Source organism: Hyperoodon ampullatus (assembly GCF_949752795.1).
Source record: "Hyperoodon ampullatus genome assembly, chromosome: 2".
Taxonomy (NCBI): domain Eukaryota; kingdom Metazoa; phylum Chordata; class Mammalia; order Artiodactyla; family Ziphiidae; genus Hyperoodon; species Hyperoodon ampullatus.
The window spans coordinates 48,933,959-49,187,152 of record NC_136915.1 but is presented as its reverse complement, the minus strand read 5'-3'; the positions used below and the strand labels follow the sequence as shown (position 1 = coordinate 49,187,152).

The 253,194-nt window shown below is 41.8% G+C and overlaps 2 protein-coding genes across 3 annotated transcripts; one reads left to right on the top strand and one right to left on the bottom strand.

Moving 5' to 3' along the window:
• Positions 1-10,820: 10,820 nt before the first annotated feature.
• Positions 10,821-78,376, bottom strand: C8A (complement C8 alpha chain; the record flags this gene model as incomplete). Of its 2 annotated transcripts, none has more annotated exons than XM_079725590.1 (11): positions 10,821-10,972; positions 15,718-15,940; positions 20,476-20,622; positions 21,768-21,910; positions 42,240-42,480; positions 44,517-44,717; positions 47,127-47,316; positions 52,587-52,734; positions 53,719-53,863; positions 59,052-59,154; positions 78,300-78,376. In XM_079725590.1, 11 exons carry the CDS (start codon positions 78,374-78,376, stop codon positions 10,821-10,823), a joined length of 1,770 nt encoding a protein of 589 aa, XP_079581716.1. The 2 variants fall into 2 exon arrangements, with proteins under 2 accessions (XP_079581716.1, XP_079581717.1); XM_079725591.1 differs by having other exon boundaries at positions 20,476-20,633; positions 21,791-21,910.
• Positions 78,377-82,814: 4,438 nt separating this feature from the next.
• FYB2 (FYN binding protein 2) lies at positions 82,815-251,371 on the top strand (the record flags this gene model as incomplete). Its single annotated transcript, XM_079720915.1, is given in 21 exon segments — positions 82,815-82,956; positions 113,475-113,834; positions 113,837-113,877; positions 167,187-167,928; positions 172,207-172,368; positions 174,384-174,417; positions 194,167-194,267; positions 202,392-202,426; positions 204,685-204,716; positions 208,724-208,826; positions 211,865-212,024; positions 221,710-221,821; positions 221,918-221,958; positions 230,611-230,671; positions 231,746-231,844; positions 236,284-236,312; positions 238,088-238,148; positions 246,164-246,250; positions 247,962-248,043; positions 251,069-251,225; positions 251,334-251,371. Coding segments are annotated over 21 exon segments (2,679 nt in total).
• Between the last annotated feature and the right edge of the window lie 1,823 nt (positions 251,372-253,194).

Sequence of the window (253,194 nt, the reverse complement as noted above, 5' to 3'; positions counted from 1 at the left end):
CGGTGGCTTCTCTTGTTGCAGAGCACAGGCTCTAGGCGTGTGGTATCAGTAGTTGTGGCTTGCAGGCTCTAGAGCGCAGGTTCAGTACTTGTGGCGCATTGGACTAGTTGCTCCGCAGCATGTGGGATCTTCCCGGACCAGGGATCAAACCCTGTGTCCCCTGCATTGACAGGCAGATTCTTAACCACTGCACCACCAGGGAAGTCCCCAGGGTTTTAAACTCTTAACTGTGATGCTCCTTTCCTCTCAAAATTGGACCTTGGATCAACAAAGAACTTTTTATGAAATAAAATGTAGAAGGTGGTGTGTGTGTGTGTGTGTGTGTGTGTGTGTGTGTGTGTGTGTGTGTGAGTGTGTGAGAGAGAGAGAGAGAGAGTGAGATTGACAAATCCCCACCCACTGCATCACAAAGAGAGTGGATCTGGGTTCCTCAGCTTCTTTTGATGCTGAGCACAGGAAGCAAGTGGTTGTTCTTGTACAGAGCTGAATTGTTGTGACATGAGTGGGTGCCCGGAGGAGATGCTGAACTGGAGACTAGAGCCACGGAAATTGATCACTGAATGAGAGCCAGTTTAAAAAGAAAGAAAGAAAAAGAGGAGGGGTTGTGGTGGCTGGAAGAGGAAATACATCAGGAGATGATCAAGCTGATGGCTGTGGGTCAGTGGGCAATGTAAACCTTCCCTACCTCTGTACGTTGTGCTCCGCTCACTCATGCTTTTGTGCAAATCCCATTTGGGGAGGGAGGTACTGAAGGATGAGAACAAGAGGGCAGTTGATCTTTACGTTACTAAAATCCAAAATATTTTTATTTTTTAGATTGAGTCAAGTGATCTTTTAAGCTTTGTTGCTCACATTCATTCCTTCTCATTAAAACATCCCTGAATATTTTCTTTGCTCTTGGGCACTTCCTGTCGGATCGCATAACTTCATGTGAATTTGTTGAAATCAGATTGGTGGGGAAAAAAACCAGTTGGTTGAAGGTGAATTGATTCATCCTATGCATTTTTAACCGATTTGTTTTCGGCCACATCATCTGCTGTAAGTTTGCCGCTGGGCTGGGTGCTGAGACCCAAGACCATAACACATCCATGACACCAAAGCACAGGTCACCAACACCCACCAGTCTGGCCGCCCATCTCTCTGGAATTGAGTCAATAGAACAACCATGGAAGGAGCTGATTCTTTACTGCTTAGGGGTTGCTGCAGCCAGGATGGCGATTCTGTCTGCCTTCCTGCATCCCCTTGTCCCCTGCCATTGAGCAGACGGGTCCAGGCCCTTGTTTAGATTAATATTATTGCTTTGCCGTCGCTGTTATTTCAATAGGCTAATCCAATAATGTTTTATCTCTTTCATTATACCGAGGCCATATAATTTTCTTACGTTATAATCTATCTTCTTTTAAGATTCCCCAGAGATGGGGAAGAGAGGTTCTATCTTGGGTTGATGGGAGGCTCCCGTGAAGCCGACACGAGCACGTCGAAGCCAGCACCGCCAAATTAAATTCTGAATCTCAATCACGGCCACCGCTTCTAATGGGAAATTTGAGTTGATTATGGAGATGACAATGCAGGTTCACGTTTATTGCATTTAGCAGAAATTGTTTATCCTATTAAATATGGTCTTGAAGGAGAGACAATTGAATTGCCAAGCACCGGTGAATACCAGGGTGACGTCCAGGCATGGCTAAACTGTGTAATAATTATATTCTTATTTGTGGGCTGAACTTCCCCTCGTGGCTCTTTTTGAAAACAAATGCATTTAGGAGGAGGCTGAAACACAATGTAAGAATTAAACAAAATAAATGCAAACTGTGCTTTTGGAAAACCTTGGCAATTGTAGCTTGCACCGGTGTCCCCGTGAAGGACCTGCGGCATCCATGGGGCGCGGGCCAGGCAGTGTCATGTGGCAGTGGTCCTGGAAGCTTGAACACAGCGCAGGATACCTGGGTGTGGGAGGGTTTTGTGTCTGAGAGCATGAATCTCTGAAATGCTGGGAGCTCTGCGGTTTGCTTGATGTCTGGGCCGGGAGTTCTGTGTCTACCACTCCCTTCCTGTGTGACCTTGGGATAATAATATAACTTCTGTGGGAATAATAAGTATTATAATTATTTTCACAATAGTAATAGTCATAGCTGCCAATTATAGAGTGCTTCTCAGTTTATGAAATCTTTTAACCTGCATTATCTCATTTAATCTTTATTTGAATTTGATGGGGTAGATATTAATACAGTCAGCAGGTGACAAGTAAGGAAAGCTTCAAAGGGAAACTTCGTCCTTGCCATGGATGGGCTGACTCTGGAAATCAAGGTGGGACACTGAGGCTGGGAGAAGGGCATCTGCTGGCAGAGAATCCAGAGGAAAATGCCATCTTTGTTTTAAAGGAGAGAACTCTGGCCTGCTCCCAGGTACTTATATAAAAAGCCCTCTAGAGAGAGTGGGGCTGGAGCGGAAAGCCCTCAGGACTCTGGCCAGGCCTCCCTGGGACCTTCGTGATTAGCATTTTTTTTTTTTTTTTTTTATGGTACACGGGCCTCTCACTGTTGTGGCCTCTCCTGTTGCGGAGCACAGGCTCCGGACGTGCAGGCTCAGCGGCCATGGCTCACGGGCCCAGCTGCTCCGCAACATGTGGGATCTTCCCGGACCGGGACACGAACCCGTGTCCCCTGCATCGGCAGGTGGACTCTCAACCACTGTGCCACCAGGGAAGCCCGTGATTAGCATCTTGATGGACATATTTTTGTTTTACAGATTGAAGATGTCCTTTATGACAGTATGACTGTTTGCCAATGTTTCCAGGCTCTGTGGACACTGTATTATAATTTATTTGTTTACTGTCTCCTATTCCTTCTCAAATATCGCGTTCCTGAAGGCAGAGATAGTGTCTGTCTACTGCCCTCATGTATCCCAAGTACCCAGTACAGGGCCTGGCTCAAGCAGGCAACAATAAATCATTGTTGCATGAATTAATGAACTAATGAAAAGGGATGGAGCCGAGGGCAGAACCATCCCAGGCCAGGGAGAAACTTTAGTGAATCGATGGTACCTGATGGTGGCATCATGAAATTTGGGGTACAGCGACCTTGAGATAAGGGCAACCACACAGCACTGGCTGGGGGAGGCGTGTTCAGCCTGCTTGGTGGGCAGCAGTGCAAAAAAAGAGTAAAACAAAAGAGGCAGAAAAATAGCTGATGTCAGGGCTTCCCTGGTGGCGCAGTGGTTGAGAGTCCGCCTGCCAATGCAGGGGATACGGGTTCGTGCCCCGGTCTGGGAAGATCCCACATGCCGCAGAGCGGCTAGGCCCGTGAGCCATGGCTGCTGAGCCTGCGCGTCCGGAGCCTGTGCTCCGCAACGGGAGAGGCCACAACAGTGAGAGGCCCGCATACCAAAAGAAAAAAAAAAAATAGCTGATGTCAGGTAGGGGCTGAAAGTACAGTACTTGTTAGGGGACTTGGTGACACCCACTGGGGACCACCAGAAATCTCCAGGGAAACTTTACAGAGGAAGGGAGCAGAAAACCCTGTCATCTTTGGTGGGGTAAACCTGAGAAGCATATTTATAGGTTGAGGAAGAAATCAAGACTCAAGAGGGTTAAAAAGCCTGCCCAGTGTGCAGTAGAGGTAGGCTATGAATAAAGAAGAACTTAGGGAAAAAAATGCCTTCCAACGTTCCACCTTCACCTCATTTTCTCATTTGTGGATTCATTTTAAACCTACTATGACCACCTAAGCCCTAACGGTAGCACACTGGAATAGTACACTTTACATCTTTGAGAATCCCTTCTTATTGAATGCCTGCCATGAAATCAGATTTTTCTGTATGGTGTCTTCCTCTTTGAGTTGTCTTTCTGGAATGTTAATTCCAATATTGAGGGATGAGGGATTCAGAACCTCAGGGGTGAGGGAAGCATCACGACCTCTCAGGCAGAACTGGAAACAGATGAAGCGAGGCTGAGTGGTACGTGTGCCCTGGTGCCACGCTTCTGCCTTTGTGGCCTTGCCTGGCTCTGTGACTTACTAGCTTTGTGACCTTAACACAAGTTCCGTACCCCTCTGTGCCTCATTTTCTCATCTGTAGGATGGGGATGGTGACAGCAGCGTCCTCCTGGGGTTCGGGAGGATGTGAATTAACCATGCTCAGGAGAGTACCTGGGACAGTCAGCATTCCATAGTATCGCTGACATCACTGCTTCTGGGGATTCCTCAAAACATCGACAAGAACTGTGGTTTGTGGGTTTGGTTTTCTAAAGTCGTTTAAGACCGCTTTAGACGGGTTTAGTACATTTTGGTACTAAACCCACTATAACACATGAGAACAAGAAAGACATAAAATAGCTTAGCCCCTAGGACATGTCTTAATAAAGGACATGGAAGGCTTTTATATCCCAAGCTCTGGGTTATTAAGGGAAAATGTAACAGCATAATAACTAATATTTGCAGAGGGCATTACCCGTTATAAAGAACTTGCACATACCTAATCCAGCTTAATCCTCTCAATGCCTGAAAGAGGAAGGATTTATTATCTGCCTTTGACAGGTGATGAGACAGAGCCTCGGAGAGACTGAGCAATTTGCCCAAGACCACCCAGCTCGAAAGTGGCAGAACTGCCTCAGTCCGAGGGTGGCTGCCACAGGGCTCCCCAACTTCCTGCTGCCACAGGAGCGGGTCCAGTTTCATTGTAGGGTGGGTGCATGCCCACCTGCCCGCTTGCGCAGAAGAGATAGAAAGGCCTCTAGTCTGGCGTGTCCCTGCAGCGGAGAAGCAGAGCCGTTTAGAAGGCTTTGCGGCAGAAGAACAGAGGGATCGGACCCCACGCCACCACTTCCTAGCTGAGAAGCCTTGATGATGTCCCTTATCCTCTCCATGCCTCAGTGTCCTCATCAGAATATAGGGCCAATAGTCGATGGCACGAGCATGAGGCTTGAATGACATGGCATACGCAGAGGGACTGCTCTCACCCCAGAGTGCCTGGCACGTGGAGATGCTCAACTGCCTTCCCATGCTTGGATGCTGAACCAACCCTGCCTGACATCTGGCCCTTGGTACCCTGCCTAGCAGCTCTCCCTTGTAGAGCATGGAGATTGTATTTTATGGAAAGGAAGACGAGAGGGAATAGGACTTGCCTTTGCAGCAGTGAATCTTGGAGGATTGTCAAAGGAAGTCAAGAGGCTAGTCTGACATTCACCTCTGTGCAGGAGGCTGCTCCGGAGCCCAGGCACTCCCATTATCAGAGGCTGCGGCCACCAGTTACCTTGCGTCTACACCTTGCAACCGCAGGTGCTCCTTCATCCATCACTGGCCACTGTTTGGTATCCAGCCCTCCTTCCCCCACCACCTCCCGCCGAAGGGGCCTCCTTGTTAATAAGCCAGTTTGTTCAGATCCTGAAAACTATCTGATTCTGGCCCCTTTTATCCCAAACACCATCCATCCATCAACTGCCTGCTCCACATGCTTGGTTAGGAAAATGGGAATGGGAGAGAGAGACAAATAATAGATGAAACTTCTTAGCTGCTATCTCTAAAGAAATAGAATGGATAAATAGATCCATCAGACATGTATCATGCCACTGGACAGCCAAGTCCATTTGTGAAAAAGAGGTTAGGATGGGAGGATTTATCTCGCATTTAAAGCTGCTAATATAGAAGGGAAACATATTTTTCTTTCTCTCTCCCAGAGGAGTGCAGAAAACTCCTGGGCTATGAATGCAGAATTTTTAACTCAATTTGATGGGCTTTCCTTCACTAAGGTGGAAACAGTGGGCTCTCTCTTAAACGTATACAGTCTCTAAGAGTAGCATGGGCTGCCCTCTGATGTACCAGGAAGGTTGTAGGACCCGGGAGTCCTGTAAAAACGTCTTCCATGGAGTTGTCTCTCACGAGTTCCTACGTACTCTGTGCAAAGACTGTTTCAGAGCCTTTGCCTCTAGCACGGAGGGGCCAGAGAGAGAACAGCATCCTTTTACTGGGAAACTCCTAGGTGTTTAAAGTGCTATGCTAGGTACTGAGGCTCTGAAAGTAAATCTGAGTCCCCATCTGCCCTGCAAGGTGTCACTGGGTGGGGGAGACTATAGTGACAGAATAAGTTGCCTACAGTGGTAGGGTGTGGAAAATGCTCCGTATCAGGGAGTAGCATCTGATGAAGTATGGGGGAGCGGAAGGGGTCAGGGTTGGCTCTCTGGGTGAATGGACACCTAATCCATACCCTGCAGAGTGCTGGCGAAGAGCTGGGAGAAGATGGGGGCTGGCAGGTGTGGGTGCTTCTCGGGTAGTGTGTACAAAGGCCTGGAGGGGACAAAAGACCTATTTGAGGGATTGAATTGGAAATAGTTCATTCATACAACAAATATTTATTGAACCCCCTCCTAAGGCCAAATACTGTTCTAGATACTGGGGATCAAGCCATGAAAAAGCTTGCATATTAATGGAGGGGAGGCATACCAAGAAAAAAAATCTATAATCTCAGGTAGTGATAAGTGCCATACCAGAAAAAATAAATGAGGGTAATGTCTTTGGAGGGGTATTATTTGAGCAGAGATATGTGAATGAAACAAGGGAGTGATTCTTGGATGAACTCCTTTAGAGGATGAACATTTCAGGTGGAGGAGATAGCAGGTGCAAAGGTCCTGAGGCATGAGAGTTTGGCATGTGTGAGGAATAGCAAAAAGGCTTCCATGGCTGGAGGAGCATGACTGTAGGAAGAGTAAATGGAAGGAAATGACGTCAGAGAGAGGTGAGAGCTAAGCATTCAGGGCTTTGTTGTCCTGTTAGGGAGGACAGGTTTTTAGTATATTGGCTCATAAAGTCTGCAGAGGGAAATAAAGATGGAGTGGTACATTGGCATCAGACCAGAGCAAACCTTGTGAATCCAGGTTAAGATTCTTGTGCTTTAAAATAATGGCTGTGGAGTGGTGAAGCACCAGGAGCTTCCAAGGAGAGCAGGGACGTGGGTGGAAAGTAACCATCTGTGGAAATCTCCCCAGGACCACATACTGCTGCCTTCAGGAAAGGCCCAGTGACCAAACCAATGCTCCAAACCCAGCTCTCCCCAGCCTGAGGGGGACCAGCGACCACCCCCAGGAGCTGAGCAGTAATTACTTTCCACCCACCTCGTGGTTTCCCACCTCTCGACTCTGCACATACTATTTCCTCTGCGATGTCCAGCCCCTTCTTCACCTTTGTCTGCTTTTTAAACTCCCACTCATTTCCTAGACTCTGCTGGCCTCATCTCCTCTCCTATCCAGGCTGTCTTCCTTCTCCCCAGACTGGTTTCCTGCTGGTATGGGACCTGGGGCATGGTTCACAGTCCTCCTCCATTAGGCCAGGCAATCTCCCAGCGTTGGGACTGTGTCTGATTCATTCCCGGCCTCCCAGCACCCAGCCCGGGGCCCAGCACAGGACTTCCCAGAGTATTAACCCATTTCCCAAGCCAGGGGGTAGAAGCCCCAGTTTTCTTCATGGAGAAGCGTGCTTCTGCTAATCCATGTCACATACCTTTCCTCAAACAGTACCCGGTGGCTTCCCTCTGCCGTCTCTCATTTCTGCACTGTGGTTTTGAAGGCTACCCTTTCTCTCTGTCCATTTTCTTCACCCTAAAGGCATCTAGTTCAGAAGAGATTCATTGAGTGCTGAACTCTTTAGATCTTCCTCTATCTCAAAGCAGAAAAAAAGAAAAAAGCCTCTTCTTATTGCTTTTCATTCTGTCATTAATTTACTTTTCAAAAGACACCTTGTCAAGCTGAAGATTATATCTTTAAACTGTGTTTTTACATCCACTACCTATAAAACTGTAGATTATAGACCTCCTGAAAAGTCCTGAGGGAGAATACATTTGATGGTTTTTTTTTTTTTTTTTTTTTTTCCGGTACGCGGGCCTCTCACTGTTGTGGCCTCTCCCGTTGTGGAGCACAGGCTCTGGACGCGCAGGCTCAGCGGCCATGGCCCACGGGCCCAGCCGCTCCGCGGCATGTGGGATCCTTCCGGACCGGGGCACGAACCTATGTCCCCTGAATCAGCAGGTGGACTCTCAACCACTGCGCCACCAGGGAAGCCCCCATTTGATGGGTTTTATGCCTTTTGCGTGGTGAGAGCCAGGCATCCTTGAAGAGGGAGAGGCGCTGATCTGGTGGAAGGGTGGCTGCTGCCGAAACTGCTACTGCCGCTGTATTGTCATTTCTAAAGCTGCTGGGGATGCAGCATCCTCAGAGGAGCGGGGCAGACACTGGCCTTGGTTCTGTGGCTCAGACAGTGGGAAGATGGCATTGCTTGGCTGGTTGTTTTGGCTCGCAGGTGATCCAGGCAATTGTTTAATCCCAACGTTCTCATCTCACATCTAAAGGACTGACTACACTTACTTCCTGATGAGCTTCCTGGCCTCCGGTTTCTTCCCTCTCCTCTGTGCCCCCCACACAAAATCCCTTCACTGCTGACATCCCAGAGCAGAGGTGGAGGTGCACGTGCTTGATGGACTGCATTCACACCCTGGCCAGCCTGCCAGCTCTGTGACCCACCAGGCTCAGCCTCGCAGAGACTCTGTTTCCTCATCTGTAAAATGGGACTCAGAAAACAAATCTTAGAGGTCCTTGTTAAGATTAGATAAAGTATGCAGATAAACCTTACTGTGGTGCCCTTTTGTCACACACCGGTGAACGTGTAATGACTCCTCCGCTCTCAGCCTTGGCTGCATTGGAATCGCCTGGGAAGCTTTTATTTATTTATTGAAGTATAGTTGATTTACAATGTTGTGTTAGTTTCAAGTATGCAGCAAAGTGATTCAGTTTTATATACGCACACACGCACATACACATAAATTCTTTTTCAGATTCTTTTCCATTACAGGTTATTACAAGGTACTGAAGATAGTGAACTACTGATCTCTGGCTCTCATCTCCAGAAATTCGGATTGAATTGGTATGGGGTTCAGCCTCTGGACATCAGGGTTTTTAAAACTGCCCAGGTGATTCTCATGCTCAACCTAGGCTGAGAACTACCGCTTTTAGATCAAGCTTGAATGTCCTCTTGTAAACTGTCCACTTGGCCTGGCCAATCCGCCTCTCATCACTTCCTAGGATGTAACTACTGCTCCACAGTAAATAATGAATGGAAATTAATTACTCATGGAAATTAAAAGGTAAATTAACGACAGGATGAGAAGGAATATGGGAGTCTTTTTTCCTTCTTTCAGATAGATCTAAAGAGTTCAGAAACAAACTTCTAAACTATAAGCTTTAATTAATAATAGTAACAATAAGAGTGATGCTAATAATTTTGCATGTGACAGGTATTGTGCCAAGTATTTTATATAACTTATTTTATTCCCACTCCCTCTTCCAACACATATACACTTACATACACCCCTAATATTCTTTCTGAGGTTCAAACTGTGTGACATGCTGTTTTTCTATCTAAAGTTCTCTTCCCTCTCTGCCTACTTCAAAAATCCCTCAAGGTCTAGGTCAACCCCCATTCTGTATATTTAATACAGACAAAGAATGGTAAATCTCTTTTCCACCTGGCCTCCTTTGGCACTTATTTTGTGTGCCACGTATTTTGGCATTAACACAGCAATTCACTTCCTGTGTCCCTAAAACTGCTTATAATTGTTTCATGTGTGTGTGTGTGTGTGTGTGTGTGTGTGTTTATGTCTCATTATCACCCAAAAAAGATTGAGGATTCTGGAAGGATAGGGAGTGTTGACTGATACACATATATCAGTCAACATATGTTTCTTATACCAACTGGGACTGCAGATTCCACCTTCAAAGAGCTCACAGTCTATAGGGGAAAGCTATGGGTCAACAGAAAAGTCAGTGCAACACACACGTTCTCTCTTTGAGGCCTGACTGGAGTGCTGTGGGGACACTGAGGTAGGCTGATGTGCCTAGCTCTCCCACAGGTGGGCCCGGGCACATGAACTGGTCGGACCCCCAGATCTACATTCTACTCTGGGAGGCTGACTAAAAGGGACCACATTTTTGAACTGACTCGAATTCATTCCCTCACTTCTTGCACAGATGCTTGTTAAATTCCCTCCAATTCAAGGCATAGCCCTCACCTCTGGGGATGCAGTGCTGAACCAGACAAAGCTGATCCCTGCCCTCAAGATTGCCGTCCATGGTGAGACAGGTCATAAATAGTCACAGGAGGTGTGGGACCCAATATGTAATTACTAATTATGAAGAAGGCAATGAAGGAAAAGAATAGTGTGCTGTGAGCCAATTATTAGTGTGCCAATTATTTAATTGGGAGAAAGGTGATATTTGTGATAAGAACTCAAGCAAACAAGAGAGATTAATTGAAGGAATACGAGAATATGCTGAGTCCCAGTGAAGGAAAATTGAAGGAACTCAAGTCAATCTTTAATTTTTCTCCTTGTTTCAGTATGTCTGCTTATCTTACAAACTAATAATCGTTTTCTACAAATGAGCAAATATTGTTATCAGATAACTGAGATCATTCTCATGGTACTTTGTTTTGTTGGCTACTGATAGTTTCAAGAGCGTCTGCCTGCCTTATGCCTCCACCATCCTATAAGTTCCTCTAAGACATGAATCGAGATTTCTTCTTTTTTTTCTTTCTTTCTTTTATTTATTTATTTTTTAGATGATTAAAGTACTATGAGCCATTAACACTCAACACCCAATTGTGACGGACTGAGTTTTGTGGGCAATAGAGCAGTTGGTTGTTGATGGCACGGCCTGGTCCAGGACGAAGAAAAAGTCCATGTTGATTGGCATCTTCTGTCAGCTGAGTGAAGTCGGTCGGTATCCAGTGGTCAGCTCAGGCAGTGACTTCCGCTTCCTCAGCTGCAGCCTGTGCCCAGAGCCCTCAGCATGCCTGGGTTTGCACTCTGTGGCCCGGACACGAGGTACCTCCGTTCTGGGGTGCAGGATTGTTACACTCTCTCCTCCTTTCCCGGGTGCCCGATTTGCAAGCAGACCATGAGCTCCAGCAGCCCCAGTGACCATCCGCCTTAGCTCCTGCATGGATAATTTCCCAGGGCACAAGGAGGTTAGCATACAAGCGGCAGCTTGGATGGTTGAGTGAGGCCCATCCCACTGCCCTAGAGAGGTCTGCAATCTCTCCTTGGGGAAATGCCTCTGTGTAGCCAACCCAGACCTCTGTGTTCACTGCCTTGCACTTAATTTGAAACTCTGGATGGAGTGAGAAGAGGCCACTGGGAGCCCATCTCACGAAATTGGAACCTGCGGTTCCACGGAAGATGGATAGCGGAGAGAGGCAGGGAGGCGTGCGTCTCTGGAAGAATAACGCTGAGCCAGTGGTGAGTGTGCAGACAGGGAACTCGCCCCAGCTGGAGCTTCACAAAGGCCAGCCAGACACCCCTAAGCAATTGACAAAGGATTAATCTCCAAAATTTACAAGCAGCTCATGCAGCTCAATAACAAAAAAACAAACAACCCAATCCAAAAATGGGCAGAAGACCTAAATAGACATTTCTCCAAAGAAGGTATACAGACTACCAACAAACACATGAAAGAATGCTCAACATCATTAATCATTAGAGAAATGCAAATCAAAACTACAATGAGGTATCACCTCACACCAGTCAGAATGGCCATCATCAAAAAATCTAGAAACAATAAATGCTGGAAAGGGTGTGGAGAAAAGGGAACCCTCTTGCACTGCTGGTGGGAATGTGAATTGGTACAGCCACTATGGAGAACAGTATGGAGGTTCCTTAAAAATCTACAAATAGAACTACCATATGACCCAGCAATCCCACTACTGGGCATATACCCTGAGAAAACCATAATGCAAAAAGAGTCATGTACCGAAATGTTCATTGCAGCTCTATTTACAATAGCCAGGACATGGAAACAACCTAAGTGTCCATCATCGGATGAATGGATAAAGAAAATGTGGCACATATATACAATGGAATATTACTCAGCCATAAAAAGAAACAAAATTGAGCTATTTGTAATGAGGTGGAGGGACCTAGAGTCTGTCATACAGAGTGAAGTAAGTCAGAAAGAGAAAGACAAATATCATATGCTAACACATATATATGGAATTTAAGAAAAAAATGTCATGAAGAACCTAGGGGTAAGACAGGAATAAAGATACAGGCCTACTAGAGAATGGACTTGAGGATATGGGGAGGGGGAAGGGTAAGCTGTGACAAAGTGAGAGGGTGGCATGGACATATATACACTACCAAACGTAAAATAGGTAGCTAGTGGGTAGCAGCTGCATAGCTCAGGGAGATCAGCTCGGTGCTTTGTGACCACCTAGAGGGGTGGGATAGGGAGGGTGGGAGGGAGGGAGACGCAAGAGGGAAGAGATATGGGATCATATGTATATGTATAACTGATTCACTTTGTTATAAAGCAGAAACTAACACACTGTTGTAAAGCAATTATACTGCAATAAAGATGTTTAAGAAAAAATGATAGCTGGGCTTTTAAATGAAGGTTTGCAAATCAACCCCACTCAGACTCCAACAATGGGGCCACAGTGGGTGACAGATTCTCTGCACAGAGTATCAGAACACATGCACTGACCATGGGCTGTCTCTAGAAATCCAGTTTATACAATCCCTCTAGCCTGGGGATGCTGCCTCCTACTGACTCTGTGCCTTTGGACCATCCCATCTCCTCTCTCAGCTGGAGCTTTCACCTCTGTAAAGGAAAAGGGTGGACTGATCCAGTAGGGTTTTCCATCATTATTTTTTTCATTACTGTTTTTTTTTTCTTAAATGAAATCTTCTTATATGGGCCCCAGCATGGAAGTCAGATGAAAGTGAAGCTGTTCTGTTTGAAGCTGGGTGTCTTATCAGGTTTGCCCTGCTCCTCTGGGGCAGCCCCTAGGAGATCCCAAGCTTCCTCAGATCTCAGTGTGAATATCATTGGGTTAGATTATCTTCAAGTCCCTTCCAGCTCTGTCATTACACTCCCTGGTGGGGCAGCCACAGAAGGGTTCTCTATTTCTCTCACCTCTGTGGCTTGGTCCCTACAGGCAAAGATTTGCAGGGAAAATCCCTCGGGACCTACGACAGTGGGTCTCCATGGTGGCTGGCTGACTCCCCCACCTTAGATTTCCTTGCCAGATCGATCTCTGTCTGGCTGAAAGTTTAGTCTGATAGTCCCAAGGTCACCTGAGGTCCATACCCCTCGGGCATGGAACAAGGTTAATGGAACACCTGGGAGCTGGCTGACTATAATCATGCAGGAGAAATGGGACTGTGAGGACAACCCAGCCCTCTGCGCCCTGCCACCCCCCTTGATCATTGACATTGTGTCCCCCTTCTCCAATGCCCATCATGTGTGCATATGACTCAGCATGGCCACCACCAAGCCCAGCACTGGATCATTGGAGAGACATGTCTGGGTAGTCCACAATCCCTGTTCAATTTGCTCTATGCTGTGTGGACAGGGATCCAAGTAAGTCACTGGCTCTGAGGGCCCTTGACATGCTCTAATTCTAATTACCCAGGCAGAGCTCATGTCTGTCCCTTTAAGCCAGGTCAGCCCAATAACCAGGACCTGGGCCATACCCTCCCTCTCCACTCCCCAAAATGATAATCAGTGCAATCATCTCAGACTCTCTACCCCCATTCCCCAAATTTCCAGACTCTTAGGATGTCGATTAGTAGAAAGCAACAGTTAAGAGCTTGGGTCCTAACATCAGACCACCTGGGTCCAAATCCTGGCTTTGACACTCCCCAGCTAGATGACTCAGAGAGTTATCTCGCCTTCCTCCTGCCCCCGTGTCCTCATCTGTGAATTGGGGAGATAATAGTATTGATATTTATCTCATCACGTTCTTGGGGGAATAAAGGAGTTCGTGCACATGAAGTGTTGCAATAGTGCCTGGTACAGAATTTGTTGTTCTTTCTGTTCATTGACCTTTGGTCCCTCTGGAAAGTCGCCTGGCCAATGAGGCAAATGGGGGCTGAAACCCAGTCCAAACTCGGCTTGAAAAGTCAAGAAATCCCTGGGTCTGGAGCTGGGCAGTATCAACCCCGAGTGGTTTTCTTTGTTCCTCCCAATTTACCCACCTAACAGGCAGTTCCTTTTTTCAATTCACATGAGGAAACTGTACCAGGCTTGGCCCTGGTCATTGTTCTGCTTGGTTTTTGTTCTCTGCATACTCCTTCGTAAGGACTCTGGAATTCACTCACCATCCTGGCTCACCCCTTTCAGAATTCCTCCTACAGGATACCAGGCAGCTTTCTGGGACCCAATTTGTACTCCCTTCAGCTCACAAAGGAGGGATTTAGATGGGGCACCAACCCAGGACAGATATTCTACCAATAGGGCTCTATCTTCTTCTTACTGATCAGAATTGAGCTTGCCACACAAGTTAGCTAGTTTAACCCTGAACACAACCTGTGATGTAGGTACTGATATCATCCCCATATTACAGGGGATGCCCACCCAACATGCAAATTGGCAGCACTGGGATGTGAAGGCCTATTTGACACCAGAGCTATGCTATCCTGCTTCCCATTTAGAACGACTCTCCCAATGAGAAAATTGTAACCCACCGTCATCTCATTTTAAAACCAGGCTCCTATCCCATTTACACTGTGCTTCAGCAGTTTGTTTTCCAGACTTCTTTTTTTCCTTTACATTTTCTTCATTGCAGTTGCCAAATGAGATTGATTTATACATTGATTTAGCCCATATTTTTGTCGTCATTCTATGTACCAAGTATGCATGGAAAATTGGAAGCTTAGGCATTAGAACATGCGTAGAGATTCTTGGAGCTCAAAGGGAAACATAGATGAGAACGGCCCCAGAAAGAAGAAACAATTAACCAGTATCTCAGTAAGTTAGTGAAATAGCTGAGATTCACACCCAGGTCTCTAGACTTCTTCATCTTTAAGGGACATGGATTTCTAACCCTCGTTTGAGAACCTTCTTTTCTGATACCAGTTGGTTTGTGCTGCAGCTTAATATGTTTAAATGTTGAAACATTAAGCTTTATGTTACTTGCCCCAACCTTGTTTATAGTCATGACTCCTTGTGCTATAATGACAACTTACTTATCCCTTGTAGTGGGTTGAATTGTGTCCCCCAAAAGATAGGTTGAAGTTCAAACTCCATTACCTGTGAATGTTACCTTATTTGGATATAGGATCTTTGCAGATAAACTCAAGTTAAGATGATGTCATGCTGGATTAGGATAGGTCCTAATCCAAAGACTAGTATTTTTATAAGAGAGAAAACAGAGATGTAGAGTGGATAACACCATGTGAAGACAGAGGCAGAGACTGGAATGGTGCAGCTACAAGCCAAGGAATGCCGGGCATTGCTGACTCATGCCAGAGGCTAGGAGAGAGAACAGATTCTCCCACAGAGCCTCCAGAAGAAAGCAACCTAGCCAGTACACCTGGATTTGGGATTTCTAATCTCCAGAAGTGTGAGACAATAAATTTCCATTGCTTTAAACCACCCAGCTTTAGGAAATTTGTTATGGCAGCCCTAGGAAATGAATACATCCCTCCGGAAATGAATCCTGTTGTCCATATACACCTTGGTAAAAAAACAGTCATCATCTGAGAGGGTCCTAATGACAAGGAGAAAGCATAAAAACCAGTAAATGTAGGGGGTCAGCCATAAAGCTCAGAATGTGGGTTCCTAGAGCAATGGGCAAGAGGGCATAGACCATAGAGGCTGGGAACCCCAAAGGTCCTTTCTGTGCTGGCCCCTCTAAGCCGAGATAGGCTAGAACCTGAGTGAGGATGCACGGGTCTTACCCTCTGACTCCATTTGCTCACAGGCAAGGCCATGGCGACCCAGGGGGCACTGACATGTGCAGCTGGTACCATCGAGGATGGGCTTCCCATTGTTGAAGCAGGGCCCACAACGGCAGGCATTGAATTCCATCAGGTACTGGTCCAAGGCTCGCTGCAGGTTCTGGCGCTTGGTCTCCAGAGGCCCCAGGTTCGTGTGCCTCAGTATCTCATAGATGGGCTGCAACTGTGGGCACAGAAAGAACAGAGGGCCCCTCCCTGGGCTCTGTCCAGCTTCCCAGAGCCCAAGAACTGGCCTTCAAGCTTCGGGAAGGCCTGCTGCGTGCCAGGCACAGAGCCAGACACTCAACTTTATCCAGTTGTATTGGATCCTGAATCCCCCAACCCATGGGTGAAGAAGCAGAGGCTCAGAGTGTTTGAGTGACCAGCTCAGGACCACACAGTGGACCATGCTGAACACCAACCTACTTAACTTTGAAATCTGTGGTCCCAGAGGAAGACAAGAGCCCAGAAGCTATCTGTGCCAACTCTTCTACCTCCCTCCAGCACTTTTAGGAATCAGGAAGAGTATAAAGTATTTATATGTTTGTGTGTGTGTGTGTGTGTATCTTTTATTGTCAACCTTCATTGCAGGAATTAATAAAGTCATTAATGCAGTTGTGTTGCCACTGCTGAGCACCGCCCCTAATGGTGTGAATGTGGTGTTTGCCTGTGTGTATTTGAGGGTGTTGGGGGGATGATGGTGGCGGAGTCATTCACATATGCCCATTCTAGGCAGGACTGTAGTCTAGGGTTTCTTAACCTTGGCACTATTGCATTTCCTGCTGGACAATTCTTTGTTGACAGGGGCAGGCTGGCCTGTGCATTGTAGGGTGTTTAGCAGCATCGCTGGCCTCTGCGCACTAGATGCCAGTAGTACCTTCTAGTCATGAAAACCAAAACTGTCTCCTGACATTGCCAGATGTCCCCTGGGGTGGGGGATGTGGGGGAGTCAACCCCTGGTTGGGAAGTAGTAGATGTAGCAAAGAGCATTGACTCTGGAGCTAGAAAATCTGGCTTCAGATCCCATCTCTGTAACTTCTAGCTGTGTCATCTCTGTCCCGTTACAATGAAGCCTTCCTTCCTCATCTGTAAAGTGAGAACAATAGTCCTACACTCCAGGTTTACTGTGAGGATTAGAGTTGAGAGATGGGGAAGACCTGTCACATAGTCAAAGCTAAATAAACGCTGCTTGCTTCCCAGCTGTGTGGCCCAGAACTCGTAACTGCCCCCCACCCCCAAGCCTGAGCCCTGTTATCTATAAAATGGGAATAATAAACTATTTCTTAGAATTCACATGAGGATCTAAAGACGTAATGAGTGTGAGATACCACTGCAAAGAGGAAGAACAGTATAAAGTAAAGCACCATTTTTCTTCGTTAGATGTGATGATAGTAAAAAAAAAAAGCCTATATTTTTCAAATTGCATGTATATATGGTTATCTTCAGCATGCTTATAAAGCTATATATTTTAACACATAACCATAAAATGAAATCTCTTTTCCAGATCTCTCATTTTACAGGAGAGTAACCTGAGGCTCTGAGAGGGGAGGGATTTGCCAAGGTCACAGAGCCATTCAGAGATGGGACCGAGCCCCACTGGAGCACACTCACTTCTCAAGAATCAGAGGTCAGTAGGGCACTCGCCATGCTTTGAATGGGTTCCTGGAGATGTGTACAGAAAGACCCGTGGCAAACAAACCTTGACCTGTGGCCAGGGGCTGTGCCTGAGGTCACCAGGCTGGTCGTGTCAGGACTGGCTGGGCCCCCAGCCAAGGGGAGAAGACCATTACTGGAAGTTCAGGGAATTTGGCCCCATTGTTAGGAAATCAGTACAGAAAGGGCTGCCCCGGTTAAAGATGACTCTTAGTTCCAGAGAAGGCCAGGACCATCGGGCAACTTCCCTTTGACCTTCCAGTGGAGGTCAGCACTCAGACCCCCATCTCTCCTTTCTCTTCCCCAAATCCTCATGAAGAGGATTGGGAAGGGCTGTGGAACTTAAAGAGGGAAGAGGGATGGAGAAATGATTCTTAAAATGTTAGAGCTTGAAAAGATATTGGCAACGGTCTTGTTCCCATTTTACAAATGAGAGGAAAGATTCAGAGAAGGCAAGTAGCGTGATATCAACACACTATAACATCACATATAACATATAGTAATATATACCATAACAGCATCATCACATAGCATGGTTCCTATGTTCACTCAATCTAAGCACCTGCCATAAATAGTCACTGCTAAGCTCTGGAATAGGCAAATGAATAAGACTCCACTCTGAGCACCAGGTTCCAAATAACTCCCTAACTGGCTTCCTCTCCGTGGCCATAGTCTGTCTGTCTGTCTGTCTCTCCTTCATCCTTCATACCTCTGTGAGCATTTTCCTTTCGAAGCACAGCTCTATCTGTGTCACTCCCCTGCTCTATGACCTGCCAACAGCCTCATGTTTTGAATCCAACCTTCCAGGGGGCATCATGGGTTGCGAAGAGATTATGAACGTTAGCATCAGTCAGTCTTGGTTCCAGTTGGGCTGTGCCATTTCCCAGCTCTGAGATTTGGCCAGCTAACTCAACCTCCACAAACCTGCTTCCTCACCTGACATTTACTAAATACTCACTTCTCTCTCCCTAACCTTGGGATGCAACATTTTATTATGCCCATATTACAGAGCAGAAAACGGGAGCTCAGAAAATGAAGTAACTCATCCAAGGTCACACGTCAAAAAGGTGGCTGACCCATGAGCGAAACTATATCTTTTTCACCCCATACCCAGGCTCTCCCAAAAGACAGAATTGGGTCTTCTTCAAATCACGAATGTCCGTCTTCCCCTTGGAAGTTTTGTTCAAGGCAAACAAAGAGCTCACCTCTTGACCATGAAAGTTTATATGTTACTCCTGATAGCAATTTTACAGTTTTGCCCAAATCACTAATAGCTTGATGATAGCAAATTTTAGACCCTATGTGAATTACAGGTGCGTGAAAATGGTCCCTTATTTATTGGAGAAGAAATGCAATCAGGGTTAATCCATCTGACCTCTTTCTTCATAGAGAAGAGGGTGTTATAATAGATTTTTAGGTTTAACTGTTGGTATATATTTTAAGAGAAGGAATGTATCCACACCTGGAATTTTTAACTTTCTATAGAAAATGAGCAACGTCAGGGAAAATGGTCAAGAAAACAATATTTTAAAGCCCAAAATATAACCCTTTTTTCTAATGAACTACCCTTGCATATGAATTGAATAGTGTGACAATACTGGTAGAACAATCCACTTCCTTTACAGTTTGAATACAATTTTACTTCCTTTGTGGGGTTAGAGATTTAAGGCAAGCTTTCTCAACTTGGACACTATTGACACTAGGAACCAGATATTTCTTTGCTGTGGGTGGCTGTCCTGTGGATTAGGGGATGTTTAGCAGCATCCCTGGCCTCTACCCACTAGATGCCAGTAGCATCTTCTCAGTTGTGACCATCAAAAATGTCTTCAGAGGGCTTCCCTGGTGGCACAGTGGTTGAGAGTCCGCCTGCCGATGCAGGGGACACGGGTTCGTGACCCGGTCCGGGAGGATCCCACATGCCGTGGAGCGGCTGGGCCCGTGAGCCATGGCCGCTGAGCTTGCGCATCCGGAGCCTGTGCTCTGCAATGGGAGAGGCCACAACAGTGAGAGGCCCGCGTACAGCAAAAAAAAAAAAAAAAAAAAGTGTCTTCAGACATTGACAAATATCTCCTAGGGGGGCAAAATTGACCCTGGTGGCTGGGAACCATGGCTTTAAGGCAGGTGCTAGGATAGAGGGAAGAGAGAACTGGACATTAAGTCCAAAGGTCTGGGATCCAGGTACTGCCACATATGAGCTCTGTGACCTGAAACGATTCACTTGATGACTTGGAGCCTTAGTTTCCTAATTTTTCAATGGGGAGAATCCCATCTGTGCCAGAGGTCATTGTGATGAGATCACATAGAGCAGGGTCAGCAAACTATAGCTTGAAATCATACTCAGCTCACGGCTTGTTTTTTTTTGTTTGTTTGTTTGTTTGTTTGTTTTTTGCGTTACGCGGGCCTCTCACTGCTGCGGCCTCCCCCGCTGCGGAGCACAGGCTCCAGACGCGCAGGCCCAGCGGCCATGGCCCACGGGCACAGCCGCTCCGCGGCATGTGGGATCCTCCCGGACCGGGACACGAACCCGCGCCCCCTGCATCGGCAGGCGGACCCTCCACGACTGCGCCACCAGGGAAGCCCACGGCTTGTTTTTGTATGGCCTTTGAGCTAAGAATGACGTTTACATTTTTAAAATATTGCAAAAAAAAAAACAAACCAGAAAGTAGAAGAACTTGTATGAAAGAGACTCTATGTGGCCCACAAAGCCTATCTGGTCCTTTACAGAAAAAGTTTGCCAACCTCCAACTTAACAGATGTGATTTTTAAAGTCTTTTATGTATGTGAGTTGTTATTTTTATAAGGTGGCTTAATCCTGAAGAAATTCTGGGACTATGAGTGTAAAACTAGGCCCTGACCAGATAGTAAGCTTGTGACCCCAGCTCTCCTGTGGCCTGAGTCTAGAGTCACGTATCCCTGTATTCAGACGGGGAAGGCCACCAGTTCAGCGTGCCGTTACATTTAATCTTGTTCTCTGATGGGCTTATAATAAGAAATATGAAATGATCTGGTCTGCTTCACTTTCATTCCTCGTGAACATAGAGTTTCTTCAACTGCGAAAAGACTTACCTCAAAATCAATAACAACAGGATTATACTTTAATGACCTCCCCCAGGAACGGTATGTAATGATGCTCCTGTCTTGTGTCAAGCCACCTCCCCAGCCAGAGCTGCCACCTTGCACCAGAGAAATGATGTCTTCCACACCCACTGTCTTCTCGTCACCGACTGCCATCGAGAGAATAACCACATTAGCTCATTTCCTAAAATGCCAAGCCCTGCTAATGAGATTTGGAACAAAGTTTAAGTGTTCTCCTTAGAGCTGTCTCCCATTCTTCTACCTTGCTCGGCTAACTAGCAGGACAAGGCAGAAAAGAAGCACCAAGACTTGGAAATAGATCCATCCTTTGGATTAGAGCAGACACTGGGAAGACAGCCCAACCCAACATGGAGAAGGGAGAAGATGGGAAAATGGATGATGATTCATTCATTCATTTATTCAAATATTTATGTCAGATGTTTACTTGGTGTCTGCTATATAGCAAATAAGTGCAATCAAATATCGTAAATGCTATAACAGATTTCTCTCTCAGTAGGGGTGCAGAGAAAGATGTGGTCAGATCTATAGTAGCAGTGGGGAGGTGGTCAGGAAAAAAGGTGAGTTATCTAGAAGAATGGATAACTCTTGGCAGGTAAATGGAAGGAGGAGAGAAGGGTATCAGAGAGAAGAAGGATTTGACTTCAGGCCCTGAGACATGAGTAGCCCAGTGCAATGGGAGTAACTTGAACTGCATCTACTCATCCAATGTACTATAAACTATTTCATCATCCCTGCATCCTCTGTGTCTCCCACCTGGAAAAAATTACTCAATACAGGTTGAATGAGTGAATGAATACATGAACACTCGTAGTGACCTGTGTGGGAGATGTTACAGAATATTCTTATACAATCTTTCTCTAATAATTATTCTTTGAGCTTGGACTTGGTAACCACATTTTTCTCTCTCAGCAAACTTGTTTTCTCCCTCTGGACTGTACCTGATGGGACTTTATCCAACAGTCGAATTTCCAGGTTCCATCTGCACATTCCTTTCATCCCAGCTCTTACTTAGATCTTTGTCTAGTGCTTGAAATCTAGGAGGGTGTACCATGTGAAGTCAGGTATTTCTAAGGTGATCTCAGCCCATGCAGAATTCAAAATAAGGCCACTACAGATCATTGGTTTGGGGTATTCAGCAGATATGCAGTATGACCATTGACTGAAATGGAATCAGTTGGTGGTGGGAGGGAGGGAAATAGTGTACATGCCCCGATTTTGTGTCTAAGGGAAAATCTGGCTTCTCTTTTTGGGAAGCCCATTACTAAATACTTGCCCATTTTGCCACTTCCAAATTTTTTACAAGCTTCTCCCGATAGGCGTCCTCCAATTTGTGTTGTATCTGTATACTCATAGTCGATGCCAAAAGAGCCTCCAAAGCATGTCTGGATATCATTGCTGGTAACACCTGCAACAGGGAGCAGAGAAACATAGAATGCTGAGATGCTGAAAGACCGTAAATATGGTACAACCAGCTCATAGTAGCAGCTCACAGCTCACTAGCTCACAGTAGTAAAAGCCAGCTTCTATTTTGCAGTCTAAGAGGTCTGGGTTGAAATCCCGTTCTTTAACCCAGTTTCAGTGTTCTCTTCTCTCTGGTTCCACTGCAAATATTCTTGAAAGGAGAAGGAATATGTATTGCACACACTAGTTGGTCAAAAGTGCTTGTTCTCTTTCCTTTGCACATTCTCCACGGAGCCTCCTTGAGACAGTGATTCTATCTCATCCACCTCCATATACCCCTGTGCCTAGCACAGTGCCTGGCCCAAGATTGGCACCAATTTTGCATTTGTTGCCCCTTCCTCTCTCTTTTTTCACCATCTTTCTAAAGTCTACTCAAGCTCCAATTAAAATATCATTTCTTCCATGAAGCATTTTTGGATCAGAATATATCCCTCTTTCTTCAGAGCTACCCATGTGCTTTGTTTAGGTCTGAATGATCATATGTGTCCCAATTCTTTTTGCCCAGGTCCTCTTTGCACCCCAGAGAGACCAGAGTGCTGTCAGAAGATGGATAGATCTCCCTGGGGAGGCTGCTTGACTTCTGGCCCCATGAGAACTGTGAGGCCCACATTAGTTGTCTCTGTCTCTATCTGAGGAGTTGCTGAGGAATCTGCATTTTGCAGATGAGGAATGTAATTCTCAAAGGAATAACATCATTTTTCCCCAATCCCACAGCCTGTGGGTGAACAGAACTAGGTTTCCAACCCTTGGTCAGCTGGCAAGATAAGGCTAGAAAAGCAGACTGGAGCAAGATATTGACCATTGCTGCAGAGTTCAGCTCCCTCTGTAGCTAAAGCCTTCTGAAGGTTGTGAACTGGAGTTTGCATTGGCACCATGTCATTACTTTTCACTGCAACTATACAGTAATTATGACCAGTCAGTGTCTTATTCTGGCAACCACAAAGGAAAAATAATTTAGGTTGTAATTCAGTTAAGCTAAGGATTAGATTCAATATTTTTAAGAGAGTATCGGGCAGCAAGTTTACCTGCCAGCCTTCGCACGAAACTGCAGACTCTATGGGGTCAAGGACTGGCATCTTATTCACCACTCTCTTGTCAGCCTAGCAGCACAATGTCTGCCATGGGGGAGGAGCTCAGTGAGTATTCTCAGAACAAATGATTGATGAATGAAAAAAAATGAGTGAATAAATGAATGCCAAGAGTCCTTTGGTAAGGGCTTCTAATGGAAGGAATCTTACAAGTCAGGAATCCTGAATATAAATCCCAGTCACTCAGATGAATGGATAAAGAAATTATTATAGATATAATTATATAAAAATATATAATTTTATATATAATTTTAATATATAATTATTGTATATAATATATAAATAAAATATATAATAATTATATATAATAACAAATATATAATTATTATATATACAATTGTGTGTATATATGTATATACTCTATTATCCCACATATATACCCTATATATATATATCACATATATATATCCCATTTATATATAAAATAATTATTCAGCCTTAAAACATAAAGAGATCCTGCCATTTGTGACAACATGGGTGAAACTTGAAGACATTATGCTAAGTGAAATAAGCCATACACAAAAAGAAAAAAAACTGCCTGATCTTACTTATACATGAACTCTACAAAAGTCAAATATATAGAAGCAGAGAGGAGAACGGTGGTTGCCTAGGGTGAGGAGGTGGGGGAAAAGGGGAGACGCTGCACCAACTTGTAGTTATGTAGGAGGAATAAGCCTAGAGATCTAATGGACAGCTTGATGTCTACAGTTAATATCAATAATATTGTATTGAATACTGGAAATTTGCTAAGGGAGTAGATTGCAGGTACTCTCGTCATACACACGTAACTATGTGAGGAGAAGAATTAGCTTGACTGTAATAATCATTTCACTTTATATGTATCAAATCATCGTGCTATATACCTTAAATATATACACATTTTATTTTTCTTAAAAAGTAAAACGCGTCCCAGTCCCTGACACCCTGTATGAGCTTAGAAAAGGTCCATGATCTCACTGGGCCTCAGTTTCCCATTTATGGAGAGAAAGGGTTGGACTTGCTCATCCTGAGACCCCTTTCAGCTGCAGCCCTCTGTGCCTCTGTGCACAGCAGTTTCTGAATAACTCCGAGCTGAGAGTGCCTAGGAGAATTGATGCTTTAAGCACCAGCACTCAGCGCCAAGCACAGGGTTTCTTCTGCCATTTCCGTTCAAGTACTTTTAATTTTTAATTCACTACTAATTGAGGAAGATTTAGCATATTTAATTGTTTTGATTAAAAAATGCTTCAACCGTGATAAACAAAAGTGGATGAAAGGAATTCACGGGCAGAAGCCAGAGTGATTACTTAGGTGAGTGATGTAGTGCTGCCCAATTAAAGTGACGGGCTGGGCCGATTAGTGGGGGCTGGAGGATGCCTGTGGAGTGATTATGCTCATGAAGGGTCTTCAGACAGCCTGCCACACGCTACTTGGAGAAGAGAATTCCAGCTTGATTTCAGCAGCACGGCTTGACTGCGAAGAATCGCCTCCTGAGGACCCTGAAGGAGGGTACCAGCCAGCAAGGGGAGCTCGTGACTTAAGAATCATACAACGTGAGGGCTAAATTATCCTTAGTCACCTACCCCATACTTCTTATGTTTAGTTGTGATGCCCTTGGTTCATAAAGATTAATTATCTTGCCCAAAACCACATAGCTAAAAAGAACAGTGGAGCTGAGGTTCAGACTCGTCTTTCTTGCTTAGAAGAATTAGCTAATTCTATTTATTGCATCAGACTAAATTCTGCTGAAAAATTTAGTAAGCATCTACTATGTACCATCCCAGGCATACTGTGTGTTGGACAAGGTAGGCACTGTGAGAATAAAACTAGTATGAATATGATGCAAATCTAAATTACAAGGTTCTGGCCTTGAGAAGCTAGCAGGTGTGGGGCAGTATAGTAAATGGAGATGGATTTGGATCCCGAGAGTTGCTTATTTCGTGGAAGACAATTTTTCCACGGATGGGGTGGGGGGATGGTTTTGGGATGACTCAAGCACATTACATTTATTGTGCACTTTATTTCTATCATTATTACATGTAATATATAATGAAATAATTACACAACTCACCATAATGCTGACAGGAGGCGGAGCTCAGGCAGTAATGCTAGTGATGGGGAGTGGCTATAAATACAGATGAAGCTTCAGTCCCTTGCCCACCGCTCACCTCCTGCTGTGCGGCCTGGCTCCTAACAGGCCACGGACTGCTACCAGTCCATGGCCTGGGAGTTGGGGATCCCTGGACTATAGGACCAGGTGGTGCTCTGCCAGGGCTCCACCCCATCCCATCAGCTCCTTAGATGTCAGCTTTGGACCAGATCAAACCGCCGTTTGTTTTAGACTTTCGTGCTCAGCAAACAGGAGTTGATGTTTGCCGAACCTGGCTACATATTGAGATCATCTGGAGGGCTTATTAAAAACACAGGTTCCTGAGCCCCACCTCTGTCAATTCTGATTCTGTATTTCTGAGTAATCAGCAATCTGTATTTTAAATAAGTATCCCAGATGAAGCCTATGCAGTGCATCTGGGATGAGATACTGAGTACCACGGTCCTACAGAGAACCTCTGGTGGCCTGTCACAAAGCCGGCCTCCGTGCTAACCTAGTCACTGCCTTTGTCAATGCCTTGGATATGGACTTAGCAGCCATGCTCACTGTATCTACCCAGAGGAAGAAAAAGAATCAGGGTCCAAAAAGCCCTCAGAGGGCTGATGGACAGACAGACCAAGCATAGCAAAATGAGACTCAGTTGGAAAAGTTGTAACATCTTGTCCTGGGGATAAAATACCAAGTGCATGAGCACAGTAAGGAAGAGAGCCAGCTTAGCAGGAGAACAAGAGAAAAGAAAGGCCCAAGGGTTTTAGATCACTTTCAGCTCAGTAGGGCAATGAAGCCAGGTGAAAATTATAATCAATAAAGTAAAGGCGGGGATAATCTCATTCCCTCTGCGCAGGTCAGAGAAACCCGGAACCCGGTGCCAAGTTCTGGGAGCCACACTTTTAAAAGGAAATAAGGGGCTTCCTTGGTGGCGCAGTGGTTGGGAGTCCGCCCGCCGATGCAGGGGACACGGGTTAGTGCCCCGGTCCGGGAGGACCCCACATGCTGCGGAGTGGCTGGGCCCGTGAGCCACGGCCGCTGAGCCTGTGCGTCCGGAGCCTGTGCTCCGCAGCAGGCGAGGCCACGGCAGTGAGAGGCCCGCGTACTGCAAAAAAAAAAAAAAAAAAAAAAAAAAAGGAAATAAGAAAACAGAACATTCATTGGACATCATCCAGCCTTTGGAAAGAAGGAAATCCTGCCATGTGCAACAATGTGGATGAACCTGGCGGACATTATGCTAAGTGAAAGAAGCCAGTCACAGAAGGACAAATGCTGCATGATTCTACTTAATATGAGGTATGTAAAGTAGCCAAACTCATGGAAGCAGAGCATAGAATTGTGGTTGCCGGGGGTTGGGGGAGGAAGAGCAATTGCTAATCAATGGGCATAAAATCTCAACTCTGCAAGATGAGTAAGTTCTGGAGATCTGCCAGAATATTGTGCCTATAGTGAAAGATTCGGTATTGTACCCTTAAACCTTTGTTACAAGATGAGATCTCATGTTAAGTGTTTTTACCACAATAAGATTTAAAAAAAGAAGAAAATGGGAAATGATTGAATGAGAATGAGCATGAGGGTGAAGAAATTTAAAGCCAAATCCTTTGGGGAGTGTTTGAGGGGATGCAGGATGTTTCCCTGAACAAGAAAGGAGAGGTTTCTCTTTAAGAGAGGTCAGTAGAATTAAATGCAGCCCTCCAGAGGGTTGTCTCGAGGAAGAGGAATTAGGCTTGTTTGTGTGGTCACAAGGGCAAGAACTAGGACCCAAAGGGCAGATACTCCAGGGAGATAGATTTAGGCTCAACTTAAGGTAAATGACCACAACACTCAGAGGCCAAGGAGATAGGAGTTGTTTCACGAGGCAGTGAGCTCCCCATATCTGGAGGGTCCCAAGCAGAAGTTAGCTGTCTGCCTGTGAATAGAAGCGTTCGCAGAATTGACGAGATGTCTTTCAAGAGCTCCTCTAAAGCCAAGATTCTGAAACTCTAAGAAACACACCAGAACACCTGAGGAGCATTTGAGATAACTTGGGTACGTCCTTAATGATTCCTTATTGTGTTCCAGGTATCTGGGAAGTGAAGAGGGCTAAAGGGAGTGTTTGCTGTCAGTGAGCTTACAGCCAAGTGTGGAGACACGGACAGGTAAGCTGATAGTTCTTGTACTGTGTGATGAGGATTTTGAAAGAAGGCAGCAAGCTCGGGGCAGTCTTCCTTAGGGGGTCAGAGGAAGAATACCAGAGGCAAGTGTGAAAGGATGAGTAAGGATTAGCCAGACAAAGTGGAGAACATTGAGAGCAAAGGGAGGCCACGGGAAGGCCTTGTGTCCCCAGCAGCAAGAGTCTGCTCAGAAAGGCCAACATGGTCTGAACTCCAGAGTGGAAAGGAAGGAGATGCAAATCAGCCAAGGAAGTACTGGGAGACCCTTGGGGTCCTTCCCACTCTAGTCTCGTCCCAAGAGGAGCTGTTGTGCCCTCCTGGCAGGCCAGGAGCCGGGGGGACACGTCTCTGGCCACCATGTCTACTGCTTGTTTCACACCTGGTCTGGGCCAGGGTGCAGGTGTGAGAGCTGTCTTCACACCTCCGTGGAGATACTGCAACCATGTGGCTCTAAGGCAGAGCCAGGCAGCCTTATTTCTGAGGTGCCAGAATCAGCAAGTCTCTGTCATTCCTCAGATGACAAGCAGCAGGTGGAAAACAGCAGGTGTCATGCATTATTTATCTCTGTGCAACAAACAGATGCCATTCAGGTTGCTGTGATCTGTGTGCTATGTTGCTTTGCTATGTTGGTTGCCCTCAAGGGAAAGGAAGAATCATATAGCCTATTTCATGCCATAACATTGGAAAAGATGATTGTTTAATCTGTGACTGGATGAGCTGGGAAGTGTTGGCTAACTTCCCTGCCCCCTAGGTGCTTCTGTGTATCCATTAAAACGCATGCTTCTCCACCTAGAGGGGTGGGATAGGGAGGGTGGGAGGGAGATTCAAGAGGGAGGGGATATGGGGATATATGTATACATATAGCTGATTCACTTTGTTATACAGCAGAAACTAACTCAACATTGTAAAGCAATTATACTCCAATTAAAATGTTAAAAAAATGCATGTTTTTTTCCCAACCACCTGAGAATAATAGTACAAGTACCTCTGTGCCTTTGCATGTGTTGTTTCCTCTGACTAGAAACTTCCCTTACCTCCTTCACTGAGTTTCTCCCACTCAGCTCTAGAAAACATTCCCTCACTCACAAGGGCCCTATATCTGTGTCCCCGCCGTATCCCTGTGTGTCCTTCATGGTATCAGCGTACTTCCCTATAGCATAGTATTTAGCACACTACAGTAATTGTCCATTTCTTGGTCTGTTCTTCCAATTATCCTGCAAACTTATAAAGTCATCTCTTGGGTTTGCAAGGCTCGGCATGTAACAAGCCCCCAGAAGTGCTCAGGGATGGGCTGATTCCAACCCATCTAGACAATACCTCTAAAATGTTTTTTTTTTTTTTTTTTTTTGCGGTATGTGGGCTTCTCACTGTTGTGGCCTCTCCCGTTGCGGAGCACAGGCTCCGGACACACAGGCCCAGCGGCCATGGCTCACGGGCCCAGCCGCTCCGCGGCATGTGGGATCTTCCCAGACCGGGGCACGAACCCATCTCCCCTGCATCGGCAGGCGGACTCTCAACCACTGCGCCACCAGGGAAGCCCCTCTAAAATGTTTTGAGAGTCACAGGTCTTCTTTTGGTTGATGATATAAATCATATATTTGTAATATCTCATGCTTGATTAAGAGTTGATATTTTATAAAGCTCTTTCATCTGCATTGTCTCATTGGAGGCTCACAATGGGGCTTGGAGGATTTACTCCTTTTGCCGGCACTCTGGGATTGGAGAAGTCAGGAACTGTGGTGGTTAAGTGTGTGAACTCTGGAGCCAGAGTTCTACCCTTCACTGGGAGTGTGGCTTTGGATGAGTGACTGAACCCCTTTGTGTCTCATGTTCCCCATTTGAAAATGGAGATAAAAATGGTTTCTATACATGAATCTCTAAAACTGGTGTCTGGTACAATTAAGTGTTCAACAAATCTTATTAGCTGTTGCTATGATTGTTAGGTAACTTGCCCAAAGTTCCATGACTAACAAGCCAAGAATCGCGGTTTGATGCAAGGTGTGCCGTATCCAAACTCGGGGCCCGCTCCATCTCATCAAGCCGGTCTTACTCTGCAGGAAACCATTCATCATGGGCCGTGAGTAGCAGTGGCCTCCCCCAAACCCCTCATTCCACAAAGCAGCTCAGAAAAAGGAATCCACGCTCCCCATGGGCAATGCTGGGGCTGCGATCTCAGGTCTCCCTCCACCTGATAAAGGGCTACCTTCAGGGACTCTGACCCGCTAGATGATTTTGGTCATGATGAGAGGCAGTAGTATAGCTGAGGGCCAGGCTCTGAAATGGAAACTGCCTGAGGTGGAAGTTTCCATGCTCACTTACTGTCTGAACCTTCCTGTATCACAGTTATCTCATCTATACCATGGGGATTTTAACACTGTCTTCCTCACAGGGTTGCTCTGAGGGTTAAATGAGTTAATCCATGCCATGTACAGTGCTTAGGATAGTCCCTGGCTTGAAACTAGCAATAATGGTCAAGTATTGCTATTATTACTGCTGCCAGAAATGCCACAGCATACCTAGACTGGGCTGTTGTTTCCTGATTCTGAACTGGAAAAATTGGAGAATATGGGAGGCTGAGGAGTTTGTGAACACCAATTTTCTTAATCAACTTCTCTGCAGGATAAACTGTTCTATTAACTGAGAGGGAGTGAATGAAGAAGATGGAGGGAACAACATCCACATTATGTGCTGGGCAAAGATTTTCCAGGCGTTATTTAATATTCATATCATTCCACAGCAAGTACAATTATTCCCATTTTAGAGATGAGCAAATCAAGGCTTAGATCGTTTCAGTCACTTGCCCAAAACGATACAATAAGTAAATAGTAGAATGGGATTGAACCAAGGTCTGTGTCCAAAGCCCATTTTCTCCTTGCCACATTATATCACTTGGAGAGAGGGAGCTAAGGGTGGTCCTGGGAGTAATTTTGACATTATCACACCTTTTTCTCCTTTCAGGCTGAGGCTGTTTTCAGTGATAGAGGTGGAAAGTCAAAATCAGGACAAATTCAGGAGGATGGTACTGAGAGTCTCAGTTCCATGTGTATGCAAGTGACTTAAGGGGGTGGGGACAGAGCCAAGACACCAGGAGTCTGTCAGTCAGTCAGTCAATACCATCCCTCACCATGAAGCCTGGTTGTCATGGTAACTGGGGATAAAGCCTGGAGCTTGTTAGAATCTAGTGCCTGTCTGTTCAGGATGATTGGTTGGTTAGCAGACACAGCAAAAGACCTTTTGGGCCAGCCCAGACTACTTAGCCATAAATATAAGACCCTTCACAATCAGGTTCCTGCCCACCTCACCATCCTCACTGTTCAGTCCAGCTGAGACTCTTTAGAAATCCACACTTGATTCTTCAGAGTGTAAGAGAAGCTCCAGAGGATGCCCAGCACCTATGGGTTTAGATTCTGAACCAGCCCTGCTAGAAAGACACTGAGCCTCTACTGTGAGTCAGCCTCAGCCTGTGGACAAAACTTCAGAAACACATCATTCACAAGATGCACTATGGAAACAGGCAGTTGTAATAGTGTGATATACATAGAGCTATGTCCTGGGTACACGGAAGTATTGGGTCAGCCAAAAAGTACGTTCGAGTTTTTCCATAAGATGTTATGGAAAAACCCTAACGAACTTTTTGGCCGACCCAATACCTAAGACAGGTTCCCAACCTGGAACTGGGGAGACAGAAAGACTGGAAAACCCTATCTAAGCAGAGACCAAAGATGAATAAGCATTAGCCAGGTGAAGAAGAGAGGGGGAAGAGAGGGGAGCAGTGTTCTAGGTAGAAGGAACAGCAGCAAGAAGAAAGTGAGTATGATTAAGTGAAGGGACCAGCATTTAGCTCAGTACAGCCTAGCCCCGCTGTGAGCAGTGGGCTGGAGGGTAGAGCAGGACCAGTGCATGCTCCCTTGAAGGCTGCGCATCTGGTCCAGTGGCAGGGACCCTCCTGTCTCAATGTTCACCTTTGCATGGCTCCAGCAGCTTGCCGCTCTGCAGCTTGTCATCCTCTCTGTGGCTCCCTGGAGGCCAACACTGACTCCATTTCCAGGTTACTGATAGCAGCACTCGTCCTGCCATAACCCAGCCACTGGATTGTCCTCATGTATGCACCGGCCTCAGGGGCAAGCCTTCTACAAAGAGTCTGGCCTTTGGGTGAATCACTCATCTCCTACTACTGACCCTCACCACTTGCTGTTTCAGCCACTCCCATGCAACTCTTTCCTCTTAGAAAGCCCCAGCTGCGTTCTCCACCAGGCAAGCTCCTATTCCTACTAACATCAGAAGATCAGGTGTGAATGTCTCTGGAGTCTAGAAAATGGGAGGGGAAGAAAGGGTGGGTTGCTCCCTCCTTTGTGCTTCTACTGTATTTATTTCTAGTCAAGCATTTATCGCATTCTTAGCCCCCAACTGACTGCACATTTCTCCAGGGTGGGAATCTGTGTGTTTCACTCCTGTGTCCCTGGAAATCATGGGTTCTCTCTGAGTATTTACTAGATGAATGGATGGATGGATGGATGGGTGGAGATTAGATTATGAGAAGGGTTTTCCTCGGAGATTGTTTCCTGCCTGCTACTTTGGGTAAGAAGGGAAAATGCTCTGCTTAGAACCTTCCTGAAAGGGAATTATAAGCAAACAACATCAATAATATATAAATGTGATGGAATGTATGAAAAATTTGAGGGACTTAATTTTTACACCCATCTCATCCCAATTACTCTCCATACACAGCTTAATCATCTGGGCCGCCTTTGTCTCATTCTACTAAAGGAATAGAAAACACATAGCTCAGGGGCCCTTAATCCCTGCTCAGACCCTTTAGGAATCCACCCCTGACTCTCCAGAGTGTAAGGAAAGCTCCAGAGGATGCCCAGGGCTGATGGGCTTGGACTCTGAATTACCCCAGCCAGAAAGATACTGAGGCTCTACCATGGGTCAGCCTCTGCCTCGGATAGACATCACTAATTGATCACAGTACTTTCTGCCTGAGCCCATATCTGGTGTCACAATCCTCAACTCAGTGGTCCCGGTAGCATTTGCTATTAAAACCACCTGCCATTGGTGGCTTAAATACATTTTCTGGCCTATAGGTCTTTAAGTTTCGCTTTATTGAGTGCCATGGGTGCCAGCACACCATGCTTGTTCTTGGCTCTGTGAATGTACCTAAGCTTCAGAACAGACCATCACAAGCTGGTCAGTTTAACCTTTAACAGTTCTCTGTGACAATTCCCAGTCAAGGGTCAAGCTGACCCAATATTGCCCTTAGGAGTGAATATTGAGTATAATACCCTGTTAGGTATTTTTAAAACCTGATTTAACCACTTTCAAAGCTATCACAAGCAGTTTAATAGTTTTTTCTTTTTTTTTTTTTTTTTGGTGGTACACGGGCCTCTCACTGTTGTGGCCTCTCCCGTTGCGGAGCACAGGCTCCAGACGCGCAGGCTCAGCGGCCATGGCTCACGGGCCCAGCCGCTCTGCGGCATGTGGGATCCTCCCGGACCGGGGCATGAACCCACGTCCCCTGCATCGGCAGGCGGACTCTCAACCACTGCGCCACCAGGGAAGCCCAGTTTAATAGTTTTTTTCAAAAGAAAATAAGTGAAATAAATATCCAGAGGCACCACAAGAAGCACTGAACTGGGAATTAGAAATCCTCATTTCAAACCTTACTCTGCTTCTAACCAGTGGTGTCACCTTGGATGTGTCATTTATCTTTCAGTGCCTGGTTTTCATCATTTGTAAAATGGGTACAGCCATAAAACACAGCTCAAAGCATTGCCAGGAAGCTTAAATGGAATGAGATGCATGTAAGAACTCAGTATGCTGCCTGCCGCAGAGTTAGAACTCAGTGAATGCTTGTTTTTTTCATCTTCATTTAGATAAGCTGTTTCATTACATGAGACTTCACACACCTCTCTTGGCAGTTATTACTCACATCTGCCTCTACCTTTCCCCCTTGACCACCTTCCTGTGATGGTTAATTTTATGTGTCAATTTGACTGGGCCAGGGTGTCCAGATACTTGGTCAGCATTATTCTGGGTGTTTCTGTGAGGGTGTTTTTGGATGAGATTAACATTTAAATCGGTAACCTGAGCAAAGCAGATTGCCCTCCCTAAAGTGGGTGGACCTCATTCAAGCACTAGAAGTTCTGAATAGACAAAAATCTTACCCTCCCCTGAGTAAGAGAGGATTCTTCCTGCCTGACTGCCTTGAGCTGGAAAATTGGCTTTTTTCTTGCCTTCGGACTCAAACTAAAACATCAGCTCTTTCTGGGTCTCAAGCCTGCCAGCCTTCAGACTGGGACTACTCCCTCAGCCCGCCTGATTCTCAGGCCTTTGAAATCAGACTGGAACTAAACCATTAACTCCCCTGGGTCCACAGCTTGCCAAATGCAGATCTTGGGACTTGTCAGGCTCCATAGTTATGTGAGCTAATTTTTTATAAGAAATCTCTTTACATATATATGTAAAGTATATGCAGAACCCCAACTAATATACTTCCTAATGCCTTCATTATGGCTATTGATGATTTTCCCTTTATTAAAAGTGATTAGATACATGTCCACAGTCAGTGGAGCACACTGGGTTAAGATAGTGTGTCTAATGCTTTTCTGACAACCCCCCAAAGTAAGCAATACATTTTAGATCATGACCCAGCCCACTTACATCCAGCTAAAATAAGTTGCAATACTTAACCATACTTTGTGTGATACTCTCTGATGATTTCCCTCTTATTGTATTCTATTTCATTTTGTTAAATGCTGGTCATGACCCGCTAAATTTCTCTTACAATCTGCTAATGGGCTGTGGCCTGCAGTTTGAAAAATCCTAGGTAAAACATCTCTGAGGCATGACAGCATGTTGGTTTACATCACAGGTTCTCACATTGACTTCTGGCTCCACCCATAATAACAAGATGACCTTGACCTTGCACAAGTTATTTAACATTGCTGAGTTTCAGTTCTTCATTTGTAAATTGGGGATTATAGTATCCTCTTCCCCAGTCTTTCCTGAGGATTAAATGAGATAGTGCATTTAAAGTGCCTAACTCAGTGTCTGTGCCTAACTCAGTGTCTGCCACATAATGAAATGTTCATTAACTGTTGGCCATCTTACCAGTGCTGCTAGAGTCTAAGCCCCTGGAATATAGTATCAGAATGAATGACAGAAGTGTGGGGAAATGGTGTGGGACAATACACAAGCTCTACATCAGAAGACCTTAGTTAAAAACTAACTGAATCATGTTGAGCCGTTTACTTTGGGTCTTTGGACCTCAGCTTTCTCTCTATAAAATTGGGAAAAGTAATAATATAATCCCTTATAAGCTAGTATGAAGATCATCTTCAATACCAGATGTGGATGATTATATTTTACCAACCTTAGGAGTTTTTATATGTAAATATATTTTATTAGAACCAGTTAATTCTAAGTACAGTGAATAAAAAGATAATTTGTTAATTCGTTTTAGGTAGTAATCAATTTGGTTGTCCTTGAGTAAGTCATCCCTGACTATAATCAGATGATTATAACAGAGAAACCCCATTACCTTCTATATGAGATAAGAGGACCCATGCTGGTATCTAGACAGTGCTTTCCATGTTATGTGTGCTTAATAAATGTTGAATGAAAAACTGAAGGAATGAATAAATAGAGAAAAGGAAGATGGAGGAAGAGAATGTAGAAGTATAATTGACATCAGCTTTAGTGAGATTTTAGTCATGTCCCCGTGACTTTTTCTACCCAGTGTGTTAGGTGGTAGACCAGTTGGCCAAGGACCCCAGCTAGAGGGCAGTGATCAATAACTGGCTGAATATGCTGTACTCTCACTAGAAGCATCTTTTCCAGGGTCACTGTTATCTGGCAGCCATCAAGGGGAGGCATAATGGAATGCAGGCACTGATTTAGGCAGAGTTGTTACCACCTTGAAAGATAGTGATGAGAATTCAAATTGACCTTGATCAGTGGGAGGAGCAGTCCCTGCAAAACTGGATGAAGCTCTAGAGAAAGAAATGAATGACCTTGATTTAAAAAATAGGCAGTTGGGGGAGGAGGCATGATTGATGAGTCTCCAAGCCTACAGAAGAAATATTGCCCACTGCAGGCTGGACATAACGATAATGATTTCCCTTCCATTTGAACAGTGTTTCAGAGCTGACCAAATGCAGAGCCCTATGAGATATGTTGTCTTATTGTCCCTACTTTACAGATGAGAGGACAGTTAACATTATAGAGTTAATAACTGGAAAGCAGGGAATAATAAATATGGTAATAGTAACATCAACATAGTGCAGCAATAATAGGTACCATTTTTAAACTCTTACTATATACCAGGCACTGGGCCACCTGATCACACAGATTGTTTCATTTCATATTCATAACAATCCTATGAAGTATTACTGTCATTGACTCATTTAGGGAAACAGGAAACTGAGGCATGAAGAGGTTAATTTGCCTGAGGGTCACATGGTTGATACGTGATGGAGATGGGATTTGAGCCCAAGGAATCTAAATTAGAACTTTTTTCAGCAATTGATGCTTATCGAGTGCTCATTAGAGCCTGAGCATTACACTAAATATTTTCTGTAGATAATTTCACTTATTCCTCACAATTACTCTATAAGTTAAATGCCATTAATACCTCCAGCTTAACAGGTGAGAAAATTGAGACTTAAAATGATTAAATAATCTGCTGGCAATCACACAGCTAATAAGTGACAGAACCCATATTTGCAAACACTTAGCTATCCTAATATCCTGCGTTAAAGGGAAAACTATCTACTTAAACACTTATCATGCAAGATGTACTTGGAATTATTCTCAAACAAACCCTTGTTATCATTCCTATTTGGGTCTTGAAAAAACTAAGGTTCAGAGAAATTAAGTACCCTGATCAAGGTCATGCAACAGTTAAATGGTAGAACCAAGATCCCCACCCAGATGTGTCTGACTCCAAAATCTGGATTCCTTGCTACCATCTGCCAGCATATTTTTTCATTCCACAGTCCTTGATCAAATGATATTTGCTACTTACAACCCCACCTAAAACTGTAAACCATAATAGTAACTACCGTTTAGACCGTGTTTTATTTATCACGTGCTTTTTAGAGTTAATTCTCATAAGAGCCTTTTGCAGTAGTTTATTATCCATACATTAGTTATGGGAAAACTGAGACTCAGAGATGCAAAGTTTTAGCTTTTAAATGGCAGGACCTATATGAAAAGCAAAGACATCTTTGTAAAAAGAACTCTTTTTACTACCATATTGCCTAATGGCTTTTATGTGGGGCCATGAAATGCTACTGGCTTTTCACCAGCAGAGCATCAATAGAAGTCATGTTTTGTAAGGTCTTTGCAGAGCCTTTTCAATATGGCCCCAAACTATAGAATCATGAACTTTTAGAGCCTTGAGGGCTATTAGTTTACTTTCTATTCCATGCATGGTTTCTATTACAGCATCCCTGATGGAGGTATCTTATCAGATTTACTTAGATTCCTTAACTGATAAGAAACTCTATTTCATGTTGTCTTTTGAGAGACAAAGGCACAGAAGCTGAGCCAAATTTGTCAGGACCTATCTACATGAGCCAGAAAAGGGGGTCTAGTTCATTGTCTAGTAGAAGAGACAGATACAGACAATTACCATTAGTATAGTGTATGAATTAATATTATATATATATATATACATATATACATATATACATATATACATATATATATATATATATATATATATATATTCTGGCTTCTTCTCTTGGCTCCAGAATCCCTGCCATATTTCCAAATGCCTGGAGGCATCTCTCCCAGGAAGCTGGCCCTTCCAGGCAAACTCATCATGTTCTTCTTGCCCTAATGTGTGTGTGTGTGTGTGTGTGTGTGTGTGTGTGTGTGTGTGTTAGAAGTATAATGTAGAAGGAAAATAATGTAATGTAATATAATGTAATGTAAATATAATGTAATGTAATGTAGAAGGAGTACACCTCACAATTCATACCCAGGCCATCTGCAAATTATCTAAACTCTGCTTTCAAAATATGTCCCTAATCAATCATATTCTTTCATCTCCATTCTTTATTCCCTACCTGGATGTCAACAAAAGTCTTCTAACTGTGCTCCCTGAGCCCACTCTCACCCCATCTAATCTGTGCTCTGTATAGTAGTGGAACGACCTGCTGACACAGAGGTTAGACCATGGCAGTGCCCTGCTGATAACCCTGCAGTGGTTTCTCATTTCACTGCAGACATGGTCTATACTTCTTACCATGACCAGCAAGACGCACTGCAGCTTCTTCCAACCTCAGCTCCCTCCATCCTCACCTCACCCGCAGGCTTTAGCCACACGTTGATTATTTCGGTTCTCAAACATGGCAGGCTGTCCACTCTGCCCAGGACATCCTCCCTTTTTCTTGTCTTTGGAGTCTCCTTCTGAATATCTTTTGGACCTTATCCCAGTTAATCCCAGACACTTTCCCAGATAATCCTAAACTAAGTGATTGTCTTCTCCTTCTCCTCCCACAGTTATTCTCTATTTCTATGACCTGTTCATTTTCTAGCCAGCTCTTATCACAATTTGCAATTTTATATGTATCTATTCATTAGCTGACTCAACAGAAATTATTAAGGCCAGGCACTGTTCTAGGAGATGAATATATAACAGTGAACAAAACATATGAGACCCCTGCTTTCATGGAACATGCATACTAGAAGGAGGAGGTTGACAATAAACAAATAAGCATGTGAACATGGTAATTACAGAATATATAGTGATGTTCTGAGAATTAAAATAGGGTGCTGTAACAAAGAGGGACTTGCCACCTGGTCAGAAAAGGCCTTTCTGAAGAGGGGGCATTTAAGTTGAGATCTGAATGATTAGAATACAGCTATGCAAACATCAGAGAGAAGGATAGCCCAGACAGAGAGAATAGCTAGTACCAAGGCTGTAGGCTAAAATAAGCTTGCTGTGTTAGAGTGTGAGCAGGACAACAACGATGACAACAACAAGAAAAGAACACAGAGAAAGAAAGAAAGGAAAGAGAAAAAAGAGAAAGAAAAGCGAAAAAAGCCATCATATTCTAGCAGTGGCCAGATGAGAGATCATAGTTGTTTGGACCAGTTAGATGGCAATAGAGACGTGGACAGATGCCACATATGCTTTAGAAGTAAAGGTGACAGGTCTCACTGATGAGGGGCAAGAAGTAAAGGAGGAGCCAAGGATGACATCTGGAGTTTTGGCTGTTTATTTAGTTTCCGCCACTAGATTGTGAGCTTTGCAAGAACAGGAACCATATCGATTTTGTTCACCTGGCACATGATAGCAACTCAGTTAATATGGTTGATGAATGCATGTCTGAACGAACAAAACAATGGAAGAATGTGCAGAGGAATATCAGGGCAGGTTTCATGGAGGTGGGGCTGCCCATGCAAGTTCAAAAGAATGAGTTGAAATCTGTCAGGTTGGCAAGACAGGAAAGTGCTTTGAAGGCTGACAGCACAGCATGTGCAAAAGAAGGCAGGAAACGTACATGAATAGAACAATGTCACTGAAGTACTTGCCCTGTCCTAGGTAAATTATCAGCTCTGTAATAGGGCCAGACTCCAGAGCAGCCAGATGGTGAATGCACTATTCTCTTTGTCAGATCTTTATACAAAGACAAATAATAGGAGCTCCAAAGAAGGGATGAAGGAGAAAAAAAATCTAAATCCAGAAATTCAAGCCCCCATCCATACTGATTCCTGTAGAAGGTAGAAAGCTGTCAGCAGCAGCCCTTGAGGAAAGTCTAGGGTCCCACTGAAGTCTAACATCACCTCCCCAACATCCAAGACATCCCCTGATGTTTGATGGATGGTTTCATGCTGTCTTTGGGGAAGAAGCATTTTATCTAAAGAACACATTAGAAGAAAACAGCCTTGTGCATCCTCTGGGATGAACCCATAGAGAATCTGAGGCAAACCCAAGGACAAAAGATTCCCCCAGAGCAAACCAGCCCATGTGTTCACTTAAATCATTCCATTCCAAGCTCAGCTCTTTGAGGACGTGAATGTATACCACACGGGGTATTTCTTAGAAACAAGCACTTGCTAGAATATAAATATTGTTAAAGTCATTAGATCAAAGATACACAGAGAGAAAAAAGACATTGAAAAAGAGCGGGTGGGGGAAGGGAGTGAGAGAGAGGATGAAAAAGCGACAAAGAGAAAATTAGACAAACATCAAACATAGAGAGAGGGTATGCATGATTCTATTTGTCAAAGGGAAAGAAGGTAGATGTTTTTGTTCTTTGTAGGTTAATATGTAAATGACATTCTGATTTATTAGCAGTCTCCAGCAGATGAGGTGATGATTAGCACATTTCCATATTTATAGAAAAGCAACACTAACCTTCCGGATTTATAGAAAATCAGCTCTTCCCAAATAGCAAATTGTGCTATTATCGACATATGGTTTTCTATAAACAGAGCTGAGGTAATTATCCCTGGGACAATTCGTTAGTGGGCTCCTTTTGAATATTAACCACATTGGAAGCCCATTTCTGCCTCACAGATTTTAGAGAGGAGGGGCTGGAGATACCCCAGGCAATTAATTAGTAATCCACCACCAAAGACAGAGCCCAAATGAAAGGGTCTACCACAGCCATGTGGTGGAAAGACCCCAGGTCCAGGGCTCTGACGCCAGCTTCCTGCAGCCCTGGGCCAAGTAATTAACTTCCCTAAGGAGGCTCAGCATTTCTGGGGCTAAAACTAGAATTACACTAACCTCCAAATGTTGCCAAGAAAATTAAATGAGAATGTACGCAACAGTCCTGGAACTTGGTAAGTACTCAGCAAATGGTAGCTCTTTTTCCTTCCTCATGTTTTTGAGTGACTCTAAAAAGATCCACTTGAATTAACTTTTTCAAGCTCTTTTTACACTGGTCTCTCCTGAACTATTTATTTTGTATCGTGACTCTGTCCATGTGTACATGTCTTTAACTGGCAAAATTTTCTTGAAGCAATAATTTATCTTCACTACCTACAACCCACTATGATATTTTTTATTCTGTTCTGTGTTGTTCAAAATGTTTGTGTTCCATACATTGATATCAAGACCTACTATTGGAGAGACACCGATGTAGAGAACAAATGTATGGACACCAAGGGGGGGAAGCAGAGGGGGTGGATGTGGTGCTGGGGTGAATTGGGAGATTGGGACTGACATATATACACAATATGTATAAAATAGATAACTAATGAGAACCTGCTATATAAAAATAAACAAAATAAAATTCAAGAAAAAAAAAAGACCGGTAAAGTTCTCCCACTCAAAAAAAAAAAAAAAAAAGACCTACTGTTGGGTTTCAATCTGCAGTTTGTATTGTGCTACAAGATGTTAAGGACCATATTTAGATTTGCTCACCTTTGTATCCCTAGCACAAACACATAATAGATACTCAATAGATATCTGAATTATAAAAGAATGGATACATGAATTGATGGATGAGTTAATGAATGACCCTAGCCAGGAATCTAAGTTAATGCCTGCTTTCAAACTCCATGTCTTGTTTTGCCCACTCACCCTGCGTTGAGTGCTAAAGAGGTGGAAAATTGTCAGACATGATGCTTGCTTTCAAGGATCTTGCTATCTAGATGAGGAGAGAAATATTAACATTTGGAAAATTGTTTTTAAAGACTAAGCAGTGTGGAATTGATATGAATGTGTTGAAGGAAGGAAGTGGCCAGCCTGGGCTGGTGGAGTCAGGGAAACTTCTTGAAACTTGGAAGTTGAACTTGGCTTTGAAATATGGATACACCTCTCACCCTTCTGCTCAGTCGTTGACTGGATCTGTGGTTCTCAAACTGTATTAAGCATCAGAATCACCTGGAGGGCTTGTCGAAACACACTGGTGGGCCCACTCCCAGAGTTTCTGATTTAGCAGATTTGGGATGGGAGCCTGAGAATTTGCATTTCTAACACATTCCCAGGTGACACTAATACTGTTTGTTGGAGTCCACGTGTTGAGAACCACTGTTCTAGCAGTTTGGAGTGAGACCATGAAGATTGTTGATGTTAGTGTTAAGGAGTTTAGACTTTTTAGCCAGTCAGGATATTAAGCAAGGAGGTGATGTCATAAGATCTGTGAAGCAGAAGATCCTTCTGGTGGCAGTTGTTGAGAATGGATTGGAAGGGGTGAGTCTTCCCCTAGAGACCATTTAGGAGATGATGCAGTAGTAAGTGAAAGATGGGAACCCAGCCTACCATTGTAGGACGGGATGCAGAAGAAGAGATGTTGACAAGAGCTGCTCAGGAGAGAGAACTGAAGGGTCTTAGAGATCTACAGGGGTGAAGGGGAAGAAGGGATCTGGGATGACTCTAGGTTTCTGTCATCACTGACTGATTGGACGGCAGTTCCATTAACCAAGAATCTATATTTAAAATGTTTTCACATTTTAAATAGCAAAACCCCAGAGATCCTTTATTATTGCTTTTTTTTTTTTTTTTTTTTTTTTGCGGTGCGCGGGCCTCTCACTGTTGTGGCCTCTCCCGCTGCGGAGCACAGGCTCTGGACGCGCAGGCTCAGCGGCCATGGCTCACGGGCCCAGCCGCTCCACGGCATGTGGGATCTTCCCAGACCGGGGCACGAACCCATGTCCCCTGCATCGGCAGGCGGACTCTCAACCACTGCGCCACCAGGGAAGCCCTCCTTTATTATTGAAGAGGTAACTATGGTGCAATAGAAAACACATGGTTCTGGAGAACCAGACAAGTCTGAGTTCAAATTCTGTTTGTAGTGCTTACTAGCAAGTCATTTCACCCTTTTGAACCTCAAGCCCCTGTAAATAATAAAACTAATGCTACCTTATAGAGTTGTCATGGAGGCTAAATGAGATCATGCATGGCTGACACTCAGTGCCTAGAAAACAGCAAACCATGTCTGGCGTATACAGCATCGAACACTGCGTGCATCAAGCATCCATTCTACTTACCAGCTGTTTCCATTCTTTCTTTGTTAAGCACCAGGATATATTCATAGATGCCACCCATCGTTCCAGACGTTATGTAATGGGTGCCATAGTCATCGATGAACTTGGCGTATATGCCGTAATTGTACTGCTCTGGAAGTTCCATTAATGACTGCAGCATAACTTCATCCAACATGATATTCTCCCTCCTCATCTTAAAATGAGCAGTCTGCACCTTTGTGAAAATTCTCATGAAGCCATATTTCTGCCAGTAACAGCACCCGCCATTGAATGAAGGAAGAGAACAAAGAGAGTATACATTTTACTACATGAGATCATGCAGAAGGGCAGTATTTAGTACCTGTGGGAAATATAAATATATTCACATGTAACTGTATGAACATAAATACATATAACAGAGTATTATTACGTTTTTCAAACATATATTAGACACCAGCCTGGCTTCTTCTCCCACGTCTGCATCTCTGTTCCCACTGCCCCTGTCCAGGTCAAGTTCTCATCACCTTTCACTGGGTTGGTTACTACAATGTGTTTCATTGTGCTCCTCCCCTGTGTCCGGCCCCCAGTCCATTCTCACCTCCACATTTCTCCCTGCTCTAATTAAAGCACTGCATTATGCAACTTGCTACACAAGTATTAGGTATCCATTAAAAATTAGGCTTAGGAATATTTCGATGACATGAGGAAATGCCAATATCACTTAATTTATTAAACAAATACCTTTCAGTGCCTACAGTCACATGCATTATGGTAGGTGCAGAAGACACGATCTTGAAGGAGATAGGCCCCTGCCCTCATGGAGATTACAGTCTAGTGGTAATCCTATACTGTTCAGTAATCAAGAAAAGCAGGATCCACAGGACCAGGGTGAGGTTGGATTGGTTTAAGAGGAAGGGGGTCATGTACGAGCCTTACTTGCAGGGAATGTAAACCTTGATCCAAAGTGATAGTGAAAGTTGGAAGAAGCCACCTGCTTTTAGAAAAGTCCACATGAATCTGTGACAGTCAGATCTCAGAACAGTACTTTCCCTTCAGATCAGTAGCTTATTCGTGGCAAAGCTCCAGAATGTAATTTATATATATATATATGTATATATTTATTTATTTATTTATTTTTAATTTTTATTTTTGGTTGCATTGGGTCTTTGTTGCTGTGCATGGGCTTTCTCTAGTTGCAGTGAGCGGGGATTACTCTTCCTTGAGGTGTGGGGCTTCTCATTGCGGTGGGTTCTCTTGTTGTGGAGCACGGGCTCTAGGCATGCGGGCTTCAGTAGTTGTGGCACACAGGCTCAGTAGATGTGGCTCATGCGCTCTAGAGCGCAGGCTCAATAGTTGTGGCGCCCGGGCTTAGTTGCCCTGCGGCATGTGGGATCTTCCCAGACCAGGGCTCGAACCCGTGACCCCTGCATTGGCAGGTGGGCTCCCAACCACTGCACCACCAGGGAAGCCCTGTAATTTATATTTGTTGAGGAAGTTAATTTTTATAACTGTATTTTCATCATCCAAAATAATGTTTTGAGCCCTAACTAAATCCCCAGTTCTGGTATCAATGTCTTGAGGCTTTTGGTAAATTTCTGATCAATTCAGTGAGCATTTCTCCAGCTCCTGATTACCTCTCCATCCTCATCACTCCCTCCTTTCCCTTCCCACCTGTGCTTCAGCCAGCGGAAGTCCTTTCAATCCCACATTTATGTGAGGCAGTCTCTCATCTCCAGGCCTTTGCACATGCTGTTTCCCAGACCTAGAACAGCCTTCTGTTAACTTCTGCCCCCTTTCATCTGGACAACTGGTACTAGTCTTTAGATCTCAGTTTAGACAGACTTCCTAACTTCCTCAAGGATGCATTGTCTGACCTCTCAGGATAATAGGCAGTTAATGGTAAATGTTTGATGAAGAAATGAAAGATTCATTAAGCAGGCCAGCCCTCCAATCTGTTTGGAAAAGCCGGGCTTGCTTTAGAATTCTTCCAAGTCTGGTTTAGAGGGCTTGGCTGTTTCTCTTTAAGGCATTACCATTCTAAGTATTTCCCTCTGTGCTCCAGGTAACCATGAAAAACGATGGGGAAAGTGATAAGAGTACTAGTCTTATCGTGCAATTTTATTCCCTTTGTGATGATTCTGTGTGGTAAAGTGTAAGAAGAAAAACAAACATGATTACTACATGTAATTACACAAGCAAATGAAGGTTCAATTACTACTGTACTTTTCAATGCAGTTAAGGTAATACGTGTTCAGCATAGATTATGGAATACTGTGTGACACGGACATTATGTTTTAATACCTTCTGATTATACTTGCTTAACTTATTCAAGAACGAACTGTCTCGTGACCCAGATACACCTGCGGTCGCAGTAAATGGGCCGCCTGCAGGGCCCACACCAATGATCACTCCAGCCGACATAGACTTGTCATTTTTTACTTTAGTAAAAAGGTCATTTGCATCATCGTAGGACTCTGAGGAGATTGTAGTATCTGCCAGGGCCTGAAAAGCATCACATAGATGTTAGCCTTGTGCACTAGCATTATATTCCAATTCATACTTAATATTTAAATCTTTGCTTTGTAAAATATCCAAAGTTTCAGATTATTATAAATAATTCCTTTAAAAGGCTATTCCAAATTGATACTAAAATACAGAAAATTCAGCAGTGCTTAGTATTTAGTGGTACTGCTAAAATATTTATTTAAACACACACACACACACACGATTCTGATAAAATGCTATATTGTTCTGAGTGTGTATTTCTTTCCAGCGGGCTTATCCTTCTTGAACAGATGGTTGCTTGGCTCTGCAGTGGAGAGATACAGAAAGCCAAGCCTAGGCGTGGACCTGGGAGGAAAGGGGCAAAGGCATGCAGGTGGTGATAGTTCTAAGCAGAGGTATGCTTAGGGACCACCCACAAGTGTTTGGTCATTTCATTCCAGGATTGCGTTCCTCTGCTAGCTTGACCTGAGGCGTGGTCTAGTGAGCCAAGGAAATGAGGGTTAGGAGCCCATGAGAGGTTTGCTCTGTAATCACGAGAGCATGTGTTGAGATGGAGGCTCCATCAGTTTGGGTCCTGAGTGTCTGTGATGATGAGAGTTTCTTTTCCACCTCAGGAAGGATGAGTAGAATAAGTAGGGCATCGCTGCTTTAAAGCTCTGAGATTTCAGAATCCTTTTTGCCACAGCATAACCTAGTCTGTCTTGCCTGACACGTAGGCCCTAGACTGTCCTCCAGTTTAGAAAAATGGTATTGTCTATGTCTTCCAGCTCGTAGACAGAGCCTCATGGCAGAGGTGGAAGTGGAGTGGGGAGAGCCAATTTCTTTTGTTTAAACTGTAGTTGACTTACAATATTGTGTTAGTTTCAGGTATACAGCTTCAGATTCTTTTCTATTATAGGTTATTACTAAGTATTGAATATAGTTCCCTGTGCTATACAGTAAATTCTTGTTTATTTATTTTATATATAGTAGTGTGTATCTGTTAATCCCATACTCCTGATTTATCCCTCCCCGCGCTCTTTCCCCTTTGGTAGCCCTAAGTTTGTTTTCTATGTCTGTGAGTCTGTTTCTGTTTTGTAAATAAGTTGATTGGTATTATTTTTTTAGGTTCCACATGTAAGTGATATCATATAGTATTTGTCTTTCTCTGTCTGGCTGACTTCACTTAGTACAATAATCTCCAGGTCCATCCATGTTGCTACAAATGACAACATTTCATTCTTTTTTATGGCTGAACAACATTCCTTTGTATATATACAACACATCTTCTTTATGATGGGCATCTAGGTTGCTTCCATGTCTTGGCTATTGTGAATAGTGAAAGCCAATTTCTTAAAAACAGACTCAATAAGCCTGGCCTTATCCTCTGTCAGTATTTTTCTCTTGAGAAACTTGGGGGAGGGAGGATGTGACTAGATAATTGTTCAGAGTACTGGCATCCTATCATCTCTCTCTATAGATAGAATGTGGATGATACCTAGATAGAATGTGCATAATCTAGCCTCCCTTCTAAAAGATGTATAGCCAGGCTTAGTTCAGATAGATCTGGATTTAAATCTTGTCTGTGCTTACCTACTGGGCTTGGCGCTTTATCCCTCTAAGTCTCTGGGGTTTTTAATATCTAAAATGGGCCAATAATAATATCTGACGCGTCGTCTTATGATGAGGATTCAGTGGGAGAATTTGTGTGAAAATAGAAGAGCTGACACATGGTAAGCCTCCAGTGAGGTTTGCTGTGTCGACGGCTTACCCAGAGGGTGAGGGGTGAAGAAAGGAATGTCCAGGAGCAGGCTCTGGAGCTCGTTGTGAGCTACAGGGTGACCAGGAGACTGCAGAATTTTAAAGATGGGGAGAATCTTAGGGGTCATCAGCAGTTGGCAAGCACTTTTCAATAGCGGAACCCTTTCTTCCAACAAAATCATGGACAGAAAGTCAAGAGATGAAGGTCACCAGTGAGGACCTGCTCCTGGTGAAGCAGGAGCACAGGTCTCAGACCCCCCAGCCTCCTCCTGTCCTGCCCCCACTTTACATCTTAGTAACCTGGGCCCACAGAGGGGCAGTGAGCTGCTCAAGGTCTGATATACGTCTATTCTAATAGAGTCAAAACCTGGAAATAGGTCTTCTGACAAGCAGCCTAGAAAATCAGGCCCCGAATCTATTTTATTGACTTAGGACTGGAGCCAAGATCTATAGCAGTGGCTGGTCCCATTTACAGTATGCGGCTCACTGGCCCTGCCATTGCCTCTTCAGCACTAAGCATGCGTGAGGGCAGGTGCAGTGGAACCTTCAGCCACCAGCAAACCCTACAGCAAATAAGATCTTCCAAAGCAAGGCAGCTATCTCCACCAACAGCTTCCCCTCCCTGCACCCACCCAGTGGCCTGTGAGCACCCCTGTTCAGACTTACCTCAAAGTGGTACTTCAGGAAGTTATAGGGTTTCCGGAAATACTTCTCATCATCTCCATAGTAGAGACGCTCACAGGTGGAGTCGTACCGAAGTTCTCTCCATTCCCCGTTGTATACGGTCTCACACTGGCCCCCATAATACCTGACATCGTATACGCTCTGAGCTTCTTTCTGGGTCAGGAAATTATACCTAAATTGAAAAGGCAAGCAGCTTCTGGGAGAGAGCATTGGAAGAGCAGAGATAGCACAAAATATCCTCTGGACCGTGATGTAGCAGGTGGGCTGAGCAGCATTTCTCAAACTGTGTTCTGTGGAACCCCAGATTTCCTTGAAGTACCTTAAGGGCCACTTTGGGCAACAATGGGAGTCTGAGTGGACTGGGCCTGGGCCCCCAGGTTCCCTTAGAGCAGATCAGCCAGACAACTCCATTCAGCATCTATAACAGTGCTCCCACATGGGAGGCACCTCTAAATATTTGTTGAGTAAATTGAAGAAGAATATGCATGATTATCAAGAGTCCAAGCACAGGAACCAGACAGTCTGGACCCGTTTCCTATCTCTGCCACATCTAGCTGTGTGACCTTGGGCAGATCACTTAACCTCTCTGTGCCTCAGTTTAATCATTGGTAAAAAGCAGCTAATACTACTGCCCTCACAGAGTTAAACAATGAGTTAAAACAAGTAACAGTACTTAGCATATATGAAGTGTTAAATAAATATTGCTGTTATTTTTGTTAGTATGATTTCAGAAAAGGTTTTGCTGCTAAAAAATAGGTTTGAAATATTGGGTGTAGTTCATAGTGCTAAGCTGAGGATCTAATCCTCAGAAAGGCCATAGCGTGGAGGAGGCACAGTGTGGAGGTCAGGGAGACGCCTGCTTAATTTCCAGCTCTGTCATTTACTAGCTGTGTGACTTTGGACACATTCTAGAAACTTCCTGAAGCTCATTTTCCTCATTTGAAAAACAGACATGGTAAAACTACCTCTCCTGGTTTTTGTGAAGTCTAAATGAGAGTATCAGAGTAAAACAGAAGTACAGTTGATAGTAATACTTCTTTTCCCCTAGCCCAATACCTTTCCAGAAATATTTCCCATACTTCCCTCTCTGGGGTATTTCAAATCTATCTGCCCAAGTTCTCTGTTTTAGGTCATGGATGGTTTAACCATATTTAGGTAAAAATCATGTGAAACAGGTGAAAATCTGCTTTAATCTCATACAAAGAGAAAGTTAACCAAACAAAATCATTGAAAGTTGGCTAAGAGTTATAAGACCTAACAATCTAAGCCTCATATGTTGTGGAGAATAAAATGATTGCTTGTCTTTGCCTCTCAAACTCCTACTCAGCCTTTAAGACCCAACTCAAATGTTGCGTCCTCTGTATTGCCTTCTTTGATTATCCTGGACAGACAATTGTCCTTCCTCTGTGTTCCCATGGCATTCAGTGATTGCCTCTGGCATAGTATTTGTCATGTTCATTTATGTCCTCTGTGAAAGGGCACAAAGGCAGATGAACAGGGGAAAAACTGTGAATAAAACCTACTTCAAAGGAATAAATGGATAATTGCAGAGTACCTGGCATATAGTAGAAATTCAATGTAAGTTCACTTCCTTCTTCTCTTCCTTTCTCCATCTCTTTCTTCACATTAGTGGAAGTGATGTAATAATAGCTATGATGAATTGAATACACACTATACCAGACATTTAGCATACATTAACTTTCAATCTCATGACAATTTTGCAAATGCAAAAATTGAAGCTCAGAAAAATTAAGTACCTTGCCTATAGTCATAGCTGGATTTTTTTCCTAGATTTTTTTTGACACTACAATCTGGGTTCTTAGTCTTTACCCTGCAGTTTCTATCTTTCCCCCTGTGGAACATGTTTCTGCCTGTAGCTGATAAATACAGGCCCTCTAATGGGCCAAAGAAAAACTCTAAAGAACAATAAGCCCTAAGATTGTAATGTAACCTCTAACCATAAGTAAAGCCTATATGTATTTTAAAAATGTGATTGCAGAAGCCCCAGTGAAAATAAAGAGAGACATTCTGCTTTTCGGAATTTAGAAATATTCACACATGGGTACAAAATTATGTATGTAAGAATGTTCATTGCAGCACTGTCTATAAGAGAAAAGTGGAAAACAATCTAATTATCTTTCAATAGGAGGTAGTTAAATAAATTATATAGTTATACTATAGGAGAATTGGGAAATTTTATTTTAGTTTTTACAAAGGGCCAGATAGTAAATACTTTAGGCCTCGTAGGCTACGTAGGTTTCTGTTGCAACTACTGAACTCTTCCACTGTAGGGCAGAAGCTGTGTTTCAATAAAACTTTATTTAAAAATAGACAGCAGGCTGAATTTGGTGTTCAGGCCATAGTCTGCTGACACCTGTTAAGGAACACTATGCTGCCTAGAAAAAGACAATAGAAGATATGGGAGGAAAATCTTCAAAATATATTATTAAGTGAAAAAAGCAAGTTATGGACAATATGTACAGTCTGATCACATTTATGTAAAATACACTTATGTCTATAATGCACAATATACCTGATAGGCATACCTTCCATACAGTGTATGTTGTCAATGCATTTTTACATGATTGCAAAATCATGTAACAGGGGTCAGCTCTAGGGAGGGAAGAGAGAGAGGGTGAGTGGGTGGGACCAGGTGAGGGATAGTGAAAGAAGAATTTCAGTTTTTACCTCAAATAGGCATTACTTCTGTAACAATAAATAAAAATTAAAAACTGGGAAATGCCTAAATTAGAAAAAATAAGATATCAGGAAAGTCCTCTGAGATCTTGAGATGAATGAAGAAACCACCATAATGTCAGCTGCTGGGAGTGGAGGTGGGCCCATTCTACTGGTTTCAGTGTTAGGTGTGGCAAAGCACACGAATCAGCAAGTACATTTGAAATCTCCTGATTGAATCATGTGAGAGCAGGGTCATGGTCTGTGATATTTTTGTCAATTACGAGGGAATTGTTTTTCAAGTCAAAACCTCAATATTTCATGCTTGTAGTCTGTTTATCCCACAGTCACTTTCAAAATCAACAAGAATCCCCTTTTATTGGTGTTAGAGGCTGAAATATGTTCTCCCAATATTTGTATGTTGAAGTCCTGACTCCCCAAACCTCAGAATTTGACTGTGTTTTGGTGATACGATGCTTAAAGAGGTAATTAAGTTAAAATGAAGTTATTAGGGAGGGCCCTAATCCAGTAGGACTGGTATCCTTCTAAGAAGAGGAAGTTAGGACACAGCCATGTACAGCAGGAAGACCACGTGACGACAAAGGGAGAAGACGTCCATTCACAAGCCAAGGAGAGAGGCCTCGGAAAAAGCAATCTTGCTGAGACCTGCATCTGAGACTTCTAGCCTCCTGAGAAAATAAATTTCTATTGCTTAAGCTACTTAGTTTGTGGCACTTTGTTATGGCAGTCCAAGAAAACTAATATTATTGGTCTAAAAGAAACAGGAATTTGATCATCTTTTCATACGTGTGTGTCTACATGCATTTAGAGGATTCTGTCCTATCTTGTAGGTGGGCTGTGATCTGAAGGCAATTAAACCACAATGAATGAGAGCTGCATTTCACAGCACCCACACCTGCCCCAGAGTGGGCTGCCATGTGGCTGGGTCACTGTGTGATGAGTACTGTCTCTCTCTGTTTCCTCATCTGTAAAGGACCAGTTGGTCATATTGATTTGTTTCACTGCAATCAATACTCAGAGGCTGTTCTGGGGAAAGCTCTGTCATAAGGGCTGAGGAGATGATAAAGATGAATCAGAGCAGCCTCAGCCCTCAAAGAGTTTATATTCAAGTCAGGGGACAAGGCCCAAAGCAAAGTGTCAGGGAACTAACAATACCATGTGTCACTATGAGTGTGGCCCTGTGCTGGATGCTGGAGAAGCAGAAGATGACGAGGATCCCTTAGCCTGGGGAACAGATGTCTCTGCCCTGTTGGATAAGTCCTGGGAGAGTAGCACACACAGGGACGCTGGGAACAGTAGGAGGGGACTAAGCCAGCCTAGACAGTGTTGAGAGGAGGGGAGTGGGTATCAAAAAGACCAGCTAGAGGAGGTGATGCCTAGGTGTCTTAGCTGGGCTGTCATAGCAAAGTACCATACCCAATAAAATAACCAAGTCTGGATGACTCAAAGAATAGACATTTATGTTCTCTCAGTCCTGGAGGCTAGAAGTCTAAGAGAAAGGTGCCCACAGGGTTGGTTTCTGGTGAGGCCTCTCTTCCGGGTTGCAGGTGGCCACCTTCTCGTCATAGCCTCACATGGCCCCTTCTCTGTGAACATGGTGAGAGGTGAGAGAGAGCTCTCTGGTGTCTCTTCCTCTTCTTACAAGGACACCAGTCCTATTGGATTAGGGCCCCACCCGTATGAGCTCATTTGACCTTAATTACCTCTGTAAAGGCCCTATCTCTAAATACGATCATATTGGGGGTTAGGGCTTCAACATACAAGTTTTAGGGGGATACAATTCAGGGCACAACACTAGGTAAAAAGTTAACCAGTTAGGAATACAGGGAAGGACATTCCAGAAAGAAGGAACTAACTTTATGAAGTCAGAAGAAAAGAGTATGATGTGTGCAAGGGACTAAACATGAACATAAGGTGCGCAGTGAAGTAAAGTTAGAATTGAGGCTGATTGGATCTCAACAGATAAAGAAACTGGCCTGAGAGGTATAAGCCAGCAATGGCAAAGTGGAGGTTCAAGCCCCACCCCATCTCACCCTAAAGCCTTGGTTATATCAGCAACCACAGTGCAAAGCAGAGTAAGAACAGGGCTACTGGAAAGTGCACTTGGGCCAGAGAAGTGCTGTCTTTTGGCGATATTGGAAGCCTTCATGGAAGGTGTAGCCTCTTAAAAGGGCCTTGGAAATGGAATTGGGGCAAGAGGAATGAGTAGTAGAGTGGGAAAGGGTGAAAGGAGGACCCTTGGGCAGAGACATAAAGGGGAAAACATGAGCTATGTCCTGTAAAATTCATATGTTGAAACTCTAGCCCCTCATGTGGTGGTATTTGGAGAGAGACCTTTGGGAGGCGCTTAGGTCATGAGAGTGGAGCCCTCATGAATGGCATCAGTGCTCTTATCAAGGAGACCCCATAGAGCTCCCTAGCCCCTTCCACCATGTGAGGGCACAACGAGAAGTCTGCGGCCTGAAAGAACACCCTCACCTGACCAGGCGAACACCCTGATCTCAGACTACCAGCCTCAGAACTGTGAGAAATACATTTCTGTTGTTGATAAGCCACCCAGTGTGTGGTACTTTGTTAGAGCAGCCCAGATGGACTAAGACACTTAGAGGGATGGTGAGGACGGCCTCGCAGGATACACTCCAGAGAGATTCACCCCCCAAAGACCCTCTTCTCTCCCTGAAACTAATACTCATGATTGGAGAGAAATCATGCCCTGCCCCCCACAGCCAGCCGGCAGCGACTCACCCCCAGGTCACCCTCTCTGATCCTGGAATCGGGTCATACTGGCTGCAGTCATCTTCCAAGACCCTGACGTCTTCACAGTTGTCCTCATCAGAGCCATCCAGGCAGTCCTGGTCTCCATTACACACCAGGTGGCGTTTCAGGCAGCGACCTGAGGAGAGCCCGTGGATGCTTCTAGAGTGTCCGGGACTCCTCCCCCTCCCTCATGACCCGCATCCATAGTCACCAAGTCCGTTCCACCTCTGAAATAGCCATTCGATCCTCCCAGTCCTGTTCCATCCTCCTTCCTTCCTCACTGCCTCTGCCCTCCCTCCAGCCTCCATGTCTCTCACCTGTAGCCCCCCAGCTCAGACCCTGCCCCAGGCTTGCTCTTTCTAATTCAGTCTCCACATTGCAGCCCCAGGGATCTTTCTAAAATTCCAGTCTGGCAGTGTCATCCCTTGCTCTGCATCCTTCAGGACCTCCCCATTCCTCTGCTTCCAAATGTCACTGTCTGGCCCCTGGTAACCTACCTGGCCCATCCCCTGCCTCTCTTCCCAAAGCACTTATTCTGGGCTGATTGTGAGTCCCTAAATCTCTGCGTTTTTGCACGTTCTGTCTCCTAGAAAACTCGTTTTCATTTTCTAAGTCTCAGCTCAAGTACCATTTTGAATCCTGCCCTGACTGCCCAAAGCAGATTTAGGCACCCCCTGCCAGAGTCTGTACATTGGACCTTGTACATACGCCCATTACACTGGCTACCACAGGACACTCTCATTGATTCCTTATAGGTCTGTCTCCCAAAGAGACTAGGAGTACTCTGAGATCAGGCACAAGGACTTTTCACCTCTGCATCACCAGCAGGTAGCACATTGTCTGGCCATCATATGCACCCAATCAGCATTTACTCAATGAATGGATGGATGAGTGAATTGTACCTTTTCCAAATCAACGGGTGTTCCAGCAAAGTTGCCTCAAATTTCCTTGGGCTGCTGACTTGGCTTAAAATTCAGCTTCCTGGGTCCCATCCCAAACCCCAGAACAACAACTTCTAGGGGAAGTGCTCAGGAGCCTGCATTCTAACAAGCTCCCGGAGAACTGTTTTGCATATTAAGTTTGACAGGCACAGCTGTTATCCTTCTGAGATGCTACTCACCTGTCTCCTTACACTGGAAATCCTGTCCACACTGTGCTTGCTTCACACAAGCTGTGGGACTGTGACAGCTGGCTTGGTCCCAGACAGTCCCACTGCAGATGGTTCCCCCGAACTTGTTTGGCTGCAGGAGGCTCCGGTATCTGTACTAAATCAGATTTGGAACCAGACACATTCATTGTCTATCAATCAACTGAGATGGGTGCAGGCAGGTCTCAGCTTAACATAAGGAATGACTGTCTAATGATTGAGAGCTTCCTGCAAAGCTGTCCTTTGCGGGGATGAGTGATCATTAATGGCGGTGTTCAAATAGAGGTGGCACTGTCACCAGCTGGAATATTGAGTAGGGCCTCCAAACATCAAATGAGAGGTTTGGGCTAGTTATTTCTAGGGTCTTCCTACTTGCTAGGAAGGACCTCTGTCTCCACCTTCTGAAGCCAGTTAGTACCTATTCATCTTTCAAGAGTCATGGTTTACCTCCTTGGGAACAAACTTCCCTAACTAAGTAATATATTCTCAGTTCCCTATGTACCCTCTCTCCTAGCACTTGTCATATAAGGTTGTGATTGATTGTCCACTTCTTTGTCTACCTTTCTCACTAGTTTAGGAACAATTTGCACATAGGGTTAGGGTCAGCAAAGGGAGGGCCACGTCTTATTTGGCTTCATATACTTGGCACTTGATCTGTGGTCAGTTACATGGTAGTCACCTTTAAAAAGATGTTTATCACTTTTCCTTTGAAGAATTTCTTCTGGTCATGGCATTTCCTCTTTCCTTGTGGCATGTCTCGTATGGTTCAGGTGGGGGTGAAGTCACCCCCTCAGTCACAGGACGTGTGGATGTGAACGAGGCAGGGCAACCACAGTGCCAATCATCTGCCAAGTTGCAATGATTGGTTCATGACTCAACCTTATGGCAATCATAGTCCTCTCTGGGAAGTTTCTTTCAGAACTATTGGAAAAGATAGTTTCTTTTTAGCTGAAGTTGCTGGGAATTGTGGTTATCAAGTGGTCATCTTGCGTACTATAGAAAGAGCCCATCCAACAATTAGAGAGACAAAAAGAGCTCTGAAGACATCGTCTGAGACCCTGTGTCCAGCTCTGACTGCAGATGAATAAATACTTATTGAAGGAAGGAGAGAAAGAATAAAAATGCATACCAGTCTTGGGCTCAATGTTTTTATGACACTGTCTTCTCTAGGGTGTACAGTGTTAGATACTAGCGTATCAGGAAGAAGCTGAACAGTAGGATATTCCAAGAAATTGAAGTTCCATCCCTGTCTTTAAGAAACTTAGAGATGGTTGAGGAGATAAAAAATATAACAATACAAAACATGCTGTATGAAAAGCTTCACATGGAGTGTCAGCACCATATTTTCTGCCGTCTCTTAGCCCACAGGCCTTAGCTTCAAAACTGTTAATAAGTAAATAGGAAGGCAATGATTTGAGAAGTAAGTGAATTGAGTTCCTGACCTGAATCTGTTTATTACTTGCTGTGTAAAGTTATCAGTGCCTGGCACTTTCTGCCTCAGTTTCCAAATCTATAAAATGAGGTGGCTTAGTTGACCTCACTAATCACAATTACTTATGATTCCTTCACCTGTGTCCTATAGTTGAAAGAGCACAGGCATGAGATTAGACCAACTTAGGTCCAAATCCTGGATTCACTTACCAACTGCCCATGAGCAAGTCACTTATCTTTTCTGAGCGACCACTGTCTAGTACGTAAAATAGGTGTGATGACACCTCCCCTCGAAAGGGTTTTATGAGAACTAAGCAAGCGAAGGTCTGAGGACACACCTAGCCCTGTGCCTGGCATATCATTGGTGCTCAATAAATGGAAGTGGTTTCCACATCATTATCAGTGAAGCCTTTTCCAGATGCTTCCAAGGGTGAGTGTGAAGCTTCCCCTCCCTTTCCTCTTGCCCACTTCTGCCTACTTAACTGCCTCTTAGCAAAGAGGCAGAGGTAGCAAAAAGAAGTGAGGATCCAACCTGCCCATTTACCTTCCCTGACTTTCAGTTAATAACAACAATAAAAGATTTGTAAACTAGGCGAGAAGAGATTATAATTAGCGATCAGTGTGGGAATAGGAGGATATTTTCATTTTCTACCCACTCTCTTGCCCCACAATGCAGTAACTAAAAGAGAGCTCATCATACAAATGTATAGCCAATTCTGTTTCTCAACCTTGAAAACATTCATCAGTTATAAGACCTGAAGTTACCATCACGGTGATGATGGTGATGGTAGCTACCAGTTATTGAGCGCTTACTATTGCCCAAACCCTTTACATTCTTTATGTCAGTTAATCCTCACAAGTCTAGGGGGTTGAGTACTATTAATGATCCCATTTTAAGCTGGGTTAGAATTTCAGTTCTGCCACTTACGGTGTCACTGGGTAAATTACTTAACGTCTCTGACCCTCGGTTTTCCCATCTGTTAGATGAGAGAGATGAGAGTGTTCTGAGGTTAGTGATAACACAGGTAAAGACATCAGCATTCTGCGTGGTTCTGGTATGTGCTTAGTAATAATAGGTATCAGCATCATCATCATCCTCGTAGCCAGCTGTTGGGCTACTCTGGAAGGATTATGACTGAGTGGGAATTGGATTAGGTGACCTCTAATATCACTTACTACTCTCCATATAGCTCCAGGAGAGGCAGGAGAGGCATATAGCTCAGGTTCATGGGCATTTTGGAATCAGACTGACCAAGTTTTAAATTGAGGCTCTGCCACGTTCTTACTGGGCAAACTAAGCAAAGGGATTGAGTGGTGTCTGTCACCTACTGTTGGCTGTGAAAGTCAAATAAGAAGATGATTTATTTAAAGCATTAGCACGGTCCTTGGTATACAGAAATTATTTAATAATGGCGACTATATTTTGTCATTATCATCCTTCCTGTGGTTTCTGTACTTGGAATGATGGTGCAGACATGAGGTTCATTCCCACCCGCTCCTTATTTTCTAGGTTGTTATCAAATAATGAAGACATTGTATTGCAGAAAGGTTGGTAAGGATACTTCCCTAGGGACCTCTCCGTGCCATTACCCGTGGTTGGTATCATTAAGACATAATTTTCTTTTCTAGCTAGTAGAAAATGTTTCCTTCCAGAAATGCACATCATTGATTGGGTGATTTTGAGAGGAAGAAAAATATTAATAGAAAGAAACTCAGATGGTCTTTCAGTTTAAAACTTAACAGAATTTAATTATTTTAAGGATTACTTTAAAGACACATGTCTTTTTGAGTCCCTAAGAAAGTAATAAACGTTGATTTAAACTGTAAGTCATTCACCTGTGCTATCTGCTATCTAAAGTGCAGCACAAGAGAAAAATGTAGCTTTAGGATGCTGTTTAAATGTATAATAGGTTGACTAAAGGCCATGCAAGGAAATTAAGTCCTAATCCTTGAAAGTTGTAAATGTTATCTTATTTGGAAAAAGGATCTTTGCAGACATCATTAATTTGGAGAAATTACTCTGTATTATCCAGGAGGACCCTAAATGCCATCACAGTTTCCTTATAAGAGGAAAGCAGAGGGAGATTTCACATAGACACATAAAGGAGACACACAGAAGGGAAGGGGTGATGCAGACAGGAGCAGAGATTGGAGCAAGGCAGCCACCAAAAGCTGGAAGGAGCAAAGAACGGTTTCTCCCCTAGAGCTTCCAGAGAGAGCCTGGCCATGCTGACACCTTGATCGCAGACTTCTGGTCTCCAGAACTCTGAGAGAATACATTTCTGTTGTTCTGAGCCAACCAGTTTTTGGCATTTGTTACAGCAGGCTCAGAAAACTAATCCAGGATGTCAAAGCAGAATGAGAATTGGGGGCCAGATATTTTTAAACTGGGACATCGAGGATTCTTTGGCATATCCTAGAGATGGGAGAGGCAAAATCATAAATTTTAGCTTTCAAAGTTGAATAAACTAGCTCCAAATGGTGTTTCTGCCAGTGTCATCAAAACTTCACAGGGCACTTTTTTTTTTTTTTTTTTTTCGGTATGCGGGCCTCTCACTGTTGTGGCCTCTCCCGTTGCGGAGCACAGGCTCCGGACATGCAGGCTCAGTGGCCATGGCTCACGGGCCCAGCCGCCCCGTGGCATGTGGGATCTTCCCGGACCGGGGCACTAACCCGCGTCCCCTGCATTGGCAGGCGGACTCTCGACCACTGTGCCACCAGGGAAGCCTCACCGGGCACTTTTGTATCTAACTGAGGAGGGAATCTGGAGACAGGAGGACTATCAGTAGGCTCTGCAAGAGTATCACTCAGGTGAGAGAAGAGCAGGGCTTGATTCAAGGCAATGGGAGTGGGGTTGGGGAGGAGGGCACAGATAGGAAGTATAGAAACAGCTCACATTTATTAAACACTTACTTTGTGCCAGATGCCATGAAAAGCACTTTGCATGCATTCCTCATTTAACGCTCTCAATAACTCTATGGTGTAAGTATTGTTTCTACTCCCATTTATAGATTAGGAATCAGAGGCACAGAGAAGGTAAAAATTATGTCCAAAGTAACACAGAAAATAAGGTGCAAGCCAGAATCTAAGCTGCAGAATCGAAGCTAAAAAACAGGCTTGACAGCAATAGGCTAATAGACAAGTTTCGGCGGTGGTGTACCACATCTGGGCTGCACCCACCATGGGTGCATCCAGTGAAGGCATGTGTCATCTGCAGAGATTTAAAAATACGAAGAAAACAGCATAGAAGTTAGTCTTCTTTCTGTTGTCACCATGAGCCAGTGATTCTGAACAAAGACAGAATTGTAATACTCCTCCCTGACAGAGCCCAGTGCTCTCAACATCCCCCTTATGCCACTGAGTTTAGCGATCATCTTGGACCCATTAAAACCACTTAGATGGGCAAGACAGATACACATCTGTTCATTGGGCATGTCAGCCTTTTCAGTGCATGAAAATGAAATCCTCAGGAACACCCTGTGTGACATGCTTTGGTTTATCTCAGTTCCTCATAGGTCATGGACAGCTTGGCATTTTGTTCCTAAGCCATTGGTCCCTCCAGATGACCCTCATTAGAAGGTAATACATAGGCCAGGACCCAGAGAGGCCAGTGGGGATCAGTGTGCCCATGTCCGGAGTGCCACTTTTCTGCATCTAAGCCATAACATACACATCTTTTGCAGCCTCATCCAAATGCCTTACAAACAAAATCAGAAGAGGCAGAAATAAGTTCCACCAGCCACGTGCGTATGGCTTCTGAATACCCTTTTCTCCCCAGACCTCTAGATTTATAGACATGACTGCTTATCTCCATTTGAATGCCTAGTACACAATTTAAATGTTAAATGCTCCAAAATTGGTCATATATGTCTCACCTTTTTCTCCTGGCATGGAAAGCAATCTGTCCACTCTCCCCAGTTGCCCAGCTGGCAGGAAACAGCTGTGGGAGTAGAATTCTGAGCAGCCCGACTGACTCTCCTAAAGAGAGAAGAGACCCCTTGCTTCAATATTTAAATTTTTTATCATGATCATTTTAATTTTTGTAATTATAAATTCAAAAAGGTCTTTTAACATGACAGTAGCTTAATAATATGAAAACAGGTGCTGAATTTTTCTCCAGCTTTATTGAGGCATAATTGACAACAATCGTATGGTGTATTTAGGATGACCAACGTGATGGTTTGACATACATATACGTTGTGACATGATTATCACGACCAAGGGAAACACATCCATCACCTCCCATAGTTGCCTTTTATTTTTCTTTCTTTCTTTCTTTCTTTTTTTTTTTTTGGTGTGTGGTAAAAACACTTCAGATCTACTCTCCTAGCAAATTCCAAGTGTACAATACACTATTACTAACTATAGTCACTATGCTGTGCATTAGAACCCCAGAACTTTTTCAGCTTATGACAGAAAGTTTATATCCTATGACCAGCCTCTGCCCATGTTCCCGACCCCACAAGCCCCTTGTAACCGCTATTCTACTATCTGGCTTTATGAGTTAGACTTTTTTTAAATTCCACATATAAGTGAGATCATGCAGTATTGTCTTTTTCTGTCTGGCTTATTTCACTTAGCATAATGTCCTCCAGGTTCGTTAATGTTGTCACAGATGGAAGGATTTTCTTCTTTTTTTATGGCTGAAAAGATGCTTAATTTTTTATTTTATAAAGGTTACCCCTTGATTTGGGCATCTGGGTACCTATAGCTGTGGAACATGAAGCAATATCACAATATATATTCCCTTAGCCTTAAAGTTATCTGGAAGTGGGAGTGGGGATGGAGCAGGGAAAGGAGAGGAACGTCCATAAATGCAGTTATTCTTACTTGGAACACTGGGCTGTAAGGGTACTTCTAATACTAGAATGATTCTATCTTCCTTCTTAAGAATTGCATGTGCTGTTTTTAAAACAAAAGTTATATGGCCTAAATGCCCTTTTCTTCCCCCAATATTTTATTGTGGTAAAATACATGTAACGTAAAATTTACATTTTACCATAACCATTTGAAGCTTACAGTTCAGGGGCATTAAGTACATTCATATTGTTGCGCAAGCATCACCAGTTTCCATCTCCAGAACTCTTTTCCTTTCCCTGCATCAATTTTGAGATGGAAAATTTAAGCAACAACAACAAAAGAGTTGTGCACGTTTTCCCTCCAATCATTTCCAGTTTTAAGAAATGAAGAATAAAAATTTATTGTGCCTCTACTGTATGCAGGGATGATGCTGTAGTACTTCAGAATTCATGCTAATTATGCTGTGAACTGCTTCATGCGATGAATGATGCCCCCTATGCTGAAACCCCAAACAGGAAGCTCTAGGATCATCAGGAAAGTGATGTTCACCTTTATCACTGGTTCTCAGACTTTGGTCCCAGGAACATTTTATACTCTAACATACTATTGAGGACTCTGAAGAGTTTTTGTTTAATGGGACTGGGTCGATCGACAGTCACAGAATCCAAACATCAAAACTGAGAAATTTCGAAATATTTATTTATCCATTTAAAATTACAACAAAACCGTTACATGTTACCATATATGTTTATTTAACAACCCATTTCCGGGCTTCCCTGGTGGCGCAGTGGTTGAGAGTCTGCCTGCCGATGCGGGGGATGTGGGTTCATGCCCCGGTCCGGGAGAATCCCCCATGCCGCGGAGCGGCTGGGCCCGTGGGCCATGGCCGCTGAGCCTGCACGTCCGGAGCCTGTGCTCCGCAACGGGAGAGGCCATGACAGTGAGAGGCCCGCGTACCGCAAAAAAAAAAAAAATAAATGAAATAAATAAATAAATAAATAAATAAAAATCCATTTCCAAGAAACATAATTATTGAAAAGAGTGTTACTGTTTTATGTTTTTGCAAATCTCTTTTGATGTCTGGTTTAGTAGAAAGCAGCTAGATTCTCATTTCTGCTTCTTCATTCAATATGTTGCTTTATGTTGCTTTGGTTGAAATCTATGAAGAAACTCCAGCCTCATACAGTTATGTAGTTGAAAAAAATTATGCAGTTGAGGAGTGTTTTAATAGTCTTCTCAGGTAATTGTGGATGTTCTTTGATGCTACACCAAATCTTGAAAAGCAGTCATTTCTTAAATGTTAATTGCACTTGGAACCTGAAAGCCTATCAATGAATTTTTTGTACTCTGTTACATTAAAACCCATTGATCTATGTATCCTTTAAATGTATCTGGTACCCATACATGATTTTTATAACATCAGACATTGGAAATTTAAAAAACAGTGGTTCCCTGAGTGTACATATCTTTAAAATAGTCACACATTTCACTATAACATATTAATAAGTCAAATTTATAAATATTAACAGTGATCTCAAGTTCATGGTAGTGAATACATTTTCCAAAATTTTAATTTTCGTTTGAAAGCCCAAATTTTGTCATTGGTAACAAATAATGCCATTTGTTTTCCTGGAAGTAATAGGCCCTCTGCTCATTTTTGAGACAATGTCTGCCAAGTATCTTAGCCTGAATAACCATAGTTTGTTTGGCAGTTATTCTGTCAAGTAAAAACAGTGTTCCAGGAAAAAGGCATCAACACTAACTTACAACTCAAACAATTGTTTTTTCTCAAGAAAAAACATGTACTGTACCCTCATACTTAGGTACAGTAGAAGTTCTTTATGCATTTTTTCCATTTTGCCACAAATATTTAAGTAACATGTATTCAAAGATTGGGTTTTAATAAAATTAACAATTTAAACTATTTTCAGGGCTTTTCTAAGTGAAACAATTTCTTTCCTGTGAGTTTGGTGTCAATGCCTTGATTTGTATCAAGGCCACAGTAGTTTTAGCCACCATTACTTTTTTTTTCTTTTTAATTCTTGAATTTTATTTTATTTATTTTTTTATACAGCAGGTTCTTATTAGTCATCCATTTTACACACATCAGTGTATACATGTCAATCCCAATCTCCCAATTCATCACACCTCCACCCCCACTGCTTTCCCCCCTTGGTGTCCATACGTTTGTTCTCTACATCTGTGTCTCTATTTCTGCTCTGAAAACCGGTTCATCTGCACCATTTTCTAGGTTCCACATATATGCATTAATATATGATATTTGTTTTTCTCTTTCTGACTTACTTCACTCTGTATGACAGTCTCTAGATCCATCCACGTCTCAACAAATGACTCAATTTCATTCCTTTTTATGGCTGAGTAATATTCCATTGTATATATGTACCACAACTTCTTTATCCATTCGTCTGTTGATAGGCATTTAGGTTGCTTCCATGACGCGGCTATTGTAAATAGTGCTGCAGTGAACGTTGGGGTGCATGTTTCTTTTTGAATTATGGTTTTCTCTGAGTATATGCCCAGTGGTGGGATTGCTGGGTCATATGGTAATTCTACTTTTAATTTTTAAAGGAACCTCCATACTGTTCTCCATAGTGGCTGTATCAATTTACATTCCCACCAACAGTGCAAGAGGGTTTCCTTTTCTCCACACCCTCTCCAGCATTTGTTGTTTGTAGATTTTCTGATGATGCCCATTTTAACTGGTGTGAGGTGATACCTCATTGTAGTTTTGATTTGCATTTCTCTACCAATTAGTGATGTTGAGAAGCTTTTCATGTGCCTCTTGGCCATCTGTATGTCTTCTTTGGAGAAATATCTATTTAGGTCTTCTGCCCATTTTTGAATTAGGTTGTTTGTTTTTTTAATATTGAGCTGCATGAGCTGTTTATATATTTTGGAGATTAATCCTTTGTCCGTTGATTCATTTGCAAATATTTTCTCCCATTCTGAGGGTTGTCTTTTTGTCTTGTTTATGGTTTCCTTTGTTGTGCAAAAGCTTTGAAGTTTCATTAGGTCCCATTTGTTTATTTTTGTTTTTATTTCCATTAGGAGGTGGATCAAAAAACATCTTGCTGTGATTTATGTCAAAGAGTCTTCTTCCTATGTTTTCCTCTAAGAGTTTTATAGTGTCTGGTCTTACATTTAGGTCTCTAATCCATTTTGAGTTTATTTTTTTGTATGGTGTTAGGGAGTGTTCTAATTTCATTCTTTTACATGTAGCTGTCCAGTTTTCCCAGAACCACTTATTGAAGAGACTGTCTTTTCTCCATTGTATATCCTTGCCTCCTTTGTCATAGATTAGTTGACCATAGGTGCATGGGTTTATCTCTGGGCTTTCTATCTTGTTCCATTGATCTATGTTTCTGTTTTTGTGCCAGTACCATATTGTCTTGATTACTGTAGCTTTGTAGTATAGTCTGAAGTCAGGGAGTCTGATTCCTCCAGCTCCGTTTTTTTCCCTCAAGACTGCTTTAGCTATTCGGGGTCTTTTGTGTCTCCATACAAATTTTAAGATTTTTTGTTCTAGTTCCGTAAAAAATGCCATTGGTGATTTCATAGGGATTGCACTGAATCTGGAGATTGCTTTGGGTAGTATAGTCATTTTCACAATATTGATTCTTCCAATCCAAGAACATGGTATCTCTCTCCATCTGTTGGTGTCATCTTTAATTTCTTTCGTCAGTGTCTTATAGTTTTCTGCATACGGGTCTTTTGTCTCCCTAGGTACGTTTATTCCTAGGTATTTTATTCTTTTTGTTGCAATAGTAAATGGGAGTGTTTCCTTAATTTCTCTTTCAGATTTTTCATCATTAGTGTATAGGAATGCAAGAGATTTCTGTGCCTTAATTTTGTTTCTTGCAACTTTACCAGATTCATTGATTAGCTCTAGTAGTTTTCTGGTGGCGTCTTTAGGATTCTCTATGTATAGTATCATATCATCTGCAAACAGTGACAGTTTTACTTCTTCTTTTCCAATTTGTATTCCTTTTATTTCTTTTTCTTCTTTGCCAAGGCTAGGACTTCCAAAACTATGTTTAATAGTAGTGGTGAGAGTGGACATCCTTGTCTTGTTCCTGATCTTAGAGGAAATGCTTTCAGTTTTTCACCATTGAGAATGATGTTTGCTCTGGGTTTGTCATATTTGGCCTTTATTATGTTGAGGTAGGTTCCCTCTATGCCCACTTTCTGGAGAGTTTTTATCGTAAATAGGTGTTGAATTTTGTCAAAAGCTTTTTCTGCATCTATTGAGATGATCATATGGTTTTTATTCTTCAATTTGTTAATATGGTGTATCACATTGATTGATTTGCATATATTGAAGAATCCTTGCATCCCTGGGATAAATCCCACTTGGTCATGGTGTATGGCCCTTTTAATGTGTTGTTGGATTCCGTTTGCTAGTATTTGGTTGAGGATTTTTACATCTATATTCATCAGTGATATTGGTCTGTAATTTTGTTTTTTTGTAGTACCTTTGTCTGCTTTTGGTATCAGGGTGATGGTGGCCTCATAGAATGAGTTTGGGAGTATTCCTTCCTCTGCAGTTTTTTGGAAGAGTTTGAGAAGGATGGGTGTTAGCTCTTCTCTAAATGTTTGATAGAATTCACCTGTGAAGCCGTCTGGTCCTGGACTTTTGTTTGTTGGAAGATTTTCAATCACAGTTTCAATTTCATTACTTGTGATTGGTCTGTTCATATTTTCTATTTCTTCCTGGTTCAGTATTGGAAGGTTATACCTTTCTAAGAATTTGTCCATTTCTTCCAGGTTGTCCATTTTATTGGCATAGAGTTGCTTGTAGTAGTGTCTTAGGATGCTTTGTATTTCTGCAGTGTCTGTTGTAACTTCTCCTTTTTCATTTCTAATTTTATTGATTTGACTCCTCTCCCTCTTTTTCTTGATGAGTCTGGCTAATGGTTTATCAATTTTGTTTATTTTCTCAAAGAACCAACTTTTAGTTTTATTGATCTTTGCTATTGTTTTCTTTGTTTCTATTTCATTTATTTCTGCTCTGATCTTTATGATTTCTTTCCTTCTGCTAACTTTGGGTTTTGTTTGTTCTTCTTTTTCTAGTTCCTTTAGGTGTAAAGTTAGATTGTTTATTTGATATTTTTCTTGTTTTTTGAGGTAGGCTTGTATAGCTATAAACTTCCCTCTTAGAACTGCTTTTGCTGCATCCCATGGGTTTTGGAGCTTCGTGTTCTCATTGTCATTTGTCTCTAGGTATTTTTTGATTTCCTCCTTGATTTCTTCAGTGATCTCTTGGTTATTTAGTAATGTATTGTTTAGCCTCCATGTGTTTGCGGTTTTTACATTTTTTTGCCTGTAATTCGTTTCTAATCTCATAGCATTGTGGTCAGAAAAGATGCTTGATATGATTTCAATTTTCTTAAATTTACTGAGGCTTGATTTGTGACTCAAGATGGGATCTCTCCTGGAGAATATTCCATGCACACTTGAGAAGAAAGTGTAATCTGCTATTTTTGGATGGAATGTCCTATAAATATCAATTAAATCTATCTGGTCTATTGTGTGATTTAAAGCTTCTGTTTCCTTATTTATTTTCATTTTGGATGATCTGTCCATTGCTGTAAATGAGGTGTTAAAGTCTCTGACTATTATTGTGTTACTGTTGATTTCCTCTTTTATAGCTGTTAGCAGTTGCCTTATGTATTGAGGTGCTCCTGTGTTGGGTGCATATATATTTATAATTGTTATATCTTTTCTTGGATTGATCCCTTGATCATTATGTAGTGTCCTTCCTTGTCTCTTGTAACATTCTTTATTTTAAAGTCTATTTTATCTGATATGAGTATTGCTACTCCAGCTTTCTTTTGATTTCCTTTTGCAAGGAATATCTTTTTCCATCCCCTCACTTTCAGTCTGTATGTGTCCCTAGGTCTGAAGTGGGTCTCTTGTAGACAGCATATATATGGGTCTTGTTTTTGTATCCATTCAGCAAGCCTGTGTCTTTTAGTTGGAGCATTTAATCCATTCACGTTGAAGGTAATTATCGATATGTTTGTTCCTATGACCATTTTCTTAATTGTTTTGGGTTTTTTTTTTTGTAGGTCCTTTTCTTCTCTTGTGTTTCCTACTTAGAGAAGTTCCTTTAGCATTTGTTGTACAGCTGGTTTGGTGGTGCTGAATTCTCTTAGCTTTTGCTTGTCTGTAAAGCTTTTGATTTCTCCATCGAATCTGAATGAGATCCTTGCTGGGTAGAGTAATCTTGGTTGTAGGTTCTTCCTTTTCATCACTTTAAGTATATCGTGCCACTCCCTTTTGGCTTGTAGAGTTTCTGCTGAGAAATCGGCTGTTAACCTTAGGGGATCTCCCTTGTATGTTATTTGTCATTTTTCCCTTGCTGCTTTAAATAATTTTTCTTTGTCTTTAATTTTTGCCAATTTGATTACTGTGTGTCTTGGCCTGTTTCTCCTTGGGTTTATCCTGTATGGGACTCACTGCACTTCCTGGACTTGAATGGCTATTTCCTTTCCCATGTTAGGGAAGTTTTCAACTATAATCTCTGCACATATTTCCTCGGGTCCTTTCTCTCTCTCTTCTTCTTCTGGGACCCCTATAATGCGAATGTTTTTCTGTTTAATGTTGTCCCAGAGGTCTCTTAGGCTGTCTTCATTTCTTTTCATCCTTTTTTCTTTATTCTGTTCTGCAGCAGTGAATTCCACCATTCTGTCTTCCAGGTCACTTATCTGTTCTTCTGCCTCAGTTATTCTGCTATTGTTTCCTTCTAGTGTAGTTTTCATTCCAGTTATTGTATTGTTCATCTCTGTTTGTTTGTTCTTTAATTCTTCTAGGTCTTTGTTAAACATTTCTTGCATCTTCTCGATCTTTGCCTCCATTCTTTTTCCGAGATCCTGGATCATCTTCACTATCATTATTCTGAATTCTTTTTCTGGAAGGTTGCCTATCTCCACTTCATTTAGTTATTTTTCTGGGCTTTAATCTTGTTCCTTCATCTGGTACATAGCCCTCTGCCTTTTCATCTTGCCTATCTTTCTGTGAATGTGGTTTTTGTTCCACAGACTGCAGGGTTGTAGTTCTTCTTGCTTCTGCTGTCTGCCCTCTGGTGGATGAGGCTAGCTAAGAGGCTTGTGCAAGTTTCCAGATGGGAGGGACTGGTCCACCATTACTTTTACACTGTCAGTGCAAACATAAACACAGTGAAAAGAGCGAATAATGTCTTAGTATTATTGTAAAATTGTTTTGAACACCCAGGCATCACCCTGAAAAGATCTTGGGGACTCCCTGGAGCCTGTAGACCACACTTTGAGAAAATCTGATCTACAAAATGATGCTAGTATAGAGTGCCAGCCCTATTATCCGTTCAAAAAAACTTCAGTGCTCAGCTCACCATCTTCCTCTCTACTCCAGTTCCTCTCATCATCCTGGAAGACCTCAGCATCCCTATAAATGAACCATGAAATGCTCTGCACTCTCGGTTGCTCCTTTTCTTCCTCTCCAGTGACCATTTTCTTCACTCTATTATCTTCCATGTTTTCATCCTGGACTTTCTTACTCTCTGAAACAGCTTCTCCTCCAAATCGCTAATTCATGAGTCACCTGTAAATAGTTATTTGGGGCTCCACAGCCTCGTCTTCTTCTATATCTATATGCTCAAGGATTCCCGTGCATTTTTCTTGGACCTCATTGTGGCCTCCATTGACACCCAAGCTTTCTCTCTATCAATAAGACCTCTCCTATCTTCATTTTCCTTTATAATCAGTTTTGATTTCGTGATCCATCATTTTTAAATTTTAATTATGTCCTGAATTCCTGGACCCCACTGTTCCCTTGATCACACCTACCTGTAAAACCCAATCGTGAAAGAATCCAACTATCTTTCTCCTGGGTGACTCCTAGGTATCTTTCAGTCTCATCATAAACATTGGTTCTTTAGGAAAACATTTCTCAACACCCAGACTGATAGATATCTCCCTTCATATGATTTGTCAATCTCTGCACATCTTCTTCTCAGCACTTAATTATCATACTTATAATGTTTGTATAATTTCTGCCTTCTCCACCAGATCATAATCTCTATGATGGCAGGTACTTGTACTGTTCATATGTGTGCTACTGAACTCCTGGCACTTATCATGGTGCCAGACCCAAGGAAGGTGCTCAGTAAATATTTAGGAGAGGAAAGAAAATAAGGGAGAAAAGGAGGGAGAAAGTGAGGGAGGGAGAGGGGGGAAGGAAGGAAGGGAGGAAGGAAGGAATGAAGGAAGAAAGGAAGGATAAAAAGGGGATAGAATGAATGAAGCCAATGTATGGGAAATAGAATGACATTGTTTAGAAATTTATTTGAACCTAATTTCCAGTTAGAATCTAATTAAATGATCCTGGTGTCTAGACATTCAGATGGCTCAAGGTTTGGTCCATATGTCATTTTTCTGATAGATTGTCCTAATAATAAAAGTGTGAACATAGAAACACAGAGAAAAACAAGAGTTCTGATCACTAAAACGTGGGAGAGAAGTTACAGGGAGGAGGTTTGGGAGCAGAAAATGACTCCAGTATTAGTTCTGCATCTCACTGTGGAATTGTCAAGATAATGTCATTGTAAGCCCACAGAGACTGCATTATGATGTCAAAATGGAAGGAAACAGTGTTAATAGATGGAAGCAAAAGCTTAGAGCAGTGCTGTGTTGCTGTAGTTTTAAAAGCTTTGTGACGTGATGTCTAGACAGAGGAACACACAGTCATGCTATCACTGAAGCAAGGCTACAGAAGGTACACAAGGGCCATTCATTAAGTCATTACAGGGCTCCAACCTTTTAGCCAATATCAATATGATGGGCATCTTCTCTTATCGTTCCAATGAATTTTTTAAGGTCGTTTTTTTTTTGTTGATTATAAAAGTCATATGTTCTCCTAAAGAGAACATAGAAAAGACTATAAAAGAAAAAAATTGCCCCAAATTCCACCACCATTAATACTTTGTTATATTTCCTTTCATTCTTAATTTTTATAACATAGTTGAGGTCATACTATTACATTTTTATATCTTTATTTTTCCATTTAATATTATCAGAGAAATGTAAACTTTTTATGATGACTTCACATTGTTCCATTCCACTAACATTAAACAATTAGAGTACTGAGCACCCAGTTTTTCTGTATTCTAAGTTACTTACTGAAGATACTTCCTGTAGAATAGGATGGCTGGGTTGAAGGATACAAATGGTTTCAAAGCTTATGACACATACGGCCAAATGGCTTTCCAAAAGAACCGTATCAATTTTTCAATTACTTCAGGAACATTTAATAAATCTGTGGCCTAGTAAATCTTGGCAAATAGTTTGAAAGCATCTTCCAGCTACTGAAAATTTACTCAAGCAGGAAGAGATTTAATGTAGAACAGTAAGATTCAGGAGTCTTTGATTCTAGTCTTTAGTTGGCATCTACCTTGCTGTGCCACTATGGGCAAGTTTCTTTAACTGTCTGGCTATTAAGTTTTTCATCTGTAGAATCATCACAAGGGAATATAGTGCTATGTGCAGGGTTCCCAAAGTATGCTCTGTGGAGTACTAGTTCCTGAGATATGCACCAGAGGTGAGGAGGAAAAGAAGTAAAGTTACCTGGTCAAATACATTTGTATAAATTGTATACAACATACTGCTCTTGAAGATTTAAAATGCCAACAACACATTAAGGCTCTGAAAAGTTCTGCATTTTAATTTACTTAACAGAGCATTTACCCAATTTTTGACTATAGGTCATTTTTTTCTTTCATGTAATATCTGTAAGACTATTTAACACAGTTGAAGAAGCACTGATGTAACAGAAAGGGCTTTCGAGCCTACCAAACATGCATTTAAATCCAGTTTCTGCTATTTATAGCTAAAAAACAGGGATAATAATAACTTGTGAGACTGTTTTGAATATGGAGTGAGATTACATATGCAAAGCATGGAAAGCCCCAAGCATCAGCCTGACATACATGTTAGTTTCTTCTCTCTAACCTTCTCAGCCCCAGAATGCATCAAACCTCTCCATCTTCATCAAAAACATATTAAATGCCTATGCTGTGGAGGGCTGGAGACTAGTGAGATGCTTTCCATCTGCCTTTTTAGATAGGGTGGAATTTTGGGCAAAAGGCCTAAAATGGCCTAAAACCTAGACTTGAACATGTAATCTGTGAGTCAAATGCTTGACCGCAGAATGTGGCCACCTCAGCAGTTTAGATCACAAAATAATTAATTAGCTACCCATCCCAGGCTAGGTCAGAAGGCCCAACCCTGATTATTTCCAGTGGGTCATCCTAATAAATAGGCTCAGCTTATATTCAAGACTGATTGTCACTAATTCTATAACCTGGAGCTACTCCCATTCAGTTACATGGGAATTACATCATGAAGCATACTTAAAATTTGACTTTGAAAGTGCTGAGTCTCTAGTGACCTCCATGTTGCTAAATCCAGTGGAAAGTTTTCCATCTTGGTCTTAATTGCCCTGTTAACCATTGTTCCTTCTTGAAATCTCTCCTCTCTTGGACTTCAGTACCACACTTCCTTGCCCCCTTCCTACCTCTGTGGCCAGTTCTCTTTGATGTGTCTGAAAACTAGAATTCCCCAGGGTGCAGTCTTGCCTTTCTTTTTTTTGCTTCTCTCACTCTTAAGAAGGTGATATCCACTTCCTGGGTTTCACATACCACCTATGCTAATGCTTCCTAGATTTAGATCTTCAACCTGGACCACTGCTCAGAAATCCTGTTTTGTTTATCCAACTGCCCCATGTTATATCTCCACTAGGTGCCTGTCAGGCATGGCAAACTTAATGGTTCTGAATCGAAACTCTTAATTTTCTTCTTTTAACTGTTCCTCTCTCAATTTTATCCACATCAGTAAGTGGAACTACCCTAACACACAGCTGCTTAAGCCAGATACCTAACAGTGGTCTCTAATTCCTTCCTTGCCCTCACCCCCATATCCAGTCCTTTGGAAATTTCTGTCAATTTTGCTTTCAAGATATATCTCAAATATCTTCCCTTCTGCCTGTCTCAGCTGCCCCCGTCCTAATTTAAGGCACCGTTATCTCTCACCCAGATAATTGCTATGGCCTCCTATGATCCAAGACATTCCACTTCAATTTCCTCCAATCCATTCTCTGCACAGACACCAGGATGATTTTTTAAAATTAGAAATCAGATAATATCCCTCCTGTATAAGACCCTCCAGTGATTTTTGTTTGTTTGTTTTTTGTTTGTTTGTTTTGCGGTACGTGGGCCTCTCACTGTTGTGGCCTCTCCCGTTGCGGAGCACAGGCTCTGGACGCGCAGGCTCAGCAGCCATGGCTCATGGGCCCAGCCGCTCCGCAGCATGTGGGATCCTCCCGGACCGGGGCACGAACCTGTGTCCCCTGCGTCGGCAGGCGGACTCTCAACCACTGCGCCACCAGGGGAGCCCTGTTTGTTTGTTTTTTATTACACATAGACTACAATCAAAATTCCTCACCATGGTGCCCAAGGTCCTCTGTGATCTGGCCCCTGTCCCCCTTTCTGACATCCTCTCAGGACTCAATCCCCTGGTCTCACGCTGCTCCCATCCTGCAGGTCCTCAAATGTGATGAGCCATTTCCTTCAGGGGGATCTTAGCATGTGCTGACCTCTCCACTCTCCCTACTCTTCACTTGGTTTCTCCTCACCATCCTTCATATCTCAGCTTAAATCCACCTCTGTAGAGAACACCCCAACCTGCCTATTTTTAGATTGCTTGATAGCCTTTATCAAAGGACACTGTTTGCTTCCTTCATACTATTTATCACAATTTTTACTGAAATGTTTGGTTTACATGTTTATTGACGGATTCCATCACTACACTGTAAATTCCAGGAGGGTAAGGACATTATCTGTTTTGCTCATCACGTAGCATACCTGGAATATGTATTGAATGAATGAACAAAAGGAATGAATGAATGAATGAACAAATGAAAAAAAAGTGTCTACTGTGTTCCAGGTACACATAGAATTCCACACAGAACTTCTGGTTCTAAGCATGTTCCAGGCTCTCCTGCAATATATGCATAGTGCTCTTTCCTCCACACTGAATAATCACACCTCATCCATCTGGTCAGACCTTCCCAGTTCAGTTAAGTCTCATGTCCTCCAGGTGGTTTGCCTTGACCTATGCTAACATAATCCCACGTATGTAGAGCCTCCTACACTTTATTCCCACCCTTAGACTCCAAGTTCTGCAAGGCAGGGGTCATGACTCTACTGATCACCACGGTCCCCTGAGCACAGTATCTGGCATACAGTGGGAACACAATAAAAACTTTTGTATGAATATATTATCTCATTTGATCTTATGTTATATAATTTAAATTTTACTAGACCCCTGTGGAGTAGGAATTATTATACCTATTTTATAGATAAGTAAAACAGATTCAGAGGAAGATGAAATAATGTGGTTAAAGTTATATAGATAGTAAGAGGTAAAGCAAGAATTCAAGGGGCTTCCCTGGTGGCACAGTGGTTGAGAGTCTGCCTGCCGATTCAGGGGACACGGGTTCGTGCCCCAGTCCGGGAGGACCCCACATGCTGCGGAGCGGCTGGGCCCTTGAGCCATGGCCACTGAGCCTGCGTGTCCGGAGCCTGTGCTCTACAATGGGAGAGACCACAACAGTGAGAGGCCCACATACCGCAAAAAAAAAAAAAAAAAAAAAGAATTCAAACCAAGGCTGTTCTGACTCCCAAATCTATGCATTTTAAAAACACATTCCAGGGGCTTCCCTGGTGGCGCAGTGGTTGAGAGTCCGCCTGCCGATGCAGGGGACACGGGTTCGTGCCCCGGTCTGGGAGGATCCCACATGCCGCGGAGCGGCTTGGCCCATGAGCCATGGCCATTGAGCCTGCGTGTCCGGAGCCTGTGCTCCGCAACGGGAGAGGCCACAACAGTGAGAGGCCCACATACCGCAAAAAAAAAATAAAAAAAATAAAAATAAAAATAAAAAATAAAAACACATTCCAAGAAATACTATGAAGGATTTCTGACAAAAGGGAAATAGAGTAATAAAAGTAATTTTCTAAAAGCTTACCATGTGCCAGTTTCTATGCTCATTGCTTTATATTAACTCTCTTAACTCCTGACAAGCACTCTATGAAATATGTATTGTCTCTATTTTATAGATGAGAAAGTTAAGCCTTAGAGAGTTTAAGTAACTTACCCAAGCTCCATAGCCACTAAGTGGTGAAGCCAGGATTTAAACCCAGCTTGATCTCACATCAAAGCCCACACCCAATACTGCTTGAAGTATAGCTAAAGATTAGTTACCCCCCAAAAAAAGTGTCCATAGTCATGAGACTCACTTTGAGTCACATCCACTACTCCAATTGTTTATATTAGCTAAAATTTCATGCAGCCTGAATTCATGTTGATTTCCAGTCATCTGGACAGCTATAGAAAATATTCGCACGGCCCTGGCCTGGGTTACTTTGGTGAACACTCTGATGCCCATGAAACAATAAAATAAAAAAGAAGATAGTGATTTAAATTTCATTAGGATCCACTGCCTGTATGACCTATTTAAAGAAGCAAACAGATCCCTGTGGTTATCTTCTACGTTTGAGGTCTTCACTCATATTTCTTTAATCCCCCTAAGGTATTTTGTTCATTCTTCATCAGTGGAAATGTTGGGTTGGAAATGTTATAAAAACCTTTGGGTATCCTAATTCCCAATTAAATATTTGTTTTGCTTTTTTAAAAAACAAATTTACTGGAGTATAGTTGATTTACAATGCTGTGTTAGTTTCAGGTATACAGTAAAGTGGATCAGTTATGCATATACATATATCCACTCTTTTTTAGATTCTTTTCCCATATAGGTCATTACAGAGTATTGAGTAGAGTTCCCTGTGCTATACAGTAGGTCCTTATTAGTTATCTGTTTTACGTATAGTAGTGTGTATATGTGTCAACCCCAATCTCCCAATTTACCCTCCTCCCCCTTACCCACCTGGTAACCATAAGTTTGTTTTCTACATCTGTGACTCTATTTCTGTTTTGTAAATAAGTTCATTTGTACCATTTTTTTAGATTCCACATATAAGCGATATCATATGGTTTTTGCCTTTGTCTGACTTACTTCACTCAGTATGATAATCTCTAGTTGCATCCATGTTGCTGCAAATAGCAAGATTTCATTCTTTTTTATGGCTGGGTAATATTCCATTGTATATATGTACCATATCTTCTTTAGCCATTCCTTTAGCCATTCCTCTAGCCATTGATGGGCATTTTGGTTGCTTCCATGTCCTGGCTGTTGTAAATAGTGCTTATCAAAATGGGCACTCAGTTTTGAAAAGATTTTTTTTTTTCTGGTGGGTGAGGGTAGCAGTAATGGTGTAATAACACTGATCTGGGGATTAGAAGGCCTGACTGTACAACTAGGAAACGGGGTGACTGACATATCAAATTGCTTTGTTTCCTCTCTGGCTCTCAACTGGAGGGGATAATGATTACAACAGTCTTAGAGGGACATAATGAGGTTTAAATTGGTCAATATTCATAAAATGCCTAGAGGAGTGGTCTGGTTGTTATTTAATATTCCCCTTCTCTTTCTGGGACTCAATTTCCTTATCTATAACATGAGTGGATTAAATTAGATGTCAAAGTCCTTCCTAATTCTAAAGACCTATGAAATAAAAGTGATGGAAGTAGCAAACAAGGATTTTGAGTTATTTTAAGTATATTAAAGTAAGGGGAATCATGGACATGATGAGAAGTGAAAGATATAAAAAAGTACCAGATGAAAGTTTTGAAGCTGAAAAATTATAAAAACCAAAATGAAAGATCCATTGGATGGGCTAAAAAACAGATTAAATACTGCAAAAGAAAAGATCAGTAAACTTAAAGATATAGAAACTATCCAAAATGAAACAGAGAAAAAATACTGCCAAAAACAATAAAAAAAGAACAGAGCCTCAGTGACCTGTGAAATAATATCAGGGAGTCGAGCATACCTGCGATCAGAAGCAGAGGAGAAAGTATGTGGCAGAAAACATGTTTGAATTAATAGTGGCAAAATTTTTTTCCGCAAATTTGATGAGAACTATAAATCCACAGAAGCACATCTAGGCACATCATAATCAAACTGCTGGAAATCAGTGACAAAATATTAAAGGAGTCCATAACAAAGTGGATCTCTCCTCAAAGATTATACAAGCTGAAGATAATGGAATGATATTAATGTCTTCAAAGTGATGTGGGAGGAAAAAAGGAAGCTTTCCACTTAGAATTTTGTAGTCATCAAAGATACCCTTCAAAATAAAGGCAAAATACAGAGTTCTTCAGACTAGCGAAAATGGATAACTCCCTCACCAAAATTCATTCTGCACTATAAGAAAGGTCAAAAGAAGTTACTCAGGAAGAATAAAAATGGTATCAGAAGTGGTATGATATTATTTGAAGGTAGGCTGTGTTAAGTTAACAATGAATGTTGCAAAGCTTAGAGTAATAACCAAAAAAAAAAAAAAGTAGAATTGCTAACAAATTATTTGGAATTAGAAAAAATATGAAATGCAAAAGATGACCCAAAAAAGGAGAAAAATAGAAACAAAGAACAGATGGGACAAATAGAAAGATGGCAAACCCAAACCCATGCATATCAGTAATTACATCTTATATAAGTTGTATAAATACTATGATTAAAAGACAGAGATTATTAGACTAGATAATAAAGTAAGACCCATCTATGTGCTATCTATATGAGGCATACTTTAAAATATAAAGAGTCAGATAAGTTAAAATAAAATATTGGGAAAAAAAATTCACCACGCAAACCCAGGGATAATGAAAGCCTTTCATAATGATAAAGGGGCAGATCATCTACAAACCTGTATGTAGATAGATAGATAGATAGATAGACAGATAGACAGACATAGATAGACAAGTAGATAAACAGATAATAACAGAGCTTCAAAATACATGAAACAAAAACTGATAGAACTGAAAGGAGAAATAGACAAATCCACAAATATACTTGGGGATGCAACATTCCTCCCTCAGTAATTGATAGACAAGGAGGTGAAAACTTGAGCAGCATTAATAACCAACTTAATGACTTAGAACTACACACGACAGATGAATACAAACTTTGAAGTGCCTGTGACATATTCACTAAGATATATCATATTCTTTGTCATAAAACAAATCTCAATAAATTAAAAGGATTGAAAAATTTTTAAACTTTTTAAAGGAACACACATGCTATAATGTATTATTTGTATAAAACACATAAGAGAGAGTCATTGCTTTTTGAGGCTGAATATAACGTCTTTTCATCAACATTGTCTTAAAATATTTTTCTCAAACCACACTTTTCTAAGAATTTATAGTAATGGTATAATAACATACAGGCAATATACTTTATAATAATGGTAAATATGAGCTTATAAAAATGTATACCATTAAAAATATAAATGTATATCATCTGTTTTCAATGTTAGTGTTTATATTTTATTTGAGAAAAATAAATTGTTAGTTATTTTGCCATTGTTAAATTTTTTTAAAGTTTGAAGTGAGACTAATCCAAAAGATCCATACTAATTGGCACATTGCAATTTTTTTTTCGTTGTTAAATTTTATTTTAGTTTTTTAAATTAATTTTTATTGGAGTATGGTTGCCTTACAATGTTGTTTTAGCTTCCACTGCACAACAAAATGAATCAGACATACACATACAGATATCCCCACCCTTTTGGACTTCCCTCCCATTTAGGTTACCACAGTGCATTAGGTAGAGTTCCCTGTGCTATACAGTATGTTCCCATCAGTTGTCTATTTTATACATTGTATCAATAATGTATAGGCACATTACAAATTTATTCTAGTTTTTATCAACCATCAGAGAGATGAAAAATACCCAAAAAATGACAATGACAATCACACACCACTAATGGCAACAGCTTTCCTTGAAAACTTACTAAGTACCAGGCATTGTTCTAAATACTTTTTATGCATTTAATTCTTCCTCTTACTTGCCTCCCACTTTACAGCCCAGAAAACTTAACTTGCCTAAGATTACACAAATAGTAAATGCCAGTGCCAGAAGCTGAACCCAGTAAAGTTATTTCACCATGTAGTTTTGCATTTGCAAGGCGAGGGTCAGGCACACTGGCATTAGACAAAAAGACCTTGTGACTTCCTACTTCAGCACTTTGTAACATATTTAATTGGTTCTCTTTTGCCTTGACTTCAAATTTGCCTCTTCACTGGTCTTTCTTATTTGATAAGTTCAAACATCAAGACTCTTTGTTCATTTTCAAAAAGGATTACAATGATAAGCTTTTATAATTAAGAGTATCTCAGCAGAGATTTCCTTTACCACAGTTCTCTTGCCTTTATCTTCTAATTATTAGAGATGAATTTTCTGATTTTTCAAAATTGTATTCGCTTTAAATACGAGTTGCAAATTAACTGCTTATAAAAATGCCTTTCCCCTTCTTAACTGTTACTTAAAGGAAATCTCTAGTCTAGCATTTAAAAGCAATAATGATTCAAAATTGAATCATCCAACAAGAATTTGAATAAAATAACTCTACTTAAAATCTTCAATGTCTGGGAGAGAGGGACTTCTTTAAAGCTATCACAAAGGCAAAATAAGAGGCTGTTTAAGCACCACAAAATACTTGATGTTAAGACTTAAAAAAAAAAATAACAGTGAAGCCAGTTTGGGATATTCAAGGAAATGGAATGGGTAAAATGCAATGTACATATGAAAATATCACTTCTATTCGTTACTCCATAGCAAAAGGTTAGGTCGTTTCTAGGATGAAATGACTCAGCATCTTTACAGTCTCTTGGCTTTCCCAAGATAATTTTATATACATTATCTAATTTTATCCTTCCCAAAACACTATGAGATGGGTATTCTTACACACAAATGGATAAGCAGAGGTTAATTGTCCAATATAACTCAAGAGAACTATTACTTATTAAGTTGAGTATACTTTATATCCAAGATTTTATTTCATGTTCATTAACTCTTATAGAAGAGACATTATTATTCTCATTTTACAGATCGGGAAGCAAGCACAAAGCGATTAGCTGATTTACTCCAGATCAGCCAGCTCCTAAGTCTTGGAGCTGTGATTTGCACACAGGTCCATCTGACACCAAGTGAATGCTCTTGTCACTGGCCTGGACTCCTTCACTGAATTAGTAATAATGTGGAAAGAGGTCACATTCTATCCTAAAACAGCCTGTTGCAAACATGAGAGTGTCTCAGTTCCCCACCAAGTAACCCCTAACTGCAAATTTTGCAGAAACTTTTGGCCAACTCACCAGTTCACCTTCTCCTGTATGGCTACCCCAGGCTGACAAGTCATCAAAGACAAGAGGAAAAAAGCAACAGCAAACATTTCATCCAGAAGCCACCACCCTATATTACCTAGAGAGGAATAAAACTGTTCAGGGAGTTGGAGTAAAAGAAATCTACGGGCTGGGATCTATAAGATCTACCTAATGTTTGAAATGAACAGAACTCACTTGATTCTCATTCAGATGTGGTTAATTACTTACCGGGGTATTGATTAGCCAAACACCCTAAAATCCCAGACACCAAAGGCCACTGTCCTTCAGACCTTTGGAAAAGCAATATCCATATGGTTGAGGAAAGGAGGATATTTAACCAATTTCAGCTAAGCAAAGGGATCTTATTTTCAGAATGAGACAAAAGCCAAACCAAGATACAGTTCCAGAATTCGTGGTCTTTTTGAGTAGCTCTTGGAACTTCTGAGGTTAGATCAATTTGTTTTGCAAGACTGAAACGAGGCTCATACTGGTGTTTCAGCTCTGCCATAAACAGCCAGCAAAATATAGGAAAAGCTAATAGTTACATGGGGAAGTTCTCCAATGTATTGTCAAACATCTGGAGCCCGAGATATGTAGGTAATTGAATGAACTTTCCACTTCTCGTCCAGACATTGGGTATCATTACCATCTAGCATATTTATGTCTTCAGGGAACCACATGCCTTAAATGGACATCTCCAGAAGCATCCTCTAGAATTGTTATAACAACCACACCCTGGACTGGTGATACCATATCTACATACATTCTCTTAGTCATAATTAATAGTCATAAATTATGACATAGTCATGAATTAATTAAAGAGAGTTGGATAGATAGAAAGATAGATAATAATTACACATGTGGCAGGCATTTCATTTGCCTTATTTTACTTAATCCTCACCACAAGTCTATGAGATGAAAATGATTCAATTCATTTTGCAGTTGAAGAAATGAAGGTCCAGAAAAGTCAACTAAGTTGCTCAGGAATGGACAGCTATCTTGATGTCCTTGGCAATACTTACATTCTCTCATTAGCAGGATTGGCCAATACTATCATTATTAATCTCAAAGTTATGAAAAAAATGTACTGAATAACTTGCATGTGTAAGGAATGTGTACCTGGTTTAATTATGGAGATTTAAATAAGGCACCCATTTGTTATGGTCTCCATTTCTTCAGAGATTTAGGTAAAATGTGACAAAAGTGAACACCCTTTCCAGGTCCTAGAGAGCCCCTCCAGCCCCTGATTTCTGTGTGTCTCTTCCTCCCTCCTTCATTTGTTTTTTTTTGCAGTACGTGGGCCTCTCACTGTTGTGGCCTCTCCTGTTGCGGAGCACAGGCTCCGGACACACAGGCTCAGCGGCCATGGCTCGCGGCCATGGCTCACAGACACAGCCGCTCCACGGCATGTGGGATCTTCCCGGACCGAGGCATGAACCCATGTCCCCTGCATCGGCAGGCGGACTCTCAAACACTGCGCCACCAGGGAAGCCTCCCTCTCTTTGTTTTGACTCCTGGGTGCTCTTGGCTGCAGTTTTACAATCCTTCTGACCCATTTGGAAAACTCTGTTCTTTTTCCTTTTTCCACAAGTAATCCAGTAACTCACAGTGCTTTTACTGAAATGTGGGTGTGACGGGGGGTGTTATGTCTGGACACCCTTGGGGCAGCTCAGGGTGGCACATCTGGAACCCACTTCTTTCCACCAGCTCCCTAGCTGCCTCCCTTCTCCCTCCTCGTTCCATCCAAAGTCCAAGTTCCTGACACAGGTCTATCGGCCCCCTGGGGAGTGTAATTCAGGTTTTTCTTCAACACTTCAACAGTGTTTCTCATGGGAGCAGACTTCTCCCTACAACAGGGATCTCAATGGGGACGATTTTGCCTCTCACGGGACGTTTGAAAATTTCCTGGGACATTTATCACAAAGTTGTCACAACTTTGGGGGTTGTGTTGCTGGCATCTCGTGGGTGCTAAATGGCCTACAATGCACAGGACAGCTCCCCAAACGAGGAATTCTCTGGCTCCAAATGTCAATAGTGCCAAGGTTGGGAAACACCACCAAAAGGCTGGTCTGCCTTTCCCTGACCCCTGGAATTCTGATGAATTATTTTTCTTCTTACATATAGGCCATATTGTCTTCCTCCTTAGACCAGTTCCTTCTTGAGATTTCTCTGATGCCTTTTCTCCTCACCCAAGACTTCAGTGGCACTCAGGACCCCTCTTACCCTCCACACCCACAACTTGATCCCTTAAATTCTATCATTTTTCCTCTGTAATATTTTCCCTCCAAGCTTCCCGCCTTCATTCGCACCCTTTGATCCATTTCAAGGCCTCGGCTCTCTCCGAAACTCTCCTAACGGACTCCTAGGGGGCCTCTGTTTGTCCTCACTCCAAACCTCCCTGTACATGACAGCTGGATTCATCAACAGGAAAGCTGGCTCTGAAAACATCACTCTCCTGCTCAAAGACGTTCCGCGGATCCTCCATCTTCTATAAGATTAGAAGCCCAAGGGCTTCCCTGGTGGTGCAGTGGTTGAGAGTCTGCCTGCCGATGCAGGGGACGTGGGTTCGTGCCCCGGTCCGGGAAGATCCCACATGCCGCGGAGTGGCTAGGCCTGTGAGCCATGGCCACTGAGCCTGCGCATCCAGAGCCTGTGCTCCGCAACGGGAGAGGCCATAACAGTGAGAGGCCTGCATACCGCAAAAAAAAAAAGAAAAAGAAAAAGATTAGAAGTCCAAATTCCTCCAGAAATGGGTCCCAACCCATCTTTGCCACCTTATCAGCCACAACCCTCCAATAATCCCCCATACTGTAGGCTAGGTTCCCCTTACCTTCCTCACACTTTCTCACTGCTGTGATCTTGTTCATGCTGGACCCGAACAAACTTTATCCATTATCTACTACCCTTGTGCCAAGTGTTTTCTCAAATAGCAGGTCCGTCAAGGAGCCTCGGCTGATGGCCTCATCTGGAGGGTGTCTCCTTGTTATCCTTGAACCTTACAAATACATCACCAGCACTTTTCAATTTTGTCTCATATTATGTTCTTCCAGTGGGGTGGGGTGTATCTCAAGAATGAAGGTTTCTTGAGGGTAAATTCTATGTCTGATTCTTCTTTATTATCACCCATATCACTTACCACTGAATCTTTACTTAGAAATATTGGTTGATTGAGTGAATGAGTAAAGGACTAAAAATACTTTACAACTTCATAATATTTTCAGGTATATTTTCTCATTTAATCCTCAGAATAATCTTGTGAGATAAATACAATTATTCTGAAGAGAATTCTGAGTCAGAGAGACAGTGATTATGGTGGAAAACAGAAGTTAGAGACATAGGGTACTAGGCCTTGTACCTGCCACTTTTTGTGTTTTTTAAAAACATTTTTTAATGTTTTTAATCTTCATAGTGATCCTGCAAGACAGTAATATTAGTGCTGTTTTGAAGTTGAGAATACTGAGTTTCAGAGTAGTTAAGTAATTTGCCTACAATTTCACAGCTGGTGAGTCTCAAGAGTCAGGGATTTATAATCTGTCCAACTTTAAAACCTGAGATCATTTTTGGTCTGGTCACACAGCGACTAAGCATTATATCAGGACTAAGGCCTGGGTCTTCTGGCTCCAAGTCCAGTTCTCTGTTTATTATGCCTTAGCTCAGAGAATGAATATCATTTCCAGGGGCAAAGAAAGCAAAATCAAGTGAATGGAAGGAGAATCACAAGATAGAATCAAGAGAGAAGCTAAGTCAAATGGGATCATTCCCTGCCTCTGTGACTAAATGTGTGAGTGCATGTGAGTGTGTGTGTGTGTGTGTGTGTGTGTGTGTGTGTTGGGAGCAGGGCACTCATCTGTTTTCAGCCAAAATGTTCTAAGATGAATGGGAAATGCCAAAAAATGGTTAAGTTTGCATATGCAGATTTCACCTTAATTGTAGCATTCTGTTATCAAAGATAGATAGTTATAAAATACCATGCAGAGTAGACAGCGAGATGGCAATTCATTTTGAAAATGTATAGCTTATCTCAGAGAAACACTTCCCACTATCTAAATCAGCTTGTGAGCTATGACCTCAGAGTGGAACATGTCCTGTGTCGGCCCAGACTGCCACCACAGGGTGACAGCCAGACCTGTGCTCTCTGAAAAGCTCCAGAAGCTCTAGGCCACATTCCTCTGTACTGGGCCTGCAGGTTGCTCAATGCAGGTTCTGCAAATTGAATGCAAATAGAGGCAATTTGCTAGAATGGAAAGAGCGCAGCTGTAGGTCAGAAAACACCACTAACCAGTCAGTGTTTCCTAGCCTCAGTTTCTTTGTCTGTAAAATGGGTAAAATAATACCTATCAGGATAGGATTGAAGAGCTGTAGAGGAAATAAGGAAATCTGTCCTCAACTGGAAATTCTGAACAGCAGTTGCTTGTTTATTTAAACAATCCTTCCCCTTCTTTCTGCTCCTTCTTCCCAGTACCTATTTGTCTCTTTCATAGTGTGGAAGCTTTCATTTAAGTACCAATGAAGGAGGAAAGTGGCAGAAAGGGGGTGCCCAGCAAAGAGATGATGAAGGAGCCTGAAATGTGGGAGGTACACGTCCAGGTGCCCTGGGCTTGTTGCAGGAAAATGGGGCGCAAGAAGGTGGTCATGTCCCAGGTCTCTGGTGAGTCCCTGGGTCAGGCTGCCAAGTGAGCGTTCTTGGCTTCTCACAGGAAAGAATTCAAAAGTGAGCCATAGTAAAGTGAAAGCATGTTTATTGAGGGAGATATACATTCCATAGGCCGAATGAGGTCTGCCTCTGAAGGCGAGAGCAGCCCCAGGGCATGGGGTCATCTCAGAAAGTGAGAGTGGACTGAAATATGGGGAGGTTAGTTTTTATGGGCTGGATAATTTGATACGCTAATGAGTGGGATGATTATTTAAACTATTTTGGGGAAGGAGCAGGGACTTCCAGGAACTGGGCCACCACCTACTTTTTGACCTTTTACAGTCAGCCTCCAACTGTCATGGCACCTGTGGGTGTGTCATTTAGCATATGCTAATGTATTACAATGAGCACATAATGAGGCCCAAGGTCCACTGGAAGTCGAGTCTTCCGCCATCTTGGGCCTAGTTGGTTCTAATCAGTTTTTGTCAACTGTCTGTGTAAGTCTTTAAGGGTTGTGCCCTTCCCTTCTGTCTGAGGCTGATTTTGAGGCCTTCTAGAGGGAGGCTGCTACCAGCAGAAGCTGACAGTATGATTGCAGCTGTGGGGCCCAGGTGACAAAGCGGCAGAAGGCCCGCTTACCCATCTCTGCCCGGGTTCCAGGACCATTCCAGCACCTCAAGGGTTGAAAACTTGGGACGAAATTCAAAGTAGCAACTCCAGGTGGGACGTGGCCAATCCCACGATGGCCAGAAGCTAACAAAGCTTCTCCAAGAAGCTTACTGGTTTGCAGGCCACACGGACGCCAGAGCCGTTTTTTTAGTTTGTTTGTATCTCTCCAGGGTGTGTGTGTGTGTGTGTGTGTGTGTGTGTGTGTGTGTGTTAGGGTTGGGTTTGACTTTCTTCTCCCTGCAGAAACCTGCAAAATATTCAACACAAGACCTGGCACAAAGTCTGCAGGCAGCCGCTGTCATGTCCACTGCTTTGCCTTCCCTACCCTCCTTTCGAAACCCTTTGTAGGACTGCGTGTCTCTCACATCTGCTTTTCCTCCTGATTGCTTCATCAGCCCGGGGCTGTGGCCAACAGATATCAGTGGTGGGTTTTCAGCTGGAAATGAAGTGGAGCTGGTTTGAGTCATTGGTCTCCATCAGAGGCTTTACAGTGGGTGGGCTAATGCGTGCCTACTGCTCCCACTTCCTGGCGAAGCTCTGCACTTGTATTTAAGGGGGTAGGATGGGAGGGAGTCAGTGTCTGGCTCATTGGCGTAGAAATTAAAGACCTTTTCTCAAAGAAGGCATGGACCGTTGTCAGCACCTCTGGCCAAATCGAGGTGGTCCTTTGGGAAAGTCCTCTTGGACTTTGGCTGCAATAAAAACCAGAGCCCATTTTACACCTGAGCAAGTTCTCCAGGCGTCATCAATTGATCGATCGTCTCCTTTGTGATGCCTTCACTCATAGCATGATGCACGGCAGGCACCACTCTCCTTGCTCCCCCTGAGCCCTGGCCACATCGCCCTCTCTCCGAAAGACCGCCAACTTGTGATTCTGTGACTCTTGGAAAACAGGGTGGTGCTGGCCCAGAGTCTCCGTGCACCAGATGTGTGAGAGTCTGGGAATGGAACTAGCCTTCCACAGACAGACTGACTTACTGTGCCCCACAAGCAGGCAATAAGGGACCACGGTGTGTGCACAGATATTAAAAACAATACTAAAGCCCACTAGAAGTCAGTCAGCTTTTGTACAATCACCATGTGCAGGCCATTCTAAACCATGTCTGTGGTGAAATCTCCTTCCCCACAGCCTTCCATGCTCTGTTTCCCTGCCAGCATCACACTGAAAGAGCTGGTTCCTTTCTATCCCCCAGGACACTGGGAGCTTCTTGAGGGCAGGGGCCATGTTTCAGTCACCTTTGTATCCCCAGTGCTGGCACATAGTAGGTGCTCCATACTGTGTTTTATGCAGCACAGTAGGAAGATTACAGTTTTCAAGTCCAACATACCTGGATTGAAATCCCAGCACTATCATGAACCAACTGTTGCAACTTTGGACAAGCTGTTTCACCACTATGCCTTAACTGTCCCTCCTGTATAATGGGTTTGATGATATATATACATATATATATATATATGGCACACATAGTACCTCATAAATATTTGTTGAATTGACCTAAATTAACAGACATTTCCAGGCAAAATCATGATGGGTCCTGTTTTTCTTTGTAATCCTCTCACTTCTTGCCCTCTCTGTCATGACCCTCTGCTCCAGAAACACACTCCTGTGACACTCAGGTGGGGGCTTGCTCTCAGTCCCATGACATCTGAGGAGTCAGTGATGCAGTGAGGGTCACTGAGAAACTGATACAGTAGACCTGTGCATGTGTCATTTTTCTGTACGTTAGGCATCCCTATGTTATCAGGCCATAGGTATATACTGCTTAAATGAGGCTTCTTAAGGATAGCGGCGCCTTTAAGCCTCAAACCAACAGTGACCCAGTGGATTGACCAGTCAGACCATAAGCTCTGGGAGGGCTACCCAAGCGTGGTTTTTTTTTTTTTTTTTTTTTTTTTTTTTTGCGGTATGCGGGCCTCTCACTGTTGTGGCCTCTCCCGCTGCAGAGCACAGGCTCCGGACGCGCAGGCTCAGCGGCCATGGCTCACGGGCCCAGCCGCACCGCGGCATGTGGGATCTTCCCGGACCAGGGCACGAACCCGTGTCCCCTGCATCGGCAGGCGGACTCTCAACCCCTGCGCCACCAGGGAAGCCCCCCAAGCGTGTTTTGTTCCACATTGTACCACAAAGTAGCTGCGTGTTGTAACCAATCAGTTTATTACCTTCATTCTACCAAGGATTGGGGCTCGGTACTGTGGGAGCACTAAGTACTTAGGGGTGGGTGGAGAGAACACAGCCCCTGCCATCACAGTGCCCTGCCCCAGACTGAGTGTGCCATGGGGACTTGCAGGGGGACCAAGCTGAGAGCATCCCAAATGGATGCTTATATGTGATTTGAGCTTTGAAGAAGGCGGTGGGTGTGCAAGGGTAGAGGTTTCTTTAGACAGAGAGGTGAAGAAAGGGCATTTCAGATGGAGGAAATAGCATGAGCAAAACCATGAAGATGCAAAGGGACATGACCAGTTTGGGGATCAACAGCTACCTGGTAGGCAGAAGCACAGGTAAAGGCCACATCAAAGGGCTTTTTAAAATTTTGGCCAAGACTAAGATGTAGATTTCACCCATAAGCACATGGAGGGGCTACTGAATAAATTGACACAGCAGAGCCCCATGATCAGACTCTGGGGACACGTGGCGGATGGACTGGAGAGGGCTGAGACCGAGGGAGAGAAATCAGCTTAGAGATTGACCCCCGGGGGCTGACACGGAAGGGGAAATGCTTGGGGGTGAGGGAGGTCGGTGGGAACTCAGAATCTTGGGAATCAGGCCTCAGGATGCATGTGCCGACCTCTGCAGGGTGGCATTGCATGACCTTGGGACAGTCACCTCAGTGTCCACACCTGAGAGCTGACTCCTCTCTACAGCCTCCTTTGGGTCTGAAATCTTAGGCTTCTGTGATCCTGATCTGAAACCTTCCCCTTAGAACTACAGGGCTAGGAAACAAATCTCTATCTATTTCCAAACGCTTCAAGCTTCTCTTAATACTTTTATTCAGGACCTGTCTTCCCAGGAGACACTCGGGGCTGTCAGCCTGTAATTGGACTTTCTCCCTGCTCATACAGCCAGGCCGTGCGGCGCGGCAACCGAAGCTGGATTAGCCCACTGTAAACAAATTTGGTCAGTCCCCTTCTCGCCAGCCTCCGTTCCAGTTGAGCAGATTTCAGCAGCTCCTGGGTGAATGTTAATGCCTCCTACGTACATGGTTGCAAGAAAATAATCACGTGTGCCTCCCTTTGTTGAGATACTGTGGCTTTCGCTTCTCAGGTGTCCAGGTGACACAGTGGGGTGGAGGTAGGGGTGGGAGGTGAGAGGATTGTGAGAGGGGCAGGGAGACAGTGCAAAGAAACTTGAAAGAGCCTTCAGGCAGGACATGGGGGACCTGGGTTTCAAGGCAAGCTCAGCCACTAATTTTCTTTGTAACCTTGCAAAAGCTACTTCAGTTCCCTGGGCCTCAGGTATGTCAACCGTAAAATGAGGCCGAGAACACCTGCCTCGCAGGCCTGCTGGAAAGGGTAATTGAGGTAATGGACGTGAGAGTCTTTGGTAAAGCTTCGTGGACGAGGGGCCAGTGTCAAGGATCACAGGCTCAGCTTTGCTGTGCCAAGGATAGGGGAGTCAGGGCAGGTGTAGGGCACGCAGGAGAGCTAGCTTCCAAATTCCCTTTGGCACCAGAGTCCTAGAAAACAGAAGGGGGGGGTGCAGATCGGATGCCCCATGAACTGCCCTCCGATTGAAATTGCCCTGAAACCGCATGTAGGTGTTCAATCTACAAGAAGAGTAGTAACATTTACTGAATACTTGTGTTCTTCCTGTGATCTTTATGGTAGCATTAGGTGAGGATTCTTATACCCAGTCCAAAGATGGGGAAACTGAGACCAGAAGAAAGAGATGGGAGGGAGAGAGGATTTGAGGCCAGGTTAGTCTGACTTTAAAGTCTGTCTCTACTCCCTGTCTTTGGAATTACAAGCAGATGAAGGTCAGATTTAGATAGGGGACAGATACATAGCAGGTTATGAAAAAACAAAGGATGTATTTGGTGGAGAACCACTAATCTTTTCCCAGGGCATCTAGGAGGATGAAGCCATGTCATAAACTGTCAGTGTCATGAGGGCAGGGGCTGTATTCATCACGATGTCCCCAGCACACAGAACGCTGCCTGGGACAGAACAGGCACTCAGTAAGTATTTGTCGAATGAATGAATGAATCCCATGAGGCTCACAGTCATCCCCTTAGCTTTTCTGGCTGATCACAAATAGAAAGGAAAAGAAAGTCCTTCACAGAAATTGTTCAAGGAATACACACCTTTGTTGTTCCAATTGTTTCTGTGTCTACAGCTGTGTAACAAACCCCCCCCACCAAATTCAGTGGCTGGAAACAACGTTGATTTATTATTTCTTAGGATTCTGTGGAGGGTCACTCATGGGGCCGCATTCAGCTGAGAGCTGGAACGCCCATAATGGCCTCTCTGCCTTCCGGATTTTTCTCTACAAGTCCTCTCATCATGCAGTAGTCTAGCCTAGGCGTCTTTCCAACAAAGCAGCTGACTTCCAAGAGAGAATGCTCTGCTTATATCATGCTCGCTAATGTCCCATTGGCAAAGCAAGTCACATGACTAAACCCAGGATCACTGTGGGAGGAGACCACACAAGGGTGTGAATCTCAGGACGTTCATGGCGGCCCGTTGGTCACATCAGTCTTCATGAGCAGCACATACTAATGAATGTATGTGTGTAAAGCAGTTAGAAAAGGGCCTGGCACTTAGTTTCTACTACTTCAGTATTAGTAATAGCTAATTAGTATTAATAGATAATTACTGTAACTAAGTTAATCACTGCAATTGCCTTTATTTTATGGACTATGAAATAAGAACCCCCACTAGGGACACTCTGGTGTATCCCTCAAAGTCTGAACATAGTAACCCACTCTATTACTGAAACTGTGTTTGAGGAGCTGCATCAGCAACAAAATATGAAGTTGAATCCTTCTTCCACCTCTTTCTCTACTCATTTCTTTTTACATGGTTTCCCTAAACATGGGTATGCTTTTTGCTTATTCCTAAAAGTGATGTTGGATTACTCATTTTTGTAAGAATCCATTCACTCAACAAGCATTTGTCTAAGGCCATTGTGGTATCTCTTTCCCTTTTCCAGAGATTCTTTTGGAGTTGGACAGGGAACCCAGTTCCAGCAGATGAGATGACAGAAAAATTTGTTGAGAACTTCTGAGGAAGACTATCCATGCTGATGAAAAGAAAGAGGTATGCAAGGAGAATCCTTGGTTCCTTTCCTGCTTTTGGACATAGCCATATGAGGGCATGATAACTAGAGATGCCTTTTATGCCTCTGTTATCACCATGAGAAGAATATGCTCTGGGTAGCCCTCTAGTCCCAGAGGAAGAAGACATGAAACAGAACAACTCAGCAAGCTTGCAGAACTTCAGCTTGAAGTAGATTTGCTCAGTCAGATCCAGACTCAATCTAGCTGCCACACCCTAAAGCAGAGCTGCTTAGCTGGCCATAGCTAGATCTGTGGTGAGAAAAAAATGTGATTTAGGCCACTGAGTTTGGGGATAGTTGTTATGTGGCATTAAGTGACAATAGCTAAGCCATATAGTATCTTATTCCCTAGATTCTGCTGTCTGCTGAGCTGTAGAACCTGAGGTCTCAGCCCAACACCATCCTGAAATGGAGGGGACTACAGTAAGAAAGTTCTTGAGAGAGGTGCCCTTGGAGTTTAGGAATTTAGGAAAACATAGGGACTTGTGTCTGCTTCTCTCCAGGTTTCTGAAGACCGGAGACTTGCTGACATAGCCCACATAAGCAAGGTTAAGTAGGGACCAAGGCATAGAATGGTTGGGACAAGGAAGTTAAAATACTGGATTGAGTCTATCCTAATAGCAGAGAGCAACCAAAATGCTATGGATTTACAAACAAAATATGAGGAAGCAGATTTAAACAGAGCTTAGTTGAAGTCCATGACTGGAAAAGAAGTGAAACTATATCCAGTTTATACCCCTCTGTGTAATTATTCAATAAATCTGCTCCACTTGGTACTTCTCTCTGCCTTAAAAATACAGTGTCACCTTCAACATGGAAATTTCACTGTGCCCTCTTTCGCCCGAGCTATCAGTGAAATTGTGGGCACTGCTCTCAATATGGCTCCCTTTCTGTTTATGTTTTATTTTCTCACTTTGTGCCAATACATTACTTAACATGCCTGGCTTTTGCAGGAGAAAGCTTTCAAATGGTATTCGAATGTATACAGAATTTAAACCTTGTCTCCGAGCTTACAGAAACTTTCAAGGAATATTAGGAATTTAGTCAAGTGTGATCAACACTGTTACTGCTAAAATTAAAATTATTAATGGCAGCAGCAGCAGTGACTACGATTTCCAGAGCACTTTCTACATGCCTAGCTCCATGGAGGTGTTTTGCATGCAATTTATTCCATTCTCCTACCAGTTGATTAGGTGGTTATTATTATTCCATGTTCTTCTTCTAATAATAAAGCAACATCTGTTTGGCACCAGGTATTGAAGTGAGCCTTTTACATGCCTTGCCTCACCACCTTCTCACACAGCCCTGTCAGCTGGAGTGATTATTTCCCCATTTGTCAGATGAGAAAGCTAGAAGTCCTGACAGTAGAGGGACTTGCCCACAGCACACAGGCAAGAAGAGGCAGTGCCAGGCTTCGAACCCTGGTCTCCCTGCTTCTAAATCCATATTCAGTCGGCTTCATGATTATCTCTCAGAAACAGACCACGTTACCCATCCTGCGACTCTGACCTTTTTGCTCCAATCTAGATTGGTCTGCTCATTGGCTCCAGAAATCTCCCCTAGCACCAAAAAAACTGGATTACAGGATTCGAGTGCAATCCCATGTAGATGAAATCCGCTGACTTCAGGGCACAAGGCAAGCACAGAAGGAAAGGAAAAGTCTAATGACTTTTAGCTAACGCCCAACTAGCAGCTCCATTTTGTAGCTTCTGCCTCAGAGATCAAACTGTCACCAGCCCCAGGGCGGAGGGGACCCCACCCTGCTGATGCTGGGACTTTGACTGGGGGGCGACCAATGGGCGTTAACAAAAGAAACACACATGTTTTTCTTTCGCAAGGTGTTACAGCTCACAAATCCCTTTCGTATATTTTGAGCTGTGTACTCACTCTGTGAAATAAATATCATTATGCCCAATTTATTTGCATGTCTCAGATTCCAAATTCAACTCTCGTTTATCGAAGACCTTGTATACGTCAGGAACATTTCTGGGCTGTTTCCAGGACAACACCTCATTTAAATCTTGCAAAGTCTCTATGAAGTAGAGATTATTAGCCCCATTTTGAAGAAAAGGGAATGAAGGTTCTGAGCAATGGAGTGACATATTCAATACCGCCCATCAGATCAACGCTAGAGTCTGGATTGGAACCCTGGTCACCGGTGATCACCCCTGTGCTCGGTCCACGGCACTAGGCTGCTGCAGGAAACCTCCCCGCTAGGCTCTGACACAGCAGCCCTGCCTCTGCTGAGCGCTGATGCTCTGATGGTTGGCCACAGTCTGTGTCAACATTGTATGAAGAGGCAGGCGTCCAGTCTTCTTTAGCTGCCAGGACGTCTGATCAAGAAGGAGCTGTATCTCAGGTCCAGTATCCAAGGATACTCACTGACACCTCGACCTGATTAGATGACAAAAGCCTAAACCCAGCACCCTATCCAGAGGAGACTTTCTAGGGATATTGGGAGGTGCTGGGTATAATTAGTCCATGGAAAAAATATAAATAATTTGTGGCCAGAGGAAAGATTGAGGGGGGGGCTGTTTTAAATCATCCCCAAACCCACTGATGCTCTTCCCACTAAGAGGGGATCCTATGTCCCTTCCCCTTGCATCTGGACTCTGGAATGGCTTGGCCAGCAGAATATGACAGAGGTGGCATCGTGCCAGTTCCGGGTTTAGGACTTAATAAATTGAACGCTTTCACTTCCTGTCTTTTGGGACACCTACTCTTCACACCTAGCTATCACACTGTAAGGAGACCCAAGCCATGCTGCAGAGAGACCCACAAGGGAGGCACCGATAAGCAGCTTTACCAGCCACGTGGGTGAGCCGTCCCGGAAGAGGGTCCCCAGCTGAGGCCCCCAGTTGTCAGTGCTGTATGTATGGAGCAGTCAGTGCTGTATGGAGCAGTCAGTGCCGTATGTATGGAGCAGTCAGTGCTATATTTATGGAGCAGTCAGTGCTGTATGTAGGGAGAGTCAGTGCTCTATGGAGCAGTCAGTGCTGTGTGTATGGAGCAGTCAGTGCTGTATGTATGGAGCAGTCAGTGCTGTGTGTATGGAGCAGAGAGTGCTGTATGTATGGAGCAGTCAGTGCTGTATGTATGGAGAGTCAGTGCTGTATGGAGCAGTCAGTGCTGTATGGAGCAGGGATGAGTTGTCTTTGCAGAGCCCCGACCACACTGTAGATTCATGAGCAAAATAAAGGATTATTGTGGTTTTATGCCACGATGTTTGGGGGTGTTTAGTACAAAGCAAGTGCTAATTGGAAGAGAGGTGAACCTGACATCTGTGGAGCCTCTACTATACAACAGGATCATTACAGCGATGATCATTTTGAATTATTAGAGAAACCCAGTGAAACAGATGAAGAAACTGAGGCTCAGGAAGGATAGATGACTTGCTTGAGATCCCAGACCTAGTAAGTGGATCACCATGGATTTGGATTCAGTCTGGGTAAGGTGTCCAATCCCCTCCAATCCGTGAAACCACAGAGCAGTGAAACAGAGACAACCACTCTCCAGCTCTCTGACCACCCATTACCTTTTTCTAGCAAGATCCTGCATGGACTGTAAATGCAAAACAAATGAACCAGACAACTGTTTTTATTTTTTATTTTTATTTTTCATGGAAAGGCATTTGATTTTAAATAGAGCAATGTGTACAGGTCAATTCTAAACTCCCAATCTATCAGACAACTGTTTTTAGATTGCATGATGCTTATTTGGGATCAAATTCCAGACACACCTCCGAGGAGCACCCCCTGGTGTTGGTGGTCAGTTGAGCAACTTTCTCTCTGTGTGTCCTTGGGCTCATCACTTAACTTCTCTGAGCCTCAGTTTCCTCATCCATAAAATAAGGACAAAAACATCAATCTCATAGAGTTATTATCAGGATATAATGAGGCCCTATTAGGTAAATGACTTCACATAGTACCCGGCCCCAAATAAACATTCAATACATCTTGTGACCCTGACCTTAAGGGTTTAAAGTCAGAAGGGTTTTCTATGTTCATCTCTCCTTACCCCAGAGACAGACTCCCTAGGGTCACAATGAAACAGATGCACCCCACCCCTGCACATCATTTATTTTAACCTCAAAGACTGAGCCCTTTATGTCTGCACTCCTGCAGCCCCTCTGGACAAGAAGGAAGCACAAGCCAAAGCCAGTGAGCTTTACTCACAAATTCCTCCTTCACGACTGACTGAGCCCCGATACCGGAAAGAAACATTCCGTTGAATCATGTAAATCCCCACTCATCTCCAAATTGGGTGCTGGAGTGCCTCGGGGAAGTGATTTTACAAGCTCACTGACTTCAGCCAAGGTAGGCGCCAGTTGCTGTTGCAAGATAATTCAGCCTGACCCCCACTCCCGCCCCAGCAGCAAGATTGAGGGGCTCCCTCCCTTCTCACTAGAGAAATGGCCCCCTGAGCTGCCAGGGAACAGTCTCTTCCCTCAGGAGACAGAAGGAGAGAGGCCATAAGCTGCTTGCCTCCTGTCATACTCCCCAAACAGCACAGGTGGAATTCAGTGACTCGTGGCTCACCTTCTCACTTGAACAAAGGATCTCTGATACTGATGGAGAGGACTGTCTTGAGAGATGGTGTCTGGAGTACGAGGTCAAGGTTGCCTGCGCTTTCCCTCACAACCTCCTGGATTTCAGAGGCAGGGGGATGCTATGATTGACCCAGCCACCGTTGTGACTCTGGGCAAGAAGATGCTTTCTAACCTGCTGTGCCTCTAGGGAGAACTGTTATCTTTTCTTGTATTGCTGCCTTTTTAAAAAGTTTATTTCCAAAGCTTAGCTTCTCCAGTAGATTATTCAACCCACAGCCAGCCCTGTGTAATTCAAGACGCTGTGTCTGCCTTGTCATTGATGGCACAACGCCCCGTGTTGGTTGGAAACATTATTTCCTTCCTAAGTCTTTGGGAGCCCAAGTCCAATCTAATATTTGGGAGCAAATATTAGAAGATAGGTCAGCAGCTCTACCAGTGCTCATAATCATAAAAATTACTATCCATTTCTGAGAGCTTGGTCTCTAAGGATTTAATACCCACCCTATCATGGATTTCTTGCTTCCGCTCCAAAAGGTAGAACTTACTGTCTGTATTTTTTTTTTTTTTTTTTTTTTTGCGTTACGCGGGCCTCTCACTGTTGTGGCCTCTCCCGTTGCGGAGCACAGGCTCCGGACGCGCAGGCCCAGTGGCCATGGCCCACGGGCCCCGCCGCTCCGCGGCACGCAGGACCCTCTCGGACCGGGGCACGAACCTGCGCCCCCCGCATCGGCGGGCGGACTCCCAACCACTGCGCCACCAGGGAAGCCCCTTACTGTCTGTATTTTATATATGCAGAAACAGGTTCAATAATCAAGTAATTTGTTTAAGGTCACACAGTTAATACATGGCAGAGTTGGGATTTCCATTCTGCCATCACTGACACTGCAAAAGTCTCTGGGGAAAGTTCTCCTCTGACGGCTGTCCACACTAAAGAGGAACTTGCTATCGAGACTGGCTAAGTGACAGCGCTTGCCTACCCCAGGCTCAGCTGGAGTCCCCCTGGATCTCCATCCATAGCTTGCCTTCTCCATGTACCTGAGTCAGTTTGGAACAGGCCAGAGTCCTGCTCTGTCCCCTCCAGCAGATAGTGTCTGGGATTTGTCTTGCAGCCTCTAGCTCACTCTCTGGTATATGGGGGACAATGACCTCACCAAACCTCAAGGCCTACTGTTTGGGCCCAGGCTATATTCCCTCTGCTGTCTGCATTCTGCTTTCAGGGCTGCAGTAGATCAGCAGAATTCCTTGCAGAGGATGGAGCCATAAAAGAGACTCCCAGGGGCCGCAAGGGACCTGAATCAACAGATGTTTACAAATCATCCACAATTTGTTTATGAAGGGCACAAATGATTGACAGCGTTGCCCACGTACACCTCCCCCACCCCACCCCCCCACAGCCCCTTAGCTGCCACGTTTAGCATGTGACTCCCGGGGAGCCTGTGACTACACTAAGGGTGGACAAAGGCCGGCTCTCATGTGGCTAAACATGGAAAGCTCCGCCCAGAGAGAGGTGAGCTGGCCAATCAGATTTTCACTTTAGGGAAGCTGAATTGAAAGATATAAGGAAAATCCAGTTATGAGTAGCAGAAACTAAGGCTGGTTGGATGCCCAGAGAAAGGCTATCAGGTAGAATGGAGGCCCTGAATAAACTGATGTGAGGTGCAAACAAAAGTCATGACGATGTGGAAACCCGAGTAACTAGAAGCTCTAAGGAAGACGAAAGACACGTGAGGGACCATTGGCAGAAAAAGAAGCAGAGAGAAGCCACTCCTGGGACAGAGCTCAGCTGTGCTAACGGCAGAACATAGGATGGCGATCCAGCCATCCCTTCCTTGAGGTTCCGCAGGGACCCTGGCTCCAGGCCAGGACTGGGGGGCCCGGCCACTCTCTGGTCCTGCTCTTAGATTCCCAGGGTATCCTCCTCTCTGTCACTGCCGAGGCCATCATTATGGTGACAGCCTCCCCGCCTCCTTCCCTTTCTGGCGCTGTCTGCACCACCCTCTTTTTGTAACCTAGAAGGACCCTAAGGGGTCTTCCCGGGACAGGCCCTTCCCCTGTATCCTCTGCTTTAGCTCCTCCCTAGGTAAGAACCTAGGTAACAGTATTTGATGCATATTTCCTGAGCTGTTTTATACAGATGTGAACCACCCCCCCTCACCACCAAATGGAAGATGTTAACTACTTGATGACCTTGAGCACATAGCCCCAGGCCTCCTGGAGCCGAAGGGTTGATACTGTTAACCCCTGTGACACTACCCTGTTACCCCACCATCAGCCAGTCAGCGAATTGTGCAAGACCTAATCGCATAGCCTGCGACCTCCCTCCCTCACCTGGCTTTTAAAAATACTTTGCCGAAACCCTTCGGGGAGCTCCAGCATGAGCCCCTCATCTCCTCACATGGCCCTGCAATGAACCTTTCCCTCCTCCAAACTCCGATGACGTTTTGGTGAGTTTGGCCTCACTGTGCATCCGGCGCACGAACTTGTGCTAACATTTTCATTACAGCTAAGAGAAGGCTGCTGAAACTCCTATCTCCAAACACTTGTGTTTGTGCAGGGTAACTGACTTATCTGTATTTTATAGACTTGGAACTTAATAGATGCGAGACTTTGTGGGAAAGCAAGGGGCTGCGTATGTGGCCTGCCAGTGATCAAGGGGGGAGGTTACGATGCATGCAGTTTTCTTAGTGTTTTTTTTTTTTTTTTTTTGCGGTACGCGGGCCTCTCACTGCTGTGGCCTCTCCCGCCGTGGAGCACAAGCTCCGGACGCTCAGGCCCGGCGGCCACGGCTCACGGGCCCAGCCGCTCCACGGCATGTGGGATCCTCCCGGACCGGGGCACAAACCCGCGTCCCCTGTATTGGCAGGCGGACTCTCAACCACTGCGCCGCCAGGAAAGCCCCCCAGTTTTCTTAGTTTTAACTTTGGTTCCAAAGCATGCCCTTCTACCCACGGTTTTTAATTCCACTTTTAACGTTGGTGATTTCATATCTTATATATCCTGATAAGCTCCTTTCTAAGACAAGATAATATATAAATAAATAAATATTCGTAAAGGTATGCTATATCCATCAAGGCCCTGGTGGAAATCAGAATTTAGGTTGGGTCATTCAGAAGGAGAGATTTGAATGATGGGGCCTCTCAGGGAGGTGTGGATGAAGTTGAGGGAACTGACAAGGAGCGCTGAGGCACCCAGAGATTAGCAAGAGCAGGAAGCCGTTACCACCCATATGGCTGGAGGAAAGGTGGTGAATAGAGCCCAGTGGGTACCTGGCCAGGAGGAGGGCAGTGGTGCTGTAGTGATGGGAGGACCCAGGTGCTGCCAGAGATACCACTGCAAGCAGGGAGAGGGGCCAGGAGACAAATGCCCTGACCTCCTTCTCATCTCACTTTAGGAGTTCCCGCTGGCACTTCACAGCCTGAACCAAACAGTGAGGAAGTCCAGGTGATGCAGTCTGTGCAGGTCAGCCTCCCAGGGCCCAGAGAAAGGCTGAGGAAAGTGGTGGAGAGTGGGGGAGGGGGAATTGAGAATAGGCAGTCGTGATGCACATGGGGTCACAAACAGGGATCAGACCGGGAGGAGTGGGAGGGAACAGAGGTGAGTGTTCAGGACCAGTTCTGGGAATGGAGAGCTGGCTCTGGGCTCTCCAGGCCGCTTGCTGGCAGTCCCTGTGGCATAGAGGACCTTCCTCCTAGGATCATCACTTTTCTCTCAGTTCTGGGGTGCTAACCTGATTCCCCAGAGTCCTGGCCCTCGCAGGATGCCTGCAACCCACCCTCCTTCCAAGCCCTAGGCCTGGCATGTCTGAGTTACCCAGATGCTAGTTGAGGCTCTCAACTTCACCAGCTCCTGTTGTTCTGCTTTTCACACAATCAGGGAAAAGGGTATCTAAGTAACCAGGCCAGCTGATGGAGAACGTGGGGTTTACGTGTTCTGGTTCCCACCCTCTGCTCCCTTGGTCCCTGTCCTTGAGAAGGCACTTGTTAGCTCAGTTAAGTGCCTGGGTCCCCCGGAGAGCACACACCCCAACAAACAGGCTGCCTGTTCCAGAGCTAAGGGATCCGGGGAGAGAACTCCCGCTGTGCCTTCAAAGTAAGTCCTCATGAATCCAGGCCCACAGACTCAGAATCTGTGGAAATGCAGAACCAGACTCCATTCAAACTTACTTGTTGCCCTCTTTAGGAAAACAAGGGGGCTTATCAAAGAAGAAAGCTGATATTCATTGACCACTCATGATGTGATGGATACTCACGTGTCCCACTTCATTTCATCTTTGTGCTCATTCTGTGAGATGGGTTTTGCAGAAACTGAAGCTCAGGAAGGTTAAGCACCTTTTAGTCTCATGTTTACTCGCCCACAGAGGCAAGGTTCCAGCTCTGTCTCTCTGGAGCCAAGGACCACGCTTGTCTCATTACCCCCAGGCTGCTGCTTAGCAAGAGTGCTGCTCAGAGTATCAGCTGGACAGGGCAAAAGGGCCTGTCTTAACACAACAACCTGGTTTATGAAAGCAAGATCTTCTGAGCCACATTATTTTGTATGTCTATAGAGCTGGGAACACCAAAACTATACTTCCTAAAATAATTCTATAATGTTCATCATTCAGTTGTTTTGGACAAGATTATCCTGCTCTACCTCCCTTGTGCTGGGAAAGAATGAGGAGTCAAATGGAGTCAAATTCACTGTGGTTGCACACACACACACACACACACATACACATACACCACACACACACCACACACAGACACCACACAAACCACACACACCACACACACCACAAACACACACCACACACACACCATGCACACACACACCACACACAGACACCACACACACACCACACACACACCACACACACACACCACACACACCACACACACCGCACACACACCACACACACACCACACACACCACACACACACACCACACACACACACACACACCACACACACACCACACACACAACACACACACCACACACACACCACACACACAACACAAACACACACCACACACACACCACACACACAACACAAACACACCACACACACCACACACCACACACACACCACACACACCACACACACACCACACACACACACCACACACACCACACACACCACACACACACCACACACACACCACACACACCACACACACACACCACACACACACCACACAGCACACACACACACCACACACACACCACACACACACCACACACACACACCCTCTCCAGCCACCTCCCACAAGCCCATCAAATTCTACTGCCTTCAGGGCAAATATCTCATGTCCACCAGGGCCAGAATTCACATCCTCTGATTTGAGTTTTAAAGACAGAGATTTACATTTTACAAGATTACCATCTTTTTTTTTTTTTTTTGGTTGTGGTTGCTTCCGATTTCCATTGTCTGAATCATAGCCATGGAAATAAATGAATCTTTTTCTAGCATAGAATATATTACTCTTGAAATAGTAGGAAATGTTGATAATTGCCTTTTATTGGACTCACAAATAATTTATAAGTTGGTCCGGTTTGGAAAAAATATCATAGCCCTTTATTTCTTTGGCTTCTTCCTTGAGGCTAGGAGCAGCCTCTAAAATAGCCGCCTGTGCAGGGATGGGCCTAGCGCTCCTCCTGGTGGCCGTTACGTGGGATTGCGGGTCCAGTAAATGGACCGAAAGCTGCCGACAAGGCATTTGAATAATTCTTTCTCCCCTAAGTACACAGAGAAATTTGATTTATTCTTCACAGTCATGTCTGCATTACAGAACACTTCTCCTTATAAAGTCCATCTGCTTTGAGGATAAGTAAATGATCAATCCCTCATATACATTATCATGCAGTGAGCACTTCTCTGAGGTAGTAGCAGCTCCTGTGGTTCTACCAAATGTCAGGGAAGCTGGGAGTTTCTTCTTTCCTTCAGAAGATACTGAAGAAAAATACAAATTGACCTTTATGTAACTGCTTACTGAGGGAATTAACAAAAATGTGAATGTGTATGGTGGCCGGCAGGAGGGGGTGTTTAGAGCTTAGAATCCTGGCTCTGCTTACAGAAGGTGGTAGGCGGCATCCTGAGATGGCCCTCCACAAGGGAGACAGACAGACATGCTCCCTCTTCCCTAGGGCACTTAGGAAGACTCTTCCCAGCCCACCTTGCAACTGGGAGCCATTGACTGAGTTCTGGCCAATGGGATGTGGGCAAAAGTGATGCAGCCCTTTCAGACCTTATCCCTAAAGCATCCCTAGTGATTTTTCACACACTCTCCATCTCTGTATCCACGCCGATGGGAACAGAATAATCGAGGATGTCAGGCTCACACAAGGGAAGTGAGCCAAAACCGTGTGTTATCACGTAAGGACACTCACATAGGAGAACCACCCAATTACCTTCGAACTGTGATGTGAGCAAGAAATAAACTTATATATGCTAAGCCACTAATTAAGAGGTATTTGTTACAGCATCCAGTGTTAATTATCCTGTGAACGCAAGTCAGGTCACCTGTTTCAGCCACAGTTTCCTCAACTAAAAATAGGGCTAATGGGGCTTCCCTCGTGGCGCAGTGGTTGAGAGTCCACCTGCCGATGCAGGGGATACGGGTTCGTGCCCCGGTCTGGGAAGATCCCACATGCCGCGGAGCGGCTGGGCCCATGAGCCATGGCCGCTGAGCCTGCGCGTCCGGAGCCTGTGCTCCGCAACGGGAGAGGCCACAACAGTGAGAGGCCCGCATACCGCAAAAAAAAAAAAAAAATAGGGATAATGTATGAAGATTCAAAAAAAAATGTATATGAAAACATTTGGCACAGACTCAGGGCTCAATAAGTGCTGGTTAAAAAGCAGTTGTGTCTCACATAAGCAATATTTTCATTCTACAAAAGAATTTTGTATTGTTATCACACAGGTTTCTATCACAAGAAAAAGAAGACCCAACTCCAAATGGCAAGCCAAATGGAGACTTCATTGGCTCCCAGAGCTAGAAATTCCGTGTGTAGATTAAGCCTTAGAGCTGGTTTAATCTATCCAGCAGCTCGAGGACCCATGTTCTTTCTTCTGCCTGGTAAGCTTAATTCTTTTTTAAAAAAATTTTTTATTGAAGTATAGTTAATTTACAATGTTGTGTTAGTTTCAGATGTTCTAAACCTGACTCTCCTGATGGTCAAAGATGGCTGTCAACAGCCCTCACTACTACATGTTCCTAGTGTACTTTGAGAACAAGAAGAAATCTCATTCCAGTATTCTAAGAAAGAATCCCCCAACTCCTCTGATTGGATTGGCTTAGATCACATGATCACCACTGACCCAATCACTTTGTTGGGGTGGAGGCAGGTGCTGATAACCTGTCAATCAAGACCCATACCTGGAACTAGGGGTGGGATCAGCTTTCCCAAGATCACATGGGTTTGTGGGGGAAGAATGAGCGCATACATTTTTTTGAAAGAATATTTTTAAGGAGGAGAAAGAGGGAACCAAGGGAAATGAATGCTAGCTACTAAAAGTGTGTGCTGCGATTGGTATGTTTATTTTCCTTGAAGCAAAAAAAAAAAGTTGTAGGAGTAGATAGTAAATGTTATTTTGTGATCACTCGGAAGGATCATCCAACCTTTCAGGAATCTGAAAGTTAACTGGACGTTATGGTTTTCAACTTCCAAACCTCTGACAATGAGTTCCCTAAAGTATCCTCAGATAGTGACTTCTTGAAATATATGCGGATATTGACTTCCTGTCTCTCTTGACAGTGCAGTGGTAAAATAATGTCTCTTAAGAATAATTTAGTTTCTTGCCCTTCCGCCTCCTTTTCCTATCTTTATTTCTTTGTACTTTCCTTGGATTTTGTGCAAGTGTTTTAGAAACCATAGATGCTATACCAGTGGGAGGGGCCGTCCTTTTCATCTGCTCTTCATGCCTAACCTAAATCATAACGATGCTCAATCATAAAATAATGAGACTGACTTTTAAACAGACTCCTTAGATACAAGAATGAGTACCGCTCTTCTGAGCAGCCACCTAGAGAAGTGACCTTCACATTCCAGCGATGTAGCCATAGCTCAGATTGTAGTAATTACATCTCAGTTTTAGCCACAAAACACAGTGACTTGCCTGACCACACTCTTCCTCTGATTGGATTCCCAATCCCCTGTGAGGTTTTCAAAAAAGTGAATCTGTCCTCCAAAGCAAAGTTGTGCCTTTTCAGATAACCTATCTTGAGATCTGAAGACGGTTGTCAGATCAGAGAATTCCAAACCTATTTTGAATAAATGTTAAAAGTGAGCATTCATGGGCTTCCCTGGTGGCGCAGTGGTTGAGAGTCTGCCTGCCGATGCAGGGGACGCGGGTTCGTGCCCCGGTCCGGGAGGATCCCACGTGCCACGGAGCGGCTGGGCCCGTGAGCCATGGCCGTTGAGCCTGCGTGTCCGGAGCCTGTGCTCCACAACGGGAGATGCCACAACAGTGAGAGGCCCACATACTGCAAAAAAAAAAAAAAAAAAAAAAAGTGAGCATTCAGGAGGACACATGCATTTCCCACTGGTTTAGTAGGAGAAGAGAGGATATTGGGGGTATTAAACTCTTCCTGTACAATGAAGATGATCTGCTTACCACCCTCTTTCAGTCACCGTACAGCTGAATTCCCCAGGCCTCCGGGCTAAATCCGCACTCAGCAGACCCTTCAGGCCTCGGGCTGCCCCTACATCCTGCTGTTACCTCCTCTGGGCTGCTTTCCTGCCCACACGCCCTGCCCTCCTTAAGGCTCTCTCTGCTCCTGGGGATGCCAGCACCTCTTCAGAAGCTGTGGTCCTCTGCATGCCATCGCCTCTCCTGAAATGTCCTCTCCCTGCTTTCACTTCATCCTCTCATGCCTCACTCAAGACCTGGCTCATCTGTCATCTCCTCCAAGAAGTTTTCCTAACCCTTCCCCTCCACAAAAAGGCATTTTGTTACTCTGTCATTTTTTGGTCTTGCAACTTTAGAAAAGAAGTCTATTATAGCATTTACTTTTTCTCTCCTGATATTTGTATTTATGCTCTGTGCTTGACCTGGGTGAGATTGCCCACAGATCCAATCCTCACCCGACCCTGCTCTCTCCTGGGTGGCAGGGTGTCTGACCCTGCAGGCTGCATGGCTCAGGCCCTTGCATTGACTGGCATCTTCCTGGGTTTGGCTATTGGGAGGCACTGACAGGAGACAAGATGGGAGGAAGGGAGAAGCCAGGCTGATTGCATCCTTTCTACAGAAGCCTCAGGAGGTATATGTGCCAGAGACCATTTCTCTCTCATCTCCTCTGCGTGATTCCAGTTGCTGAGCCCTGGTAATGCCACCTCTTCTTTTTCACTTCAGCCTAGTGGCTCCCAGCTGTTGGGAATCTCTAGATTTCCTCGTGGTCCCCATTTTGGTCCTAGCTCTTCCATCCCTGGTGTAACCAATTCTTTGTGTTAAATCCCCTCAATTTCAAACATTTAGAGTGATTTCATTTTTCCTTACTGGACCCTGACTGATACATCAGCTCATGTCCCCCATCCAGCAGTCAAGAATGGTTGGTTAAATGAATGACATCAGTGAATGGATGAACAGACGACCATGTTTACCTGTCATACATAATTTGTATATTTCTATTTCCTAAGACACTTTTATGACTCTTCCTATCAATCTTTTTTTCCTTCTGCTACTCTTAATATTTGTTTTCAAGCTCTATCCACTTTTCCTAGCTGAATTCCCCAACCCCAAACCCCTTGTTCAAGTTTACCCGCACTCAAGTCTGGCATGGCCTCTGCATCGCTGACAGATGGTGAAGACATTGGGTGTGGGGTGAGATCATCAAGATGAGAACAGCTGCAGAATCCAACAAACCCAGGCTGTTGGCCGGGACCCACAGGATGACAGTGGAGGATTCATGATCTCTCCACTCTTCAGGTCTGTCTGTGACTTAAGCCAGAGCCAGGCCAATTTACAGTGATTCCCGGAGCCCAGTGCAATTTGCAGATAAAGGGAAGATGCACATTTGTGGCCAACGTGGAAGATTCGAGTATTAGCCTGGCTGCTAAAATGCTCCCCTGTGCGTGAGACCAGCACATGGCTGGATGGTCTCCTCAGCGCTGCCCAGAGCATCATTTTATTGCCATGGTCTGGAGGCCAAGGGAATACAAACCAGGCATTAGGAAGGGATCTGGGAGTGGCTGGAGGTTAATGCTTCTGCTCCATGAAGAGGGAGGTGCCGCCCACCTTCCTGCCCCAGGCATCTCTCAAATCACTTTGACCCCACATGGTTTAAAAGTTAGTTGCAATGTAGCTTTGCAAAAGTGACAAGAAAATGGGCTTCCTGCTGAGGACAGTTTCCTGCAAAGAGCTGCTTACAGCAGGGGGACCACCAGCCTAAGCCTACACCCCCCCCCCCCCATATAGGGGATGGAGGGAAACAAACTGGTTGAAGAGATGTTTTTGAGTAGTCTTATCATTTTCTGAGGTGAAACTAGACTGTAATCCTCTTGAGGGCAAGGATGGTACCTCTTTTGTGCCAGAAAACCTCAAGTGCCTAACACAGGAATGGGCACTGAGTAAATATCTGTGAATGTTGTTGAATGAGGCACAATCAATTACACTTGAAAAATGAGGATTGATAGGAGTCAGGAATGGCAAGATTTCATGAGCTGTTTGTACTTTTTGGAGATTAATCCCTTTTTGGTCACTTCGTTTGCGAATATTTTCAATATCAAAAAAACAAACAACCCAATCAAAAAATGGGCAGAAGACCTAACTAGACATTTCTCCACAGAAGACATACAGATGGCCAAAAAAGCCCATGAAAAGATGCTCAACATCACTAATTATTAGAGAAATGCAAATCAAAACTATAATGAGGTATCACCTCACACTGGTCAGAATGACCATAATCAAAACATCTACAAACAATAAATGCTGGAGAGGGTGTGGAGAAAAGGGAACCCTCCTACACTGTTGGTGGGAATGTAAATTGGTACTGCCACTATGGAGAACAGTATGGAGGTTATTTAAAAAACTAAAAATAGAACTACCATATGACCCAGCAATCCCACTCCTGGGCATATATTCAGAGAAAACCATACTTCGAAAAGATATGTGCACCCCAATGTTCATTGCAGCACTGTTTACAATAGCCAAGATATGGAAGCAACCTAAATGTCCATTGACAGATGAATGGATAAAGAAGATGTGGTACATGTATACAATGGAATATTACTCAGCCATAAAAAAGAACAAAATAATGCCATTTGCAGCAACATGGTTGGACCTAGAGATTATCATACTAAGTGAAGTAAGCCAGACAGCGAAAGACAAATATCATATGATATCACTTACATGTGGAATCTAAAAAATGATACTAATGAACTTATTTACAAAACAGAAACAGACTTCAAAAACAAACTTATGGTTACCAAAAGGGAAAGGTGGGGGGAGGGATAAATTAGGAAGTTGGGATTAACATATACACACTACTGTATATAAAATAGATAATCAAAAAGGACCTACTGTTATAGCACAGGGAACTCTACTCAATATTCTGTAATAAATGGGAAAAGAATTTGAAAAATAATATGTATATATATAAATATATAAGTATATATGAAAAATATATATTTATATATATATAACTGAATCACTTGGCTGTACACCTGAAACTAACACAACATTGTAAATCAACTATACTCCAATATAAAATAAAAATTAAATTCAGTTTGAAAAAAGGAATGGCAAGTTTTCTGCTTTGGAAAGTGGGTGAGCTTGATGCCATTTGAGTGGGTTTAGGGGATCAAGTCATTGGCTGAGTTATGGCCGTGTTGAATGTGAGGTGTCTATGGAGTGCCCAGGTGAGCAGTCCATCAGGTAGTTGGATAAATGGATCACTGTGATACAGAAAAATGCCTAGCTCAACAAATAAATAAATTTTTGTGGGGGTGAATGAATGAGTGAATGGGTCTGGAATTCAGTTATGACCTAGACTCCTTGTCCACCTTCTACAAAGTGGGGCTCCTTGGTATATTGTTTCCTGTTGTTTTCCTTCACAGAAATTATGGGTATGAGTCATCAGATGACAATTCACCTGTTTGTTGGATGCCTGACTCCCTGACTAGACTGCACGTTCCATGGCAGTGAGTACAGTGTGTGTTTTGTCCTTCACTGGATGTCTTGGCCTAACCTAGCTTAGAGTCAAGATTAGGTCAATACTAGTTGAATGAATGAAGGGCTAGAGATATGGATGTAGGCACAGACAGGATGTAGATTCAAGCCAAGGGAAAGGATGGGTCTTGGTGAGCTGGAGCTTCCAGGTTCAGAGTTACTTGTTTGTAACATTTTTTCCCAACTTCCTCCATTCCCTCCTCTTTCTCCACATGCTACTCCCCCCAAATCTAATCCTGATCAAGTCTTTTCAAGTCCTTCTCTGAGCTGCTTTTCCCTCATCTGTATAATGGGGATTTATTATGTGCCCTGGTTGTGAACATCAAATGAGGTAATTCAATTCACCAAATGTTTACATAGGTGATTAAATGCCATGGTGAGAAATGCCTTTGAATAAGTACACTGACCTCCATGCTCTGTTCCACCTGGCTCGAGGCAGCATCCTCTGCTCTGGGAAAGAGCGGGAAACAAGATCTCTTTGACACATGCCACCCCTCTTCCCAGGAAGCCCTTCATTGCAACGACAAAAGGCTCTCATCTTGCAACCTGAACAGGGGCCGAATGGCCTGTCCCGTCCAACAGCCTCATTCAGACTCGACTGAGGTCTTTCACACAGGGCTTGGGGTGGAGGTGGGGCCTGGCTGCAACCCACCTCCCTGAAAGCTGTTGCACCACCTCTTGGTACTATGGGACCTGAGCTGCTGGCCACTCTGATGACGTAGCTAGTGAGCAAGAAACTAGCATTAGAGCAGAAAAGAATGTGCCATCACAGGGCTGCTTTTAGGATGACAAAGGGTCTGGAGCAGCAACTCCTGAAAGCAGAGACCAAGCTTTTAAAAACTTTTTTCCCCCTAAAGGGCCTGTTTGGGAGGCTTGATTGTTAAAGGTAGGGCTTTGCACAGGCCACTTTCTCCCCCTGGACTGTCCTCTCCTTGACTACTCTAGCACTAAGATCAAGCCTTGTTTCCTCTCTGAAGCCTTTCTCCACCCCCTGGGCAGAGATAGATAACTCCCTTCTATGGAGAGAGAAGAGGGGAGGGATCCAGCCTTCACCAAGTGCCTACTAGGTGTCAACTACTGCATGTGATTCTTTATATTACCTTTTACCATTTCATACTAAGAACCATCTGAGGGGTTGAGTTTGTTAGACCCCTTTTACAGATTGGGCAGCTGAGGGTCAAAGACACAGGTCACTTGGCTGAAGGAAAGCTCGTAAGTGGCTGAGCCAGAATTGGTCAAAAACCAAGTACCCAGTGTATTTGCTTTCGCCATATTTCTAACAGAACACTAATTGTGTGGCTTTGGTTGATCTGTTCACAAGTGGGTGCCTCAGAGCCAGAATCCCCTCTAATCCATCTCCCCTCCTGTCCCAGCTATACACTGAGCAGGTCTAGAGGCCTTTGACCACCAGGGCTTAGACCCTGAGCACCTCCTAACCAAGTAGGAAGATGGTAGAGGGAGTCCACACCAGCAGGGGAGGGCTGGTGCTAATCTTGCTACTCTGGTCTGGTGTCCATTGTTCTCTGGGATGAATTTTCTGTCACCAGTGTGCCATTGTGCCTCAGCTGTCACCCAGCCTTTGCTGTATGTACCTTGTTCCACTGATGAAACATTTGGCTCTATTCTTGGTTTTTACTCTTTTTTCTCTGTGAGTCCTTAAACCCTAGTCTGCTTGCCTGATGCCCTAATAACTTTTCTAGATGCTGCAGCTTCCTTCCCTAGATGTTGAAATCTATCCCCCAGATGCTGCCAATAATCCTCTAACTAATTAATACCATCCCTCCCCTAAAATCACAATGATGCCACCCCTGTGAGCTTCAGCTTGGCTACAACCTATAGCATTGTGATTAATAGCACTTGACCCCAATCGAACAGATGAGTTTGAACCCACTTCTGCCTCTTATAGGCTTTGTACCTAAGGGAAAAACTCTCAGTCTCTTTGTGCCTCACTGTCTTCATCCATAAAATAGGAGTAATGACATCTACCTCCTAAGATTAATGAGAAGATTGAATGGTATATGTATTTAATGTATATAAGGCAATTTGATATATGTAAAGTAATGACCACTGTGCCTGATACAACACAAGCACTCAATAAATAAAGGATGTCTGTTGTTATTCCCTGCAGCCCAGATAATATCATTTAAGCATAGATATCTGGTCTTCAATTCAATCCCCAAGAAGTTGGCTGAACCCACCCAAGGATTAGTTTCCTTATTCCCTGACCCAACTCTTCCTATTTCCTCTGCTTTTCCTACCAGCTCATTAATACATTTCACTAGTCAGAATAAGATAGATTATGCTGCAGTAACAAATAACCCCCGAATTTTAATAGCTTTATATAGCAAAGATTTATTTATATCATAATCTGATGACTGTTGGACAGATCTCCTTAGTAGCTCTCTTAGAAGAAGGGACTTTGGGATCCAGGCTCTTTCTGTTTTGTGATCCACCATCTTCAGCACATGGCTTCTGAGATTGCTGCAAAAGGAGAAGAGAGAAAGTGAACAATTGAGCAGGCAAATCCTTCAAGTAACATTCACTAATTCTTCCCATATCCCGTTGATGAGAACCTAGTCACACACCTAAATCTAATTGCAAGGGAGGTTGGGAAATATAGCCTTCTCACATACCCAAGAAAAGGAGAAGGAATTGGGATTTGGTGAATACAAAGCATTTTCTCTGCTCATCTTACCTCCCTTAATAAAATAACCTCCATGGCCCGCAACAACTGAGAAGAGGTAGTTGTATCTCAGAACCCTGAGTCTTCCATCCCCTGTCCTCCAGGCTCACCAGCACCGAGTCCCTCATTAATCAGTACTGCACCCATGCTGACCTCAGTGGACACTGCTCTCCCTTTATTTAACATTCCATCCCAAATGTGGACCAAAGATGCTTCCTTTTTCACTATGCCAGAGCTGAAGTTAAATATATAACAATATTAGATTTTACCAAAGATTGGGGGATGATATATGAGGAATTTAACAGAGAGTATATATGTCAATCCCAATCTCCCAATTCATCCCACCCACCCCCTATTGGTATCCGTACGTTTTTTCTCTACATCTGTGTCTCTATTTCTGCTTTGTAAATAAGATAATCTGTACCAATTTTTTCAGATTCCACATATATGCGTTAATACACAATATTTTTTTTCCTCTTTCTGACTTACTGTATGACAGTCTCTAGATTGGAATTGACATATATACGCTATTGATACTATGTATAAAATAGGTAACTAATGAGAACCTACTGTATAGCACAGGGAACACTACTTAGTGCTCTGCGGTGACCTAAATGGGAAGGAAATCCAAAAAGTAGGGGATATATGTATACGTATAGCTGATTCACTTTGCTGTACAGTAGAAACTAACACAGCATTGTAAAGCAACTATACTCCAATACAAATTTTAAAAAATAAACAGAGAGTAAGCTACAGTTGCTAATTTGCTTTTTTAAAATGGATTTTATGCATCTTCAACTGAGTCTTCCATAGGACCACCTGCCTGCCACACTCCTGTCCCACAGCCACAGGTCAGGGGCCATTTGACCCCTCCTATCCAGAAATGCTACACAGGTGTCTTAAGTCCACAAAACATAAGCATGGCATTTGAAGGAGAGTGGCTAGAAAGAGAGGGGGATGTGTACGTGAGTGGAGGAGAGAAGTTATGCCTCCCTAACTCCTTGCAAGGAAAGCAAATCTAATTCTTATCCTTTGATAGAGCTTTCAAATATATATAAAATCAGCTACCCAACTTATGATTCATGAGTCACATGCCAATTGACCTGTACCACTCCTATATCTTAGTACTCCAAGCCTCCAAGTTGAAATCATGTGGTATTCCTGTACCTTGAAGTCCAGACCCAAGGAAACATGACCAAAGAGAGAGAGAGAGAGCGATTCCTGCTTGAATTGTCCATCTGAGGACCCCTTTTTCTGGATGATGGGATATGGGAATGGCTGATACTGGGAACAGTTCCCTACTTCCTGGCAAGCCCCATCTCCTTCCCGCAGAGGAGTGGCATTCCTTTGATCTCTACAAGATAAGCAGATCAGAAAACATCTTTATCATTCATCTGAGTGATGCATACATAATGTAACTGGCAATAGTGGAGGAAGATGAGCCTACAGGGCTGCTGTGTCTTCAGCTCCAAGCACAACACTTGACATAAACTAGGTGCTTAGATTCTTGGTAAAAGGCTGTTAAAGGGAAAGCAACTTGCCTTCGTCATGTTTGTTTAGCATCCTTCAAAAAAGCTCTTACTAAATTATGATATAGTGTTAAGTTGATACCTTAGATAAGCACAAAATTCAGCTGTGAGCTTCCTTCCAGGCAAAAGAGAAACCAGCTGGCTTATACAGTTTTTGCAAACCAGTAGAATGGAAGCAAACCCTTTTTTTGAACCCACATACCTCCTAAGATAATTTGAGGTATTTTATCCTTAAATGATTTCCATTTAGATAACTGCATACCTTGTAGTAACCATCCCATACTTCTGTACTGTTTATCCATTCCTTCTGCCTTCCCATGCACCCTGTCCTCTATATGGCATTTATCTTCCTGTTCAACCATCCTACTTTATTTGGCTTTGTATTGCCCAATCCTTCAAGTCCTCTGCTCGCAGCATGGAAGGGAGGAAGGAGCCATGTGTGGAGTCAGGGTAGAATCCAAACAGAGAGTCAGACTTGGACTCTGCAAGGCCAGGGTATCTGCCTTGACCTTCCTGAGTCTCATGTGCTTCACTTGTCAACCAGGGCTAACATCTCTTATCTCACCATCATCCTGAGGAATAGAAGAAAACATATGCAAACTGTGTAGCTTCTCACACAATAGACTCTCAATACATTTAAGTGCCCTTCCTCTTTCCTTCTCTCCGTTTCAAAAGTAGTCAGGATATAAATTATACATAAATAAATCATGCTTTGCACTGGAAATCCTCAGAAATGATTAATGTAACCAATAATAATTTTAATATTAATCATATGTTGCCCTAGCAGCACCGCCCTGATTCTGACAATCAATCTTCTTGCTCCACCTTTGTCCTCATATAACAAATGGTGCTCAAAGTTTACCCTAGAAAGAGGTGAATGCACATGATTTCCCATTTTTGGATATTGTTTAAAACCTTTTCTACATCACAGTATTCTGCTACAAGCCATTACTTATGGTGCAATTTGTAGCAATACGTTTGCCGAGAAATGAAAGACAAGAATGGAAACACTAAAAGTCTACAAGCAGTATCTGAGACTGAAAGTAAGGTTTGGAAGCGTGAAGAATGTGCTGGAAATACTGATATCTACGGCTCAGTATGCCCAGGAATGGATGGGACCTTGTTGGAGAGTGTGGTCCATTATCCCCATTACCACGGGGGCAAACTGAAGCTAGGGGCTTGAAAGACAGAGAGGTCTAGAAGATATCGAGCCTAACTTCAGCCGAAGTATCTGCTAAGCTTTCTCACTGAATGAGAGGAGGGTTCAAAGAACCCTTCAAGCTCACAGATTCTGTGAGTTTATTATTCTGCATTTCTCTAAGATTTAAATGGAAGCAACCAGAGTGGTGGTGAGTGTGGGCTCTGGAGCCGGACTTCCTGGATTGCAAAGACTGCTCTCCCACGTGTTAACTATGTTGCCCTGGACTGGTGACTTTAACTGGACTGTGTCTCAGTTTCCTCAACTGGAAAATGAGAATCATAATAAGAACTAAATAAGGTGATATTTCTAAGGTCTGGGAGACCATTCCCAGTGGGCAGTACACCCTCACTCAGTCACTTCCTGGTCCATAATTAAGTGCAGATCACTGAAGCTCACAGTGGGCCACCAAAGCACCTTGTAGATAGAGGAGGATCTCACAATTCTTTATTCAGTTGAATTACTTATTCCTAAAGTGTAGCGAGATCTAAACTTAGATCAAAACCCATCCCTCCCCAATGTCTGCGCTTTGTACCTGCCTCCACCCTCCCACATAAGCCCGTGTGAGTTCTCCTTGTATCAAGCTGGATGCAAGGACCTGCGTACTCACGGCGTGGGAGCTCATGAGCAAAATGGGATCATTATACGGAAATAAATCAATGCGCCTTCACTAGTACATCCAAGTGCAACGTGTGCATTTTGACAGTGACATAACCACCATGAATTGAGAAGGAGAAAATAAAGGAAGAGAGGAACCAATATTTTTGGTGCTCATTAAGTAGTAAGCACTGTAGAGATTTTCACCTGGCACAGTAATCCTCAAGCTAACACCGCCAGCCCTCTTATCTAGTTGTACACAAGAGAAACGTACATCCTAGGGGTTTGTTGACATTCCCAAGGCCAACATTTAGTGGGAAAACTGAGTTTAGCATCTCGAGGATCATAACATAATAACAGGGTTCTAACAGTCATGGTTCTTAAGCCCACTTGAAAAAGACTCCTAACAGCTACCAATAAGTAGTGCCCACTACATCCTATGACCTGCCACTGTAACTTGTCCTGACCCAAAGCAAAAATCACAGAGCTGCCAGTCCTGGCAGGTCCAGGGAGGTGAGAGCCCTTCTGACCTAGTCTATCCCTCTCTGCCTTTGTAGGCTGGTCTGAAGCCACCAGGGGGAGCCCTTGCATTACGAGCAAAGGAAATTTGACAGCCTAGTTATCACCTGGGATTGGGAGGCGGGCTCAAGTTCTCATGAGGGCTTCTGCCCTTGACTCCTCACTGTATCCTGTACACATGTATACAAGAAATACTTGCCTTTGACCTGAGTGAAGGCCAGGCCGGGAGGGAAAGTTACAGAGAACCTTGGGCTTGTGCCCCATGTAGCTTGGAGGAGTGGGCCCCTAATCTGATTGCGGGCTGAGCCCCCATAACAACAGTATGGATCAAACTGTGAGTCATGAAATCAATGGAGTGGATGTGTTGACCATTGATTTTTTAATTAAATATCGCATCATGGCTCAGAAGAAAATAGAGAATATCACTGTGGTCACACACAGCACGAGTGATTATTGTTTTGAGAAATTTTAATTTTAGTGTGTGTGTGCCTGTTTGCTGACTCATGATGTAAAAGATAGGTCTGTGAGTCATTTATTATTCAAACACCTTGACCTCAAAAAGCTTATTGAAATCCAGATTCCCAGACCCTAGACCAGAAGAGTGGGTTCCTGTCTGCCCTGGGGCCTTGAAGCCTGTATTTGTAACATATCCCCTGGCAGCTGTGATGATCAGCACCGTATGGGAGTCACCTGTTAGAGGAAATGGGCAGGCAGGTGGGCTCTCCTCTCCTGCCCTCCCCCTCCTCTGCCCTGGACAGGGCAGGAGAGGCTTTTCACTTCTTGAGTTTGGCCCTAACAAAGCAAGAAGTCACACAGACTGCCTGCTGTGCTGGCCTCCCAAACTCCAGGACAGCTGTAAGCTCTTAAGAACTGGGAATTGGGTTTCCAGCACCAGCTCTGTAAGAAAAGCGAAAGGGCGCACACACACACACAAACCCACACAAACCTAGAAAAATAAAATCCCTTTAGAGTCAGCCAGAGCCGTGTTGAAACCCTGACCCTTCTACTTACTACCTGTGGGGCAGGTTACTGGGTCTCTCTGCACCTCAGATTCCTCCCCTTTTGAATGGGATTATAGCACTTCCCAGGGCGATTGCAGGATTTGGGTAGAATCATGTATCTTGCTTAGATAGTGCCTGGCCCCAAACAGATGCCCTATTGTAGCAGCTCCCTTTCTGGCCTCCCTGAAATCCTTCTATGAGCTTGGGCACTACCTGCCCCCGTTGGGCTTCGGTTTCCCTGTCCTTTTGTGAGGGTGAGTAGCCATCTGCAGGGTCGGCCGGGGTAGGCCGAGGCTTTTACTAAGGAAGATTACATGGTCAGGCCTGAGCCTGCTGCCCTAACTGGAGCCCCGCCGCCCCTGTTCCCCAGCTACTGCCCCGAGCCTCGGGCACAATGTGAACTCCCTGCAGGGTGGCTGTCGGCCCAACCTGGGGGAGAACAGTGGGGAGAGCCGCTTGCCGAGAAAGGCCAGAGTCTGCAGATCTTTGGTCGGAGAGATCCCTCTCGACCCCGGCAGGTGCCGGTCCTGCGAACTCGGCGGACGGACGGAGGCAGGCGCGCGCCCCGCCTCGGGCAAGAGCGCTCCAGCCGCAGCGGAGGGAGGAGCTGCCGCCCAGGTTGGGCAGGTAGGGAGCCTGGGCTCAGGTGTGTGCGTAGCGGCCGGGGGAAGCGATTGCTTCCTGGCCGGTGCGGGCGGAGCAAAACGGACCCTTGGCCCCAGGATCCAGACTCTGTCTCCCAGACTCTGCCTCGGAGGAAAGCCATGGAAGGGGTAAGTCGTGCGGGTTTAGCTGTGGGCTTTCTGTGGATCCTTTCTTGCCGGGTCCAGTTCCTCCCAGTAGAAAGCGTGGGGAGAGGCTGCCTGTGCACCCCGCCTCCCCATGGAGAGGAATAAACAGGATGTGTTAGTTGTGTTAGTGCCGCCCAGCTCACACTGGCCTGGCGTGTGTGGGGGGTGGGGGCCGGAAGAGGGGTATGTACCCGTCCTGTGACACCTTGGAGGCTGAGGGCACAGAGGCTCTCAGGAGTGGTGGCGTGAGGGACCCTACCTCTAACCCTGCGAACTGGGCTTCCAACCTCCCCTCCCCACCCCCCGCCCCCAGCCTGGGTGTCAGTGAATGTTGGCCTCTTTGTTTGCTTGCCCTTGGGGACTGTGACGGTGCTCCGGAGATTCGTGGGCTTCCTGGTCAGAGGGCAGGGCCGCGGGGGGCTCTTCTGTGGCTTGTGACTTTCCTGCCGGCTCTGCGTCTTATAAACCGTGTGGCCTGGGGCCAGTAAGTGCACCTTCCTAAGCGTCTGGTTCCTCGCTGGTAGAATAGGATTTCTACTAGGATAACTCGCTTGTGAGATGATTGGAGCTGCTTGTAAAAAATAGACATGACCTATGGGGACGTGCCCAGCACAGAGCAGGTGGACTTCCCTTCTCCTTGGCTGGCCACGTGCTGTTTGCCTAGTTGGAGTTTCTCCGCCTGACTGACCATAGTTTCCTTTTTCCTTCTCTAATTCTCCACCCCCTCCCTTCCCCACTTCAATAAGTCAGTTTCTTTCCAAGGGGGCGGGGCAGGGATGCATTTCACCTCCATACCTTCTTTATTATACATTTGGAGTCAAGTCGTTTTCTCCTGAGAATCAGGAGGCTTCCTTCCCAGAGGTACATTGGGACGGAGGACCCACTTCAGCAGTCACCCATCAGGAGAAGCTCCCCTTTGTCCCAGGGCAGCGGACATGTGTCTCTCTGTGGCTGACCCTCCAGTCTAGCTGAGTTTTGGAAAAGAGAGAGCAAAGGCACGCTGGTATGGCTTCCACCTCCCCTCCTCTGAATTCTCTCTCCCCCTATCCTGTGGTTTAGCAACTTCTGAGAAACTCCTCCTTGATGGAAAAATGGAAGGCTGAATAGATCTAGTGTGATTGTGAGAAAAAGAAACGGACTTATATTTTGCCCTCTCTGATGTGCCAGGATATGCACTGGCATCCATTATTTCAGTTTACCTACATGACAGCACAGTGAGGTCAATGCCAATTGCCCAGCTCTATGAGGAGAAACAGTTGGAAAGTTGTCTGTTGCTCAGTATCACACAGTAAGTAGCACAGGCTGCAATTTGTCAATAACAAATATTGAGTGCCAACTGTAAGCCAGGTATCCCTAGCAAGGATGACAAGAAAACACGTGGAATGTTAGGCAACTGAGGAGAAAAATGTACCAAAGGGCATGTTAGCTCATAACATTTTTATGGGAGAAGATAATGCAGTTATGGGATAAGCTGATGTGGTTACGCAACTTTTTCTGCTCAGAGAAAGAGGGAAAAAAAAAAAGATCAAAAGAGAAATATGGGTTATTTTTCATTTTAAAAGGAGGATTTGGTTTTTTTCTTAAGTCAATAAAATATCCATTCAATGTGCATTACTAAGCACCTGCATTGTGTTGTCAGGCCTGTTTCAGGGGTTACAGGTGCCGCAGTGACCCAGTCAAAAATGCCTGCCTTTATACAACTTATATTCTAGTGGCGAAGATAAACACACACACACACACACGCACTATATATATATTGGGTCAAATGGCAGTGAATTCAGCATAGAACCACAGCATAAGGAAGAGTTTAAGGATGGTGAGACACCAAGCAGGAGAGGCTGCTATTTTATTTTATTTTTTTGCGGTACACGGGCCTCTCGCTGTTGTGGCCTCTCCTGTTGTGGAGCACAGGCTCCGGACGCACAGGCTCAGCGGCCATGGCTCACGGGCCCAGCCACTCCACGGCGTGTGGGATCTTCCCGGACTGGGGCACGAACCCACGTTCCCTGCATTAGCAGGCAGACTCTCAACCGCTGCGCCACCAGGGAAGCCCGAGGCTGCTATTTTAAATGGGATAGTTTCAAGAAAGGCATCAATGTAAGGTGCCATTTGAGCAGAATTTTGAAGTAAGTGAGGAAGATGGCCCTGTGGATCTCTTAGGGAAGAGTATTCTGCAGGGGGATAACAGCAAATGCAAAGGCCCTGGGGCAGAAGCTTGTCTGATGTGTTCAAGGGGCAGTAAAATAGCTGGTGGAGAGAAATCAAAGGAGAGAGTGGTCAGAGGTAGAGGTCAGGTCATGTAGGGTGCCGGAGGCCATTGTAGGAATTCCAGGTTTTCCTCTGAGTGAGATGCAGAGCACCTGAGTGTCATGAGTGGCAGAAGGGAATGATCCAACTGACTTCTTAAAAGGATCACCTGGTTATTGTTTAAAACTCGATGATAGAAAGAGCAGGATTAGAAGTTGGCTGACCAGTTAGGAGGCTCTTGCCCTAATTCAAGCAAGAGAACATGGCGGCTCAATCCAGAATCTTAGCAGTAAAGGCGGCTAGAAATGGTCAGATTCCAGATATATATTAAAGGTAGATTCAACAGGTTTAACTGAAGGATTGGACCAAAAAGATGTGAAAGAAAATGACTCCAAGGTGTGAAGCCTGAGCCCCTGGAAGAATGGAGTTGAGGTTGAATGAGATAATTTAAGGTAGAACAGGTTTGCAAGGAGATCAGGGGTCAGTGTTAGACACAGTAAGTTGTAGGTTGAGGGGCTGAGTAGGCAGTTGGATATTTGGGTTGAGAGTTCAAGGTAGAGGCCCAGGCAGTAAGTATGATTAAGAGAGTAAATTTTCATTGCCTAGCAAATACTGGGTACATAGTAGTGTTTAGTATATATTACCGTGGTGGTTTTCAAACTTGGCTACATATCCTCTTACATTCCTCCATAAAGAAGTGGAGTTTGTGTTCCCTTCCCTTGAATCTGGGCAGAATCATGACTGCTTTAGCCAATAGACTGCAACACATATGACATTATGTGACTTCAGAGGCTGTGACATAAAGGGCTATGCAGCTTCCATCTGGTTTGTGAGAACCCTCACTCTTGTAGCCCTCAGCCTCCACATAAGAGGTCTTTGGAGACACCTCAGGTAGGTGCTCTGGTTGAGCACCTAAACCTAGCCTTCCAGCATTCCTGCAAGACAGGAACCAGGGCTCTGCAGACCAGCCCATCCACCAGTGAGATACCACTGGGTCAATTTCATCAACACCCTGTGGAAAAGAAGAGTCACCCAGCTGAGCCTTGCTCAAATTCCTATGCCACAAAATTGTGAGATATGGAAAAATGGTTATTGTTTCAGGCCACTCAGTTCTGAGGTGGTTTGTTTTGCATCAGTAGGTACAAGTATCCTTCATTCTTTTTGGTTATAAAAAAACATATCATTCACCCCTATAGACATAAGGCTCCAGGGGGTTTCTATAAAAATATAGTTTATTATGTAGTTTAGCTACCCAAAGAGAGATTGATGAGCTTTTGTTTTTCTAAATCTGAGAGTGAAGTTCTACACTAGTGCACTCCCTCAGCTGGGTAGCCCCACAGTCTTGGCAAGAGAGAATCCTAGCATTTTTGAGCTGGGAATGCTAGTAAGCTTAGAAAATGGTACTTGAATTTTTTTTTTTTTTGCGGTACGCGGGCCTCTCACCGCTGTGGCCTCTCCCGATGCGGAGCACAGGCTCCGGACGAACAGGCCCAGCGGCCATGGCCCACGGGCCCAGCCGCTCCATGGCACGTGGGACCCTCCCGGACCGGGGCACGAACCCGCGTCCCCTGCATCAGCAGGAGGACTCTCAATCACTGCGCCACCAGGGAAGCCCGGTACTTGAATTTTTGATCAATGAGCATTGGAGTTGGAGTTGAAAGATCCATATTTATGTTTACTTCTGCCTCTTAATAGTCAAGTGGTTTGAGCCAGCCATTGAAAAATAAAATGTAGGAGTTGGGAGATTTCTCAAAGACCAACCAGTCTAACAACTCCCATTTTAGAAATGGGAAACTTGGGACCCACGGGGGAAAGTGGGCACACACTTTGTAACTCCTTCCCCACTGGGCCTCATACAGAGTGGATGCTCTTAAATATTCTTGTTAATTTTGAGAGTACACTCCGAGCAGAGTATGCCTACACTCTCCCCTTGCATTATTTGATAGAAATTCACCAAACATCTCTGAATCAGGCCCTTGCTTAGAATTTCTGAGAGGGGGCCTATCATAGATGCCCTCTAATTGTTCAGTTTTGCAGGGGAGAGTGTCAAGAAAACAGACAACTGCAGTATTAATGAAAAGTAGAATAAGGAAGAAAGGCTCAGGTTTCAACAGGAGCACCGAGAATAGGGGCCTAACCCAAAGCGCAACCATCCTGGGCGCATTGGAGGAGTTGGTATCTGACTTGCACGTCAGAGAACTTGGTGGCACTTCATCAGGGAAAGAGGAAACGAGGGGAGGAAAGCAGAGCAGGGACAAAGGAGCAGATCTGAGCAACATGGTGGGGTGAGAATCCAGGAAGGAAGGAGCTAGAATCGAATCCCAAGAAGTAGATAGGGACCAGAAAGCCCCCGAATGCAGATGTACTTCATCCTGGAGGCCAAGGGAGCCACTGAGGGGCTGCACCTCCCCAATGGGACTAAACATCCCCTGCAGTCTTCTCTTGCTCTGATGTCCTGGGACTGCAGGACTTTCTCAAGGTCTTATGTGGCTTATTTTTGACAGCACTTAGTCTAGAACCTGGGTTCTACAGGCCTGTGAGACCACTTAGCAAGCCCTCAAGAACAATTTCAGGGTTTTTTCCTGATACTCTGATTTTTTAAAAAAAATTATTGAAGTATAGTCGATTTATAACATTGTGTTAGTTTCTGCTGTACAGCAAAGTGATTCAGTTATACATATAGCCACTTTTTTAAAGATTCTTTTCCCATATAGGCCATTACAGGGTATTGAGTAGAGTTCCCTGTGCTATGCAGTAGGTCCTTATTAGTTATTTATTTTATATATAGTAGTGTGTGTATGTCAGTCCCAGTCTCCCAATTTATCCCTCCCCATGCCTTATCCCCTGGTAATCATAAGTTTGTTTTCTACATCTATAACTCTATTTCTGTTTTGTAGATAAGTTCATTTGTACCCTTTTTTAAGATTCCACATATAAGCGGTATCATATGATATTTGTCTTTCTCTGATCTTTAATAAATAGGTCATGAGACAGGGTAACATCTGAAAAGGGGGATGGGCCTGCTGAGAAGGATGCAGCCGTAAAAATGGTCTGTTGTTAACGAGCTTGTTCTTGGGAGAGCGGAGTTCCCTGGGGATTCAGATCAGATCGTCGGGGTGAGGCTTCTTGGGAGTTCCAAGAGAATATCTGAGAAGGGGACAAGGGAAGATCACCCAATTATTCACGATTCCTAAAGACTGGCCACCTCACCACTGTCTTTACGGAGAAAATGTGCTGCAGGGGCCTCTTGAACTGTGTTGCTTTGTCCTTGACCGTGAAAGTGCCCTGCACAGCTGCAGGGTGACGTCCGGTCTTAACCAGCAGCTTGCACCCCGGATTTACCCAGTGTTACCTTGACATTGAGTCAAGCTTTCCCTTCCCCAAACTATGCACCTACATTTCTCCACTGGATAGGTGGTTCTAATAGGCTAATCTGTTCATGTCACACCCCTGCTGAATCCCCTTCAGTTGTCCCGTTGCCTGTGCAGGTAGAGCCCAAGCCCCTTCACCTGGCTGACAAGGCCAAGGTGCTCCCACCCCAGCCTCCTGGCCCTGCACCCCTTGTACTCCAGCCCGTTCTACCCCATGCCCATTCCTCTCTCCAGAATCCTGGTTGTCATTTCATTAATACTCAGCTCAGGTATCACCTCCCTGAGAAGCCTTCCCTAGCCCCTGGGTCACAATTGGTCTTTCTCCACCTTGCAAGACCCCAGCCCTTTGAACAGCCCCAGGTCTGGACTGTGAGATCCCAGAAGCAGCACAGCCTGGCACTTAAAAACACAGACTCTGGGGCAGCCCAGCTGGTTTCAATTTCTGGCTCCACGATTTACTAGCTGTTCAGCTTTGAGCAAGTTACCTAATCTCTCTGTGCCCAGTTCTCATTTGTAAATGGGATAATAATAGCTACCTCTCAGCAGTCAACTGAGTTTTATATAAAGTGCTTAGGACAGCTCAATGAGCTCAAAGGGCAGGTAATTCTACAAACTAAAATAGCAATACGGTGGAGTAATAATAAATGGACCATTATGGGTTGAACTGTGTCCCCTCCCTGCAAATCCATATGTTGAGGTCTTAACCCCCACTGCCTCAGAAGGTGACCTTGTTTGGAAATAGGGTCTTTACAAAGGTCACGAAGTTAAAGTGAGGTCATTAGGGCAGGTCTAATCCAATATGACTGGTGTCCTCATAAAAAGGAGGGATGTGGACATGGAGATACACACAGAGGGAGGACAACATGAAGATAAAAGGAGAACATCTTGTGAACATGAAGACGGCCATCTACAGGCCAGGGAGAAAGGCCTGGAACAGATCCTTCCCTCATAGCCCTCAGAAGGAACCAACCCTGATGACACCTTGATCTTGGACTCCCAACTTCCAGAACCGTTGTTTGAGTCACACAGTCTGGGGTACCGTTTTTATGGCAGGCCTAGCAAACTCTTACATGGACCTGACCAGGAAATTAAGAGAATTTATGTGAATACCCAATGCAGTGCCCTTCCTCCATCAACCTGGGAAGGATTTTGTACCATGTTGTTGTTTTGACTTCTCAAAAAAAGACAGCTGTGCTTAGCTCTTCAGAGAAGGAATCTGAGAAGTATTTATTAGTACCCCGCTTTGGAAATGGAGTGACATGCTCTCAGGGCCAGTGGTCAGTGTTCCTTTCTGATCACTGACTCTTGGGTTTGGCTTTCCTCATCTGTGAAACTCTAAAATAGCAAGCTCTTGGGGTGATTTTTTAAAATTAATACTAATATTTTGTTAGGACATACTAAATACAGGCAAGTTACAGATAAATACTTCAGCAATAATGAACAGTTTTGAATCATAATACTGGAAAAAGTTAAAGTTTTACTCCTAACTCTTTATTACTGTTTTCATCTTACCCATTTTACAGATAAGGCAGAATCAGGACTCAAACTCAGACATATTTGACTCAGGGTCCCTATTCTTGATCCCTGGTTTGGTTCCTTTTTAGAACGATCACAGTGAGTGGTTTATTGGACAGAGGTGTTTAGAAATGTTTCAAACAGAACGCCTGAATTTGAGTCTAGGTCTGCCACCCCAACCACTTGTTATGTGGCCTTGAACGAAGCACTTAACTTCTCTGAGACTCGGTGTTCTTATCTCTGTGTGTCTAATGATACCTATTTGATAGTTTGTCCGTGAGGATTACATAGGATAATGTATCTGAAGGTACTGTTGTAAATAATAAAATTCCATACAAATATTCAGAATTGTTGATATCATTACAATTCCCCAACCAAAATTTGAGCAGAGAAGACAGTAGAATTCAAAGCACTTTCCGAGCCCTGCACTCTCCACTTTCTGTGAGCCAGCCAAGAGCTCATCTCAGAGATCAGTGTGTGATCTCAGGTAAGAAAAAGGAAAGAAAAAGGAAATCGTAAGAAGGAAATCATACTTGGGAAAGGTGTTTAACCATTTGAAGTTGATATACAAAAACAAAGCAGCATTGTCATTTAAACGTTTAAAGGAGCAGAAGTGCCATCTTCACACCCTTAAAAATATCACCCCAAAGTCTCCTGTGTTTTGTTTTTCACCCAGTGCTCTTCCTGAGTACATGCTCTGGAGCTTTTCCCCAAGCTGTGGTACCCAGGAAAGGACACTGAATTGGGAGTCTGAGGACTGCTTTCTGAATTTAGTCTCTGCCGCTCCTGCCTGTGTGCGCTGAGGCAAATGTTTCACCTCAGGGAGGCCTCAGTTTCCTCACTTACTAACAAGGATTAAAGGATTGAGGTGACATATCGAAAAAAAGCAGCTAGCATCAAATATATCCATGCACTCTTAGTCTAACCTGCTAGTCCTTTTAAGCTGGGTGGTAAGACCTTAGGAAGAATTTAAGATGGTTCTGCCTCATTCTGATCTACATGTCATGGGCAAGGGACCCTAATGCCTGGCTCTGTGATTCTCAGAAACAAATGAATTAACAGTAGATGTGCTCTAACCAGCTCTGTGCTCTTAATTCCGCCCATGTGCGCCCACCCATGTGCCTTGCTTAGTGACTATTGTGTTGAACTATATTGCAGGAAGGAAGGAAGACAATATTGATGGAGGACCCACTCTGTGCCAATCCCTGCACTAAGTGCATTATTTCATTCAAGCTCACAAATCACCTGAGAGAACTATTATCCCCATTTTACAGACGAGGAAACAAAAGTTCTTTGGCGTTACATGGTTTTGCTATTGTCATTATTAACAATAGCAGCTAACAGTGAGCACATCTGTACATCAGTCATGAATCTGAGTGATAGATATGTATCAACTCACAGCCATTCTAAGATAGGCACTGTCATTAGGGAGGTAGGCACTCCCTTTGAGAGACCGGGAGAGGTTGAACAGTTTGCTGAAGGTCACACAACCAGTTGGTGGTGGCACTGGGATTCAAACCCAGAAGCTGCAGTTTTATAAAACATGTTCTGTAAGAGTTCTTCTCTCCCAGAAACTCTAGGATAGTGGTATCAGGCTGTCAAAAGTACAGAGCTAGCTGAAAAGGGGGAGGTATCCCAGCACACCAATGCCATGAAACCCAAGGACACAAATAGCTTCAGTCTCTGCTTGGAAAACCAAAAGCAGTTTTGACCATATACTACCCCCAGGGAAAATGGCATAGTCAAAACATTCTTACCGTTCCTCAAGCCTCTCTTTCAGAAGACATCTCTTCATAGCATGCCTTCACAATGAAAAACAGTAAGAAATCTCCCAGCAGAAAAACAGAACCTGGTAAACGCCCTTCATCTGAAAAGTTGTTCCCAAATGTATCTGTAACCGTTTTGAGTGCTTTCCAATTAACTCCTTCAACAGGCAAGGCATTCATCTTTGCCTCACGGGCTATAAATCTCCCATATCTTTACTAGTGCTGAAGAGAGATTTCTATTGACTTTCAGCTTCACAAGACTGATTTAGGAGAGAATATTCAACTTTCAGACTCACTGTTGGGATGCTTCCTGTTTTCTCCTCCAACCCAGGAGTGCAGTGTGGACCTGGGGGTGGTAAGGGATGAGAAGGAATCCCATTATTGCCTTTCCACGCTACCAGCACTGATGGAGAGGGGGCCGCGTCCACCCAGATGAGGCAGCGTGGTACAGGTTAGGAGCCTGGGCAGGGTTCCAGAGGCTGAAGGTTAAGCTGTACCCCTTGGGACATTAACTCCATGGACCTCAGTTTTTAAAAACTGAAATGTTGGAATACTATCTGAATCTATCTTATTAAAATGGTACAAAGATTTACATGGAATGTCTTTCTCTGCTTCAATTCTCCCACCCAAAATGTTAAGAAAAGTGTTGTTTTGAGAGACAGTCTTGGCCTTGGCAGGAAATCTATGTGACTTTGGGCAAGTCTTCAGAATCTTCATCTATAAAACAATAGGTTGAATCAGAATCTTCAGTTACCACTTTGAGTGCTGACATTCAAAGATTTTATACCTAACATCAAGGGAAAATTTCTGGTTCATGGGGAGGTTAGGAGGATTAGTGATGGTTATTTTATTCATTGGTAAACCCATTGTTTTACCAAGTAGAATATGAAACAACAACTCACACATTAATGTCTCCACATTTCTTTTTCCTTCTTTGGCTAATGATCTCCAACTGTAGGATCGTAGTCAATACTGAGCATCTAATAGCTTCAAGTCAAACATTTGGTTCAAATTGTAGTTCCACGACTTTCAAGCCATGTGTTGAGAGGGTGACATCACTAGATGGTAGGTCCCTCAGTGAGGATGAGGAGCAGAGTCATTTCCAACTCATAGCAGACATATAATGTGTGTGTCTGTGTGTGTGTCTGTGTGTCTGTGTGTGTGTAGTGTGTGTGTGTCTGTGTGTGTGTAGTGTGTGTGTGTGTCTGTGTGGTGTGTGTCTGTGTGTGTGTAGTGTGTGTGTGCCTGTGTGTGTCTGTGTGTGTGTCTGTGTGTGTAGTGTGTGTGTGTCTGTATGTGTGTGTGTGTCTGTCTGTGTAGTGTGTGTGTCTGTGTGTGTGTAGTGTGTGTCTGTGTGTGTCTGTGTGTGTGTCTGTGTGCAGTGCGTGTCTGTGTGTGTGTGTAGTGTGTGTCTGTGTGTGTGTCTGTGTGTGTGTTTCTGTGTGTGTGTGTGAGAGAGAAAGAGAGAGAACGAGAGAGAGCGAGTGAGCCTGACCTTTAGGTTAAGCCACTGAGATTGAGCAGTTGCTTGGTTACAATAAAACCTCTCCTATCCTAACCACTATATGCCCCAAAGTTTTATTTCAGAGCATGTATACTAGTTTCCTATTCCTAATGTAACAAATTACCATAAACTTGGTGGCTTAAAGTACCGCAAATTCATTCTCTTACCGTTCTGGAGGTCATAGGTTTAAAATGGGTCTGGGGGGCTGCGTTTCTTCTGGTGGCTCTCGGGAAGAGTCTGTTTCCTTGCCTTTTTCAGCCTAGAAACTACCCACATGCCTTGGTCTATGGGCCCTTCCTCCAGCTTCAAACCGGCAGCAGAGTATCTTCTCTATGACCTCTGCTTCTGTCTTCATATCTTCTATGACTTTCCTCCCTTCCTCTTATAAAGGCCCTTATAATTATATTAAGCCCACCTGGATAATCCAGGATAATTTCCCCATATCAAGATCTTTAACTCAATCACATTTCTAAATCCTCTTTTACCATGTAAGATGACATATTCACAGGTTCTGAGGATTAGGGCATGGATATCTTTGGGAGGGGACATTATTCAGCCTACCACAGTCCTAGCCTATCCTGACCATATTCACCCCAAAGTTGTTGTGTTTTCTTTTTCAGAGCATGTGTCACAGCTTTTTTTTTTTAAGTGTAAATATCTATTTAATTTCTCCCATTCTAGATTGTAAATTCCATTAGGAAGAGGCAGTGCCTACTTCTTGTTCACTGTTCCCTCTCCTGATGATTTAAATGATTAAATAACAACAATAATGACAATAGATAACATTTTGGAGTCTAAGCACTGTGTCTAGCTCTTCCTTTGAATAATATAATTTAATCTGCCCAGCGATCTGGCAGGGAGGAGTAACATTACTGTTCCTGTTTTCAGGTGGGGAGACTGAGCCTCAGTGAGTTTAAGTAGCTAGACCCCAAAGCCACACAGCTGTTAAGCTGATCCAGGAGTTGAACCCAAATCTGTCCCAGAGATCTTTCATTTAACAGACAAGGTGCTGAGGGACCAGAAAATCAAACACAATTTATACCTTCCTCAAATTGCTCAGAGTTTAATAGGGAAGATGTATAAAAATAACAATTATAATACAGTGTGACACTTATAACAATGTGAACAATGACACTGTGTTTAAGTAACTGAGGGAGCAGAGAGAAAGAATCTTTTAACTAGACCTGGGTAAGGTAGAAAAGGCTTTCCCAAGGGAGGTAATTTCTGATTTGGGTTTTAAAAGATGAAAAGCGTTCACCAGGCAATGGGGGATGGGAAAGGGAAAGGCATTCCAGGCCTAGGGAATAGCATATATGCAGGAACTGAGGCAGAAAATGGCATGGCGTGTTTGGGTACAAAGGGACAGTGGCATAAGGAAAACTTGGGGACTTGTGTGCCTCTGCTGAGGACTGCATCCTCTACACAGCAATGGACAAGTACTAGGGTGAAGGGTGTGTGTATGGGCCGACAGCAAGGATAGAACAGATTCTGAATTAACTAAGTCCTTTCCCCCTTCCCTTATGAGCCAGCGGGTATGTGGTTAGGGAACTGCTTAGTTTCAAAGTTTCAGATAGAGCTTCATAGAATCATTATATGGAGTCCTGCTTTAAGCCATTCTCCCTCTTTTTACCCCAGCCCCCTATGAGGTTTATTCATCTATTCATTAATTTAGTATGTATTTTTGAGTATCTACCACGTGGTAGCTGCCTTGTTGAACACTGAAATCCCAAGCTAATTGCTTCTCCCCTTTGGTAAGCCAATTCCAAGGGTTAACTGCTCTTTCTATCTGGAAAATCCTTTTGTGTCAGATCTATGGCATTTATACATGTTTAAAGATAATGTCTTAAATCTGTGTTGCGTTCCATTTATTTTTTATTTTATTCAAGGTGTCCTCATAATTCATTGTATTTGATATTTATAAGGACTTTGTGAGGTAGACAGGACAAATACAATTATTGACATTTTAAGTATTACAAAAAAAGAATGAGATTTTATATCTTCAATTGGTCAATATGTGTTTTAGCTAACTACCTCAAGCCATGGTAAGTGCTGTGAGAAATAATTTCTATATGGTTCAATAAGGGTGTGGTTAATAATGTTCTTATATGCATGTTCCTTTAGTCAACATAAATTCATTAACTGTTTACTGTGTGATCAGCATCAAGTTAGACTCAGGGATTTCTTTTTTTTTTTTTTTTTACATCTTTATTGGAGTATAATTACTTTACAATGGTGTGTTAGTTTCTGCTGTATAACAAAGTGAATCAGTTATACATATACATATGTTCCTATATCTCCTCCCTCTTGCATCTCCCTCCCTCCCACCCTCCCTATACCACCCATCCACGTGGTCACAAAGCACCAAGACTCAGGGATTTCTAATCCTTACCACGAACTTTCAAAAGCAAGGTATCCTATTCTATAGATGAACAAACTGAGGCTCTGAGAAACTAAATGACTTCTCAAAGATCACAGAGTGACATAGATATTCACCCCTGGGCTGATTCCAATATTATTTCTATATTCAATTTGGCCTCAGTGAGTCAAAAGCTTACACATTCTTCACAAGGACCCAAGGAGATACACCTTAAAAATCAGCTAGATCACTTCTCTCCTAGTTCTCATATTTCTTCTCTCGAAGTTAGGCAATTTTCAATGGTTATTTTTTGTTTGCCAGCATCATCTGTTATTAAAGCCTTATTATTTCCTCTGGTCACTTAACACAAGGAAAAATCTCAGTTAATGTACTAAGCCATACATTCTCCTCATTTTGCCCTTCAATTACTCTGCCTGTTTACCTCAAGCTAGTATCTCTGAGCTAAGTGACAAAGTCTGACCCAGCACCCATGAGATCAGTACAAGGCCATCTCCATCTAGTTGCCTTGTCATTTTTTTTTCTTGCTTGGGGCCCCTTTGGTATTTCTAGATTTAGCTGCCAATAAACAAGAGAAGCCTTCAGGAGGGAGTGCAAATGTAGATTGAGCCTAAGTAAAGCCAAAGTGAATGTTTGAACGGTGGGTCCCGTGTTGCCGTCCATTATTCTGAACTAGCTTTGTTGGCTGGGTTGGGGCACAGGTGGGGAATGGAGAAGGATACAGAGATTTCACAAAATGAGTAGAACCAAAGGGTAAAATCCATGGATACTTCAGGTCCGTGAATGCAGAAGAAGAGGGGGGTCAAAATGGAAGCATTTCTGTTCTTGGAAACCAAAATGCCATCAATTAGAATGGATACAATTTTTCCATCTGAAATCATCAGGCCAATTAATTCTGTACATATTTCCTAAGCATGTGCTCTTTGACACAGATAATCATTTCATCATTGTCAAAATCACCATGATAATCATGATCATCAACATCATTGTCCTCCTCCTCCTCCTGTTCATAATCATCATTCTTCTTATCCATATTACAACTCTTCTCATCAAAATGTCATTACTGGAGGCCTCCTTTGTGCCAGGTCCTGGGCCAGTGTTGATGTCCATGGCAGTTCTATGATGTGAATAGTTGAATCTCCAACTTACTAATCTGGAAATGGGGAACAGAGAACAGAAATAGTTTTTTCAAGGTGACAGAGCCATTTTTTTTTTTTTTTTTTTTTTTTGCGGTACACAGGCCTCTCACTGTTGTGGCCTCTCCCGTTGTGGAGCACAGGCTCCGGACGCGCAGGCCCAGCAGCCATGGCTCACGGGCCCAGCTGCTCCGCGGCATGTGGGATCTTCCCAGACCAGGGCACGAACCCGTGTCCCCTGCATCGGCAGGCAGACTCTCAACCACTGCGCCACCAGGGAAGCCCCCAGATAGGGTTTTAACCTAAGACTTTCAACTCCAAACAAAGCCCACATGCTTAATCCTATTGCTGCACTTACAGTAGCTCTTAGTCTAGGAAGGAAGGAGAAATGTAAAAGACAATAACTATGTAATCAACACTGCAACTGAGAAAAGCACAGGGTTTCTGGGAGCAGAGAGGAGTCAGTACCTCTCCCTGCATACTTGATGGACGGCTTCCTCAGGGAGTTACAACTGAGCCGAGTCAAGCAGTGCACACATTTCAGACAAAAAAAAGGAGCAGAATATTCTAGGCAGAGGGTGAAGTGTGTGTGTAAGTATGGAGGCATTCATTCCTTCAGTAAATATTTACTGTCTTCTCTGCTCCAGGCACTATGTTAGGAAACCCAAGGGTGAGTAAGAAAGAGAGAAATATATCCAGTGCAGTGGATGCCCTAGAGAAGATAAGTCTGGAAGCTTCAAGACCAATAAGAATTTAGAGGGGGAAATGAGAGGAAAACAAGCTGTTGATAATATCCTGTATTATGATTTAGCATGCCTTTTCACATGCCTAGAACACAACCTAGTACATAATAGGCATTTGACTAGTGAATGAACGACTGAATGAATTATGTCTCTTGACCTTTAACACAATCCATTTGCTTATAATTAGTCCCACGAGGACAGAGAACATTTGTTCACCACAATCACCACTTGTATCTGCAGGGGAGCCACTGAGTTGCAGGTCTCCAGAGGACACTGTATATGTGAATGGTCTGTGTGATCACAATGTGACAAGTGCCTCTGGGTATGTGCAGCTTGGAAACTTGGGTTCACATCTGCTCCAGGGGATTCATGTTTGTTGATTGAATAAGCTAACGAATGAAGAAGGCAGGAAGGAATGCTCAACAGAGATTAGTGTTATTCAGCCTCTTAGTCATGAAAGAGGCATTAGTTAACTCTCATGCTGTAAATCAGCATGTCTGCTTCACAGATGGGGAGGAGATATAAAGGGCCTCCCTCAAAACACACATCTAGGGAGAAGAGCCAGAAGAGGAACCCAGGCCTCCTCTAGTCAATGCTTTTCTGCTACAGTGTGCCATTTCTCTGTAAATCCATCAGTTCATGGTTTCTTCCAAGGGGCCAAGGTTGCCTCTTTCCTAGGAAATGGCTGGGTTGCAGAGTTTGTCCCTGCTCCCACACAGCTGGCACCCTCCCAAGGTGAAGGAAATTGGGAGCTGGTGCCGGGAGCCTGTGTCAGGGATCAGTGTGTAAGTAAAATTGCTGCTGCAAACCTCTCACAAGAGGCTTTGACTTCACTAGTTCTTTGAGTAAAGATTCCGAGGTTCAGTGAGTGGGTTAGCAGGATATGTATTCAGAAAGTACAAAGATTGCTGAGCATCAGTTTTGGATGAAGAAATCTTGTCCCAGATAAAGAGTCTGGCAGACACTCTTCTGTTGCATTTCTTGACTGTTTTCAGACAAAAATTGAGGCTGCAGTAGTGTCTTAGAAAGAACTGGGGATGGAGGTCCCAAGGTCTAGGGTCAACCATTTCTTAGCTCTTTGATTTTAGGCAAGTAACTTAGTCCCTCCAGTTTAGTCTCTTCATCTGTAAAAAGGAAGTTAACCACTTCTCCATGGCAGTGTTGAGTAAACAAAACAGTGTATGAAAAGGGTCTAACCCAATGCAGTAGAATGAAAGAGCTTGAGTTTTGGAATCAGACTTGATTTTTAAATTCAAATTTACCTCTAAATAACGATGCAAACTTCGACAACACCAGTAATAATAAAAACAATAATAATAATAGCTAGAATTTATAGAAAACATGCTACGCACCAGGCCCCATGCTAAACACTTAACAAGGATTGTCTAAATTAATAGGCAACAGTAGAGTAAACACTATTATTGTTTCCATTTTATTCATGAGAACTGAGGTGATAAAGGTAAAGTTGGACATCACCTTGCTGAGAGTGAAAGGGCAAGATCCAAACACACAAAGTCCACAACGTGTTTTTTTTTGTTTTTTTTGTTTTTTTTTTAAATTTTTGTTTTTATTAGTTTCTGCTTTATAACAAAGTGAATAAGTCATACATATACATCTGTTCCCACATCCCTTCCCTCATGCATCTCCCTCGCTCCCACCCTCCCCATCCCACCCCTCCAGGCGGTCACAAAGCACCGAGCTGATCTCCCTGTGCTCTGCGGCTGCTTCCCACTATCTATCTACCTTACGTTTGGTAGTGTATATATGTCCATGCCTCTCTTTCGCTTTGTCACAGCTTACCCTTCCCCCTCCCCATATCCTCAAGTCCATTCTCAAGTAGGTCTGTGTCTTTATTCCCGTTTTACCCCTAGGTTCTTCATGACATTTTTTTTTAATTCCATGTATATGTGTTAGCATATGGTATTTGTCTTTCTCTTTCTGACTTACTTCACTCTGTATGACAGACTCTAGGTCTATCCACCTCATTACAAATAGCTCAGTTTCGTTTCTTTTTATGGCTGAGTAATATTCCATTGTATATATGTGCCACATCTTCTTTATCCATTCATCCGATGATGGACACTTAGGTTGTTTCCAGCTCCGGGCTATTGTGAATAGAGCTGCAATGAACATTTTGGTACATGACTCTTTTTGAATTATGGTTTTCTCAGGGTATATGCCTAGTAGTGGGATTGCTGGGTCATATGGTAGTTCTATTTTTAGTTTTTTAAGGAACCTCCATACTGTTCTCCATAGTGGCTGTACCAATTCACATTCCCACCAGCAGTGCAAGAGAGTTCCCTTTTCTCCACACCCTCTCCAGCATTTATTGTATCTAGATTTCTTGATGATGGCCATTCTGACTGGTGTGAGATGATATCTCATTGTAGTTTTGATTTGCATTTCTCTAATGATTAATGATGTTGAGCATTCTTTCATGTGTTTGTTGGCAGTCTGTATATCTTCTTTGGAGAAATGCCTATTTAAGTCTTCTGCCCATTTTTGGATTGGGTTGTTTGTTTTTTTGCTATTGAGCTGCATGAGCTGTTTATAAATTTTGGAGATTAATCCTTTGTCAGTTGCTTCATTTGCAAATATTTTCTCCCATTCTGAGGGTTGTCTTTTGGTCTTGTTTATGGTTTCCTTTGCTGTGCAAAAGCTTTGAAGTTTCATTAGGTCCCATTTGTTTATCTTTGTTTTTAGTTCCATTTCTCTAGGAGGTGGGTCCAAAAGGATCTTGCTGTGATTTATGTCATAGAGTGTTCTACCTATGTTTTCCTCTAAGAGTTTGATAGTTTCTGGCCTTACATTTAGGTCTTTAATCCATTTTGAGCTTATTTTTGTGTATGGTGTTAGGGAATGATCTAATCTCATACTTTTAAATGTCCCTGTCCAGTTTTCCCAGCACCACTTATTGAAGAGGCTGTCCTCTCTCCACTGTACATTCCTGCCTCCTTTATCAAAGATAAGTTGGCCATATGTGCGTGGGTTTATCTCTGGGCTTTCTATCCTGATCCACTGATCTATCTTTCTGTTTTTATGACAGTACCACACTGTCTTAATTACTGTAGCTTTGTAGTATAGTCTGAAGTCAGGGAGCCTGATTCCTCCAGCTCCGTTTTTCGTTCTCAAGATTGCTTTGGCTATTCGGGGTCCTTTGTTTTTCCAAACAAATTTTGAAATTTTTTGTTCTAGTTCTGTGAAAAATGCCAGTGATAGTTTGATAGGGATTGCATTGAATCTGTAGATTGCTTTGGGTAGTAGAGTCATTTTCACAATATTGATTCTTCCAATCCAGGAGCATGGTATATCTCTCCATCTATTTGTATCATCTTTAATTTCTTTCATCAGTGTCTTATAATTTTCTGCATACAGGTCTTTTGTCTCCTTAGGTAGGTTTATTCCTAGATATTTTATTCTTTTTGTTGCAATGGTAAATGGGAGTGTTTTCTTGATTTCATTTTCAGATTTTTCATCATTAGTGTACAGGAATGCCAGAGATTTCTGTGCATTAATTTTGTATCCTGCTACTTTACCAAATTCATTGATTAGCTCTAGTAGTTTTCTGGTAGCATCTTTAGGATTCTCTATGTATAGTATCATGTCATCTGCAAACAGTGACAGCTTTACTTCTTCTTTTCCAATTTGGATTCCTTTTATTTCCTTTTCTTCTCTGGTTGCTGTGGCTAAAACTTCCAAAACTATGTTGAATAAGAGTGGTGAGAGTGGGCAACCTTGTCTTGTTCCTGATCTTAGTGGAAATGGTTTCAGTTTTTCACCATTGAGAACAATGTTGGCTGTGGGTTTGTCATATATGGCCTTTATTATGTTGAGGAAAGTTCCCTCTATGCCTACTTTCTGCAGGGTTTTTATCATAAATGGGTGTTGAATTTTGTCAAAAGCTTTCTCTGCATCTATTGAGATGATCATATGGTTTTTCTCCTTCAACTTGTTAATATGGTGTATCACATTGATTGATTTGCGTATATTGAAGAATCCTTGCATTCCTGGAATAAACCCCACTTGATCATGGTGTATGATCCTTTTAATGTGCTGTTGGATTCTGTTTGCTAGTATTTTGTTGAGGATTTTTGCATCTATGTTCATCAGTGATATTGGCCTGTAGTTTTCTTTTTTTGTGACATCCTTGCCTGGTTTTGGTATCAAGGTGATGGTGGCCTCCTAGAATGAGTTTGGGAGTGTTCCTTCCTCTGATATTGTTTGGAAGAGTTTGAGAAGGATGGGTGTTAGCTCTTCTCTAAATGTTTGATAGAATTCGCCTGTGAAGCCATCTGGTCCTGGGCTTTTGTTTGTTGGAAGATTTTTTATCACAGTTTCAATTTCAGTGCTTGTGATTGGTCTATTCATATTTTCTATTTCTTCCTGAGTCAGTCTTGGTAGGTTGTGCATTTCTAAGAATTTGTCCATTTCTTCCAGGTTGTCCATTTTATTGGCATAGAGTTGCTTATAGTAATCTCTCCTGATCTTTTGTATTTCTGCAGTGTCAGTTGTTACTTCTCCTTTTTCATTTCTAATTCTATTGATTTGAGTCTTCTCCCTTCTTTTCTTGATGAGTCTGGCTAATGGTTTGTCAATTTTGTTTATCTTCTCAAAGAACCAGCTTTTAGTTTGGTTGATCTTTGCTATCGTTTCCTTCATTTCTTTTTCATTTATTTCTGATCTGATCTTTATGATTTCTTTCCTTCTGCTAACTTTGGGGGTTTTTTGTTCTTCTTTCTCTAATTGCTTTAGGTGCAGGGTCAGGTTATTTACTCGAAATGTTTCCTGTTTCTTAAGGTGGGATTGTATTGCTATAAACTTCCCCCTTAGAACTGCTTTTGCTGCGTCCCATAGGTTTTGGGTCGTTGTGTCTCCATTGTCATTTGTTTCTAGGTATTTTTAAATTTCCTCTTTGATTTCTTCAGTGATCACTTCGTTATTGAGTAGTGTATTGTTCAGCCTCCATGTGTTTGTATTTTTTACAGATCTTTTCCTGTAATTGATGTCTAGTCTCATAGCATTGTGGTCAGAAAAGATACTTGATACAATTTCAATTTTCTTAAATTTACCAAGGCTTGATTTGTGACCCAAGATATGATCTATCCTGGAGAATGTTCCATGAGCACTTGAGAAAAATGTGTATTCTGTTGTTTTTGGATGGAATGTCCTATAAATATCAACTAAGTCCATCTTGTTTAATGTATCATTTATAGCTTGTGTTTCCTTATTTATTTTCATTTTGGATGATCTGTCCATTGGTGAAAGTGGGGTGTTAAAGTCCCCTACTATGATTGCGTTACTGTCGATTTCCCCTTTTATGGCTGTTAGTATTTGCCTTATGTATTGAGGTGCTCCTATGTTGGGTGCATAAATATTTACAATTGTTATATCTTCTTCTTGGATCGATCCCTTTATCGTTATGTAGTGTCCTTTGTCTCTTCTAATAGTCTTTATTTTAAAGTCTATTTTGTCTGATATAAGAATTGCTACTCCAGCTTTCTTTTGATTTCCATTTGCATGGAATATCTTTTTCCATCCCCTTACTTTCAATCTGTATGTGTCTCTAGGTCTGAAGTGGGTCTCTTGTAGACAGCATATATATGGGTCTTGTTTTTGTATCCATTCAGCCACTCTGTGTCTTTTGGTGGGAGCATTTAGTCCATTTACATTTAAGGTAATTATTGATATGTATGTTTCTATTCCCATTTCCTTAATTGCTTTGGGTTCGTTATTGTAGGTATATTCCTTCTGTTGTGTTTCTTGCCTAGAGAAGTTCCTTTAGCATTTGTTGTAAAGCTGGTTTGGTGGTGCTGAACTCTCTCAGCTTTTGCTTGTCTGTAAACGTTTTAATTTCTCCATCAAATCTGAATGAGATCCTTGCTGGGTAGAGTAATCTTGGTTGCAGGTTTCTCTCCTTCATCACTTTAATTATGTCCTGCCACTCCCTTCTGGCTTGTAGAGTTTCTGCTGAGAGATCAGCTGTTAACCTTATGGGGATTCCCTTGTGTGTTATTTGTTGTTTTTCCCTTGCTGCTTTTAATATGATTTCTTTGTGTTTAATTTTTGACAGTTTGATTAATATGTGTCTTGGCGTATTTCTCCTTGGATTTATTCTGTATGGGACTCTCTGTGCCTCCTGGACTTGATTAACTATTTCCTTTCCCATATTAGGGAAGTTTTCAACTATAATCTCTTCAAATATTTTCTCAGTCCCTTTCTTTTTCTCTTCTTCTTCTGGAACCCCTATAATTCGAATGTTGGTGCGTTTAATGTTGTCCCAGAGGTCTCTGAGACTGTCCTCTGTTCTTTTCATTCTTTTTTCTTTATTTTGCTCTGCATCAGTTATTTCCACTATTTTATCTTCCACCTCACTTATCCGTTCTTCTGCCTCAGTTATTCTGCTATTGATCCTATCTAGAGTATTTTTCATTTCATTTATTGTGTTTTTAATTGATGCTTGATTCATCTTTAGTTCTTCTAGGTCCTTGTTAACTGTTTCTTGCATATTGTCTATTCTATTTCCAAGATTTTGGATCTTGGAAATAGAATCTTGGATCAGCTTTACTATCATTATTCTGAATTCTTTTTCAGGTAGACTGCCTATTACCTCTTCATTTGTTAGGTCTGGTAGGTTTTTATCTTGCTTCTTCACCTGCTGTGTGTTTTTCTGCTTTCTCATTTTGCTTATGTTACTGTGTTTGGGGTCTCCTTTTTGCAGGCTGCAGATTCGTAGTTCCCATTGTTTTTGGTATCTGTCCCCCGTGGCTAAGGTTGTTTCAGTAGGTTGTGTAGGCTTCCTGGTGGGGGGGACTAATGCCTGTGTTCTGGTGGTTGAGGCTCAATCTTGTCTTTCTGGTGGACAGGTCCACGTCTGGTGGTGTGTTTTGGGGTGCCTGTGGCCTTATTATGTTTTTAGGTAGCCTCTCTGCTAATGGGTGCGGTTGTGTTCCTGCCTTGCTAGTTGCTTGGCATAGGGTGACCAGCACTGTAGCTTGCTGGTCGTTGACTGAAGCTGGGTGCTGGTGTTGAGATGGAGATCCCTGGGAGATTTTCGCTGCTTGATATTATGTGGAGCTGGGAGGTCTCTTGTGGACCCGTGTCCTGAAGTTGGCTCTCCCACTTCAGAGGCACAGCACTGACTCCTGGCTGCAGCACCAAGAGCCTTTCATCCACCCGGCTCAGAATAACAGTGAGAAAAAGTAGAAAGAAAGAATTAGTAGAAGAAAGAAAGAGAGAGGGAAAGAAAGGAAGAAGGGAAGAAAGGAAGGAAGCAAGGAAGAAAGAAAGGAGGGAGGGAGGGAGGAAGGATGGAAAGAAAGAAGGAAAGAAAGGAGGGAGGGAGGGAGGAATGAAAGCAAAAGGAAGAGTGAATGGAAGAAGGGAGGGAGGGAGGGAGGAAGGAAAGAAAGAAAGAAAGACAGGAGGGAGGGAGGGAGGAAGGAAAGAAAAAGAAAGTGGAAAGAAGAAGGGTGGGAGGGAGGGAGGAAAGAAAAAGAAAGAAGGGAGGGAGGGAGGGAGGAAGGGAAGGTAGGAAAAAAAGAAAGAGCAGGTAAAGTAAAATAGAATAAAGTATGAAATATAGTAGCGTTATTAAAATTAAAAAGTAATTATTGAAAAAAAACACGGACCGATAGAACCCTGGGACATATGGTGGAAGCAAAGCTATACAGAGGGAATCTTACACAGAAGATTACACATACACATTCACAAAAAGAGAGCAGGGGGAAAAATCAAAAATCTTGCTCTCCAAGTCCACCTCCTCGATTTGGGATAATTCGTTGTAAAAAGAGGAAAAGGGCGAGAAGTCTGAAATCTTGCTAAGTCCACCTCCTTAATTTGGGTTAATTCGTTGTAAAAAGAGGAAAAAGGGGGGAAAGTCTTAAATCTTGTCCTCAAAGTCCACTTCCTCAATTTGGGATGATTCGCTGTCCATTCATGCACTCCACAGACGCAGGGCACATCAAATGGACCGTGGAGCTTTAATCCGCTGCCTCCGAGGCTGCACAGAGAGATTTCCCTGTCTCTGCTCTCACAACTCCTGGGTCTCAGCCTTGGACCTGGCCCCACCTCTGCGCGTAGGTCGCCGGAGGGCGTCCGTTCTTCGCTCAGACAGGACGGGTTTAAAGGAGCCGCTGATTCGGGGGCTCTGGCTCACTCAGGCAGAGGGGAGGAAGGGGAATGCCCTCTCCTCGCGCACCAGGCAACAAAAGGGAAAAAAGTCTCTTGCCTCTCCGGTAGCTCCAGACCCTTTCCCCGGACTCCCTCCGGGCCAGCACTAACCCCTTCAGGCTCTCTTCCTGCCGCCAGCCCCAGTCCTCTCCCTGCGCTCCGACTGAAAGCCGATACCCGAGCCTCAGTTCCCAGCCCCGCCCGCCCCGGCGGCGAGCAGACAAGCCTCTCGGGCTGGTGTGTGCCTGAGGGCACCGATCCTCTGTGCCGAAATCTCTCCGCTTTGCCCTCCGCACCCCTGTTGCTGTGCTCTCCTCCGCTACTCCGAAGCTTTCCCCCTCCGCCACCTGCAGTCTCCGCCCGCGAAGGGGCTTGTAGTGTGTAGAAACCTTCCCTCCTTCACGGCTCCCTCCCACTGGTGCAGGTCCCGTCCATATCCTATTGTCTCTGTTTATTCTTTTTTTCTTTTGACCTACCCAGGTATGTGGGGAGTTTCTTGCCTTTTGGGGGGTCTGAGGTCTTCTGTCAGCGTTCAGTAGGTGTTCTGTTGGAGTTGTTCCACGTGTAGATGAATTTCTGATGTATCTGTGGGGAGGAAGGTGATCTCCGCGTCTTACTCTTCCGCCATCTTCCTCCGGCTCCCACAACGTGTTTTTTTTTAATTGAAGTATAGTTGATTTACAATATTATGTTAGTTTCAGGTATACAGCATAGTGATTCTCGTTTTTATGCAAATTATATTCCATGATAGGTTATTATAAGATATTGGGTATAATTCCCTGTGCTATACAGTAAATCCTTGTTGCTTGTATATTTTAAGTACAGTACTTTGTATCTATTAATCCCATACTCCTAACTTATCCCTCACTCCTCTCTCTCCCCTTTGGTAATCATAAGTGTATTTTCTATGTCTGTGAGTTTGTTTATGTTTTGAATATGGATTCATTTGTATTATTTTTTAGATTCCACTTATAAGTGATATACTATTTGTTGTTCTCTGTCTGACTTACTTCACTTAGTATGATAATCTCTAGGTCCATCCATGTTGCTGCAAATGGCAATATCTCATTCTTTTTTGTGGCTGAGTAATATTCCATTGTATATACATACCACATCTTCTTAAGCCAATCGTATGTTGATGGACACTTGGGTAGTTTCTATGTCTTGACCATTATAAATAGTGCTGCTATGAACACTGAGGTGCATGTATCTTTTCAAATTAGAGTTTTCATCTATTCCAGATATATGCCCAGGAGTGGGACTGCAGGATCATATGGCAACTCTATTTTTAGTTTCTTAAGGAAACTCCGTACTGTTCTCCATAGTGGCTGCACCAATTTACTTTCCCACCACCAGTGTACGAGGGTTCCCTTTTCTTCACACACTCTCCAGCATTTATTTGTAGACTTTTTGGTGATGGCCATTCTGACTGGTGTGAGGTGAGACCTCACTGTGGTTTTGATTTGCATCTCTCTAATAATTAGCGATCACAGCATGGCTTTTAATCTCTAAGCTAAACTGTTCTCTCCAAACCTCCGTTTTCTTATCTTTAAAATGTGGATAATAACACCTGCCCAGCCTGGTTGGTAGGAGGTTATATCTGGAAATCACCTGTTGCAGGGGTCCACACAGCTTAGTGTGTGGTATGGTGGTGGGGCCGTGGTGGTAGAGGTGGTGGAGGGGATGGTGAAACCCATGGGGATTATTGGCACTGCAAATCTTCAAGGTGACTTCTATGGCTATTATTGGAGAGAGAAGATACTGAATAGACAGAAAAGGAGATAGGAGCTGCTTTCTCTTCTTTAGAAAACAAAACAAAAACATCAAACACCTGTAAAACCTGTTCCCTGTTGCATTTAGAATGATGTATTTGATTTCTTTTACTGTTTCTTCATGCAGCTGGGACTCTAATATGAAAAGTAAACCTAAGAAATTAAAATGGCCACATTGGCTAAGGAGTTTATATCACACGCTGTAGGGTCAAAGCAATAAAGTGGCTCAAAGAAGTTATTCAGCCCTTCTCTTTTCCGTGTTCAGTAAATTGCGCTTTAAATAAAACTGTCACAAACCCAATGGACGCTGAATGACTGTTCTGTCTGGGGCACGAGAGGGCCGTACAGAGAGCAGTAAGCATTTTCAAATAAGGACACTCTGTGGTCGATTTTTCCAACTTGCTGGCAGCCAGTCTAGGGAAATTTCCCTGTTCTTGCCCCAGGTTTCAGTGCCAAACAAGCACGGAGAATGTAATGAAGAGGCCGGTAATGGGGTAGTTTAAGGACTGGCCTGCCGTCAGAGATCATAAATTCTGACTTCAGGCCCTTATCCCCAGACTATTAACTCAGTCATACTTGAGCCCCTCTGCTGGGAGCTACATTTTGAATTAGGCATCTAAGGATGTATGGCCCAATATTTCCTCTGAGACCTTCACCCCACCACAAAATGCCCGTAAAAAGCAACATTTTGGTATCTTAAAGCAATCTCTAGACCACTGCGGTTTTTCTGTTTTGGTTTAGGTTGTTTTGGGTTTTTTTTTTTTTTTTTCTGACTCCCTAAAAGGCATCATAAACCTCATTTGTTTGAAATGAATAGCTCTCTCCATTTTCTTCATCTTGAGGGTTTCTATATTGCCATGACTTGAATGAGGGTAAGTTGCAAAATATTGATTTCTAATTTACCATTTCCCTGTATAGCCTGTGAAGGTATTTAGAACCATAAAAATGCAAACATGTAAACATGTGTTGAGAAGTTTGTTTTTAATGGCTTGCAGGGCCTTTCAGGTTGCAGACTTGGCCCAATTTCTTACCACTCCCCATCTCACATTTCAGCCACACTCTCCACTTTGGAAACCCACACATACCAGACTTAGGTCTTATAAATGTCTCCTCTACCTAGAATGTCTCCCCCGCTTCTGATGGTCAAGCTCTGGTTTGTTCTTCACATCTGGTTTTCTCCAGGAAGGACTTTGCACTCCCCAAACCTGGTTAGGTTTTCCCTCTGCTAGCCCTGATGCTGCCTGGTCACAGTGACCATTGGGTGCTGTTATCATCTGTTTACTTGTCTGTCTTTTCCATAAGACTGTAAACACCATGAGGGCAAGGCCTGTGTGTGTTTTAATCATTTATGTTACCCATAGTAGGAATGCAATACACAATTGCTGAATGAATTTGGGGAAAGACAAATGAAAGCCTGTCACAGAGAAAAGGCATGCTATAGCATAGAGTTCATTTTAAAACATCACAGGCTTTAACTGTTTACAATAGCCAAGACATGGATACAACTTAAATGTCTATTGACAGATGAATGGATAAAGAAGATATAGTATATATATACAATGGAATGTTACTCAGCCGTAAAAAAGAATGAAATAATGACATTTGCAGCAACATGGACGGACCCAGAGATTATCATACTTAGTGAAATAGGTCAGACAGAGAAACACAAATATTATATGATATTGCTTATATGTGGAATCTAAAATATGACACAAATGAACGTATTTATGAAACAGAAACAGACTCACAGACATAGAGAGAAGACTTGTGGTTGTCAAGGCCAGGACGGGGGTAGGGATGGAGTAGGAGTTTGGGGTTAGCAGATGCAAACTAGTATATATAGGATGGATAAACAAGGTCCTATTGTATAGCACAAGGAACTATATTCAATATCCTATGATAAACCATAACAGAAAAGAATATGAAAAAGAATATGTATATATGTATAACTGAATCACTTTGCTGTACAGCAGAAATTAACACAACATTGTAAATCAACTATACTTCAATAAAATTGAAAATAATAATAATAAAACATCACAGGCTTTAATGTCAGGACTGGATTCCACCCTTGGCTAGGCACTCATTAGCTATGTGACCTGAGCAAGGCACAGAAAACTTTGATCCTTGGTTTGTCCTCACCTTCAGGGGTACAGCTCAGAAGCCCATTATAAGGATTAAAGTAATTGAGAGGAAATACATGTTGTGTGCACAGTGCCTGGAAGCCTAATAACATAATAAGGATTCAATGCACCTTTCTTTTTTTTTTTTTTTTTGCTGTACGCGGGCCTCTCACTGTTGTGGCCTCTCCCATTGCGGAGCACAGGCTCCGGATGCGCAGGCTCAGCAACCATGGCTCACGGGCCCAGCTGCTCCACGGCATGTGGGATCTTCCCGGACCGGGGCACGAACCCGTGTTCCCTGCGTCGGCAGGTGGACTCTCAACCACTGCGCCACCAGGGAAGCCCTTTCATATTCTTTTATTTGGAATTATTCCTAAATTTCCCTCAGTTTCCTCCATCTATAAATACATCCAAATGCTTTCTAATCAGCTCAGTTCAATTCAAAAGAACATATACTGTCCATCTAAGTTCAGTGTGCCCAGGCATATTGATAGAAGCACAAGTAGAAAAGAATGTAGTCTGGTCCATGACCCTGAGGACCTCACAGTGTGAGTGGGATGTGAGTAAGCATACATAAATATAGAAGATTTTAATAAAATTAAACAAATGGGAAGGTAGAGGTAAGCCAAAGGTGCTACAAAATATGGATCAGGTACTCCTAGCCCAACCTAAGATCTGGAAGGTGCTTCTGTGAGAGATTGATAACTTGGCTAAATCTCATAAGATGAATACGTTTAGCCAAGTGAATAGGTATGGGAAAGGCATTCCAGGCGGAGGGAACAGCATGAACAAACGCACTGGGGCAAGTTCAGTTTTGCTGGAGGGGTGAGTTAGAGGCAGGAGTTGGGAAACGAAGCTGATGATAGAGGCAGGAAAGTATCAGAGGTTCTTATATGTATGGCTGAGGAAGGTATGATTTATCATCAGGGTAATGGGGAAACACTGAAGGGTTTTAACAGGGAGTGACATAATCAGAACTGCATTTTAGATGCATCATTGGCATGAACTTGATTTGTAAGTCTCTAAGAAAGTCTTTTTAAAGAGCATCCTGGGACTTCCCTGGTGGTCCACTGGCTAAGGCTCCATGCTCCCGATGCAGGCGGCCCAGGTTCAATCCCTGGTCAAGGAACTAGATCCCACATGCCCCCACTAAAAAGATCCTGCACACCACATGCCACAACTAATACCTGGCGCAGCCAAACAGAAAAAAAAAAAAAAAGAGCATCCCCTCTAGGTCATTACCCCAGAAACCCATTTATTTGTTTCATTCAATATTCATTTGGCAAATACTTATTGAGCACTTACTAGGAGTAAAGCATCATGCTTGAGCCTGTGGGATCTACAGAGGTACATATTATTTTTCTACCTGCTGCCAAGGAGTTCACAGACTATTGGGGAAGACGAGGCATCTATCTGAGTAATAGTATTAGGACATGGAAAGTGATAAGAGGCATGAGACCAAAAGAGATATGCAGATAAAAGTCTATAGACATGTTTCTCAATCTATTCCTTGGACCAGATGCAGACTACATAATAACCCCTCAAGATGATTCATAATACATGGGCTGTCCAGAAATTCTGTTTTAGTGGGGCAGGTTTAGGATTCCCCAGGACATTCCAGTGCACAGCCAGATTTGAGAACCATTGCCAGAGAGCTCTGAGGAAGGAGAGGTTACATTTTTAAAGGGGCCGGTGATGAAGGGCTTCATGGAGTAGGAAGCATTTGAGCTGTGTCTAGACAGATGAGTAGAATTTGGACAGCAGATGTCTGGCAAGGCCATTCAAGGTGGCAGGTGCATAGGCTATGGTGGGATGCAGGAAAAGAAACCACACATTGGGAGAACCCCAAGAGCTGTACATGACTGTAACATAAAGAGGTGTAATGGTGGTTTGGGACCAGATCAAGGAGGCAAAGGAGTTGATACTTTAATTGCTAGATAATGATTAAACATTACTAAGTTTTCAAAAAATGGAATGACATAACCAGAACTGTATTTTAGAGCCCTTGGGTCACTGAAGAAATGTCTGAATGAGGCTAGATCACCTGTTAGAAAATGATTGAAAAAATCTTAGTGTAAGATGACCAGCTGAACAAGGGATAATTATAGTAACAGCTACCATTTACTATGCTTGGAGTTAAGATAATTGTTTTGCTTTATTCTCCTTCTTTAAGCCTTGAAAGAACCCTAGGAAATGAATAGGAACAAGTCCATGATTTCTTACCCATAATTCCAAAATCCAATAAGCTCTAAAAACCACAAGTTTTTCATAAAAGGTAGGCTTTTTCAGAAGCCTACCTGAACCAACATGAGCCATGTTATAGTCTTTATTTTTTCTACATTAGATGAACGTTAATATGTCTTACTACAGAAATAGTACCACATTTGATCACAGCGTGCTGCCTTAGACAGAATAGAATATAGAATTTGTAATCCGTAACCTTTCAAAAATTGAAAAATTTTTGAATTCCGAAGTACGTCTGGCCCAAGGGTTTTGTAAAGGGATTATAGACCTAAATTAGCATTGTTTTGTAAAGGCTGAAACTAAATCTTAGAGAACCCAAGTAATTTTCCAAGGAAAGAGGAAGAAATGGGGCCTGAGCTCCTATGAAGGGGAAGACATGGATGGAAGAGGCTTTACAGAGGTAGCGCTAACAGGATTTCATGTTGAATGTAAGGGAGGTGATTATGTATGTTGGTGTCAAAATACGATTGGAATTCTTGAATGTGAGTTCTAATGGCTCTGTAGTTAGAGATGTGTGGGCAGAAAGGCCCTCATGAAGAAAAGGGTGTAGGTAGATATAGATAAGAAAGTAGCAAAGTGATAGGATATTAAATCTTCCAAAAGGCTCTCTGCACCGAAACATCTTTTCTCTCTTATTGTCCATCAAAGGCAACTAAAATTTCTTATTACTTCTTTTTTTAAAAAATATTTCTTATTACTTTTTAAAAAAAAATCTTATTACTTCTTCTTTTTTTAATATAGTTGTGTAATTCCAGAAAGTTTCTTACATATATATATATATTTTTTTTTTAAATTTTTTTATTTTGGCTGCGTTGGGTCTTTACTGCTGCTTACGGGTTTTTCTCTAGTTGTGGTGAGCGGGGGCTACTCTTTGTTGAGGTGCGCAGGCTTCTCATCGCAGTGGCTTCTCTTGTTGTGGAGCACAGGCTCTAGGTGCGCAGGCTTCAGTAGTTGCGGCATGCAGGCTCAGTAGTTGCGGCATGCATGCTCAGTAGTTGCGGCATGCAGGCTCAGTAGTTGTGGCTCACGGGCTCTAGAGCACAGGCTCAGTAGTTGTGGTGAATGAGCTTAGTTGCACCACAACCTGTGGGATCTTCCCAGACCAGGGCTCAAACCCATGTCTCCTGCATTGGCCAACGCATTCTTAACCACTGCGCCACCAGGGAAGTCCTCTTATTACTTCTTTGAGTGAAAGCTTTGAAGGCCCTAAGTGAGAAGGGCTTCAGGGAAGAATAATGCCTTTCTCCTTCCACCTCACTCACTCTATCTACTCGCCTGAAAATACAGTGGACCCGCACGCCTCCTGCCTTTGCCTATGCTGTTCCTTTAGCCTCGAATTCAGAGCCCCTGCCTCTCTCCAATGAAAACCCACTTATCCTTCAATCTTACCTCCTTTGGGAAAGACTCCTTGAATGCGCCAGGCCAAACTAATTTTTCACCTCACTGTATTTTCATGGATCCCATACACAGACTTTGTTAGGTAATTGTTTACGTAAGTGCCTTCACTAAACAGGGATCAAAAGTTTTGAATTGGTCTGTTTAGCTAGCCTAGCAGTCAACTGAAGTTACAGTGATGGAATGACATCGTCTTTGCCCTGGAGAAAGATCCCACAGGTCAGTAAACCATTATGATAAGCTGGAGTGTGATAAGCACTGAGACAGAAGTCAGCAGAGGGAGGCACTTAGCCTAGAACTGAGAGAGGACAGGAGGCTTGGGAAACAATGCCTTGAATGAGACTTGAGTGTGTAGGGGTTACCTACTGTGTCTCTTTCCTGCTTACAATCTTTAGAGGCCTTCCAGTACCTACAGAATAAAATCCTAAATCCTTAACTCAGACTCCAAGTTTCTGCATGCTCCTACTGTAATAGATAATTCCAGCTTTTTGTACACTGCAAGGTAGGAGCTACCCTGGGTACACTACAGGTATAGATAAAGAGTAGGAAGAGAGTTTAAACAGGGATAGAATTCTAGGCACATTTTATGCCTTCACCTAGGAACAAGTAATGTGAAGTGGGAGGGAGGCAAGAGAATTGATACACACGAGAGTGATTATAGTGCCCATCCATGGGATCTAATCTGGGTATATGGGGAAATGAAGACAGCAGGGGAGACTAGACAGGGAAGAAGTATTGGGGCCTGAGGATTCATGTGATGGGGCCAAAATGTTGCTGGAGTTGAGGTATCAGAATAGGCAGTCTTAAATAGGAGGTGGTGATGCAGGAGTAAGATACTTGAAATTGATGTGTTGGAGATGGTCCAGTTATTGGTAAAGACAAAGTCTAAGGTGTATCCATGGAAACCAGTGGCTGAAGTCGGGGTGAAGACAAGGTCATCAGAAATGAAGCCAGGGTGTTGGAAGGATTACCTATATGGATTCTGAATTTTCTTGTTGTTATGGGTGTCGTAGGGAAGGGAGAGGAATGAGCCAGGTGCTAAAATCGTCATTAAAGAAGAGGATTGGCCAGGGATGTTGTAGATGACTTCCATAGGAGCAGTGGGTTTAGTTTGGTATCCTGTTAGTAGCAGTTGGTATCTCTAAGGAAGAAGAAGTGATTTGGAAGCAACAGTGAAGAGCTAAGAGAACCCTTTACCCACCTCCTGGCCCAGGAGTAGAGGAATGTGGCCGAAAAAAAGCCACACTTGGGAGAGCATCAGGGGAAGCTGTGTCTTCAGGGGAGACAGCAGTTTGAGTTACAGTAAAGAGGCAGAGGGCATGTTCCTAAATGAGACTGAAGGTCTGAGGAATTTTCCTGACCACTGACTGTGATTTCCAGATTGCTCAGTGGAAGGGTTGGGGAGGTGAGGGAAGGGTGAGAAGTGAGATTCAACTGGGGATGTTATAAAGGTCTGTGGGAGGTAAAGCCCTGTGTTAATGGGCTAGCTTGGCTTTCCAACAATGACCAAGGTAAACAGGGATATAAGGCATGATGGCCTGTTGTTTTAGGGGATGCTGAGTCATTGGCTAACTATTGCCCACTACAGCTTTCATGGTGATGCAGGGGATATGGTCGTGAGGGAGACACGGTAGTCTTATTAGGACCACGTGGGACTCTGGGGGCTGCTTTTAAAGGCAGCAGTGGGCAGTTCATGACTGGGGCAGGAGGGGTTTTACAAGTAACATGGGGAGCTCTAGATGCCTCCTATTTAGCATGCAGCATATGTGGTTGCAACCACAGGAGGGGCAGTCTTACCAAGAGCACTGGCCTGGGGCTGGACACTTAACAGGCTTTGTACCCATTTGACTGAAACCTTACAATAACTCCATGTCTCGGGCATTATTAGCCCCATTTTATACATGCAGAGAAGTTAGTAGCTTCCTCAAGATCACGCATCTGTCAGAGCTGGGCTTCTTGCCCATATCTAACGTGAAGGCTGAAAAGTACTGACTTGATCTGATGGGTGATGGAGAGATGGTATGTGTAGTCATTGGTTCTTGCACGTTTATGATGGAAGCTTTTAACTTTTCTATCCTAGGTCTGTTCAGAGGGCAGGTGGGAGGATTTTACACAGCACTTCTACGCTCTGTTGTTCCTACCCTTTCCTTGGGGGCTTTGGAATCAATCATTGGTACCAAGAACACAGACCACTTTTCCCTTGTTACAGCTCTTGTAGTATTGAGGATTGAATCAAAGCCCTTTTATTCATAAAGGCTGACTCAGATGCTAATATTAATCAACTTTTATTTCTTTACATCTTAGATAGGATTTGACAGCTCTTTTCTTGGGCTTGTAATTTCTTGACTTCTACTGCCTTCCCCAAGCCTTGGATTTTTGAGTTTGCATTCTCCTTAAGGGTCTTGCATTTGCCTACCAGAAGAATGTTCAACATTATAAACTGTTGCCATTTGATGTTGGTCACTGTTTCTCCCTGTGGAAGGCACTATTCAGCGATTTGCAGAAATTCAGGAATGAGTTCACTTTTCTTTTAAAATCAGCATCAAAAGAGTGTCTTCTCCTTTGGGAACTTATTTTATATATATTTTGATGGCGACTTTCACTTCCTGAGTCACTGCGAATCCACTGAGCACCCGTAGTCCTCGTTCACTGTGCTGGGATATATGTCATTGTAGATATAAACTCAGGGAGCTGTGACGCAGGAGCGGGTTTCCAAGCAGCCTGCCACAGCAGGGCAAACTCCAGAGAAGGTGGAGGAGCTCCCTGTACCATAGTTTATAAACCAGAAGTCAGGACATGTGATTTGATACAGAATTTATTCTCACTTGCAGGTCTATTTTGAAAGGGTATAACAACACTAACTTGTATTTTGTTATCTGGCTCTGCATTTTTTTATCACCTTTTAAATTACTTTAAACCACTGCCTTGAAAATACAAGATACATGGTAATGGTGTAATATAGTTAAGTGTTTTTTTTTAACTTTATTGAAATATAGTTGATTTACAATGTTGTGTTAATTTCTCCTGTACAGCAAAGTGACTCAGATATATATATATATATATATATATATATATATATATATATATATATGTATGTGTGTGTATATACATATATATATTTTTTTCTTTTTCATATTCTTTCCCATTATGGTTGTCACAGGATATTAAATATAGTTCCCTGTGCTATATATACAGTAGGACCTTATTGTTTATCCATACTACATATAATAGTTTGCCTCTGCTAATCCCAATTTCCATTCCTTCCCTTCCCTACCCACCCTTCCCCTTGGCAACCACAAGTCTGCTCTCTATATCTGTGAGTCTGTTTTGTTTCGTAGATATGTTGATTTGTATTGTATTTTAGATTCCACATATAAGTGATATCATATGGTATTTGTCTTTCTGACTTATTTCTTTTAGTATGATAATCTCTAAGTCCATCCATGTTGCTGCAAATGGCATTATTTCATTATTTCTTATGGCTAATATCCCATTGTATAAATATACCACATCTTTTTTTATCCATTCATCTGTTGATGGACATAGGTTGTTTCCATGTCTTGGCTATTGTGAATAGTGCTGCTATGAAAATAGGGATGCATATATGTTTTTGAATTATAGTTTTGTCTTGGTATAGTCCCAGCAGTGGGATTGCTGGGTCATATGTCAACTCAACTTTTAGTTTTTTGAGGAACCTCCATATAGTTTTCCATAGTGGCTGCACCAGTTTACATTCCCACCAAAAGTGTATGAGGGTTCCCTTTTCTTCACACCCTCTCCAGTATTTGTTATTTGTAGACTTTTAAATGATGACCATTGTGACTGGTGTGAGGTGATACCTCACTGTAGTTTTTATTTGAATTTTTCTGATTATTAGTGATGCTGAGCATCTTTTCATGTGCCTATTGGCCATCTGTATGTCTTCTCTGGAGAAATGTCTATTTAGTCTTCTGCCTATTTGTTGATTAGGTTGCTTTTTTGTTGTTTAGTTAAGTGTTTAAACAGTGCCTGGCCCACAGTGATGTCATGTAAGGCATGTGTATGTCAAATAGGCATGTAATGCCTGTCTTGGTTATTATTATTATCATCATCATTATCATTCCTTAGATTCCTGAAAAAGAAATACTGAATGAGAGACGTCTGTTTGGTGGAGTCTTTTCCCCCTAGTTAGACTATACATATTCATGTAGATAGAATAATACCACATTTAGAGAATGGGAGTTCAGACTTGTAACCTTCTCACACTGGTCTCCCTATTCTTCTAGAATAGCAATGTCTTTGTTTTTCTTGGCTGATTGCTACCTCTTTGGTTAATTTCCATATCAAAGACATAAATCCCTTCTGTTAAGAGGACACCACTGTCTTTTGTCTTAGGTTGTTCCTACAGTATCTGGAATTGTTTTGGTCTTTGCTTCCCTGATGAGGTATTTGAGTCTTGTTCCATGCAGATCAGAAGCATGTAGATAACTTGTTCCTATGTGCATCCTAAGGTGTCCGTGGGAAAAAAAAGTTTTAAATTCTATACAGTTACAGTGCATGCCTTATATGAACCAGCTAATTTTTCTAAATGTTCATTCACTGATTCATTCATTCAACAAACATTTGGTGCTCCCCAGGGCTCTAGTACTGGGGGTACCAAAATAAATGAGACACTATCCTTGCCTTGAAAGGATGTTGAAAGACTTGTAAATCAAGGATTCATTCATTCACCTCATTTTTATTGAGCACCTGCTATGGGCCAAATATGCTTTTGGGCACTGGTGCTATAGCGGTGAACACATACTGACAAAGTACCTGTCCTCAAGGAGTTTACATTCTGACGGAGGGATATAGATGGTATATTGGGCATTGATAGATGCTACGAAGAAGTGTAAACTAAGATGTACTGGTCAATGGGTTTTGTTGTAGACAACCAAATCTGTAGTTGCCAGCTTGAGCAGAAAGGATTTTTAATAGGTTATGTTAGGGACCTCCAGAAAGGCTGGGGATGAGCTTGTATGCTACAACTAAGGGAAACGTCCAACGTGGGACCATTCCAGTGGGAACTCATCGATGCTACCGCCCAGTGCACAGCATGGGAACATCTGTCACAGCTGCTCCACAGGGGATCCCCTCTCCCCCTGCGTGGCTACACCCTCATGTGCTCATTTCCCACGCCCCACAGACACCTGTGCTTGGCAGAATTCTAGCTGAAAGACTGCCTGGGAAATATAGTTCTGAGCTTTCCAGGATCTGTGTTAGGGGAAGGCTCACTGGGAAGAAAAACTAATTTAAAACCTTTGGTGGATGTTGAATCCCCTTCTAATTACTCCCCTCTCCTTCCTTTGCCATGCCAGCTTCCTAAAAGAAAAGGTACAGTCAATTTTTTACTCCCTCACCTCCCATTCACTCTGGAAGCCACTGCAGCTTTGCTTCTGCCATGACATTCTTTTGCAGTGTCCACGAAATGGTTTCCATCTTGACAGATTCCACCAGACGCTTTTCCATCTTTATTTTACAGAACTTCTTTGCTGCACTTGCCACTGTGGGCACTCGTTCCTCATGAATACTGCACACTCCTTCTCTTTCTCTCCTAACTTCATACCTCTCTGCTTCTTCTTAGACTTTCTTCTTGGCCTCTGCTATTGTCCTATGACTCTGATCTTACCGCACATTCCCTTCCATGATCCCATCCAGTCTCATGGCCTCAACAACCATTTCTAATAATAACAGCAAGCATTAAAATTTAATGAGCACTTATCATGCCTTCTAAATGCTTTATGTGTACTTATTAATTTAATCCTTATAACAGCTGTGTTAGTTTTCTAGTGAGGCCTTAACAAATTACCACCAGTTTAGTAGTTTACAATAGCATTAAAAAGTTATTATCTTACAGTTCTGGAGATCAGATGCCTAAAATCAAGGTGTTTGCCAATGTCATTCCTTCTGGAGGCTCTAGAGAAGAATCCCTCTCCTTACCTTTTCTAGCTTCTGGAGGCTACCTGCTTTCCCTGGCTCGTGGACCCTTCCTCCATTTTTAAGGCCAGCACGTAGCATCTTCATCCCCTACCTCCCTCATGTCTACTTGCATTGACACATCTCCTTTTCTGACTCTCCCGCTTCCCTCTTATAAGGACCCTTGTGATTACATTAGGCCCTTCCGGATAATAGAGGATAAGCTTCCCATCTGAAGATCCTTACCTTAATCACATCTGCAAAGTCCTTTCTCCCATGCAAGGTAACGGAGTCACAGGTTTCAGGGACTAGGATGTGGACCTCTTTGAGGTGCCATTATCTTACTTATGACATCCACCCTTTGAGGAATGCAATTATTATCTCAGATAAGGCAACAAATACAGAATAGTTAAGTAATTTGCTCTGAGTTGTAAAGCTAATAAATAGCAGAGCTGGCATTTAAACTCAGTTGGACTTCAGAGTCCATGCTCTTAAGCTCCATGCTAACCAATAAACTAATACTGTAATGCCAAATCTAAATTTCTAACCCTTATAGGATTCACATGTATAACTACCTGTTAGATGGCTTCCCTAAAAATGCAACCCATCACATTCCAAACTGGGCTCATCATCTCTCTCCAATATCTATATCTCCAGTCCTTAGTGTTAGTTTCAGGTACTAACATTCATCTCTCACCCAATTTAGAAACCTGGGCATTGTCCTGGAGTCCCTCCTCCCCTTTCCTTCAGACCCAGTCAATCTCCAGGTCCAGTCCATACCACTGTCTGCACATTCATCTGTCCCCTTCTTCCATTCCCACCAACATTGCCCAAGTCCAGCCTCTCATCATTTTTACTTGACCATTGTAGTGGCCTCTTAATTGGTTTCTGGTCTCTAATCAGCATGAAGTATAAATCGAACCATGTCATATCCCCATGTAAAACTCATCAGTATCTCTCCATCCAACTCTGAAAATTAAGCTCAGCTACTTTAAGGAGACTTGATCTGTACTTCCTTCTCCAGCCTTACACACTGAACACTGGGGCTCCAATAATATGGAATTCCTATTCTTCCCATATATGACCTGTTATTTCACATGCCATGCCTCCCTTGTTGATGCTCTTCTCTCATCTGAACTGCCTTTCCTGCTGTTCTTTGCTTGACTGCCTGTTTTATCAGAGGAGTTATCTCTAGGAAGCCTTCTTTGTACCCTCCCCCGTGTTGGCATCATGATCTTTTCTGATCTCTATGTTCTCAGAACAAGCTTTGTGCTATGTACCTAATAACTTTCTGTTTTATGCTAGAATGATCAATTTGCGTCTGCCTCCCTCATTCCACAAGCTTAGAAAGGTCAGGGACTGTTTTTCCTGTTTTTTTTTAATTGAAGTACAATTGACATAAAACATTATATTAGTTTTAGGTATATAACATAATGATCTGATAATTGTATACAATGAAAAATGATCACTACAATAAGTCTGCAAACATCCATCACCATATGCGTAGTTACAATTGTTTTCTTGGGATGAGAACTTTTAAGATTTGCTCTCCTATAGCAACTTTCAAACATGCAACACAGTGTTATGAACTACAGTCACCATGTTGTACATTACATCTTCATGACTTACTTATTCTATAACTGGATGTTTTACCTTTTGACCCTCTTTACCCATTTCTTCTACCTCCCACCCCCCACCTCTGGCAACCACCAGTCTGTTCCCTGTATCTATGAACTTGATGGGGTTTTTGTTTTGTTCTTTTAGTTTACAAATGTAAGTGAAATCATACAGTATTTTTCTTTCTCTGTCTGCCTTATTTCACTTAACATAATGCCCTTAAGGTCCCTCCATGTTGTCAAAAATGACAAGATTTCCTTCTTTTATGGCTGAATAGTATTCCATCGTGTGTGTGTGTGTGTGTGTGTGTATCATTTTCTTTTATCCATTCATCTGTCAATGGACATTTAGGTTGTCTCCATATATTGGCTATTGTAAATAATGCTGCAGTGAATATGGGGGTGCTTATGTGTTTTTGAGGTACTGCTTTCCTTTTATTTAGAAAAATAACCAGAAGTGAAATTGCTGGAGATCATATGGTAGTTCTATTTTTAATTTTTTGAGGAATCTCCTTACTGTTTTCCACCAATTTAAGTGGCTGCACCAATTTACATTCCCACCAACAGTGCACAAGAGTTTCCTTTTCTCTACATCCAAGCTACCACTTCTTAGTTCTTGTCTTTCTCATAATAGCTGTTCTAACAGCTGTAAGGTAATATATCACTGTGGTTTTGATTTGCATTTCCCTGCTTATTAATATATTATGTTGAGAAACTTTCATGTACCTGTTGGCCATCTGTATGTCTTCTTTGGAAAAAGATCTATTCAGATCTTCTGCCCATTTTAAAATTGGATTCTTTGTTTTATTACTATTGAGTTGTATGAGTTTTTTTAATATACTTTAACCCCTTATCAAATATATGATTTGCAAATATTTTCTCCCATTCGGTACATTGCCTTTTCATGTTGTTGTTGGTTTCCTTTGATGTGCAGAAGCTTTTTAGTTTGATGTAGCCCCACTTGTTTATTTTTACTTTTGTTGCCTTGGCTTTTGGAGTCAGGTCCAAAAAGTCATAACCAAGACTGATGTCAAGGAGCCTACTACCTATGTTTTCTTATAGGAGTTTTATGGTTTCAGGTCTTATGTTCAAGTCTTTAATCCATTTTGAGTTAATTTTTGTGTATGGTGTAAGATAGTGGTCTGACTTCATTCTTTTGCATGTGGCTGTCCAGTCTTCCAAATACCATTTATTGAAGAGACTGTTATCCCCATTGTATATTCTTGGCTCCTTTGTTGTAAAATAATTGACCATATATGTGTGGATTTATTTCTGGGCTCTCTGTTCTATTCTGTTCATCTATGTGTATGTTCTCATACCAATACCATACTGCTTTGATTAATATAGCTTCATAATAAAGTCTAAAATCAGGACATATGATACTCCAGCTTTGTTGTTATTTCTCAAGATTGCTTTTGCTATTTGAGATCTTTTGTGGTTCCATAAAATTTTCAGAATTGTTTGTTGGAATTTTGGAATTTAGATAGGGATTGCATTGAATTCATAGATTTCTGTGGGATATCTTTCCATTTATTTGTGTCTTCTTCAGTTACTTTCACTAATGTCTTTTTTTCTTACTTGATTCTTTTTAAAAAGTTTTTTATTGGAGTATAGTTGATTTACAATGTTGTTACTTTCTGCTGTACAGCAAAGTGAATCAGTTATACATATACATATATACACACTTCTTAAGATTCCTTTCCCATATAGGTCATTACAGAGTATTCAGTAGAGTTCCCTGTGCTATAGAGTAGGTCCTTATTAGTTACGTGTGTTATATATAGTAGTGTGTATATGTCAATCCCAAACTCCCAATTTATCCCACCCCTCCCCTCCTTTTCCCTGCTGGTAACCATAAGAATTTTTTCTACATCTTTGACTCTATTTCTGTTTTGTAAATAAGTTCATTTGTACCATTTTTTTTAGATTCAACATAGAAGTGTTATTATACAATATTTGTCCTTCTCTGTCTGACTTACTTCACTCAGTATGACAATCTCTAGGTCCATCCATGTTGCTGCAAATGGCATTATTTCATTCTTTTTGATGGCTGAGTAATATTCCATTGTATATATGTGCCACATCTTATTTCTTTTTAACATCTTTATTGGAGTATAATTGCTTTACAGTGGTGTGTTAGTTTCTGCTTTATAACAAAGTGAATCAGTTATACATACACATATGTTCCCATATCTCTTCCCTCTTTCATCTCCCTCCCTCCCACCCTCCCTATCCCACCCCGCTACGTGGTCACAAAGCACCAAGCTGATCTCCCTGTGCTATGTGGCTGCTTCCCACTAGCTGTCTATTTTATGTTTGGTAATGTATATATGTCCATGCCACTCTCTCACTTTGTCACAGCTTACCCTTCCCCCTCCCCATATCCTCAAGTCCATTCTTTTGTAGGTCTGTCTCTTTACTCCCATCTTGCCCCTAGGTTCTTTGTGACCTTTTTTTTTTTTTTAACATTCCATATATATGTGTTAGCACACAGTATTTGTTTTTCTCTTTCTGACTTACTTCACTCTGTATGACAGACTCTAGGTCCATCTACCTCACTACAAATAACTCAATTTCTTTTCTTTTTATGGTTGAGTAATATTCCATTGTATATATGTGCCACATCTTCTTTTTCCATTCCTCTGTCAATGGACATTTATGTTGCTTCCATGTCCTGGCTATTGTAAATAGTGCTGCAGTGAACATTGGGGAGCATGTATCTTTTCAAATTATGGTTTTATCTAGGTATATGCCCAGGAGTGGGATTGCTGGATCATATGGTAGTTCTATTTTTAGTTTTTTAAGGAACCTCTATACTGTTCTTCTTAGTGGCTGTACCAATTTACATTTCCAGCAACAGTGTGGAAGTGTTCCCTTTTCTCCACATCCTCTCCAGCATTTATTGTTTGTAGATTTTTTGATGATGGCCATTTTGACCAGTGTGAGGTGATACCTCATTATAGTTTTGATTTGCATTTCTCTAATAATTGGAGAAATGATGTTGAGCATGTTTTCATGTGCTTTTTTTGCCATCTGTATGTCTTCTTTGGAGAAACGTCTATTTAGATCTTCTGCCCATTTTTTGATTGGGTTGTTTGTTTTTTATTGAGCTGCATGAGCTGTTTGTATATTTTGGAGATTAATCCTTTGTCTGTTGCTTTGTTTGCAAATATTTTCTCCCATTCTGTGGGTTGTCTTTTCATTTTGTTTATGCTTTCCTTTGCTGTGCAAAAGTTTTTAAGTTTAATTAGGTTCAATTTGTTTATATTTTTTTAATTTTCATTAGGAGGTGGATCAAAAAAGATCTTGCTTTGATTTATGTCAGAGAGAATTCTGCCTATTTTTCCTCTAAGAGTTTTATAGTATATGGCCTTACCTTTAGGTCTTTAATCCATTTTGAGTTTATTTTTGTGTATGGTGTTAGGAAGTGTACTAATTTCATTAGTTTACATGTAGCTGTCCAGTTTTCCCAGCACCACTTATTGAACAGGATGTCTTTTCTCCATTGTATATTCTTACCTCCTCTATCATAGATTGGTTGATCATAGGTGCGTGGGTTTATCTCTGGACTTTCTGTTCCGTTGAGCTATATTTCTGTTTTTGTGCCAGTACCATACTGTTTTGATTACTGTAGCTTTGTAGTATAGTCTGAAGTCACAGAGCCTGATTCTTCCAGTTCCGTTTTTCTTTCTCAAGATTGCTTTGGCTATTTGGGGTCTTTTGTGTTTCCATACAAATTGTGAACATTGTCATTCTAATTCTGTAAACAATGCCATGGTAATTTGATAGGGATTGCATTGAATCTGTAGATTGCTTTGGGTAGTGTAGTCATTTTGAAAATATTGATTCTTCCAATGCAAGAACATGGTATATCTCTCCATCTGTTTGTGTCACCTTTGATTTCTTTCATCGGTGTCTTATAGTTTTCTGAGTACAGGTCTTTTGTCTCCTTAGGTAGGTTTATTCCTAGGTATTTTATCCTTTTAATGTGATGGTAAATGGGATTGTTTCTTTAATTTCTCTTTCTGATAATTTATTTTTTGTGCATATGAATGCAAGAGATTTCTGTGTATTAATTTTGTATCCTGCAACTTTACCAGATTCATTGATGAGCTCTAGTAGTTTTCTGGTAGCATTTCTAGGATTTTCTGTGTATAGTATCATATCATCTGCAAACAATGACAGTTTTACTTCTTCTTCTCCAATTTAGATTCCTTTTATTTCTTTTTCTTCTCTGATTGTCATGGCTAGGACTTCCAAAACTATGTTGGATAAAAGTGGCAAGAGTGGACATCCTGATCTTGTTCCTGATCTTAGAGGAAATGCTTTCAGTTTTCACCATTGAGAATGATGTTTGCTGGAGCTTCTCGTATATGGCCTTTATTATGTTGAAATAGGTTCCCTCTATGCCCACTTTCTGGAGATTTTTAATCATAAATGGGTATTGAATTTTTTCGAAAGCTTTTCCTGTATCTATTGAGATAATCATATGGTTTTTATTCTTCAATTTGTTAATATGGTGTATCACATTGATTTGTGTATATTGAAGAATCCTTGCATCCCTGGGATAAATCCCACTTGATCATGGTGTATGATCCTTTTAATGTCTTGTTGGATTCAGTTTGCTTGAAATTTGTTGAGGACTTCTGCATTTATGTTCATCACTGATATTGACCTGTAATTTTCTTTCTTTCTTTTTTGTGGTATCTTTGTCTGGTTTTGGTATCAGGGTGATGGTGGCCTCATAAAATGAGCTTGTGAGTGGTCTTTCCTCTGAAATTTTTTGGAAGAGTTTGAGCAGGATGGGTGTTAGCTCTTCTCTAAATTTTTGATAGAATTTACCTGTGAAGCCATCTGGTCCTAGAATTTTGTTTGTTGGAAGTTGTTAAATCACAGTTTCAATTTCATTACTTGTGATTTGTCTGTTCATAGTTTCTATTTCTTCCTGGTTCAGTCTTGGAAGGTTGTACCTTTCTAAGAATTTGTCCATTTCTTCTAGGTTGTCCATTTTATTGGCATATAGTTGCTTGTAGTAGGCTCTTTTGATCCTTTGTATTTCTGTGGTGTCAGTTGTAACTTCTCTTTTTTCATTTCTAATTTTATTGATTTGAGCCCTCTCCCTTTTTTCTTGATGAGTCTGGCTAATAGTTTATCTATTTTGTTTATCTTGTCAAGTAACCAGCTTTTTGTTTTATTGATCTTTTCTATTGTTTTCTTCATCTCTATTTCATTTATTTCTGCTCTGATTTTTATAGTTTCTTTCCTTCTACTGACTTTGGATTTTGTTTGTTCTTCTTTCTCTAGTTGCTTTAGTTGTAAGTTTAGGTTGTTTGTTTGAGATTTTTCTTATTTGCTGAGGTAAGATTGTATTGCTCTAAACTTTCCTCTTAGAACTGCTTTTGCTGCATCCCATAGGGGTTGGGTCATTGTGTTTTCATTGTCATTTATCTCTATGTGTTTTTTTATTTCCTCTTTTATTTCCTTGGTGATCTGTTGGTTGTTTAGTAATATGTTGTTTGGTCTCCACATGTTTGTGTTTTTTACATGTTTTTTTTTTCTTTTACTTGATTTCTAATCTCATAGTGTTGTGGTTGGAAAAGACGCTTGATATGATTTCAATTTTCTTAAATTTACCAAGGCTTGATTTGTGGCCCAGTATGTGATCTATCCTGGAGAATGTTCCATGTGCACTTGAGAAGAAAGTGTATTCTTCTGCTTTTGGATGCAGTGTTCTACAAATATCAGTTAAGTCCATCTGTCTCTAATGTGTCATTTAAGGCCTGTGTTTCCTAATTGGCTTTCAGTTTGGATGATCTGTCCATTGGTGTTAAGTGGGGTGTTAAAGTCCCCCACTGTTGTTGTGTTACTGTCAATTTCCCTGTTTATGGCTATTAGCATTTGGCTCGTATATTGAGGTGCTCCCATGGTGGGTGCATATATGTTTACAATTGTTTTATCTTCTCCTTGTATTGATCCCTTATCATTATGTAGTGTCCTTCCTTGTCTCTTGTAACAGTCTTTGTTTTAAAGTCTATTTTGTCTGATATGAGTATTGCTACTCCAGGTTTCTTTTGGTTTCTATTTGCATGGAATATCTTTTTTTTCAATCCCCTCACTTTCAGTCTGTATGTGTTCCTAGATCTGAAGTGGGTCTCTTGTAGACAGCATATATATGGGTTTTGTTTTTGTATCCATTCAGCCAGTCTGTGTCTTTTAGTTGGAGCATTTAAACCGTTTATATTTAACATAATTATATTGTCATTTTCTTAACTGTTCTGGATTTGTTTTCGTAGGTCCTTTTTCTTCCCTTCCTCTTTCATTCTCTTCTTTCGTGATTTGATGACTGTCTTTGGTATTGTGTTTGAGTTGCTTTTTCTTTTTTGTGTTTGTATCTATTGTAGTTTTTTGGTTTGCTGTTCCCATGAAGTTTTGATATAGCAGTCTATGTATGTAAAAGGTTGTTTTAAGTTGCTGCTCTCTTTCCCACCTAAAGAAGTTTCTTTAGCATTTCTTGTAAGGCTGGTTTGGTGGTGCTGAATTCTCTTAGCTTTTGCTTGTCTGTAAAGCTTTTGATTTCTCCGTCGAATCTGAATGAAAGCCTTGCTGGGTAGACTATTCTTGGTTGTAGGTTTTTCCCTTTCATCACTTTAAATATATTGTGCCATTCCACTCTGGCCTGCAGAGTTTCTGCTGAAAAAGCAGCTGATAACCTTATGGGGATTCCTTTGTATGTCATTGGTTGCTCTTCCCTTGTTGCTTTTAATATTTTTTCTTTGTCTTTAATTTTCGTCAATTTGATTATGTGTCTTGCAGAGTGTCTCCTTGGGTTCATCCTATATGGGACTCTCTGCACTTCCTGGACTTGAGTGTGTGTTTCCTTTCTCATATTAGGGAAGTTATCAGCTATGATACCTTCATATATTTTCTCAGGCCCTTTCTCTTTCTCTTCTCCTTCTGGGACCCCTATAATGTAAATGTTGGTGCATTTAATGTTGTCCCAGATGTCTCTGAGACTGTCCTCATTTCTTTTCTTTCTTTTTTCTTTATTCTGTTCTGTGGCAGTGATTTCCACCACTCTGTCTTCCAGCTCACTTGTTTGTTTTTCTGCCTCCGTTATTCTGCTGTTGATTCCTTCTAGTATATTTTTCATTTCAGTTACGTTATTATTCATCTCTGTTTGTTTGTTCTTTAAATCTTCTAGCTCCTTGTTAAACATTTCTTGTATCTTCTCGATCCGTGCCTCCACTCTCTTCCTGAGTTTTTGGATCATCTTTACTATCACTACTCTGAATTCTTTTTTAGGTAGATTGCCTATCTCCTCTTCATTTAGTTGTTCTGGTCAGTTTTTATTATGTTCCTTTGTTTTCAGCATATTTCTTCTTCATCTCATTTTGTCTGACTTTCTGTGTTCGTGGTCTCCATTCCACAGGCTACAGGATCGTAGTTCCCCTTTCTTCTGGTGTCTGCCCCGTCGTGGATGAGGTTGATCTAGGAACTTGTGCAGGCTTCCTGGTGGGAGGGACTGGTGCCTGCCCTCTGATGGGTAGAGCTGGGTCTTGTCCCTCTGATGGGCAGGGCTGTGTCAAGGAGTATGTTTTGAGGTAACTGTGAGCTCATTATGACTTAGGCAGCCTGTCTGCTGATGTGTGCAGCTGTGTTCCTACCTTTCTGGTTGTTTGGCCTGAGGAGTTCCAGCTTTGGAGACCGTAGGCTCTTGGGTGGGGCCAGGCCTTGGTGCCCAATTGGGGACCTCTGGAAGAGCTCACACTGAACAATATTCTCTGGGGCCTCTGCCAACAGTATCCTTGCCCACAGAGTGAACTACAGCCAACCCCTGCCTCCCCAGGAGACCCTCCCAGACCCCTAGTTAGGTCTAGCCCCAGTTCCTATGTAAGTATTGCTTTTTGCTGGGTCCCAGCACATGTGAGGTCTTTTGTGCACCCTCCAAGAGTGGAGTCTCTGTTTCTCCCAGCCCTCTGGAGCTCTTGCATTCAGGCCCCACTGGCCTTCAAAGCCAAATGCACTGGGGTTTCTTCCTCCTGATTCCTGACCCTCAGACTGTCTTGGAGGGCTATTTTTTTTTTTTTTTTTTTTTTTGCGGTACGCAGGCCTCTCACTGTTGTGGCCCCTCCCACTGCGGAGCACAGGCTCCGGACGCGCAGGCTCAGCGGCCATGGCTCATGGGCCCAGCCGCTCCACGGCGTGCGGGATCCTCCCGGACCGGGGCACGAACCCGCGTCCCCTGCATCGGCAGGCGGACTCCCAACCACTGCGCCACCAGGGAAGCCCGCTGGAGGGCTATTTTTATGTGAGAACGTCCCTGTGTAGTCTGTGTATGTTTAATATTTTTTAGTGCAAGGGCTAAAAGTATGGATGACTGCCCCCTCTTTCCTCAGTGTATGCTGGCCATTATCCCCTTGATAAGCAGTGTGACTGATGTTGTGGTGAACTGAGCCTGCACCGGATATTCAGCAGGGCCTCCCCTCTGCTCTGTGGTTGTTACTGCCCTGTCAGAGGCAGGGTCTGCTCCCTCAATGCTGGAGTAGAGACCCCCAGATCTGTTTCTGGGCTGTGTTTCTGATCTGCAGTAGGTGGAATTGGAGCACTCCCACTGGGAGAGAAGCCACTGAGTTTTCCTTCTCTGGAGCTGTTCACCTGTGAGTGTACTCTGTTGTGTCACTTTTCACCCATTGTGCTGCCTCACAAATTACACTATTGTTGGAACTGCTCTCAGCCCCATCTTAACTGTGGGTATGCCAGCAATTGGCCCTAGTGTCTCTCAGGAGTTGTTTTCACCAGGCCACCAACATGGATCCACCAAAATCAGGTCCTGCGACTGTAGTAATCATGTACCTGGATCCCCTGTGGGAGCTATGCAGACAGCTCAGATTCTGGCCTGGTCCAATCCCTGCATGTACGTGTCTACTAAAGCTAGACCAATCTCAGCTGCTGGATCACTCATCCATTCAGATGTTCCACAGGTGCTGGGTTTACAAAGCCAACAGTGGGAGTGTAAATCCATGGTTCCTGCAGCTGTGAGGAGAGAATTCAGCTCGTCTTTCTTAGCTGCATGGCCCCTGGGGCTCAGCTGTGCTTTCAGCCCCACCTCTGCATGTGTTCCTCCCACTGGTGTCTGCTCCCCAGGCTGCCCCAGAGCACATGTGCCTGCCCAGGCAGGCAGGGTTGGAGACAGAGACAGGCGGGGCATGTGAGCCCACTGGGGGCCAGCAGAGCTGGAGAAGGCATTGGTGGGAGGGTGAGCAAGACTGCTCAGGCGGGCACCCCTCCTAGTGACCATGGAGGCAGGGGCTGGCACAAGAGAAAGGGGACTGCAATGGCAGCCCAGCTCCTTGTGTGCCACTCAACAATGGCGCCTGGCTACTATGGTGGCCCAGGCTTCTTCCACAAACATTCTCAGTTGTGGAGCTCCTTACACCTGCCCCTTAGGCTGTCTCTTTGCAGTCAACAGCTGTCCTCTCCCTGGGTCTGCTCTCCAAACCCCATGTTGCAGCACCCAGCCCCACTCTGTGCCAGCAGACATAACTCAGGCTGGGCCATGCAGGGCTGCAGCATGGACCATCCATGTAGGTCTTACTAGGTCCTGCCTGCCACAGACTTGTTACTGTGCTCTCCTCCAAGCTTATGAAGCTCCCTCTCTGTCCCAGCTGATCTCCCCACCTGTTAGGGGGATTCTCTGAGTGAAGAAACCTCTCCTCTCCTTCAGCTGCCCCTGCAGGGGTGCAGGTTCCATCCCATTTCCCCTTTTTTTCTTTCTTTTGTCCTACCTGGTTTGGCAAGGATTTTTCTTGTCCTTTTAGTGTCCAAGGTCCTCTGCTAGTGTTCAGCAGGTGCTTTGTGAGAATTGTTCCAGTTTTAAATGCATTCTTGATGTACTTGTGGGGAGAGGCAAACTCCATGTCTTCCTATTCCTCCATCTTGATTCCTCATCTCATTAATGTCTTATAGTTTCAGTGTACAAGTCTTTCACCTCCTTGGTTAAATTTATTTCTAGGTATTTTATTCTTTTTGATGCAATTGGAAATGGGGATAGTTTCTTAATTTCCCTTTCTGATAGTTCCTTATTAGTGCATAGACATGTGACAGAATTTTGTATATTGATTTTGTATCCTGCAACTTTACTGAATTTGTTTATTAGTTCTGTTGACAAAAATTTAATTACTATCAAGTTAAGAAGAAAGAAGGGAATTTTATTTGAGCCTAACTGTAGATTATAACCCAGAAAGCAGATTCTCAGAAAGCTCTGAAAACTGTTCCACCTTTTAGAAGTCAAAGGTTTAGTCATATACATTTTTGAGATAAAGGATCATACATCAAAATGACATACTGATATTTTACAGAAAAGTCACCAGGGATACATAGTCCAGGTAAGCATGTACAAAGTAAGCAGCAAGTCACCATGACCCCCTACAGAGCTGGCTAAGAACACTGTTCTTTTAAGAAGTTACACTGCTTGAGTCAGAAGAAAGAAAAAATGATCTTTATGGTTGAGCAGACTCTCCCATCTTTAAGGAGCTTTGGTTAATGTGAAATGCAGATGCACACTGCATATTAGGCAGGGAGAAGGCCCAAACAAGCACACAGAGAGGATTTTATGTTTGATTTTTTTTTCTTTTCTGACCTTAAAATATAAATTTTATTTCATCAGTTGTTGGCGAAGTCTTTAGGGTTTTGTATATATAGTATCATGTCATCTGCAAATAGTGATAGTTTTACTTCTTCCTTGCCAATTTGGATCCCTTTTATTTCTTTTTCTTGCCTAATTGCTCTGGCTAGTACTTCTAGTTCTATGTTGTGTAAAAGTGGTGAGAGTGAGCATCCTTATCTTATTCCTGATCTCAGAGGAAAAGCTTTTAGCTTTTCATCATTCAGCTTGATGTTAACTGTGGGCTTATCATATATGGCCTTTATTATGTTGAGGCATGTAACCTCTATACCCACTTTGTTGAGAGTTTTTTTTTTTTTATCATAAATAGATGATGAATTTTGTCAAATGCTTTTCCTGCATCTATTGAGATAATATGTTTTGTTGTCTTCCTTTTGTTAATATGGTGTATCACATTGATGGATTTGCCAATGTTTGACCACACTTGCACCTCTGGAATAAATCCCATTTTGATCACGGTGCATGATACTTTTAATGGGCTGTTAAAATTGGTTTGCTAATATTTTGTTGAGGATTTTTGCATCTATGTTCATCAGTATTGACCTGCAATTTTCTTTTCTTGTGGCATCCTTGTCTGGCTTGGATATCAGGGTTCAGGAAATGTCTTATTCATCTTTGTAACCTTATTGTCTAGCACATAATAGGAAACCAATGAATATTTTGAGGTGTCACAAGTTGAATTTTGAACAAGTAGGAATTTGCTAATTCAAGAAATTGGGTGAAAGGTGGGCATTCCAGACAGAGAAAATGGCATATTCAAAGATATAGAGACACGAAAGAGCAAAATAAGTTTGGGAAAATGTAAGTAATTCAGTGAAGTCAGAAGGAAGAAAGCATGTCAGGGAGGGGCCCAATATGATGTCAGAGAATTAACAAGAGTTGGGATTTGGGGGGCCTTAGATACTAAGCAAGAGTTTAAGCTATATTGAAAAGCTTTGAAGAAGCCAAATTGAAGGATTTTAAATTGGGATGTACATGATCAGATTCATGTTTTCAGTCAGATTTGTCTAACAGCTGAGTAAATGGTAGATTAGAGGGGCCTAGAGTGGAGGCAGGGAGGCCAGAAAGAAGTCATTTTAAGCAAAAAGTAAGGAAGACTCAAAGGCAGTGGCAATGGCATGAAGAAGGGGCAGGCTCATGGGCTTTTAAGAATTGAGATAAGCAGGATGTGATGACTGACTAGTTGTGGGCCCAGAAAAGTGGGGCATGCTTTTAACCAGAATGTCCCCTTGGCCACCTCCCAACCCATCCTCATTCAACTTGCTTCATACCCTCAACCCTGACCTCCCACCAATGGATGATGTATGATAAATGACAGTATGTGTAACTTTTATTTCCCATAGAAAGAAAAATAAAATCCAAATGTTAGTGATAGAAGGGGCCTTGGAGATCACCCAGGCAATTCCTTGAGTATATAAATGATTGAACTCAGAAGAAGGGAATGACTTTCCTATGGTACCTCTGAAAATCAGTGGTAGGCACCCAGTCACTCTTTATCGAATCATCTATTTAATTCCCCACATAGAACTTATCTCTAATATTTTTGGGTGTATTTGCTTATTTTTTGTCTCTCTCTGACATTAGAATGTGATATATAAAAGCAGAGCCCTTGACTGTTTAAAACAGTGTTTTTCCCATATAGTAAATACTTAGTGAGCATTTGCTGAAAGAGGAATGAGCTAGGTATAATCAGGTTTATTTCCTCCTGAACCAGCGATCTTTACCCAGGACCTTGGTTTGAAGGTTATCAATCCTTAATTCTGTTTCCTGCTGGCGTTTTTCCTAATCATTCCTATGGAGACTAAAATCTATCACAGTAACATTGTAGTTCACGTGGCTTCATACAGTGAAGAGCTAAAAATTGTCATTATTGTATTCCTTCAAAAATATTAACCACTGATTACCTTGCACCTATTAGGATGGTTACTATAAAAAAAATAACAAGTATTGCAAAGATGTGGGAAAATTGGAACTCATGTGCCAATTAGGAATGTAAAATGGTGCAGCTAATGTGGAAAACAGTATGGTGATTCCTCAAAAAATTAAAAATAGCTTTACCATATGATCCAGCAATTACATTTCTGGGCATATAATCAAAAGAATTGAAAGCAGGGTTTCAAAGAGATATTTGGACACCTATATTCATAGCAGCATTATTCACAGTAACTAAAAGGCAGAAGCAACCCAAATGTCCATTGATGAATGAACAGATAAACAAAATGTGTTATATACATGCAGTAGAATATTATTTGACCTTACAAAGGAAGAAAATGTTGCAGTATGCTATAGCATGGGTGAACCTTAAGGACAATATGCTAAGTGAAATAAGTCAGTCACAACAAGACAAGTACCTATGATTCCATTTATATGAGGTACCTGGAGTAGTCAAGTTCGTAGATACAGAAAGTAGAATGATGGTTGCCAGGGTCTGGAGGGAGGGGGAATGGGAAGCTGTTGTTTAATGAATATAGTGCTTCAGTTTTGCAAGATGAAAGAGTCCTGGACATTCACAACAATGTGAGTGTACTTAACACTACTATACTGTACACTTAAAAATGGCTATGGTGGTAAATTTAAAGTTAGGTGTACTTTACCACAATTTAAAAAATATTAACCACTGAGGTATGTACATCTGTCATCTCATGTGACCCTTGCAATAACCCTGAACTGTTAGTAGCATCGTCCCATTTTATAGTGAGGAACATAATGCTCAGAGAAGCAAAGTGAACTGTCCAAGACATATGACTAGAAAATGGCAAAGCTGAGCCTCATACTTAGATCTCCTAGTTCCATGCCCAGTGCTGATTTCTACCACATCAGGGGAAAGGAAGGTCAACTGAATCAACTTGACTGCTGGTTGAAATGTAAGAAATTAACCCTGGGCAATTTGTGAGGAAAGCTATAAATGTGTGTATGGTGTGTGTGTGTGTGTGTGTGTGTGTGTGTGTGTGAGTGAGAGAGAGAGAGAGAGAGAGAGAGAGAGAGAGAGAGAGGAGGAAAGAGGGAAGAGCATGCAAGCAAGCTCCCAGACACCTGCTTCATATTTCCTGTTCAACTTTTCTCCCTTCCTAAATCTTCAGAGGGCAGTGTGAGTCAACTAATCTACAGTGTGAGTCAACTGTAAACACAGTGAGAAAACATCACCCAACAGTCATTCCTTCAGCAAGCAAAATCAGAAGTCACTAGCATGGAAGTTGTCTGTATACATGAAATTAAGACCTTTAAGATGATCAAGAGAAGATGGTGGCTCTTACTTTGGAAATGGCTCTATTAGGTGTCCTCCCACGCTCTATCTGCTCCCCCTGCAACCTCCCCTGAAGACAGAAAATGACAAAACGCACTTACAAAAGTAAATTAAATCTCGTGAGAGAAAGGGGGAAACTGGGAAGAGCACAGAGCAGGAGTCAAGCCTAATCCTACCTATGTAGTAGACCACCAACTCACCGTATCACCCCAGGCATGTCCCTTCCTCTGCCCAAAGGGTTGTGCTGCTATTACTACCCCCATTTTCATATACTGAATTTGAGCTGAATTTAGAAAGTGGAACACAGTCTCCCAAGGGGAGTCAAAAATACAAGAGCATCATCTCATCTCTTATGAGTAGCTTTTATTTACTATGTGTCAGGCACTGTGATGGGCACTTTACATATGGCACCCCTCATCCTTCTGCCACTTGCAAGTTATTTCTATGATGAGACTGCACTGATGATACCAACTTTCCCGAAATATTTTTCTAGATGATCAAAGAGCAGAGTCTCTGGGCTTCCCTGGTGGCGCAGTGGTTGAGAGTCTGCCTGCTGATGCAGGGGACGCAGGTTTGTGCCCCGGTCCGGGAAGATCCCACATGCCACGGAGTGACTGGGCCCGTGAGCCATGGCCACTGAGCCTGCGCGTCCGGAGCCTATGCTCTGCAACGGGAGAGGCCCCAACATTGAGAGGCCCATGTAATGCAAAAAAAAAAAAAAAAAATGAGCAGAGTCTGAATTTGAACACAGACCTGTCTAGTTCCAAAGATTGCTCTTTTCTCCACCCTATGGTGTTAAGTTCAACAGCCAAGTTATGAGGAGCTGTGGAAGCAACGTGGAGTCAGGGAGGAGTTAGCTCTACGTGTCAGCCACAGGGGGAATGTTGATGGAGAAGGTGGGCGTTACTGTTGGAAGAAAGCAGTTGACAAGTACACGGGGGATGCACTTGGGGGAAGCAAGAACACATGAGCGAAGTCAGGGTGGTGGGGAGTATAAAGTTTCTAGGAAAACTGTAAATTATCCTGTTTGGTTTAAGTGTGGTTATGTTGACCTATGGCTGGAGATCATAATTCTGCCTTCTTTAAGATCATAATTCCACAACTTTTGCCAGTGTTCTTGAATGTCACGCAAAGGAGTTTATTTGCATAGGCAGCAGAGAGCCACCAAAAGTTTATATCAAGGGATTTATCAGTAATTGTTAGTACTATCTCTTTTACAAGAGTTCTTTATATGTTGTGAAGAAATTAAACATACCCGAAGTGTTTCAAAGAGCACACAATTGTTTTCACTCTGCCTCACATAGACAATAGCATTACTGGCTGATATTACTCAATAGATAAGTGATGGCACTACATCAGCACCTACAGCCTCTTAGCAGGCACAGTGACGTCAGCTAATCATGCTGCTTTCTTCCTAGAATAACAAGACATTACTGTTTTCTTTTATGCTCTAGGAAGTGTTAAGAAACTTCAAGGAACTTCGAGCCAAATTTCAAAAGCTTGATGCGCCACCTCTTCCAGGACCTGTTAAATTCTCAGGAGGTGTTTCTCAAAAGGGTGACACTGGAAGCAGACAGTCCACAAAGACTTTGGCCAGTGGGAAACACCCCTCTTCCAACCACAATGAGCCCCTACCCAGTTGTGCCAGTGGTGACTCGCAGCCTCTTAAACCCCAGAAAGTGAAGTTGGCTCAGAAGAACGAGACTCAGAAATGTTCTAATTCCCTGGAACCTCCTGGGAGTTCTTCTGGCTCTTCAGTAAATTCACAGAAGGCTTCTCTGCTGTTAGATGTGAATCAGTCAAATGCTGGGATAACCAATAAGAAGAAAGTAATGGTGAACAACAGCTTCAGAAACAAGCTCTGGAACTGGGAGGTTTTATCTCAGAAAAGTGAGATGTCATCAGTCTTTATCCCTGCCAGTTGTGGAAGCAGGGCCTTCCATCTGGAAGAGCAGAAAAGCATGGGACTTACTCCAGAGGAGCCCAGGAAAAAGCTGGAAAGAAAAGGAGCCCAGACCCTTCATTACCAGAGGCGCTTGATGGCCCAAAGAAGATTGTGTGCCACCTCTGAAGATCCCACTGTTCGGCTTTCGGAACATAGCAGGAGGAGCCCAGCAAACCCCGGTCCTGAGAAGAGCCCGGCAGGGAGCACCTGCCACCCTGTCTATGATGGTGAGCTCACCAGCCAGGCCCCAGGTGAGAAATCGAATCCCCACAGGCCTGGGGGGAAGGGGCACTGTATTTCTAATTTAGAGCTTGCTGGCTTGGGATGGTCACATATGTGAGCTGGGCAATGTTTGCTTCAAACTCCAGCACAGGTATTCTAGGCCCATTTGCTAGGTTATAATTTCAGGTTTGGGTAAAGTGATTAATCTCCTGGAATTATACGGAGACACAGTTGGGGCAAACTTGGATTTGAATCTTAGCTCTACTTCTTACAAGATGCATGAAATTGGACAATCTGCTTAACTTCATAAAGCCCGGTCTGCTCTCCTATCAATCGATCCATCACCAATCTTCCTTGTCTTGGTAAATACCGCAACCATGCTCTTGGTTGCTCAGGCCAAAAATCTAGGAGTCATGCTCTATTCCTGTCTCCCCCTCATTCTTTGCAACTAATCCATCAGCAAGCTCTTGGTTCTATCATCAAAATATGTTCCAGGGCTTCCCTGGTGGCGCAGTGGTTGAGAGTCTGCCTGCCGATGCAGGGGACACGGGTTCATGCCCCGGTCCAGGAAGATCCCACGTGACGCGGAGTGGCTGGGCCCGTGAGCCATGGCCGCTGAGCCTGCGCGTCCGGAGCCTGTGCTCTGCAATGGGAGAGGCCACAACAGTGAGAGGCCCGCGTACTGCAAAAAAAAAAAAAAAAAAAAAATATATATATATATATATGTAATGAATCCCTCTACTTGCTTCCATTTCTGCCTTCTGCCCATGTCTACACCACCATGGACCATCTCTTGCCTGGACCTGCTTTCACACTCTTGCCCTCTTATATTGTACTCTCCTCCTTGCAGGCACAGTGATCCTCTAAAGCATAAATCCAATCATGTCACTCCCCAGCTCATTTCAACCACAGCCATATTACAGTGGCTCATATGATTTGCTCCTTGACTACCTCTCTTACCCTCTCCTCTCTCACCACATTGGCCTTCTTGCTATTCCTTAGATACACCAAACTATTTCCACCCCAGGACCTTTGCACCTGCAGATCCCTCTTCTGAAACATGTTTCCCCTAGGACTTTGATGTTTCACTCCCTCACTTCATCAATGCCTCAGCTCAATGTCACCTGCTGTGAGTGGACCTTGTAGATCACTCTATCTAAAATAGCCACCCCACCGCCAGCATTCTTTATCTTCCTACATTGCTTTGGTTTTCTTCATATCACTTATCCCTATCTGGTATATTATTATGTATTTGTTTGTTTATCTGAGTAAAATATAAGTTAAATGAGGATAAAAACTGTCTTCTTTACCACTGTATCCCCAGAACCTGGAAGAAAAAGGCCAGTTTCAGTGGGTCCTCAAGAAAGTATTTTTTGAATGATTGAATGCATGGATGGATGGATGGGTGGATGGATCTCCTGCTTATAATCTTATATGGTTTCTCTTTGCACTCAGAATAGCATCTAAACTACTTACTGACTTCATAGCTCTGCTTCTTTTGGTCCCTGCTTATGTCTCTGACTTACCTCCTGCTCTCTTCCCTGGTTCACTAGCCCATAGATAACACCCTGGATTTCTTGCTGTTCCTTGAACAGACTTTGTTATGACTCAGGACCTTTGCAGTTGCTGTTCCCTCTTCATAGACAGCTCTTTTCTTTGATCTTTGCATAACTGCCTTTAGATCTAAGTTCAAATGACACTTTCCCAGATAAGCCTTCTCTAGCCAGAGATCTCCATCTAAAGACCACTACCTCACCACCAAGAGTTCACATTCTTTCATATCATCATTATTTCCTTTATAGAACTAATAGATTGCTGTGATTTTCTTTTTTGGGCTTTTGTTTAATTGGAGTATAGTTGATTTACAATGTTGTATTAGTTTCAGGTGTACAACAGAGTGATTCAGTTATACATATATATGTGTTTCTATTCCTTTTTAGATTATTTTCCCTTATAGGTTATTACAAAATATTGAGTATAGTTCCCTGTGCTATACAGTAGGTCCTTGTTGGTTATCTATTTTATGTATAGTGGTGTGTATATATTAATCCCAAACTCCTAATGTGTTCCCCGCTTCCCACCGCCCGTCTGTGATTTTCTTATCTGTTTATTTGTTTGCATGTTTATCATCAGCCTCCTCCTATTAGAATGAAAATTCCTGAGGGCAGAACTCTATATGTTCTTGCTCTTAACTCTAGCCCCAGCCCCTAGAACAATTTTTGGAATATAGTAAATAGTTATTGATGAAGGGATGGAAATGAAGAGAGGATGAATGGGAGAAAGGAGAGATGGGAGGAAAGAAAGGGCTAGATAACCTACCTGATGGAGCTGTTGGGAGGATTAAGTGAGATAACCTATGTAAACTGCTTAGCACAGTGCCTGGTAAAAATTAGGAGCTCAGATAGTAAGTGATCATTCACTTTCACTGTCTTCTCCCTAAGTTGATAAAGACTAAAATCTCTGACATTGCGGCTTATAATTCAAGCCTTAGAAGAATGGAACTCTGGCCCTGACTATGTAACCCCTGCTGGTAGGGCTAGAAGGAAGCCCCGCTCCTGCCTGCAAAAGATAGCAGGGCTTTGAGGAGGCTGCACTGAGGTACTTATGAAACACTAGCCAATTTCTCTAGTTTTGCCGTGAAGTCAGCCACTGTATTATGTAAACCAAAAAATCAAGGCACTTGAATAATATAAAATTTTGGGCTATTTTCAGTGTAAGAGGCAGATACAATTTTTATGTATAATGTTGAAATTTCTGTTGGTTGGCTTATCAGTGCGGAAAGACAAAATACATGAAATTGGGACTGTCCTGGAAAATTCTAGGACACAAAATCCACAGGTACCCAGGTACCACAAAACCAGCCTTGAAGCCTGTTCTAGGCATTGAGCCCCGGAAATCAGAGACGAATTGTTACCTCTTCATGGCTCCCATGTTAGTTGCCCATCATCAGTGCTTGAAGAATCCTTTCAGGGAATAGGCATTGTCCATTCCCCCTGATGCAGGCCCTGTGCTTGGTGCTGGGGGGAGGTCACTAGGGCTTAGTCCCTGCCCTCGAGGAGCCTCCATTCAGTGGGAAGATAGACCAGCTCTTTTAATATGCCACAACAGTGATGGAGAAGTGGTAACAATGTGCTAGGGGATACAGAACAAAGAGTGGTTGATTCTGAGCTTGTTTTCTGGTAGAAATCAAGAAAGGCCTCCTAGAGGAGGTGTCATTGGAGCAGGGCCTTAAAGGATGAGTCAAAGTTCACCAAGGGAGAAGTGAGGGAACAGCATTCCAGAACCAGGAGGAATGGCATGAATAAAATCTTAGATATATGAGAGCTATTTAAGGCTTTTAAAGTTAAATCTGGAATGCTGTTCCATATATATATATATATATATATATATATATATATATATATATATATGGCTCATTTTGCTGTACAAACACAACTTTGTAAATCAACTGTACTTCAATTTAAAAAGTAAATTAAAAAAACAGAAACTATAAAAAAAATCAAATCTGGAAAACTGAGAAACCAGTGGTTGTGAGTGAAAAATGTTAGGGCTTAAGGTTGGGGAAGGAGGGTGGTAAAGTGTGGTAAGAAAAGAAATGTAGGTTGAGGCTGTGTGGTGTTTAAACGCCAGAGTATGGAGTGAGTGGACAGCAGCTGAGGAAACTGGGCTTCATCCTCTGGGCAGCTGGATGGTGGCAAGATCGGGTTTGAACAGGGAACCCTATCTAAAAAAAAAAAAAAAAGAGTGACTGTATGTATAACTGATTCACTTTGCTGTACACTTGAAACTAACACAACATCGATTGTAAATCAACTATACTTCAAGAAAAATTATTTATTTTCTTTATTTTGGGGGCTGTATCAAGTCTTCGTTGCAGCGCGAGGGCTTCTCCCTCGTTGCGGTGGGTGGGCTTCTCTCTAGTCGTGGTGTGCAGGTTTTTTCTCTCTCTAGTTGTGGCACGTGGGCTCTGTAGTTGGCGGCACGCGGGCTCTCTCGTTGGGGCGTGCAAGCTCAGTAGTTGTGACGCATGGGCCTAGCTGCCACGCAGCGTGTGGGATCTTAGTTCCCTGACCAGGGATTGAACCTGTGTCCCCCGCATTGTAAGGCGGACTCTTCACCACTGGACCACCAGGGAAGTCCCTTCAATAAAAATTTAAAAAACAAAACACAAAAACAAAAAAAGATCAGGTTTGCATTTTGATCAGGACACTCTGGCTGCTGGGTGGAGAATAGATGGAAGGGGAGTGAGGCTGAGGCCAGCCATGAAATGGAAATATTAACCTACATTTTGGACTATTTATGCTCAGAGGACCAGCCAGATGTCAGTCATCCACAACTTCCCAATACCAAGCCACTGCCTTCCGTCAAGTCCCTGGGTCCTCCTCCCGCAAAGCCACCGAGGCCCCCGGTCGTGAACCTCCAGGCCTTCCAGAGGCAGGCAGCTGCTCTTCCCAAGACCCACAGGGAAGGTAAGGAAATGCGCAGGGCCCCGTGCACAGCCAGCCAACAGAAGTCATGGCTCCCGTGGCCCCGTCACCTCCCCCTCTGCATCGACTCCCAGGGGACCGTGCCAGACCGCTTTTCTGTGGGGCTGGACATCCATCACTGCTTATTCTCACGTAGAGGCTGTGGCAGCTCGCCTGTGAAATGACACATCTGTGGGAATTGGCCCCTTATCGCTCCTGGGCCAGGCTGCTTCCCCTGAGAGCACTGCATTTGATCACTGGGAATCTGTCCAAGAGGAAGAAAACAAAAAGTAGCTGAGGAGGGAGGCAGGGAGTCTTTGTTTTCCTATAAAGCCCATGTTGTCAACACAACCAAGTGCAGTAGGAGAGGGGGAGGGAGTGAAGAGAGGAAAGTCAGTGTGAACTTGACCTGGCATCATGCTGGGAGTCCCTTGGGCCTCTGTGATCTGCCTTCAGGAATGAATTGAAGGGCCCCTACCCCTGCCCCCATTAGTCCTTTCCGGGACCTGCAGCATCCTTGGCAGCCATCCTTCTGTGCTCTTGTGTGTTTTCCTCTGCTATGTAAAGGGAACCACCTTCTCACCCCTCTTTTCCCCCCACTGCAGCCTGATCCTGTTGACACTGTAAACACCTTTGCTTACATTTGCTCTAGTGAAACACAAGGTGAACATACACTTTGGGGTGATGCGTAGTGCTGTGTTAGCATTTGTCTTACTGTGGCCACCAGTGCCTGTGGATGGTACACTAAAAGAGCTAATTCTTCTTTCATTTATTCTTAGTTTGTTGTCTGTTCATTAGACTGCTTTGGGCAAACTTTGGGTGAACTTTCTTTAACTCAGTGGTTCTCAAACTTCAGCATGCATCAGAGTTAGCTAGAGGACTTGTTAAAACACAGCTTACGGGGCCCAACCCCAGAGTTCTGATTCAGTTGGTCTTGGTTTGGAGCCTGAGAATTTACCTTTTTAACAAGTTCACGGCGAGATGCTGATGTTGCTGGTGCAGGGACCACACTTTGAGAACCACTGCTGTAAGTCATCTGAAGTCTTATCCTAAAAGAAAATCCTATAGCGAGAAATCGAGCTCTTCTGAGTATACTTTGATAATATGGCCACGTCCATATCAAAGAAGGCTCAGTATGACTTTTATAAACATTAAATAATTCAGGCCTCAAACCATCTCTCTGAAAGAGAAGAAGGTTGTCAGAGAACATAGGACTAAGTTTTTGGGAATAAAATGGGCTTTGTAAATCCCAGTTCCCCCCTCGCTAGCTATATAAGTCTGGGCATGGTACTCACTGAGCCTGATTGTCCTTACCTATAAAATGGGGATGATAATAACACTCGATGATTGTGAGGAGAAATGAGATGAGGCCTGGGGAGACTTTGAACAGTGCTCGGCACACCAGTAAATGCTCAGTAAGGCACTGTTATCATTAACTCAAGCACATACTGAGCAGCTATACTCTCTTTGCCAGGCTCCGTGATAGAAACAAGAGATTAAGAGGTAAACCCCGGGCTCCCCTGGTGGCGCAGTGGTTGAGGGTCCGCCTGCCTGTGCAGGAGACACGGGTTCGTGCCCCGGTCCGGGAAGATCCCACATGCTGCGGAGCGGCTGGGCCTGTGAGCCATGGCCGCTGAGCCTGCGCGTCCGGAGCCTGTGCTCCACAGCGGGAGAGGCCACAGCAGTGAGAGGCCCACGTACCGCAAAAAAAAAAAAAAAAAAAAAAAAAAAAAGAGGTAAACCCCACAGGAGTTCCAGGGCTCAAGGGGGTCAAAGTCTAATATAGGAGATTGCACTCATAAATAAGCGCCATAAAGTGTAGGTGAACACTGCATGCAGGACCGATGGTCCCCGGATGCCAGGGGGAGGGGCGGCTTGGGGCACAGGTAAGCTGCCCTTCTACGTTTTGTCTCGGGATGGGGGGAGGAGGTGGCGGGGTGTGGTCATTGCACAAACAATTCACTTCAATAGGCTGCTACTGAAACCCCTCTTTTTCACCCTGCCTCTTGCTCTTGCAGCAGCTGGGGAGGAAGGCGACCTGCCTCCAGAGAGGTGAGTACCCGTTTTTCAATTGTGTAAGAGCGTAGCGCATCAAGGAGGCTGCTTAGCCTGCCCAAAAGCAGGCAATAAGCACATGCCAGGTGTCTGTATTTCTCAGAAGAGTTGCAGGAAGAGCAGATTTATAAGCACCAAACTGCAACTTTAGATTAAATGAGAGATTAAATAAACTGCATTTAAAAACCAGGCTGGCGTTAAGTTGCCAAGATGGTCATCTGAGGTCCTTTTACTTATGATACAGTTGGGTTCAGTAAATTGAAACATCAGCCTCTGTAGTAATAAATCAGATTAGAGGCCACAGAGTGCTGTGGGCAGCCAGTGTGATGTTAGGAATCGCTAATGGGACAAAGGACCTTCTGGTTTTGGTGCACTCGTAAGACTTTGGCCATGAATTGTCAGTCCATTAATCACTCAGCCACATACTATCTGTTGAGCCCTCTGATGTGTCATGCATCAAGCTGGCTACTGTATACAGATGTTCTCACTTCCTCTTCTCAGGAACGCTGCAAAGTTGCTGCCCCTGTCCTCATTTTACAGCTAAAAATGGTTGGCCTCAGAAAGTTTGTCACTGGCAGAGGCATGATTCCAACCCAGGTGTGCCCAAACTATTTTTTTAACTGAGATAAAATGGATATATAACGTTGTATAAGTTTGAGGTACACAATGTATTGGTTCAAGACACTTATATATTACAATATTATTACTATGGTAGTATTAGCTAACACCTTTATCACCTTGCATAATTATTTCTTTTTTTGTGCTTCAAACAGTTAAAAATCTAGTCTCTCAGCAGCTTTGAGTTTATAATATAGCATTATTTTTTTTACTGTAATCCCTATGTTGTGCATTGAATCTCCAGAACTTATTTATCTACAGGTTGCAAGTTTGTACTCTTAAACAACATCTCCAATTTCTCCATTCCCCAGCCCTTGGTAACCACCATTCTATTTTCTGCTTTTACAAGTTCTGTTTTTCTTTTTAAGATTCTGCATATAAGTGATATCATGCAGTATTTGTCTTTCTCTGTCTGACTTATCTTACTTAGCATAATGCCTTCAGGGTTCATCCATGTCTGTGCAGATGGCAAGATGGTCTTCTTTTTCAAGGCTGAATAATATTCCATATATAAATGTGTGCATATATATATATATCACATTTATAATATTACATTTGTATATCTATAACATTATCTATCACATTTACACATTTATATATATAATATATGGATTATATATATATATGTATATATCTCATATCTTCTCTACCCATTCATCTGTGGACACTTAGGTGTCCATCCATATCTTGGCTATTGTGACTAATGCCATAATGAACATGGGAGCACAGGTATTTCTTTGAGATCCTGTTTTTGTTTCCTTCAGGTGTATACTAAGGTATAGGATTTCTGGATCATATGGCAGTTCAATTTTTAAGTTTTCAAGGAAGCATCATACTGTTTTCCATAGTGGCTATACTAACAGGTATGCCCAAACTATTTTTACTATACAAACTCCTTCACAAGGATGCTCCTGTTCTCAAGAAGGTCAGTCTTAGAAGGAGAACTAAACATAAAAATAAATAATCATACTACTTATTCATTCATTAAATGTTTATAATAGTAGAATGTGTTATATTTTGTAATAGAGAAAGGTATACATTTCAGAGGTTGCAAAAATGCAGAGGGATCATTTTTCCTTGGGAGGGTCAGGCAAGTCTTAATAGAAAACATATGAGTTGTCTATTGCTACAGTAATACTGCATAATACCAACAGAACATTAACAGTATACAAAGTGACTGTGGGTTTGGCTGATCTGGGCTGGGCTCAGCTGGTATGGCTCACATGTTGAAGACTATCTAGACAGTTTTGCTGATACTGAGTCAGAGTGGGAGGGCATTGAAGCTTTACATGGCAGTGGGCAGGGATCCATGAAGGGGTAAAGAATAGGGGCATTAATTCAATCAACCTAACAGTGAAGAGGAAACATTTGAAATAAGTATTGAGGATAAACATCTGTTGGAAAACATGGGAAGGTACACTATAGGCAGAGGCAGGAAGTGTGGAGTAACAAGTCTTCTTTTGGAAACTAGAACTACTTGAGTTAGAGTGTAGAAAGTATAGTAAGGAATGGAAAGAAATGGGAGGGAGACAGGGACCAAATCATGGAGGATCTTGTACACCAAGGACTTGATACGAGCTCTTGTTCAACAAGGAACAGACTGAATGATGCTAGAAAAGATTCATGTGCTCTAGGAACTCCTGGTTCAGTTGTCTGTTTGAAAGAGTTCAAGGATGGCATGAGGTAGGTCAGCGGAGCCGCCTTCGATGTGCATTTATATGAAAGAGAGAAAAAAATTTAGAAGGCTTGGGAGATGATTTGCACTATTTACTCAATGAACATGGGCCTCAGTATCACAGTTTGAGGGGACAATGTAATTCTGCTGTGCTCTGAGTCAGTCTTAATTCCCTCTTGCCTCAAGTACTGTGAGCATCTCAGTATGATTATGAGTGTGATTCAGCACACTCATCATCTAGTGTTCAGCTAGATATGCATTTTCCCTACAGCTTGGCTCTAAACTAAGCTGACTCCTTCTCTGACACTTTAATCATCCATTTCAACATGGGGGGCAAACTTGCTGTGATAGGCAAGTATTGGGAAACTGTATTCAGCCTCTAATGTGACACCTTCTTCCTAAGGGATTTACAAGGACAGTTTCACTATTCTGTCCTTTCACACTGACTTTAGAACCTAACCTCATCTAAAATGAGACTCACTATACTTCGGTTATGATATGGGCCATACTGCTATAAGACTGAAAGACAAGAGATGAAGAGGCACCAGGATACTTAGGCGTGGCTTCATAGAAGGAAAAACACCTTGAGATGTATCCTGTATGATAGGTCAGGATTAGGTAGGCTTACTTATTTGTTCCCTTTTGTGTGACTGTAAGATAGGTGAGGGCAGGGTTTTGTCTCCAGAAATAACCACGTTCTTGACTGGTAGTTGGTAGATGGATGGATGGATGGACTAAAGGACAGAGCAATTTATGTTCAGTATAGAGCTAGAACATGAGTGAAAGCAAGGTGGTAGTAATAAAAAAGAGGATATAAACAGACAAAAGAAGTATGCTGATGTAGAAAAGTAAGAGATGACATTAGATCCTGAAATACATTAAGTGCCATGCTAAGGATTTTGAATTTTATCTTGTCAATGATAAGAAATTAGTTTGAACAAGTAAATGCCATGATGCTAAGCAGCCTTAGATACAACTTCTATGGAAACTGGCACTTGTTTGGGAAGAACATCTTTCATGTTCATGGTATTAATTTTCAATAAAGATATTAGATTAGAAATAGAATATGTCAGATCTTATTACTGGAAGGAGACCTGGCAATTATCTAATTCAGCCAGGCCATTACAGCATAATGTTAACAAAAATCTGGGCTTTTCATCTAAGCCTTACCATTTAACACCTATGTAGTGCTGGACAAATGCCTTAACCTCTGCAAACCTCAGTTTCTACTTATGTAAAATGGGATATTGATAGTTCCTAACTCATGCAATTGTGGTGTTGGTTAAATGAAGTAATGATTGTAAAGTGTTTAGCGCATTACCTAACATCTAGAGAGTGCTCATTAACGTTTACTTGGCTGTTATACAACCTCCCACCAAAGGCAAGAATTCATGCTCAGAACCTTAGTCTCTTCAAAAATCCTTTGATGGGGAGCTCATTGCCTGGAGAGTACAGTGTTTTTCTTTGTTGGGCCAGATTTTATCCACTGAACATATATTTATTGAGCATCTACTATATGCCAAGCCCTCTTACATACATTGAGAATACAGCAGTGTATAAAATATCTTACAGGTACCCACACACACATTTGTTCGTTTGTTTATTCAAAAGTCCTTCAAGTTGGGCTGGAAAAAGAAATGACTTCCTTACTCTAGATTCCCAACCATCCCTCCAAGATCTATTCATTGGTATAATGGATGTTGTTTTTACTCCTTCTTTACATGACAGTTTTTAAAACATCTAAGGACTACTTTCTTCTCTAATCTCAAACTGTCATTGTTTTCAACCATTATTCATAAAATGGGAGTCTTTGTGTTTTCACTGTATTTCTGTGGATATATTTTGTAATCTCTTGTTAGGAACTCAGTGCATTTAGAATAGCCATTTTTACTTCTGAGCCTCTCTATATTGTGTATTAAATATAAGCAGCATTGTGTAATGGAGCAAGTACAGGTCTGGAGTCAGATTAGCTTGGGTTCAACCACTCTATCTTACACGAGTCATTCAACAGCTCAGAGTTTTGATGTGCGCATCTGTAAAGTGAACATAGTAATATTTACTTCATTGATTGTCCCAAAGACTAAATGAAATAAATTATATAAAGCATGGAGTACACAGAAGATGATCAATGAGTCTTTGTTTCTTCAACTCTTGGCCTGTCCATTTCTTCTTATCTCTGGAATATTAATATCGCATTATCTTTGGAGTTTATCCTTTGTCATCACTCTTTCATGCAAACCAAGCTGGTTGGCATGCCTCTTGAATAAGCAGCTCCTATTTGTGTTTGTGAGCAAAGCAGGGTAGTCCCAGGGCAACAATCAGCCCTGGGTCTACGTCAGTACTTAGCAGAGTTGGCTAACATTTTATTCATTAGCTATCAATATGGGTTTTCTCCTATCAAGAAGATTCAGAGGGTAGTCCTGAGTCAGGGAATCTCTGACTTAGACACTAAGGCAGGGAGAGGCTATTTATTTCAGGAGTAGAAAAGATTCAGACAGTACACTGTTTCTCGCATGAGGGTCTGTGCGTGGGTCTCAGGATTCCACCATATTCTCTTCCAGACTTTTAATTTTGTATTTTCATTTTGATGATCATCTTTAAAAGATAATATAAACCTATTTTCAATCTTCTGGATGGCCTCCTTCAACCTAATACTTTGGGACATACTTTTGTGTTTGGTTTTTGATATTTCTTCCCCATGCAGAGTGGGAAACACAAGCATCTTCTAGGGCTGAGCAGATTATGTGACTATGTCTAGGACCTGTATTAGACAACTGGGAAGAATAGAACCTGGGGAATAAATGCCTTTCCTAAAGCATTCAAGTAAAACAATGATGATAACAGAGAAATGACATGGTGGCCAAATAAGATGAAGCTGTAGTCCTTATTTGAATAGTGGTAAGTGCTATAAAGAAAAAAAATTTTATACAAGTTTTAAAGGTTACACTCCACTTACAGTTATTACAAAATATTGACTATATTCCCTTTTTTTGTACAATACATTCTTGTAGCTTATCTTACACCCAATAGTTTGTACCTCCCACTTCCCCACCCATATATTGCCCTCCCCCAAAATGGTAACCACTAGTTTGTTTTCTATCTCTGTGAGTCTGCTTCTATAAAGAAAAACATTTAAAGCATATTAGGATAATAGCAAGGGGTTGGGAGTGAAATAAAGGAGGTGTAGGATGATCAAGAAAAGCCTCCCTGAGGTGGTGACATTTGGGCTGAGACCTGAATGATGAGGACCCAGTTATGGAAGGTCTAGAAGATGTTCCAGGAGAGGGAACAGCTGGGGCAAATTCTCAAGAACCGCCCTCTACACATTTCAAGAACCAGAACGGTGGGGAGCACAGCTAAAACACAGTGCTCTAGGGGAATGGCGGTGGTGGTTCTTGGGAGCCATGGAATGAGTTTGGATTTTGCTCTAAATGCATTGGGAAGCCAGAGAACAGTTTTTAAGCCAGGCAGTGACATGAGCTGACATTTATTTTTGTAAAGATCAATCTGGATGCTGTATAAATACTAACTTTAGTGGAGAAGCAGGTGGAAATAGGCAGACAGCCTAGCAAGCCATTGTGACAATGAAACAATGACAATAACATTAAAAATAGCAATCAACACTGATATGGTGTCTGTTCTAAGTATATAAATGATTCCATTTGTGACAATCTTTAAGAAGTAGATGAAGCTATGCATCATAAAATGATATTTTAGAGATGAGAAAACTGAGTCACAGAGAGGTTAAATAACTTGACATGGACAAGGGGGTAGAAATGGAGATAAAGAAATGAATGCATTCAAGTTATGTTTTAAAGGAAAGCCAGCAATTGCTGGATCAGCTGTGGGGAGTGAGATGGGAGGGAAAGAGAGGAATCTAGAACTTGTAGGTGATGTGTTGTTTCCATCACGGTTGGTATTTAACAATGTGCTTGGCACATCATCAGTGCTCAGCACAAGATGAAACTTTCCTAAAAGTTATTGGGGATTGATTTCTATTTAACAAAACAAGCATGTTGCTGTACTGTATGCATGTAACACTAGAACTTCTGAAGGCTAGTTTTTAAATCGTTTGTAACTACAGTGCTGTTTCATGAATGGCTGCATTTTAGGTAGTTAATACTAGTATAGATCTGCTCCAATGACCAACAGCAAAGTAGGCTCCTCATAATGATATCTGGAATGTGAAAGTTGGCCCCAAGATCCCAGTGTGTTAAACTGAGTTACTTTGGGGCAAAAATAAAGAGAAGGACTTTTTTTTTTTTTAAGCCTGTGTCTTTATTAATTTTTAGATCCAGAACACTCAGGTGGCTTCAGCTCAAGCCACTTCAATAACTTCTTATTATCCCTTTTTAATTGGACTTTAGGGACATACCAAGGCCACTGTTTGGTCTGCCTTTCACAAGGGCAAGGGTGGTGGGAACAGTGGATTTATTTAGGCTCTTTCTCTTCTTTTATGTTTTTCAGTATTCCTCCTTTTAAGAAAAAATCACCTAAAGATTCTACTTATTGGGCACTTTTTATAGACAAAGCCTTGTGCCCTATGTTTATGTCCCACTTTCATTTTAAAACTCCCAACCACAACCACCCCATGAAGTAAGTGGTTAGTGGACTCTCTAACCATAGAGTCAGGTTAAGTAATCCAGGAAGATGCAACTGGATCAGCAGTGCCAGGGTCTGACCTGGTCAGCCCAACTCCAGAGCACAGCCTCCCAGGTGCCTTACTGTGGATTCGCATGGGACTCTTACCCATGACAAAAGAGGGCAAGGTTTAAGAGACTCCTGGCCTCCTTGTTTTTTGTTTGGTAATAGCTGTGGATTCACCCCTTACGCTGTCCTCATTGCCTATAGTCCAGTTCTTTCTAATTAAAAATGAGTTTGTGAATAAAATGGAAATAAAATTATATATAAAAGAAACAGACTTGTGGCCTTAGGATTTCATTTTCTCTTTGCAGAAAGATCTGTGTGAGGGAGGCTGGCTACAGTGGAAAGTGTTTAGAGTCAAGCAGTGTCTTCTCTCTTTGGTAGCATTCAGTTGATAAGGAAGAGGTCATGATTTAGGAAAAAATCAGACAGTCACAAGTTGTAGACTTGGAGCGTTTTTGTGTGCATAGGTATATTCAGAAAAGTAGAGTGAAAACTAATCTTTGGTTACTGGGCACATCCTGGGCATTGCTCAGCCCTTTATATCTGTTAGACTCATTTGAACCCCATAACCATTTTAAGAGGGCAAAACTAATATTCCCATTTTGTAGAGGAGAAACCACGGGCTCAGAGACACTTCATGACTTGACCTAAAGTATAAAATAATACAGAGCTTATCCAGGTTGTGAACTCAGAACTGTGTGTTCATAAATATTTTCAACCACAGTGTCCTGTGTCAAAATTTTTTCAACATGAGGGATTTGGGGACATTTCTGTTAGACTGTAAACTCAGTGAGGGAATGGATCATGTCTTTTTCACCTTTGTTTCCCCAGGAAGTAGACATGCAAGTAATAATTATGTACTAACTAAGTACGTGATGGACCAATGGAGTGACAGATAAACAGACAGATGGGGAGAAGGATGGACAGATAGAATGAATTACCCTCTATGGACTTTGATATAACTAAACATTCCAAGACTCTATCTGTATATTTTGCATTGATTGTACATGCGATATCATATCTTTCTAATTTAAACAAAGCCGAATAATGAGGATGATCTGACCTCTTCATTTGCCCTTGTGTATCATGTAAGGGTTCCTGCCATATGAAGATGTGGATTTACATGAAATCCTCTCTTTTCTCCTTTTTAGTCTAGCATCCAGCAAGTGACACTCCGCCAACAAGCTTGTCCTTATTATTTTAGCCCTCTCTCCTCTCTTCCCTCTCTTTGGTGGACCCATTACACTCTGAATTAACTATTGATATTAATTTAATCAAACTAATCATTGAGAACTTCACCTCCACTTTACATTTAGAATAAAATTTAAAAATCCCAAACTCTTTACAAGGGCCAAGAAGGTCCTGTCATTCTGGCTGCTCTTTACTCCTCGCCTAACCTCCTCTTTCCCTTGTTCACTGTCTTCAGCCCACTGGCCTTTTGGCTTCTCTGCAGATACAACAAGCATGTTCTTACCAGGCAGAAATACTTGCTTTTTCCTTTGTATAGAGTGGTCTCTTCCCAGATCTTCACCTGATGACTCCTTCTCATCATGCAGGATTTGTTCGATTGTTCTTCATTCAATTAATCTTTTTTGCACCCCAAGTATGTGCCAGACATCATTTAGATGCTGGTAATCCAACAGAAAACAAAAAAGTCTCTGCCCTCATGACGCATACCTTTTAGCTGGGAAGAAAAATAAATAAGCAAATGATGGTATAATGTAAGGTAATGATAAATGCTGAAATGTCAGCCTCCCTGACTGTAGCTCATGTTTTCTCTCCCAAGATACTATCTATTCCATATATAAGGCTGCTTTATTCTTCTGTTAGTATTTATTAATGCTTCTAATGATAATGTTTATTCTAGTTATTTATTTTCTGTGTTATTTGAGACCATGAGAGTCTTGAGTTCAAGGACCTTGTCTCTCATTTGCCTTTATATTCTAGAACAGTGCCTGGCACAGCGGAGCTCAATGAAAAAATTAATGATATGACATCATCTACCTGTCCATCTAGTAGGAGTTTTCAGTATTTCTGTGAGCATCAGAGGAGGACCCAGATCACTGGAGCCTGTAGTGTCAGTCACTGGGGACCCAGCAGTGAGTGATACAGTATAAGACCCCAGAGTAAAAGAGACAGAATTAAACTAATAAAAGTAATGAAATAATTTAAAAATTTATGACAACTATTAAGAATGGTATAAAGCGACGAATTGTGGTAGACGGAAACAGGTGGGGAAGAGGGCTCTCGGGAAAAGGTAGCAGGAGAAGGACTTTCTTGAAGGTGATGTCTGTCGACTGAAAAATAATGCACAATGTAAAAGCTGAGAATTGTGTTTTATTTGGCGGACTTGTTGAGGACTGAAGCTGGGGTGACAGCCTCTCAGATAGCTCTGAAAGACTGTTCCCAAGAGGTAAGGGAAGAGCCAGGGTATAGAGGAGTTTTGCAAACATCAGATAGTTGAACATCAAAAGATTTCTACTAATTAAAGGAAAAACAAAAATCTCAAGTGAATGAATTTAGCGCTTTTCTGTATGGGAAGTTTCAAGAGCCTGGGTTCATTGAAATCATTCCTGTGATATGCACCTTAACTTACCTAAGGCCAAATCCTGTTTTCTCCATCTTTAATCCCCTCAGGGTGCACAGTCAGGAAGTGTGTGTGTGTGTGGGGGGGTGCAGTGGCCTGATGGCCGCAACATGCTTTTTTTACTGATACGGCAGGTGACTTTCTTCGTCCATACATCTAAGGTGAGACCTCGTGGTTGAGAGGCAGCTGGCCATACAGGAGCATTCTGGGAAGCAGGAACAGCATTTGCAAAGTCCTTGAGGTAGGAGAGAGGATAGTATCCTTGCAAAACAGAAAGGAGGCCAGTGTGGTTAGAGTGTAATGAGGGAGGGAGAGGGTGGCAGGACAGGGGTTTGGAGAGGTTACTAGGAATGAGATCGTAAAGGTGAAGCGTTTGATGGTTTTGTTGTTGTTTTTAATTAAGAATCGCAAGCAGGATTGTGACAAGGTCTAAGTTATCTTTAAAAAAAATTTTTTTTAAACATCTTTATTGGAGTATAATTGCTTTACAATGGTGTGTTAGTTTCTGCTGTATAACAAAGTGAATCAGCTATACATATACATATATCCCCATATCCCCTCCCTCTTGCGTCTCCCTCCCTCCCATCCTCCCTATCTCACCCCTCTAGGTGGTCACAAAGCACCAAGCTGATCTCCCTGTGCTATGCGGCTGCTTCCCACTAGCTATCTATTTTACATTTGGTAGTGTATATATGTCCATGCCACTCTCTCACTTCGTCCCAGCTTACCCTTCCCCCTCCCAGTGTCCTCAAGTCCATTCTCGACATCTGCGTCTTTATTCCTGTCCTGCCCCTAGGTTCATCAGAACCATTTATTTTTTTTAGATTCCATATATATGTGTTAGCATATGGTATTTATTTTTCTCTTTATGACTTACTTCACTCTGTATGACAGACTCTAGGTCCATCCACCTCACTACAAGTAACTCAATTTCGTTCCTTTTTATGGCCGTGTAATATTCCATTGTATATATTTGCCACATCTCCTTTATCCATTCATGTGTCGATGTAAGTTATCTTTTTAAAAGATCATCCTGGCTGCTGTGTGGAGAATAGACTGTAGAAGGACCAGAGAAAATAACACTTAGTGCTTTAAAGAACAAGTGGGAGCTTGTGAAAAGGACATTGGAGGTTAGGACATTACAAGCAGGGGAACCACACATACAAAAGCACAGAGGGGCTCCCCTGGTGGTGCAGTGGTTGGGAGTCCGCCTGCCGATGCAGGGGACACGGGTTCGTGCCCCAGTCCGGGAGGATCCCACATGCCGCGGAGTGGCTGGGCCTGTGAGCCATGGCCGCTGAGCCTGCACGTCAGGAGCCTGTGCTCCGCAGCGGGAGAGGCCACAGCAGTGAGAGGCCCGTGTACCGCAAAAAAATAAAAAATAAAAAAAAAGCACAGAGGCAGGAAACCTCCTGGTGTGTCCAGGAATCACAGGTAATTTGACATAATTGGAATGTATAGTGGTAGCATGTATACAAGGCAGTGTAGCATGTAATAACAGTTCAACAAATGCTGGCTGAATAATAGAATGGACTTAGATGGTTCTTAACTTGTGACTCTATTATATTCAGTCTGTTTTTTGTTAGTTTCCAGATCCTTGGGTGTAGTTCACCTCCCTGTCTAAATTATAAATTCTTTGAAAGCAGAGGGAGAATCAAATACTTCTTTCTTACCAGATACATAAATGAAATTTGTTTAAATCGAATGACATAGCAATACTTGAAAATGAGAAGATCCAGGGAGTTGTTATAAGGGGTTAAGAGCATAGACTTTGGGGTCAGGTCAGATAGCCTTGGGTTTATATTTTGAGCACCACACTATCTGTGTGATCTTAGAAGAGTTATTTAATATCTCTGGGCCTCCTATTTCTTCACATGGGAAAATGGAGAAATCAATAAATCCTACCTTTTAGGGTTGCTGTGAGGATTGAGATAAATATCTATAATTCTACAAAGTACCCAGCAATGTTGTAAACACTTGATAAATGGTAGCGATTTGTCATGTGTTTGAAGTAACAGGGTTTGTCTGTAACGAGGTCTAGGGCTACAGGAAGCAGCTGGGAGTCAGGAGGCTGGTCTCCTAGGAAAGTCTGCCAGCAGCTCAGAGGGTGGCCTTGCCTTCTACTTCTTAAAACAAATGCTCTCAGATATGATGACGCACTTCAAAGCAGACACCCTGAAATTTGAAATTCAGATATTTTAAAGCTTGACCTTAATAATGAAAATGAGGGCTTGAGGTCATCTTTTGTTCATGCTGTGGAAGTTGCCGCTGGATTATTGAGAAATTGCTTTCATGGTTGCATTAGTAGAAGTCAGGGTGCTTTTAAAGAGTCATTCCTAAGTTCAGCAGTGATTTCATAGATTCTGCCTTAACCTCAAAATACAGGTTAAGTATTACTGTTCTCTTATAGATGATAATGTCAGGCATAGAGAAGTATAGTAACTTCCCTCTCACATGTTCCCAATATAAGTGACTATTATATAGAGGAATTGATCTGTGAAACCACTGGATCAGCCTAATGATATTTTGAAAAATATCATCCAAAACTCACTTGTTAGCTCCTTGACTTTCACCATCAACCTGGACTTCATCATTTTCATTTTAGTTCCTCCTCGGTTCTAGAGTGACTAGTAGTTTAGAGGAAAAGAGCATGGACTAGGAATTAGAAGGCCTGGTTTCTGGACCCACAATGGTGCTATCTTGGGCAAGTACTGAATATCTCCAAGCCTTAGTTTCCACATGTGTAAAATGTCTCATAGTGCTACTGAGAGGATTCAAGGAGAGAACATACATAACATTAGCATGAATAGAGTTTGGTCAAAGAGGGATTGAGGGCGTGTGAGTTAACGAATGAGAAATCTCAGATCTTTTGTACATTCCCATCTTCAGCACATGTGATTGTTTTTCATCATGGCTTTGCTTCATAGTTTGTTTTGTCATCTGGGGGCCTCTCTGCTGTGTGTGCCAGTGACCTCCTCCTGTGATGACTTCCACTGCAGTGGAGCTGCTCATGCTCTGTTAGACTTCAGCTGGCACTTCCCTTTTTCCGAGACTGTCTCCAGCAGAATGGTTATGACCCCAGATTCTGGACTCAGATATCTGGCTTCTAATCTCTGCTCTGCTGCTTACTACTCTGTGACCATGCATTGTGCCTCAGTTTTCTCATCTGAATATGGAAAGAATGACAGTATCTTCATAGGTTTAAATGAGAATCAAACAAATTGATACATATACTTGAAACAGTGCCTGGCACTAGTAAGTGTGTAATAATTATTAGCTATCATTATTGTTGACATGCCCTCCTTTTGAATGAGATCAATGGTTTGACAAAGTAGCTTCAGAGTTAGTAATACTCCCGAAACTGGGATCACTTTAATAACATTTACTTGGTCATTGTATTAGTCAGGGTTCTCCAGAGAAACAGAACCAGTAGTAGCACATATATTTTATATACTTATATATTACATATATATAAGTATATATTACATATATAATATTTATTTAATCATTAAGTATGAGGAATTTGCGACTTCCCTGGTGGTGCAGTGGTTAAGAATCTGCCTGCCAATGCAGGGGACATGGGTTCGAGCCCTGGTCCGGGAAGATCCCACATACCAGAGAGCAACTAAGCCCGTGCGCCACAACTACTGAACCCACATGCCACAACTACTGAAGCCCGCACGCCTAGAGCCTGTGCTCCGCAACAAGAGAAGCCACCACAATGAGAAGCCCGCGCACTGTGGCGAAGAGTAGCCCCTGCTCGCCACAACTAGAGAAAGCCCGTGTGCAGCAATGAAGACCCAACACAGCCAAGAAATAAGTAAATAAGTTAAAAAAAAAAAGGATGAGGAAATGGCTTACACAATATTGAGGCTAAGAAATCCTATGATCTTCCATCTGTAAACAGGAAAGCCAGTGGTGTAATTCCAAGTCCAACAGCCTGAGAACCAGGGGAGCCAATGGTGTAAATCCTAGTCCAAGGCAAGAGAAGATGAGTTGACGTGTCCCAACTCAATAAGTGAGGCAGGAAAAATTGAGTGAATTCTTTGCTTCTGCTTTTGTTCTATTCAGACCCTCAGTGGACGCCTCATGCCTACTCACATTAGGGAGGGCAGTCTGCTCTGCTGAGCCCACTGATGCAAATGCTGACTTCCTCCAGAAACACCCTCCAGACACATCAGAAATAATATTTATCAGGACACACTGTGGCCACATAAAATTAACCATCCCAGTCGTCGTACTTTTATGGCCCTTTATAGAAATAATTGGTTATCCATTCATGAATTGGAAACAAAGAAATACCTACTGCCCAGGGCTGAATGACATTGGAGGCCCTGTATATGTTGTTTGTTGTTGCTGTTGGTTGTAGACATCATAGTAGAAACCGTAAGGTTATGAAACATGCAATAGTAGAATTAGGCCTGCATACAAACACGTGTATACATGTGTATATGCATAAACATATATATGATTCATAAAATATAGGCATGATATACAAAGATGTATATGCAGAGGTGTGTGTGTGTTCTGTAAAAATGGTAGAAGTGGGAGAACTGGTGGTGGAGGTGGTAGAAGTTGAAGTCCAAGTGGTCAATGTGTGTAGAGGTGGAAGTGGTAGTAAACAGAGTAGTGCACGTGGAAGTAGTGAACTCTTTGTGCCAAGCACTGCACTAAGCACAGCATAATATACATCACCTCATCCTCATAAAAAAGAGGATTAAAGGAAGAAGTGACTTGGGTCCAATTACCAATCCAGGATCACAGCCAGGTAAAGCTGAGATTCAACCCCACACCTCTCTTTCCGTAGCCTGTGTCTCCTTATAAGCATTCTACTCAACTGCTTCGTCTTTAACCACTATCTTATATGTAGAAGACAGAGGTTGGAATAGCTTATGAGAAAAACAAAATCCTTTAAAATTTCTCGTGCATTTTTGTGAACCTGGCATGAATGCATTTTGAGATCGATTTTAGATAGAATGGATGCTATTTTTAAAAGTCTAATTATCAGTTATTTGATTCAAGAGTTAATTCTTTTTTTTTTTTTTTTTTTGCGGTACGCGGGCCTCTCACTTTTGTGGCCTCTCCCGCTGTGGAGCACAGGCTCCGGACGCGCAGCCTCAGCGGCCATGGCTCACGGGCCTAGCCGCTCCACGGCATGTGGGATCCTCCTGGACTGGGGCATGAACAGGGGACATGGGTCCCCTGCATCAGCAGGCGGACTCTTAACCACTGCGCCACCAGAGAAGCCCCTCAGATCTGGTTTTAATGGACCAGGAAAAAGATAAAAGACATCCTCAGGTAACAAAAAGGGAAGTTTAAATACATGTACAATATCTTTTTTCCCTTTCAACATTAATCCTGGGACTGCCTCTCTACAAAGACAATTGATCTGAAAGATGACTTTTTTTTTTACATTCTCTTGAAATTCTTTCAGATAATCTGAAGTCAGATATTTATTCATTTCTGACAAAAATAGTCCAAGAAATTGATTACACATCTTCATTCAATATTTCCGCAAATTGTTTCTTATTAATAAAGTTAATTTACCATAGACACATTGAGATTGTTAGGCCATTGGAGCATAAGATGTATGGCATAGTCTATAATTTAAGAACGTTTCTCTGGATTATTTCATGGAGGGGGAGGGGAACAAAATGTTGAGGGGAGAAATTACTGGTGCATCAGAGTTCACATTTTTCCTCTTCAGCAAAATGAACTACTCATATACATCTTTTAAAATATTACAGACAATTGGTGGAATATGCTTATAAAATAAAAAGAGGGAAAAAAGTAAAGAGAGAACTCCAACCTTTTCATTGTCTATAACAACTATAAGAATATGGGGGAAATCAGGAAGAATACCAAAATGCAAAGAGCTCACTAGTGTGAAGATGGGAGAATTATGTGTGATTTTTTTTTTCTCTCTCTCCTATCCACAGTTGGGGTGAAGAAGTGATTTTTCATTTGCTGTGGATACAGTTGAAGTCTCCTTTGTTTCATTCCCTAGTCCCATTTCTCATTCTTTCTTCCTGGAGTCAACTCCAACTGTGAATGTTGGAGTGAATCCATTTAGGGTATTTCTTATTCTTAAGCTACAAACTCAGATATCTGTTAAAGATACAGTATTTTATAGTTTTGTATAAACAGCATCTCATTTTATGCTTCCGAAACTTGAATTTTTTCAAAGCTGTTTTCATATTCTATGATGATGCATGTATGTCTAGTTTATTCATTATAATTGCATATTGTATATGTTTCATCATATGAATGTATCACAATTTGTGTATTTTCTTACTGAGGGACATTTAGATTGTTTTATATTTTCACCTTTTCAAATGATACTGCAATGGTAATCCTCATGTATTTCCAGGTGAATATAAGCAAGTTTCACTAGGTTATTTACTTAAAGTAGAATTGCTAAACAATAGTAAATAAGGAACTTCAGTTTTACTAGATATTGAGAAATTGTCTCCAAAAATGGCTTGTCAGTTCATACTCTCAAACCAGTGTAAAGAGTTTCTGTTTCTCCATGTTCTTGCCAAATGTGATGTTATTTTCCAATTTGGGGATTCTTGCTGAATTGTTGGGTATGAGCCAAATTCTCATTGTCTTCACTCCATTTTCCTGTTGACTATAAGGTTGCATATTTACTTCTATGAACTATTCCTTTTTTCTCTTCTGTGGTGTCTATCATATCCTTTTGTCCAATTTTCTATGGATTTTTTTTTTCCTATTTCAGGAGTTCCCAACAGAGTTTAGATATCGGCTGAAGGGTATTACACTTTGCCATTAAGTGTGATATTTGTTAGTATTTAATCCAGTTAAGAGAGTTATCTATGTGAAATGCTTTTTTGCATCTATTAAAATAATTTGGGTTTTTTTCCTCTCTTACTGTTTCAATGTGATTAATTGCAATAATTTGCATCAGATAGATTTTCTGATGTTGAGCCATCATTGAAGTCTTGGAATAAATTTTAGTTATTCTTGAGTTAATTTTAATACTGACTAATTCATTTATTTAGTATTTAGTGAGTTTGGGCTAAAATTTCTTAAGTGAAATTGGGCTTTATTTTTATTTTATTGTTTGGTCATTTTGTGGTTTTCATATCAAAATTGCACTATCCTCTGAAAATGAGTAGGGTAGCTTTTCTGTTTTTCTATCCCCTGAAACTTTGCTAAAACTTGCTCATAAAACTACTTAGCAGACGAAAAGGAGAGAGGTGACCCGAGTGTGGAGGCGGGTGTGTGTACTATTGATTCAAGCCCTTTCATGGTTTATTGGCCTATCAGTCTTTCTAGTTCTTCTTCAGTCACTGTGGTAATTTTATATTTCCCTATTAATTTGCCAGATTTCCCTAAAATTTCAAATTTATTGGCAGAGAGCTGATCTTAACATTTTCTTATATTTCTGAAAATCTAAAACTAACTTAGTTTTGTCCCCTTTCGTATCTGTGATTTACGTATATGTGTGTGTATGCATGCACGTGTGTGTAACTTCTCTCATTTTCTTGATCAGTCATGCTAAAGTATGGTCTAATATTAATATACCTACCTAAGCTTTCTTTTGGATAGTTTGTTCTGCATCTCTTTCTCCATACATTGATATGGGAGCTTTGGTTTGTCTGGTGGTTTTGGGCTGCATTAGTGAGATTTTTACAATGTCCTGTCAGATACTCTCCATTTTTATTGGAGTAGACTAATCTATGTACATTTATTGTGATTCTTGATCGATTTGGAATTTTTCCCATTATATTTTATGTTTTAAATTTACTATGCAATTCCCTTACATGCATTTTTTCCTTTTCTGCCTTCTTGTTTAATATTTAAGCTTTCTCATTGAATATTTTCCTTCTACCAGTTGAGAAGTTAAATATTCTATTTCTGTTCTTTTTAGTGATTACAATTAAAGGCATCCACAATTAACCAAGTCTAATGATAATCAAAATCTCTATCCTGCTCCTAAATGATACCTGAGAATAACTCCCATAGCCCTCTTTCACAATCTTCCATATTATTATTTAGTATTTTAAGTCTATTTTATTCTTAAACTTCTACAAATTATTTTTTACAGTCAGTATTTATTTAGATTTACCAATAGCCTTATTAATTTCTATGATCACCATTGTTTCTTATATGATATTTCATTACTAGTTCAGTTTCATTTGATGTTTTCAGCAAGAATCTGGGAGCAGTAAGTACACGTATCTGTACTCCGAAAACGTCTTTGTTTCTCTCTTGCCCTTGAATGATAGTATATCTGGAGAGGATTTTACATTGACAGCTATCTTAGCTCATTGCCTTAAGATATCCACAATCCCCAGCATCTGTTGTTGCTAATGAGAAGTCCATTGCCAGTCTGACTGCTATTCCTTTGTAGATAGTCTGTCTTTTCTCTCACACAACTTTTACATTTTTTTCTTTCACCTATTCTGATTTATTAAAAACTGTATACCTGTGGATTTATTATTAAAGCTGCTTCAATAGATAGATTTATTTCCCTTTTCAGTATTAATGTCTTAGCTATTATCATTTGAATATTGGCTCCTTTTCATCATCCTCTTTCTTTTTTGCTCTTAGAATCCCTCGTATATATAGATTGGACTTTCTCATTCTATCCTCCCTACTGTGAGCTCTCTTTTAATACTTTCCATCTCTCAATCTCTCTGTGCTACATGCTAGGTGACTTCCTCAGGTCTAACTAATTCACCAGTTCTCTCTTCTGCTGTGTCTAGTCTACTTTTCAACTTCTACATTTTTATTTCAAAAACTGTATTTAATGAAATATTGCCATTTGCAATAACATGGATGGACTTGGAGGGTGTGATGCTAAGTGAAATAAGTCAGGCAGAGAAAGACAAATACTGTATGTAATCACTTAAATGTGGAATCTAAAAAATAAAACTAGTGAATATAACAAAAAAGAAGTAAATTCACAGATACAGAGAACAAAATAGTGGTCACCAGTGGAGAGAGAGAAGCGGAAAGGGGCAAGATAGGGGTAGGAGATTAAGAGATACAAACTACTATGTATAAAATGAATAAGCTATGAGGATATATAGTACAACACAGGGAATATAGTCAATATTTTATCATAACTATAAATGGAATATAACCTTTAAAAATTGTGAATCACTGTGCTGTACACCTGAAACTTATGTAACATTGTACATCAGTTATACCTCAATTTAAAAATTAATTTAAAAAAACTATATTTATGATTTCCATAACTCCTATCCTGTCCCCAAATGTATATTTTTTTCACACTCTATTGTTTTTCCTAATGGCTTTTATTCCTCACGTTATTTCTTTGAACACTTAAAACATACTTATTTTAATGTCACTTTCATATCATTCTAATATTTAATTCTCCCATTCATTACATCTTCTGACTACCTCTGGTGGTTCATCTCCTTGTGTGATTTGCAGTTTTTCATTATACACTTGTTTTGAGTGGGAATTGTTTCCTTTTGAAACCATAGGTGCCATGGGTGTGGGAGCATGTTTACAGAATGATTTCAGACTTCCTTTACAAGACAGGTTGGGGGTGGATTTCAAGTAGAAGTTTTGGCTTTGTGTCTCAGAAATACACAGATCGTATGCATCTAGAACCCCTACTGGGTGCTGGGTTGTAGAGTTTCTGCCTTCTCGTGGGTGACTCTTTGAGCTCCAGTGGGCCTGATCAGATAGCAAACTTCCCTGTTTGCTCCCTGGGAGAGTGCAGTTATTTTTTAGAATTAGTTTTAGAGATGGGATGGCATTTTGTGACTCTGGACCTTATTCTTTTAGCTCAGTTCCAGCTTCCCATTCAGATGAGGCCTGTGGCTCAGACTGAACTTAAATCCCCAGCCATCAAATCCCCAGCCACCCAATCAGTGAGATCTTTCTTTGATCCCAATTTCTCATGGAGTACCTTGGCTGCAATTCTCACTGATATCTTTAATTTTAAGTTTCCTCTTTATGTCTGGCACCTGGGGATTTTTACCTTATTGATTTCTAGGTTAGTTATGGTTCTTGTTATAATTCTTTGCATCGTTATACTTCATCCAGAATTCCTCTGTATTTAAAGTGGGGATGGAATGCCTTCCATGTCTGTTTAGGTCACCATATGGACCAGACTTACTTATATTACTTCTCTAATGAGGAAAAAAATACCCAAAGTTTGAAAATATGTTTAAAAAATGTTTTGCTTTAAGTAACTTTTTTCCTCCACACTTCTCAGTGCTGAATTTGAAGAACCACATAATTATGAGGCAACAATTTCCTGTCTGAGACACTCCAGCAACTCCATTAACCTGTGCACCACAAAAGAGATTGCTGATTGTAAGTCTGCTAAGCCAATTAATATTGTAACCCTGTATGGAATGAAAATGTGTCCAAAATGATATTTTCCCCCCAGCTAACTCTAAGTTTAAAAATTCACAGCCATGTTGCTTTACTATCACATGTCCTTTTATTTTTTCCTTGTCTAGTCTCTTAAAAATATAAATAAACCCAGTTGGGCATCAGGGCTATCTCCCAGCCCTAGTGCTGCCTTCTCTCTACCCTCTTCTATTCTCTCCTTCACCAATCTGCTTAGATGCTTTGCCTTTTGTAGATAGGTGGGAGGGAAAATCAAGATATGGCGGTTCATTTTTCTTCCTTCTCCTCCCATGGAAACGTCATCTCTTTTCTCGTGGTGTCTGTCTTGAAGTCCCCTGGTAACTCAGTGTGTGGAGAGGGAGATAAGAGACTGTGGGAATGAGGTCCTTGTGTTTAGCCTGAATAGAAGCAGAGGATTCGTTAAAAGTTAAGTCTTCCAACAAAGCTCAGAACTTTCAGTGAAAAAAGAGACCCCCTCAGGCAAGATGATGAAGAAGCAGGGACTCACAGCATTTCTACAGGTTTCTATGTCTTTGTTCTGCCTATAGGATCAGCCAATTTTCTACAAAAGGCATAAATATTAGTGCTGGAATAAACACTAGTATTTATGGAGCCGGTACTATGGGCCACAGTTCTGTGTTACGACCTCTGTGTACATCCCTTGTGATATAGAGGTTGTATTAACCCACTTTTAGAGACAGAAAACTGAAGATCAGAGAGATTGAGTTGCATAAGGTCACACAAGTAATATACGGTAGGGCTGTAATGTGCAATGGTTCAGACTGCCTCTAAGATCCATGCTCTTTCCACAATTTGATGCTGCTTCTCAGTCAAGAATGTTGACTTCCCTGAAAGGAGAGTTAGAGAGAGATCCTCTGCTACAACCTCTTTATTGTATAGACAAGAAGCCCAGGGCGCTGGGAGAGGAAGTCATTTGCCTGGGATCACACGCTTAGGAAGTTCACGGGTAACAGTTAGAACCCATTGAAATTTCCCTCCCCTCTCCTGGGAAATAAGGGGTTGAAGAACTCCTGGAAAAATTCTCTCCTAGACTGGGCAAACTCTGGATTCTCCCATTTGGCTTGTAATGTACTAGTCATAAGAAGCAGAACTCCTGTCCCCATCAACCCAGAAGGCAGTGCTGCTCCATACTTGGGGTGTCCAGGCCCTTGCCTTAAGGGCACGGCTTCTCAAATTATAATGTTTGCATGAATCACCTGGGGATCTTGTTAAAACATCGATTGTGGTCCAGTAGCTCTGGATGGGCCTGAGATTCTGCATTTCTAACAAGTGCCCTAGTGATCCTGATGCTGCTGGTCCACAGACCACACTTTGAATAGAAGGGTTGTGGGCCCCGTTTGGACTACATTCCAACTGCATTTTTCTACAAAGCTAAGAGCTCACAGGGCCAAGGGGATTCAGAGCCTGCACCTTCTCTCTGGATTACAGGAGACCCGCAGAATGCCCTCCCACAAGTGGCTTTCTAAGATCCTGCTTGGGCCTCTTCCCTAGGTCCTTCCTCCTCAGGACACATTGGGCTGCAGAGAGATCTGTTCATGGGGGACAGGAGAGGATGAGGTTGACATATGCAAGGCCCCTCGTGTGTAGGGTGAAGCTGAGGATTGAAAAGAAGGAAGGAAGGAAGCTGGACCAGAGGCCTGCATTTGTTCTCTCCAGTCCACAGATGTCCAAGGTGGGCCTGTGGGGGACATCATTTGTGATACCCAAAGAAGGAACCACTAACCCAGGCCTCTCTTCAGTCTTCAACTGAGGAATTCTTTGTGTCCCTCCGTGCTGCTAAGGAAGCAAGTGTTTATGACTGAAAAGAGAAAGGGCTCAGAAAATAACCCACTGATGCAACTGAGAGGTAACTGAGCAGAGGGCAATAGGAAGGCGGTAGAGTGAGAGAAGGGTGAGGGTGGTGAGAGCTTCCCAGGCCATAATGGCATTTGTGGGAGTTAGGAAGAGGGCGGCCAGGGCTGAAGAAGCTGGGGAACTGCAGCCTGGGATCAAAAAGATTCTGTTATATCCTCCACTCCTTTCTCTGTCCCTCTCTAAAGAGCCAAGATACAATTACCCTACAGGAAATAAAGGGAAGGAAGTGGACTATTTGATCCCCACTTGTCCCTGTTCGTTTGACTGTTACCACGTATTTCATCCTCTTTACACTTACTGGTTGAATGATATATGAATCTCAGTTTCTTCATCTACCAAATTGGTATAATGTCTCCTTTGTGTAATTGTTCTGTGTGTTTGAGAAGGTAATACATTTAAAGTCAAGTGAACTCTGCTCTGAGATGATGGAGCAGATGTACTTTTCCCTGGTCCCCCTGCTAAGTACAACTAAAACCCCTGGATATTCTATATAAAAGTAATATATATATATAGTGTATACATATATATACACTATATATATACACTATATATATGTGTGTGTATGTGTATATATATATATACATATATATATATGTATATATATATATAGTATTTTTTATATTCAAACATAAGAAAACTAGAACACTCTGAAAAGGTAGAAAGAGAAAGGTAGACCAGCTAGGGACCTCTGGACCCAACAAGGATAAGTGGTGAGTTCCTTGGGTTTTCTTCTTGCTTCATATATCCCAGACTTGGAGCTGAAGTAGCTGCCAACCCAGAAACACCAATGGGCACAGACAAAACAGCTCCAACAGAAGCCTGCTTTTTCTGACCAAAGGACCAGGAAAAGGGGAGCCTAGAAAGACAGAAAGCCTCTAGACAACAACTGTTCTCCCCCAGCTAAATGTAACAGAGAACAAAACAAAACTGGCCCCACCACCACCAGCCAATGCTGAGTGGGAATCTTGGACATCCACCCTCATCAAGCTACAATGATGCACCCCAACCCCTCCGCTGAGGTGTTTTCAGAGAAGGCCAAGTAGAGATCTGGGACTTTCATCCCTGCCAGGCTAACAAAACTCCACTTACAGTGACAGCCAGTGAAGACCATATGGGGAGCATGGACTCCAGCCCTCCACCCAGAAATAACAAGGCATCCCTTCCCCTCCCTGTGGGGTTGGTGTCAGAGCAGACCTCGTGGAGAGTCAGGACTTTCACAAACGCCCAGTAGTAAAGGCAGCCACCCTCTCCCTGTGGTATCAGCAAAGGCTGTGTTGGGAGCAATAACAAGACTTAGCAATCCTAAATGTATATGAATGAAATTCCAGAGCTGCAAAATATGTGAAGCAAAAACTGAAAAAAGAAATAGACAAATAGACTATTATAGTTTGAGACTTTAATATTCCTCTCTCCACAATTGACAAAACACCTAGACAAAAAATCAATAAGAATACAGTAGAATTCAACAACACTATCAACCAGTAGGATCTAATTGACATCAATAGAACACACAAGAGCAGAACACACATACTTTTCAAGAGCCCATAAACATATTCCAAGATAGACCATATTCTGGGCCATAAAACAAACCTTAAAAAATTTTAAAGAATTGAAATTATGCAGAGTATGTTTTCAGACCACAATATAATCAAACTAGAAATCAAGAACTGAAAAGTAACAGTAAATTCTCCAAACACTCAGAAACAAAACAACACTTCTAAATGTGGATCAAAAAGTAAGTCTCAAGAGAAATCAAAACATACATTTGAACTAAATGAAAATGAAAATGCAACATACCCAAAATTGTGGAACACAGCTAAAGCAATGCTGAGAGGGAAATTTTAGCCCTAAATTCTTATATGAAAAATAGGAAAAGCCTCAAATCTAAAATCCTACCTCAAGAACATAGTAAAAGAGGAGCAAAATAAATCCAAAGCAAGTATAAAGGAAGAAGCAATAAAGAAACTTAAATAAACTTGAAAACAGAAAACAATAGAGAAAATCAATGAAATCAAAAGCGTGTTCTTTGAAAAGAGCAATACAATTAACAAACCTCTAGTAAGACTGACAAAGAAACAAAGATGACACAAATTAACAATATTAAGAGCAAAACAGAGATATCATTACAAACCCTGCAGATGTCAAAAGGATAAGTGAATATTATTAACAACTGTATACATGTAAATTTTGACAACTTAGATAAATATTGAACAATTCCCCAAAAAACACAACTCACCCAATATAAATCATTTGAATAGCCCTGTAATTATTAAGAAAATTGAATGCATAATTTAAAAACATAAAAAAGTGATTTCTAAGTCTAGGTAATTTCAGTGGAGAATTCTACCAAATGTTTAAAGAAAAATTAATACCAATTCTACACAATCTCTTCTGAAAAATAGAAGTGGAAGCTAGCATTAACCTGATACCAAACTCAGATAACAGTACAAAAGAAGAAAACTGCAGATCAATATCCTTCATGAGTATAGTCATAAAAATCCTTAACAAAATAGCAAATAGATTTCATCAAGATAGAAAAATAATTATATACCACGACTAAGTGTGGTTTATTCATTGTAAAGTTGGTTCAATACTCAAAAATCAATCAATTAAATCTGCCATATTGACTAGCTAAAGAAGAAAAGAATCACACGACCATATCAATCAATGCAGGAAAAGTGTTTGACAAATTCAACACCAATTCATGATAAAAACTCTCAGAAAAATAAGAATAGAGGGGAACTTCCTAAACTAGATAAGAACATTTACAAAAAGTCTGCATGATACTTAATGATACAACTCTGAATATTTTACCCCTAAGACTGGGAACCAGGCAAGGATGTCCACTTTCACCACTCCTATTCAATGTAGTGCTGGAAGTTCTAGTGAGTGCAATAAGGCAAGTAAAGGAAATAAAGGAATACAGATCAAAAAGAAAGAAACAAACAGTCATTATTTGCAGATGACATGATTGTCTAAAAAGGGTATCTCAAGGAATTTACAGAGAAAAAAAGAAAACCTTCTAGAACTGATAAATGAGTTCAGCAAGGTCACAGTATACAAAGTAAACATTAAAAAATCAATTGTGTTTCTATATACTACCAATGAACACTTGAACACTAAAAATGAAAAAAATGTAATACCATTTACAATCACTCAAAAAAAATGCTTAGACTAAAATCTAACAAAACGTGTATAAGAGTTAAATGTTAAAAACTACAAAATGCTGATGAAATCAAAGAAAATCTAAATAAATGGAGAAACATTTTTGCTACATTTATGGATTGGCAGACTGAATATAGTAAAAATATTAATTCTCCCCAAGTTGATATACAGGTCTAATGCAATTTCTAGTAAAATCCCAGCAAGATTCTTTTATAGATATAGACAATATTATCCTAAAATGTGCATGGAAAGGCAAAGAAACTAGAATAGCTTAAAACAGTTTTGGAGAAGAACAAGTGGGAGGTATCAGACTACCTAATTTTAAGAATTATAGCTCTGTAACCAAAACTGTGTGGTATTGGCAGAGAGAAACACATAGAACCATAGAATAAAATTGAGAACCCAGAATTAAGACCTACACAAATATATGCCCAACTGATTTTGGTTTTTTACAAAATTGTAAAGCAATTCAATGGAGGAAAGATAGCCTTTTAACAAATGGTGTTGGAGCAACTGGATATCCATAGGTAAAAAAAATAAATAAACCTCAATGTGAGTCTCACATCTTATAAAAAAATTAGCTTAAAATGGGTTTCTTCCTTCCTCTGCCTGCCAATGGTGAGGAATCTAAATGCTACCTTTCTGGGACAAAGAGAATGAGGGGGAAAGGAAGGGAAGGAGAAAGAGGCTTTGCCATCACTTTTGGGTGAGTCTGTCCCTTAAACAATGCCCAGAAAACAGAAGGCCATCAACTCTGAGGTGCATAGCTTGGCATAGGTGCCTTTCTGAAGCTTCACCTTTTCGTACAGAACTTGGTGATGTGTAAGCAGGATCTAGGCTTGTCTGGAAGCTCTGCAGAATTGTCCTCAAAGCTCATCTAGACCAGTGCCTTTCAGACTGTGCTTCCTAGGACCAAGGGCTGTCCTAAGGGGTCCTGGAGACCCTCGGGGATAACTTCCAGAGAAGTCTTGTTTATGCTCCTGTAATACTGTGTTTAAATGAATGATTCCATGGCTGGAAAAAAGTTTGAAAGCCATTTCCTATTGAGCGAACCTGGGCAAGTTGCTTCATTTCTCCGGTGTCTATTCCTCATCAGTAAATCAGAATCTTAGTAGTGATTTTCATAAAAATAGTTAGCTATTTTTTATTATTGTCTTTATAATATTAGTAATAATTGTCTCACCTCCTGGTATAAAACAGGTGAAGGGACTTTTCCAAAGTCACACAGGGATTTAGTAAATGGAAAAAGAGCTGAGACCTGGAAGACGTGACCATGATATGATACTACAGTTGGAGGGTTGCTGAGGACCATCTTCTGATATTTGTTCTTTTTCTCCCAGCTGGGACAAAGCTATTCAGTGGAAAGAGTTATATAACTCCCTGTGGAAATTAAGTGAGGGCTCTAATGCTTTGGGTTACATCCTCCTGTTCTATTATAATTCCTAGTCCTTTCCTGACCCCCTGGGATGTGATATTTGTACTTTTTATTCCTACGTTGGGAGCAGGTTTTGATGGCAATACTTACTATTGGGAGAACCTCCACTTTGCTAAAAAAACAGTATCAAATTATGAATGCATTATTAATTGTGTGTGGATTATCTTTGTTTACTGGCCTTAGCAAGTATTGAATAAGTCCTCTCTGAGCCTTGGTTTTCCCATTTCTAGGACAGAATAGTATCTCCATCCCCACCAGGTGGCAGGTAGAAGCAAAGAGATCATGATTTGTTAATTCTTTCAAAAACACAGAACAGTAAATAAGTAGGGGGAGGGAGAGAGAAGGAGATTATCATTTTTAAAATTGGAAAATAAATTTATGCTTGAAAAGGATGAGGCAGACTGCATTATAAACAGGTATTCTTAAATGTTTTTAAAGCACATACTAGCAGAATAAAATGTGTTGATTCAAAAACTGGTGAAAATAAGAGTGTACAGTTACCGAAGCTGAAGTACATGTTATTCATCCTCCACACAGAAGTTTAGGTCCCTGTGTCAACAATCACATGCACATAGTCCCTAAAGAAAAACTGTAATTTCATTTACTTTATTAATGGATTTTATGTGTAGAATAATAATGGCTAAAAATGTATGTTATTGTTTGGTCAGTTCTGTAAACTAAAGCTTTAGGACTCTAGCAGCAAGAAAGAGAAAAGGAACTGGGGAAGTCCTGTTTATTATGCATACATATTCATTAACAGTAGGGGGAAAACTTTTATAGATAACTTATAAGCAAAGAAAAATTAAATTAGCAATTTTATCAAAAAACATGTCACTTTCTATACAACATCTGGTGTTCTGCTAGGTATACGTGACTTACATCATCTCCTTTAATCTCCCCATGAACTCTGGAAGGCAGGTTCCAGTTGTCCCCATTTCACAGATGAGCAATCTGAGGTTTGAAGAAATGAAGTAATTTGTCTGTAGTTCCACAGGTAGGAAGTGGCAGGACTAGGCTGTGAACCCAAATTCTTGCTACTACTTGTATTTGTTAATGGTTAAATTTGGCATCGTCATTAAATAAAATCCACGAAACTTTTGGAAAAAGTCAAAAGGTATTCGAGCCTTAGTTGGTGGTCAGTCTCCTCTTTCCAAGCTGTACTAAGGAAACAAAACACTCATGGAACCAAACACTTTTAGGCTTGTTGTGGAGTTTGACTTGTTGAAGTGGGATTTGGACTTTTGTTGGCCTTTTTCCTTTCCCTTTCCTTTCAAGTTTGCCTTCTGATTGCTACCACTAAATTGCAGCACTTTCTCTTCATCGTAGCGTATGAATCTACTTAAAAAAAAGGAAACTGAAAATTGTTTCAAATGTTTTTGAAACAAATTGACTGTACATTCCATCCTAGAAATCCCCCCAGAAATGATACCGTGATCAATGACCTGAGAATTTCCCAAACCACGTGGACAAGTCTCCCATAGACAGATTGATCTGAAGGTTGAGAAAACTGAACTCTGCCACCTTCTATAATTGCTTTAATCCTGCATACTGTATAAGAAATGGGTACTATAAGAAACTGCCTTGAAATAATTTTTTCATGTTTATTTTAGCAACTTATGAAGTCAGAATTGAAGAACTCCAAAAGGTATTGTTTCTTCTCTTCTTATCAGCTTCATAACTAAAGCAAGTGTGCAGAGATGATTCTGAAGTAGTTTCTTTCATGAGGGAGGAATGGTCTTTGTTTTGGGTTTTCCCCTGATTTGGGGGGATTTTCCAGACTCTAGCTGCTAAGATTCTGAAGCCTGAGGCCCTATAAGGTCAGAGACAGAAATTGTGTTAGGATGGGAGAAGGTGGTCCTAATCCATTCCTGGCCAGAACCAACCGGCCTTTAATAACTGTCCCTTCAGAGAGAAGAGCTCCTGTGGTTTCACGAGAATGACCAGACTCCTGAAGGCATATTTTCTGGGCTTCTGGAGGGCACAGTGCTAGCAACTTGATTTAGGGCCCAAGCAGAATCACGGGCTTTGATCCCGGCTCCTGTCTGCGTGACCTTGAACCTCCCTTTCCTCACGTGTAAAATAGTGGTCATAGAAGCATCCCTATCAGAAGTCACTGTGAGAATGAAAAGAGGTAAATTCAGGTAAACAGTTTAATAGGAAGTGCTGGAATCTATCCCAGGCATTTTACCTCCTGACCTACAGCTGTCTTCTGTAAAACGGTGCGTTCCTCATGAGGGCAGGAAGCATATGCCTTGTGGTTACCTAATCTGCAGTAGTAGAGGCTCAATAAATGAGGGGCCAATACTTGTTTCACTGAATTGCTGAGAGAACTAAGCCAGACAAAGTAGATGAGCACCTAGTACAGCACATGGCACACAGTAGGCACTTACCTAATGTTTTAACTGGGACAGTTAAGGCACTACTCCTCTATCACTGGGTACATTTAGTTGAGGTCCTTCACCTTTCTGCTTCATGGTTCTAATGCTTACTGGAAAGGATTGTTCATTTGTGATACACTTTATAGATAGAAAACGATAAATGATTATTATTCCTATTAACGAAAGCAGAAACAGTTCATTAAGATGCTTCACTTAGCTGGCAATATCAGCAAATAATAAACTTCTCTGCACAAGGGAACTTTCCAAATGACCAAATTTTATCTCACTCAAAATAAAAAGCATGAAAGTATGTTTTTTTAAATCTTTCAACCTTCAGAAATACATTACGTTCATCTCAGTGTTTTTGAGCTCGGTGGCTGGAATCTGATTTCACCCTTTCTTTATGACTTGGAGTCGCCTGGAACATAAGGGGCTGAGTGGGCACTGTTCATGCTTTTCTTATGAGATGCTCTTGGGCCCTCACAGGTGTCCAGAGCCAGTTGCCCTCACACCAAACCACTATGGTCTGTTTGCTGTAGTTGTTTTCTTATTTATATCAATTATTATTTCCTTCTCCTGTCAGCCTCTTGTGTCCAGCAGTGAGTCTTTCATGTGGTTGAGAACACACCAAGTCCCTGTTTGGGGACAGGCACTTGTGTCTGTGTGTGTGTGTCCCAGTCACCCTGTGAGCTGGTATCCCTGCTTGCATTTTACAGACGAGAACTCAAGGCTCAGAGAGGTTAAATAACCTATAAATAATATAGCAAAGATACAAAGCAAGGTCTGTCTGACTTGTCTTTCTACCAGTGCTGCCATCCAATCTGCTAGGATTATATGGAAAATGAGAGCCAGTCATCCCTGAATGAAAGCTGTGAGGCTCTCCTCAAAGGAGGGTATATGAGCTCTTGGGCCTGGACTTTGTGGCAGCATTTTGGATGCTTAGATATTTTCTGTTCTCTTCAGGTTCTTGGCTAGAATCCAGATAGGGAATGGCATCAGATATGTGACAACTGACTAGATGAGGAGCTATGTTATGGTCGTTGGGACATAATTTTAATGGCACCAAGTCTAGATTACGTGACAGCTGAATTTCGATCAGGCGGTACGTGATCAGGAATAGGGAATTCCCAGCATGGCTTGCACACTTGCCTGTACGAATTTTGCCCGCTGGAACATTGCTCAAATATCGCACATTCCTGTTTGCTCATAAGATTTAAAAGTTCTTTATTCTACAGATGCATTCCTGGAAAGGTGTGCAGAGAACAGTTTATTTTTCTAAGTCAAATTACACGTTCCCGCTGGCACGCACCGTAACTTCAGAAACGCCTGTTTTCTTTTCGATTGATCTTCAGTTACACTGGCAGCAGTTCATGGAATGTTCTGTTGTCAGCGTCTACCTTTGCTCTGTACTGAGACCTTACTGGCCAGTCAGGTCTCTAATGATCTGTAACCAAACAACATTGGCCTGGTTGGGGTTTGACTTGGGTAGGTTTCTGAAAATGACCGTTTTCCTCTTTACTTTCAGCCTTGGAAGAGTTCTCTCCATCAAGAACTTAGGTGAGTTTTATCGTCAAAAGGAGAAGCGTGAATCAGCTGCTGACACTCTGCACTGCACTGGTTTTCCTTAATGGGCCAGCTGTTCCCAGTGCCTGACCTGGTTCAACACCCCTAGCACCCTTCAAGGTGCCTGGTGCAGAAAAGGTGCTCAGAGGTCCTGCCTGGCCTTTCAGGTTTATCTCGTTCTAGCACACTGCACTCACTCAGCAGAGGCTTGCTGAGTCCCCAACATGCTGGCCATTTGCTAACCACTAGGGCTGGAGCAGTGACAGAGACCTAGCCACTACCCTCAGGAGTTCCCCAGTGGGAGAGACACAGTCAAACAGGCATATAACAATCACATGGATCCCAAAGAATTTATAGTTTCCAAAATGCACCATGCTGTTTCAGGCCTCTTTGCCTTTGCTCATTTAATTCATTCACCCCAACTTAATGATCTGGCAAACTTCTACTAACCATCAAATGTCCCCTCCTGGAAGAAGCCTTCCTAATTCCCCTCCTCAGAGAGAAGTAACCAGTCCCTTCCCTGCAGTACTGCTGTAAGGCACACACACGTTTGCACTAATGTCACGTATATCGTTTGTTTGCTAAGATTCCAGTTCATCCTCACTCTCCCCTCCCCTTCTTGTCTGTGTGCTCCTTGTGGGAGGGGCCCATTTTTCTCATTCTTGGTCCAGATCAGGGCCTTGGCACATAACAGTGCTTTTACCTGACTCTTCAGAGTCTGCCTCTCTCTCTCTCTCTCTCTCTCTCTCTCTCTCTCTCTCTCTCTCTCTCTCTCTCTCTTTCTTCCTGGAGGGTTTTTTAAAAATTTTGTTTTAGCATCTTTATTGGAGTATAATTACTTTACAATGTTGTGTTAGTTTCTGCTTTATAACAGAGTGAATCAGCTATACGTATACATATATCCCCATATCTCCTCCCTCTTGCGTCTCCCTCCCACCCTCCCTATCCCACCCCTCTAGGTGGTCACAAAGCACCGAGCTGATCTCCCTGTGCTATGCAGCTGCTTCCCACTACCTATCTATTTTACATCTGGTAGTGTATATATGTCCATGCCACTCTCTCACTTCGTCCCAGCCTCCCCTTACCCCTCCCTATGACCTCAAGTCCATTCTCTATGTCTGCATCTTTTTAATGCATTAAAATAAACATGGTCCATGAGCTCTGGAGGAGCAAGTATCAACATTTCCTGGCTGAGGCTAAAAACACACGAGCTGAATCATTGGGGAAAACCCTGCTTCATCTCTCTCCTTGGGTTCTTGCCTGACCCTAAATTCATGACCCCTGCAATTACCTTTTAGCACCTAGCATGGTGCTGGGCACATAGGAGGCACGTGTCAGATGATTACGTATTTAGTTCAACATTTATTGAGCTTTTTCTCTGTTCAGGCACTGCTAGACCCTGAGGTTCGAAAATGAATACAATATATCTCTAATGCTTAGTGCAGGATGAGAGTGGAGACCAGAGTGGTTGGGATGAGGGGGTCCCTTGGAGGGAAGATGACCACGTAAGTAGGAAATTACATCATATAATCACTGCTAAGGCAGTTGTGAAAACACAGAGGTGAGGCACCAGGCATGCTTCCTTCAAGAGTGACAACTGAGCTGAATCATGAAAACATGTAGGAACTGGCCAGGTAAAAATGGCAGAAGGCATGTCCCAGGCAAAGGACAAGTGGGAGCAAAGATGTAGTGTTGAACTGTGAGGCCAGTACAGGGATCCACAAAGAGCTGGATGATGCTTGAGCACAAAGTGCGGTGTGGGAACAGCCGGAACGAGGCCGGGGTCATACGCAGAGCTGGATCCAGGAGGGCTGCGCTCCCTAATTAAATTCAGAGCAACCCTGTCCAATAGAAATGTAATGCAAACCACATATGTCACTTAATTTGTTTCTAGTAGCCATCTTTAAAAAGCAAAAAAAAAAAGTGAAATGAATTTTAATAATGTATTTTATTTATCCTGATAGATCCCAAACATTATCATTTCAACATGTAACCAACACAAAAGTTACTAATGAAATATTTTAGATCCTTTTTTTCATACCAAGTCTTCAGGATCCAGATATGTTTTATACTTACAGCTCAATTTTTTGTTTTTAATAAATTTATTTATTTATTTTTGGCTGCATTGGGTCTTCATTGCTGCACGTGGGCTTCCTCTAGTTGCGTTGAGCAGGAGCTACTCTTTGTTGTGGTACGTGAGCTTCTCATTGCGGTGGCTTCTCTTGTTGTGGAGCACGGGCTCTAAGCGTCCATGCCTCAGTAGTTGTGGCTCGTGGGCTCTAGAGCTCAGGCTCAGTAGTTGTGGCCCACAGGCTGAGTTGCTCCTCAGCATGTGGGATCTTTCCAGAGCAGGGCTCAAACCCGTGTCCCCTGCGTTGGCAGGCAGATTCTTAACCACTGTGCTACCAGAGAAGTCCTGCTTACAGCTCAATTTGGACCAGACACATTTCAAGTGTTCAATAGCCACATGTGGACAGTGGCCACTGTCTTGATGGCACAGATTTAGACCTTATCCTATAGGTCGGTGGAAACCACAAAAGAGTTTTAAAGCAGAAGTAATGTACTCCTCTCCTCTAGCATTCCTAGGAGTCACAATATTAAATGTAATTTGACAGTTTTATATATATATATCCATTCTGGAAAAACTTGACTTTTAGAAAAGTTCATCTTAGGCTTTTGGAAAGAGACAGAGTGGGGGCTGGAACCCAGCCCTGCCTACACAGCCCCTGTTCTAATATATGTTCTAGAATTAGTGGCCTTAATGGTGGATAAGAGTCATCAGTCATTGGATGAATGGATGAGTGAAACTCCTTAAAATTCTTCCTGTTGTCTTTCGGAACAGCACTCTCTCCTGGTGTTTCTCCTTCCTTCACGACCACCTCTTCTAGTTTTCTTTTTCTTTTTTTTTTTTTTTTTTTGCGGTACGTGGGCCTCTCACTGTTGTGGCCTCTACCGTTGCAGAGCACAGGCTCCAGACGCGCAGGCTCAGCGGCCATGGCTCACGGGCCCAGCCGCTCCGCGGCATGTGGGATCTTCCCGGACCGGGGCACGAACCCGTGTCCCCTGCATCGGCAGGCAGACTCTCAACCACTGTGCCACCAGGGAAGCCCTCTGGTTTTCTTTCTCTGCTTTCCATGTAAATGTGGTTGTAGAACTATCTAGTTCACTCTGATGCCAGAAACAGAAGTTCTCACATGGATGCTGATGCTCCTCAGTGTTCTGTCCTGGCTTCCAGCTTTTTCACTAAACTCTCCACCTTGACTCCCTCCTCTGCTCTTCCACTGTGGCTGGTGTCCATATTACTGGTGCATGGCAGTCATGCCTCTTATGAAGGAATACTGGCTGGGGATCACTTTGCTACCACAGGTTACACAGCATTAGTGCTGGGGATACAGATAAATAACAGAGCTCTGATTTTTAGTTAATTGACAAGGGAAAGTGGAGGAACTGGAAACAGATCCATAGACACTGCAGTTTAATACAAGATAGAGGGACAGAGCGTTAGGGGAACAGATTAAAGAAAGGGTATGGCTGCTTGGGAGAATCAAGCAAAGATTCTCAGAGGTAAGCTGATTCAGACAGATTGGCAAGGGTACTGTGTTTCTCAGCAGTGTAGGATGTGGAAGGCATGACTGACAAGGGAAATAGCAAATACGAAAGGAGGGTTGCTCAAAATGGGATGGAAGGATTGGGGAATTAGGAGAGTGTAGACTAGAATAAACGTGGATAGAAGGTACAGACGGAGACGGGGTTGGAAAGAAAGGTGGGGGCCAGATCACGGTGGGACTGATACTTTATCCATCAGGCAATGGAAGTTATTAAGAGATTTTAAGCAGGAATTCACTCTGGCATTGATTGGAGCAGGCAGAAACTCAGGGGAATTTTCTATGTTTGACTTGACCCTGGTCCCCTCATCTTAAAAAAAAAAAGGGGGTTAGGGGCACGCTATCATCAAAATACTCTCGCCTTCACTTTTTCCCTGGTATCTCTTCACATTTCAGCCTGAAACATGAAGACGAAGATAAAAAAATGAAGGAAAAAGAGCCATGCAAATTGGAACCACAAAAAACAGAAAAGGATCTATATTCAGACTATCTTTCCAAGGTATCTGTGTTCTAGGGTTCCAGACCAAACAGTCCACGTCAGCCACGTAATAGGATCAGTTCATGGGGTGACTTTTTAGAGGCTGAGCCATGTAACTCTCCAGAGAGACAGACAGTCAGAAGATGCAGTGGGTGTTGGGTGTTTTATCAAAGAAATCGACAGGACAATAACCCTGAACTCTAGCCTTGGATTTTCCACTTATTAGCCAGGAAGCAGGCCTCATAAGCAGGGCTGAGATGGGTATGAGTCCAGCAAGGTACCCAGAGGGCAAAATGCAAAGAGACAGTCACTCAGGTGCCCACCCTGCTCTTGCAGAACCTGGAGGGAGGACTCCTTAAGTTCTGTGCTCTGAGGCCCTGATGAGAACAGGGAGTTAGTCTCTGAGCTCAGGCGTCTCATGTGTAAAGTGAGAATAAATAATCCGCACCTGATTATACCATCCCCACTCCCATCCTGATTCTATCTCATTTGTGATGGGAAAATGAAATGAAATAATATAGATGAAGGTGTTTTGTAAGCCACAAGCTACCATTAAAATGAAATGCATTGTTGCTAATTAATGGATTAATTAACATTGTTTGTTAATAGTAAACACTGTATATGTGTGTATCCATATCCAATGGACACTATCCCCTTCAAAACCGTGTGGTCAGAGGCTTAAACAAGAAATACCACTGGGGCTCTACAAGGGCTCAAAACATTTGAGATGCCTGTTTGAGATGTGCCTATCTCAACCTATCAAATTGTTCCAGTTCCACCCAGGGCTTGGGTAAATCAAGCACCTTGGTGGTGGTATGGGCCTGAACTGGGGTGTAGGCCCAGAGGCTGGGCTGGACCAGGTTGGGTGTTTACAGAGGGTCACAAAATGGCATAATTCAAAGAAGTAAGTCACTAATAACAAAAGAGAGGGACCAGAGCCAGTGCAGCAGCATGGTGTGTCAACGACAGAGGGCAGGAGCAAGGCCATAATGGGAGATGAGGCCGGAGATCAGGAAGGGGGTCATCAGGAGCATATGAGAAAGGCAGCAGAGGAACATGATTAAAGATACTGGCCATGAGGGACCTCCCTGGCAGTCTAGCGGTTAAGACTTCACCTTCCAATGCAGGGGGTGCGGGTTTGATCCCCGGTTGGGGAGCTAAGATTCCACATGCCTCGCAGCCATAAAACCAAAACATAAAACATAACAGAAGCAATATTGTAACACATTCAATAAAGACTTTAAAAATGGTCCACATCCAAAAAAAAAAAGAAAGAGAAAGGGATACTGACCATGAAAGGGCAAAAGCAGGGATGTGCCCTTTTTCAGTGCTGACCAAGTGCTGGCCAAGAGCCAGAGATGGGGTCGGGTTACCACCAAAGGGACATAGTCCTACTTTCATGGAGTGGATTTGAGTTTGGGAAATTGTTAAGTTATTTGGAATGTGTTAGGTAAATGTGGTGGGTCGTCTAGCTGGGCAGTGCTCTTTGGGGTCGAATATAGATGGTATGTCAGTAGGAATACAATCCATTGTGATTCAAACTAACTCTATAGGAACGATTCCCCAGGACAGCCCTCAGAGAATCTGTGCACTGCTGCAGTAGGGGCTCTGCTGAAGAACGGTGGTCACTATATTTGCGTGAAACACCATATTTGTGTCATTTGTGGAAGGATATCATTACTTTCCTGTCATTTTTCCCCATTTAAAAATTTCATTCTTGGCTGTGTGACTTAAAAGAATGCCCCTCCTCTTCTTTTCCTCTTCCTTTGCCCAGATCCCACCAAGAACTCAGGAAATTCCATGCCTTGTATCTATTCATTATTTTACCTTTTTGCAAGTACTTTCAGATGATTGTCACAGTGAACCCTGTGTCCACTTGTAGTCGAATGGACAGTAATCTCCTCTCCCATTGTCGTCTCGTAATTATGAAATACTTGGATGGCCAGAAGTGTCCCAATTCGCCTCTGCCTCCAGCGTCTCTTCCTGCCAATCTATCCAGATCTTTCTGAAATGCGAACCTGATCAGATTTCTCCCCTGCCTAGCTCCCTAAGACTAGGAGATAAACCCCACATTTTTTGCCTCATGTGCAAGACCCTTCATAGCTCAGCTCCATTCTAGCTGATCTTTTCAGCCTCACCTCCAGTCTTTCCTCCTCTGTCCCCTTCACTCTTCCTTCATCAATAGCCTCTGTCCCACCCTTATGAGGACACTAACACTTCTGTCCCTTTGCCTGTGTTGATTTATCTACCAGGTATTCCTTATCCCTTCAACCAATCTCTTACTTAAATTTTAAAATAGTTTCATAAAATCTGCTTCTGAAGTCTTCCCCACCCTGTCTCCTAGCCACAAGAACTGACCTGCCCCTCCTATTTCCACCTCAGTGAGCAATCCTGCTGTAAATGATATTCACCACAATATACCTTAATTGTTTGCATGTATTGCTCCATGACCAGCGTGGAAGCCACTATGCCCATTGCATCTCTCTCTTTCTCCAGGGCTTAGCATGTTATTTCCTTCAGTAAGTGGATGACAGATGCTGGTGGGAGGAAGTGTGGAAAGAAGCGGGGGGAAACAGAAGAATGGAGGGTGGGAAGATGAAATGTCAGGCAAAAGGAACACAGCATCCTTTGGTAGGCAAGAGCACAGGGCTCTGGGGTCCAGTCCTGCCTGGGCAGATGACTAGCTATGAGACCAGAAGTCAGTTATTTAACCTTTCTAAATTCTTTATCAAAAGGAATCATGATATTTTTTGAATGGGGTGTCATGAAGAGTAAGTGAGATAAAATATATCAAAAGCCTATCCTGTGGTCAGAGCTCCATTATATCCTGACTGTGTCCTATGGGCCTGCCTCTGTGCCAGGCATTCACTGGCTGTTCAGAGGGCAAAAAAAGACATTATATGTGCTCCTGTGAAACTTAGAGAGATAAGACTCTGTTAAATAAAGGGATAAACAGTGGCTACCTGGGAGGAATGAATGAATACAGAACAGCATGAGTAAGCAAAAGACCAACAGATAAGCCAAAGCCCCGCCAGACTGTCCCTGTTGCATGTGTTTAGGTGGGTGTCTATGAAGACACACCTGGAAAAACCCAGATGGTGAAAGTCCACAGGGGTAGGAGGAGCACACTGGCCGGGAAGCGGGACGCTGAGATTGACGTCATCCAGACAGAGGCCTGCCCCGAAGACCCCAAGCTGGCCAGACACTCCGATGGCCACTGTAAGTTGTGTTTCTTCCTGGTTCTCTTCACTATTATCGAATTATTTTAAAGCTGTGTGTGACCAAAATTTTAATTTCTTTTATAAATATTTACTGAGCATCTATTATATACAAAGTCACTTGCCTGAGCGAGGCAGCTGCGCAAGAGTGAAAAAAGCACTGGATTTAGAAGGCCTGCGTTCAAATCTAGGCGCTCATACTTATTAGCCATGTAACATAGTGACTCTATATTCCTTCATATTCCTCAGTTTCCTCATTTATAAAAAGGGATCATAAAAAAAAGGGGGATCATAATATAGATCAAACTGGGGTTTGGTGAGGACCAAATCTGACGTATGTTACATAATAGGTACTCAGCAAATGTTGCTGATTTCTTTTTGTATGTACCAGTTCCTATTGTTATTTGTAGACCCAAGACATTGACACACTGATGACATAGTATGATATTATTCTTTGACTTTATTCAAGTCACATTTTACTTTCATGTGAGTCAAGACTCTTGATTGCAAGTAGTCAAATCATAGTGTGTTAAGCAAAAGAGGAAAAGGAGGCTCACCTAGCAGAAGGTTTGGGCATGGCTGGACCCAGGGACACAAACAGTATCACAAGGACTCAGTATTACTTTTTCTACTCCTGGCTTTGCTCCCCTCCCTCTTGTCTCCATTTTCAAGCAGACTCTACCTTGTGGAGGCAAGATGGCATCTAGTAGTGACAGGCTTACGCACTATCTGTCCTCTTAGGAACCCCAGAAGAAAACTAGAAGTGGTTATCCTCTCAACAGTTTCAAGAAAAGGCCCAGATTTGAGTCTTGTTGGCTTGATTGTGTCACATGCCAACCCCTATCCAGTTATCATGAATGTGGGATAGGATGCTCTGATTGACCCAGCCAGTGTCATAAATTCACATCTGGAGCTGAAGGTAGAATTAGTTCTACCCAAACGGTATCATTTCAGATTGAAGGATTTCCCAAGGAAAATTAAAAAGCTGCTATCATGAAAAAACAGTAGATACTGGGTAGGCAAAACAGATGCCTACTCCACCCCAATAAGCCATGGCAAACATTTCATAATGTGCTATAATCAGAGTGATGAGAATACATTGCAATCATAAGATGGACTCAGGCCCTATAAAGTCTGCCTCCAGGCTAGATGGCTGCATCCCTGCCACCCACCTCCTTCCCAATATACTCTTTATTCTAAGTTAACTGACTATGTCATGTGCTTTAGTGCCCCTATAACTTTGCTTGACCTCTTTCCTCTGTCTGAGATGGCTTTATGTCCATTCTTTACCTGCTGATGTCCTAGTCATCCTCCAAGATCTATCTCAGAAGCCACTTCTTCTGAGGCCTTCCTTACCTCCATCCTCCTCTTTCCCACTCAGAGACCATAATCACTCACTCTTCTCTGCTTCCAGGACACTTAAACAGCAACCAAATGACCACTTTTCCATATTAGGTTTTAGAGTCAAGCATTTCTGGGACCCAGGATTACTATGCATTAATCCTACAACCTTGGGAAATTTACTTACTTTTATGTACACATGGGGGTGGTACTATTTATTTCCCAGGGCTCTTTGTCAATGCATATAAAGTATGTGGTTCATTGCTACATAACTGTCAGTTCTCTTTATTTCCTTTTTTTATTTTATTTATTTTTTATTTTTTTATTTTTTTGCTGTACGTGGGCCTCTCACCGTTGTGGCCTCTCCCGCTGCGGAGCACAGACTCCGGATGCGCAGGCCCAGCGGCCATAGCTCACGGGCCCAGCCGCTCCGCGGCATGTGGGATCCTCCCGGACCGGGGCACGAACCCGTATCCCCTGCATCGGCAGGCGGACTCCCAACCACTGCGCCACCAGGGAGGCCCTATTTCCTTTTTTTATTTTTATTTTTATTTATTTTTTTTTTTTTTTGTGGTATGCGGGCCTCTCACTGTTGTGGCCTCTCCCGTTGCGGAGCACAGGCTCCGGATGCGCAGGCTCAGCAGCCATGGCTCACGGGCCCAGCCGCTCCGCGGCATATGGGATCCTCCCAGACCGGGGCACGAACCCGTATCCCCTGCATCGGCAGGCGGACTCTCAACCACTGCGCCACCAGGGAGGCCCCTATTTCCTTTTTTTAAAAAAAAATTTACAGTGTGCCTTAAATTATAATTCACGGTATACATGTTTGTTTCCCACGGTACACAGTGAGCACCATGGGATCAGAGACCATTTGATATTTTTCTCTGTATCTCTGCAACCTGGCACAGTGGATATACCCAACAAAACTTTGTTAAAGGGAGGAATGAAAGAATAAATCAAACTTCAGTGAGAGAGTATGGTAGATTTGACAATCTGAATGATTCTCCTGCCTAAAACAAGTAAAGAATAATTTTTTGGGGGGAAAATTCATAGAAGTATAACAGAACTGATTTAAAAGGAAGCCTCCACATACCTGCAGTAACTAGGAACCCTGGGCAATGAGTGAGTGCCAAAGTTACTCTGGCCCTGAGGGTTTTCACTGAGCTCTGAATCCCTTGAGCTCTGGTTTTGACTGCATGGTGTACAGAGGACAGGAGCTATAACCCAGGGCTTGCCCAAAGTGAGTTTATAACAGGGACCTCAAAGAATTATGTACACAGAGAATGAATAGGACTGTGCCTATTCTTAACAGTACTATAAGGTGTATTTATAAATTTATTATAAAAGTAGACCTCAAGGGCTTCCCTGGTGGTGCAGTGGTTGAGAGTTCGCCTGCCGATGCAGGGGACACGGGTTCGTGCCCCGGTCTGGGAAGATCCCACATGCTGCAGAGCGGCTAGGCCCGTGAGCCATGGCCACTGAGCCTGCGCATCCGGAGTCTGTGCTCCGCAACGGGAGAGGCCACAACGGTGAGAGGCCCGTGTAGACCTCAAGTGTTCTTAACACAATAAAATTTAGAAAAAATAAAGAAATGGGACAAATAAAAAAAGACATTTCTAATGAGATAAATGACACATGAAAAGCACAGAGGTAGTGTTGAATCTAAAACCACGCCTTAAGATGAGAAGTGAATAGACTAATTTGGAGTATAGAAAAAAATGGAAGGGAGGAAAACAAGCTGAAGTGAATAAAAGAGTTAAAGGAGAGGCCTAAATATGGGGCTGAAAACCATTTTCAAGCAATTAAGTACTGTCCATGAAGAGTCACTATAGATTTGGGAATTACACTGTGTTGAAAACAGTCTGAAGAAGATTCTTCTAAGTAATCTGTACATACTGCTAAAGTACAAAGGGAGTTTGTGCTAAACCCATTTAATAGTTCTCTGCAATAGTTCCCTACTCTCTTGTGATGAAAAGCACAAAATGTTTAGTCAAGGAAAGTGGGCATGAAAACAGAGAGGAAAGTTTTGAGGAAAAAAAATAGAATTGAGTGTCTTTCTACACTCCTTCTATACAAATGGGCCTCTTTTGAAAAAAAAAGAACAAAATAAAAAGAACTACTTCCTTCCATTAAAAAAAGAATTAATAAGACAAACCCCAGGGAGCAGAAGGAAATTTGCCCATTTTGCCCCTGGTGCTGAGTAAAGGAAAAAAAAATCTGTTACCATAGCTGATCCTCATGCACACATCGGGAAAATTCATTGATCTATACTCTTATGATTTGTGCCCTTTCCTGTATGTTATACTGTAATTAAAATTTTAATTTTAATTTTACTAAGGTAACTGTCAAAAGATAGAGCATGTATACTTTCCAAATAAATAAAAAAGAAAAACAGAATGAAGAAAAGAGAAGAAAACTCAGTCAATCAAGCACAAGGAAAATGAGGGAAAAATAGAACAAATAAAAAGTATGTAATAAAATACTACATATAAATTTCAAAATATCAGTAAACCCTATAAACATGAAACTCTCCAATTAGAGGACATATGCATTCAAATCATTCAATATTAAAAAATATTTGAGTAGCTTTTATGTCCCCAGCATTGTTCTAGGTGCTGGGGATATAGCAGTAAATAAACCAGACAAAAATTCCTGTCCTCATGGAGATTACATTCCGATCTGAGGAGACAGATGATAAATATATACAGAATAAAATATTCACTATGTGGAATGGTAGTAAATATTATAGAAAAAAATAATAAAGCAAAGAAAGAGAATTAGGGGCGGGCTTCCCTGGTGGTGCAGTGGTTAAGAATCCATCTGCCAATGCAGGGGACACAGGTTCGAGCCCTGGTCCTGGAAGATCCCACATGCCGCAGAGAAACCAAGCCCATGTGCCACAACTACTGAGCCTGCACTCTAGAACCTGCAAGCCACAACTACTGAGTCTGAGTGCCACAACTACTGAAGCCTAGAGCCCGTGCTCTGCAACAAGAGAAGCCATCACAATGAGAAGCCCACGCACCACAGCGAAGAGTAGCCCCCACTCGCCACAACTAGAGAAAGCCTGCACGCAGCAACAAAGACCCAATGCAGCCAAAAACAAAATAAATACATTTTAAAAAAAAAAAGAAAAATAAAGAGAATTAGGGAGGCAGGTGGAGGGAGTGGAAGTTGCAATTTTAAAGTGCGCATAGATGACCTCAAAGATGTAAAGTAGGTGAGGAATAGAGCCATGGCTATCCAGAATGTTCTAGGGAGAGAGGGGAAGGAGTGCAAATATCCCAGGGCAGGAGTCTACTAGGTGTGTTGGTAGAAGAGCAAGGAGGCCAGTGTGGCTGGAGCAGTGACTGAAGGAGACTATAGGAGGAGATAAGGTCAGAGAGATAACAAGGGGCCAGATAATATAGGGGCTTCTGTAGACCATTGTAAGAACTTTGGCATTTATTCTAAGAGATATATTTTTTTTAAATAACATTGAAAGGTTTTGAGCACAAGAACAGAATGATCTGACTTGTATTTTAAAGAATCATATCTCAGCTGCTGTCTTGAAAGAAGAATGTAGAAGAACCTGGGACCTGTTAGGAGTTTGTTGCAAGAATTTAACTGAGAGACGATGGTAGCTTGGAGGAGGGTACTGCAGTCAGGTTGTTGAGATATGCTTGGATTTAGGATATAGATCGTAAGTCAAGCTGACAGGTGGCTGTGGATTGGAGGTGGGACATGAAAGAGAAAGGAGTCAAGGATGTCTTCAAGGTTTTGGACCTGAGCAACTGAAAGGTTGGGGTTGCTACCCTTTGTTGAGATGGGGCAGACTTCAGGAAGAGCACATTCACAGAGAGAAAGCAAGAGTTTGGTTTGGAATGTAATGTGTTGCAACAATCAAATGAAAATGGTGTGAAGGTTGAACTCATGAGGGATGTCTAAGTTAGGGATGTAACTTGGGAGTTGTCTCTGTTTTTAAAATGAAGCCATAAACATTTTTCAATACATCTGCCTCAAAAAGGAAGGAGTAAGAAAGAAAAAAAGTGTCCTGAAGTAAGAATTAAGCAACTGTGTGTTCAGCATCTTTGCTTTGTGCTAGAGAAACATACCGATAACTCTGTAAGAAAAAGTAGGGCCTTTATGCCTCTGGGAGCTGACATTCATTGAGACGGTTTGGGGCCTATATGCTAACTGACTTCTTGTCAGAGGATAAAATCTTGTTGTTTGGTGCCTTTAATTAATAGACGAAAGTCAGAGAGTCCCATACAGGATAAATCCAAGGAGAAACACGCCAAGACACATATTAATCAAACTATCAAAAATTAAATACAAAGAAAAAGTACTAAAAGCAACGAGGGAAAAACAACAAATAACCTAACCTTATGTTAACGTAACATAATGTTAACAACTGATCTTTCAGCAGAAACTCTGCAAGCCAGAAGGGAGTGACAGGACATATTTAAGGTGATGAAAGGGAAAAACCTACAACCAAGATTACTCTACCCAGAAAGGATCTCATTCAGAGTCAACGGAGAAATTAAAATCTTTACAGACAGGCAAAAGCTAAGAGAATTCAGCACTACCAAACCAGCTTTAAAACAAATGCTAAAGGAACTTCTCTAGGTAGGAAACACAAGAGAAGGAAAAGACCTACAATAACAAACAGAAAACAATTAAGAAAATGGTCATAGGAACATACATGTTGATAATTACCTTAAATGTAAATGGATTAAATGCTCCAACCAAAAGACATAGACTGGCTGAATGGATACAAAAACAAGACCCATTTATATGCTGTCTACAAGAGACCCATTACAGGCCTAGGGACACATACAGACTGAAAGTGAGGGGATGGAAAAAGATATTCCATGCAAATGGAAATCAAAAGAAAGCTGGAGTAGCAATTCTCATATCAGACAAAATAAACTTTAAAGACAATTACAAGAGACAAAGAAGGACATTACATAATGATCAAGGGATCAATCCAAGAAGAAGATATAACAACTGTAAATACTTATGCACCCAACATAGGAGCACCTCAATACATAAGGCAAATGCTAACAGCCATAAAAGGAGAAATCGACAGAAACAGAGTCATAGTAGGGGACTTGAACACCCCACTTTCACCAATGGACAGATCATCCAAAGTGAAAACAAATAAGGAAATACAGGCCTTAAATGATACATTAAACAACATGGACCTAATTGATATTTATAGGACATTCCATCCAAAAACAGCAGATGACACCTTCTTCTCAAGTGCTTCTGGAACATTCTCCAGGATAGATCATATCTTGGGTCACAAATCAAGCTTTGGTAAATTTAAGAAAATAGAAATCATATCAAATATCTTTTCTGACCACAACACTATGAGACTAGAAATCAATTACAGGGAAAAAATCTGTAAAAATTATAAACACATGGAGGCTGAACAATACACTACTAGATAACCAAGAGATCACTGAAGAAATCAAAGAGGAAATCAAAAAATACCTAGAGACAAATGACAATGAAAACACGACAACCCAAAACCTATGGGATGCAGCAAAAGCAGTTCTAAGAGGGAAGTTTATAGCAATACAAGCCTACCTCAAGAAACAAGAAACATCTCAAATAAACAACCTAACCTTACACCTAAAGCAATTAGAGAAAGAAGAACAAAAAACCCCCAAAGTTAGTAGAAGGAAAGAAAGCATAAAGATCAGATCAGAAATAAATGAAAAAGAAATGAAGGAAAGAATAGCAAAGATCAATAAAACTAAAAGCTGGTTCTTTGAGAAAATAAACAAAATTGATAAACCATTAGCCAGACTCATCAAGAAACAAAGGGAGAAGACTCAAATCAATAGAATTAGAAATGAAAAAGGAGAAGTAACAACTGACACTGCAGAAATACAAAGGATCATGAGAGATTACTACAGGAAACTGTATGCCAATAAAATGGACAACCTGGAAGAAATGGACAAATTCTTAGAAAAGCACAACCTTCCGAGACTGAACCAGGAAGAAATAGAAAATATAAACAGACCAATCACAAGCACTGAAATTGAAGCTGTGATCAAGATAGTATGGTACTGGCACAAAAACAGAAATATAGATCAATGGAACAGGATAGAAAGCCCAGAGATAAACCCACACACCTATGGTCAACTAATCTATGACAAAGGAGGCAAGGATATACAATGGAGAAAAAACAATCTCTTCAATAAGTGGTGCTGGGAAAACTGGACAGCTACATGTAAAAAAAAGAAATTAGAACACTCCCTAACACCATACACAAAAGTAAACTCAAAATGGATTAAAGACCTAAATGTAAGGCCAGACACCATAAAACTCTTAGAGGAAAACATAGGCAGAACACTCTATGACATGAATCACATCGAGATCCTTTTTGATCCACCTCCTAGGGAAATGAAAATAAAAACAAAAATAAACAAATGGGACCTAATGAAACTTAAAAGCTTTTGCATAGCAAAGGAAACCATAAACAAGACCAAAAGACAACCCTCAGAATGGGAGAAAATATTTGCAAATGAAGCAACTGACAAAGAATTAATCTCCAAAATTTACAAGCAGCTCATGCAGCTCAATATCAAAAAAACAACCCCATACAAAAATGGGCAGAAGACCTAAATAGACATTTCTCCAAAGAAGATATACAGATTGCCAACAAACACATGAAAGGATGCTCAACATCACTAATCATTAGAGAAATGCAAATCGAAACTGCAATGTGATATCATCCCACACCGGTCAGAATGGCCATCATCAAAAAAATCTACAAACAATAAATGCTGGAGAGGGTGTGGAGAAAAGGGAGCCCTCTTGCACTGTTGGTGGGAATGTAAATTGATACAACCACTATGGAGAAGAGTATGGAGGTTCCTCAGAAGTCTAAAATTAGAACTACCATACGACCCAGCAATCCCACTACTGGGCATATACCCTGAGAAAACCATAATTCAAAAAGAGTCATGTACCACAATGTTCATTGAAGCTCTATTTACAATAGCCAGGACATGGAAGCAATCTAAGTGTCGATCGACAGATGAATGGATAAAGAAGATGTGGCACATATATACAATGGAATATTGCTCAGCCATAAAAAGAAACAAAATTGAGTTATTTGTAGTGAGGTGGATGGACCTAGAGACTGTCATACAGAGTGAAGTAAGTCAGAAAGATAAAAACAAATACCGTATGCTAACACATATATATGGAATCTAAATAAAAAATCACTCTGAAGAACCTAGGGGCAAGACAGGAATAAAGACACAGACGTAGAGAATGGACTTGAGGATATGGGGAGGGGGAAGGGTAAGCTGGGACAGAGTGAGAGAGTGGCATGGACATATATACACTACCAAATGTAAAATAGATAGTGGGAAGCAGCCACATAGCACAGGGAGATCAGCTCGGTGCTTTGTTACCACCTAGAGGGGTGGGATAGGGAGGGTGGGAGGGAGACGACGCAAGAGGGAGGAGATATTGGGATATATATATATATATATATATATATATATATATATATATATATATATGTATAGCTGATTCACTTTGTTATAAAGCAGAAACCAACACACCATTGCAAAGCAATTTTACTCCAATAAGTATGTAAAAAAATAGATAAAAGTCAATGTGCTTATTGTTATTTCTCAGATATATTTCTTATTTCTGATTAATAGTTCATGTCTGCAAATGGTTCTGAATCACCCATACTGTAAATATTAACCTATGCCAACTGATAAAAAGGTGACAGTTTTAAGGTTATGACAAGTTTACAGCTCTGTGAAATAAACCAGCTCCTGCATGTAACAGGCTAGCTACTTGTGCAAACAATCCCTAGGCATTTTTTAACCTGGCACACTATCTGGCTGAATCCATCACTAATGCATAATAAATGTTGGCATGTGCTCAATCAACTTGTCTAAGAAATTTTACTTTAAGAAAAAATGCCACAAAGTGGATAAAGTCATCTAAATGTAGGGATTGAAGCCCCAGGGCTGCACCTTGGTAGACTTCAACATTTGAGTTCAGGGATTAGAGGAAGAAACGTCCAAGAAGATGGAGGAATCACTGGTTTACTGGGTAATTAGCACCCTTCATAAATATGTATTAATCCTTGCCACAATCATCCAAGAGGGGTTACTATCATTATCCCAACTTGAGAGAATCATAACTGAGGCTCAGCAAGGTGAAGTGGTTTGCCAAAAGATCATACATATCAAGGTTATAATCCAATGTTACCATATTTAATCTGGCTTTTCCTATTATTGTCTCCATTGCCAATGACCTGTTTGAATGCATTTATGAGAGCAGCTGATGAGATGTTCTCAGGGCGTTCTCTGTTTTCCTTACAGGCGGGTATGTGATGGCCTTGGAGATGACTAAAGAAACCCCAGGCCAAGGAGCCTTTAAGCCAAATTCCATTTCCGAGACGTATGATGATGTTGAGTACCCTGGGAGAGAGGGGTATGTACGTGCCAGCCCTTCAGTGAGATGATTGTGATGAGACTTTTAAAGTACAATACAACAGTTCAATGATCTTTGTATCTTTTCTCCCCACAGAGCAAAGTCAGATTTCTCCAACTCATTTGTCTCAGGTAATGGTAAGTTTAAGAAAACATTTGAAACTGTCACTAGGAATTGCTAAGAGTTTCTGTGGCAGATTAGTAGTAAGGTATCTTTTACTTACATATTTTTATTAATGCCATTTGGATGGGGTGATGATAAGTTAATAGAAGTGGTTCAAGGTATGTGTGAATGCATTTAGAATCATGAAGGTGAAGATGCTGGTAATAGGTCTTTTGTGGCAAGAAAACAACTTTGATGTGAAATTGCTTTCCTCCTGATCTCTTCACAATCCAAGTCTGAAGATAGGAATGTGTTTTACTTAAAACACTTGTATGGATTCTCAATACTTTTTAAAAATATTGAAGTATAGTTTATTTACATTAGTTTCATATGTACAACATAGTGATTTTATATTTTTATGGATTATAGTCCACTTAAAGTTATTATAAAATATTGGTCATAGTCCCTGTGCTGTACATCATATCATTGTATCTTATTTATTTTATAGCTAGTAGTCTGTATCTCTTAATCCCCTTCCACATCTTGCCCATACCCCACCTTGCCCCTTCCTCCACCCTTCTTCCCACTGGTAACAATTGGTTCTCTATATCTGTAAGTCTGTTTTGTTATATTCATTTATATTTCTTTTCTTTTTCTTTTTTAGATTCCACATGTAAGTGAAAACATACAGTTTTTGTCTTTCTATGTCTGGCTTATTTACTAAGCATAACACTCTCCAAGTCCATCCATGTTGTTGCAAATGGCAAAATTTCATTCTTTTTTTTGGCTGAGTAGTATTCCTGTGTGTGTATGTGTGTATACACTACATCTTCTTTATCCATTCATCTGTTAATGGACACTGAGGTTGCTACCGTATCTTGGTCATTGTAAATAATGCTAATATGAACATTAGGGTGCATCTTTTTTGAATTAGTGTTTTCATTTTCTTCAGATAGACACCCAGGAGTGGAATTGCTGGATCATATGGCAGTTCTATTTTTAATTATTTGAGGAACCTTCATACTGTTTCCCATAGTGGTTGCACCAATTTACATTCCCACCAACAGTGTAGGAGGGTTCCCTTTCCTCCACATCCTAACCAACACCTTTTGTTATCTTTTTTTTTTTTACCATCTTTATTGGAGTATAATTGCTTTAAAATGGTGTGTTAGTTTCTGCTTTATAACAAAGTGAATCAGCTATATATATACATATATCCCCATATCTCCTCCCTCTTGCATCTCCCTCCCACCCTCCCTATCCCACCCCTCTAGTTGGACACAAAGCAGTGAGCTGATCTCCCTGTGCTATGCAGCTGCTTCCCACTAGCTAGCTACTTTACATTTGGTAGTGTATATACATCCATGCCACTCTCTCACTTCGTCCCAGCTTACCCTTCCAACTCCCTGTGTCCTCAAGTCCATTCTCTATGTCTGTGTCTTTATTCCTATCCTGACCCGAGGTTCTTCAGAACCTTTTTGGTTTTTTTAGATTCCATATATATGTGTTAGCATACGGTATTTGTTTTTCTCTCACTTACTTCACTCTGTATAATAGTCTCTAGGTCCATCCATTTCACTACAAATAACTCAATTTCATTTCTTTTTATGGCTGAGTAATATTCCATTGTATATATGTGCCACATCTTCCTTATCCATTCATCTGTTAATGGACACTTAGGTTGCTTCCATGTCCTGGCTATTGTGAATAGAGCTTCAATGAATATTGTGGTACATGACTCTTTTTGAATTATGGTTTTCTCAGGGTATATGCCCAGTAGTGGGATTGCTGGGTCATATGGTAGTTCTAATTTTAGACTTCTGAGGAACCTCCATACTGTTCTCCATAGTCTTTGTATCAATTTACATTCCCACCAACAGTGCAGGAAGGTTCCCTTTTCTCCACACCCTCTCCAGCATTTATTGTTTGTAGATTTTTTGATGATGCCTATTCTGACCAGTGTGAGGTGGTACCACACTGTAGCTTTGATTTGCATTTCTCTAATGATTAGTAATGTTGAGCATTTTTTCATGTTTTTGTTGGCAATCTGTATATCTTCTTTGGAGAAATGTCTGTTTAGGTCTTCTACCCATTTTTGGATTGGGTTGTTTGTTTTTTTGATATTGAGCTGCATGATCTGCTTGTATATTTTGGAGATTAATCCTTTGTCTGTTGCTTCATTTGCAAATATTTTCTCCCATTCTGAGGGTTGTCTTTTTGTCTTGTTTATGGTTTCCTTTGCTGTGCAAAAGCTTTTAAGTTTCATTAGGTCCCATTTGTTTATTTTTATTTTTATTTCCATTTCTCTAGGAGAGGTGTCAAAAAGGATCTCGATGTGATTTATGTCATAGAGTGTTCTGCCTATGTTTTCCTCTAAGAGTTTTATAGTGTCTGGCCTTACATTTAGGTCTTTAATCCATTTTGAGTTTATTTTTGTGTATGGTGTTATGGAGTGTTCTAAGTTCATTTTTTTTATATGTAGCTGTCCAGTTTTCCCAGCACCACTTATTGAAGAGGCTGTCTTTTCTCCATTGTATATTCTTGCCTCCTTTATCGAAAGTAAGGTCACCATATGTGCATGAGTTTATCTCTGGGCTTTCTATCCTGTTCCATTGATCTATATTTCTGTTTTTGTGTCAGTACCATACTGTCTTGATTACTATAGCGTGTAGTATAGTCTGAAGTCAGGGAGCCTGATTCCTCCAGCTCCGTTTTTCTTTCTCAAGATTGCTTTGGCTATTTGGGGTCTTTTGTGTTTCCATACAAATTGTGAAATTTTTTGTTCTAGTTCTGTGGAAAATGCCACTGGTAGTTTGATAGGGATTGCATTGAATCTGTAGTTTGCTTTGGGTAGTATAGTCATATTCACAATGTTGATTCTTCCAGTCCAAGAACATGGTATATCCCTCTATCTGTTCATATCATCTTTAATTTCTTTCATTAGTGTCTTATAGTTTTCTGCATAGAGGTCTTTTGTCTATTCAGGTAGGTTTATTCCTAGGTATTTTGTTCTTTTTGTTGCAGTGGTTAATGGGAGTGTTTCCTTAATTTCTCTTTCAGATTTTTCATCATTAGTGTATAGGAATACAAGAGATTTCTGTGCATTAATTTTGTATCCTGCTACTTTAACAAATTCATTGATTGGCTCTAGTAGTTTTCTGGTAGCATCTTTAGGATTCTCTATGTATAGTATCATGTCATCTGCAAACAGTGACAGTTTTACTTCTTTTCCAATTTGGATTCATTTTATTTCTTTTTCTTCTCTGATTGCTGTGGCTAAAATTCCAAAACTATGTTGAATAATAGTGTTGAGAGTGGGCAACCTTGTCTTGTTCCTGATCTTAGAGGAAATGGTTTCAGGTATTCACCATTGAGAATGATGTTTGCTGTGGTTTTGTCATATATGGCCTTTATTCTGTTGAGGTAGGTTCCCTCTATGCCTACTTTCTGGAGAGTTTTATCATAAATGGGTGTTGAATTTTGTCAGAAGCTTTTTCTGCATCTATTGAGATGATCATATGGTTTTTCTCCTTCAATTTGTTAATATGGTTTATCACATTTATTTATTTGTGTATTTGAAAATTCCTTTCATTCCTGGAATAAACCCCACTTGATCATGGTCTATGATCCTTTTAATGTGCTGTTGGATTCTGTTTGCTTGCATTTTGTTGAGGATTTTTGCACCTGTATTCATCAGTGATATTGGCCTGTAGTTTTCTTGTTTTGTGGCATCTTTGTCTGATTTTGGTATCAGGCTGATGGTGGCCTCATAGAATGAGTTTGGGAGTGTTCTTCCCTCTGCTATATTTTGGAAGAGTTTGAGAAAGGTAGGTGTTAGCTCTTCTCTAAATGTTTGATAGAATTCGCCTGTGAAGCCATCTGTCCTGGGCTTTTGTTTGTTGGAAGATTTTTAATCACAGTTTCAATTTCAGTGCTTGTGATTTGTCTGTTTATATTTTCTATTTCTTCCTGGTTCAGTCTTGGAAGGTTGTACTTTTCTAAGAATTTGTCCATTTCTTCCAGGTTGTCCATTTTATTGGCATACAGTTTCCTGTAGTAATCTCTCATGATCCTTTGTATTTCTGCAGTGTCAGTTGTTACTTCTTTTTCATTTCTAATTCTATTGATTTGAGTCTTCTCCCTTTTTTTCTTGATGAGTCTGGCTAATGGTTTATCAATTTTGTTTATTTTCTCAAAGAACCTGCTTTTAGTTTTATTGATCTTTGCTCTCATTTCCTTCATTTCTTTTTCATTTATTTCTGATCTGATCATTATGATTTCTTTACTTCTTCTAACTTGGGTTTATTTTTTTTCTTCTTTCTCTAATTGCTTTAGGTGTAAAGTTAGGTTGTTTATTTGAGATGTTTCTTGTTTCTTGAGGTAGGCTTTTATTGCTATAAACTTCCCTCTTAGAACTGCTTTTGCTGCATCCCATAGGTTTTGGGTCATCCTGTTTTCATTGTCATTTGTCTCTAGGTATTTTTTGATTTTCTCTTTGATTTCTTCAGTGATCCCTTGGTTGTTTAGTACCGTATTGTTTAGCCTCTAAGTGTTTGTATTTTTTACAGATTTTTTCCTGTAATTGATATCTAGTCGAATAGCATTGTGGTCGGAAAAGATACTTGATACAATTTCAATTTTCTTAAATTTACCAAAGCTTGATTTGTGTCCCACGATATGTTCTATCCTGGAGAATGCTCCATGAGCACTTGCGAAGAAAGTGTCATCTGCTGTTTTTGGATGGAATGTCCTATAAATATCAGTTGTTTGTCTTGTTCAGTGTATCATTTAAAGCTTGTGTTTCCTTATTTATTTTCATTTTGGATGATCTGTCCATTGGTGAAAGTGGGGTGTTAAAGTCCCCTACTATGATTGTGTTACTGTCGATTTCTCCTTTTATGGCTGTTAGCATTTGCCTTATGTATTGAGGTGCTCCTATGTTGGGTGCATAAATATTTATAGTTGTTGTATCCTCTTATTGGATCGATCCCTTGATCATTATGTAGTGTCCTTCTTTGTCTCTTGTAGTAGTCTTTATTTTAAAGTCTATTTTGTCTGATGAGAATTGCTACTGCAGCTTTCTTTTGATTTCCATTTGCATGGAATATCTTTTTCCATCCCCTCACTTTCAGTCTGTATGTGTCCCTAGGCCTGAAGTGGGTCTCTTGTAGACAGCATATATACGGGTCTTGTTTTTTATCCATTCAGCCAGTCTATGTCTTTTGGTGGGAACATTTAATCCATTTACATTTAAGGTAGTTATCAATATGTATGTTCCTATTCCCATTTTCTTAATTGTTTTGGGTTTGTTATTGTAAGTCTTTTCCTTGTCTTGTGTTTCCTGCCTAGAGAAGTTTCTTTAGCATTTGTTGTAGAGCTGGTTTGATGGTGCTGAATTCTCTTAGCTTTTGCCTGTCTGTAAAGGTTTTGATTTTTCCATCAGATCTGAATGAGATCCTTGCTGGGTAGAGTAATCTTGGTTGTAGGTTTTTCCCTTTCATCACATTGAATATGTTCTGCCACTCCCTTCTGGCTTGCAGAGTTTCTTCTGAAAGATCAGCTGTTAACCTTATGGGGATTCCCTTGTATGTTAATTCTTGCTTCCCTTGCTGCTTTTAATATTTTTTCTTTGTATTTAATTTTTGATAGTTTGATTAATATGTCTTGGCGTGTTTCTCCTTGGATTTATCCTGTGTAGGACTCTCTGTGCTTCCCTGGCTTGATTGACTATTTCCATTCTCATGTTAGGGAAATTTTCAACTAAAATCTCTTTAAATATTTTCTCAGCCCCTTTTTTTGCCTCTTCTTCTTCTGGGACCCCTATAATTTGAATGTTGGTGTGTTTAATGTTGTCCCAGAGGTCTCTGAGATTGTCCTCAATTCTTTTATTTCTTTTTTCTTTATTCTGCTCTGTGGTAGTTATTTCCACTATTTTATCTTCTATGTCATTTATCCATTCTTCTGCCTCAGTTATTCTGCTATTGATTCCTTCTAGAGAATTTTTATTTCATTTATTGTGTTGTTCATTATTGTTTGTTTGCTCTTTAGTTCTTCTAGGTCCTTGTTAAACATTTCTTGTATTTTTTCCATTCTATTTCCAATATTTTGGATCATCTTTACTATCATTACTCTGGATTCTTTTTCTGGTAGACTGCCTATTTCCTCTTCATTTGTTTGGTCTAGTGGGTTTTTACCTTGCTCCTTCATCTGCTGTGTGTTTCTCTGTCTTCTCATTTTGCTTAACTTACTGTGTTTGGTGTCTCCTTTTCACAGGCTGCAGGTTCATTTTTGGTGTCTATTCCTAGCGGGTAAGGTTGGTTCAGTGGGTTGTGTAAGCTTCCTGGTGGAGGGGAATGGTGCCTGTTTTCTGCTGGATGAGGCTGGATCTTGTCTTTCTGGTGGGCAGGACCACGTCCAGTGGTGTGTTTTGGGGTGTCTGTGAATTTATTATGATTTTAGGCAACCTCTGTGCTAATGGGTCAAGTTGTATTCCTATCTTGCTAGTTGTTTGGCATAGGGCATCCAGCACTGTAGATTGCTGGTCGTTGAGTGGAGCTGGGTCTTAGCATTGAGATGGAGATCTCTGGGAGAGCTTTCACTGTTTGATATTATGTGGGGCTGGGAGGTCTCTGGTTGACCAGTGTCCTGAACTTGGCTCTCTCACCTCAGAGGCTCAGGCTTGACACCCGGCTAGAGCACCAAGACCCTGTCAGCCACACGGCCCAGTACGTGGGAAGTTTCTTGCCTTTTGGGAAGTCTGAGGTCTTCTGCCAACATTCAGTAGGTGTTCTGTAGGAGTTGTTCTACATGTAGATGTAGTTTTGATGTATTTGTGAGGAGGAATGTGATCTACACATCTTACTCCTTCACCAACTTGATGGTGCCCCTTTTGTCATCTTTCTGATGATAGCCATTCTGACAGATGTGAGGTGATATCTCATTGTGCTTTTGATTTGGATTTCCCTGATGATTAGTGTTGCTGAGCATCTTTTCTTGTGCCTGTTTGCCATCTGCAGGTCTTTTTTAAAAGATGTCTATTCAGGCCTTTGCCCATTTTTTAAATCAGGTTGCTTGTTTTTTTGATATTGAGTTGTATGAGCTTGTTACATATTTTGGATATTCACCCCTTTTCAGACATATCATTTGCAAATATCTTCTCCCATTCAGTAGGTTGTCTTTTTGTTTTGTTAATGTTTTCCTTTGCTGTGCAAGAGTTTCTAAGTTTGATTAGGTCCCATTTGTTTATTTTTGCTTTTGTTTCCTTGCCTGAGGAGACAGATCCAAAAAAAAAAATATTGCTAAGACTTATGTCAAAGTGTGTTCTGCCTATGTTTTCTTCTAGGAGTTTTCCCAACACGACTTAGTGAAGAGACTGTATTTTCTCCATGTATATTCTTGCCTCTTTTGTCATAGATTAATTAACCATAAGTGTGTGTGTTTGTTTCTGGGCTTTTTATTCTGTTCCATTGATCTATATATGTTTTTGTTCCAGTACCATACTGTTTTGACTACTATAACTTTGTAGTATATTCCTAATACTTTTAATATTGACATTAACATGGTATAGAGGACTTGAATGCCCCTACCTACCCCTCCATCCTCTTTTCATACATACTCAGTCTTCACCTTTGAGATCCAGTCATGCTGACCTGTTAGCTTCGCTGACTTGCTAAGCTCCCACTGCAGGGTGTTTGCGTATTCTACTCCCTCTTCCTGGAATGTTCTTTCCTCCCCTGTGCCCCTTTGTCTAAGTGACTCTTAATCTTTCTTCTGATCTCGGGTCAATCATTATTCCCCAGGGAATATTCTCTTAGGTATACAGTCTCATAGTACCATGACCCTCTTTTTCATAGCACTTGTCACAGTTGTAATTCTATATTTATGTGATTGTTTGATTAATAATTCTCTTCCCTCCTAGATGATTTCCTTCTCTATACTCACCATTTTCCCTAGCCCCTATCATAATGCCAGGCACATGTTACATATTCAAAAAATATTTGTTGAATGAATGAAAAGTTAATGGAGGAGGGATAATCAAATGCTACTCTGGTTGTTTTTGTCCTTCTTAGAATATTAGAATTTTAGGTGGAGAAACAATCTTAGAGATCATTAAACACGGTACCCTCATTTTAAAAAAAGGAAACTGAGGCACAGAGAAGTTAAGTGACTGTCCTAAACTCATTGTGAATCAAGTCCTGAACTTGAAAATCCTCCATTGCCAGGGTAGATTCAAAGTATATCTGTGTATTTTAAGCTTATCTGTTGGACTAGGTGAAAGTCATGCTATGATGGGGGAAGATTTTTCAAGATGTGTCTGGTTGTCTCCGTTATTTCCCCAGCATTCAGCACAATGTCTGGTGTTTAGTAGACTGATTGTTATATGTAAAATATGCAAAGGGGGAGGGTTGAAGGTGGGAATCTGTTAATAAATTAACTTTCTTTGACTAAATCAGACAGACTTGAAAACAGGATAGAAGCAAATATTAATTTTTGTTTGTACATACTTTTATAGAGGTTACTTATTTTTACCACATGCTTGTAAAAACATGTGCATATGTTTCAATAAAAACTACTTCACAAACAAAAGATTAGAGTACCTAACACCTGGTATGTATCCAATAATTTTGTGTCAAATATGAATCTGAATTATTGCCATTATAATGAATAATTTTTTTTAATTTCAAAAGAAAATAGTGAAGAAATGTATGAAGATGTCTACAAAACAAAGAGCAACTACCCAAAGAGAGAGTGAGTTTCTCTTTTTCTTGGCTTCCTAGCTAAGGGTATTTCCTGTTAGTCTAGGAAAACCAAAGTTTAAGAAATGACTTCCATCCCTACCCACCCCATCTTCAGTGAAGATATGCATAGAGAATGGAAATAAGCTATTGTAATACAACATTGTGATCAGGGCACTTGTAATTGTGTACAATCATATCTAATAATTTTGATCACATTGCTTTCTCTTTTGAGAAAATGTACATCTCCCAGAGTAGAGGACTTTGATACTGTGCTAGGGAATAAGTGAGAAAAGAGAAGTAAATATCAATAAAATGCTTCAATTCTGTAGTTGCTTTTCCAGGAAGAAATCAATGGTTATGATTTACCTGTATCTTTGAAAGTTAATGAGGCTATCTCTGGGATTGGGGCTTAATTTATTATCTAATAATTCAGTGTTATCAAGGACAGTATTTGTTCAAATGGGCATTATTAATCAAATTCACTTATTAGGCACACATTGTGAAAAGGAAAACAGCAGTAGTCAAAAGCAAGAAGCTTGAGGGTTGAAGGGAAAAGAGGCCATTCGTGCTGGGTGGGATGATGTGAGTGTATCATTCCCTCTCCTTATGCTCCCCCCCCAATCAAGAGCATATATGGAAAAATTTTAATCATCAACCAGGCAGTCAGTATACCATCATCGTTATATTATCATTCCATAAACTAAAGATCAGTGACATGAATTTCAGAAGCTAGAAATTTCTATAATTATTTCTAGTATAGTTTGTAAACTATGGGTCCCTGAGTCATCATCTCTAAAAGGAAGACTTTGCTCCATAAACTCTTTAAAATAGAAACCATTTGGAGTAGATGAAAGTTTGTATTGAAATATAGTAATTCCTTCCATAGCTGATGTGTGCTACTTCCTATCAGCATCTAAACAAAGAAGAAGAGCATAGAAGCTGACAAGGCATTTTCCTGCTCTTCCTTGAGTGGGGTGTGTTGAAGAAATGAGACTGAAGTCTCTGATCCTTTTTACTACATCAGGCTTCCATCCCCAGTACTCTCTCAAACACCATGTTATTTATATCCTCTGATTCCTCTTAGTTTAGATGGAAAAGAAGCACTTAAAAGACTGCGGAGGTTCTTCAAGAAAGAAAAGGATAGATTTAAGATGAAGAAAATCAAGTCAAAAGAAAATATAAGGTAAGAGGTCCCTTTTTATTTCTCTTTCCAGGAGAGGATTAGCAGTGCTGGCCTGGTTAGTTACACAGCTGATGTTCTCTATCCTGTTCTTCTAGTGAAGCAGTACCAGAAACTAAAACCAAAGGCCCTGGTTATCACCTACCACCTCCTTGCCAATATTTGAGTGAACTACACCCACAGATGCTTATGAGAAAGTGACAATGTCCCTTTTGAAAACGTTGATAAGAAAAGGTTGTGAACAAGGGTAGAGGGAAAGTCTTAATCAAACAAAGTCCAGGAAAGAAACTTTCCTCATCATCCTTGGCATAGATTCCTGTTGTTGTTACTGAGCATTATGTTATTAATTACATCCTTTTATGCTCTCTCAGCCCTACAAGTTCCAGTGGTTTTATTTGTCTACACTTCCATATTCTAATTTGCCTCTCTTGAGAGAGGCAGTGTGTGGAAAGGGAAGATGAATTTTTCAGCTGAATGGTCCACGTACCTCAAAGTCTTAGACCTGGAAGGGAACCTCCAAGATCACCCTAGCTAATTACCAGTGGGAATTGGGAAGGTTAGAAATTCATGAGTAGGAGAAAGAAACAAGAGGCCTAGGTTCTGGATTCTAGTTTCAGCTTTTCTGTTTATTCAGTGTGCAACCATGGGCAAATCACTTCCATTTTGCACTCATAGGGATCAAGTTTCTTCTTGCATATAATAGGAGGGAGGAAGGAGACTGGGTGGTCTCTGGAGGCACTTCTCTCATATATATGTGTGTGTGTGTGTATATATATATATATGAGAGAGACACACACAAACAAAAACATAGACATAGATCTGTATTTTATGAGGGCAGAGGATGGTAAAATAATTTGACCCAGGTTATTACATATATTGACATGGAATTATATTATTCTACCTTGAAGTTCTTTTCAATTATAAAACCTCACAGTAACATGACTTTAAGTCTAATTGTCTGTTGGATGTAGATCTACCAAGAGATTTATATAGAATATGGGGTTTACAAATTGTAGTCCTGACCATGGAAGAAGAGGGAGTCTAGCTCCAGTAGCCAATGAGACCTAAAGGCAGACCCCGACCTTAGCAGGTTAGATGTTTCTGACAAAAATTATTAGTGCGATACCTACAGTCCCTTAAAAATTTGATCCAGGTGAGAATGCTGATGCGTGTTTTGTTTTGTTTTTGTTTTAAATAATATTTGTTTATTTATTTTGGCTGCACAGGGTTTTAGTTGCAGCACGCAGGATCTTAGTTGCGGTAGGCATGTGGGATCTAGTTCCCCTGACCAGGGATTGAACCTGGGCCCACAGCATTGGGAGCATGGAGTCTTACCTACTGGACCACCAGAGAAGTCCCAATGCTGATGTTTTTAAAATGCAAATGTTATTTCCTTTTACTTAGAGCTATTCTTAGAACTGTAAGTGACTGCTTATGACTTTTAGAACAAATATCCAATACCTTTTCATTGCAAGTCAATACTTTTATGGCAGCCCCTTCCTACTTGTCCAGCTCCATCTCTCGCTCAGATTTACTCTCATCACCAGCCCATTAACACATTCCCTCTTTGTATATGAGTGCCCTGGCGTTTCATGCCTCCTTGCTTTTGACCACGACATTCCGTTGGTCTGGAATGTACCTGTCCTTCTCCAACTTCTTTTGATTATCAAAGTTCTAGCCTTCCCTTAAAGTTTGGTCAAATATTATCCTTTCTGGGACGCATTCCATGAACCTTTCTACCCAAACCTGTCTTACCGGTTTCTCTTCTGTTTCTGTAACATCCCGTGCACATCTTGTAATGTCTCTTAATACTACTGAGAAACCCTTTTTCTTAGAGTCAGAGAATCTCAGGGTAAGAAGAGAAATCCATATACCTAGTCCAACCCACTACACAAGCTTCTCTGCAGATTTCCTAAGAAGCCACATCTCTATGCCTGCACACCTCTATAAAGAGAAATTCACTATGTGCAGGGGGAAATCTGCCATATGTAGGAAGGTCTAAAAAGCCTTTTTTCCCCTTAAATTTTTCCAAAATCTGCCTCTCTACCTTAATTTTTCAATTAATAGCATGGAGGTAACAACAGAACTTTGTTTATTTATTTGTTTCTTTGTTTACCTTTTGTTGAGCCTTTTGATTGAGGGCTCCTCTCTGGAACATCAACTCCTAGTTTGTTGCGTTATCTTCAGAAGGAGGTTGCAACCATGAAAGTGTGACCTTTAAAAAGAGTTGGGGCTCTCAATCTTCTCTCTCTCTCACACACACATAAACATACACACACGCACAAACACACACACACACACACACTGTCTGTTAGGATAGTCATTATTAAATGGCTTGATTTAGGCATAAATAAACCAAGAATTAAATGCCACGGGTCTTAGCTATGCTACGAGTTTTACATGGGAATTAAATGTTAAGCCTCTCGGGCTTCCCTGGTGGCGCAGTGGTTGGGAGTCCGCCTGCCGATGCAGGGGACGTGGGTTCGTGCCCCGGTCTGGGAGGATCCCGCATGCTGCGGAGCGGCTGGGCCCGTGGGCCATGGCCGCTGGGCCTGCGCGTCCGGAGCCTGTGCTCCGCGGCAGGAGAGGCCGTGGCAGTGAGAGGCCCGCGTACCGCAAAAAAAAAAAAAAAAAATGTTAAGCCTCTTCTCACTCCCTCTGTTCCAAATGTTCTGACTTCTTCTTTCAACAGGCCAGGCACTCCTCAGCTTGAGGGTCTCTGTGTCTGCTGTTTCCTCCCCTAGGAATGCTCTTACCCCAGATATCTAGTTGGCCTATTCTCTCACTATCTTCAGGCCTCTGCTTCAAAGTCACCTTATCAGTGAAGCCTTCCCTGAACATCCTCTGAAAAATGTCAAACCAGCCCTCACCTCCAGTCCCCCTCCCCCCTTACCCTGCTCTATTTTTCTTAATTGCACTTATCTCCATAAATTTCCTTACATGACAGATCATAAATTTCCTTGTTTGTTTTCTGTCTGTCTCATTCTACTGGACTCCATGAGGGCAGGGATTTTGACTGTTTTGTCCACTGCAGTATCTCCAACATAAAGTACAATGCCTGGAAGAAAAAAAAAAAAAGAACAGTGCCTGGGATATAATAGGCACTCAATAAATATCTGTTGAATGAATAGATGACCTAAAGGAAGGAAATATCATTATAGATTTTTTTTTTGTGGCCTTGGTGTCTATGTTTAAATAGGAGCTACCAGCACCCTGACCTAATTAAAATGGAGGAAGGGAATGGGTGTTAAGAAAGGCTCCCTTAAGCAAGGGACCGCTTGCTTAAGCCAAGGCCCCAAGGATATGTGCTCACTAGATGTTGAGGGCAGGAAGTGCATGAAGGCTTCACATGTGTTCTAATCCTCACAATAACCCATGAGTTAGAAACTTGTTCCTCCATTTTACAGATGAAAAACTAAGGCTTTGAAAAGTTATGTGACTTGCCCAGGGTAAGTGGCTAAGTGGCGGAACTGAAAGTCATATCAGCTCTGGCTCTAGTGGCCATGTATTTCTCCTACTGCGCCCTGCACATCACAGTCCTGGTCTCATAGACACCAACGGAAGGGATCACTGAGTATCAGCCCTGTCCCAGGCACATTCACTTAGGAAAGCTCATCCCATACAAAGGGAACTCTACAAGATAGGTGCTGGTATTCATTTTGGAAATGGAGAACTAAAGCTTCCACAAAGGTTAGTGCTGTTCCTTTGGTCAGCCCTTTATTATGTTCTTATCACAGAGTGTTATATTAACTTACTGTTGGTGCCCCTCACTAAACCGTGAGCTACCTCAGGACAGAAACTGTGTCTGATCATTTTGTATACCCAGCACATGGGCCTGGCCCATGATGAGTGTCCCCAGAATACCTGTGGGACTGAACTTAAGCTAATTGCTTAAAATACGTGGATTTTTTTCCTACCACGTCATGTTTCCTTTCATGTAATCTTAACTGTGAGATTTGAGGAAAACCAGATGATCTACCTAGCCAATGTCCTCTCCTACTTAGCACATTTACCATCTTCCATTTCCACCTGGCCTGGAATTCTCCCCTCAAGTCACCTCTTTGGTTAAACATATACATAGTCAGGGTCCAGCGTCTCCAGATGTTTCTCTCTTACCATACTTACCCCACATTGAACTGGCATCGTGGAAGGTAGAAGGCAGAAACAGAATCCTGTGGACAAAGAAGGGCAGGGCTAAGGGACAGCCTGAGATTGTCTCGTTAGGAAAGGGGGTGTGGGTGGTCACTGGGGATAAATAAGCTCATTTACAAGAGAGGGGAGGTGATCAGAGCAAAGCTGCAGGAAAGGTTTGCTTCGTATCTTTCCCCCAAAGCATCTGTATCAAGAAACCTAGTCATCAATATGTTATTTGAGATGTATCAGCTAATATTTCTGAACATGGCTTTTTCCCTTAACCCTTTGTGTCTTTTGTCAATTAACAGTGCATTTTCCATTTCGCTGCCTGATTTAGGTAAGTGACATTCGCTTATTTGCTGGAACAAAATTATTCAGCACTGACATATTCACATTCTGAGAAAGAGAAGTAGTAATCCTTCCTGCATTCCACGTTTAATGAAAAATTGATACATCAAAATCAAAGACATTTTACACAATAGTAGTACTTACATTGGGGAAGATGAGTAACATTTCTCAAGTGCCTCCTATATGCCAGGCCTCTTAAAATCCGAGAAATAGATGCATTATCCCTTTTTAGGAAGGCTCTAGGACTCACATCCATATTTTAGTGACCTAGGATTTGTACTCAAGTCTCTGAATACGAAGCTCGTGCATTTTACATTATACCACATAACCTTCTGAAGGATTTAACAGCCAGCTCACCGGAATTAAGACATAGTAATTTGAACATGACCACTTTGCAGTACACGTACTAACTGAATCAAGGATGGGTCATTGGAATACTTTTTGCTTTGCTATATAAACAACAGTGCACAAATTAGTACAGTGCCTGACATCTAGTGTGCTTGCTCTCCATCACGTTCAGTAAGTTGAATCTATCGATGAGAGAGGGCCATGTGTTTTGTTGTTTGTCAGGTTTAGTTTATGGGCTCTAGCGATGGTGGCTACTTTGATTTTACTCTGACTTGACAATTCAAATGTATATTATATTCCACAAATATAAGTTTGCTGCACTAAATAACAAATAGTTACATAAACCTGGTATAATAACAGCTCTCCCAGGCTTCCCTGGTGGCACAGTGCTTAAGAATCTGCCTGCCAATGCAGGGGACATGGGTTCGAGCCCTGGTCTGGGAAGATCCCACATGCCGTGGAGCACCTAAGCCCGTGAGCCACAACTACTGAGCTTGCATGCCACAACTACTGAAGCCCGTGCACCTAGAGCCCGTGCTCTGTAACAAGAGAAGGCACCGCAATGAGTAACCTGCGCACCGCAATGAAGAGTAGCCCCCCTCACCGCAACTAGAGAAAGCCTGTGCGCAGCAACGAAGTCCCAACGCAGCCAAAAATAAAAATTAAAAAATCAAATAAAAAAATAACAGCTTTCCCAAAATATCCTCGGTCTAGGTAAAAAAAAAAAAAAAAAAAAAAAAGTCAGAATAGGCCCGCATTGTACCCCCATCCAAATATATGAATAACTGAATTATGAATTGTGAATAATTATGCCAAAAGGTTTCTAACTAGTTCAAGTGGTGAGTCATTTGAATATTATGGAATTCTATGTAGACCACCAAGGAATGTGAATATCCTAAACTGAAAACGTCTAATTATGATTAAGTACTAAGTAAGATTCAATTTTATGCAAGATTATTATAAAGAAGCAGTTGTGTTTTGAAATAAAAATCAGGGAAGAAAAATCAACATTAATGTTCTATTAAATTGCTTTTTTTCCCCTAGGAATTAAGCCTTCTCACTGCTCTAGCATTATAACATCTTTGTCCAGTTCCAGAATGATGGGAACCTAGTCTAAACATGATCCTTTCGGCAACTCATATTTTCTGGAAATCCACATGAAATCAAATTGATATAAATATTTATGCATGTTTGAGATACTAGGACATCTCACTATTTTTTATTCCTCAGTTGAACTTCTTCCCAAATGGATACTTGTTTTGTTCTTTGATCCTTTCTATATCCTATGATCAGATTTTGATAAAACAGGCATGGGGATGCACCTAGATAATTAAGTAATTGTGTATAATTTGGAAAGCTGGGGATTGTATAAACCATACCTAATAATAGACTATTTTGATCCTATCTTGACCCTAGAACTTAGGTCTCAGGAAGTTATTATCTATGATGATGTGGACATAAATGAAAAAAAGTCAAAGTAAGTCAATTTACCGCATTGGTCATCCCTACTGATATTTAACCCATTTCCTGATGCTTTGTTAAATACGGTCAGAGGGCCATCCCTTCAGATCCTTGGTTACTGGGTGAAAAGTCAAGTTGTGATATATTGCCCCCACTAGAAAAGGAAAATAATGAGTAATGTAGATGACCTAACAGTGGCAGGTGATTCAAAACTCACTGGAGCTTTGTTTCTTACCTTTGAATCTATAGACTTGAAACTCATTGCAACATAACAAATACTTATTTAAATGCCTCCTGTGGAGGATGGCAAGCACTACCTCACAGAACCTCTGTTCTCAAGGTCTAAATAACTAAAATCTATCAAAAAAGAGAAACCGTCCTGAAACTCAATACCCTTTCTCTAGCTACTTATTATCTGTCCTTTCCCTCTCAACTAAATGGTTGAAAACAAAGGCCTCCTCTGCTCATCTTGGATACATCTTTCCAAGCTCACTGCAACTGGGGTTCTGTTCCACCACGACAGAGGACTTGTTTTTGGTAAGGTCACTAATTTCTTTGTTAAATCCAGTGGATACATGTAAGTCCTTATTGTACTTGGCTTCTCTATAATATCTTAAATTGTTGATCATGCCATCCTTTGAAGGAAAAAAATATTAACTTTTCCCCAGGTTTCTATGTTATCATTATTTCTTATTCCTCGCCTTTGGCTGTTGCTCCTCCTGTTTGATTGGTTAGTTTTGGTTTTGTGTGCATGCATGTGTTCTAATTCTGCCATTCATTTCTTTAAAAATTATGTGTTTCTCAGATTTCCTGTATCAGTTCTCTTCCCTTCTTCCTTTATATGTTCTTGAATGGTCTCATCTACATCTAGGGCTTTAATTACAATCACTATAGTAAAGATATCAAAATTTACAATTTTGAGGTCAGATTTCTCTCTTCCACTTTAATAAGCTTGCTAGATAACTCTGTTTGAAACTCAGAATTCCATATTAACTCATAATCTCAACTGTCCCCATCCAAATATGATCCCTTTCTTCTAAAATCTATGTGGGTGATTGTTTCAATAAACACACAGCTGCTCAGACCAAAACCCTAGGCATTCACTGTCCTTGACTCCTCCTCCTCTCGTGCCCTGCACCCTCTTCTGTTTAAATAACTCTCAAAATGTTCCTGCTTCCCCATCCCCACTGCACAGCCACGTGAAGGCACTCATTGCTTCTCAGCTGGATTATTGCAATGACTTCCTGAATGGCCACCTCACCTCCACTTCACTTTATTTTCCAAACTTTCTAAAGTACAAATAAGATCATGTCACAAAACCCACCATTCACCAGCTTAAAAATGGTTAGTCGTTGTCCATTGCTCTCAAAATGAAATCCAAACTGCTTAAGAAGGCATAAAATTCATTATTGATCCAGCTCCTGGCAAACTCTCAGCCTCAGCTGTACTTCCCACTTACTCACCATTCCTATGTTCCATCCATACTGTACATTTGGGTGTTCCTTGAACTCTTCAAGATTTCCAGCATTTCTAAACCTTCACATTTGTTCCAGCTTCGTCGATTCATTCAACAAATATTTACTGAGCATGTACTATATGCCAGACACTATGCTAAGTGTTGGTATAAAGCAGTGAATGAAACAGATATAATTCCTATTCCTATCTGATTGGAGAGGCAGATAAATAAATTAATTTAAAAAATCTATACGGCTTCCCTGGTGGTGCAGTGGTTGAGAGTCCACCTGCCGATGCAGGGGACATGGGTTCGTGTCCCGGTCCGGGAAGATCCCACATGCCGTGGAGTGGCTGGGCCCGTGAGCCATGGTCGCTGAGCCTGCGCATCCGGAGCCTGTGCTCCGCAACGGGAGAAGCCACAACAGTAAGAAGCCTGCGTACCGCAAAACAACAACAACAACAAAAAAAAAAAACCCAAAAAAACCCACACAACTATAATTAAACATAGAAGTTTGATTGCTTTGGATATTTTGAAAGAGAGTGGACATATGGTCTGTGTGTTGGAAGGAGATTGATAGTCATTTTAAAGTAGATTATCTGGGGAAGGCCTTTCCAAGGAGGTGAGAATTTAAGAACAAAAGAATTGTTCTGTCTGTAACACACTTTGCCATGCTTTTTGCTTGGTTGACTATTTTATCCTTCATTATTTAAAACTGAATTCAGATTTTGTTTTCCCCAGGAAGTCCTCTCTGAGCTTATCTATTTGGGTTAGGTCCCCCTTTTTATCAGAGCATTCTTTTCATAGTTGTATTCGTCTTATTTCTTGCCTGTCTCCTCCTCTAGATGGGAACTCCCTGAGGTAGGGGCTATGGCTTTCTGGTCTCTATCATGTGGCCTCATACCAAAGCATAGTTTGTTAAATCAGATAACAAAGAAGGACCTGCCTCCAAAAAATGTGCAAAATAATTTGGAAGCTCAGAATAGGTAGACATTTCCATTATTTAGGGGATCAGAAAAGTCTCTGTGCCAAGTTAAAGAAGCAAGGATAGGAAACATTTTGACACAGTTGGAGATTGGGGTTGAGAGAGAGAGAGAGAGAGAGAGAGAAGCGGGGAAGGTTTGCTGGGGGGAGAGGGCTGGACAGCTGTGTAAATGGAAAACAAGTGTGTTTGGGAAGTTTCATTGGACCAGAAGGCATGTGATCAAGAAAATGGGTGTTACGAGCAGGAAATGCAATTTGGCAGGAGATGGAGAGGAGAGCCCTGGAATATAAAATTAGAGTTAAGAATGAATTCTTTCTTAAAAATAAATGATATATTTGTAAAAATGAAAATAAGAAACATGTAAGTTTAAAGCAAGATAAAATAAATTTCCCTCAACCTATAACTCAACTTCAGAACTAGAACATATCCAGTGCCTTGGTTTCTCTACCTTGTGCACACCCCTTGGTCTATCTCATTGCCTTCCCCCAAGGTAAACACTCTCCTACATTTCAAGTCTTTCACCTCCTGTTCAAAACCAAAATACTGTTATCAAGCACAGGTGATAAAAATATATTGTTTCATTAGGGATTTTAACATTGTAAAAACGGTATGTTGTATATAGAATTCTGCAACTTCTTTTTTACTCAAAATCCATCATTTTTTAAGCCAATATTAATTTATTCATTTTCACTGTTCTATAATATTCTATTTTATGTACATACCACAATTTATTTATCCATTTTCTTGTGAGTATTGGGGTAGTTCCATATTTTTTGCACTTTTGAACAATACTGCTACAAATGTTCTTATTTATATGTATACTTAGAAGGGAAAATAATGCAAATTTTATAGGGAATGAAAATTCATAAGAAAAGCCAACTTGTTTTCCAAAGGAAAATAGGCAGAAGATATGAACAGGTCTTCTATAGAAAGACATGGGGGTGAATAAACATATTAAAAGAGGTTCAACATTGTTAGTAATGAAGGTAATGCAAATTAATACCACAATGAGATAGTATCTTATACCCAATAAATTGGCAAAAATTAAGAATTCTTTCTGTGTTGGTGAGAATGTGGATCAGTATTCCCTTTAAATACTGCTGGGAAGAGTGTAAGTTGGTACAACCACTTTGGAAAATAAGCTGGCATTTTCTTATGAATTTGCATTCCCTGTAAAATTTGCATTTATTGTATTTTCCCTTCTAAGTATACATGTGATTTATGATTGTTACTTTCTATATCTTTAAAGAAATCTTTATCCCAAGATCATAATATATTCTCCCATATTTTCTTCTAAAACTGTTAATTTTTTGGCTTTTACACATAAGCCTTAGATCTACCTGGAACTGATTTTGGCATTTTTAGTGAAGTAGAGAGCCAATTAAATTTTCTTCCATGTGGGTAAATGTTCTAGCATGATTAATTGCATAGCCCCTATTTTCCCCATTTCTACAATGCCATCTTTGTCATACTAAGTTTCCAAAAATCTGAATATCTGTTCCCATGCTCTGTATTCTATTTGTCATTTTTTTAACATCTTTATTGGAGTATAATTGCTTTACAATGTTGTGTTAGTTTCTGCTGTAGAACAAAGTGAATCAGCTATACATATACATATATCCCCATATCCCCTCCCTCTTGCATCTCCCTCCCACCCTCCCTATCCCACCCCTCTAGGTGGTCACAAAGCACTGAGCTGATCTCCCTGTGCTATGCAGCTGCTTCCCACTAGCTATCTGTTTTACATTTGGTAGTGTATATATGTCCATGCCACTCTCTCACTTCATCCCAGCTTACCCTTCCCCCTCCCCGTGTGTCATTTCTATCTTAATTGAATTGTGATCTGGAAAAGTAGTTGATATGGTATTAGTACACTGAGGAAGTAGCTGATATCAGTACTTTGACATATTCTGTGACATGATTCATGCCTAATATATGGTCGATTTTTATATGTCCCATGTGTACTTTAGAAAAATATGACTTCTCTAATTGTTTGATACAAGGATCAACTTATGTCCTCTAAATCAAATATTTGGATTGGCCAAAAAGTTCGTTCAGGTTTTTCTACTGTTATGGAAAAACCCAAACGAATTTTTTGGCCAACACAATATGTGTTAATTCTCTCAATAAAATCGTTTATAGATTTATGGATTTTTAGATGCTTGATCCATTAATATATGAAAGAAGTGGGTTGAAATCTCACAGAAAGATGGTAGATTTGTCAGTTTTTTCCAAAAGTTCCTTCATTTTTTTCTTTATATATTCTAAGGCTCTTTTGTTAGTTGCATACAAAATTTTAAATATCTTCTGGTGAATTAAATGTTTCTTTTTAGGTTGTAGCCATCTCCATCCTCCCTAATATCAATACTATTAATAACAAAAATACTTATGTAGGTCTTACTGTCACTGTTTTTAGATTTAACATGTATTAACTCATTCAATCTTCACAACAATTGTGAAGTAGATACTATTACTATACAAATTTTGTAGAAGAGAGGTTGAGACACACAGGTGAAGTTATTTGCCCAAGCTCATAGCGCCACTAAGTGGTAGAACCAGGATTCAAACCCCAGCAACTAGACTCCCAATCCATTCTCTTTACTACAACACTAAGCTAATTTCCTAGTGATGCTTTGTCTTAAAGTCTAATTTGCCCAGTCTTATACCTACCTGACCTTTCTTTTAGTTAGTATTTCCCTAGTATACATTTTTCATCCTTTTTCTGATTTCCATATTCTTGTTCAATGTGTCTTATATAAAGAGCATAGAGCTGAACTGGCTTTAAAAAATATCTAACATGACGATACGTCTTAACTCCTACCTCGCCCTAATGTAAAGTTTAATCTTCTGAAATATTGTGGTGCTGATAGCATTTTCCTCAGGACAGACTTGTCTTCTGTGCTTTCAAAGTGCTTACTGCTCTCTCTGGTTTCAGTTTATTTGCTGGGGGCTATTAAGGTATAATGTACAGGACTTAATCTAAGTGTAAAGTGTGGCAATTTGTTAAAACAAGACAAAAAAACCTTTATCCAGGATCTAGCAGTTTTGTACTGGGAGGGCCCTATCAGAAAATTCTTTTGCCCTACTGCCAAATAAGGAAGTCCAGAACTGTGGGCAAGAGGACAATATAATTAGAGCCACACTTCAGGAAGAGTAACTAGACCTAGAACCTTCTGCAGAATGCTTTTGAGGGAAGGTCGGAAGTAGAACATTTGTTAGAATATTGTTAAAGGTGCTCAGGTGAAAGATGATCAAAATGTGTTTTGGGGTGGTGAAAAAATGAAGAAGATATTTTAAGATTAAATGATATTTACCAAGGCACTTAACCCTATCAAAATCTGACCAATTTCTTTTTCATGTGATAGAATAAATCTTCTGTAGTTTGGCCTCAGAGAAATCAATTATTAAAGACATTTGTAGCAGATGGAACACTGATGGAAAATAGCAGAATTTGGAATAGGAAGGGAGATGGAAGATATCTGAGTTCTTGTCAGCTTGGCTAGTTTGCATTGTCATGTCCTGGTACATATTCGGTTGAAGAGATGCCTACACAACTCTGGATTAAATTGTCGCTAGACAATCCGGACCTCTGATTTTCATTTCCTTTTGTTCATTAGAATTTCCCCTAGAGAGTCAGCAAGGGAAGGAAGAAGAGGGGAATCTTGAAAAAGACACTGGAACAGCTTCTACAACCTGGTCCCAGTGGGCCCTATGGCATGTCATGTTACTTCTCTGAATCTGTTTCTTAACCTATGATATGGCAAAAAAACAATCCTCATCCTGCCAAATTAATTAAGCTCTCTAACTAGATCCCTATAAAAGCTAAAATAAGTTGACAAAGAGTTGACCATAATGGTCACACGGCTAGCATGGGTAAAAATTGGTATGACTTATCTGAAGATATATTGTTTTATAATCATTAAAGAAAATAAACTGTTAAGCAGGCATTTGCTTTGCCTATTCCCTGCCCTCACAGCTATAGCTCCTAACAAGTCCATGCACAAGTTCTCATTAAACACTTGCTCTGTGCCTAGCACTGTGCTGAGCTTGTGGTAGGTATATCTGGAATGTGTGTCTGGATCCCATCTTTTGGGAACCTAAAATGAAGAGATAAAATGAGTGAACATCAGACAATTAGAAAAGAAGTAACCGCTGAGCTCGTTATAGACTCCAAAGGCAACAGACATTGAGAAAAGAGTGATCGGAGATCCCTAGACGAGTCCTGGAAGTCTTCTTAAAAGCTTTCCCTAAGCTGCCTCTTTCTTTTTTATTGAAGTACAGTTGATTTACAATATTGTGTTAGTTTCAGGTGTACAGCACACTGATCCAGTTATTTTTTCTGATTATATTCCATTATAGGTTATTATAATATTGAATATAATTTCTTGTGCTATACAGTAAATCCTTGCTGCTTATCTATTTTATGTATAGTAGTTTGTATCTGTTAAACCCATATTCCTAGCCCTCATCTTTAATGCTGGTCAGATGCTGAGTCCCTGATATTCTGTTGGACCTTGTGACCATATCTGAAGGGAATTGTGACACAATGTCACTGAAAAAATTTTAAATTCCTTTGACGTAATATTCTTGTGGTTATAACTTACCCAGTGAAAAGTTGTGTTCTGATGTGCAGACACCATAGACATACAGATGGTTGATAGAGGAGGGGCCAGTTTTGTTCACATCAGTGATGAACATATTGGTTGCTTTGTCATACCAGCAAAGTAAAGTTTTAAAGCAGCAGGCGTGGTGAAAGACCATAGACTTTGGAGTCAAACACACTTGGATTCAAAGCCACTGGGTTCAAAGCCACTATCTCTGTGACCATAGTAAGTTACCTAGATCATCTCTTTCCCCCTTTGTAAAACTTTATGAAAGACTACTTTAAAGGACTGTTGTAATGCTTCCTGTAAAAACCACATTAGTTGACATATGTAAAATGCCTAGCATAAGACTTGACACATAGGGGCTCAAAAAATATGAGTTCCTTCTATAATACCCTCTCTCCTCTCTGCATCCTTTTCTGCTAATGCTAAATACTAGTTGGATTAGTCTTGTCCCACAGTGAAGGTCCATTTTATCATTCGCGTTTTAGAGGTGAAGAAACTGAGGCTCAGAAAGGAGAGGAAGTGTGATTATTAGCAGGTTGATTTCTTGCTTCTGGCTTCAATTTTTTTTTAATTTAATTTTTATTTTATATTGGAGTATAGTTGATTTACAATGTTGTATCAGTTTCAGGTGTACAGCAAAGTGATTCAGTTATACATATATCCACTCTTTTTCAGATTCTGGCTTCAAATTTGGATTGCCACAGATCAGGTGTTGGCAAGCTATGGCCTGGGGGCCAAATATGGCCGGCCACTTGTTATTGTAAATACAGTCGCAATAGCAGAGTTGAGTAGTTACCATAGAGATGGCATGGCTTGCAAAACCTAAAATATTTACGTTCTGGCCTTGCCATAGATTATCAAAATATACTTCTAGATGACTTTTTAATTTTTTGGTAAAACACAGTTGCCCAGAAAGTACTGATTGTTCCGTAAGGGTTTTAGTTCAATCTTAATTTACTTGCTCCAAATATTTTTCTTCTCAGGGATGAAGATAAACTAAAGACTTGGAAGCCCAAGTTTTTGATATCAAAGGAAAAAAAAGAGAAAAATGGTGCTAAAGAATCAGAAAGGTAAGCACAAAAGTACACTTAAATTACAGCTCATCTGCTGCGATTTATACCTCTTACTAGCTGTGTGACCTTGGGCAGGTCATTAAATTTGATTTTCAGGTTCCTCATCTACAGAATGAGAATATTAACACCTACATTATAGTACAACTGAGAGGATTAAAAGAGAAAAAGAATATGAAAATGTAAAGCGTCACACACATTTATCTTTATCATTCCTGCTTTTGGTGGATAGGGAGCAAGAAAATGCTAGCCAGTCCTTATCAAATGATGAAAAATTTCTAGTATTCCTTTAGGCTGTAGGAACTTTTCCCCAGTAAGATAGAACTTAAATAATACACCAGTTAGAACTTAAGTGATGCTTTGAGAAACTAGGTATCACACAGTAAGACTGATTTCCCTAAAATACAATATAATTCTAGTTATCACTACATTAGTGTTAGAAATAAAAAAGCATGTTTTATTGATTCAAGATCTCATCTTTATTCATGTGATTCAAATTCCCAGTTGGCTTGGTGGGGTGGTGATATTTTTTACTATCTCTGATGGTCACTTAGTGCTCTGTGCTTCAGTCTTCTCAGTTGCTGGGATATGGGGCAGGAGCTGAGGCACTTGGTTTAACAAGTGTCTTGGGGAAATCCTTGTCTAAACGGTCATTGAACTGGGAACACTGCATGGTCTGTCTGCTCTGGGAAATCTGTCTAGAAAAGTCCTACACGGGCACCCCAAGAGAAATCAGACATCAGTCTATACCAAATTTAAACTCAGAGGATGGCATAGGATGGCCCTTCCCTTAAAGTTTGTTTTCTTTAAGTTTAGACTTGATGTAATTTATTTTTCCCAAGCTGGAAAGATGTATTCATTAGACGAGAAGAGCATCTTTCTACCTTAAACTTCACACTTTTACTTCTGCGTAGCATAACAAAACAGCATTCCAAGAGATGAAATAACAGTGAAATTGTTTACCTTCCCCACCCCAAAAAAAGCTTCTAGTATTTTAATGTCTATACCTAAGTCTTTTTAGGAAACAATCTTCTTGTGCTTTTTTATTTCTTACAACAAACTGATATAATGGTTTACTTTTTTTCTCAACTGAGTAAATTTGAAAATGCAATATTGAGTCTATTATTATTCCTGTAAATTGATGTATCAATTTTCTATGTGTTCTTTGTTCCTTTTTAAATGGTTTCTACCATAACTTACTCTACCAATAAGAATTACTTTCTGTATTAGTGCAACCCTTTTATTATCCCTTTATTAATCAAAGATGATGACCAGTTTTCAGAGAAGTCTGGGGAAGGGTATCCCTGGTATAAAGGCATAGAAATGACAGCCCACCGTCTAAGAAGTTCCATGTAGACTTTGAATGTATATGGAAAAGGGCAGCTGGAAAGGTAGGTTGGGACCAGATTATAAAATGCCCTGTGTACCACACTAAGGAATTTGACTTTATCTTATAGGCAGTAGAGACAGATTGAAAGGTTTTAAGCAAGAGAGTGACATGATCTCTTAAATTTTAGAAAGATGACTCTGGAGGAAGGTATGCAGATAGATTTGAGGAAGGAGAGATAACAGGAAGATGGTATAAAATTAAACACATAAAATTATATCTGAATTTATCCTGAAATAGAATGAGTTTATGGCTTTGGAAGCTTAGAGTTTTATTATAATACACTTCACTCTACCTGCATATTTCGGCCCACTTATCTCCCAGGAATTTCTTCAAAACCAAGAAGCAAAACTTAGAAAAGAACAGAATGGAAAGAGAAGAAAAACTTTTTAGAGAAAGATTCAAGGTATGTTCTCCTCTGAAAGTAAAAATTAACAATAAGAGGAATTTCTTTTTTTAAAGATTCTATAAGTGTGTTGCACATCTGCCTCACTGGGATTGACATGATCTTTGATTAAACATCTGATATGTTAATTTTTTCCTGATACATTTCTGTATTATCATGCCTTCGTACATGCTATTTCCTCTGCCTGGAAAAACTGCTAAGTCATTCTTTAAGGCTCTGTTAAATGTCACCCACACTTCCCTAACTCAACCAGGCAAAGTTACTCCCTCAGCACATTTCATACATCTATTACACAGTATCCGTTATAACACTGATCAGGGATATTACTCTGTGTGTGTGTGTGTGTGTGTATTTTGAACTAAAGTCTTGAGATCCTTCTGAAGAGATTTTTGTCTTGTTCAAGTTTTCCCTCCAGCTCCCAACATAAAAATGGTCACACTAAATGATTAAAAACTTCTTTCATTTAGAGTCCATAGAGCATTTTTCTATAATTGCAAAGTTCAAACACTCCTCCCTTTTGATTTCATATACTGTCACAGTGAGAATTTATTAATTTTAAGAAACATATATTGAACACCTTCCATGTACCAGACATTGGATTGAGAGAAAGTATGCATCCTGCTCATGGAATCTGTCCAAATTACTACTTTGCCTAAAATCTTTCAAAAGTTCCTCATTGCCAAACAGATAAAGATTAGGTTTCTTAACATGAGATATAAAGCTCTTCATGTCATGACCTTTGCTTGTCTTTCTGGTTTTATTTCCTGCCATTCTTCACCTTGCACTTTGTGCCTTGGCCACAAATTGTTCATAGATCTGTTTCTTGAATGAAAGTCCACCTTTATCCTTGCCCTGCTATTTCCTTCCTCTAGGCATTTATCTGGTCTGTTCCAACTGTCTGGTGTACCCTTGCTACTTTTCTCCATCTGACTAGCTCCTGTTCATTTATGATGACCTAATCGAGGCATCTCCTCTAGGAACCCACACTTCCTGAATAAAGAAACTACATACCTATATACCTGAGCAAACCTCTAGCTTATCACAAAACATTAGCATTATTGCAATTACATGTTCATCAATTAAACTATGAGCTCCTGGAGGACAAGGGTATATTATCTATCCTTATATCCATACACAGAGCAGAATAGGAGTACCTAACACTGTGTAAATATCCAAAAACGTTTTTGGACTGAACTAACATAGGAACATACACAAATCCCTCATAATCATTAATAAATTCTGCTTGGACCAAAGCTGATTAGGGTTACTATATCTAGGAATTGTGATATGAAATTATTTACTGCAAACTGTGACGTTACTTGATTAGCTGAAAAACAAGTGTGTAACTATTACTTGTTGAAAGGACCCTACGTTCCATCTAGTGCCCCCCATTGTAGCTGTGACACTCTGTGACACTCTCATATGGGACAGAAATCCCCATTCTCATATGTACGTGAGTCTCTTCTTCCTAATCACCTATGGTGAGTTTCCTTGATATATCTTTAGAAAAACTATACACTTTCAATAATTTTTATTCAGCTCAAATCACAAAACATTGGGTGCCCCATTTGTACCAGGCACTGAGGGTACAAGGATGGATAAAACTGTTTTCCATTTTCATTTTATGAGACAGTATGTTAATCAGAATCCATAATAAGGGTATATACAAAGTGCAGTTAAAACAGTAAATTATACATGGCAGTCATGAAAAGGTACTTAAGAAAGAAGAGTATTTCAGGCAGAGAAAACAGTAGGAGCAATGGCATGGAAATATGTAAGGTACACAGCACATTCAGGGTTATCACACAGCTTGATGTGGCTTCAATAAAGGGGACAGAAATGGGGGGCCGGGGAATGATGGTAGGCAAAGGACTCTGAATGTCAAACTAAGAAATGTGGATCTTACCCTGAATGAAGAGTTTCTAGGACTTTATAGAAAAAGAAGGTGACCACCTAATCAGATTTACATTTGAAGAAATCACTGTGCATTCACAGTGAACAATGGCCTGGAAAGGGTACGATCACTCTGGTAGGCAAAAGAAAAATCTTGTGGATTAGATCCCATTTGGTATAGATTAATCATCATTTATCATCCAAATTCAGGACATTTCTGAGAGTGGAAGGAGGCACACTTAATCACAGTAAGTATTTATAAATAGAGGCATTAACTGTAAGTAGAGACTATCCCAAGCAAAGGAAGATGTTTGGCCACCCTAATTTGGTGAAGTGGACATCTGTAAATATAAGCTACATATTCTGGAACTATTATTTTCCAGTCAATGGATTTCAGTACATTAGAAGGTGGTGTACCTGTTGATGTATGGGTTGGCTAGTTTACCACACAGAAAAAAACTCCCCTGAGGTCAGAAATCAAATTCCTTAGTTTTTTCCACAAATGCTTGTCTTTAACCACCAAGGGAGAGTGGGAAATTGTCCCACACATCATTCCTACCTCTTTAAAATGTGTGTGCTACAGCTGTATGTATATAAGAATAGATGAGCCCGCCAGAGAGGAAGGGTAGAAAGAACAGCTAGAAATGCTGTGTGTAAGAAAGAATTATAAGCTCTAAAGCACTACACAAAGAAAGAGGTTTTTCTTTCCCTCTTTTTTTTTCTTTTTTAACTTGTCCTTTCCCAGGTTTGGTGGTGACTTTATTACTGCAACAGTTAACATACCATTCATGGTACTTAATTCATACCAACGTTAACGCCTTCTCACCCACCAGAATTCATTCTAGTACAATTAGATAATGGGGGTGAAAACACTTTGAAAATATGATCGTACCAAACAAATGTAGGAAAGATTGTGATAATAATAAATGTACCATTATGTCTTTAAATAACTTTTCTTTCTCTGAATATCTTGCTATTATTTTCTTTTCCCTTAGTAATTAGTTAACTAATTAATATCTAGCATCTTGAGTTTATTTTGAGGTTAGTATAGTATGTCCTCCATTCATTTTGTTACAATGAAAAAGAATGAAAACTATGCAAGCACAGTCCGATTAGGAATTTCTCCTTTCAGTATGACAAAGAAATTACTGTCATGAACACAGCAGTGGCATGTTCCAATAATTCAAGAAATGGAATATTCGACTTGCCAATAACCCCTGGAGAAGAACTGGAAGTCATTGATATCACTGAAGACAATCTAGTGATATGTCGCAATTCTAAAGGCAAATGTAAGTTACTGGCTTATTGCCCATAAGATTTCAATCACTGTTTTTAAAAAAAAAAATCTCAAAGCATTATAACTTTCAGATTAGTAATAGTGATTTTTATTTCTATAGATGGATATGTGCTAATTGAACATCTAGATTTCAAGTGAGTGGTTTGATTTTATACTTTAAATAATAAATTCTAAATACATAATACATTATTATGTCTATAAGTCTCAAGGAAAGACTATTTCATATATTTAAATTCAGGAAAAGTTTTTCAATATGCAATGCCCTATTCTATAAGGATTACTTGGAAGAGACTATTTTTGTGTCTGCTGCTCCTGAGGTTATCACACTTCTCTACAGAGCATATTTATAAACATTTTAAAGGAGCATAAAAATATTAAACTGGGGGCTTCCCTGGTGGCGCAGTGGTTGAGAGTCCGCCTGCCGATGCAGGGGACACGGGTTCGTGCCCCGGTCCGGGAAGATCCCACATGCCGCGGAGCGTCTGGGCCCGTGAGCCATGGCCACTGAGCCTGCGCGTCGGGAGCCCATGCTTCGCGGCGGGAGAGGCCACAACAGTGAGAGGCCCACGTACCGCAAACAAACAAAAAATTAAACTGGATAAAAAGTTCCCCTGAAATCTCCTACTCACTATTCTATGGGCCTGTATTTCAAAATGTTTGTCTATTTTTCTTTTTTCTCAGGCATGAAGTTTAGTCACCTTAGGAAGATCAAGATCAAATGGTACAGTCTGCACAAGTGAGAACTAGTTCTAAGGTCTCAGTCCTGCCTCACATCAGTTTACGTGTCAGCATGAGATGGTGGAATCTGTGGAAACTTTCATCAGGAATTTAGAGGAGAAAAGCAAATCCTCCACATTTAGATGTTGATTTTGCTCCTAAGCAGTTATCTTTCAATGTCTATTTCAGTATCTATTTCACTGCTGGCTCAAGAAACTGTGAAACAGTGTGTGTTGGCATTCCAGCACTTGTTTAATGAGCCATGTCCAAAGTTAGAAATCACGCCTTATGGCACCTAGTCAGTCGTGCAGATGGTTAGTTTGCTTCTAATGCTTCTAATGTTAGTACACGAGTGTTTATCATTTCTAGAAGATGTTGTGCATTTAAACTGGGTGTAATTTAACGCTGAAAAGTAAATAGTATAACCAACATCTTTTAAATACTCCAATTTAAGGTATAATCTCAAAGCAGAAGGACATTTATATACCAATTTTATCACAAAACTAAAATCAGACAAATGCTGCCCAAAATTGATTTCTTTGGGAATAGTATGCTGAAAAGTAGTTTTTTCCTAAATTCACCCAACATTTTGAGAATTGCCTAAATATATTTAATAAAATTTAAATAATATATATGCTGTATCAGTTTAAAATAACCATTTTACTTATTTTAAACAACAGAATATTATTGTTTATTAAATATCTATTAAATATCTACTAAAATAATTCATAGGTATTTTTACTTACAGAAAGTAAAGGAACATAAATAAGCTGAGCTGTAAACAACATTCTATTTTTCAGATGATGTACACTGCCTGCTAGGGTGATTCTGCCCTTCAAGGGTATGATCCATGGCCTCATCCTTTCTACTGTGAGACTATTTTTTAAGGTTCTATGTTCTTTTATCTTCTTTTTCTTGTTCCAAATGGCACGTGCCAATAAAGGCCAAGCTCATTCTAGAAGACAAGGATCAAAAGTATTCATAAAGTTTAGAGAGGAAGATAGGTACACAGATTAGTACAAATAACAATTATAACACACAACATACAGGTGACACTGAAGCTTCATCTTTAAACACATATATTTGCTAGACAAGACACAGAGATGGAAAACTCCATGCTCTGCCTGGTGACCAGGAAGAAATTCAAGGAAAAGGAGTATAGTGTATCTGATAGGAAATGGCAAGTGCTGGAATGGGGTAAGTCAGGGCTAGAATGTGTCAGAGTTCACATGGACTTTTTTTCC